Source organism: Pristiophorus japonicus, chromosome 4 (genome assembly GCF_044704955.1).
Source record: "Pristiophorus japonicus isolate sPriJap1 chromosome 4, sPriJap1.hap1, whole genome shotgun sequence".
Lineage (NCBI taxonomy): Eukaryota > Metazoa > Chordata > Chondrichthyes > Pristiophoridae > Pristiophorus > Pristiophorus japonicus.
In genome coordinates, this window is record NC_091980.1 from 273711543 (window position 1) to 273953390 (window position 241848).

The window sequence follows — 241848 nt, forward strand, 5'->3', positions numbered from 1 at the left end:
GTTGAGTGTATACAGTAATACTGTGGTGTTACATTGTGATTACATACATGACATGGTCTATAATAATTTTACTCATAGGAAAAAAATGATACAGAATAATAGGATGGTTACAGTACAGAAAGAGGCTATTCGGCCCGTCGAGCCTATACCGGTTCTCTGCAAGAGCACTTCAGCGAGTCTCACTCCCCCACCCTTTCCCTGTAGCCCTGCAATTTTTTTCTTTCAGGTACTCATCTAATTCCCTTTTGAAAGCCACGATTGAATCTGCCTCCAGCACCCTTTCATCCAGTCTGTTCAAAATCCCAACCACTCGCTACGTATAAAGGTTTTTCCTCATGTCGCCTTTGGTTCTTCTGCTAATCACCTTAAATCTGTGTCCTCTGGTTCTCGCTCCTTCCACCAATGGGAACAGTTTCTCTCTATCTACTCTGTCTGGCCCCCTCATCTACACTGTCTCGCCTCCTCAATATTTCTGCATTTTAAATTTGCAGTCACTGTTGAAAATCAATTAGTGGTATGTCGCAAACCAGGCTCTTTTAATCTTAACTTCGCACACAGTGAATAAAAAAATAAAATAAATCAGTGTCCATTCATTTAACGATTTAAAAAAAGGTACAGAGAGTGAGACAAGGCTGTACTGTGATCTGATTTTTTGGAGAGAAAAAACTTTGAACGCATTACTTTATTTCAGTCCTAGCTGCTAAGATTTAAAAAGCAAGACAGGAAAGACGCGGAGGTCGAGTTGAAAATGTACCCTGAGGAGATCCTCTTGCACAACATTTAAGGAATTCGGCTCCTGCTGCCCCTGGAAACAGATGTTGCTTCAAGCTGTTTATATAAAGGATACCAGATTCCATCACACAAGATGCCATTAGACCTGAAGTTTTTTTAAAAGCTCTGATTGCTACCATTCTTCACAGTTCTTTCTGCCCAGTATGTTTTGCAGCTAATTATTTTATCTTGTTATGTGTTTTGAAAACCTTTCAGTCTAATCACCCAAACTGTGCCTGGGTTTGTCCGTGTGAAATCTGCTGATGCAGCTCGATTTGTTCATTTGCTGAATCAAATGAAACAGTTCTACAACTTTGCAGACTTCCACTTATTAAAAAGCCTAATTTTGATTGGTACATGCTCGCATTTGGGAGTCCGTCTGGTCTTATTTAGAAAAATGACTGTGTGTGTGTGTGTGGAGGTGGGGAGGGGGAGGGGAAGGTAGGAGGGCTTACTCACCCTTAAAGACTCTCTCAGAATGGCTAATTGCACCAGAATAATCTCAGTAATGTGGCCACATCTGCAAAAAGTGCACACATTTGTTTAATTTTGACTTGGAGAGCTTTTGCCAGATTTAAGTGGTTTTGGCTCCAAAGGTCGTCAGAGGAAATCACTCCTCCCACTTTTTGTGAAAAATTCTGAGCTTGAGTTAGTAGTACTGAAAGCTTGACCATTTGGAGCTGCCTCTTCCTGAGATCTCCCATTTGTTCACGGAACACAGGAAGTCAAAGAAAGAAAACCCACAGCACACGCCTTCCTGTACTTCTGTGTCTGTTACTGTTTAAAGTCTGCATATATCCAACGCCATCTTTCTGGCTGAGAGGCACAGTGCGTTATTCTTTGCACGAAATGTGGAGCCCTTGTGCAGTTTGGAAAGTAGAGTGTTTAAGTCAGAGTGCTTCTTAAATGGGTCTTCACAGCAGAGCTGATCGAGGGAAGCGATGATGAAGAGAACATCTGGACAAGAAGTGGAAACTGGAGACATGCCAGGGTATGTAGTTTAACAGACTGATTATTGCTAGATTTTTAAAACAAAAATGAAGAGCCTTACTATCCCAGCAGCGTTCCCCTAATGCATGTCACTTATTCTTGCATTAAACCTCAGTTACAATTTTGCAAAAGTTTGACTTCACTCGTGCTATTATGTCAAATTATCTGATTGTCAACACTGTTAGTGTGCTGATGTGGCCGATAGCAAAGCCACGTAAACCCTGTCCTCTACTGGAAACAGCAAACTTACGTCTGTGTCCATTCAGCCCACTGCTAGGTACGAATGAGGAATGTGGACAGCCTCACGCAGCCACAGACCCTTCGCAGCCGTTACCATTTCCAGGTATCAGCATCCTGGACAAACTCCTCAGGACTTGCCCAGTGTGGCTTCAGCTCAACATCAGAAAGGAAAAAGTCACAGAAATACTCCTCAGGGAGCCACTAGGGGTAAGTCTGTGCGAAGCAGTTGTTTTAAGTCGAGCCTGTCTACTAGCGAATGTGCAGTGCCCCGGGGGGAGCCCTGCTACTGGTAAAAAAAGCATTTATTTGCCATTGATCGCCACAGAAAGATACAAAAAAAAACTTTGGATTTCAGCAGCTAATGTTTTTTTTGTCAGAAGTTACGCGAGCTCCTTACAGCGTCATAACTCAGCTGAAAATGGCAGGTTTGAAATCAAACCCCTGTAAATTGGGATTGGAATTTTATCCGTGGATCAGACCATTGGGCCAGACTCTGACATCTAAAAGATTTTAAAATGACCATTCTTTGACAAACTAATTTTACTTGTTCGACATTTTGTTGCAAACACTTAGTCCCAATTTATAATTTTAGATCATTCTTTGAACAGGCTAAATGACACCTGCCAGTGGCAGTAACGGTCACCACCCAGAGCTCTAATACCACAGGTTTAACCCAGGCACCCACAGCGGGTGATCTCCGGAGTCAGCTACATGTTGAACCTCCCTTATCCGGCGCCACCCCTCGTCCGGCATGATTCCGGCGATCAGGGGGCGCATGCACAGAACGCTGCCCACCTCCACTCCAACTTTGGGCCCGCTCCGACACTCAGCCCATTGGGGCCGCTCCGACACTCGGCCCGTTGTGGCCTTCCAACACTCAGCCGCTGGGGCTGCTCCAACACTCGGCCCACTGGGGCCGCTCCGACACTCAGCCCTCTGGGGTCACTCCGACACTCAGCCCGCTGTGGCCCTCCAACACTCGGCCCGCTGTGGCCCTCCAACACTCGGCCCACTGGGGCCGCTCCGACACTCAGCCCGCTGTGGCCCTCCAACACTCGGCCCACTGGGGCCCTCCAACACTCGGCCCGCTGTGGCCCTCCAACACTTAGCCCACTGGGGCCGCTCTGACACTCGGCCCGCTATGGCCCTCCAACACTCAGCCCGCTGGGGCTGCTCCAACACTCGGCCCACTGGGGCCGCTCTGACACTCGGCCCGCTATGGCCCTCCAATACTCAGCCCGCTGGGGCTGCTCCAACACTCGGCTCGCTGTGGCCCGCCGACACTCAGTCCATTGGGACCCGCCGACACTCGGCCCACTGGGGCCGCTCCGACACTCAGCCCGCTGGGGTCACTCCGACACTCAGCCCTCTGGGGTCACTCTGACACTCAGCCCGCTGGGGCCGCCGACACTCAGCCCGCTGGGGCCCACCGACACTCAGCCCTCTGGGGTCACTCCGACACTCAGCCCGCTGGGGTCACTCTGACACTCGGCCCACTGGGGCCGCCGACACTCAGCCCGCTGGGGCCCACCGACACTCAGCCCGCTGGGGTCACTCCGACACTCAGCCCGCTGGGGTCACTCTGACACTCGGCCCACTGGGGTCACTCTGACACTCAGCCCACTGGGGCCGCTCCGACACTCAGCCCGCTGGGGTCACTCCGACACTCAGCCCTCTGGGGTCACTCTGACACTCAGCCCGCTGGGGCCCGCCGACACTCAGCCCGCTGGGGCCCACCGACACTCAGCCCGCTGGGGTCACTCCAACACTCAGCCCGCTGGGGTCACTCTGACACTCAGCCCACTGGGGTCACTCTGACACTCAGCCCACTGGGGCCGCTCCGACACTCAGCCCTCTGGGGTCACTCCGACACTCAGCCCGCTGGGGTCACTCTGACACTCGGCCCACTGGGGCCCACCAACACTCGGCCCACTGGGGCCGCTCCGACACTCAGCCCGCTGGGGCCCACCGACACTCGGCCCACTGGGGCCGCTCCGACACTCAGCCCGCTGGGGTCCGCCGACACTCAGCCCTCTGGGATCTGCCGACACTCAGCCCGCTTGGGGCCGCTCCGACACTCAGCCCACGAGGCCCGCCGACACTTCGGGCCCACTGGGGCCCGCCGACACTCAGCCCGCTGGGGCCAGCCGACACTCGGCCCGCTGGGGTCACTCCGACACTCAGCTCATTGAGGCCCGCTGACACTTCGGGCCCGCCCAGGGCGCCGACCTCCTCCCTCCCTCCCCGACCTCGGGCCGCCTCCCCCCCCACCCCACCCCCGTCGGGGCACTAACCTCTCCTCATCCGGCAAAATCCCTTATCCGGCACAGGCCAGGTCCTGAGGGTGACGGATAAGGGACGTTCAACCTGTATTTGGCATTTGGACAAGTTCCATTTTCTTTTCATAAAAACTGAAATGCAGGAAATACTCAGCAGGTCAGACAGTATTTGTGGAGAAAGAAACAGAGATAAGGTCTCAGGTCGATGACCTTGCGAAAAAAATCATAGAATCATAGAAATTTACAGAACAGAAGGAGGCCATTTGGCCCATCGTGTCTGAGCCAGCAGAAGAAGAGCTATCCAGCCTAATCCCATCTTCCAGCTCTTGGTCCGTAGCCCTGTAAGTTACGGCATTTCAAGTGCATATCCAAGTACTTTTTAAATGCGACGAGGGTTTCTGCCTCTACCATCCTTTCAGGCAGTGAGTTCCAGACCCCCACCACCCTCTGGGTGAAAAAGTACTCCCCAATTCCCTTCTAATCCTTCTACCAATTACTTTAAATCTATGCCCCCTGGTTATTGACCCCTCTGCTAAGGGAAATAGGTCCTTCCTATTCACTCTATCTAAGCCCCTCATAATTTTTATACCTCAATCAAGTTTCCCCTCAGCCTCCTCTGTTCCAAAGAAAATAGACCCAGCATCTCCAGTCTTTCCTCCTAGCTAAAATTCTCCAGTCCTGGCAACATCCTCGTTAATCTCCTCTGTCCCCTCTCTAGTGCAATTACATCTTTTCGGTAATGTGGTGATCCAGAACTGTATGCAATACTCTAGCTGTGGCCTAACTAGTGTTTTATACATCTCTAGCATAACCTCCCTGTTCTTATATGCTGTGTCTTGGCTAATAAAAGGAAATATCCCATATATCTTCTTAACCACCTTATCTACCTGTCCTGCTACCTTCCTTCTAGATTATCATCTACTTCTTCTAAAAGTGTGTATCTGTGCTGGTGATTGGTTCAAGCATGTCTTTAGTTGGAGGTTGAGCATGTTCTCCTTTTTCTGTGATGGTACACTATGAGTAACTAAACACATTTCCCCATATAGCACTGTACTCCCATTATGAACTTAATGTGCTTGAGCACAATCACCATGTATGTAGACACATTCGTGTAATATATTGTACAAATCATAGAATATCCGAAGATTACAATACATACAAATTCAGCACAGTCCTCCAGTTTCCACCTGCCTTCCAAACTCTCCCTCTTAAACACATTGGCACCAGTATGCTCATGTTGCATCAGTAGTTCATAGTGGGAGAACCCACCCAACTGTGCCCCTTGACGATGTGTGAGTTTTGCCTTTAAATATAAGAACAGTGCCAATTGAGACATGGTGACCTGGCCCAGGGGAATTATTTTCTTTACTTCATTTATTATTCTTGGATGCAATGTTATAATATAATTTACATATTCGTGTTGTACTCACTGGAGTGCGACAGTTGTGTTAATGTTTTCAATGCCTGTCCAGCCCTTTTTACATCGATTTCATTTTACTATCACTTTCCATCAATTGCATATCTATTCAGAGCTGTGGCTTCAGTTTACGAGCACCAATGTGCTCTTCTTTAAATTGTTTGACTTCTTTCTCACTTCCGTCTTAGAGTGGTTGGCCCAGTGTTTACCATCTCTTTCATGTACTCCCATGCTTGCCCCCTCCTTTGCAGAGTCGGGGGGGGAGGGGTGCGGGCGGCATCCTCCTTGGTCCCCCAAAAAATGCCCTTTGTAACACCCCTTTGCAGAAATGATCAGAATTTACAGAGCCTGGTCAGTAAATTGTGGGCTTGTGTCCTCCTGTTGAGCCATTTTCCACTTTAAAATGCTTGATCCACAGCTGGATTTATAATATATCATAGGCTGCTCGAGAGGCATCACAGCATTATTATTACAGCGGCATCATGATTGGCTGCTATTTTTACATCACCTCCTTTCATGCAACGCACTTGTCGGCTGGGGTCAGCAGCAGACTTCTCGCCTCTGAATCAGAAGATCATGGGTTCAAGTCCCACGCCAGAGACTTGAGCCCATAACTGAGGTAGGCACTACAGTGAAGCACTGAGGCAGAGGTACCATCTTTCAGACGAGACGTTAAAACTCTTTTAAAGCCGTTCAGGTAACGTATAAGCTCCCACGGCAATTTTTTTTGAAGAACAGAGGGGAGTTCTCTCAAAGTCCTGGGCAACATTCATCCCCAAAACCCCCAAAACAGATGAAACTGCCCATTTATCTCATTGCTGTTCGGGGGGCCTTGATGTGCATCAGTTAGCTGCTACATTTGTCTGTAAAAACAACAAAGACACCTCAAAAAGTAATTCCTGGTTTGCGTAGCAATGCGATACGTCCTGAGGGTGTGAGAGAGATTATAGTAGTGCCAGACATTCTATCAGACATGAAATCACAATCTCAAGAATTGCACATTTTTAAAAAGAACATTCCTCCCATTTTGATAGTGGTTCAGTGTTGATGAGAAAACAGACATTTCACCTATTTATTTTTTAAAGGAATGACAGACCATTTCTTTCTGGCGTTTATTGTGCAATGTGCCAATTTAAAAGTTCAATATTACCCAGCAGTAGAAATATGTAGAGTACAGCAAATTATATTGCAAACCAATTTAGACTGTTACACCAAAAAGCACAATTGGGTAAATAGATTGTAAGAAATGTTGGATACAATCCAAAGGCATATATATTTAATACTTTATTACATGTGGAGCCTCATGGAGGAAGAATGTTATTATGAATAAGCAAGCCACTGCTTTCTCGTTACAAGTCTTGTAAAAAAAGTATTGTGCTTATTAACACATTCACTGGCACAATGCTCGCATGGCCTGTCACTGCACAAAGAACATAGCCAAACCCGCAGCATTCTCAGCAGAACAGGCAGTGTCAGTTTGTGATGAATTATGATATGAAACAGATCGCTTGCTCTAGACAACGTAATGCTCCTAAACCGGGTTCAACTGTTAATTAGCAAGCCTTCCTCACTATTGTTAAATGTATAATAAAACGATTTGTATAATCATTCGCAGAGCAGAATAGCCTCACTGAATGAGTTGGGAGATTGTGCCAAATGCTTATTTAAAATGAACACAAAAATGAGACTAGGTGACTGCAAGTCGAAATATAGATAACAGCGGTGAGGACAGAAGCCAATTTCAGCCCCAATGATGATTGCCATTCAAATTTCTGCCTCTCGAATCTGTCTGTTGTGGTTTGAGATGAGGTTAGTCATTTCTTAATTGGACATTTTGTTGGTTGGAGTGTCTCAAGTAGGCAGAACTGAGTGGAAGATTTTGTGGTGTTGGTTAAGAGATGAATATAGGCCAGTACAACAAGAAATTGCTTGCTCTTCTTCGAATAGTGCCATAGGAGCCTTTATATTTACCTGAACAGGCAGACAGGGTCTCAATTTAACATCTCATGCAAATTCTGTACAGTAAATGTACATTTTTTGGTGTATTTTATCTGCACATACTTTAACCCTGCTGATTATTAAAGTGTCCTAATGACTGAAGAAAGAAGGCAATAAACTATGTGAGGGAAAGGAATACGTTTGAAAACATGCTTGTCTGTTTGCCCTATTTGCCCAACCCCTGTTTTTATGGCTTGAAGCTACAAATTTAATCAGACCATCTCCAACCCCACAAATAAGAGAGGATATATGAAGCAACCGTGAAAGAGGCAGCAATCTAATGACTCAATAAAAACATGAGCCGAGAGATTGCAGAAGTCCTGCTCTGGCCCCAGATATGTGGTGGGGCGGAACTTCTACCTGCCCATCTGCCTTCGCCCTTAATCAGTCCTAAATCCCAGTATTGAGGCAGAGGCCCACACCATTCACGATGCTACTGGTGTGCATGTCTACACCACAGCAGCACTGGATTTCTGGAGCAGATCCTTGTATGGCAAGTACACCTGCTTCATGTACGTGTACATGTTTTTGGCTATAGGTTGTGCTGAGCTGGCAGGATCTGGGGCTACTGGTGCATAGCTCACTGCGCCCATCAGTGCAGCTGTGTTGTAACAATGACAAACAAGATCTTCTGGCGTGTAGCCAGAGGGAAAGCACCTAAGACCAGAATTGACACTGAGCTTGTGCAGAGCACAAGGTTGGCCCCACATGAGTGCTGTGTATACTTCTGCTCATTGCTCAACAGTGTGGACCATTTGGTACCGAGAAGGGTAACTAAAAAGCTATTACCAGAGATTAATGCCGAGAGATTCGTTACATCCCGTTAGCGCCCCCGGGGGTGCTAATGGGGCACAAATAAGTTTACAACCGGGCGCGGCGCTGTTAACGACTCCTGCCATATTGGATAGGAGTTTAGCGGGTGGTGCTATGATGTCATTGCCGTTCGCATTGCCGTTAGCCCCCCGGCCCTGAACGGGACGATACTGAATTTCTCCCCCATAGCCTCTGAGTTGCAATAAGGTGCTAATGAAACTGCGAATGCTTGGGCAGGAAACAAGAAGCTCAGGGTTATATCATCACAGTTTTCAAGACTCTGGGGAGTAGAGATAAACTGAATCACAATAAATTGCAAAGTTGGGAACATGGGACCTGCGAATTTACCCTATAGTGTTTTTCTTATTTTGGGACTTAAAAGATCTTTTCATGTCTGGTGTAGTTCTATGTTCATAGAGGACTGCAGGTAATAATGAAAGAATAAATAACATCTTACAGAGTATTCCTCGAATAAACAAATGTCTCAAGGAACATCTTGCAGGAACCTTAAAGAATAGTGTAAAGATCTCTTCTCACTACAATGCAGAAGGTTAAAGGGATATTTAGTAGAAGGATTCAAAAGTTTGAAATGATTTGAGAAATTAAACTGGTTGGTGAATTAATAATGAGGGAGTATAAATTTAGGGTTAGTTGTAGAAACATTAATTGGTGATTAGAAGAACATTTTCATTTAAAACATTGTTAGACTATGAATCCATTATAACAAATAAATAAGTCAGGTTGGGGATCTAGCTTTGACACAGATGGGTTGAACGGCCATCATTTGTGTGGAAATTTCTACACTTTTATGAGTAGATGTGATATCAAAAAACTGTAAATTGTCTGTAGCTTGTCTGGAGATAAATTCAGTGGGATAATTGGATGATGTCGCAATTCAATGTCATACATATTTTACCGTATGCTGTGTTGACATTGTGGCTATAGCTTCTCCCTCTCAATGGGTATCTATATACAGATGTGGGTAGAAGGATGAATGTGTATGTGAAGATGCGTACCGTGATAAGGAATATGGGTAGGTATCAAAACATAGATGTAAATATGCGGTAATTCTGCAATCATACTTTTCCAGCAAGGAGCTGAGATCCCAGGGAGAATCAGGGCTACTACCTTGTAGTCCTGTCTCCAACTCACACTTTCTCCGAGTTCAGCTTCCTGCTGGGAGTATGGGATTAACTCTATGTCCATTGCATTAGAAGAGTCAGTGTGGGTAAGTCAGACCACTGTGAGATCTTGTAGTGTGCAGAGCATCATAGAATGTGAATCTTGAGCCTGGAGTGTCTCATTCTCCTGCTGTCTGCCAGTTGCAGAGTAGTGGCAGGGCTGAGTGCATTGGGGACCTATCCGGATATATTTTGTCACTAAAAACAAAAGGATGGACTCCAGTGAGAAATGCAGAAGGATATTTCTTCTGAAATCGAAACTAGGGAATCAAAAATGACATACTTAAGTTTGATGACTTTTGGAACTGCGGAATAATAAGGAAGTGGGGAGGATGCACATGTTAGAATTTCTGACAGAGGAGCATAAGATGCCTTTGGGTCTAAATTTAACATTTTTGCATCCATTTTATGAGCCTAAAATGGACACATTGATAACCAACTTCCAGTGCAGAAGCTCATGCCTGAGCAGCATGGGTGTATGAGCCACTGCTAAATTGGTCAGAGCTTTTATTTAGATGGCACTGGTGGATGCCTAAAATGAGCACAGGCCTCTTTTCAATATTGAAATGAGGCTCCTGAACTCATCTCAGACTCCTAAACTTGTTTGCCCTAGTTTGTGATGTACAAGCATTTTTCCGGTCTGAGCAGCGTAACGAGTGGTCCTTTAGGGGCCCAAAAGTTTGGAACTGTTTTAGTATTTTGTGCAAATCAGAAGGAGCAAGATTGTTTCCCATGGCTCCACAAAACAATGGTGGGTCTACCCTAATCCTCCTCCTGATCGGCGACACCCCCCCCCCCCCCCACATCCCCCCCTCCCCCCAGACTTACCTCTGGGCCTCGGTGCAGGCCGAAATTGCTAAGGTCCCAACAGGCAAGCTTCATCAGAGTTGGTGCCGCAACTCGCCTGATTTATTCTGATGAGGCCTGAGATGAATTTACTTTGGTCTGCGGGCCTCTCCGTTCCACCACGCCTGGATTTGTGCCAGGGTTGGTGGGCTAAGGAAATTAAGCCTCTATGACTGTTTTATATATATATTATATATATGTGTGTGTGTGGAGAGCAAGTGCTTCTTTGACCAAATTTCTTTTATTTTCATTCACTACGACTTGATGGTTTCCATCTGAGGGTCCTGAGGGAAGTGAGGAAGAAATAATGGTGGCTCTATCATTTTCCAACATTTGTTTTAAGTAAAAATTGTGCCAGAGAATTGGAGTGTGGAAAATCTAATGCCCCTCCAAAATAAAAGACATAGTGATAAGTCAAGAAATTCAATTAGCTAAACTAATATGTGGTGAAATTACAAAGCATTTGGAGGAACAGAAGTTAATCAGGGCCAGGATTTCTAAAAGGCAGGTCATACTTGACCAACCTTATACAATTCTTCGAAGAAATAACATAAAGGATAGATTGAGGAAATATGCAGGAAAATTTTATTTCTGGCCAGAAGTGGCCATGCGGGGATGGGGGGTAGGGTGGGGGGCTTCAGGGAACGATCTCTGAATGGGTAGGCTCAAGGTACACTAATTATTGGCCCTCGGGCCTCATTATCATCAAATCAGCCAATTGCGGACATCTAACCAGCGCCCCCAGGCCGCTTGGCGGAGAAGGGGCCTCGAAGATCGTGTTGTTGAGTTTTTGTAGGCTCCAGGGACACAGTGCAGAATTTTCAGAATTGATAGCTAAATTAAGATAGCTGGCTAGATATCCTATTGAACAACCATTTTTCTCATTTGAATGTGCAATACATGTAGAATTATGCGTCGAATATGTCCTGGTGTTCAGCCTCTGTATGTGCGCAGATGCAGGCGTCGTCCGCATACTGTAGCTCGATGACAGAGGGTGGGGTGGTCTTGGACCTGGCCTGGATATGGCGAAGGTTGAACAGGTTCCCACTGGTTCTGTAGTTTAATTCCACTCCAGCGGGGAGCTTGTCAACTGTGAGGTGGAACATGGCAGCGAGGAAGATTGAGAAGAGTGTTGGGGCAATGACACAGGCCTGTTTGACCCCGGTCCGGACGTGGATTGGGTCTATAATGGATCTGATGGTAAGGATCACGGCCTGCATGTTGTCGTGGAGCAGGCGGAGGATGGTGACGAACTTTTGGGGGCATCCGAAACGGAGGAGGACGTTCCATAGACCTTCACGGTTGACAGTGTCAAAGACCTTTGTAAGGTTGAAGAAGGCCATGTATAAGGGTTGGCGCTGTTCCCTGCATTTTTCCTGTAGCTGTCGCGCAGCAAAAATCATGTCCGTTGTGTCCCTTAGGGGACGAAATCCACACTGTGACTCTTGGAGGAGCTCCTCTACCACAGGGAGAAGACGGTTGAGGAGGACTCTCGCGACGACTTTCCCCGTGGCTGATTGCAGGGAGATTCCTCTGTAGTTGCTGCAGTCAGACTTGTCCCCTTTTTTAAAGATGGTCACGATCACTGCATCTCTGAGATCACCCGGCATGCTCTCCTCCCTCCAGATAAGAGAGGTGAGATCATGTATTCGCGACAGTAGTGCCTCTCCACCATACTTCAGTGCCTCAGCAGGTACTCCATCCGCTCCCAAAGCCTTGTTGTCCTAAAGCTGTCTTATGGCTTTTTCTACCTCGTGCAGTGTTGGGGTTTTACTGGTGGCGAGTAGCATGCTGCGGGATGGAGTCGAGTCAAAGGCAGAGTCTCGGTTGAGGAGATCTTTGAAGTGCTCCTTCTAGTGGGCCCTGACTGCCTTGGTGTCTTTGATGAGTGTTTCCTCATTCCTGGCCAGCAGTGGAGTGGGGCCTTGGGTGTTTGGACCGTAGGTGGCCGTGACTGCGATGAGGAATCCTCGCACATCATGGCTGTTGGCCAGCTGCTGTATCTTCTGTGTTTTCTCCATCCACCACCTGTTCTTTAGGTCCCGAGTTTTTTGTTGGACCTCAGCCTTGAGGCATCTGTAATGCTGCTTTGCTGCTCCAGAATTGGGTTCTTGCTTAAGGTTCAGAAGTTGACGTATTGACTGAACTGTATGAAAGCATGGGCCATACGCTAAACATCAGCAAGACAAAGATCCGCTGCCAGCCTGTCCTGACTGCACAGTACTGTCCCCCAGTCATCAAGATCCACGCTCAGCCCTGGACAACATGGACCACTTCCCATATCTCGGGAGTCACCTATCAACAAGAGCAGGCATTGACGACGAGATCCAACACCGCCTCCAGTGCGCCAGTGCAGCCTTCGGCCACCTGTGGAAAAGAGTGTTTGAAGACCAGGCCCTCAAGACTGCCACCAAGCTCATGGTCTACAGGGCTGTAGTAATACCCACCCTCCTGTATGGCTCAGAAACATGGACCATGTACAGTAGACACCTCAAGTCGCAGGAGAAATACCACCAACGATGTCTCCGCAAGATCCTACAAATCCCCTGGGAGGATAGACGCACCAACATTAGCGTCCTCGACCAGGCCAACATCCCCAGTATTGAAGCACTGACCACACTTGATCAGCTCCGCTGGGGAGGCCACATAGTTCGCATGCCAGACACGAGACTCCCAAAGCAAGCGCTCTACTCGGAACTCCTTCACAGCAAATGAGCCAAAGGTGGGCACCAGAAACATTACAAGGACACCCTCAAAGCCTCCCTAACAAAGTGCAACATCCCCACTGACACCTGGGAGACCCAGGCCAAAGATCGCCCTAAGTGGAGGAAGCACATCCGGGAGGGCGCTGAGCACCTTGAGTCTCGTCGCCGAGAGCATGCAGAAATTAAGGGCAGTCAGCAGAAACAGCCACCCACCCCTTCCCTCAACGACTATCTGACCCACCTGTGACAGAGACTGTGGGTTCTCATATTGGATTGTACAGCCACCTTAGAACTCGTGATAAGAGTGGAAGCAAGTCTTCCTCAATTCCGACGGACTGCCTATGATGATGACATGTAGAATTAGCAGCTGCAAAGATTCCTTGCAGAAAAATAAGATTTTGTCAGTCAAATTGAGAGTGACACCAGATCAGGCCAGAGTATTGGCTAATACTTTGGTGTACCTACTGCAATAGTGTACAGTAGACTCGAAGGTTATGGGTGAAAGGATAGCAAATAAAGAGGAATTGGTGGGCAATGCACTGTGTCACTGTATGCAAAGCAGGACAAGGAGACGAAGACATTAGGTGCACGTACACACTATCGCTATTAAAAATATATTTTTAAGCAAAGGTGCATTTTATTTAATACTTTTTTCAATATTGTTTCTAATTTATATAGGTGAATTAAGCAGATGTGGCCTAGCAACTCTGGAGCCTCAGATTAACCTGCAGCTGTCTTTCAGACTGAATCAGTCAACATCAATATGACAGCACCAGCAGATTCCAACTTGATTTACATGTATATGTTTTTTAAATTTTAACATTTAATTATCAATATGATAAAGCTAAAAAAAAACAAAGTGTTAACTATACTGAATTTGCACTATTAACCTAATGCACTGAACATTAGCCAGGGATAAAGGCATATTATGCTCCTCTGTCAGGAATTCTAACATATAATCCTCCCCTTTTCCTCATTCACGAGTTCCAAAAGTTACCAAACTTAAATACATAATTCTTTATTCAATAGTTTTGATTTCAGAAGAAATATCCTTCTGCATTTCTCACCAGGGTCCATTTTTTTGATTTTAGTGCACAAATATAAATGAAAACAGCACTTTTATTCTCCAACTGACAATGTTTTCACTATTCACATATAGGGGCTGACTTTCTAAATGTGCTGTTTTCAAAACTCTACAGAAAATTGTTTATTACAACTCTCACGTATTGCAACAGACCGCTAGGAGAAAGACTGGGGCCATATTCCTTCTTAGGAGTTCCACCAGACTGCAGTACACTGGTGGTTTCCACTTCCCCAGCTCAGATGGGACCTGGCATATCCCTGGACGGTGGTATCCTGAGAGCGATGAGGCCACCAGAAGTGGGTCACACCAGACCAAGGAAGCAGCCTAGCCCCGTGAAGAAAGGGAAATTATTTATTCTTTAGAATTCTGTGTCGGCCCCCAGGGAACTAAGAGGGAGCTGCCTGGGTTCAAGAGGGGCAGAGGGGGAGCTATGTGGGGGAGGTGGGCACAGGCACCTGCTGGTCTCATGCAACTGAGATTCCATAGATAGTTCTTCATAGAGCTGTTCCATTGGCAGCTCTCTGCATAACAGTTGCATGGGGAGTTTTCACTAGAGTGGCTCCATGGGAAGCTCACTGTATAGCGTAAGAACATAAGAAATAGAAGCAGGAGTAGATTATTTGGCCCTTCGAGCCTGGTCCGCCATTCAATAAGATCATGGCTGATCTGATCTTGGCCTCAACTCCAAGTTTCCCACCCGCTCCTCATAACCCTTGACTCCCTTATCATTCAAAGATCTGTCTATCTCCACCTTAAATATATTTAATGATCCAGCTGCCACAGTTTTCTGGGTAGAGAATTCCACAGATTCACAACCTTCTGAGAGAAGAAATTCCTCCTTATTTCTGTTTTAAATGGGCGAACCCTTATTCTGAAACTATGCCCCCCTAGTTCTAGATTCCCCCACAAGGGGAAACATCCTCTCTGCATCTACCCTGTCAAGCCCCCTCAGAATCTTATACGTTTCAATAAGATTACCTCTCATTCTTCTAAACTCCAATCAGCCCAACCTGCTCAACCTTTCTTCATAAGACAACCCCTTCATCTCAGGAATCAACCTAGTGAACCTTCTCTGAACTTCCTCTAATGCAAGTATATCCCTCCCTAAATAAGGAGACCAAAACTGTAAGCAGTACTCCAGGTGCGGTCTCACCAATGCCCTGTACAGTTGTAGTAGGACTTCCCTACTTGTATACTCTATCCACCTTGCAATAAAGTCCAACATTCCATTTGCCTTCTTAATTACTTGCTGTACCTGCATGCTAACTTTTTGTGTTTCATGTACAAGGACCCCAGATCCCTCTGTACCGCAGCATTCTGTGGTCACTCTCCATTTAAATAATAATTTGCTTTCTTATTTTTCCTACCAAAGTGGATAACCTCACATTTTCCCACATTATAGTCCATCTGCCAAATTTTTGCCCACTCATTAGCCTATCTATATCACTTTTCAGATTATTTGCGTCCACTTCACAACTTGCTTTGCTACCTATCTTTGCATCATAAGAAAATGTGGTTACATTACACTTGGTCCCTTCATCCAAGTCATGAATATAGATTGTAAATAGTTGAGGCCCCAGCACTCCACTAGTTACAGTTTGCCAACCTGAAAATGAACCATTTATCCCGAATCTCTGTTTTCTGTTTGTTAGCCAATCCTCTATCCATGCTAATATATTACCCCTACCCCGTGAGCTCTTATCTTGTGCAGTAACCTTTTGTGTTGCACCTTATCGAATGCTTTCTGAAAATCTAAATACACGACATCTACTGGTTCCCCTTTATCCACCTTACTCGTTACATCCTCAAAGAATTCCAGCAAATTTGTCAAACATGATTTCCATTTCATAAAACCATGATAACTCTACTTGACTATTATGATTTTCTAAATGCTACTACTTCCTTAATAATGGACACCAGCATTTTCCCAATGACAGATGTTAAGCTAACTGGTCTATAGTTTCCTCATTCCTTTCTTAAATAGGGGCGTTACATTTGCGGTTTTCCAATCTGCTGGGACCTCTCTTGAATCCAGGGAATTTTGGTAGATTGCAACCAATGCATCCATTATCTCTGCAGCCACTTCTTTTAAAACCCTAGGATGTAAGCCATCAGGTCCAGGGGACTTGTCCACCTTTAGTCCCATTAGTTTGCCTAGTACTTTTTCTCTAGTGATAGTAATTGTTTTAAGTTCCCCCTCCCAAAGCCCCTTGATTATCAATATTTGAGATGCTTTTAGTGTCTTCTACTGTGAAGACTGATACAAAGTCTCTGCCATTTCTCTGTTTCCCATTATTAATTTCCGAGTCTCATCCTCTAAGGGACCAATGTTTACTTTAGCTACTCTCTTCCTTTTTTATATACTTGTAGAAGCTTTCACTGTCTGTTTTTATATTCCTTGCTAATTTACTCTCGCAAACTATTTTTTTTCTTTATTACTTTTTTGGTTGTCCTTTGTTGGTTTCTAAAAATTTCCCAATCCTCTGACCTTCCATTATTTTTCGCAACTTTGTTTTCAATTTGAGACCATCCTTTAGCTGTTCTATGGATAGTTCTTTCTTAGGCAGCTCTCTGTATAGCAATTCAATGGGCCGCTCCCTCTATGATGGTTCAATGAGCCACTCTCTGTATAGTAGTTCAATGGGTCGCTCTCTATATGATGGTTCAATGGGCTGCTCTCTGTATGGTAGTTCAATGGACTGCTCCCTGTATGGTGGTTCATAGGCAGCACTCTATATGGTAGTTTAGCTGCATTGATGTCATTTTTATTTAATTTTTCGCACACGCTCATGTCAGATACTACATTTGTGTCTTCTTCTTCTTTGGCGGTCCCTCAAATCAAGGATGACTTGCTTCCATGCCAAAAAGGAATGAGTTCAATGAAGGACATAATATTCCAGGTCCTAAACTGATGATGTGGACAATTACAATAATCTATATTTTGATTTCAGTGTATTCAGAATTTGATAGAGATAGTGGGTGTTACTAGTGGTGAGGAAGTGTGATTGCTATTTTGACCATTAATAAATATTAAACGAAGGAGCACTTACTCTTGCAACAGTTAAAGTAGGTTTGCCCATTTTTCAGATCGAGTCTGACTTGGTTTGATAATATTAACAGGATAGTAGATACAGTATATGTGCCCCTCTAGATAAGGTTTTCTTCAAAAAGAAAGCCACCATAATAAGAGAGGGAATGCAGCAAAGTTTTAATAAGTCATTTTCTCCATGTAGAAATTAATCTGCGATAACTCTGAGTAACTGTAATATGCGATACAGGAAGGAAATATAAAGATTAGCTAGCAATTTGTGTAAATAGAAAATAATGGAAATTGAAAGTTTAATCAAAGAATTGAAATAAATTGTTATCTCTGAGAGGAAAATCCAGTAATCCAGGTTTAATCCCCATTCTCTGCTGAATTAGCTGATTTTGGTCAGAATGAGTACCTCATTTGGCATCAGAGCTAACTGCTTAGGCCATGTTTCCCACTCCTGATTGCAATCCACTGACCTGTGTGTGTTGACATGAGGACTTGGCTATGATGTTTCCTGCTGTTGCAAAGCCTGTTGCGACTTATCGCCAAGGCTCACACATGAATAATGGCCACTTGGGAGAGAACACACTAGTGCAAAATATACATTTGTTTAGTATCAAGTTGTTAATTTGTGTGATGCACAATGGTTATGTGATTTAATGAGGAGGAATGGCCACATAGCCAATCAATTACTAAAATACCCTGTACCTCCTGAGTGACCGAGGTGTAATATGGGGCAAGAGTTTCATCGTTTTTTGCAAGCTTAACGGCCACTTAACGTCCATTTTAACTGCTGAAATGACGTATAACGCCCGTATATTGCCCTTTTAGCCACAAAATGGAAACTGACGGGCATTTTTTGGAAACTTATCGCCGAGCGTTACTTTCCCCATGCGCGTAACGGCGGGAAAAAATAATACCGCCCGCCCACCTTTTTTTTGTCGTAACGATCACATTTGCTGAAACTAGCGTCCATGAGGTCGCCCAGTGTCACTTTCACCACTTCGCACACATATTGCCCACAATATCGCTCGCCCAAAATAACGTCCTGAAAAAGTGGAACTAACCGTAACAATCACAGCGTTATGGACGCCATGTTCTACATCACATGTCGCATCCTTTAAAAGGCTGCTGTGCTTCAACCTCGGGGGAGTTTGGATGTACTCTGGTGGTCGTTGGAATTGATGTGAACATCTGTACAAACATCTTGACCATTCTGTGACCGATTGGAATTTAATAGGTGTATTTGTCGGGACATTCATTGTTTGTGACCAATTGGTGGAAAACAGAGAGCTACTGCAATGGGGCCTGCCCTTTCTCACCCTCTCTTCATGACCAATTACATGCAGCAGGCTCAAGATGGCCGAAGGTATGCTCCACAGAATTATGTGCCCAGTGTAAGACGTGCCAGACTGATGAGGAGGACCAGATGTTACACCCCACTCCCGCAAGTACAGGGAGAAGCAATATTACCTCGATTTGCACGACACCATCTGCCTTCAGAGACTGCGCTTCCACAAAGAGGTTATCACTAAGGTATGCCAGCTGATAAGGGGAGATCTGCAGCCTGCCAGCACCATCAGTACCTCACTGTCCGTTGAGGTCAAAGTCACTGCGGCACTGTCGTTCTATGCTTCGGGTTCTTTTCAGGCCACAGCTGGAGACATTTGCGGACTTTCTCAGCATGCCAGACATTGCTGCATTAGACAGGTCACTGAAGCCCTGTACACATGCAAGAGGGACTTGATCAGCTTTCCCTATGACCAGGGAGGCAGAGAGTGAGACGGCTCAAGGATTCTTTAGAATTGCAAACTTTCCCAAGGTGCAGGGAGCAATAGACTGTACACGCAACGCGAGGCGGGCACCTTTTCAGGATGCAGAGATTTTCAGGAAATGCAAGAGATTCCACTCCCTGAATATTTAACGCGTTGTCGACCACCAGCAAATTATAATGGCAGTGAATGCTAAATTTTCATAGCAGCATCCTGCGTGAGAGCACTGTATCTGACTTGTTTAACAATCAGCCACAAGGTCAATGTTGGATGCTTGGTGACAAAGGATATGGCCTCGCCACCTAGCTGATGACCTCGCTGCGTGACACCCACACCGAAGCCGAGAGGCGATACACCAAGAGCCACAGAGCCACTCACAATATCATGGAGAAAACCATTGGAGTGCTTAAGCAGCGCTTTCGATGCCTGGACCACTAAGGAGGTGAGCTCCAATACCATCCTGAGCAGGTAGCTCAATTCGTGGTGGTGTGCTCCATGCTGCACAACTTGGCTATCAGGAGGGGACAAGAATTGTCTGATGAGTTTGACAGACCACCTCACCAGAGAGAGGAAACATTGAAATATAGAAAATAGGTGTAGGAGTAGGCCATTCGGCCCTTCGAGCCTGCACCACCATTCAATATGATCATGGCTCATCATGCAACTACAGTACCCCATTCCTGCTTTCTCTCCATATCCTTTGATCCCTTTAGCTATAAGGGCCATATCTAACACCCTTTTGAATATATCCAATGAACTGGCGTCAACAATTCTCTGTGGTAGAGAATGCCACAGGTTCAAAATTCTCTGAGTGAAGAAGTTTCTCCTCATCTCGGTCCTAAATGGTTTACCCCTTATCCTTTGACTGTAAACCTTGGTTCTGGACTTCCTCAACAACAGGAACATTCTTCCTACATCTAACCTGTCCAATCCCATCAGAATTTTATATATTTCTATGAGATCCCCTCTCATTCTTCTAAATTCCAGTGAATATAAGTATAGTCAATCCAGTCTTTCTTCATATGTCAGTCCTGCCATCCCGGGAATCAGTCTGGTGAACCTTCGCTGCACTCCCTCAGAATGTCCTTCCTCAGATTAGGAGACCAAAACTGTACACAATATTCAAGGTGTGGCCTCACCAAGGCCCTGCATAACTGCAGTAAGACCTCCCTGCTCCTATACTCAAATCCTCTCGCAATGAAGGCCAACATGCCATTTGCCTTCTTCACCGCCTGCTGCACCTGCATGCCAACTTTCAATGACTGATGTACCATGACACTCAGGTCTCGTTGCACCTCCCCTTTTCCTAATCTATCACCATTCAGATAATATTCTGCCTTTCTGTTTTTGCCACCAAAGTGGATAACCTCACATTTATCTACATTAAACTGCATCTACCATGCATTTGCCCACTCACATAACCTGTCCAAGTCACCCTGCAGCCTTTTTGCATCCTCCTCACAGCTCACACTGCTACCCAGCTTAGTTCATCTGAAAACTTGGAGATATTACATTCAATTCGTTTGTCCAAATCATTAATGTATATTGTAAATAGCGGTACCCCACTAGTCACTGCCTGCCATTCTGAAAAGGTCCCATTTATCCTACTCTTTGTTTCCTGTCTGCCAAAGAGTTCTCTATCCATGTCAATACATTATCCCCAATACCATGTGCTTTAATTTTGCACACTAATCTCTTGTGTGGGACCTTGTCAAAAGCCTTTTGAAAGTCCAAATGCACCACATCCACTGTTTCTCCCTTGCACACTCTACTCGTTACATCCTCAAAAAATTCTAGCAGATTTGTCAAGCATGATTTCCCTTTCATAAATCCATGCTGAATTGGACCGATCCTGTCACTGCTTTCCAAATACGCTGCTTTAATAATTGATTCCTACATTTTCCCCACTACCGATGTCAGGCTCACCGGTCTATAATTCCCTGTTTTCTCTCTCACTCCTTTTTTAAAAAATGGGGTTACATTAGCTACCATCCAATCCATAGGAACTGTTCCAGAGTCTATAGAATGTTGGAAAATGACCAACCATTATTTCTAGGGCCACTTCCTTAAGTACTCTGGGATGCAGACTATCAGACCCGGGGGATTTATTGGCCTTCAATCCCATCAATTTCCCTAACACAATTTCCTGACATGAAAACTGACTGCCAAAGCTTCTAAAGATATGTGAAGAGAAAAAGATTAGTGAAGACAAACGTAGGTCCCTTGCAGTCAGAATCAGGTGAATTTATAATGGGGAACAAAGAAATGGCAGACCAATTGAACAAATACTTTGGTTCTGTCTTCATGAAGGAATCCACAAATAACCTTCCGGAAAAACTAGGGGACCGAGGGTCTAGTGAGAAGGAAGAACTGAAGGAAATCCTTATTAGTCAGGAAATTGTGTTAGGGAAATTGATAGAATTAAAGGCCGATAAATCCCCAGGGCCTGATAGGCTGCATTCCAGAGTACTTAAGGAAGTGTGCCTAGAAATAGTGGATGCATTGGTGATCACTTTCCAGCAGTCTATCAACTCGGGATCAGTTTTTATAGACTGGAGGGTAGCTAATGTAACATGACTTTTTAAGAAAGGAGGGAGAGAGAAAATGGGTAATTATAGATCGGTTAGCCTGACATCAGTAGTGGGGAAAATGTTGGAATCAATTATTAAAGATGAAATAACAGTGTATTTGGAAAGCAGTAACAGATTAGTCCAAGTCAGCATGGATTTATGAAAGGGAAATCATGCTTGACAAATCTTCTAGAATTCTTTGAGGATGTAACTCGTAGAGTGGACAAGGGAGAACCAGTGGATGTGGTGTATTTGGACTTTCAAAAGGCTTTTGACAAGGTCCCACCCAAGAGATTGGTGTGCAAAATTAAAGCACATGGTATTGGGGGTAATGTACTGGCGTGGATAGAGAACTGGTTGACAGACAGGAAACAGAGAGTTGGGATAAACAGGTCCTTTTCAGAATGGCAGGCAGTGACTAGTGGGGTGCCGCAGGGCTCAGTGCTGGGACCCCAGCTATTGACAATATACATCAATGATTTAGATGAAGGAATTGAGTGTAATATCTCCAAGTTTGCAGATGACACTAAGCTGGGTGGCGGTGTGAGTTATGAGGAGAATGCTAAGAGGCTGCAGGGTGACTTGGACAGGTTAAGTGAGTGGGCAAATGCATGGCAGATGCAGTATAATGTGGATAAATGTGAGGTTATCCACTTTGGTGGCAAAAACACGAAGGCAGAATATTATCTGAATGGTGATAGATTAGGAAAAGGGGAGGTGCAACGAGACCTGGGTGTCATGGTACATCAGTCATTGAAAGTTGGCATGCAGGTACAGCAGGCGGTGAAGAAGGCAAATGGCATGTTGCCCTTCATAGCTAGGGGATTTGAGTATAGGAGCAGGGAGGTCTTACTGCAGTTGTACAGGACCTTGTGAGGCCTCATCTGGAATATTGGGCCCAAGTTTCCACACGATAAAAAACGGGCGCCCCTCCGAGCTGGGCGCCCGTTTTTCGTACCTAAAATGGCGCCTAAAAAAAACCGCGCTATTCTGGAGCGCCTTGCAGCTCCATGTCTGCCTGGCGCGGCGTGCAGGGGGCGGAGCCTACTACTCGCGCCGATTTTGTAAGTGAGAGGGGCGGGTACCATTTAAATTAGTTTTTTTCCTGCCGGCAACCCTGCGTGTGCGCGTTGGAGCGTTCGCGCACGCGCAGTATGAAGGAAACATTGGCACTCAGCCATTTTTGTAGTTCTTTGTAGCTGTTTAATTTTTGAACATTTTTTAATAAAAGCACATTGCCATCAGCACATCAGCACTGAGGCTTCCTGCAGCCTTCTCACTGTCTCCTTCCCGCCCGCCGTCTGGAATGGCTTCCTCCCCCCCCCCCTCCCCCCCCCGCTGCGTTCGGTCGATCGGGCCCACACTCCCACCCGCCCGCCGTCTGGAACAGCTTCCTCCCCCCCCCGCTGCGTTCGGTCGATCGGTCCCGCACTCCCACACTCCCGCCCGCCCGCTGTCGGGAACGGCTTCCTCCTCCCCCCCTGCCGTCGGGAACGAACGAACGAACTTGTGAGGCTGGCTGAAGCACTTTCACACAGGTGGGAACATGGTTTATTTAATCTTTTCTTTGCTTATAAATGTTTATTCAGGTTGGATTTATTTGTATAATATTTGTAGAAGTATAAATAAGGATTTATTGTAGAATTTAATGACTTCCCTTCCCCCCCCCCCACCTCGTTCCGGACGCCTAATTTGTAACCTGCGCCTGATTTTTTAATGTGTAGAACAGGTTTTTTCAGTTCTACAAAAATCTTCACTTGCTCCATTCTAAGTTAGTTTGGAGTACGTTTTCACTGTGGAAACTTTGAAATCAGGCGTCAGTGGCCGGACACGCCCCCTTTTGAAGAATAAATTCTGTTCCAAAGTAGAACTGTTCTACCTGACTAGAACTGCAGAAAAAAAAATGTGGAGAATTGCGATTTCTAAGATAGTCCGTTCTCCACCAGTTGCTCCTAAAAATCAGGCACAAATCACGTGGAAACTTGGGCCCATTGTATTTAGTTTTGGTCTCCTAATCTGAGGAAGGACGTTCTTGCTATTGAGGGAGTGCAGCGAAGGTTCACCAGACTGATTCCTGGGATAGCAGGACTGACATATGAGGAGAGACTCGATCAACTGGGCCTGTATTCACTGGAGTTTAGAAGGATGAGAGGGGATCTCATAGAAACATATAAAATTCTGACGGGACTGGACAGGTTAGCTGCAGGAAGAATGTTCCCGATGTTGGGGAAGTCCAGAACCAGGAGACACAGTCTAAGGATAAGGGGTAAGCCATTTAGGACCGAGATGAGGAGAAACTTCTTCACTCAGAGAGTTGGTAACCTGTGGAATTCTCTGCCGCAGAGAGTTGTTGATGCCAGTTCATTGGATATATTCAAGAGGGAGTTAGATATGGCCCTTACGGTTAAAGGGATCAAGGGGTATGGAGAGAAAGCAGGAAAGGGGTACTGAGGTGATGATCAGCCATGATCTTATTGATTGTTGGTGCAGGCTCAAAGGGCCAAATGGCCTACTCCTGCACCTATTTTCTATGTTTCTATGTTTCTAATAAGGATTTCCTTCAGTTCCTCCTTCTCGCTAGACCCTCTGTCCCCTAGTATTTCCGGTAGTTATTTGTGTCTTCCTCAGTGAGGACAGAACCAAAGTATTTGTCCAATTGGTCTGCCATTTCTTTGTTCCCCATTATAAATTCACCTGAATCTGACTGCAAGGGACCTACATTTGTCTTCACTAATTGTTGTCTCTTCGTGTACATATAGAAGCTTCTGCAGTCAGTTTTTATGTTCCCTGCAAACTTACTCTCGTATGCTATTTTCCCCCTCCTAATTAAATCCTTTGTCCTTCTCTGCTGAATTCTAAATTTCTCAAAGTCCTCAGGTTTGTTGCTTTTTCTGGCCAACTTATATGCCTCTTCCTTGGATTTAACACTATTCCTAATTTCCCTTGTTAGCCACGGTTGAGCCACCTTCCCCTTTTAGTTTTATGCCAGACAGGGATATAGAATTGTTGAACTTCATCCATGTGATCTTTAAATGTCTGCCATTGCCTATCCACCATCATCCCTTTTAATATCATTTGCCAGTCTATCCTAGCCAATTCATGTCTCATACCATCGAAGTTACCTTTCTTTAAGTTCAAGTACCCTCGTCTCTGAATTAACTGTGTCACTCTCCATCTTAATGAAGAATTCTACCATATTATGGTCACTCTTCCCCAAGGGGCCTGCAATACAAAATTGCCAATTAATCCTCTCTCATTGCACAAGACCCAATCTAGGATGGCCTGCTCTCTAGTTGGTTCCTCGACATATTGGTCTAGAAAACCATCTCTTATACACTCCAGGAAATCCTCCTCCACAGTATTGCTACCAGTTTGGTTAGCTCAATCTATATGTAGATTAAAGTCACCCTTAATAACTGCTGTACCTTTATTGCACGCATCCCTAATTTCCTGTTTGATGCCATCCCCAACCTCCCTACTACTGTTTGGTGGTCTGTACACAACCGCCACTAGCATTTTCTGTCCTTTGGTGTTCCACAGCTCCACCCATACAGATTCGACATCATCCAAGCTAATGTACTTCCTTACTATTACATTAATCTCCTCTTTAATCAGTAACACTACCCCACCTCCTTTTTTTTTTGTGTATCCTTCCTGAATATTGAAAACCCCTGGATGTTGGTCACTCTGGAGCCATGTCTCCGTAATCCTAATTACATCACATCCGTTAACAGCGTAGTTAATTCATCCACCTTATTATGAATGCTCCTCGCGTTGAGACTCAGAGCCTTCAGGCTTGTTTTTTTAACACTCTTTGTCCTTTTAGAATTATGATGTAATATGGCCCTTTTTGATTTTTGCCTTTGATTTCTCTGCTCTCCACCTTTCCTTATCTCCTTTCTACCTTTTACTTCTGCCCCCATATTACTTCCATCTGTCTCCCTGCATAGATTCCCATCCCTCTGCCGTATTAATTTAAACCCTCCCCAACAGCACTAGCAAACACTCCCCCCAGGACATTGGTTCTTTTCCTGTCTAGGTGCAGACCGTCCAGTTTGTACTGGTCCCACCTCCCCCAGAACCGGTTCCAATGTCCCAGGAATTTGAATCCCTCCCTCTTGCACCATTCCTCAAGCCATGAATTCATCTTAACTATCCTGCTATTTCTACTCTGACTAGCAATTGCACTAGTAGCAATCCTGAGATTTCTACCTTTGACATCTTGCTCCTCGCTCCCTAAATTCAGCTTGTAGGACCTCATCCCGTTTTTTACCTATATCATTGGTACCTATATGCACCACGACAACTGGCTGTTCACCCTCCCCCTCCAGAATGCGCTGCAGCTGCTCCAAGACATCTTTGACCCTTGCACCAGGGAGGCAACATCCCATCCTGGAGTCTCGATTGCGGCCGCAAAAACGCCTATCTATTCCCCTTACAATAGAATCCCCTACCACTATAGCTCTCCCACTCTTTTTTCTGCCCTCCTGTGCAGCAGAGCCACCCATGGTGCCATGAACTTGGCTGCTGCTGCCTTCCCCTGTTGGGCCATCTCCCCCAACAGTACCCAAAACGGTATATCTGTTTTGATGGGGGATGACCGCAGGGGACCCCTGCACTACCTTCCTTCCACTGCTCTGTCTGATGGTCATCCATTTCCTATCTACCAGAGTAACCTTTACCTGCAATGTGACCAACTCACTAAACATGCTATTCATGACATCCTCAGCATCGCGGATGCTCCAGAGTGAATCCATGCGCTGCTCCAGAGTGAATCCATGCGCTGCTCCAGTGCCGCAATGCAGTCTGTCAGGAGCTGCAGCTAGATGCCCTCCCTGACTTCCCACATAGCACAGGAGGAGCATGGCATGGGTCTGGGTTCTCCTGCCATGATTTAACTCTGAAATTAACTTAATTGGATAACAATGTCAAAGGTTACCTACTGATAAGGAAATAAATAGAAAAGGAAAAAGATTAAATACTCCCCAATCCATCAGCCAATCACTTACCCGCTTGGCTGTGATGTCACCCTTCGATTTCTTTCTACTTCTTTGTTTTACCTTCGGCCTCTGCATATGCTAGCCCCCAACGATCTGCTGCCGCTCCGACTCACTGTCACGTTTATCCTCCTGTGCCGCCAGCTCTCACAATGCTGGCCCCCAATGAAGAGGAGGATGAGGAGGCCCACACAATCAGGTTGACGCTGAAGCCATGCCCCCAACCCCTGTAGACCGCACGTGAGGGCCCGTGGTGGCATGATAACTGCAAGAGCCTTACGTCAGGATCTCATCAATGAGTGCTTTGCCTGAAAGAACGTTAGTATTATTTACAAGGCTGACATACTGCTGGGTGTGCAGGTCATACATCAATGGTGGGCATCACCTTGATGACAGTTAAAGTTTAAGTTGATTGAAGTTAGATGATGGTGATTCCTTTGATGTTAAGGAATCACCATCATGTAACGGCGCAGCTATCTGAGCCAATGCGCAACAAGGTTTTGTTAAATAAAAAACATTTAAACCGAACAGTTGTCTGAAATCATCAGTATTTCTGTAAAAAACAATTCTTCCCCCCGCCTCCCCGCTTCTCCTCCCCACCTCTACCCCTTCCCCTTCCCCTCCTGGCTCCAAGCCGCCTGGCTGAGGAGCTCCTCAGGTGATGCTTCATTGCAGGGGGCGGGTGGATGACGGCTGAACCACTGCTTGGATGGATACGGGAGAGGACGGTCTCGAGGTGGAAACGTGCTCCGAGCCAGGCACAAGATGTTGCTGCTGGCTCTCATATCTGGTTGGCAATGGGAGCTGTGGCACCTTGGGATGCAGTGCGGTGCTCCGGGACTACTGGGAGCCCTCTGCCACCAGTGTTCCTGGCTTCGAGCTCCAGGACCTCCTCCATCTCTTTTTGCTGCTGGTGAATCTCCCTTGCGCCTCCCACAATAGCCAAACAAGCACACACCACAGCCACACATGCCTTCAGTCCCTCTCAGCTCCCTCTCTCTCTGTCTCCTCTTCTGTGCTTGTCATGATGCTTGACCTCCTGAATCGCGGAAATCAAGCCATGCCATTGCTAAGGACGGCGACACTTTACGGCAGAAGGTCAGCGAGATTTAACGCTACCGCCCATTTCATATCGTTCGCGGTAACGCCCAATTTCAAAAATAGAGACTAGGTGCTTTGAGAATGGGCGAGAAGCCGGCAATCTGAAAACCCATTTTTACTGCCCACTCTGGAAATAATGCCCATTTTTGGCCGATATGCACAAAAGTGTAAAATCTAGCCCATGGTCTTTAATCATGGTTTGAACATCTTTCAGAACCTCCGCCCAGTCGGAGGTAAGGGACTAAAGATTAAGGGGCTGAAATTCTGGGGGCCAAGGGGGACGGAAGAACAATGCATTCAGTTCAGAGGGGCCGCAATTTGGGAAGGAACCTTGATCCGCTGGGACTCCATCTTCCATAATTTACCTCAGGCTTCCCGATTAGCAGGAAGGAGGCTGAGTTTTCTGCTCACCCCCTCTTTCCCAACATCTACAGAAAGCACTGGGATATGCCTGAGCTATTGGGCTACTCTGGACATTCTGCTCATTATCCGCTCCTAAGGCCCAGTGGACTGACGCCAGCTGAGGGCTGCTGTGAGTTCTATACAAGATCTTCCAAAGGCCCCCCAAAATACTTCTCAGCAAAAGAAATTGATCCCATATGGGATGCTCGCCCCAATTATATACATAGCTTTGTCTCCGGAACTCGGGACACAGACATAGGAACAGAAATAGCCCATTCAGCCCCTCAAGCCCGTTCCGCCATTAAGTTAGATCATGGCTGATCTGTATCTTAACTCCATCTACCCAGCTTGTTTCCGTAACCCTTAATACTTTTGCCTAACAAAAATTGATCAATCCCAGTTTTGAAATTTTCAATTGACCTAGCCTCAACAGTACTTTTTGGGGGAGAGAGTTCCAAATTTCCACAACCTTTTGAGTGAAGAAGTGTTTCCTGACATCACCCTTGAATGGCCTAGCTTTAATTTTAGGTTATGCCCGCTTATTCTGGACTCCCACCCCACCCCCCCACCAGTGGAAATAATCTATCTCCATCTACCCTATCAACTCCTTTAGTCATTTAAACACCTTAGTTAAATCACCTCTTAATATTCTATATTCAAGGCGATACAAGCCTAGATAGACTATGCACCCATGTCCTCATAATTTAGCCCAGGTTTCATTCTGAGTGTTTGCCTCCTCTCCTGCAGCTGACTGAGAGCCCTGCTCTGCCACACTTCCGGCAGTGCAAAAGGACCCCAGAAATGTTCCTCAGCTCAACATTGAAATGGTATGATTCCATCATAATTACCTCACATCCAATGTTGGCATTATTAATGTAAATACAATCAAATAATGCTAAAATTCTATCCTTAGCAACAGCACTGAAACTCTGCACCATTGCTAATGAAATGGGATGCTCTAGTTATACACCTCTAAATAGAACACATGGCACTCATTGCGATACTGATGCTATTTAATGACAGTCGAGTCATTCTAACATTAAATTCCGTGTATATGTGATTATGAGATCGGTATGGTAGATTTATTTAGAAGCTTTTGCTTCTTTGTCTCATACCTTTCAGATGAGATGTCTACTCTCTCAAGTGGACATAAAAGATCCCATGGCACTATTTCGAAGGAGAGCAGGGAGTTATCCCTGATGACCTGGCCAATATTTATCTCTCAATCAACATAACAAAAAAACAGATTATCTGGTCATTATCACATTGCTGTTTGTGGGAGCTTGCTGCGCGCAAATTGGCTGCCGCATTTCCTACATTACAACAGTGACTACACTCCAAAAATACTTCATTGGCTGTAAAGCACTTTGAGATGTCCGGTGGTCGTGAAAGGCGTTATATAAATCCAAGTATTTATTTTTACCTTGACAGGGAGTATTTCTATAATGTACTTTGTATCAAAGATAAGTAAGATCACTTTGTGCAGGAGGTGTCTCCAGCTTCAACTACTCGAGCTCCGCGTTTCGGAGCTTGAGCGGCGGCTGGAGTCAATATGGTGCATCGCGAGGCTGAGAGCTCTGTGGATAGCACGATACAGGAGGTGGTCATCCCACAGCTTAAAAGCGTGCAGGCAGATGGGAAGTGGGTAACCACTAGACGAAGTAAGAATGTTAGGCGGATAGTGCAGGAATCCCACCGTGAGTCCGTCTCGCTTTCAAACCGATATTCACTTCTGAGCATTGGTGAGGGCTATGGTGCCTCTGGGGAGTGCAGCCAGAGCCAATTCCAAGGCACCATGGGTGGCTCAGCTGCACAGGGGGAGGGACCAAGAATAAAAGAGCTCTAGTGATAGGGGATTCTATAGTTAGCGGAACAGAGAGGCGTTTCTGCGGCCGCAAACATGACTCCAGAATGGTATGGTGTCTTCCTGGTGCCAGGGTCAAGGATGTCACAGAGCGGAAGCAGGGCATTCTGGGTGGAGAGGGTGAACAGCTAGAGGTCATGGTCCATATTGGGACTAACGACATAGGTAGAAAGAGGGTTGAGGTTCTGCAGGCAGAATTTAAGGAGTTTGGAATTAAAGGGTAGGACCTCAAAGGTAGTAATCTCCGGGTTACTATCGGTGCCACGTGCTAATGAGTACAAAAGTAGAAGGATAGAGAGGATGAACATGTGGCTAGAGAGTTGGTGTAGGAGGGAGGGCTTTACATTCTTGAGGCATTGGGACCGCTTCTGAGGGAGAAGTGACCTGTATAAACCAGACGGGTTGCACCTCAACAGCGGTGGGATCAATATCCTCGCAGGGAATTTTGCTAGTGCTGTTGGGGAGAGTTTAAACTAGCTTGGCAGGGGGATGGGAACCTGAGAACAAATTCAATAAGGAAGGAAGTAAAACAGAAATTGGATAGCAAGAATTTAGAAAGTGAATCTGTAAGACAGAGGAAACAAGGGTTAGTAAGTAGTAATCAAGGAGGTCTTCCTGTGTTAAATGGTATATACTTCAATGCAAGGAGTATAGCGAATAAGGCGGATGAGCTAAGAGCACAGGTAGACGCTTAGGAGTATGACATTATAGCCATTACAGAGACATGGCCGAAAGAGGGGTAGGTTTGGCAGATCAATATTCCTGTTACAGGATATTTAGACAAAACAGAGAGGGGGGTTAAAAGGGGAGGGAGGGTCGCGGTATTGATTAAAGAAACTATTACAGTGGTGAGAAGGGACGATGTATTAGAGAGATCAAATGAGGCCACATGGGTTGAACTGAAAAATAAAAAAGGGGCGATCATACTGCAGGGCGTGTATTATAGACCCCCAAACAGTGGGAGGGAGATAGAGGAGCAAATATGTAGGCAAATTGCTGTGAAGTCCAAAAACCATAGGGTAGTAATAGTGGTGGATTTTAACTATCCAAATATTGATTGGGACAAATATAACGTGAAGGGTATAGAGGGTGCGGAATTCTTAAAATGCATTCAAGAGAATTTTTTAGTCAGTATGTAACAAGTCCAACATGAGAGGGAGCGGTTTTGGATTTCGTTTTGGGGAATGAAACTGGGCAGGTTAGTGGAAGAGCACTTGGGTGCCAATGACCATAATTCAGTCAGATTCAAGTTAATTATGGATAAGGACAAGGATAGATCTGGAATAAAAGTCCCAAATTGGGGAAAAGCTAACTTTGCTAAATTGAAGAGTGATTTGGCCACAGTGGACTGGAAACATCTACTTTTGGGTAAATCAGTATTGGAACAGTGGAAGGCATTCAAGGAGGAGATCTGGAAGGCTCAGGCCAAACATGTGCCCTTAAAGAAAAAGGGTAGGAGTAACAATTCTAGAGCCCCTGGATGTCTAGGCACTTACAAGGGAGGATAAAGAAAAAAAGGGAAGCTTATGTCGTATACTGACGGCTAAATACTACAGAATATTTGCAGGAATATAGAAAGTTAAGAGGTAAAATTAAAAAGGATATTAGGATTGCTAAGAGAAAGCATGAAAAATTGTTGGCAAGTAAAATTAAGGAAAACCCAAAGATGTTCTATCAATATATTAAGACCAAGAGGATAACTAAAGAAAGGATAGGGTCTATTAGAGACCATGAGGGTAATCTTTGTGTGGAGGCAGAAGATGTTGGTCTGGTTCTTAATGAATACTCTGCGTCTGTTTTCACTAAGGAAAGGGGCAATGCAGATACTGCTATCGAGGAGGAATGTGAAATTCTGGTTGAATAAAACATAGTGAGAGAGAAGGTATTAAGGGGTTTAGCAGCTATGAAAGTAGATAAGTCCCCAGGTTCAGATGAAATGCTGTTGAGCGAAGTAAAAGAGGAAATAGCAGAGGCCTTGACCATCATTTTCCAGTCCTCTTTGGATTTGGGCATGGTGCCGGAGGACCGGAGGACTGCTAATGTGGTACCCTTGTTTAAGAAGGGAGAAAGGGATAGGCCGAGTAATCACAGGCCTGTCAGCCTAACCTCAGCGGTGGCAAAATTATTGGAAACAATCCTGAAAGGCAGGATAAATCTACATTTGGAAAGGCAAAGATTAATTAGGGATAGTCAGCACGGATTTGTTAAGGGAAGATCGTGTTTGACTAACCTAATGTAATTTTTCGAGGAAGTAATCAGGAGGGTCGATGAGGGTAGTGCGTACAATGTAGTGTATATGGACTTTAGCAAGGCTTTTGCTAAGGTCCCACATGGTAGACTGGTCATGAAGGTTAAAGCCCATGGGATCCAGGGCAAAGTGACTGGTTGGATCCAAAATTGGCTTAGAGATAGGAAGCAAAGGGTAATGGTTGATGGATGTTTTTGTGACTGGAAGGATGCTTCCAGTGGGGTTCCGCAGAGCTCAGTACTGGGGGCTAGATTTTCCACTTTGGTGCTTCTCGTCCAAATGGGTGTTAATTCTGGCTTGGGCGCTAAAAAAGGGTTTTCAGATCAGCGGCTTCTCGCCCATTCTCAAAGCACGTAGTCTCCATTTTTGAAAATGGGCGTTACCGCGAGTGATCTGAAATGGCCGTTAGCATAACATTTTTTTGACCTTCTGCCGTAAAGTGTCGCCATCCTTAGCAACGGCATGGCAATGCTCGAGTCCCACGATTCAGGAGGTCAAGGGTCACCATGACAAGCGCAGAAGAGGAGACAGAGAGAGAGGGAGCTGAGAGAGACTGAAGGTGTGTATGGCTATGGTGTGTGCTTGTTTGGCTATTGTGGGAGGCACGAGGGAGATTCACCAGCAGCAAAAAGCCTACTAAGCACCACGAACATAGATGGCACCGAGTTTTTGTCCAACAAATAATATATAACATGGAAGGGATGGTGGAGGCCCTGGAGTTGGTAGCCAGGAACACTGGTGGCAGAGGGCTCCCAGTGGTCCCGGAGCACTACACTGCACCTCAAGGTGCCGCGCCCCCATTGCCAACCAGACATGAGAGCCAGGAGCCAACTTCTTGCTTCTGGCTCGAAGCACGTACCCATCTTGGGACCGTCCGTCCTCTCCCGTATCCATCCAAGCAGCGTTTTGGCCGTCATGGTCCCCTGCCCCCCATGAAGCATCGCCTGAGGAGCTCCTCGGCCTGGCGGCTTGGAGTCAGATGGGGAAGGGGAAGGGGTAGAGGTGGGAAGGAGAAATGGAGGGGGGCGGGGGGAAGGGTTGGTTGTTACAGAAATACTGATGATTTCAAACAAATGTTCAGTTTAAATGTTATGTTGGCTGTCATTTCAAGAGGATTTGAGTACAGGAGCAAGGATGTCTTACTCCAGTTATACAGGGCCTTGGTGAGACCATACTGGAGTATTGTGTACAGTTTTGGTCTCCTTACTAAGAAAGGATATACTTGCCATAGAGGGAGTGCAACAAAGGTTCACCAGACTGATTCCTGGGCTGGCAGGACTGACGGATGAGGAGAGATTGGATCGACTGGGCCTGTATTCAGTAGAGTTTAGAAAAATGAGAGGGGATCTCATTGAAACGTATAAAATTCTGACGGGGCTGGATAGACTCGATGCGGGGAGGATGTTTCCCCTGGCTGGGAAGTCTAGAGCAAGGTGTCACAGTCTCAGGATATGGGGTAGGAAATTTAGCACTGAGATGAGGAGAAATTTCTTCACTCAGAGGGTGATGTACCTGTGGAATTCTCTATCACATAAGGCTGTGGAGGCCAAATCACTGAATATATTTAAGAAGGAGATAGATAGATTTCTAGATACAAAAGGCATCAATAGGTATGAGGAGAAAGCAGGAATATGGTGTTCAGCTAGAGGATCAGACATGATCATATTGAATGGCGGTGCAGGCTCGAAGGGCCGAATGGCCTACTACTGCTCCTATTTTCTATGAATAAAAGAAAAACCTGACGAAATTATTTTCTGCGATTTTCCAAAGGCAACGGTTATAAAGTAGGATTGCAGGAATATAGCAAACCCATGAACATTTCTTAACCAAACTGGATGTTTCTCTTCCAGCCGGGACAGTAATTCCGTCCGCAGTGACCCGACTCCATTTTCCACGGTTACGCATGCAGGGTGAGCTCCCAGCGGGATCTCTGCTCTGCAGAGGAAGCCCACCCCTGCGAGGAAAGAAAATATTGTGGGTGCTGCACCAGAAATGGAGGGAGCACTACTAAACGGGGTCGGCACCCATCTAACATACTGCAAAGTTCATGGTTTCATGGCTCTGAATGACCCTTATTGTTTCAAAGGCAATGCTCGGAGAGAAGGAGGAAGCCAAGTCTGTCTCCTCCCTTCCATGGGCTTCTCCTGTCTCCCACCTCAACTGTCTCTCAGCCACTGCCTTTTAGCCCATCTTGCTGTGGGTTGGCAATATTAAAGGCAGGGAAACTGGCCAATGTTCCAAGCCCCAGCCCCCTCGCCGTCATTTAAACATGGCAGGCGGCCAGCACCCCTTTGCAAGTTGGGCCGGGGGTTGGGGGGGTGCAGGAGGGCGGTAGATTTAGGGGCAGTGATACAGTGCCCCACTGCTCTGTGACTGCCTGAAAGCAGGCAGATTTTCAGAGGAAAATTCCAGGTCGCAGGAAGACAGCAAAACATTTGGTGAAGAAATCATTCTGCCGCCCCTAAACGGTTCCAAATGTGAAGCTAAAGGAATCCTCCTCACACTGTATGGCAGACGTTTAGTTGCAGGTGCAGAGCTGCCAGGCTGAAGGGGAAAGGTCTTTGCTGTTAAATGTCTTTCCCTTTGTTTGTTCAGATGGCCCAATTGAGCCAAAGACTTGAACTAACAGGCTTTGCACAAAAAAGACACACCGATAGACTGATGAGCTTCTGTTTGAGGTAGTAGGTGATTGATGGTTATTAGTTTTTGAGACCAGCCAGATGGACTGCAGAGTCTTTTCCAGTTTCTCTTACTACCTATGTGAGTGCTGTCAATTCCATTTATATAAATGACTCAATCTTCACATAGCTGACAGCAGCATAGAAACCATCTTTGCTTTTTGGGTGTGCAGTCGACTGGTGGAAGAATAACATCCTCTTTCTTCACACTAAGCCCACTGAGGCGCTAAACGTGCAGAAGAAATTACCTCTGTGTTCCTGCGTGCTTCCAATGGGCCACTGGGGGACTGGCAGCAGATTGAAATGTAAGAAGTGGTGGGAGTGATACCGGGAGCCTCTTTTAGCATATCGCTCTCCCTGGACTCATCAAGTTGTTAAGTAAAATGTCCCTTATTAGTGTCACTAGCTTGTTTAACTCACCCTGCAGGTAATTGTCAGGAGATAGAACAGTGCATAATACATGACATGCTATAATAATTACTGTCGGCTGTGGCTCAGTTGGTAGCTCCCTCTGAGTCAGAAGGTTGTGGGTTCAAGTCCCACTCCAGGGACTTCAACACTTAAATCTAAGCTGACGCTCCAGTGCAGTGCTGAGGGAGCCCTGCACTGTTGGAGGTTCCGTCTTTCAGATGAGATGTTAAACTGAGACCCTGTCTGCTCTCTCAGATGGACGTAAAAGATCCAATGACAATATTTTGAAGAAGTGCAAGGGAGTTATCCCTGGAGTCCTGGCCAATATTTATCTCTCAATCAACATCACTAAAATCAGATTATCTGGTCATTATTACATTGCAGGTTGTGGGATCTTGCTGTGTGCAAAATTGGCTGCCGCGTTTCCTACATTACAACAGTGACTGCACTTCGAAAGTACTTCATTGGCCTGAGTTTGTGAAAGGCGCTATATAAATGCAAGGCTGTCTTTTTATAGCCTTTGAAACCCTAAAAATAATACAGCATCAGCAATAAGAAAGACTGGGGTGTAAGTGAAAATCTCTCACTGGAATTTGGGACAAATATTCTGCCTCAGTAGAATCATTTTTGGAAAGATCTTTTGGACAAAGATTTAGAATCAAAAATGTTGTTATATAATTGATACAAAAGGAATAGAATAATAATCATGACATAATAAATGATAAGACATATTCAGGCATCTGTCACCCTTGTACTATAATAATTCAGAGTTAACATTTTTAACAGGGAAAACAGGACATAATATTCCCAAAAATTATTTGATTAAATTAGTGTCTTTTACATTATAAATAGAGGTGCATAGTTTCTTGACTAAAGGGGTCAAGCATGGCCTTATTCAAAGCAATTCTATTATATTGAGCAGGCTGTTTCTTCAGCCTTATACTCGAACTCACACACTGCTCTTCACTACTTCCTGCCTTCACCTAACTCACTAGTGCTGTCACAAAACTCAGAATATTATATAGTAGAGTTAATGGAATGGGTGGCCCCGGTTACAAACATAACCACAACCAGCCCTTTTATTTTATGATGCTTGAGAATGCTAAATTGCAGTATTATCTAAACATTTTACATGACTGCCTCTTATCAAAATAATGTTCTTTCATAGACTGCTCTAATTTCAATTTTACCTGACTGGAGAACCTCCTCTTATCAAACAACTGCCATAAAACTATGAACCCACACCAAATCTACCGGCCTCATTACTGGGGAATCACTAACAACACCCATTATGCCAGAGCATTATCAGTCCAGAATTGCCTATGGTTAGTTTGCCTCTTCTGTTCACTGTCGAATACTGTACATGATACACTTAAGGAATTATTTTGTATCCACTCAAAACACACAGACACACCATCCTGTGACATTTTTCACAAGTATATGTGAAGACATATTGATGCAGATAGACAATATTTAGTCTGGCATACTGGAATAGACATACTCAGCACAGGATCAAAGAGACACACGCTAGCAAGATAAACAGAGCCACAAAACACACACACACAGTAAAACACACACGACACAGAGAAATAGACACACAGCACAGTAAAACACATACACACACACACACACACACAGTAACACATGCACACACACAAACACACACACACACACAGTAACACACACAGAAACACAAACACACACACACAGTAAAACACGCACACACAAACACACACACACACACAGTAAAACACACACACACACACATACAGAAACACACACACACAGTAAAACACACACTCACAGTAAAACACATATACACACACAGTAACACACATGCACACACAGTAACAAGCACACACACACACACAGTAACAAACACACACCCACAAATACACACACACACAGTAACACACGCACACTCACACTCACACACAGTAACACACATACACAGTAACACACATACACACACAGTAACAAACACACACACAGTAAAATACACACACATAAACACACACACACAGCATGCACATACACATAGAAACACACACATGGTAAAACACACACACAGTAACACACACATACACACACAGTAAAACACACACACACACAGTAACACACAGTAACACACACACACAGAGAAACATACACACACACAGTAACACACACAGAAGCACACACACTCAATAAAACACACACACACACACACACACACACAGTAACACACACACACAGTAACACACACAGTAACACAAACACATACACACACTGTAACACACACATAAACACACACACTCAATAAAACACACTCACACACACACAGACACATACACACATACAGTAACACACACAGAAACACACACAATCAATAAAACACACACACACACAGAGACACATATACACACAGTACAACAACACACACACACACACAGTAACACATGCACACACACACAGAAACACACACACACAGAAACACACACACAGTAAAACACACACACAGAAAAACTCACACATACACCCCCTTAGCTCACAGACATAAAGTAAAGCAGATAGAACACAAAACCAGGATCAGACATACACAAACAGACAAAGGGACCCACAGCCAAAATGTTACAGATTTTAATCTTCCAGTGCACAATTGATGCTTTGTAAAATGCTATAATAAACAACATTTTATTCACATTAACATGCTACTACAATTTTATCTAGACTGCTCTAAGAATGGTTTTTAAATAGTAGCAAGGATCACACAGTGATTGTCTCAGACTTCTCTCTGTTTGAGTCTAACACTGCATGCAGCTGCCACAGCTTTCCATAATTTCTGAAATACAAAAATAATAATCAGCAGGGATTTATTTTATATTTATCGGGGTAAGAATAGTTATGGAAAAGGACAAGGAGCATTCAAGCATAAAACTACATAACCCTATTTTATACTTTTCCATATTTTAAGGAGAAGTATGGGATACTTTACTTTATTAGCCGAGGCATAGAATACAAGAGCAGGGAGGTTATGCTGGAACTGTATAAAACACTAGTTAGGCCACAGCTAGAGTACTGCGTACAGTTCTGGTCACCACATGACAGAAAAGATGTGACTGCACTAGAGAGGGTACAGAGGAGATTTACGAGGATGTTGCCAGGACTGGAGCATTTTAGCTATGAGGAAAGATTGGATAGGCTGGGGTTGTTTTCTTTGGAGCAGAAGAGGCTGAGGGGAGATTTAATTGAGGTGTATAAAATCATAAGGGGCCTAGATAGAGTGGATAGGATGGACCTATTTCTCCCAGCAGAGAGGTCAATAATCAGGAGGCATAAATTTAAAGTAATTGGTAGAAGGATTAGAGCGGATTTGAGGAGAACTTTTTTTTACCCAGAAGGCGGTGGGGGTCTGGAACCCAATGGCTGAAAGGATGGTAGAGGCAGAAACCCTCATAGCAGTTAAAAAGTACTTGGATATGCACTTGAAGTGCTCTAACCTGCAGGGCTACAGACCAAGAGCTGGAAAGTGGGATTAGGCTGGGTAGCTCTTTTTCGGCTAGCACAGACACGATGGGCCGTATGGCCTCCTTCTGTGCCGTAAATTTCTATGATTCTATGAACTGGAGGAGGACTAATTTCAATGTTGAAAAGGTATCTGGCCCAGGTAGATTGCAATCAAATTCACTTTGTTCTATTTTTAAATGCCATTTATGTGTAATTTTTTCCAGTTCTGATGCGTGCCTACATCTGAATTGTAAACAGCAGTGATGCTCTCACCTCTGAGTCAGGAGGTTGTGGGTTCAAGCCCTACTCCAGAATTCTCTGGTTTTATATCAAAGCAATTATTGATCAGATTCTATGCTTTCATATTTCAATAGCTTAAGATTTTTTTTAAAAGAAGTACTACAGAACGTTACTTATTTACATGGACCTGATCGCCCTTCCCCTTTCATCACACCCACAATGTTTCCTTAGAACACTTAAATTGCAAGGTCTGTATTCAGTTTACAATAAATAAGGTGCTATCTGTGAAAGTCATGCACGCTCCATGCTCAGTGCAATGATGCCGAGCCCTCTCAGATTGTACCCACTCATGCACAGCCAACTCACCACCTACCAGATGGAAATTATTTATTCATAATTATGCTATACATCTGACCTGTTAAAGTTAGAGTTAATGACACTACAAATCAAACAGTTAGACTCGCATATTAACTGGACGATGACTTGGGAAGGTACACAAATAGTTTATTTAACCAGTACTGTTTGATGTATAAATATAGGTTGGACCCCTGTGGTCTGGCACCCTCGGGACCTGACCGGTGCCGAACTAGAGAACTTTCCAAACCAGTGGAGGTCAGTCTATGACTGTACCGATATACCCTACATAAGCATATGCCTAGCCTAGGCTTACCGGTATCTGTAGAGTGCTGCTCACTGCTCTCCTGGGCTAACTTTAACACTCTTTCATTTGTACCTGTCCGCTTGTGTTTTGCTCTTTGGGCACTTTTCTTTATAAAAGTGACTGCTGGTAATAGCAGGGAACTGTCTGTTAATGAGGCCCACTGTCTCCAGACATAAAATGGTAAGATCATTGAAACACCTCGGGATGGAGTTTGCCCATCTACAGGCATGGGAGAAAGATGGCTGAAAGCGGCAGTTCCGCAAACTAATGCTGAACCATGGGTGTTTCCAGACCAGAGAGTCCCAGACCAGAGAGGTTCAACCTGTATCTCTTTGCTTGCTTGGGTGTTAAGTGTGCATTGTTTCTGAATCCTCTAATTGCCTGTAACCTAGCTTGATTAATACAATTTACCATAATTCATTCTTATTCACAGACATTCATGGTGAGGAAAGATTGCACCCTTACAAATATGGTACTTTCGGTGAATTTCCCTGGACTCAATGGAAACCCTCACATCCACGACTACTCAATAAAGGAGGATAATTCGAGTGAGTTATTTTTTTCTATCTACTCAGGTTGCTTGCTGTGATCATTACAGATAACTTGATCTTTCCTTTATCTCGGTAAAAGATCTAGTCAGTAAAGCAACTAACTAACCACAAACACTTCAGACTTCAGCACAGTGAATGCACTAATTATAGTACTGTACGCATTATCGTCATGAGTTGTATCAACTTTAACTTTTTAATAACAATCTTAATCTAGTCAGAACAAAAAAAACTTATCTTAATCTTCCAAATCAAAATGTTAAATAAAATTGGCATATTTGATACATACTAGCGGATGTCCTGTTGCATTGCTCATGGAAAGTCAAATGTTGCGCTGTTTTATATGACCAAATTACACCATGCGATGCAAGATGTATTATTCTGATACTAAGGTAAAGCTGTGTCCCTTTCACACCACAATGTCTAATTGCTGTTAAGTAAACACAAGGTTAGGCGAGAGGTGAATTGCTCTTCAGGCTGTGAGTCACAACCTTGGCTCTCTTTCTCTTTCTTTAAAAAAAAACGATAGGTACGGACTCTCAGGCTGCAGGCATTCTGGGCTCTTCTGTCAAAAACGGCCTTTGATTCTTTCGACTTACTTTGCAAGCATCATCATCATCATAGGCAGTCCCTCGAATCGAGGATGACTTGTTTCCACATCAAAAAGTTCACAGGTGTTTCAATGAAGAACCTAAAATTCCAGATCCCAAACTAAATCTTGAAGGGTGGAAGATGCCTGTGCATGGATTTTTTTAACATGTTGTGACCGTTGCACACCAGCCACCACACAGGCTTGACAGAGCTAGGTCTTGGTCCAGTGGCAAGGATTAACCAAGACGACTGGAGACCAGCTCTGCTGCACAGACCTAGTGCGCACACATATCGCAGTGTGGGCTCGCCTGTGCTGCCCCTGGGCCCTCTCCTCTTCTCGGCCCCAAACTCACACCTCTCCTGGGCTCAATCACATCGCTCCACAATCTTTCGTCGCTCCTTCGCCCTGACCTTGCTGCTCCTGCTGTGCCTGCCCACACTCCAGTTACCAAGCATGACGCCCATAAATACTTTTTTGTTGAATAATTAAATGAATTAAATAATGCTGATGACATCTGTCTACTTATCCCCTATAAGAGCACCAAGACCCTCGAGTTACAAACTCCCTCCTTGGTAATGACACCTGAGCTATTCCTGGGGAAAACAAGTGGAGAAATGGTTGGAAAATACAAAAGAAAACTCTCGAGAAAAGTCAGTGCTACAGGTCGCTACTGGCGCTATACAAAGCCTATAGAGTGCAAGCCTTTTTTAACACACTGCTTTGACATGGCTGTTCTGTCCATTACAACCAATTTTGTGATGTATCAAGTTTTTTTCAGGGATGCCCCAAAATCATCTGATATCGTAACTGTCATGTATTCAACTGTCATTGTAATCCATGTATAAACTGACCTAAGTTGTACACCGTGAGAACACCGACCACTAGGTGGTGAACTTGTGGGAGACACTTCTAACCTGGACTTTCAGGTATAAAAGGGGAAGCTCCACCCATCTTCTCCACTTCAGTGCTGGCTAATAAAGGTTACTGGTCACAGAGTGACCTTCTTTCTAGTATGGGCCTCATGTGCATTTGTGCTGTATAATAAGGACATATTATTGGCGACGAGAAACTGGGATTTAAACCACGCGAGCATGGCCACTAGCAGCACAGACGAGAGGTACTGTGTTGGTGATGATTGGGACGATTTTATTGAGAGACTACAGCAAAGTTTCGTCACTAAGGAATGGCTGGGACAGGATTCGGCCGACAAACACAGGGCTCATCTCCTGACGGTTTGTGAATCCAGGATGTATTCCCTGATGAAGGACCTTCTAGCGCCAGAGAAGCTGGCGGACAAGACTTTTGAAGAGCTCAGTAAGTTGATCGGGGAACACTTTAAACTGGCGAGCAGCATGCACATGGCGAGACACCGGTTTTACACGCACCGGTGGCGAGAAGGGCAAAGCGTTCCTGACTTCGTGGCAGACCTCCGGCGACTGGCGAGCCTTTGTAAGTTCCCAGATGCATGCAGAGCGGAGATGCTGCGAGACCTTTTTATTGAGGGCATCGGGCACGCTGGGGTTTTCAGGAAACTGATTGAGACCAAAGACTTGACCCTGGAAACGGCGGCTTTGATGGCCCAGACATTTATCTCAGGGGAGGAAGAGACCAGAATGATGTTTGACAAAAATCTTGGTTTAAATGCAGCAAATGGACAGGGAGTCAACATTGTTAATGCAGCACACAGTTCTCCAGGCAGACAGGGGCAATCGGACATGCCCGAGCATGTAGTCGAACCCAAAGGGGGAGTTCAACAGAGACAATGGCTAGCTGAACGGTGATTCATGCCATCGCAAGGGACAATGCGGCCAGTAATGGGGCCATCAACACTGTCAATGGTGCATTTAAGGACAGTTACAAAGACAGTCAGAGACAATAGACTGGTAATGGACCTTTTGTTTCCAACAACGGCTCATGTTGGAGGTGTGGAGGTAAACACACAGCCAGAGCTTGCAGGTATCAGCAATATACCTGCAGAAATTGCAATGTCAGCTGTCACTTGGCGTGTATGTGCAGGAAGCCTGCAGCCAGGTTGATGTATGAGGAGGACTGGCCTGATGTAAGAGAAAACAGGGAATTATAGACTGGTCAGCCTGACCTCAGTAGTGGGTAAAATGATGGAATCAATTATTAAGGATGTCATAGCAGCGCATTTGGAAAATGGTGACATGATAGGTCCAAGTCAGCATGGATTTATGAAAGGGAAATCATGCTTGACAAATCTTCTGGAATTTTTTGAGGATGTTTCCAGTAAAGTGGACAAAGGAGAACCAGTTGATGTGGTATATTTGGACTTTCAGAAGGCTTTCGACAAGGTCCCACACAAGAGATTAATGTGCAAAGTTAAAGCACATGGGATTGGGGGTAGTGTGCTGACGTGGATTGAGAAATGGTTGTCAGACAGGAAGCAAAGAGTAGGAGTAAATGGGTACTTTTCAGAATGGCAGGCAGTGACTAGTGGGGTACCGCAAGGTTCTGTGCTGGGGCCCCAGCTGTTTACATTGTACATTAATGATTTAGACGAGGGGATTAAATGTAGTATCTCCAAATTTGCGGATGACACTAAGTTGAGTGGCAGTGTGAGCTGCGAGGAGGATGCTATGAGGCTGCAGAGTGACTTGGATAGGTTAGGTGAGTGGGCAAATGCATGGCAGATGAAGTATAATGTGGATAAATGTGAGGTTATCCACTTTGGTGGTAAAAACAGAGAGACAGACTATTATCTGAATGGTGACAGATTAGGAAAAGGGGAGGTGCAACGAGACCTGGGTGTCATGATACATCAGTCATTGAAGGTTGGCATGCAGGTACAGCAGGCGGTTAAGAAAGCAAATGGCATGTTGCCCTTCATAGCGAGGGGATTTGAGTACAGGGGCAGGGAGGTGTTGCTACAGTTGTACAGGGCCTTGGTGAGGCCACACCTGGAGTATTGTGTACAGTTTTGGTCTCCTAACTTGAGGAAGGACATTCTTGCTATTGAGGGAGTGCAGCGAAGATTCACCAGACTGATTCCCGGGATGGTGGGACTGACCTATCAAGAAAGACTGGATCAACTGGGCTTGTATTCACTGGAGTTCAGAAGAATGAGAGGGGACCTCATAGAAACGTTTAAAATTCTGACGGGTTTAGACAGGTTAGATGCAGGAAGAATGTTCCCAATGTTGGGGAAGTCCAGAACCAGGGGTCACAGTCTAGGGATAAGGGGTAAGCCATTTAGGACCGAGATGAGGAAAAACTTCTTCATCCAGAGAGTGGTGAACCTGTGGAATTCTCTACCACAGAAAGTAGTTGGGGCCAATTCACTAAATATATTCAAAAGGGAGTTAGATGAAGTCCTTACTACTCGGGGGATCAAGGGGTATGGCGAGAAAGCAGGAAGGGGGTACTGAAGTTGCATGTTCAGCCATGAACTCATTGAATGGCTGTGCAGGCTAGAAGGGCTGAATGGCCTACTCCTGCACCTATTTTCTATGTTTCTATGTTCCTATGTAAGCCCTGCGAGGCCAAATGGACACTGGGGGAAATCGCTGGAAGCTGAAGTTCAGCGAGTTCATGTGGAGCACATATGCAGTTCATACACCAGGACGCCACCGATAATGATGAAAGTGCTCCTCAATGGCATCCCAGTATCAATGGAGCTAGACACAGGGGCCAGCCAGTCCCTGATGAGTATCAAACAGTTCGACAAGTTGTGGGAGTCCAAGGCCAGGAAGCCAAAATTATTGCCGATTGACGCACAGCTACGGACATATACAAAGGAGATCATTCCGGTGCTAGGCAACACCACGGTAGTCGTGACCCACAAAGATTCAGAGGACAGGTTGCCACTCTGGATTGTCCTGGGGGATGGTCTTGCACTACTGGGGAGGAGTTGGCTTGCTGTCATGAACTGGAAATGGAGCAATGTCAATGCAATTTCTTCTGTGGAGCGAGTATCATGCTCACAGGTCCTGAACAAATTTGACTCACGATTTCAACCCGGCATTGGCACTTTCATGGAGACCAAGGTAGTGATTCACATAAACCCAGACTCCAGGTCAGTACACCACAAGTTCAGAGCGGTGCCGTACATGATGCGGAAAAAGATAGAATGCGAATTGGACCGCCTGCTGAGGGAAGGCATCATCTCGCCAGTCGAATTCAGTGACTGGGCGAGCCCGATCGTGCCGGTGCTCAAGGCGGATGGGTCGGTCAGGATATGTCGCGATTACAAGGCCACCATCAATCGGGTGTACTCCAAGACCAGTACCCGCTACCGAGAGCGGAGGACCTCTTTGCGATGCTATCCGGTGGCAAACTTTTTTCAAAATTGGACCTGACCTCAGCTTACATGACCCAGGAGCTGGCGAGTGATTCAAAGAAGCTGACCACCATCACGACACACAAGGGGTTGTTTGAGTACAACAGATGTCTGTTCGGGATTCGCTCGGCTGCCGCCATCTTTCAATGAAACATGGAAAGTCTCCTCAAGTCGATTGCAATGACGGTGGTTTTTCAAGATGACATCTTCATCACAGATTGTGATACTGAAGAACACCTCCACAACCTGGAGGAGGTGCTGCGCAGACTGGACCGGGTAGGTCGTGACTGAAAAAGGTAAAGTGCGTCTTCCTAGCTCCAGAGGTAGAATTCCTGGGGATGAGGGTAGCAGCAGACGGGATCAGACGTACTGCGTCCAAAACAGAAGCGATCCAGAGAGCACCCATAACACGACGGAGCTGCGTTCGTTCCTTGGGCTCCTGAACTATTTTGGTAACTTTCTTCCCAAATTGAGCACGCTGTTAGAGCCGCTACACATGCTCCTACGCAAAGGTCGCGAATGGGTCTGGGGGGGACAACCAGGAAAGGGTTTTCAATAGAGCTCGAAATTTGTCATGCTCCAACAATCTGTTAACGCTATATGACCCATGTAAGAAACTTGTTTTAATGTGCGATGCGTCGTCCTATGGGGTCAGGTGTGTGTTGCAGCATGTTAATGCCAATGGTCAGTTACAGCCGGTAGCTTATGCCTCCAGAAGTCTGTCCCAGGCAGAAAGGGGCTATGGGATGGTAGAAAAGGAAGCGCTTGCATGTGTATATGCAGGAAAAAAAATGCATCAGTACTTGTTTGGCAGGAAATTTGAGCTGCAGACAGATCACAAACCCCTAACGTCCCTTTTGGCCGACAACAAGGCCGTAAATGCAAATGCGTCGGCCCGCATACAGAGGTGGGCACTCACGTTAGCCGCCTATGACGACACAATTCGGCACAGACCGGGCACTGAAAACTGCACCGATGCACTCAGCAGGCTCCCACTAGCCACCACTGAGGGGGCAACCGAGCATGCTGCTGAGATGGTCATGGCTGTTGAAGCTTTCGAAAGCGAAGGCTCACTCGCTTTTATCTTGGCAGCATAGTCGGTGCAGGAGGATGGAAGAGTTATGGACAGGAAATCTAGACGTATGCGTTTCCCGCACATCATGGAATGAAAATTTGGTTGCGCCTCTGTTGTGGCATTAACCCAGGCAAAGCGGTAAATTTTGCACCAGGAAATGGTTTGGGCATCCAGCCGCAAAATTCACCAGCTGAGCCCTGAGTGTGGAGCGGAGCGCTAGGGGAGGCATTCCACACCTCTTTTAGGGCGCTAGGCCAGCTGAGCAAATAAAAATCCTGAGGTAAACAGCCAGCCTCGGAGCGCCCTAAAAGAGGCTTCTATGAAAAAATAAATCTGAAAGAAAAACACAAAAAGCATTCCCAATACTTTCCTCACATCCATGTGAATCGTAAAAATTAAAAAGTTAAAACAATCACACTTCCCTGAGGTCGCCATTCCTTCCCTCACTGCGGCCACTTTCACAGGCGGTCCCACTCGGGGCGCTGTGGGGCGTTACGGATTGGGTGAGTTTCAAATTTTCAGCTGGTTTCGCAACCGAGGGTATTGCACACCAGCTCACTTCTCCCGGGCGGTACTGCTCCGCGCACCCTCAACAAATGTTCAAGCGGGTCGCTGGAAGCTGGCTGCTCACCCGTAAATACTATCTCCCGCCATTACCGCCCCTCTGGGGCAAAAACGGAGGCAGCAAGGAACAAAAATCCAGCCCCATGTCTTTTTAATTTTTTCCCTCGGTTTCCTGCCTGACAGCCGGCCTGTTCGATAGACTGGCTGCCTGGCGGGTGAGAAAGCCTGCTGCAGAAGGACACAGCAGAGCAGCAGGTAGGGAGAGATCGCTGTTGGGGATCTAGCAGGGGAGTGGGAGAGATTGCGGGGTGGGGGTAGGGGGGTGGGAGGCAGGGGCTGGGCGGTGATGGCATTCGGTGGGGGGGATAGCAAATGGTGGTTTTGAGGGGAGTAGATGGTGGTTGGGAGGGGGGGTGGCGGGGGTCTGACCATTGGGCAGGGAAGATGGTGGTCAGGGGGAGTGAGACGGTGACGGGGGGGCTGGAGATGGTGTCGAGGCGGTCCGATCATGGGGGCGGGGAAGGGAGGGAACAGACAGAAAGCGGGAGGTATCGGATTTACAGGTAAGCTTGTTGGGCTGGGAGCAACACTCCTGCTCCTCCTGTCCCACATGCAGTGCTGTAAAGCCACTTATCTTATGGATCCAGCCCTTCTCGTCTCCTTTTACCGGCTCCTGCGAAACCCAACCGTCTGCTGTTAAAAATAAAAACACCGTTAAAATGAAAGCACACAGCCTCATTTAAAGGTTTCAACGAGTGACCCGCCTCCTGTGAACGGATTGTTCACCCGCCCCTCGTCCCGCCTCCGTTAAAACCGGAAGTGGACTGATTCGGTTCCTGTTTCAGATTTCAACTTTTTATCCCCTCACCTGACCGAAACCCACCTATCTTGGGGGATTAAAATGATTCCCGTACCTTAGTGGAGCTGCTGCAGAGTATCATGAAGAAAGCACGATGAGGATGTTGAAGAAAGAGCAACAGAAAGCCTTTGGGATACAGAATATGAGTAATTTGAGACATGACATTTAGTGAGTGTAGCATGCCAGGAAAGTACAAGTGATTTTGGCCCTATGGTTCCCAAAGTTCTCCACCAGTGGGGGGGTTTTTCTCATCTCATACCTGGTTCTGTGGTGGACGAATTGATAGAGATCGATTGCCATTATTGTTGTATCATGCGACTGCCAAGATGATAAAAGGCAAACTACATGGACCATGGTCATTTTTCATCCAGCAATCCCGATGCTCCTATGAAAGAAGCAGAAGGCATAATGAAAATGTAATAATGGTCACTACAGTCAGCTTCACTTTGAATTTTGTCTGTCAAACCAATAGCAACCTCCTTTTAAATATAGATTTTAAAATTGGGATCCCCTGATTCCAGAGGCTTTGTGAGGTAATCAGATTTATGTCCATCTGCCATTAGATTTCTGTATTATTGACTTGCTATGATGTTATTTCAGTTGCAGTTGGGTTTCAATACACAGGGGAGGAACAGTAAGCAGTGCTGGCAGGGGAGGAGCAGGAACCTGGATGGCCACACATTGTGTGGGGAGGGGGATCACATTGGGGGCTACTGCAGGTGATCCCAACTAGCCTGTAAGTAGGCTGAGGTGGAGGCAGTAAAGTGGTGAACTTTAAGGGCACTCCTACATTGCAGGTCTCAGGAGATGGCACAACTCTACAATTGGCTGCTTGCTATAAATGCCTTCTTTCTTTTGCCTTTGCATAGGCAACTGTTCTTGGTCATCGCAAGGTAGATGTACGGATGGTACAATGGGAATCTCAGCACAGGGGCTTGTTGTTCTCCCTGACAGGACCTCTTCTATTTTGTATCTCTTCAATCATAAAATGCTATATTCAGGATGCTTAAAAACCCATTGCTAGTTTTGACATGAATTGATGACTGTTATAGGACGGCACAGGGTGTCATTTTAACTTTTGTCCAAAGTGTAAAATGGAAGCCTGTTAATGCCTGATTTTCCCTTCCATTGACTTCAATGGCCGGCTAATTGGATGCCACCCATTTTACTCCAATGGCCAAATTTAAAATGACCCCCTACATTTTGCCGTTAGATGCCTTATTGTCCCTCCCAAAGCTCCCACGATCGTTTCTATTGTAAGTTTCTACAATTGTGTTGTAATTTTGTACGTTCTTCAATTACACTTATTTGAAATGGTTAGGGGTAAAAATTCAACTCCGCCCGAAACGAGGCGCGCCTTCTGTTTTTTGTAGGTTTTCTCCGCCGGGTTGTGGCGGAGGTGCCGTCGATATTCGGCACTTGGACGTTTTTTTTGCTCGGGGTGGATGTAGTTGCGGCTGAGGGTCAGAAGTGCCCTTGCAGCGGCTCGGCCCCCCGATCACCCATCAGCTCCGTGCTAATGGTGTCAGCGCTGATGTGTCACAACATCTCTCCCCTTCAGTTAAAGGGGAGGGCCGCTGCGAGCTCTGCATATTTTTAAGTTAGGTTCACTGGGCCACCAGGAAGGGTTTTGGCCCGGCCAGCGGCCTGGAACCCAAGAGGGGGTGCCAGGCTGCCTGTTGACGGCCCGGCCGAACCCGGGGGACATAATTGTCGGACTGACCTGGCAGTCGGCCTACAATAAAAAATAAAATGTCGTCGCCAGCAGTGCCACCTCCCCTTTAAAGGTGGCCACGCTGCCAACCAACAAGAACCAACAGGGAGTGCACCGACACAAAAAGCTGTCGGGGGAACCGGCCGACATGGCAATTCCGCAAAAGGGATATTTCCTGCGGGACAATTCCAGGAAGCAGTCGCCAACGGTCGCTAAGGGGTTGGCTCGTGCACGGCGCGGCGGGAGAACAGGCGGAGCGGTCCCCTACAATGCTCCACCCCGCTGAAGGACAATTTGCAAAATGGCGGCCTCTCCATGAAGAGTTGCCGGCCATTCCGTGCCGGCCCATGGCCACTGCTTTCAGGTGGCCAGAGGCCTTATCGGGGCGGTGGGAGGGGGTGGGGGACATTTGGCCCCCTAGTGCCTTCAGTAAATGTGTTCATTCTAGTACACAATGTGATTTCAACTGTTTCAATGATGAAGTGAGATTATAGAGTACAAAAGTGTGGAAATTATGATGAACCTTTATAAAACACTGGTTCGGCCTCAACTAGAGTATTGTGCAATAGGAAGGATGTGAAGGCTTTAGAGAGGGTGCAGAAAAGATTTACAAGAATGATTCCAGGGATGAGGGACTTCAGTTACATGAATAGACTGGAGAAGCTGGGGTTGTTCTCCTTGGAGCAGAGAAGGTTGAGAGGTGTTTAAAATCATGAGGTGTCTGGACAGAGTAGATAAAGAGAAACTGTTCCCATTGGCAGAAGGGTCGAGAAGCAGAGGACACAGATTTAAGGTGATTGGCAAAAGAACCAAAGATGACATAAGAAACAACTTTTTTGCGCAGCGAGTGGTTTGGATCTGGAATGCACGGCCTGAAAGGGTGGTGGAGGCAGATCAATCACAGCTTTCAAAAGGGAGTTGGATAAGTAGCTGAAAGTAAAATGTTTGCAGGACTATAGGGAAAGTGTGGGGGAGTAGGATTAGTTGAAGTGCTCTAGCAGAGAGCCGGCACAAGCTCGATGGGCCAAATGGCCTCCTTTTGTGTTGTAATGATTCTATGATTCTATGAAATAAGTGACAAAAGTAATAGCATAAAAATGGCAAAACTTCTGATGTGAAGGGCCTCTAGTAAGGGCAGGGACTAGAGAATTTAGGGCATATTCATACACCCTTCTGACGTGAAACAGAGCCATGATACAACCCGTACTATCAAGCTTCATACCACTTCTGTATATGGCTGGATGCTGACATTGGAGTTGTGGTTATAATCAACGATCTGTTGAATTTATGCCAGTGTCTTGCTCCCTGTCATAGTTAAAGGAATAGAAACAAATCAAGTCTGCCTTATTTAGCTCGTATTTTTTATTTATTATTTGGTTCCAATTTTCCATAAAAATGCATTACTGTTACTGAATTTGATCTCTTCCACTGTAAACATTCAAGTACAGTCACTAAAGATTGTTCCTACTCCATCAATGTTCAACTGATGTGTGATCACCAGAGAAGGATAATGCAAGTCTGCACCAGTTATGTTAGCAGCTGCCACAACACTTTCATTCTGCGACATTCACCTGTCCCTCCATTAGCAAAGAGGTGGCGAGTGCTTGTGTAATGGGAATGAGAAGTGGTCTAGTGTGCCCTTGTGCTGGGTGATGAAGAAGTGATGAAAGAAAGGGAATTGTTGAAAATGAAGGAAGTGGGGAGGTGAGTAAAGGACTATTGCCACATGTTATTGATAGATGTAGAGAAATGAAGAACTGCATTTATTCTTGCTGCTCTTGAGAGTTCATTGACGTGCTTCCTGCACTGCATCCTGGTCCTGGGGTTGATGCTCCTGAAACTGATAAGCTTAGCAATGTCACTCCATGCCTGGTGCACTTGCTGTTTTGGGATCCTACACCCACCAGTTGGAAGAAGAACTTCCCTCCTTGCCCTGACTTCTTGCAGAAAGATCTCCAGAGAGGCTTTAGAGAATCTGGGGGCTTACCTGCAACTCATTTTGAAGCTGTTTCTTCCTGCAGCCAATTTGTGCACAGTAAGGTCCAACCAACAGCAATGTGCTAATGACTAGATCATTATTTTTTTTCGTGGTGTTTGGTTGAGGGATAAATTTTGGCCAAGATACCAGAGAGAACTCTCCATCTCTTCTTCAAATAGTGCCATGGGATCTTTTATCATCCATTTGAGAGGGCAGACGGGACTTGGGTTTAACGTCTCATCGGAAAGACAGCACCTCCAACAGTGCAGCACTCCCTCAGTACTGCACTGGAGTGTCAGCTTCGATTATGTGCTCAAATCCTGGAGTGGAACTTGAACCCACAACCTACTGACTCAGAGATGAGAATGGTATAATTGAGTCAAGGTGACACCTTGCTTTGCAGATTAAATCTGAGGTCACTGATAATGAGTAGCACCAGGGGGCAGAGAGCTCAGTCTCATTGGCTTATGTTGTCTTTATTTCCACTGCAGGCTTGCTCTATACCAACCATTTCTGCAAAGCATTCTTAGCCGATGTCCTGTGCCTTTCCGTGACACAAAATAAATTACAGGGTCACTCCAACGTTGATAGATCACTAGTTTTATGTCATTCTGCCCTAGTGCACCAGAAAGGGGCATCATCATCATAAGCAGTCCCTTGGAATCGAGGAAGACTTGCTTCCACTCTTAAAATGAATCCTTTAGTGGCTGTATAGTCCAATATGAGAACCACAGTCCCTGTCACAGGTGGGACAGATAGTCGTTGAGGGTAAGGGAGGATGGGACAGGTTTGCCGCACGCTCTTTCCACTGCCTGCGCTTGATTTCTGCATGCTCTCGGCGACGAGACTCGAGGAGCTCAGCGTCCTCCAGAAAGGGGCAGCTAAATTGCAACAACAGATTAATTGCCTCTGCCATGTTAACTGCATGTGTTTAGCAATCAAATGAAGCAGCTGAAGTATTTCCAGTTTATTAATAAATAGCAATCCGAGCCTAATTCAACTTTTGTGAACAGGAATTGTTTGCTAATTGCAAAAGGAATAACAAGAAACTACGGCACAAAACTTTCGAGTCACTTAAGCAATCAGAACAAGAATAAAAAGTAAAACCTCAGCTCCTTCCTTAAAAATAAAACTTAAACTGAGTTTGTCTCTCAGTGACCACTGCTGAGTTACCATGACAACAAATACGGATGTTCTACCAGTATGAAAACCACAGTACAACCCAGTAATGAGGATTCAGGTTATATGGAAGAAAATTGCTTGCAAAGTTGTGTTTTACAGAAAGAAGATTAAGCGCATTAAAAGTTCCCTTTTGTTTGTGTTCCGCAGATGCTGCCAATAGTTTTATTTCTCCTTTCTATTTACTCTTCGTTACATCCACGGGAAATGGCCTTGCATGAGATGTGTCACTTTCCAGCCTGTGTCAGAGTATATCCTGCAATGTAGTAGCCAAACTATGACGTCCAGAAACCACATGCCAACACATATTGCTGACAACCAGTTTCACAGAGAGTGAGCTTTATTAGCAGTTCAGCAAAAGCTGATGCTAGACTGGACTCCCCGCTACACTTCAGGGTCAAATGATTCACCTAATGTTGAGACTATTATTAGGAGGACACAAAAATAGACAGACCTCACCATCATTTATAATGTCACAATGTCAGCTGTGGCTCCCGTAAGTCACGAAGGTTGTGGGTTCAAGTCCCACTCCAGGGACTTGAGCACAAAAATCTTGGCTGACACTTCAGTGCTGAGGGAGCGCTGCACTATCGGAGATGCCATCTTTCGGATGAGACATTAAACCGAGGCCCCATCTGCTCTCTCAGGCGGATGGAAAAGATCCCATTGCACTATATCCCAGTGTCCTGGCCAATATTTATCCCTCAAACAACATCACTAAAAAAATCGATTATCTGGTCATTATTACATTGCTGTTTGTGAGAGCTTCTGTGTGCTAATTGGCTGCCACGTTTCCTACATTACAACAGTGATTAGAATTCAAAAAGTACTTCATTAGCTGTAAAGCACTTTGGGACATCCTGTGGTCATGAAAGGCACTATATAAATGCAAGTCTTTTTATTTTATTTTAACTCAGCGCCTGACCTGATTCTGTAGCAGTGATGAGAGACTTACTGGAGGGCAGACAGTTTCACACCACTTCGGTTTAACAAGTGTAAGTCCAGTGCATCCTCAAATCTGGTTTACACATTATTCAGATATATTGCATATTGGAGCTTTTGGGCATTTTTTAAACCTGGAGATGACCGCTTGGTCCATGTTAGACAGAATGGTCCTCATGCTCTGCATGAAGCCTAGACACAAGTTGGAGCGGGACTCCTCCATGCTCTGCCAAGCTCGCAGAGTGTGTATGGTGAGATAGAAGTAAGATTAGGGAGGAAGGATAAGGGAGGAAGAAACATCTCCTCCAACGATGCCACTCACCATGTCCGTGACTCTGCCCCTGCCTGTGATTGCGACCATGTTTTTTTCAAGGGGGAGAGGCTGTGCAAATGGGCTCAGTCTCCTCCAGCGACAGTCATTTGTCTGAAGTTTCACACAATGTTCTTCAGCAAAAAAGAGAGGAGTGTGTTAGTGGCACTCTAATGAGGTGTTTAGAGAATGTGCCTATCAAGGTAGAATAGCTGGTATGCAGTGTGTCAGATGTGAGTTGTAGGGAAGTGAGTGTTGTAATAGTGGTGAGTGTGTGAGTGTGCAAAGAAAGAGTTTAAGTGAAGTGTGATACAGTAGGAGAGTAAAGGGAAGCCAGTGAGGGGCAGACTGTGAGTAGTGAGGCTGGCGGTGGTAGAGTGTGAACAGAGAGTAAAAGAGTTACCTTGATAACTCTCCTGAGGTCAATGAACTTTTACCAGAATTGCAGCCCTATCCTCGGAGCTAAGCTCCTGGAATTCACTTGCTCTGCCACCTCTTCCCAGTGGCGTTGGAGTTGATACTTAGAGGGTTATCTGCCCATTGGGGATAGATGATATCTCTCCTCCTGTGCAATGCCCAGACCAACATCGGTGAACCTGGGGGTGGAATCTGCAGGTCTCGCAGCCACTTCTCTGCTTCCAAGTGTATCCTTCCTTCTGCAACCGTAGTGCACCTCCCCCCTTTAAAAGGTGCCGGCTGCCTTTATGTAGCATCAGAGAGGCCAGATATCCAACCCCCTGAACAGGCGTGCAGCCAATGAATAATGCGGGTAGCCTGATTCATGATAATCAGCAGTCAAAGTTATAGCCAGGCAGGAGCCAAGCAGGGTTCAGCCTGGCTGCAATTCAAAGTGCAGCAATCAATCTTAAGCCAGTATTACTCCGTAAAACTGTTGCCAAGACCAACTATACCAATAAATAGCTCAGTATGTTAAATCCATGTCTATTAATGTTCAGTTTTTTTTTACTTTGCAGCTACTATGTTTAACTATTTCACAAACATAACATGTCTTCTTATAGTAATGTCATGAAAAATATTAATCGGGATGCATTTCAAAACTGACAACCCCGCTGCTTTTTACCACAGGCAAATGAAAGGCTTTAGAAGTCCCAAAGTACTTCCCGATCTTCGGGTGTAAGTTAAAGTTAAGCAGAAGGCAGCTCCAGTAGGCCACAGGCTTGTTGAATTTAGGATTTTTCAGTTGAGTGTGACAATTTTTCAAACAAGATTTTTGTTGGATTTTAATTTGCTTGTTGGGAGCTTTTTTATAATGGATTTTGCTTAACTTTTTTTTATTTAAGTTTTTCTGTTGAATTTTAATTAGTTTGCTGCTGCACTCTGGGCAAGTTACACTGAAGGGGAGTTGCTGCCAGGATCACCTGATCAAGGCAGGAGGGAGGAGCTTGTGAATTTAACCAGAGTCTGGAGAGTTTAAGCACTGGTTGCTACAGTTCAGAAGGGCTTTTTTGAAGCTGTTTACTTGAATTTATCATTACAAAGACCTGCACTTGCTTCTGACTGCCTCTCACAGGGGATTTTCACCCCTCCCTGCTACACACAGACAGGGCATCTCAGGAGCCAGAAAGGAATTTCTAATAGGCATACAACTCTATGCCATTATCATGGAGGAGGAGGAGCAACATAGGATTTTTTAAAATTTTTGATTCATTCATGGGATGTGGGCTTTGCTGGCAAGGCCAGCATTTATTGCCCATTCCTAATTGGTCTTGAGAAGGTGGTGGTGAGCTGCCTTCTTGAACCGCTGCAGTCCATGAGGTGAAGGTACACCCAGACTGCTGCAGCTATGGTGAGTCAGGCAGCCCGCCAGATACTAACCTCCCACCCCCACTTGCATCCCCAATAGATTATACAGGCAGCAAAGGTGACATCAAGACCTCTCTGAGGAGCTCGGCATAAAAAGAGTGCACTTAACCAAAGAGAGAATCGCACATCTATGTGATCTATTGCAGAAAGATCAGCAGCCACACTATCTGCCTGCATTGTGCTCTCAGAGACTATGGAATTGACCACCAAGCATAGCCTTTATGGCACAGGGTCATTTCAGGCAAGCACAGGGAGATCTTTGCAACAGCAGCCAGGGAGCAGCTGGGCATGCATTTTTCATGCTCTTTACACAAGACCAGCCCAATTCATAAGCTTTGGAATTACAGCAAGGCAGCAAGAGAGATAGAGCCATGGAGAGCAATGGGATTGCTGGATTTCCTGAAGTCCAGGGTGCAATCGATGGCACCCATGTTACACTGAGTGTACTCACAGAACACCCTATGTGTAGGCTATGTAAACAGGAAGCACGTGATAGCAATCAGGACTAAGCCAGAAGTTGCATGATGCCTTCATGCTTTGTCATTGGATCCTCCCTGACCTCTGAGTGAAGAGAAGCAAGTCAACAGATAGCATACATAAGATTACATAGGATTACACAGGAGATACGGCAGAGAAATAGGCTATTCGGCCCAACCAGTCCATGCCGACGTTTACGCTCCACTCGAGCCTCCTCGCGTCATTCCTCATCTAAATCTATCAGCATAACCCTCCATTCCCTTCTCCCTCACATGCTTGTCTAGGCTCCCTTTAAATGCATCTATACTATTCACTTCAACCACTCCCTGTGGCAGCGAGTTCCACATTCTCACCACTCTCTGGGTAAAGAAGTTCCTTCTGAATTCCCTATTGGATTTCTTGGTGACTATCTTATATTGATGGCCTCTAGTTATGCTCGTCCTCAAAAGTGGAAACATTCTCTCTCTATCCACTCGATCAAAACCTTTCCTAATTTTAAAGACCCCTATTAGATAACCCCTCAGCCATTTTTTTCAAGAGAAAAGGGACCCAGTCTGTTCATCCTTTCTGATATGTATACCCTCACATTTCTGGTATCATCCTTGTAAATCTTCTCTGCACCCTCTCCAGGGCCTCTATATCCTTCTTGTAATATGGCGACCAGAACTGTATGCAGTACTCTAAGGGCTGGATTTTTGGGTCTTCTGCTGTCTGGTTTTCGCCCCAGAGCGGCGGCAATGGCAGCAATGAGGTGCTTTGGCCAGGCAGTCAGCCTTCAGCGCCCCGCAGTGATCCTCGGGTCCGGTTTAGCACCACCCGGAAAAACTGCGCCCGGTGTGCAACGCCCCTGGTTGCGACACCGACGTAAGTTTAAACTTCAGCCCGACTCGTACGTCTCGCACTGATCGCCTGAGAAATCAAGCAGTCCAACGAGCCTGACAGCAAAGAGGTAGGTAATGGATTCCTAGGGTGCTGAAATTGCCCTTCCCGATAAGGCCTCTGGCCATCTGAAAGCGGTTGTCACAGGGCGGCGCGGACACCACAGTCACACTGCAGAAGGCCATCTCTGTGAGCCAGGCATTCACGACCTCGACCTGCTGTTCTAGGCAGATGATTCACCCTCAGGACTCAAACCCGGCAGGTACTGTGCATCGAGTGGCGTCTTTTAGAGGCTGGACTGTAGAACGCGAACCCTCTCAGAGGAGAGAGAACACGCCCCCGAGTCCCTTAACTCAGAGTCCGCCAAGGGGGGCTAACCAAGTAGCTCCATGCTGGCATTGTGGAGGGAATCACAGGGCTCACCAGTGCCGCTTTAACGACTACGTATGCAAAGGCTGCAGCACAAAGGGCCACCTCCAGCGAATGTGTAAGAGAAATATGACTCACTGTGTCGATGAAGAGTCTGCAGATGGCCTTGAATCCAGCGCGGAAATACGAACCGATAGGCAGACAGGCAGCTCAGCCCCACGATGAGGTAGATAGCATGTTTACCTGCACCACCAAGTGTTCCCCATTGAGGATGGAAGTCGAGATAGATGGCGTTCCAGTCTTCATGGAAGTGGACACAGGGGCGAACCAGTCAGTAATGAATCAAGAAGCCTTTGAGAGGCTATGGGACAATCAAGTTGAATGACCCAAGTTGGTCCTGGTTCAGGCAAAGCTGCGTACCTACACCAATGAACTTATCCCAGTCGTTGGTAGTGCGAATATAAAGGTACTCCATGATGGCGCGGTACACAAGTTACCTCTGTGGATTTTTGCAGGTGATGGACCAACACTGCTCGGCAGAAGGTGGATGGAGAAGATCCATTGGAAGTGGGAAGACTTCACCTCTCCAGCGATCGACGTCCCCCATGCTCAGAGGCAAAGCAAGCCCTCACCTAAGGTTGGATCCGGCACTAGAGAGCAGACCAGCACAGAATCCGAGGCACAGACCATCCAGCACGACTGCGTGGAGATGATCCAGCTGAGACGACCCGAACGCACCTTCCAGGCTCCAGTGGCAGGACTCTGGAGGAAGAAAATCGGATCGAAAGTCGACTTCCCAGTTTCAGTAGCAGAACCCGGGGAGAAGAGGATCACCGCAGTCGACATCGTGGATGAAGGAAAGATGGCGCCCAAACCACGAGGTGATGCACTGAAGAAAAAGATGGCGGCGGCCAGACCACGAGGTGCAGCGCTGATGGAGCAACACGTGGCACCAAACAGAGAAGAGGATTGGGGTAAAGAAAGCAAGGCTCTCTTAAAGGAGGCTTGCAACCCACTACAATTAAAGGGACAGTTCCATACACTCAAACAATGTGATAGCAACTGTAAGTTAGAGATAAAATGTGTAACTGATGATCAGAGTTGTGTACATGCAATAAGCAAGGAAAAGTCACGCGATCATGTAAAATGTGTAATTGATGATCAAAATTATGTATATGCAACCAGCGAGGAAAAGTCGCGCGATTGCGATCGGAGCTACAGAATATCCATCATAAGTAATGAAAAGTTGTGCGATGTAGGATTTCAACTGCACACAGCCCATGCAGCGGGCAGACACCCATCGGGAGCACACAGGTCCAGTGAGCTACCCAATGCTGTAGCCTGCGTCACTGGGACCAGAGTTATGCACCATGGAGTGTGGCCACAAGCAGCCAATACACACGAGCTGCAGAGCAAGCGATCTCAGGAGGGCAACGGCACCGGTATCGATACCTTGCCCCTGATTAGCTCCAACTCTCAGGCACCCAATGGTACCAACCACCACGAGCTTGAAAGAGCAAACTGTGCCAAGGCACAGCCCCCAGACCCCATCACCACCGAGGCCATACCCGGAAACGAAGGGTCACCCGCTATAGTCCCCCCAAAGGGGACCGGGACCAGCCAGGATCCCAGACCAAACAACGCACAGGTCAGTGAGTCAGCAGTTCCCTGTGCACTGCTAAACGACAGCTCCTCAGGGAGCAGCAGCAACCCAGGGCGCAAAGAAAGGACAGGGAGGTCACAGGCATCTGTGAAACCGCCCGACGCCAGGAACCATGGCAACAGCCCCAAAAGCAGGCAACTTGAGCCAACTGGGTTCCCACTGCCAGCACTGGGCACCGCGCCGCCACCAGACTGCTGGGACACCATCCAGCAGTTCTGGAACTAGTTTGCCCTTATGCACCGGTCACCGCATCGATAATGCACCTCACCAGTCTATCGTACTTGTCTCACAACGGAACCACAAATGCAATGCAAACTGGTTTCCCTGAACTTGAATGTATATGAATGCAATGAGCCTCCGGCATAATCTATATGTGGGGGTGGGGGGGAGAATGGAGTGGTCAGGGACACACACAAACAGCAACCACCAGCACTCGACTGCACCAACCACTCACCCAAGATTGAAACGACCTGCCAAGAGTCAACCAGATAGAGCCCATATTGAGCTAAGCCCAGAGCACAGTCAATGCAGAGACGATTTGCACTAAAGGCTTAGGGGAGAGTGATGTCATGTATCCTACATGGCTACTGTTGGTACTATCACAAGATGTGCCACCAGAGGGCACAGCAGTGGGAGACTCGTAGGTTACCTGTACAGATGTGCCTGGCCTAGTGTAAAAGGCAGGCCACCAGGTGTGATCCTCACTCTGGAGTTAACTAATAAAGGACTAAGGTCACTACAGTTCAAGTACAACACATTGCCTCGCAGAGTCATAATTAGAGCATCGAAGAACATAACAGTTAGAATCTCTCTTAGAAACATAGAAACATAGAAAATAGGTGCAGGAACAGGCCATTCAGCCCTTCTAGCCTGCACCGCCATTCAATGAGTTCATGGCTGAACTGAAACTTCAGTACCCCCTTCCTGCTTTCTCGCCATACCCCTTGATCCCCCGAGTAGTAAGGACTTCATCTAACTCCATTTTGAATATATTTAGTGAATTGGCCCCAACTACTTTCTGTGGTAGAGAATTCCACAGGTTCACCACTCTCTGGATGAAGAAGTTTCTCCTCATCTCGGTCCTAAATGGCTTACCCCTTATCCTTAGACTGTGACCCCTGGTTCTGGACTTCCCCAACATTGGGAACATTCTTCCTGCATCTAACCTGTCCAAACCCGTCAGAATTTTAAACGTTTCTATGAGGTCCCCTCTCATTCTTCTGAACTCCAGTGAATACAAGCCCAGTTGATCCAGTCTTTCTTGATAGGTCAGTCCCACCATCCCGGGAATCAGTCTGGTGAATCTTCGCTGCACTCCCTCAATAGCAAGAATGTCCTTCCTCAAGTTAGGAGACCAAAATTGTACACAATACTCCAGGTGTGGCCTCACCAAGGCCCTGTACAACTGTAGCAACACCTCCCTGCCCCTGTACTCAAATCCCCTCGCTATGAAGGCCAACATGCCATTTGCTTTCTTAACCGCCTGCTGTACCTGCATGCCAACCTTCAATGACTGATGTACCATGACACCCAGGTCTCGTTGCACCTTCCCTTTTCCTAATCTGTCACCATTCAGATAATAGTCTGTCTCTCTGTTTTTACCACCAAAGTGGATAACCTCACATTTATCCACATTATACTTCATCTGCCATGCATTTGCCCACTCACCTAACCTATCCAAGTCACTCTGCAGCCTCATAGCATCCTCCTCGCAGCTCACACTGCCACCCAACTTAGTGTCATCCGCAAATTTGGAGATACTACATTTAATCCCCTCATCTAAATCATTAATGTACAATGTAAACAGTTGGGGCCCCAGCACAGAACCTTGCGGTACCCCACTTGTCACTGCCTGCCATTCTGAAAAGTACCCATTTACTCCTACTCTTTGCTTCCTGTCTGACAACCAGTTCTCAATCCACGTCAGCACACTACCCCCAATCCCATGTGCTTTAACTTTGCACATTAATCTCTTGTGTGGGACCTTGTCGAAAGCCTTCTGAAAGTCCAAATATACCACATCAACTGGTTCTCCCTTGTCCACTTTACTGGAAACATCCTCAAAAAATTCCAGAAGATTTGTCAAGCATGATTTCCCTTTCATAAATCCATGCTGACTTGGACCTATCATGTCACCATTTTCCAAATGCGCTGCTATGACATCCTTAATAATTGATTCCATCATTTTACTCACTACTGAGGTCAGGCTGACTGGTCTATAATTCCCTGTTTTCTCTCTCCCTCCTTTTTTAAAAAGTGGTGTTACATTGGCTACCCTCCACTCGATAGGAACTGATCCAGAGTCAATGGAATGTTGGAAAATGACTGTCAATGCATCCGCTATTTCCAAGGCCACCTCCTTAAGTACTCTGGGATGCAGTCCATCAGGCCCTGGGGATTTATCGGCCTTCAATCCCATCAATTTCCCCAACACAATTTCCCGACTAATAAAGAATTCCCTCAGTTCCTCCTCCTTACTAGACCGTCTGACCCCTTTTATATCCGGAAGGTTGTTTGTGTCCTCCTTAGTGAATACCGAACCAAAGTGCTTGTTCAATTGGTCTGCCATTTCTTTGTTCCCCGTTATGACTTCCCCTGATTCTGACTGCAGGGGACCTACGTTTGTCTTTACTAACCTTTTTCTCTTTACATACCTATAGAAACTTTTGCAATCCGCCTTAATGTTCCCTGCAAGCTTCTTCTCGTACTCCATTTTCCCTGCCCTAATCAAACCCTTTGTCCTCCTCTGCTGAGTTCTAAATTTGTTGGAGATAGTCATTGCCTGACACTTGTGTGGTGCAAATGTTACTTGCCACTTATCAGCCCAAACCTGAATGTTGTCCAGGTCTTGCTGCATGCAGACATGGACTGCTTCATTATCTGAGGAGTTGTGAATGGAACTGAACACTGTGCAGTCATCAGCGATCATCCCCACTTCTGACCTTATGATGGAGGGAACGTCATTGATGAAGCAGCTGAAGATGATTGGGCCCAGGACACTGCCCTGAGGAACTCCTGCATCAATGTCCTGGGGCTGAGGTGATTGGCCTCCAACAACCACAATCATCTTCCTTTGTGCTAATTATGACTCCAGCCAGTGGAGAGTTTTTCCCTTGATTCCCATTGACTTCAGTTTTACTATGGCTCTTTGATGCCACACATGGTCAAATGTTGACTTGATGTCAAGGGCAGTCACTCTCACCTCACCTCTAGAATTCAGCTCTTTTGTCCATGTTTGGACCTCGGCTACAATGAGGTCTGGAGCCGAGTGGTCCTGGCAGAACCCAAACTGAGCATTGGTGAGCAGGTTATTGATAAATAAGTGCCGCTTGATAGCACTGTCGAAGACACCTTCCATCACTTTGCAGATGGTTGCGAGTAGACTGATGGGGCAGTAATTGACCGGATTGTATTTATCCTGCTTTTTGTGGACAGGACATACCTGGGCAGTTTTCCACATTGTCGGGTAGATGTCAGTGGTGTAGCTGTACTGGAACAGCTTGGCTAGAGGCATGGCTAGTTCTGGAGCACGTCTTCAGCACGACAGCTGGGATGTTGTCGGGGCCCAAGTGAGTGGACAAAGATTTGGCAGATGTAGTATAATGTTGGAAAGTGTGAGGTCATGCACATTGGCAGAAAAAATCTAAGAGCAAGTTATTATTTAAATGGAGAAAGATTGCAAACTGCCGCAGTACTTGTGCATGAAACGCAAAAGGATAGTATGCAGCTGCAGCAAGTGATCAGGAAGGCCAATGGTATCTTGGCCTTTATTGCAAAGCGGATGGAGTATAAAAGCAGGGAAGTCTTGCTATATAAGGTATTGGTAAGGCCACACCTGGAATAGAATCATAGAATCATAGAAAATAGGTGCAGGAGCAGGCCATTCGGCCCTTCGAGCCTGCACTGCCATTCAATATGATCATGACTGATCATGCAACTTCAGTACCCAATCCCGCCTTCTCTCCATAGCTCCCTGATCCTCTTAGCCGTAAGGGCCACATCTAAATCCCTCTTGAATATATCCAATAAACCGGACTCAACAAATTTCTGTGGTAGAGAATTCCATACGTTCACTACTCTCTGGGTGAAAAAGTTTCTCCTCATCTCGGTCCTATATGGCTTACCCCTTATCCTTAGATTGCGACCCCTGGTTCTGGACTTCCCCACATCGGGAACATTCTTCCTGCATCTAATCTGTCTAATCCCGTCATAATTTTATATGTTTCCATGAGATCCTCTCTCATTCTTCTAAATTCCAGTGAATATAAGCCTAGCTGATCCAATCTTTCTTCATATGTCACTCCTGCCATCCCGGGAATTAGTCTGGTGAACCTTCGCTGCACTCCCTCAATAGCAAGCATGTCCTTCCTCAGATTAGGAGACCAAAACTGCACACAATATTCAAGGTGTGGTCTCACCAAGGCCCTGCACAATTGCAGTAAGGCCTAGCTGCTCCTATACACAAATCCTCTCGCTATGAAGGCCAGCATGCCATTTGTTTTCTTTACTGTGGCTGTACCTGCATGCCTACCTTCAATAACTGATGTACCATGACACCCAGGTCTCATTGCACCTCCCCTTTTCCTAATCTGTCACCATTCAGATAATAATCTGCGTTCCTGTTTTTACCATCAAAGTGGACAACCTCACATTTATCTGCATTATACTGCATCTGCCATGCATTTGCCCACTCAGCTAACCTGTCCAAGTCACTCTGAAGCCTCTTAGCATTGTCCTCACAGCTCACACTGCCACCCAGCTTAGTGTCATCTGCAAACTTGAAGATATTACTCCCAATTCCTTTGTCCAAATCATTGATGTATATTGTAAATAGCTGGGATCCCAGCACTGAACCTTGCTGCACCCCATTAGTCACTGCCTGCCATTCTGAAAAGGACCCATTTATTCCCACTCTTTGCTTCCTGTCTGCCAACCAGTTCTCTATCCACGTCAGTACATTACCCCCAATACTATGTGTCTTAATTTTACACACTAATCTCTTGTGTGAGACCTTGTCAAAAGCCTTTTGTAAGTCCAAATACACCACATCCACTGGCTCTCCCTTATCCACTCTACTAGTTACATCCTCAAAAAACTCTAGAAGATTTGTCAAGCATGATTTCCCTTTCATAAATCCATGCTGACTTGGACCGATCTTGCCACTGCTTTCCAAATACGCTGCTATTACATCTTTAATAAGTGATTCCAGCATTTTTCCCACCACCGATGTCAGGCTAACCAGTCTATAGTTCCCTGTTTTCTCTCTCCCTCCTTTTTTTAAAAGTGGGGTTACTATAGCAATCCTCCAATCCATAGGGACTGATCCATAATCCATGGAGTTTTGGAAAATGACCATCTACTATTTCTAAGGCCACTTCCTTAAGTACTCTGGGATGCAGACTATCAGGCCCTGGGGATTTATCGGCCTTCAGTCTCATCAGTTTCCCTAACACCATTTCCTGACTAATGAGGATTTCCCTCAGTTCCAACTTCTCGCTGGACCGTCGGTCCCCTAGTATTTTTGGGAAGTTATTCGTGTCTTCCTTAGTGAAGACAGAACCAAAGTATTTGTTCAATTGGTCTGCTATTTCCTTCTTCCCCATTATGAATTCACCTGATTCTGACTGCAAGGGACCTACATTAGTCTTCAGTAATCTTTTTCTCTTCACATATCTATAGAAGCTTTTGCAGTCAGTTTTTATGTTCCCTGCAAGCTTACTCTCATACTCTATTTTCCCCCTCCTAATTAAACCCTTAGTCCTCCTCTGCTGAATTCTAAATTTCTCCCAGTCCTCAGGTTTGCTGCTTTTTCTGGCCAATTTATGTGCCTCTTCCTTGGATTTAACACTATCCCTAATTTCCCTTGTTAGCCATGATTGAGCCACCTTTCCTGTTTTATTTTTACTCCAGACAGGGATGTACAATAGTTGTAATTCATCCATGTGATCTTTAAATGTCTGCCATTGCTTATCCACCGTCAACCCTTTAACTATCATTCACCAATCTATCCTAGCCAAATCACGCCTCATACTATCGAAGTTTCCTTTCTTTAAGTTCAGGACCCTAGTCTCTGAATTAACTGTATCGCTCTCCATTTTAATGAAGAATTCTACCATATTATGGTCATTCTTCCCCAAGGGGCCATGCACGACCAGATTGCTAATTAATCCTCTCTCGTTACACAAGCCCCAGTCTAGGATGGCCTGTTCTCTAGTTGGTTTCTCGACATATTGGTCTAGAAAACCATCCCTTATACACTCCAGGAAATCCTCCTCCACTGTATTGCTACCAGTTTGGTTAGCCCAATCAATATGTAGATTAAAGTCACCCACGATAATTGCTGTACCCTTATTGCACGCGTCCCTAATTTCCTGTTTGATGCCATCCCCAACCTCCCTACTACTGTTTGGTGGTCTGTATACAACTCCCACTCACGTTTTCTGCCCTTTAATGTTTCACAGTTCTACCCATATAGATTCCACATCACTCAAGCTAATGTCCTTCCTTACTATTGCGTTAACCTCCTCTTTAACCATTAATGATACTCCACCTCCTTTTCCTTCCTGTCTATCTTTCCTGAATATTGAATACCCCTTGAGTTCCCAGCCTTGGTTACCCTTAATCCATGTCTCCGTAATCCCAATTACATCATACCCGTTAACAGCTATCTGCACCTTATTAGGAATGCTCCTCGCATTGAGACTCAGAGCCTTCAGGCACAACACGATGGAGGGTGTCCTCAGTGTGAATACAGGGCTTCGTCCCCACATGGACTGTGCAGTGGTCACTACTACCAATGCTGTCTTGGACAGATGCATCTGCGACAGGTAGATTGGTGAATGAGGTCAAATAGATTTTTCCCTCATGTTGATTCTCTCACCAGCTGCCTTAGACCCAGTCTGGCAGCTATGTTCTTCAGATATAAGAGACTATGAAGAAAGTATATTTCCATGGACTAGGAAGATCTCACAGAGGGGAATCTGTAAAGCGACTGCTTCAGTATTAACCATCACTCTATGTGAGAAGGCACCAGGGCTTCTGAATGGAACCCTCAGGCACCGTTCTGTTTGGCAAGTCAATGTAAATTCATTCTGGGCATTGCTTTGAGAGCGCAGTAATGGCAGTATTTCACGCTTTAGTATGACACCATTTGTTAGCATCACCAGAAAGAAACTCTCTGGACAAAGTATTTTTAAAACAACCAAAACTAACAGTGCTTTGTGCAGGTGTGCTTGGGGATTTTGACTCTGGTGCTCCCCCCTAGCAATGGTGTACACTTTGTGTATTCCAAATCCCGATCTTGTGCTGCTTCTAGGTGAATCCTCAGTGGCAGGAGCAATATAATGCATCCTGCAGGGTGGTGTAAGTGGGGCCCACTTGGGATTGAGGTCTCTCTGTACCTCCTGTTCCTGTCACTGCCCAATACTGTGGTGGTGCCTGGTCTTGTCAAGTGTTTGCCACCCGTGCCTATTCCAGCCATGCTGCTGCAGCCGTGAGCTCCATGTTGGACTACAGTTCTGTTGTGGTCATGCATGACTGGACACTTGTGGGTGGTGGACTCCTCCACACTTGCTGACAGGGTATTTTGCACACTTTCGAAGTGTTCATTTGGCGATACCAGCTTCCTTTAAACTATGACCTGTGAATCCCTGGGATCGGCAGCTGAGGAACATCACGAGTTAGTCCTTCAGACAGTGGAGTCCTTCTCTCTACTGCCACCATCTTGTGCTCTATGGCTCACCCGCTGCACCCTCCTCAAACAGACCTCTAAATCCTCGAGGGTAGATATACTTCTGTTTACACTGAGCAGAATGAGTGATGAGGGGTGCTATGAGGTGCTGGCTTCTTTAAGGCTCTGGGACCTGAGGCTGGCTCTTCCCATAATAGTCAGCAACAGATCCCAGCGCCGCCAAGAAGCCAGTACCTCATAGCACCCTGCGACACGCACTCCACCCATAGAAAAAGAGGAACATGTATTACAATCCTAACTGCATGATACCCCTTCAGATACTACGTCGGTGGCAATCAATATATTGTGTGACATGGTGTAATGCTCAAGTGTATGCCCAGCAGCAATGAGTGAGTGAAAAAGTAGGGAGAGATGAAAGAAAATCAGAAAGATGTACCAATCCTAAGCTTGTGGGAAAGCAGCAACATCAGCCTCCCTCACACTCTGTGTGCACTCGGTGGCAATGATTCCCGATGTGGCCTCTTCAAATTCACTCAATGCCCATCCCTCTCGCGCCCTCCTCCATACATAGCTGCTCCCTTATATTATGCATTGCTTTCTCCTGCAAACAGAAAGGCAATTTTGATAATTTAGAGGAGTGCATAAGGGGAGATCTCAGTACTCATCTGACAGCCCATCATGTGTGTGCATCATACAGCTAGATGTTGTTGGAAAGATTTTGGGGGGAGAAACTCTTTTAAGATGTCAGTATGCCAAGTGCTTCAGGTAAAGTTACAGCTTCACTCTGTGCCGTGCTGCACATTGGATAGACATGGTTCGCATTCGAAGGCTGTGATGTAGTCTCAATGGTTAAAAAAAAATTTTTTATGGAATACATGCTTTGGCAACCTTCTGGTATAAGGTAATGGTGGGTAGCCTTACCTTGGCTGAAATTGTCAAGTCTCTAAACTTTTTGTTTACATTTGGAGCCAGGGCAATTGATGACAGATCAATTGTTAATTTTAAATCGGAGATTGATAACATTTTGTTAACCACAGGGATTAAGGGATATGGGCTAAATGCAGGTATACGGCACTAGATCACAGATCAGCCATGATCTCATTGAATGGGGGAACAGGCTTGAGGGGCTGAATGGCCTACTCCTGTCCCGATGTTCTTATGTTCCTCGGTCCTCTGTGCTGTGGACACAGCATTGACACGGAGTGCTGCTTCCTTCCAGACTTCTCTCCTGTGGGAAGTGTGCGTTGAAGTACCTTCTGTGCCTCACTTCTTTCAGCAGCATCTTCCATGCTGCATCAGGAAGCCTTGGTGTTCTGATATACTGCTACTCCATTCTTACACCGTGCAGCTCTGAACAAATGTTGTACAATAATTTGGGACTTTAAGTGCCAGATGACTTGCCTAAGAACAAAAGCCACTGGTGGATTACATGTCAGAGACTCGCTCTGAATGTCTAATGAGTTCTGGGCCCAGAAGGTTCATCAGGGTTGACTGTGTGTTACTAAGGCAACCATAACACCTACACCCTAATGTTCTCACTGCCTCCTTGTTTAGATAGGAAAATCTACCTTGTATGTCAAACGTATGTCGCTTCATTATGCCATGTCCTTATCTCGTATTATCTCCCTCTGCTGGTAACTCTTGAAGAAAATTACCTGAGATTATCTGCAGGCTTGCACTTTATATGCCACATCCAATAAATTGTTTCAATAAATGAACATTTGCATTTTATAAGTGTACTGAAGCTAAGTGCAAAAGAAGAGGAATTAAAGTGTCCCCACTAAAACCTAGTGGGAGCTGGAGTTTGATACCGAGACTTGGACATGCAGGCCTTCAGTTCCAGTCTAGAGGGTTCTGGTCCAGGGCAGTGGTCATGATGCTGACAGATGGCGACAGATTGTAAAAAAGATTGGTGAGTGGAAACTTGCAGTCAGCCCTGCAGAGATAAGCAGAACTGGACCCAATAAGAGGAAGCAGCTCTGTGGGATGATGAATCGGAAATTTTCCAAACATTGGTAACAAACCAATAAACCCAAAATCAAGGGAAGAAGCATATATTCCCCCCTTCCCATCATTATGTTCCTTTTTTCCATTTTTCACAAAGGAATTGCCTCATGCTGATTCACTCTTCCACACTCTCACATGGGGGACACTTTCCCCTTAGTACCTTCCCTTCGTGACCATTCTTCATGTGTATGAAGGGCATCATATCTGAACCTGATCCTGTACTCAACGAACACAAGCACTTCCAGGGGGTCACTGTATGGTCAGAAGTGGGAACCCCAACTGATTCCTGCCCAAGCTTAGCAGCACAGAGCATGGATCAAATCAGAGACCTTTGTGACCTATAAGGTTCAGGACCACAGCATACATGGTCATTGCCATGGTCAGAGGTGCCCACCCTGATCCACCCTTGTAAGGTGGCGATGCCCATAGCCGATGCATCAGAGGTGCCCCAAGCCCTTTCACTGACAGAAAATGACATTCGAAAAAACAATCTTCAGCTCCGAAGGAAGCCTGTAGCACCAGGATTGATTATCTTTGTCTGCAGAGCTGTTGGAACCTTGCCAAAGATCTCAATCGCACTCGCGCAGCTCTCAGCTAGCAGCAATTGTATTGAGGTCTTAAGAAGAGGTAATGGGTAGAATCCCCGTGGTAGCACAGGAACAGAAGCTCCCCCAGGTACATACTCTGGGCAGTAGGGGTGAGTAAAGTTTTGCATCCCCCACCGCACATCAAAAATCCCAGCTTTCGCCACATTTTCCAATTCTTCAAGTGCAGTTCCACCTTGTTTTCAACATGGCCCTTAGCAGAATTACAGAGCTTTACTGTCCACATATTAACAGAGAAGATTATAGTACTTTAAAAGGATATCCCTGTGTAATATCTTCAGGTACTCACAGAAACACACACAGCCTTAAGGAGGCAGAACCTTCCAGAAGTCACCAGTCAGGTGACCTGGTCTCTTTATTATAAACAGCACTGGCTGCAGTGCCACAGGAATCCACAGTGTGGAGCTACAGACATTACACTTCTCCCTCCTTAATGAGGAAGTAATTATAACAAACAATCATCATACATAACTTGCATGGTTATACATAACAAAAGATATGGACTTATTTTGCCATATTTACAAATCAAGCTTTGTTTTGAAGAGGATACCTTCACTCTCGAACAGAACCTTCCAAACACGGTGTCGAATTTATATTCATTCGAGGCTGATCCTCCAAGGGGTGCCCTTGATTTCCAATTGAACTCTCTCTAACTTCAGACTGTTTGTTTGCCTGACTCGGACTCAGAATTAAATTCTGAATTTCTCTTGGATTTGTTTTCAGTACATTTGATGTAGGATATGCTACTGGTGTATCAAAACTATCTGATGAGTTAGAAATAATTGAATCATTCCGACCTTCAACTACTTCCACATCTGTAGGTAAAATATAATCAATGTGAACAAACCTAACCTGCCCATGATCAAACATCTTGACCAAATATGTGCGAGGACCACATATCTTCACCACTCTTCCTAGTAACCACTTTAACCATTTATGATGATGGTTCTTCACTGTCACCTTCTGACTTAATTTCACACTTCTCTCTTTTACTCTACCTCTATCATGATTCTCTTTCTATCTTAATTGTGTCTCTTCTATGGACTGTGCCAAGTTTGGTTTTAACAACGAGAATCTGGTTCGTGGCTGTCGTTTGAGAAACAACTCTGCTGGTGTTCTACCAGTAGTTTTGTGAAGAGTATTACGATACATAATTAGGAAATTAGCCAATTTGTGGTCCAATGACAACTGTCGTTTCTTTGGATTTGGATCCAACATCTGTTTGATGAGGGCACGTTTTACAATTTGTACAGTGTGCTCTGCTGCACCATTTGAAGCAGGGTGATATGGTGGAACCTTGGTAAGTTTCACACCATTTTGGCTCGTGAATTGTGCAAATTCTTCTGAATGAAAATGTGGTCCATTATCCGAAACAATTTCTTCTGGGAAACCAAATGAAGAAAATAATCTTCGTAAAATGTCTAATGTTGTACTTGTTGTTATTTTCCCCATTGGAAACACCTCGACCCACTTCGAATGGCTATCAATCACAATGAACAATTGTTGTCCTTCTAGCTCAGCAAAATCAATATGTAGCCTTTGCCACAATCTGGGAGACCATTTCCATGGTTGTAATGGTACTGATGGTGGTTGCTTGCTTACTGATTGACATGGCGTATACTGACTGACGATGTACTCTATATCTTTATCAAGGCATGGCCACCATAAGTAACTGCGTGCAAAACGCTTGGTCAAGCACATTCCCAGGTGCTGGTCATGGAGATCTCCTAATAATTTGGACCTGAATTTATTTGGCATAACCACTCTTGCACCCCACATGTTACAATCTTTATCGACTGATAATTCATTCCTATGAATGAAGAATGGATGAATATCTTTGTCTATTACCTGGTTTGGCCATCCATTTGCAATATAATCATACACCTTTGACATCACTGCGTCATGTTTGGTTGCTCTACCAATCTCCAGCTGTGACTGGCAGTTCATCCATTTATGAAAAATAGAACACTTCTTCCCTATTGTTTGTAACTTGTGATGGGGAAGGCAATCTAGACATAGCATCAGCATTAATGTGATCGGCTGATCATCTGTATTCAATATCATATGTATATGCTGACAAAATCAAAGCCCATCTCTGCATTCGGGCTGCAGCTAACGTTGGAACTGGGGACTTTGGATGGAGTATTGCTGTCAGGGGCTTATGGTTCGTAACGATGGTAAACATACGACCATACAAGTATTTGTGGAACTTCTTGATCCCAAAAATTAATGCCAAAGTTTCCCTTTCGATTTGCGCATAATTTCGCTCACTGGCACTGAGTGCGTGAAGCAAAAGCAAGTGGTCTCTCCTCCCCACTACGTAATACATGAGAGATCACTGCCCCAACACCATACGGAGAGGCATCACATTCTAGCTTGATCTTATATACGTCATAGTGAACTAACATGGTGCTCTCTACCAATTTGCTTTTACACTCCTTGAAAGCTGTATCGCATTCTTCTGACCACTTCCAATGGACCTGTTTTTTCAATAGTTCATTCAGTGGATGTAATACTGTAGCCAAATTTGGTAGGAACTTCCCAAAATAGTTTAAAGGACCCAAAAATGATCTAAGTTCAGTGACATTCTTGGGAGTGGTTGCATTTCTGATTGCATCCAGCTTTCCCTTGGTTGGATGTAAACCATCTTTTTCTACTCTGTACCCTAAAGTACTCCACTGAGTTTTTAAATAACTCACACTTGCGAGCAGACATTCGTACTCTGTGCTTCTCTAGCCATTTGAGGACTTCATTCAATATGTTATTATAAATGTGCCTATCTGGTGCTGAAATTAGTAATTCATCTAAATAACATACTACCCCTTCAATACCTTGTAAAATCTGGTTCATCACCCCTTGGAATATGGCAGGGGTGGAAGACACTCCAAATGATAGCCTATTAAATTGATTTAGGCCAAGATGAGTATTTATAGTCAAACATGACTTGGAGCCCTCATCGAGTTCAAGCTGTAAGTAGGCATTCGTAAGATCCAACTTTGAGAAGATCTGACCAACTGTCAGTGTTGTGAACAAATCTTCTATTTTTGGCAATGTATTGGGGACATTACCCTCTAGAACCTGGTTTATGGTTACTTTATAATCACCACACAATCTTACCTTACCATCGGACTTAGGTACAACAACAATGGGTGTAACCCAATTACATCGATCTATCTTTAGAAATAATGTTCTCAGTCTCTAGTCTTTTGAGTTCTTGCTCAACGTTTTCCTTGAGTGCATATGGTATGGAACGTGGCTTGCAGTAAACCGATCTAGCATCCTTCTGTACCCTGACACTCGCCTTGAAGCCTTGGATTGGACTGTCTATTTCGCAGAGCACCTTCGGATAATTCTTGATGACATCATCCTTTGATGCCAATCTCGTTTCAACACAAAAAATCTCACTCCAATCCAGTTTCAGTGATCACAACCAATTTCTTCCTAGTAAGGCAGGCTTGTCTCCTGCCACTACTATTAGAGGCAAGCTCTGAAATTGATCCTTGTATTTCACTGGTATGGTGATACGACCTACCACAGGAATATTCTCTCCCGAGTAGCCTCGCAGCTCTTTCTTGGATTTCTCCAATGGGAAATCCCGCAATTTGTTGAGGTATAGCGACCCCGGTACTACACTCACAGACCCACCAGTGTCGATTTCCTTGGTATCTTGATTCCTGCAACATCTATGTGGATTATGATACTTTTCGAATTGCTGTTAGTTAACCTCGTGCTCTTGATGATGTTTAGCTCTGACATCTCCTTGTCCTGTTGTTTTTCTTGCATGCTATGTAGTCTCTGGGAATTTCTACTCATAGCTTTGAAAGCCGGTTTACCCTTCAGTCGGCATGCCTTCGCAAGATGCCCAGTTTTCCTGCAGAAGAAATACTCTGCCTTCACATATGGAAAACTTTGAGCAATGTGTTGTTCCAGGCACCGATAGCAGGACTTCAATACTCTGTGACTGTTGCCAGTTTCTGAGACTTTGGGACCCAACTGCCTTTTACTTTTAACCTGCAGGCGATTCATCTCAGTTGTCTGACGACTAGAAATAATATGAAATTCTCGGGAATATTGGTCGACCATGTTCATTGACATAGCAATCTGACAAGCTAAATCAAAAGTCAAGTCAGGCGTTGTCAATAACTTTCTTCTGATCGCATCATTTTTCATCCCACAAACAAAGCGGTCACGCAATGCTCGGTCCTGAAAGTTTCCGAAGTTGCAGTGAATAGATAGCTTTTTTAATGCTACAATGTACTCACTGATATTTTCTTTGGTTAACTGATCTCGTATTCTGAAACGATAACTTTTAGCAATTTCCAAGGGCACGGGGCTGTACTGCTGTACTGCTTAAGAGTTGTGTCCTTTGGCTTGTCAGGCACAAGCATATTTTTCAAGGTTTCTTACACCTCGGGCCCTGCTTCAGTTAAGAAAATAGCCCCTTGTCATTCCAACACCACCCGTTTATGGTTTTTGTCATCGGGGTCTTTGAGGGTATTATTTGTGGTGAAAAGCATTTCTAGCCGCTCCACATACGCTCTGAAACTTTCACGGTCGCGTTGAAATTCCCCCAAATGCCCTATTACCCCCATAGGCACGGCCATCCGGACTCTGGCAGTTCAAACAAGTGTGCTTGTAATTTACCTCGGATTTGTAGCTGTTAATCAAAACAGAGAAGTTCTCAAAATCTCTCTGTCGGCTAGCTGAATCCTCCGCTTAATCCCATCTTCGCCGCCATTGTGATATTTTCAGGGAGCTCACAGCACACACAGCCTTAAGGTGGCAGAATCTTCCACAAGTCACTCGTCAGGTGACCTTGTCCCTTTATTATAAACAGCACTGGCTGCAGTGCCACAGGAGTAAATAGAAATACACAAAGGAAAGCAAGAAGGTCAGAAAATCCTTGCAGAGAAATTAGGAACAGAAGGCCAGTATATTTCTGCACAACAAATGCTCTCATCATTTCTCTAAATCAGGAACAGTAAAACAAAGTAGAGAGAGAGAATGTCAGCTGAGGTACATAATTAACAGACAGAGAACCTACAGAAACTGCAGTAAGCATCGACCAACAGAAAAAAACATGCAGTCAAACTAATAAAATCAGGAAGATAATGGAAGCCTGAACTTAGAAAGCCCATGAAGATCAAGAGAGCAAAGGAGACAAAGGTAATTGAGTATGAAAACTACAAGTATATGAGCAAGAGAAGCCACTGAGAGAAAACATAGAAAACAGAGCACAACTAAGTTTAAAAATGCACACCTCAACCATACATTATATAAAAAGCACCGTATTACATTGATTTATATCTGCAAATACATTATTGGATTGAGAGCTGATATAAAAATATATAACATTTTTATAATATGATTACTTCTTCATTTATTTCACTTCCTTTACTCTTTTCAAGCTCTCTTGATATAAATGAATTGAAAATAACAGAAGGTTAGGAATGTGCTCAAGGCAGTGATACAGTCAGGAGGGTTGAATGATGTCGTGAACAGTGACACTGAAGTGCTTTATAGATCCAACCTCTTTGTTCATTTTAACATAAGAACATAAGAACATAAGAAATAGGAGCAGGAGTAGGCCATACGACCCCTCAAACCTACGCCGCCATTTAATACGATCATAGCTGATCCGATCATGGACTCAGGTCCACTTCCCCGCCCGCTCCCCATAACCCCTTATTCCCTTATCAGTTAAGAAACTGTCTATCTCTGTCTTAAATTTATTCAATGGCCCAGCTTCCACAGCTCTCTGAGGCAGCGAATTCCACAGATTTACAACACTCTAAGAGAAGAAATTCCACCTCAGCTCAGTTTTAAATGGGCGGACCCTTATTGTAAGATTATGCCCCCTAGTTCTAGTCTCCCCCATCCATGGAAACTCTCTGCATCCACCTTGTCAAGTCCCCTCATAATCTTATACATTTCGATAAGATCACCTCTCATTATTCTGAATTCCAATGAGAAGAGGTCCAACCTACTCAACCTTTCCTCATAAGTCAACCCTCTCATCTCCGGAATCAACAGCTTGGAAGAAATTCTCAACCTATGTTACCTTTTTATACAATTATGTAGAGTTTCTTTTTCTGACCCTTTCCAAGCATGCCCATTTGAATTTTACTTTAGAAAATGCCTCTTATGGCAGACATGTTTATTGGTACGGTTTCATGCCACGTCACAGGAAAGGAGGTGCCTTACAAGATTAACACTTATGAACATACGAACATACGAACAATGACGGACAGGTAAAGACCATCTGGTCCATCGAGCCTGCCCCACACAATTGCGATACCTTGTGTATCACAACATATGTCTACGGAGCAGGAGTGATTCCCGTCCTCCTTTATGCCTCAGGGACATGGGCAATGTACAGTAGACACCTCAAATCACTGGAGGAGTACCACCAACGTTGCTGTGACAAAATTCTGCAAATCCATTGGCAGGATAGGTGCACCAACATCAGCGTTCTCTCTCAGGCCAACATCCCCAGCATTGAAGCATCGATCACGCTTAATCAGCTCCGATGTGCGGGCCACGTAGTCCGCATACAAGACTCCCGAAACAGGCACTCTACTCTGAGCTCCGTCACGGCAATCGAGCCCCAGGAGGGCAGAGAAAATGCTTCAAGGACATCCTCAAAGCCTCCCTGAAAAAATGTAACATCCCTACCGACTCTTGAGAATCCCTGACCTATGACCGCTCAAAGTGGAGAAGAAGTATTCAGGAAGGCGTCGCACACTGAGTCTCTTTGTCGGTGTGATATTATGTATTGCTGTGTGTATCGTCCTGGTACCTTAAATGTAATGTAAGCACAATGCTACACCACAGAGGGCGCTGTGGTGGGAAACCTGGAAGTGCCTGCAACAGGCGCTATAAAAAGGCTGACCACCACACCTGAGAGGCACTCTGGAGCTGAACAATAAAGGACGAAGGTCACAGCAGTTAGATTTACGCCAGACCGTGTGGAGTCAGTGATTTGTGTGCTGCATACACCACTGTCGGGAGCACGCGGTAATCAAGTAAAAACAGCGGAAGGAGAATATGACAAACCACGCACCCCACCCACCCATTCCTGTAACCACCATCTGCCCCATCTGTGACAGAGTTTGTAGATCCCGCATTGAACTCATCAGCCAGCTTCGAACTCATGTTAGTGTGGAAGCAAGTCATCCTTGACTCCAAGGGACTGCCTAAGAAGGAGACTTCATCCCCACCCAAAACCATGTGATCTCCTGGAAGAGGCCAAAAAAACAGATTAAAAAATCCAGACCAATTTGGGAAAAGAAATCTGGGATATTTCTCTCCAACCCGTCTAGGCAATCAAGATTAGTCCAGGAGATCACTCTGGCCCTGAATTCCCTACAATACCCACCTTCTGGAAGAAGTGATCTCTGCCCCGGCCTGAATCAGGTCCAGCTCTCATTTGAAGGAATTCAGTGAATCAGCATCTACCACACGAGACGGCAGCCTGTTGCAGAGGTCCACTATTCTCTGGGGAAAGAACCACTTCCTGACATCTAATCTAGATCTAGCCTTATACAACTTAAATTTGTGAACCCTGGTCCTGCCTAACCTATTTAATTGAAATAAACTGTCAGCTGGAACACAATCTATTCCCTTCATTATCTTATAAACCTCAATCAGATCAATATGTCTACGCTTCTCTAACGTATAGAGTCCCAACTCTTTTGAACTATCTTGATAACTAAGATGCTTTAGACTGGGAATTAGTCTTGTGGCCCTCCTCTGTACCCTCTGCAAAGCCTCAAAATCACCGACCATGTGAAGAAACCAAAACTGGATAAAGTATTCCAAATGCGGCCTGACTAAGGTCTTGTACAAAGACAAAACAGTATGCCTTGTCTTGTACTCAATTATCCTATGGATACACCCCAACACCCTATTTGATTTAGCTATCGCTTCACAGCATTGCTCATCTTCCTTTAAAGATGTATGCACTAGAATGCCCAAATCTCTTTCTATCTCCACCATCTTTAATGCCTTTCCCTGAAGAGCTTATGAATGTTGAGCATTTGCCCTGCCCACATATGTAAAACTACACTTACCTAAGTTATACATCATTTTCCAGTCTTGAGCTGAATCTCCCAACACATTAAGATCTGCCTGAAGCAGACGAGCATCATCTACAGTTCTAACACTCACACAGATCTTAGTATTATCTGCACCACCAGTGACTTCTTCCTCTTATTATTTCTTATCTCCACCCAAACTGATTCAACATATTGATTTTCTGAGCTAATATAATTTCTCACCACTGCACTGATCTCATCCTTTATTAACAGAGCTACCCCACCTCCTTTTCCTTTCTGCCTGTCCTTCCGAATTGTCAAATACCCCTGAATATTCAGTTCCCAGCCTTGGTCACCTTGCAACCATGTCTCTGTAATGGCCATCAGATCATACCCATTTATATCTATTTGTGCCGCCAACTCATCTATTTTGTTAAGAATGCTGCGTGCATTCAGATAAAGAGCTTATAATTTTGTTTTTTTTACCATTTTTTCCCTGCTTTGACCCCACTTTCTAATACACTTTTATGTTTATACATTCTGTCGCTTCCTGGCACGCTCTGGTTATCATTTCCCCCAGCGCTACCCTGCTCTATTGTCTTCTCCTTGCTCTTTGACCTTTTTAAATTTCCGCTCACCTGAACCCTCACCTCAATATTTAGTTTAAAGCCCTCTCTATAGCCCTAGTTATTCACCAGGACCCTAGTCCCAGCACGGTCTAAGTGGAGCCTGCCCAAACGGAACAGTTTACCCCAGTACTGGTCCCAGTGTCCCACGAACCAAAACCCATTTCTCCCACACCAGTCTTTGAGCTACGTGTTTAACTCTCTGATCTAATTTACCCTATGCAAATTTGCTCGTGGCTCAGGTAGTAATCCAGAGATTATTGCCTTTGTGGTTCTGCTTTTTAATTTAGCCCCTAACTGCTCATACTCCCTCAGCAGAACCACTTCCTTTGTTCTACTTATGTCATTGGTACCTACATGGACCACGACAACTGGATCATTCCCCTGCCACACCAAGTTCCTCTCCAGTCCTAAGGAGATGTCCTTAACCCTGGCACCGGGCAGGCAACACAGCCATCGGGACTAATGCTCTCAGCTGTAGAGAACAATATCTATCCGCTTAATGATATTGTTCCCTACCACTACAATGTTTCTTTTTACTCCCCCCACTTGAATGGCCCCCTGTTCCATGGTGCTGTGGTCAGTTTGCTCATCCTCCCTGCAGTCCCTCCTCTCGTCCACACATGACCTGCTGGACAAGAGCAAGGGCTGAAGCTCCTTCATCACTCCATCCTGAGTACCCATACCTGCCTCGCTTGTTGTGACACCCTCCTGTCCCTGACCACGGATCGAATTTGAATTAATTAACCTAATTGGTGTGACTAGCTCCTGGATCGCGACGTCCAGGTAACTCTCCCCCTCCCTGATGCATCACAGTGTCCGAAGCCTGGACTCCAGCTCATCATCACCGAGCCGAAGATCCTCGAGCTGCAGACACTTGCAGCAGATGTGGTCGTGGTGGACCTCAATGGTGTCCAGCAGCTCCTACATGTTGCAGCAGTAACACATTGCCTGTCCTGCCATCTATAATGTATTTAATTAATTCAGTTTTGAAGTTTTTAACGTTTAGTTTTTAATCCGGCTCTTAATTTAAAGCAATGCCCAAGAAAAGAGAGAAAAGCTCACCAACCAATCACTTCCCTGCTTTCCTGTGACCTCACACATTGATTCTTTTACTTCTTATCTTCGCAGATCAGTTGATGCTGGTTGGGTCGCTGCTCGGCTCTCTCGCGCCCTTTGTAGGGTTGCTGCTGGTCCCGCTCTCGTGCCCTCTCGGAACTCCCACTGCTCCCGCTCTCGTGCCCTCTCGGAACTCCCACTGCTCCCGCTCTCACGCCCTCCCTGAACTCCCACTGCTCCTGCTCTCGTGCCCTCTCGGAACTCCCACTGCTCCCGCTCTCACGCCCTCCCTGAACTCCCACTGCTCCCGCTCTCACGCCCTCCCTGAACTCCCACTGGTCCCGCTCTCACGCCCTCCCTGAACTCCCACTGCTCCCACTCTCGCACCCTCTCGGAACTCCCACTGCTCCCACTCTCGCACCCTCTCGGAACTCCCACTGCTCCCGCTCTCGCGCCCTCTCGGAACTCCCACTGCTCCCGCTCTCGCGCCCTCTCGGAACTCCCACTGCTCCCGCTCTCACGCCCTCCCTGAACTCCCACTGCTCCCGCTCTCACGCCCTCCCTGAACTCCCACTGCTCCCACTCTCGCACCCTCTCGGAACTCCCACTGCTCCCACTCTCACGCCCTCCCTGAACTCCCACTGCTCCCGCTCTCGCGCCCTCTCGGAACTCCCACTGCTCCCGCTCTCACGCCCTCCCTGAACTCCCACTGCTCCCGCTCTCACGCCCTCCCTGAACTCCCACTGCTCCCGCTCTCACGCCCTCCCTGAACTCCCACTGCTCCCGCTCTCGTGCCCTCTCTGAACTCCCACTGCTCCCGCTCTCACGCCCTCCCTGAACTCCCACTGCTCCCGCTCTCACGCCCTCCCTGAACTCCCACTGCTCCCACTCTCGCGCCCTCTCGGAACTCCCACTGCTCCCGCTCTTGCGCCCTCTCTGAACTCCCACTGCTCCCGCTCTCACGCCCTCCCTGAACTCCCACTGCTCCCGCTCTCGTGCCCTCTCAGAACTCCCACTGCTCCCGCTCTCGTGCCCTCCCTGAACTCCCACTGCTCCCGCTCTCACGCCCTCCCTGAACTCCCACTGCTCCCACTCTCGCGCCCTCTCGGAACTCCCACTGCTCCCGCTCTCACGCCCTCCCTGAACTCCCACTGCTCCCGCTCTCGCGCCCTCTCGGAACTCCCACTGCTCCCGCTCTCGCACCCTCTCGGAACTCCCACTGCTCCCGCTCTCGCGCCCTCTCGGAACTCCCACTGGTCCCGCTCTCGCGCCCTCTCGGAACTCCCACTGCTCCCACTCTCGCGCCCTCTCGGAACTCCCACTGCTCCCGCTCTCGTGCCCTCTCTGAACTCCCACTGCTCCCGCTCTCGTGCCTTCTCTGAACTCCCACTGCTCCCGCTCTCGTGCCCTCTCTGAACTCCCACTGCTCCCGCTCTCGTGCCCTCTCTGAACTCCCACTGCTCCCGCTCTCGCGCCCTCTCGGAACTCCCACTGCTCCCACTCTCGCGCCCTCTCGGAACTCCCACTGCTCCCGCTCTCGTGCCCTCTCTGAACTCCCACTGCTCCCGCTCTCGTGCCCTCTCCGAACTCTTTTCACTTTGGGTACATATTTGTTTTCCACATTTATTACCTTGTTCTTAAAAACTTTCCATTTATATTCTATCTACATCTGTCTCATCGCCACCCAGGAGGGTTAGCCAATTTACCCATTCCACATTATCTGACATCTTGGTGAAGTTTGCTCTTCTGAAATCTTGTACGAGCTGCAGGTGCTCAGTACCTTTAGCTTTACTAGCCAATTGAAACCGTATAATGTTGTGGTCACTGTTGGCCAGATGTTCCCCCACATGAAGGCCCGATACGAGGTCAGGCTGACTATTAAACATTAGATCTAAGATATGATTATCCCTAGTTACTTTATTGAAACCGAACTTCAATAGGGTCAGTGAATGGAAGACTACATTTATATATGTTTTTAAATTAAAGGTAGTTAGGTACTCCTGGGGGATTTTCTTTAAACCTCAAGATAGAATTAGAGCAATTTTAACCCTTGAACTCACCCATCGAAGCCCCACAGTGACCCCACAGGCCACGGTTCTGAGCCTCACGCTGCTGTGGTCAGGACTGTTGGCTACCATTCTCGGCCCCGCCCGCCCGATTCCCACCCCAAGTTAAAATTGGGACTATACTGTACAATTAATTCAAAAATCCATCGGTGTGTCATTTAATTTGTGTGATATTTTCATATTTTATTATTTATTATACTAGGGTATTGAAGTTCTCAATTCTCTCATCTTTCCTTTCAGTTATGTATTTGGATGGCTCCTTATTGGTGTTTGAAGATATCTTCAAAATGGTGGCATTCTACTGTGTGAGCAGGTAAGACACTGTTTGACAGATCCACTCAGCCCATGTAACACAGCGCGTAATACAGGTTTTTAACAACAACTTACATATATATAGTGCCTTTAATGCAATTTGTTTTCTGAATGTAAAAAAAAATCTCTTTCTTGCCATTTATATCTAAGCTGCCTTTTTTCAGCTGGATCGATCAGATTTGTCCATTATTATTCTTTGTAAACAGTTTCAACCCGATTCCAAGTGGGTGAGAGTCCACAGCACAAACTTTAGTCAAAGAGGCCATAGGGATTGTGTGGGAAATATAAGAATTTACACTACTCAGGTATGAGTACTGTTTAAGGTTGGCTGCACAACATTTCTCCGAGAAGTATAGAAGGAGCCACGCATCCATGGCAATGGTTCTAGTAGCGAGATTATCTGGCCTATATATTAGCACTGAATAACTTGTGTTGCAGCAGGATATATCAATATGGCTGTACCTTTATCACTGAGTTCATCTTTCTGTATGCATCATAACCCAAAGAGGACATAATACTCTACGTATGCTGTCACCAGAGTTTCAGGGAGGAATTTTTACCTTTGGGAGCGGGCAGGTAGTTAAAAGGGATGAAACAGGTGGCCGGCTCGAACCGGCTGATTTCCGTTTTTAACTGCAGCGCTTGCAGCTGTGTGCAAGAAACCCCAATGGGAGAGGCAGGTTGACAATTGAAAGATATTAAGAGACAATTAGGAGCTGTTTTAACTGCAGATTTGAGCTTTAACTGCAGGCTTCCTGGGACTTGCCAGTGAAAGCAAGGCGAGATAACAGTGCGAATTGATGGGGCTGACCAAAATGACAGGCAAACAATCCTATAAGTGCTCAGAACTCACAGCTGCTTCCTTGCCTGAGTGAAAGGCTTCTGGAGAGTGTGCTTTCACTACGTTGCAGCTGATTTCCACTATTTCGGAGGTCATTTGTGCTACCGTGGATTTTTGTAAGCCTGATCTACGCTTTCCATCTGTCAAGCATAAGTTCAGCGTGGGTGCCACTTACACAGTTGATGCACTGCATCAACTTACCATGGCTTCTTTGGCATCACCTCCCAAACTCACGATCTCTACCACCAAAAGGACAAGGAGAGCAGGCACATGGAAACATCACCACCTCCAAGTTCCCCCTCCAAGTTACACATCATCCTGACTTGGAAATATATCGCTGTTCCTTCATCGTCACTGGGTCAAAATCCTGGAACTCACTCCCTAACAGCACTGTGGGAATACCTTCACCACACAGACAGCAGGGGTTCAAGAAGGTGTCTTACCACCACATTCTCAAGGGCAATTAGGGATGGACAATAAATACTGGACTTGCCAACGATGTCCATATCCCAGAAACAATTTTTTTTTAAAGCTTGCAGGAGACAATACCACCAACAGGGGGTATATAGGGAAGGATCAGCTTCCTGGGCATGTTGGAACACGAGTGCCTCAGGGTATAAGAATATAAGAACAGAAGAATTAGGAGCAGGACTGGTCATACAGCCCCATTTAATAGGATCATGGCTGATCTTCGACTTCAACTCTACTTTCTTGCCCTATCGCCATACCCCATGATTCCTCTGGAGTCCAAAAATCTATCTATCTGAGCCTTGAATATACTCAACGAGCCTCTTATCCTAAGTCTCCAGCCAGGGGAAACAATCTCTCAGCATTTATCTGTAATGAGATCACCTCGTATTCTTCTAAACTTCAGAGAGTACAGGCCCAATCTATTCGATCTCTCCTCATAGGACAACCCTCTCATCCCAGGGATCAATCTAGTGAACCTATCGTGTCAGGTGGTCACAGATATTTGCAGAGTCCAGGAAGAAGATCTCCTGCCCAGAGAACCCAGTGGGCACGTTTTGCCAGTAGCCGGCAAAGTCACCATTGCCTTTGGTTACCACTATGGATCTGCACGAGATATCGGCAGAATGTCCCAATCTGCTGACCACAAATGTATCACCCAGGTGACCGATGCCATGTTTGCCAGGGCCGGCAATTATGTGCACTTTTCAACAGATGAGGCTAGTAAGAATGAGCAGGCATTCGGCTTTGCGTCTCTGGATGGCGTCCCACAGGTCCAGGGAGTCACCGACTGCAGACATGTGGCAATCAAGGGCTTCCACTCCATCAATGTTCAACTCGTGTACATTAAAAAAGATAATCATGTAGGCGCATGCAAGATACCCAGGCATGATCGTATTGAATGGCAGAGCAGGCTCGAGGGGCCGTATGGCCTACTCCTGCTCCTATTTCTTATGTTGTTCTTATGATTCTTTCATCCAGCGCCAATCCACCCTTCCAGAGCTCTTCGGACCTCAAAGCAGAGTTTGTGGCTGATTTCTGGAAGACAAGAGCAGCCCCCGATGACTCCAATTCGGAGCCCAAATAATGAGGCCCAAGAGAGGTAGGGGCCAAAATTGCCCCTCCATATAAGGCCTCGGGCTGCCTCAAAGCGACTCTCCACGGAGGGGCCGCCATTTTGTAAATTGTCCTTCATGACTTTTGGAGTGGTGCCCGGGACCACTCTGTGTTGTTTTTCCACCATGGCATGCTTGCGCCGACCCCCTTACCAACTGGTAGGGTCCCCCCTGGTGAAATTGCCCCTCGGGAAATGGCCCTTTTCTCGGTATTACCCCGCAGGATCGGCTCCGCCGCCAGTCAGTGCCCCCGACAGCTTTGTGTGTCGGTGCACTCTCTGTAACATGGCGGCTCGACCACCTTTAAAGGGGAGGGCGCACTGCCGCGGCCGCCATGTTGTTTTTTTTTTGTCAGCTGACTGCCAGGTCGGCCCGACAGTTATGCCCCTGGGTTCGGCCAGGCCTCCAACAGGCAGCCTGGCACCCTCTCTTGGGTGCCAGGTCACTGCCCGGCCAAAGCCCGCCCTGGTGGCCAAGCAGACCTAACTTAAAAGTATGCAGAGCTTGCAGCGGCACTCCCCTTTAACTGAAGGGGAGAGACATTGTGCCATGTCAGCACTGACGTCACCAGGGTGGCGTTGATGACTGGTCAGGGCGGTAGACCCACTGCAAGGGCACTTCCGCCCCTCAGTCGCCACGACTTCCACCCCGAGCCAAAAAAAATTCAAAGTGTCGAACATCGACGGCACCTCTGCCACATGGGTTGCAGCAGAGAAAAACTTTTACAAAATGGTGGGTACGCCCCGTTTCGGGGGGAGGGCAATTTCTACCCCATACAATCAAAGCCACGTGACCACCAGAAATGCCATCGAGCAAGCAATCGGAATGCTGAAGATGCGCTTTAAGTGCCTGGACAGATAGGAACAGGTGCACCTGCAAGTTAAGTAAGTATGAAGAATGATGGGCTGGAATCTGCGCAGGAAGAGAATCTCCCTGCAGGCCCTTACAGAACACAGCATCAACTCTAGGAAGGCATCATTTAAACGAGATGCAGCATTGCCATGTTGTTTCATTTGTTCCCCCACCATGACAATAAAAACATAGAAACATAGAAACTAGGTGCAGGAGTAGGCCATTCGGCCCTTCTAGCCTGCACCACCATTCATGGCTGAACATGCAACTTCAGTACCCCATTCCTGCTTTCTCGCCATATCCTTTGATCACCCGAGTAGTAACGACTATATCTAACTCCCTTTTGAATATATTTAGTGAATTGGCCTCAACAACTTTCTGTGGTAGAGAATTCCACAGGTTCACCACTCTCTGGGTGAAGAAGTTTCTCCTCATCTCGGTCCTAAATGGCTTACCCCTTATCCTTAGACTGTGACCCCTGGTTCTGGACTTCACTAACATTGGGAACATTCTTCCTGCATCCAACCTGTCTAAACCCGTCAGAATATTAAACGTTTCTATGAGATCCCCTCTCATTCTTCCCAACTCCAGTGAATACAAGCCCAGTTGATCCAGTCTTTCTTGATAGGTCAGTCCCGCCATCCCGGGAATCAGTCTGGTGAACCTTTGCTGCACTCCCCTCAATAGCAAGAATGTCCTTCCTCAAGTTAGGAGACCAAAACTGTACACAATACTCCAGGTGTGGCCTCACCAAGGCCCTGCCCAACTGTAGTAACACCTCCCTGCCCCTGTACTCAAATTCCCTTGCTATGAAGGCCAACATGCCATTTGCTTTCTTAACCGCCTGCTGTACCTGCATGCCAACCTTCAATGACTGATGTACCATGACACCCGGGTCTCTTTGCACCTCCCCTTTTCCTAATCTGTCACCATTCGGATAATAGTCTGAATCTCTGTTTTTACCACCAAAGTGGATAACCTCACATTTATCCACATTATACTTCATCTGCCATGCATTTGCCCACTCACCTAACCTATCCAAGTCACTCTGCAGCCTCATAGCATCCTCCTCGCAGCTCACACTGCCACCCAACTTAGTGTCATCCGCAAATTTGGAGATACTACATTTAATCCCCTCGTCTAAATCATTAATGTACAATGTAAACAGCTGGGGCCCCAGCACAGAACCTTGCGGTACCCCACTAGTCACTGCCTGCCATTCTGAAAAGTACCCATTCCTTCAACATTCATCTTCACAGAGTCCCTTCAGTTAGTTCAGCTGAACTAGACCCATGTGTGTTGTCATCACACAGGCTCGCGTTAATTGGTCGGGGAACGCCGAATTTAGATGCTCATGAAGTGACATAGAAACATAGAAACATAGAAAATAGGTGCAGGAGTAAGCCATTCGGCCCTTCGAGCCTGCACCACCATTCAATATGATCATGGCTGATCATTCACCTCAGTCCCCCTTTCCCGTTTTCTCTCCATACCCCTTGATCCCTTTAGCCATAAGGGCCACATCTAACTCCCTCTTGAATATATCCAATGAACTGGCATCAACGACTCTCTGCGGCAGGGAATTCCACAGGTTAACAACTCACTGAGTGAAGAAGTTTCTCCTCATCTCAGTCCTAAATGGCCTACCCCTTATCCTAAGACTGTGTCCCCTGGTTCTGGACTTCCCCAACATCGGGAACATTCTTCCCGCATCTAACCTGTCCCGTCCCGTCAGAATCTTATACATTTCTATGAGATCCCCTCTCATCCTTCTAAACTCCAGTGTATAAAGGCCCAGTTGATCAAGTCTCTCCTCATAGGTCAGTCCAGCCATCCCGGGAATCAGTCTGGTGAACCTTCGCTGCACTTCCTTAATAGCAAGAACGTCCTTCCTCAGATTAGGAGACCAAAAGTGAACACAATATTCCAGGTGAGGCCTCACCAAGGCTCTGTACAATTACAGTAAGACCTCCCTGCTCCTATACTCAAATCCCCTAGCTATGAAGGCCAACATGCCATTTGCCTTCTTCACCGCCTGCTGTACCTGCATGCCAAGTTTCAATGACCGATGAACCATGACACCCAGGTCTCGTTGCACCTCCCCTTTTCCTAATCTGCCGCCATTCAGAGAATATTCTGCCTTCGTGTTTTTGCCACCAAAGTGGATAACCTCACATTTATCCACATTATACTGCATCTGCCATGCATTTGCCCACTAACCCTGCAGCCTCTTAGCATCCTCCTCGCAGCTCACACTGCCACCCAGCTTAGTGTCATCTGCAAACTTGGAGATATTACCCTCAATTTCTTCATCCAAATCATTAATGTATATTGTAAAGAGCTGGGGTCCCAGCACTGAGCCCTGCGGTACTCCACTAGTTACAGCCTCCCATTCCGAAAAGAACCCGTTCATCCCGACTCTCTGCTTCCTGCCTGCCAACCAATTCTCTATCCACGCCAGTATATTACCCCCAATACCATGTGCCTTGATCTTGTACACCAATCTCTTATGTGGTACCTTGTCAAAGGCCTTTTGAAAGTCCAAATACACCACATCCACTGGTTTTCCCTTGTCCACTCTACTAGTTACATCCTCAAAAAATTCCAGAAGATTGGACAAGCATGTTTTCCCTTTCATAAATCCATGCTGACTTGGACTGATCCTGTCACCGCTTTCCAAATGCACTGCTATTTCATCCTTAATAATAGATTCCAACATTTTCCCCACTATTGCTGTCAGGCTAACCGGTCTATAATCACCCTTTTTCTCTCTCCCTCCTTTTTTAAAAAGTGATGTTACATTAGTTACCCTCCAGTCCATAGGAACTGATCCAGAGTCGATAGACTGTTGGAAAATGATTAACAATGCATCCAATATTTCTAGGGCCACCTCCTTAAGTACTCTGGGATGCAGACAATCAGGCCCCGGGGATTTATCGGCCTTCAATCCCATCAATTTCCCCAACACAATTTCCCGCCTAATAAGGATATCCTTCAGTTCCTCCTTCTCACTAGATCCTCGGTCCCCTCGTACATCCGGAAGGTCATTTGTGTCTTCCTTCGTGAAGACAGAACCAAAGTATTTGTCCAATTGATCTGCCACTTCTTTGTTCCCTATTATTAATTCACCTGAGTCCAACTGCAAGGGACCTACGTTTGTTTTCACCAGTCTTTTTATCTTCACATATCTGTAGAAGCTTTTGCATTCAGTTTTTATGTTCCCAGCAAGCTTCCTCTCATACTCTATTTTCCCCTTCCTAATTAAACCCTTTGTCCTCCTCTGCTGAATTCTAAATTTCTCCCAGTCCTCAGGTTTGCTACTTTTTCTGACCAATTTATATGCCTCTTCCTTTGATCTAACACTATCCTTAATTTCTCTTGTTGGCCACGGTTGAGCCACCTTCCCTGTTTTATTTTTACTCCAGACAGGGATGTACAACTGTTGAAGTTCATCCATGTGATCTATAAATGTTTGCCATTGCCTATCCACCGTCAACCCTTTAAGTATCATTTGCCAGTCTATTCTAGCCAATTCACGCCTTATGCCATCGAAGTTAGCTTTCCTTAAGTTTAGGACCCTAGTTTCTGAATTAACTGTGTCACTCTCAATCTTAATAAAGAATTCTACCATATCGTGGTCACACTTCCCCAAGGGGTCTCGCACAACAAGATTGCTAATTAGTCCCTTCTCATTACACATCACCCAGTCTCGGATGGCCAGCTCTCTAGTCGGTTCCTCCACATATTGGTCAAGAAAACCATCTCTAATACACTCCAGGAAATCCTCCTCCACCGCATTGCTACCAGTTTGGTTAGCCCAATCAATATGTAAATTAAAGCCGTGCATGATAACTGCTGTACCTTTATTGCACACATCCCTTATTTCTTGTTTTATGCTTTCCCCAACCTCACCACCACTGTTAGGTGGCCTGTACACAACTCCCACTAGTGTTTTCTGCCCTTTGGTATTCCGCAGCTCCACCCATACCGATTCCACATCATCCAAGCGAATGTCTTTCCTTACTATTGCATTAATTTCTTCTTTGACCAGCAACGCCACCCCACCTCCTTTTCCTCTCTGTCTATCCTTCCTAAATGTTGAATACCCCTGGATGTTGAGTTCCCAGCCTTGGTCACCCTGGAGCCATGTTTCTGTGATGCCAATTACATCGTATCCATTAACTGCTATCTGCGCAGTTAATTCGTCCACCTTATTCCGAATACTCCTCGCATTGAGGCACAGAGACTTCAGGCTTGTCTTTTTAACACACCTTGCCCCTTTAGAATTTTGCTGTAATGTGGCCCTTTTTGTTTTTTGCCTTGGGATTCTCTGCCTTCCACTTTTACTATTCTCATTTCTATCTTTTGCCTCTGTCTCCCTTTTATTTCCCTCTGCTTCCCTGCATAGGTTCCCATCCCCCTGCTATATTAGTTTAACTACTCCCCAACAGCACTCACAAACACTCCCCCTAGGACATTGGTTCTGGTCCTGCCCAGGTGTAGACCATCCAGTTTGTACTGGTCCCACCTCCCCCAGAACCGGTTCCAATGCCCCAGGAATTTGAATTCCTCCCTGCTGCACCACTCCTCAAGCCACGTATTCATCTGAGCTATCCTGCGATTCCTACTCTGACTATCACATGGCATTGGTAGCAATCCTGAGATTACTACTTTTGAGGTTCTACTTTTTAATTTAGCTCCTAGCTCCCTAAATTCGTCTCGTAGGACCTCATCCCATTTTTTACCTATATCGTTGGTACCAATGTGTACCACGACAACTGGCTGTTCACCCTCCCTTTTCAGAATGTCCTGCACTCGCTCCAAGACATCCATGACCCTTGCACCAGGGAGGCAACATGCCATCCTGGAGTCTCGGTTGCGGCCGCAGAAATGCCTATCTATTCCCCTTACAATCGAATCCCCTATCACTATAGCTCTCCCACTCTTTTCCCTGCCCTCCTGTGCAGCAGAGCCACCCACGGTGCCATGAACTTGGCTGCTGCTGCCCTCCCCTGATGAATCATCCCCCTCAACAGTACCCAAAACGGTGTATCTGTTTTGCAGGGGTATGACCGCAGGGGACCCCTGCACTACCTTCCTTACACTGCTCTTCCTGCTGGTCACCCATTTACTACCTGGCTGAGTACCCTTTACCTGCGGTGTGACCAACTCGCTAAAAGTGCTATTCACGTCATTCTCAGCATCGTGGATGCTCCAGAGTGAATCAACCCGCAGCTCCAGTGCCGCAATGCGGTCCGTCAGGAGCTGCAGGCGGATGCACTTCCCGCATATGTAGTCGTCGGGGACACTGGAAGGTCCCTGACTTCCCACATAGTACAGGAGGAGCATAACACGTGTCCGAGCTCTCCTGTCATGACTTAACCCTTAGATACACTTAAGTTGGCAACAACAATGCTAAATGTTACTTACTGATAAAGAAAGAACAGGAAAAGCTACTCACCAATCACCAGCCAATCACTTACCGCCTTGGCTGTGACGTCACCTTTCGATTTCTTTCTACTTCTTTATTGCCTTCTCCCTGTAGCTGCAAAAGCTCCGCCTCTCCACGCACCTCGCGAGCCTCTCGCCGACACACCATGACTCCCGATGACTCTCAGACGCTGGGCCTTTTTATAGGCCTCTCCACACACCTCCAGAGCCTCTCACCGACGCATCACGACTCCCGACGACTCTCAGACACTGGGCCTTTTTATAGGCCTCTCCATGCACCTCGCGAGCCTCTCGCCGACACACCACGACTCCCGACGACTCTCAGACACTGGGCCTTTTTATAGGCCTCTCCACGCACCTCCAGAGCCTCTCGCCGACGCATCACGACTTCATTAAAAAGCCACTGACAAACGTGCTGCTGAAACATCCAGGTTCCTCGCCCACTCTAGGGCTCCCCCACTGCCAGTGCGTCAGATAGTGAAATATCTGGCCTCAGTGTCAGTATTAATTTACTTACACTGTACATCTTAACCTAAGGATGTGACGTTACACAAGATGAGTTACTGTCAATGCCTTGGATTTATTGTTGCCTGTAGTTAACTAGGATCTCTTAAATAAAGAAAATGTTATAGCATGGATAGTGAGGGATGGTGGAAGAAGTAATTCCTTCATGATGTCAATCTAGCCACCAATAGTGGGAGCAGTGCTTTGAGGGGGACAGGCTGTGAGTGATGCCTTGAAAAAGGAGGAACGACTGCACCACCTGAAAGTGATGGGGCATAAGGAAGAAGAGTTCCAGTATTAGCTGAGAGGGAGTGGGGAGGGAGAGTTCCAGTATTAGCTGAAAGGGAGTGGGGAGGGAGAGTTCCAGTATTAGCTGAGAGAGAGTGGGGAGGGAGAGTTCCAGTATTAGCTGAGAGAGAGTGAGGAGGGAGAGTTCCAGTTTTAGCCGAGAGGGAGTGGGGAGGGAGAGTTCCAGTTTTAGCTGAGAGGGAGTGGGGAGGGAGAGTTCCAGTTTTAGCTGAGAGGGAGTGGGGAGGAAGAGTTCCAGTATTAGCTGAGAGGGAGTGGGGAGGGAGAGTTCCAGTTTTAGCTGAGAGAGAGTGAGGAGGGAGAGTTCCAGTTTTAGCTGAAAGGGAGTGGGGAGGGAGAGTTCCAGTATTAGCTGAGAGAGAGCGAGGAGAGAGAGTTCCAGTATTAGCTAAGAGGGAGTGGGGAGGGAGAGTTCCAGTATTAGCTGAGAGAGAGTGGGGAGGGAGAGTTCCAGTATTAGCTAAGAGGGAGTGGGGAGGGAGAGTTCCAGTATTAGCTGAGAGGGAGTGGGGAGGGAGAGTCCCAGTATTAGCTGAGAGAGAGCGAGGAGAGAGAGTTCCAGTATTAGCTGATAGGGAGTGGGGAGGGAGAGTTCCAGTATTAGCTGATAGGGAGTGGGGAGGGAGAGTTCCAGTATTAGCTGAGAGAGAGCGAGGAGAGAGAGTTTCAGTATTGGCTGAGAGAGAGCGAGGAGAGAGAGTTCCAGTATTAGCTGATAGGGAGTGGGGAGGGAGAGTCCCAGTATTAGCTGAGAGGGAGTGGGGAGGGAGAGTTCCAGTATTAGCTGAGAGGGAGTGGGGAGCGGGAGTTCCAGTATTAGCTGAGAGGGAGTGGGGAGGGAGAGTTCCAGTATTAGCTGAGAGGGAGTGGGGAGGGAGAGTCCCAGTATGAGCTGAGAGGGAGTGGGGAGCGGGAGTTCCAGTATTAGCTGAGAGGGAGTGGGGAGGGAGAGTTCCAGTATTAGCTGCGAGGGAGTGGGGAGGGAGAGTCCCAGTATGAGCTGAGAGGGAGTGGGGAGCGGGAGTTCCAGTATTAGCTGAGAGGGAGTGGGGAGGGAGAGTCCCAGTATGAGCTGAGAGGGAGTGGGGAGCGGGAGTTCCAGTATTAGCTGAGAGGGAGTGGGGAGGGAGAGTCCCAGTATTAGCTGAGAGGGAGTGGGAAGCGGGAGTTCCAGTATGAGCTGAGAGGGAGTGGGAAGCGGGAGTTCCAGTATTAGCTGAGAGGGAGTGGGGAGGGAGAGTCCCAGTATTAGCTGAGAGGGAGTGGGGAGCGGGAGTTCCAGTATTAGCTGAGAGGGAGTGGGGAGGGAGAGTTCCAGTATTAGCTGAGAGGGAGTGGGGAGCGGGAGTTCCAGTATTAGCTGAGAGGGAGTGGGGAGGGAGAGTTCCAGTATTAGCTGAGAGGGAGTGGGGAGCGGGAGTTCCAGTATTAGCTGAGAGGGAGTGGGGAGGGAGAGTCCCAGTATGAGCTGAGAGGGAGTGGGGAGCGGGAGTTCCAATATTAGCTAAGGGCCTGTGTGGAGGAAGCACGAATTGCGCAGTGGAGAGGGAGAGTTCCAGGTTGAATTAAACAGGTGGTGGGGAGGGTGGAAGAAGGATGGAAAGTTGAATGGGGAGGAGGGGTGGAAGAACAGTGCTAGCATGAAAGCGGGTATGGGCTCAGTGGAAGAGGCTGAATGAAGGAGGTGCAAAAAAAGGACATGCTAAATTGAGAGAGGAGAAGAGTGCCATTTTGAAGTAAGGGGGAATAGGTGAAAAATGCTCGTATGAAGTGGGAGCATTGGATGAGGATGCAGTAGCTTGGATTTTCTTCCCAGATCCCAATACCATCGCAATTTCAGTGGGGTGGAAATTCCGCCCACCCCATGTCTGAACCACTAACCTTGGCCCATTTTCCAGGACCAGACTTATTTGACTGAGCACCTTGTAGGGTTCTGGCCAGCATCTGGGAGCCTGTCTTGGAAGAAGAGAGAAAATCACTGCTGCAGGCTTTGGACCGCTACCAGGGAGAAGCTTGGCCATCTGATCCTGGGGAAGCTGAAGAAAATGTTTAGTTTAAAAAAAAAATTTAATTCCAGGCAGGAGTATAATTAGTATAAGTCCAGGGGAAAATTGGCTGTAATTTTCTATCTATCAAGAAGAATAACTAAGTGAAACTTCGTTGACACAATTCCATTGACATCTTTGAAGAAGAAAGGTTAATGAAATCATCTTCACTTCAAACCCCTGGAGATATCTGTGAATTCAGATCCCAGCAGCTTTCCTTCGGCACAATGACCTTTCAGGTTAATCGAGCTATTACAAGAATCAAGTTGCTCTTTGGGTTTGGATAATGAATATGTGATTCTTAAAGCCAAATTACATCCTAAATATGCCAAGCTTATTAACATTTTCAGTCAAGTGTCTACCCTCCAAAGCACAAAGTAAATTGACAACATTCTCAAATGCAGCTTCGCTCCTACTGTAGTAATAAGACAATCAATGCTGTATCTGATTTAAGCACTGGAACTTAACAAACTCCTTTCAATTTGCTCTCATGATTCAGGCTTTGCGATTCTTATACAGACTGGGAAGCAATTTTGACTTGTGCGAGAGTGTAAAACGGGTGATAGTGAGTTGTGCGAGAGTGTAAAACGGGTGATAGTGAGTTGTGCGAGAGTGTAAAACGGGTGATAGTGAGTTGTGCGAGAGTGTAAAACGGGTGATAGTGAGTTGTGCGAGAGTGTAAAACGGGTGATAGTGACTTGTGCGAGAGTGTAAAACGGGTGATAGTGAGTTGTGCGAGAGTGTAAAACGGGTGATAGTGAGTTGTGCGAGAGTGTAAAACGGGTGATAGTGAGTTGTGCGAGAGTGTAAAACGGGTGATAGTGACTTGTGCGAGAGTGTAAAACGGGTGATAGTGACTTGTGCGAGAGTGTAAAACGGGTGATAGTGAGTTGTGCGAGAGTGTAAAACGGGTGATAGTGAGTTGTGCGAGAGTGTAAAACGGGTGATAGTGAGTTGGCAGCCGTTTAACAACTCTCCCAATTTTTATTCCCATTGCCTCCCCCATGACTCACTTTGTTGGCAGCGGTTCCAGCTCGATTTGAAAGCCTCAGTCTGGCAAGCTGAGTCACAATGCCTGTCTGGCACCTCACAGCTCACCTGGTGAATTTAAGCCTCATAATCACTGGGGCCTCTTCACCGCTGGACTGGGCGGCCAACCAATGTACTCTGCCGATCGGGCCCAAAAGTGAAAATCGACCCCACTGTCTCTGTAACGTATTTGACCTGTTTTTGACAATTTTAGCAGCATATAAACAATCCATGTAAACTACCTTGAAATGGTAACTAGCTGTTAAAATTGTTTTAAAGGCATTCTGATGCAAAACTCTCAAAGGATTGTTATCAGTCCAATCGAGGTATGCCAGTTACTAATGGACATCCCAATTACTCACTGGCAATCTTGTTCTTCCCACAGTGTGGCTTCTGACTTCAACTGGGTTTGTAAAATAGCAGATTCATTAATTATGAACATACAAAAATGACGGGCAAGAAAAAGGCAGCAGGTCCATGAAGCATGTCCCTTACTCTCATGGTACAACTTAATGCCATGACCCCCATCATCCTCCCAAACACCAGCTGCCATGTTGCCTCCTAGGAAAGGTGAAAATAAAACAAGGCTACTTCAGGGGAATAAAGTCTGGGAAATTCCTCTCCAACCCTCAAAGGCAATGAAACAAAGTCCAGGAGATCGCAGTGACTGGGAGACACATTCCCAATACCACAAATACCTTTTGTATGGTGTGATGTCAGTCACAATTAGGAACATAGGAACAGAAGTAGGCCATTCAGCCCCTTGAGCCTGTTCTATGAGATTCAATGAAATCATGGTTGATCTGTGTCCTAACTTCATCCACCTGCCTTGGCTCCATATCCCTTGGCTAGCAAAAATCTATCGATCTTAGAATTAAAATTATTAATTGAGCTAGACTTACTGCATTTTGTGGGATAGAGTTCTGTACGTCTACCATCTTTGCATGTAGATGTGTTTCCTAACTTCTTTTCTAAATGCCTAGCTCTGATTTTAAGGTTATGTCCCCTTGTCCTAGACTCCTCCACCAGCGGAAAAAGTTTCACTCTATCTACCCTATCAATTCCTTTCAAAATCCGAAACACCTCAATCAAATCACCCCGTAACCTTCTATATTCCAGGGAATACAAGATTAGTTTATGTAATCTCTCATAATCTAATCCTTAGAATCCTGGTAACATTCTAGTGAATTTGCACAGCACTCCTTCCAAGGCCAATATAGTCTTTCTAGGATGTGGTCCCCGGAACTGTGCATAGCACTTCAGATGTGGTCTAACCAGGGCTTTGTATAGCTGTACCAAAACTTCCTCCCCTTTATATTCTAGCTCTCATTATAAAGGTTAACATTCCATTAGCCATTTTGATAATGTTTTGTACATGACTACTACATTTTAGTGATCTGTGAACATGGACCCCTAAATCTCATTGGCCCTCCACTGTTCCTAGCTTTTCATCTATTAAAAATACTCAGATCTATCATTTTTTTTGTCCAAAATGGATAACCACACACTTACCTGCGTTGAAATCCACTTGCCACAGTTTTAGCCACTCACTTAATCTATCAATGCCTCTTTTAATTTTATGCCTCATCTACACTACTTACTATGCCTCCAATCTTTGTGTCATCAGCAAACTTGGATATATAGCTCTCTATTGTGTTATCTAAGTCATTAATAAATATAGTGAATATTTGAGGCCCTAGCACAGATCCTTGTGGGACTCCACTAGTCACTTCCTTCCAATTCGAGTACGTACCCATTAGCCCTACTCTTTGTCTCCCACCACCTAACAAATTTCCTAACCAGGTCAATAATTTGGCTTAATTTCATGAGCTTTAATTTTAGCTAACAGGCTCTTATGTGGAGCCTTATCTAATGCCTTCTGGAAGTCCATATAAACTATATCTGTAGACATTCCCCTGTCTACTACTTTATTTACTTCCTCAAAAAATTCAATTAGGTTCATTGGACATGACCTACTCTTTACAAATCCATTTGGCTCTCTCCAACCTGCTCAAATTTCTCAAACTGCTCAGTCAATCTGTCCTTAATTATAGCTTCCAGTAACTTCCACAACAGATGTTAGACTAACAGGTCTATAGTTTCCTGGTTTCCCTCTCACACCTTTCTTAAATAAAGGAGTTACATTTGCAATTTTCCAATCTGAAGGGACAATTGCTGAATCGCAAGAGCTTTGGAAGATTATGGCTAAAGCATTTACAATTTCCTCACCTAATTCCTTTAAAACCCTGGGGTAGAAACCATCAGGTCCTGGAGATATGTTGGTCTTTGGTGACATTGGCCCTGAAATTCCGATTTGGCCTTCCCTAGGGCATTTTAGAGAAAAAATCCGCACTTACCTTAAGCTGCTGCCCACGTCCGCGCTTCTGAGCCTGTGGCCTCCTTCGACTGCCAATCGCAGCGTGTGCTCGTGGGGATGTGCGCAGTGCTGGAGCTGGCATCACATGGCTCTGGGCAGCCAATCAGATAAGGTATCATAGTAATACGAGTTCCGCACGGTCCTAAACTCCTATTACTATGATTGTGATAGACCCAAAACACCCAAAACACTGCCCCAAACACCCAAAACAGTAATAAAAAATAGAAAATAATTACACTACATTCAGTTAAATTAAAGTTATTAATGTCTTAAAAAAAATAATTTCCCAATTTTTAAAAGAGTTTTTAAAAATAAACTTACCGTTGTGGAGAGGGTTTTTAATGATAATTTTTGTTTTAATAACTTTATTTTCAGATGTTTTTTTATTTTTTTTAAACACTTGCGCCTGTCAAAGTAGGCTATGCGCCTGCTTTTTCAGGCACAAGATTTTTGAGGACATTTGTAAGTGTAAATATCAGAAATTTACACTTGTAAGTGTCCTAGCTCTCGATCTGGCTACCATCTGTCAAGCCAGAAATTGACAGATCGGAAATGCTGGTTTCTAGCGCATGCGCATTGCGTGGACCCGGGAAGGCTGGAATTTCAGGGCCATTATTTTTTCGAATACTCTTTTCTTGCTTACATTAACTTTAGTCAGTTCCAATCTTTGGTTCATCATTAGTTTCCCTGGAATGTCAGGTATATTATCCTCTTCCTCGACTGTGAAGACTTAATTATTCAGCAAGTCTGCCATTTCCTTTTATTCATTTGCAATATTACCACATCTGTTTTTAAAAGAGACCACATTACCCTTGCCTATTCTTTATCTTCTAATATAATTGTAGAGAAGTCATCCATCTCCCTTTGGATGCTTACAGGGAATCTATGCTGACTGCACAAGCCGCCATCTTGTTCCAAATGTCATGCACCATATATGAAAAGAAAAAACACCTGACAACTAATACAGAAGCAAAACACTGCGGATGCTGTAATCTGAAATAAAAACAGAAAATGCTGGAAATCTCAGAAGGTCAGGCAACATCTGTGAAGAGAGAAACAGAGTTAATGTTTCAGGTCAATGATCCCAAGGGTCATTGACCTGAAACGTTAACTCTGTTTCTCTCTCCACAGATGCTACCTGACCTGCTGAGATTTCCAGCATTTTCTGTTTTTTGTCCTGTCATCTAATGCTAGTTCTATGCTTGTGAATTAAGTGGGAACTGTAAGATTTCTAAATCTCTGGCATTAAATTGACAGCAAGATCGATTCTTTTAAAACAATTTGGAATAATTTTATTAAACACACACACATGCAGCCTATCAGACAAACAGCAGTCGAAAATCTACTTCGTTACAACAGATACAATCATGTTACAATAATGATTTATAAAAAGATATACTTTACTTCCCTCTGGCAAAGCACACGATCGGCTTCTTGGTCTGGTCTTGTGTAGAGGAAGGTTTCCTGCTTTGCTGTGTGCTTAAGAAGAAACAAGAGAGAGCAATCTTTGTGCTTGGGTTATTATACCCCTTAAGTCTATTGTTTCTCAGAAAGCCCCAGGATTGGGTCTCGGTTCCAGGGCAGTTCCTATTGGCTTTTCCTCATACATGTGTCTGTCTGGAGGACCGTTGCCATTCCTTGATTAAGTTAATGGCTTTCCAATTAACACCTTTTCTAGTTTGGTGAGTTTCAAAGCCATGCTTACTTTGTTCGTTGGGCTCTGCCCAGCCAGAGAACACATGGGATATCCATTTTGTCTTTTCAAACTTGTCTTTTTGTATAATCTCATTTATATATACATAGAATCAATTTTATCACTACTAAACACTTTTATTCTTACAGACTACTTTACGCGGGGCCATTCAGAAAGCTTGACAATGCAGACTATCATGACATATATCTTTAATATTTGTGTGCGTTTTATAGGAATATTTTTTCCACATAGAGTTAGTTCCAAAATAATGATAAAGCAAGCCAATATAAAAATACTGAATATTAGTATTTTATAATTTCATAAATTGTAGTAAACCTGTTCTAAATATACCAATTCTTGGCAGAATTGTGATAGAATCATTAAGGTATCTGACATCCCCCTTCTGTTCAAAAATAGGAGAATGTATTTGTTTTCCTCCCTAATTAACAATCTGTTGTTCATTTTTTTATTTGTTCACGGGATATGGGCAGGGTTCCATTTTTTGCCCATCGCTAGATTTCCCGAGAAGGCGTGGCACTCTTTGTGGTGTTTCTGCTTCCACAATGGTGTTATTTCAGAGTTACAGCATCCGCTGTATTTTACTTTTGTATTAATAAATGATTGTTTCTTTACCCAAAATGTTCAGCATCAGAGGGCCATTAAGGTCTGTATAGGAACATTGTAGATTCCTCCTGGTCGATCCGACTCCCAGGACAAGGCAGAGGTTTTATTTGCCTATTTTATTACAGAGAGGCCTGGGGGGGAAAACTGGGGGAAAAAACCCACCACAAACATTCCCAATAAATGACTCAGGCCACCACAACATAAATCACAATAAATAAATAAATAAACAATCGCACTTACCTGAGGTCAACATCACTTACCTCAGTGCAGCTGCTATAGCTCGGACCGCCCGCTTTCACAGGTGGTCTTAATTGGGTACAAATAGCTCAGTTTAGATCATTTTGGCTCACATTCATTCTCTATTTACTTTACACACCACTGCAAAAACCACCACAATCTTTTCTTTGATTTATAATTGTTATCTGCTACTGCTCTCTCTAGTCCCATTGGAGACAAATATAAAAAAACTTTCCAAAGTACGCAGACATGTTTCTTGCTTGAAATAATGGTGGCCGGCAATTGTAAATTGTCCGGGGAAGTGGGTGGGAGAGGGCCACCTTGGTCACCCTATTGATGCCCAAGGCCTACCTGATGCTATTTTGAGGTGATCCTGTAAATGGTCAAGTAGCACGTCCACCTGTTTCACATGGGGAGCTGCTTAAATATGCCAATGGGGATCCTAAGCCAGATTTTCAGGTACAGATGGGCAGAGCATGCGTCGACTGCGCTCCACGCATTTGTACGTATCATTACATGATCGAACCAATAGACCTGAAAGAGATTGTCAGAGATCGTTCAAAAAAACAGTCAAAGAAATTTTCATTTTTGCGGGGTGAGGAGGAGCAGGATTGGACCTCCTGAGCCCACAAAAACCTCAAGTCTGCTGCCAGCCTATGTAAGCCACCTCCCGGCTATAGCCCCTTCACTCTAGGCCTGACTTGGCCATTTCAGCATGAGAATCATCCAATTTCACGTCCTTCCACAACTGGCGAGCTGCAGCAGGTCGCTCAGTTGGTGGCCATGGCATTTAAATGAAGCCCGAACCCAAAGATGGTTCGAGCCTTCTTCCCTGGCTTTGGGCAGGCAGTGTGGCCACTCCATCATGCCCGTTTCCGACAAATGTTGAAGATCCAGGAGCCCAGGAGTGAAACTAGTCTAATGGCACCTGGCCAGACCCGTGAAGAGGTGGGTCTCCAATGCAGTCAGAACTCCAGAGGTCACATCACCAAGGCAGGAATACCTTGTGTCCAGAGTTTACAGTCAATGGAAGTCCCCTAAGCAAGACAATTCAGGGGGGAAGAAACAGGGATAAAGAAACAGCTTCCTATAAATAACAATTGTGACAACTCCCATATATCCTCTGGTGAGTCCCGTGCAGAATAATTCTTATCACTTAGTTTGGAATCAGTAAGCACAGATTGCAATCCAAACAAGATATCTCATTGTTTAATGTGGATAAATCACCACACATGAAAACTAATATAAAGGGATAGTCTATTAAGGCACTTCTACAGTGCTCAGTGCTCAGGCTCCAAGGAGAATGGTACTGAAGCCAAGCACTGTTCTCCCTATTAATGCATGTGTGTCTCTATTTGAGGGGCAATACAAAGAAGCATTTATTCTCCCCATAATTGATTTCTGCTGTCAAAAGGTTTGGTTCCAGGCACCAACGTTGGTACGGAGCAATGAGGGCCAATTCTAAGTGCCTTCGCCAGTGTAAACGGGTCAGTCGCAGCCTAAAAATGGCATTGGGATACTTAAGACCTCATTGGGTAGTGACCTGAAAAGATGTACATAGGACCCTGAGTGCAATTCTAAGGTACAAATGGCTGCAATGTGCATTGTGCAGGCTCTGCTCATTTTGCACTAACACTCAGCAACCTAAGCTGCATTCATAAAGGGGCCACTGGAGTCTGCTTAAAATACGGCTCAAAGAAATGTATATTTTTGTGGGACCAGGATGAGCAGGAGTGCTCCACAAAAGTACTCAGGCCTGCTGTCGGCCCATGCAAGGTGCTCCTTGGATTGCTACCTCCCCCACCCTGCCCCTCCCCACCCCACTCCAATGCTCCAGTGGTTGGTAGGCTCTGCGTAGGAGCTGGATAATTTCCCACTCTCATCAAGTGGTGAACTACCTCGGCTGCACGTAGATGAAGCCCTGGCCTCAAAATTGCACCACCCATGCTGTGCCCCTAAACTGACAATTGGCCCGATGAAACTGTTACAGTCCTGGATCAGGCCATTCGGCCCATCGAATGTGTGGCGGTGCTTTCATCTACATTATCCACCTAGTCTATCCTTGCTCTCCTGCTCGCTCCCCACACTCTTTAGTATTCTTCCTGTTCATACAACTATCACATTTTTTAAAAATATTTATGGACTCTGCAGACTGGGGCATATCGGTGAGATAATATACAGAAACGTTTAGTTTGCATTGTTATTTATTGCACTGCATTTATAATACAATGAGAACCTCTGTTCATTTGTTTATATTATAGCATGCCATCGGCAGGAATTCAACTTCTAATTAGCAAACTTAACACTCGCATTTGATATTAATAAATTGTTTCACTCATCCGTTAAAACAAACATGTCTGTAACAAAAATCTAATTGACACCAGACTGTTAAGCAGGTCTAATTGTGAAAGTCCCCATGAATCAGCAGTAACTATGCAAAACCACAGATGTGTCTTGGGAAACAAGAAGCAAGATAGAGCACAAGTGAAGTAATAGCCTCAACATTTACCTCATCTTGGAAGAGATATTATTAACAATCATAACATAGGATTATTCAAACACATCGAAACTCTTCTGCGAGAACAAATGCGGAATATATGTGATGTATTTAGGTGTCATCAGTGATGGCACTCTTGCCTTGCAAGAGGCTTTTGTTTTATGCATTCATGGGATGTGGATGTCACTGACAAGGCCAGCATTTATTGCCCATCCCTAGTTGCCCTTGAGAAGGTGGTTCTGAGCTGCCTTCTTGAACCACAGAGGGGCAGTAAAGAGTCAACTACATTACTCTGGGTCTGAAGTCACATATAGGCCAGACCGTGTAAGGATGGCAGATTTCCTTCCCTAAAGGATGTTAGTGAACTAAATGGGCTTTTATGACAATCCAGTAGTTTCATGAGCACCATTACTGATACTAGTTTTTTATTCCAGATTTATTTAATTAACTGAATTTAAATTCCCCAGTTGCCATGGTGGGTTTTGAACTCCCCTCTCTGGATAATTAGGCCAGACCTCCTGAATTACTAGTCCAGTATCATAACCACTATGCTACTGTGCCCCAAACGTGAACATATAAAATAGGCTGACACTCCAGTGCAATACTGAGGGAGTGCTGCACTGTCAGAGATGCTGTCTTTAGGATGAGACATTAAACCAAGGCCCTCTCGGGTGATCTGAAGATCCCATGGCACTATTCGAAGAAAGCGAGGGGAGTTCTCCGGTGTACTAACTAATATTTATCCCTCAACCACCATCATTAAAAAAAAAATCAAATTGTCTGATCATTTATTTCATTGTTGTTTATGGGACCTTGCTGTGTACAAATTGGCGGCCATGTTTCCCTATATTGCAACAGTGACTACACTTTATAAGTACTTCATTGGCTGTGAAGTGCTTTGGATTGTCCTAAAAATGTAAAAAGCGTATATAAATCAGCGAGGACAAACCCTAATGGTAGAAAGCTTCGGGAACCATAGCTCCTGTCATGTATTTCACCATCTTGCAATGACAATAGTTATGTAACTGTAACTCATGCATACTGTACCTGTACCCTTGAAATGCACACCCTGACTACAGGGGGTGAGCTTGTAGGAGACACTCCTCACCTGGGTTTCCAGGTATAAAAAGGGAAGTCCCACCCAGGGTCAGCACTCCTTGGTCCTGGGAATAAAGTGAAGGTCACAGAGTGATTGTGTCTGATACATACATGCCTCGTGTGAATTTGTAACAAGGTGCAGAGACACCATATTTGGCGACGATAAACGGGAATCACCGAACCAAGAGGATGGCCACCGGTGGCACAGAAGAACGTTACTGTGTGGGTGAGGACTGGGACGACTTTGTGGAAAGACTCCAGCAGAGCATTGTCACAAAGGACTGGCTGGAAGAGACAGCGGCTGACAAGCGGAGGGCGCATCTACTGACCAGCTGTGGTCCACAGACATATGTGCTGATGAAAGACCTGCTCGCACCCCAAAGTCCTTCGAAGAGCTCAGCCAGCTGATCAGTGAGCATCTCAAGCCGGCAAGTAGCGTACACATGGCCCGGCATCGGTTCTACTCTCACCGGCGTCGGGAGGGTCAAAACGTCTCGGACTTCATGGCGGAACTGTGGCGTTTGGCCAGTCTCTAAGTTCTCCAATGCCTGTAGGGGGGAGATACTAAGGGACTTTTTCATCGAGGGCATTAATCATGCCGGCATTTTCAGGAAGCTCATAAAGACTAAGGACTTGACTTTAGAAGGGGCGGCGTTGATAGCTCAGACCTTTATGGCAGGGGAAGAGGAGACCAAGCTAATTTACGCATGCAGCCCTGGTTTTAACGTTGCAATGAACGAGGGAGTTAATGTTGTAAAAGTGATACAGAACCCAGAACACAGAACCACAGGCAAGCAACGGCAATTCGACACCACCCAGGCAGGCAGGCAAGGGCAATTCGACACCACCCAGGCAGCAACAAGCTCCAGGGTGGGCCCGCAACAGGGACAATGGAAAGGGGATCGGCAATTCACGCCCTCACGAGGAACAATGCATCCCGTGATGGGACCATTAACACCCTCCATCAGAGTGCTTAGAAACAGCCAAACGGGCCATCAGAGAGGAATGCCTGGGAACAATCCTTTTGTTAACAGCAATCTCAGCTCATGCTGGAGGTGTGGGGGTAGACACATTGCCAAAAGCTGCAGGTTCCAGCTTTATACCTGTAGGATTTGTAATGTCAGTGGACACTTGGCCAGGATGTGCAAAAAGGCAGTAGCGAGACTAGTCTGCGAGACAGAGGAACCAGACGAGGGATCTGCAATGCAGGATGAGGCCTGGGGAACAACCATGGATGCTGGAGTTCAGAGAGTTCATGTGGCTGACGTCCGCAGCTCATACACTAAAACGCCACCCACGATGATGAAAGTCTTACTGAATGGCATCCCGGTGCACATGGAGTTGGATACAGGAGCTAGCCAGTCACTCATGAGCGCCAACAATTTGAGAGACTATGGCCACACAGAGCTAGCAGTCCCAAACTGGAACACATTGAGGCGCGGCTACGGACGTACACCAAAGAGATAATCCCAGTGCTGGGCAGTGCAAACTTGGTGGTAACGCATAATGGATTACAGAACCGGCTGCCACTCTGGATTGTTCCGGGAAATGATCCCGCACTTTTGGGAAGGAGTTGGCTAGCTAAGATGAATTGGAAATGGGGGGATGTGCATGCCATTTCATCCGTGGAGCGAAGTTCATGCTCGCAGGTATTGCAAAAATTCGAGTCACTCTTTCAACCCGGTGTCGGAACACTCAAGGGCACTAAAGTAGTGGTACACATCACTCCAGACGCCAGACCAGTGCACCACAAAGCCAGAGTGGTGCTGTACGTGATGCGTGAGAAAATTGAAAGTGAACTGGACAGGCTGCTCAGAGAGGGCATAATTCAGCGACTGGGCAAGTCCCATCGTTCCTGTCCTCAAAGCAGATGGATCAGTTAGGATTTGTGGCGACTGGCAGGTGGAAAGCTGTTCACGAAGCTGGACCTCACTTCGGCCTACAGGACTCAGGAACTGGCTGAAGGTTCCAAGCTTCTGACCACCATCACGACGCACAAAGGATTATTTGTCTACAACAGGTGCCCGTTTGGCATTCGTTCGGCAGCGGCTATCTTTCAGCGAAACATGGAAAGCTTGCTCAAGTCCATCCTTGGAATGGTCGTATTCCAAGACAACATCCTCATAACGGGTCGAGACACCGAGGAACACTTCCGCAACCTGGAGGAGGTGCTACGCCAATTGGATCGGGTAGGCTTGCGGCTGAAAAAGGCCAAATGCGTGTTTTTGGCCCCAGAGGTCGAGTTCCTGGGCAGGAGGGTTGCCGCAGACGGGAACCGGCCCACTGAATCAAAAACGGAGGCGATTCGCCGGGCGCCCAGGCCCAGCAACACGTCAGAGTTGCGATCATTCCTGGGACTTTTGAACTATTTTGGGAACTTTCTGCCGAACTTAAGCACATTATTGGAGCCATTACACATGCTCCTCCATAAAGGTTGTGAATGGTTTTGGGGGGATTGTCAAGAACGGGCTTTCAATAAGGCGAGGAACCTGCTGTGTTCCAATAAACTGTTGATTTTGTATGACCCCTGTAAAAAAACTGGTTTTAACATGCGATGCATCATCCTACGGGGTTGGATGTGTGTTGCAGCAGGGTAACAATGACAGCCGACTCCAACCGGTGGCTTACGCCTCCAGGTCACTCTCCCAGGCAGAGCGTGGATACGGCATGGTCGAGAAGGAAACACTCGCGTGTGTGTACGGTGTGAAAAAGATGCCCCAGTATGTTTTCGGTAGACAGTTCGAGCTAGAGACGGGCCACAAGCCGCTAACATCCCTGTTGTCCAACAGCAAGGCTGTCAACACTAACGCGTCAGCTCGCATACAGCGATGGGCCCTCACGCTGGCTGCGTATGACTACACCATACGGCACCGACCGGGCACTGAAAATTGCGCTGACGCACTCAGCAGGCTCCCACTGGCCATCACTGAGGGGGCTTCCGAGCAGAACGGCGAGATGGTCATGGCCGTTGAGGCTTTTGACACTGCGGGCTCCCCCATCACAGCCCGACAGATCAAACTCTGGACCAACAGGGACCCCCTCCTATCCATGATAAAGAAATGTGTCCTGACTGGGTACTGGGCGCCTGCACACAGGGCGTGCCCCGAGGAAATCAGACCGTTTCAGAGACGGGTGGATGAACTCTCCATCCAAGCCGACTGCCTGTTATGGGGCAGCCGGGAAGTCATGCCCCAGAAAGGAAGGGAAGCGTTCATCAGGGAACTCCACAGCGATCACCCTGTCATCGTGTTAATGAAGGCCATTGCCCGGTCACATGTATGGTGGCCGGGGATTGACTCAGACCTGGAACACTGGGTTCGCAGGTGCACGACGTGTGCCCAGCTGGGCAATGCCGCCAGGGAGGCTCCACTCAGCCTGTGCTCCTGGCCCACCAGGCCATGTGAACGCATTCACGTAGACTATGCGGGCCCGTTCATGGGGAAAATGTTCCTGATCGTTGTCGATGCATACTCGAAGTGGATCAAGTGCATCATATTGAACTCGTGCACGACATCCATCACCGTGGAGAGTCTGCGTACGGTTTTCGCGACCCACGGCTTGCCGGACATCCTGGTCAGCGATAATGGCCCGTGTTTTACCAGCCATGAATTCCAGGAGTTTATGTCGGGCAATGGGATCAAGCACGTCCGGACAGCGCCATTCAAGCTGGCTTCCAATGGCCAGACGGAACGGGCGGTCCAAGTCATAAAGCAGGGCATGCTACGCATCCAAGGACCCTCCCTTCAGTACCGCCTATTGCGCCTCCTGCTGGCCTACAGGTCCCGGCCGCACTCGCTCACGGGAGTCCTGCCAGCGGAACTCCTCATGAAATGCACACTCAAGACACGGCTGTCCCTCATTCACCCAGACCTGGCAGACATTGTTGAGGGCAAGAGCCAGTCCCAAACCGAGCTCCATGATCGAGGTTCAAGGGGGAGGTGTAGAGAAATAGATGACCCGGTATTTGTTCTTAACTATGCTTTGGGACCCAAATAGCTTGAGGGCACTGTAATCGGCAAAGAAGGAAACAGGGTCTTGGTGGTCAGACTAAACAATGGGCAGATATGCCGCAAACACTTGGACCAAGTAAAGACAAGGTTCAGCATAGACACGGAGCAACCGGAAGAAGAGCATGGTGAGATAGCACCCACACCACAGCCAGCGTACGAGCAACAAAGACAGCCCTCAGCATGCACAGTCCCTGCGGCCAGTTCGGACAGGCCGGAATCACCTCAAGTGACAGAGACGCTTGCTGAGGCTCAGCCACCAGAGCCACAACTGCGGCGCTCCACGAGAGAGCGCCAACCACCCGATAGACTCAACCTCTGAAACTAAAAGACTTAAGGGGGGAGGTGATGTCATGTATTTCACCATCTTGCAATGACAATAGTTATGTAACTGTTACTCATGCACACTGTACCTGTATCCCTGAAATGCACACCCTGACCACGGGGTGAGCTTGCGGGAGACACTCCTCACCTGGGTTTCCAGGTATAAAAGGGGAGGTCCCACCCAGGGTCAGCACTCCTTGGTCCTGGGAATAAAGTGAAGTTCACAGAGTGACCGTGTCTGATACATATATGCCTCGTGTGAGTTTGTAACAAGGTGCAGAGACACCACAGCTCCAAAGTCACCTGTTCCTTTCAAGCATTCTGCATGATTTTGTCGTGTTCTTCGCCCACAATCGGACTCCTCCGCACCATCCCTGCCCCCCCGTTAATATCGAGGCCAATGTTCCGTAGATTTGTTGTGAATTTATCACTCTTCAAGAGCAAGCCATTGCCTGTGGCTCTACTGTTCTGGACAAAACGAGATAGCTTGTCGTAGTCTATATTATCTAGTCCCTTTAGAATCCTAAAAATGGCAATATAATCACCTCTCCATCTTCTCTTTACCAATGAGACCACGCCCTCGTAACATCAGTACTGGTACCTGTTTTCTTTAAGTGAAACACGCATAGTCAGTGAAATGCTTTTTTCACTTCAAATCTTGCATATCTACAGTGCAATTGATTTCAATGGTTAACGAATGTTAGGATAAAATCTTTCAACAACTCATAGGCGTACCACACAGCTCTACTATATCCATGAGTAAGATCTTATTGTGTATTTTCTTTATGCTTGTAGAGATATACTGCCATCTACACTGGTCCTTCCCCAAGCAATAGCGGAAGCAACAAACTCGGAAGAACTGGAAGTTGTTTCCCATCTGGGAATAGGTATGTGCTGAAGGAAAGTCTGATGCGTCATAGATTACATGTTTGATGTCTTGAATAAAAATAATCACTGACAATATTACTACAAAAGATATGCATCAACTTCTACAAACTAGAGGTACTGTATTACCCTGTACACTGGCTCCTTCATATTTCTGAGTCCAACAACTCATCCAAGCCACTGGCATCACTGTGACATCACTGGCTCACTGTTTAAACCAAAATACTTTTTCTTTTAAACTCAAAGCTAAGAGAAGAAAACAAAATAATACTCAGTTTAATTTCTAATTCTTTGTAATTATCTGATGTTGAAGCTAAGACTACTTCGGCAGAGTGGGTGGGTTCCGTAAATATTGCTGTCAAGTAATGCCAAGGCGTATAAGGGGTGAATTTGGGCAAGGGTTTTCCTGCTCATTCACCGTACTTCAGTGGAAGGGCTGTAGGAACCCCAGGAACATGGCATCAATGGGGCAGTTTTCTGAATTTTTCAGAATTTCGGTGGCTCTTCCACCAAAGTTAAGGCAGGCGAGTGGGGGGAGTGCAGATATTCACCCCAATATACGTTTAAAAACAGTAACTACATTTGTGCAATCAAAATAAGGATTTTGTAGTTCATTGCAATATGTATGAATACAAGTCTTTGAATTCTAAGTTCTAAATTTGAAAGACTCCATGCCCAGATGGGAGAATTGAGTTCAGAGGTCAGCACGCCCAATTCACGGTGCACATGATTTTCTTGCCATTGATGGGATGGAAAATCTTAACGCCACAAATTGATCACAGTGACTTTTGTGTCCAGCTCTTTGATCTGCAGTCCTGCCCAGTGAGATTCAACAGAGTTCCACAATTTGGGTGCTATGAGATATGTTACAGTTCTCAGAGATGTAAGCAGTGAAAAATATAATTAAAAGAATTACATATATTCATATTAATATCTAATCATACATTTTATCAGTGCATGTTTATTTGTGCATTATTACAGCAATTTATGTTGTACTCTTTTGAATGAAAAGTCTTACTGCTTATTGTGTTCTCTGCGTTAGATTTCTGGAATTCATATGTAAACAGAAGATACCAAGAAGAAAGTTTCTCAGTTTCAAAAGACTTGAACGTCATTAATAGTCAGACTCACAACCTTCAAACGCCTCCTCATTTGTCCACCGATAAAAGGCACTGTTCATGTGAGATTGAACTGTCAGCAGGAAATGACAAGCTGTGGTTTGTTAATCCTGTATTTATAAAAGAATACTGCAGCACTGCCCCTTCTTCCTCGCCACCACCAGAGCAAAGCTCAAACTCCACAAATATCATGGATCTGAAAGTAAGGAGACCTCCACCACTCCCTCCCCGGCCAAAGGCATCAGAACTGAATGCTGCAACATCTGATAGCTGCAGAGGTAGAAACCAGTTGCTGCACGGTGGAGAGTTCACGAAAAACGGGGAAGAAATTAAACTCAAAAGGGATCATGAAAGTTTAATGCAGCAGATTAAGAAGCTGGAACAGGGGAGGAAAGAAACTGAAATCAACGCGGAAAATATCAGTATTCAAAATCGTGACAGATTCCCGCCTGTTCCACCAAGGCGTCGGCCATCGGAAAAGCAGCCGACAGACATTAACAGTAGCACGAGTGAGGAGACAAGGAAAGAACCTGAGGGAGTGGCACAAAGCAACGACAACACAGGAAATGATAAGCCGCCAGTTGAAGCCTGCATTAAGTCAACAGTGAATGAGTTGCAGAGTGAAAAACCGACGAATGCTGATGATGGTCTGAATAACAGCACCTCAGACAGGTCCAACACTGAGCAAAGAAAGCCTTCATGTCAGTCTGCACCTGTTGCACCTCCAAGAAGAAAAAAGATGTCCAAGCAAATTGCCAGGGAGGAAAACAAAGAGTCAAAGAGAGATAAGTTAGATACAATGAAGGATCAGTCAGAAGATGCTTCTGACTCCTCAGTCCAGAGTTCAATAAACACTGACAGTGAATGTGTGCAACCATGTAACTTCACTGATTTGAAAATACCTGATGGATCGTTGTACTCTCCTGAAGGGAATGTAATGAGTCCTATTTCAGAAGTAGACTCTTTCTCCACCAGCAGCACAGAGGAAGAGCTGGATTCAGTGAGCACTCCTTCACGAACCAGGAAACAACGGCCTTCAATGATGTTGGACAAAGCGAAAAACAGACTGTCAATAGTGACATTAAGCAATGTTCTAAATGCTTTCCGTTCAACAGACAGAAAGATTCAAAAGAAAATAACGGAACTCGCTCAAGAGAAGGAGTCTTACTTTGGTCACCTGGTCCAGGATTATAAGGCCTACACTTTGGAAATGATGGGAAATCATACCTCAAGCACGGAAATGTTGCAGGAGATCCGGCAGATGATGACACAGCTCAAGAGCTATTTATTGCAAAGTACAGAGCTAACGTTGATGGTAGATTCATCTTATCAATCTGAAGAAAAACTGGGTAAAGATTGACTTCTATTATTTATGGGGCACAAATTTAAGATGGCCACTGAAAGAATTAAAGGGGAGGTTAGAAAATAGATTTTTTACGCAGGGGTGGTTAGAATATGGAATTCTGTGCCTCAAACTTGTTGAAGCAAAGTCCACAAGGTCCACAAGGGGGAGGAACTTAACACAATCACAATCACTCAGTAAGATAACAGGACTAAAGGCAGATAAATCCCCTGGACCTGATGGCTTGCATCCTAGGTCTTAAGAGAAGTAGCGGCAGGGATAGTGAATGCACTGGTTGTAATTTACCAACATTCCCTGGATTCTGGGTAGGTCTCAGCAGATTGGAAAACTGCAAATGTAACACCCCTATTTAAAAAAGCGGCAAACTATAGACCAGTTAGCTTAACATCTGTGGTTGGGAAAATGTTGGAGTCCATTATTAAAGAAGTAGTGACAGGACATTTGGAAAAACATAATTCGGTCAGGCAGAGTCAGCATGGATTTATGAAGGGGAAGTCATGTTTGATAAATTTACTGGAATTCTTTGAGGATGTAACGAACAGGGTGGATAAAGGGGAACCAGTGGATGTGGTGTATTTGGACTTCCAGAAGGCATTTGACAAGGTGCCAAATTTCACGGGGTTGGGGGTAATATATTAGTATGGATAGAGGATTGGATAATGAACAGAAAACAGAGAGTCGGGATAAATGGTTCATTCTCGAGTTGGCAATCAGTAACTAGTGGGGTGCCACAGGGATCAGTGCTGGGACCCCAACTATTTACAATCTATATTAACGACTTAGATGAAGGGACCGAGTGTAAGTCAAGTTTGCTGATGATACAAAGATGGGAAGAAAAGCAATGTGTGAGGAGGACACAAAAAATCTGCAAAAGGACATAGACAGGCTAAGTGAGTGGGCAAAAATTTGGCAGATGGAGTATAATGTTGGAAAGTGTGAGGCCATGCACTTTGGCAGAAAAAAAATCAAAGAGCAAGTTATTATTTAAATGGAAAAAGATTGCAAAGTGCTGCAGTACAGCAGGAACTGGGGGCACTTGCGCATGAAACACAAAAGGTACAGCAAGTGATCAGAAAGGCCAATGGAATCTTGGCCTTAATTGCAAAGGGTATAAAAGCAGGGAAGTCTTGCTACAGTTGCTACAGTTGTACAGGGTGTTGGTGAGGCCACACCTGGAATAATGCCTGCAGTTTTGTTTTCCATATTTACGAAAGGATATATTTGCTTTGGAGGCAGTTCAGAGAAGGTTCACTAGGTTGATTCCAGAGATGAGGGGGTTGACCTATGAGGAAAAGTTGAGTAGGTTGGGCCTCTACTCATTGGAATTCAGAAGATTGAGAGGTGATCTTATCGAAACCAAAGGGCAGAAAACGCTAGTGGGAGTTGTGTACAGACCACCAAGCAGTAGTAGTGAGGTTGGGGACACCATCAAACAAGAAATTAGGGATGCGTACAATAAAGGTACAGCAGTTATCATGGGCAACTTTAATCTACATATAGATTGGGCTAACCAAACTGGTAGCAATACGGTGGAGGAGGATTTCCTGGAATGTATTAGGGATGGTTTTCTTGACCAATATGTTGAGTAACCAACTAGAGGGCTTGCCATCCTAGACTAGGTGATGTGTAATGAGAAAGGACTAATTAGCAATCTTGTTGTGCGAGGCCCCTTGGGGAAGAGTGACCATAAGGTGGTAGAATTCTTTATTAATGGAGAGTGACACAGTTAATTCAGAGACAAGGGTCCTGAACTTAAGGAAAGGTAACTTCGATGGTATGAGACGTGAATTGGCTAGAATAGACTGACAAATGATACTTAAAGGGTTGACAGTGGATAGGCAATGGCAAACATTTAAAGATCACATGGAGGAACTTCAACAATTGTTCATCCCTGTCTGGAGTAAAAATAAAACGGGGAAGGTGGCTCAACCGTGGCTAACAAGGGAAATTAAGGATAGTGTTAAATCCAAGGAAGAGGCATATAAATTGGCCAGAAAAAGCAGCAAACCTGAGGATTGGGAGAAATTTAGAATTTAGCAGAGGAGGACAAAGGGTTTAACTCGGAGGGGGAAAATAGAGTATGAGAGTAAGCTTGCAGGGAACATAAAAACTGACTGCAAAAGCTTTTTTGGATATGTGAAGAGAAAAAGATTAGTGAAGACAAACGTAGGTCCCTTGCAGTCAGATTCAGGTAATTTTATAATGGGGAACAAAGAAATGGCAGACTAGTTGAACAAATACTTTGGTTCTCTCTTCATGAAGGAAGACACAAATAACCTTCCGGAAATACTAGGGGACGGAGGGTCTAGTGAGAAGGAGGAAATGAAGGAAATCCTTATTAGGTGGGAAATTGTGTTAGAGAAATTGATGGGATTGAAGGCCGATAAATCCCTGGAGCGTGATAGTCTGCATCCCAGAATACTTAAGGAAGTGGCCCTAGAAATAGTGGATGCATTGGTGATAATTTTCCAACAGTCTATCGACTCTGGATCAGTTCCTATGGACTAGCGGGTAGCTAATATAACACCACTTTTTCAAAAAGGAGGGAGAGAGAAAACAGGTAATTATAGACATCAGTAGCGGGGAAATTGTTGGAATCAATTATTAAAGATGAAATAGCAGCGCATTTGGAAAGCAGTGACAGGATCGATCCAAGTCAGCATGGATTTATGAAAGGGAAATCATGCTTGACAAATCTTCTGGAATTTTTTGAGGATGTAACTGGTAGAGTGGACAAGGGAGAACCAGTGGATGTGGTGTAGTTGGACTCTGAAAAGGCTTTTGACAAGGTCCCACACAAGAGATTAGTGTGCAAAATTAAAGCACATGGTATTGGGGGTAACGTACTGACGTGGATAGAGAACTGGTTGGCAGACAGGAAGCAGAGAGTCGGGATAAACGGGTTATTTTCAGAATGGCAGGCAGTGACTAGTCGGGTGCCGCAGGGCTCAGTGCTGGGACCCCAGCTATTTACAATATACATTAATGATTTAGATGAAGGAATTGAGCATAATATCTCCAAGTTTGCAGATGACACTAAGCTGGGTGGCAGTGTGAGCTGTGAGGAGGATGCTAAGAGGCTGCAGGGTGACATGGACAGGTTAGGTAAGTGGGCAAAAGCATGGCAGCTGCAGTATAATGTGGATAAATGCGAGGTTATCCACTTTGGGGGCAAAAACACGAAGGCAGAATATTATGTGAATGGCGGCAGATTAAGAAAATGGAAGGTGCAACGAGACCTGGGTGTCATGGTACATTAGTCATTGAAAGTTGGCGTGCAGGTGCAGCAAGCGGTGAAGAAGGCAAATGGTATGTTGGCCTTCATAGCTAGGGGATTTGAGTATTGGAGCAGGGAGGTCTTACTGCAGTTGTACAGGGCCTTGGTGAGGCCTCACCTGGAATATTGTGTTCAGTTTTGGTCTCCTAATCTGAGGAAGGATGTTCTTGCTATTGAGGGAGTGCAGCGAAGGTTCACCAGACTAATTCCCGGGATGGCAGGACTGTCGTATGAGGAGAGACTGGATCGACTGGGCCTGTATTCAGTCGATCCAGTGTAAGGATATGGGGTAAGCCATTTAGGACTGAGATGAGGAGAAACTTCTTCACTCAGAGAGTTGTTAACCTGTGGAATTCCCTATTGCCGAGAGTTGTTGATGCCAGTTCATTTGATATATTCAAGAGGGAGTTAGATATGGCCCTTACAGCTAAAGGGATCAAGGGGTATGAAGAAAAAGCAGGAAAGGGGTACTGAGGTGAATGATCAGCCATGATCTTATTGAATGGTGGTGCAGGCTCAAAGGTCCAAATGGCCTACTCCTGCACCTATTTTCTATGTTTCTATGTTTCTATGTTAAATGGGCAGCCCCTTATTCTAAGATCATGCCCTCTACTTCTAGTCTCCCCCATCAGTGGAAACAACCTCTCTGCAACCACTTGTCAAGTCCCCTCATAATCTTAAGCGTTTCGATAAGATCACCTCTCATTCTTCTGAGTTCCAATGAGTAGAGGCACAACCTGCTCAACCTTTCCTCAGAAGTCAACCCCCTCATCCCCGGAATCAACCTAGTGAACCTTCTCTGAACTGCCTCCAAAGCAACTATATCCTTTCTTAAATATGGAAACCAAAACAGCATGCAGTATTCCAGGTGTGGCCTCCCCAGTACCTTATATAGCTGTAGCAAGACTTCCCTTCTTTTTTACTCCATCCCCTTTGCAATAAAGGCCAAAATACCATTAGCCTTCCTGATCACTTGCTGTACCTGCATACTCTCCTTTTGCATTATTTATTAGAAGAAATTCTTGCTAAATTAAAACTCCTAGTTAAAGAACTTGCTTCTAAAGAATTGATTTAGGGTGAACAAATGATCAAATTGGTGTATTGGGAAATACCCAAATTAAAAAGCGATTTATTTTCACTTCTCCTTTGGTTTTTGGGTGTGAAGTCCATCCGCTAATCCTCTACAGACAAGACTTTTCAGTCCTGGCTGACCCCCTCACAGTACCGGGCTTAGTGGAACAAGAAGCCTTTCCATAGTAAAGACTAAATCTGCCCATTGCCCTCTGAGTGCCTGGTTCTGGCATCTGTAATATCGGATCTCCGGGTCCTTTGTGCTTGACGTGCATCTCCTGGGAGAACCCCTGGCGTGCATGGGTGGATTCTGCCTGAAACAACAGGAGCATTTCATTTGTATGTTAATGACATCCAAAAAGAAGACCACTAGGAAAAGACGGGCATTAGAGGTGTCAGCCAACCCCTTCAGATTGGAGGGTCTGAGAAGGGACAGCCAGCAAGCACTTCACATCATAAGCATGCAACGTTTCATCTTCATTTAGGCCAGCAGAGAGGAATAGCAGAGATGGAAGCTATTTAGCTGAAGTTTCTGATAGCAGCCAAATGTCCCAGAAGCCAATGGAAACTATACAGTTCTGCTGCCTTGTGTGTACAGTCCCCAGCCACCCAGAGCCATATAATCTCCTGGGAGAGGCAAGGTGAGAAAAGCAGCTCAAATACCAGGTCAATTAGGGAATAAAAATCTGGAACTTCCTCTTCGATCCCCTTCGGCGATCTAAATTAGTCCAGAAGACCACTCTGGACCTGATTAACGTTACTTGCCTCTTGTTTGAGGTGATCTCGCCCTCAGCCAGAAACAGGTCCAGTTCTCAACTGAAAGAATTCAGCAAATCAGCGCTCACTGCACCATGCGGCTACCTGTTCCATAGGTCCACTGTTATCTGGGGAAAGAGGAACCTCCTAACATCTAACCTAGTTCTGCCCTTGAATAACTTGTAAGTGTGATCCCTAACCTATTAAGTTGAAAAGTTTGTTTACTCAAACACAATCTAGTCCCTTCATCATCTTATAAACCTCAATCAAATCACCCCTAAGTCTGCGCTTCTCTAAAGCATTGGGACCCAGCTCTTTGAGCCTATCTGGGTAACTAAGATGCTCTATAAGTGGAACTAAGGGGGAGGAATTCACATGGTTTGCGACTTCCGTTCCCCTCTAATGGGGGCAAATGATTTCTCGCCCGGGGAAAAATTGCGCGGGAGCTAGCGGAGGTGCAAATCCGGTAGCGCCCCACTTCTGGCAGTGGCGCCTGGGACGTTGTGCTCCTGGCGATGACGTCATCGCCGAGTGCAATGTCCCGTTTTCATCCCGCAGCGGAAATTGGGCAACGTCCTGTGAGGCCACCACAGGCAATGTCAGTGCCAGCCTCGCGGCTCGTGAACCGGGCCGCACTCCGCTCACGGGCCGAAATTTAAAGGGGAGGTGCGCGGTGTCCTGTCGGTCTTCCGTTATTTTTTTCACAGGGTCCCTGCTGCGATGGTGCAGCACGGCACTCCGCTTCTGTGCTGGGCTACGGCCACGGCACCCCGCCTCCCCGGTGGCTTAGTGGAGGGCCCTCACCCCACTGAAGAGCTCGCAGCTTGCATTCCCCCGTGCTCACGTCAGCGTTACACAGAGTGCCCGCGTAACACTCCAACATTCGCACGCTTACTGTCTCAGTACTGCAACTGACATTGCACTCCGCTTCCTCTTGGGGCGGTCGCCCCAATTTCGCTGCTGGAGCAGGACTTCTGCGCCAGGTTCAGGAAGTCCCGCCTCACCAAGGTTACCACCCCCAAATGGGACGATACACAAATTCACCACCTTAATCTTCTGACCTTTCTTTGCATCCTTTCCAAAGCCTCAATATCACCCACCATGTGATGACACCAAATTGAACGCAGTATTGTAACCAAGGACTAATCAAGGTCTTGTACAAAGACAAAATAGAGTGCGTAATTTTACAGTGAAATGTCCTATAAATGCACTAGTGTAAATCACTGGTTTGTGAAGATGAATCTACAGGCAGAATTTATCTTATGGAGGGTGAAATGTCGTTTTAAAAGAAAGGACAAGTAAACAGCAGACAGGAAATCTCTTTACAGGAACAGAAAAGGAAACAAAAATTAGTGCCTAGGATTTCGAAATTCATAACAATCATTCCCAATTTGGAGCCTTAAACCCAAACTGTTTAATCCAAATCCTCACTGTTGAGGCTATCAATAGGTCGGCTATAAACTGCAGGGGAGAATAGCTGCTGATGAAAATATAGCTTTGTGTAAAAGAAATATAGTTCATATAATTCATTGATCACACCTATGACGTCTAATTAGTTCTAAACCTTTTACCAATGACCTTATTTTGCAATGTGTATTGCTTAACTAACACACAAGTGCTCTTGTGTATTTCAGAAGCGGTTGTGGAAGCTGCATTATGCAAATGTGTTCTCAAATCCTTAAAAGACCACATCAATACCCAGCTAAAGGAAATTCATTCCAAAAATGGCAATTTGAAGCTTTTGAAAGAAAACCAGCAGATTGTGCAAAACACAACCACCACAGATTTGGGCGTATCCACCAGCGTACCTGAAGTAAGCCTTTTGGAGAAAATACAGCAGAAACTCAGCACTATGCACCAGGCCTATTCACCAGACAAAAAGGTCACCTGTCTGCTCAAGGCCTGCAAGCTGATTTATGATTCGATGTCGGTTGGAAATACTGGTAATTATTTTTGTAATTCCTTATTTATGTTATGATTTGTTTTCGTACCTATTGACTAACTGTTTAACACATGTGGATAGAAACTCTGGGGGTAGTTTTCAACCTCATCGCCTAATGTGGCAGAGCAGATCGCCTATCTCTGACAGAACTCATTCCATTGTCATCAATCGGATGAAAATCTGCCGAGTTCTATAATGGGGTGGGGAGGGGGGGAGGTGGGGTGAGTGGTTCTGCTCTGTCACATTATCGCTGAGGTTGATAATGACTCCCTTTGTTTCTGACTGATCAGCCTACATCTCCATCACATTTGGCAGCCCAGTTCAAATCACAAGATCATAAAAGCCCACTGAATCCATGTATACCCCTTGATTTATATCCCAAAACCCACTTTCCCAGCAGGTCTTGCCATATGGATTTTTTGTTACCTAGGATAACAAAAATGCATCACTGTGCTTCTAATATTTGTAATTTAGTAGGCCAATAAATATTAGTCTATTGTAATAATAACTTTGAAATATTAAAACTAATTGTTATTTAATTCCAAATAACCATCTCGGCCTTAAATTATGCATGGAAAGAGGAAATTGGCAGAACACTAAGCTAGTTCACTGCATTCAGCTCTGGGATATGGGCTGGAATCCAGTCAGAACAGATGGGATGCAAGTATTCTCTTTCTCTGTCAGCTGTGACAGCCCTACATAAAAAAAATTTGACTGACCTAAACCAAATCTCTTGTAGGCAAAGCATCCCATTGGCCATAATTTGGCACAACCTGGCATTACATTGGCAGTATCATGTAGGCAGTAGGTGATACTGATGCACTAGGGATGCACTACTGAGGTGTGGGTTTAAGTGAAATGTTGGGACAGATTACAGAGTGCTTGATAATCCTATTTATATTATGCAGCTGCTTCCAATGTGGCCCCGATTTTAACTCCAAGTGGATTTCCCGCTCAGGCCTGAGTTAAAATTATAGTCGGGTCTCAATGATGTCATTGGGCCGCAACATGCATATGTAAAGAAGGATCCTGTTGGCTCCGGGTGCGTGGCCTTGTTGTCTGCTCAGGAGAGCAGGTTAAAATTGCAGATGTTGCAATCATGGCGGCTTTCAGACAGGTAAGAGCCAGGGTGATCTTAATTGCCAAGCCACCAGGTTTCTGCTGAACGAGTCGGGTTAAAATCGCCGATTCTGTAGTACAGCACACTTCCCTTATTGGTGCATCCTCCCCTTTATGCAGCGGGTAATCGCAGCAGCAACAGATAACTGCATATCTGTGAGATCCATACATGCAGTGTTAAAGTCCCGGTGTGGTCCTTCCCTGATATTGCAGAGGATCCTAACAATGCTAGCCTGTATGAGTGGGCTAAGGAGTCAGCTGACCCATGGCTAGACCCAGAATGGTAAGCACAATAATCATGTTGCTACAGACAAGTGTTTATATATTTGGCCAATGGTTGGAGGTGTCAAGCAAAAACTACTTCCCAGTAATAATATAAGTCATAGTAATTTTCCCTCTACCCTTCTATGCTTCAGCACACACAGTTGGCTTGCCATTGACTTAATGACGTTTCACTGCAATTATGCAGGTTAAAAACATAACACACAATTCTGCATAGCTAGTGATTGGGCCACAGACATGATTGTTTTGTTTTTGACGTTTTCTGATTTTAAGCAAACAATTCTGAAGTAAAATTGTTCTTAAATAAGAAATGGTGTTTGGCAATCAACTCCGTATGCAAGAGTTTTGAATGATCATTCAACACAAAGAACCATTCCTAAATAACAAAAATTTCAAAAAGTCAAATATTTCGGGTCTAATGTTACCACAGTTCAATTGAAGTCTCAAGAACAGGGCACACACTTAACTGAGTGATTGGTTTGTACTTGAGATAACTGTTCTTCACTTCCTCCCAGAGGATTATCCCCTGGGAGGATAGACGCACCAACACCTGATCAGTGTTCTCAATCAGACCAACATCCCCAGCATCGAAGCACTGACAACACCCGACCAGCTCCATTGGGTGGGCCATATTGTCTGCATGCCCAACACAAGACTCCCAAAGACCACCCTAAGTGGAGGAAGAACATCCGGGAGGGCGCTGAGCACCTCGTGTCTCGTCGCCAAGAGCATGTAGAAAACAAGCGCAGGCAGCGGAAGGAGCGTGCGGCAAACCAGACACCCCACAGACCCTTTCCTTCAACCACTGTCTGTCCCACCTGTGACAGAGACTGTAATTCCCGTATTGGACTGTTGAGAATTCATTTTTAGAGTGGAAACAAGTCTTTCTCGATTTCGAGGGACTACCTCTGATGATGATGATGATTATGCTCTTCAACATCTTGACAAACAAACATGTCTTTTTTTGAAATGGTCTGTAAAGTGCAACAGAAAAAAAGATTACACGTGTTCCCCTTTTTCTTTAAGAGGCACAATTAGTAGAAGGACTTTAAACAAGCATTTCACTTTTCAGCCCTGTAGTCCATTTGATCACACTTTTGATCTGTACTGAATAGCACCATGTGTGGTAGAGCTAATATTATACCACACGTGTAGAAAACCCTCCTTATTCAACGTCTATGAGACAATTTACTGAACATATCACTACCCCCAATGTTGCACCAAATACAGCAGCAGCCCCCTAAAGCACCAGCCACAGTCCCCTGCTTTGCAAAATCACTTCATTAGCATAAAATTCAGCCACTCTGCCCTCTGCAACAAGTCCTTCTCAGCTCAGCACCATTAAAAGAAAGTGTCAGTGAAAGGGGAGCAGTATTTTTATAAAGTTTACTGGATGCCACACAACAACCAGTCATGTTGTCCAGAGAAACACCGCATAAGGAAGATTAAATATATTTTTTCATTCGGCTTCTGAAGTTGGTCTATATAACACAGCACTCAGGGAAAGTAAAACTCTCCCTGTTGTGGGAGCATTTGTTTATCAGGCTGTTGTGCTGATGACTGGCAGTGAGGGCCAAGGCAGAAACTTAATTAAGTGTTTCTGGCATTGTAAATCAGGAAAACATTGAGTGGTGGAAAACATTGTGTGCATTATGAATAGCAATGGTATTCTGGTTTTGTAATGTTGTCCAGGATTCACTGCTGGCTGTTTATTATTCTTTGTAACATATAATGCAGTTTATATGCTTTTTCTCTCCAGTTGTCTTCCCTTTATCCCTCCTTTTACAAGGTTGCTGAATCTTCCCAGAGTACAGTTCAAGGGGTCCTATTACAACACCAACTTCCAAGTATATAGCACCGATAACAGAAGAAATGCCTCAAGGCATTTCACCGAATAAGCCAATGGAAAACGACCGCTGAGCCTAGGCAAGGAAAAGTTCTGAGGGATGACCAAAAGCTTGATGGAGGAAATGGGTTTTAGGGAAGTTTATAAAGGAAGAGTGAAAGGTGGAGAGGCGGAAAGGCACACGGAGGGAAATCCAGAGAGAAAGGCCGGAATTTTCCCCAGGTAAACAGGTTGGGGGCAGGTTGGGAGAGGATCGGGCCCAGACACCAGAGGATTGTGGCAGGCCTCAGCTTCATTGGTGGGGTGGGATGGGGTGAGGCCACATGGTGGAGATTAGAGACCTGGGCACGTGATGGGAGGCCTTGTGAGGGGGTCTCCGATCACAAGGGGTGGGTTAGGCAGTGAATCTGGATCCAGGATGTAGGTATAAAGCCACTTACCTCCTAAATGCAGCAGTCCCCGTTTTAATGGCAGGGCCTGATTTGTATGTGAGGCCTCGGTTTCCTGCCTGGGCAGTCAGTCAGCCTCTCAATCGGGGAGGCCTGCAGGTGGGGAGAGGGAGTGAGGGGTTGGTCTGATGGAGGGATCACCAAGGGAATGGTCTGGAGTCGTCAATGGAGCATCGGGGATTGCGGGGGGAGGCGGGGGTCGACGGCGGGGGTTGGCTGGAGCATCGGCAGGGGGGTTCGGCAAGGGATCGGCGGGGTGGGGGGGCGCGGGGGAGTTGGAGGATCGGCAGGGGGGTGAGAAAGGATCGGGCCAGATCAGAGACCTAGGCAGGTGATGGGAGGCCTTGTGAGGGGGTCTCTGATCACAAGGGGTGGGTTAGGCAGTGAATCTAGATCCAGGATGTAAGTATAAAGCCACTTACCTCCTAGATACCGCAGTCTCCGCCTTGCTTTAACCACCGGATTTCACAAATTGTGTGAAACCTGCCCACATGCAGTTAAACACAAAATGGAGATGAAAAAAAGAGGCTTCCAGCCTCATTCTAATATTTAAATTGACGTTTTTCCCCCTGGGAGTGGGTTGTTGCCCCTCACCTCCCCTAGTCCCGCCCCCATCCTACACCTGTTAAAACTGGAAGTGGGCGAGCTGGAGGCAGGATCAGGTTGGGAATCCCATTTTTAACAATTTAACTGGCCCCACTCTCCAAACACACCTGTTTTTTAGGGAAAAATTCCGGTCCTTTAAAGACCTCCAATGGCATTCTTGATGTCTTAGCCAGAAATGTGACATCAAGTAGACTTTCTGACTATTGGCACATCACAGATGAGCTCAACCTTGTCCTCAGCTGAAAGGAGAATTGCTCTGATTACTTTGTGTAGTAATATCATAAATACATTCAAAACGACCATGGGCTGTAATATGCAACCCCTCGGGTGTGCACATGTGCCCGTAGGAGCTGCACAAATTCTGCGCTTAGCCACGCGCTAAAACCCGGAACTTGCAATCTGTCAAGAAGTATCTTGACAGATCCAATGCATTCCTGGGAAAAGGGCCTCCGCAGGTGGAGAGTTGCGCGATTTGCCAAAATTCTGCCCAGCGAAAGCCCGTGAAATGATTATGCCTGGTAAAAGCAGGAGTAAGGCCTGCTTTTACCAGTAAAAGAGTTTAAAAAACATAAAAACAAAAGTTTATCAATCATTATTACATTAAAAACTGTGTGCGATAAGGTAAGTTCATTTTTAGCCCCATTAAAACATGTAAACTTACTTTTCAAAAAAATAAATTTTTGTTTTAAATATTTAACTAAATGCCATTTTAATTAATTTTAAATATGTAATTTTTTTTAATTTAATTGATGTGTAGAGGTATTTTTTTATGTGATCCCCATTCATGGTTATGGGCTTTCTGTACATACAGAATCCCCATACGCATGAATGGGATTCCCGTCTTTCATTGGTTGGGCCCACCCACGTGATCCCAGGGGCACTTGCAAGCCACATGCGTCCCTGGGGTAAGTGGGTCTTTACGCAGGCCTATGCATAGAGGCCCAGGAGTGCAAGTCTCCTTGGATCCCAAGGCAGAAGGTAAGTGCATAGATTTTTTGCTGGTCAGAGGCATCCACCCGCAGGAAGCCTCCGGCCACAAATTCAGATCCCATGCCTATAATTTCACTGTACATTGCCCCTAATAAATTACTTGAGGTGATCCCTCATTTCTTCAAAGTTAGAACTTTTAAAGCTATAGTCCAATAAAACATATCTTTATAAAATACAAAAAAGTAGTTGCGGGGTCTAGAAGAGGAACAATAAATACAAGGTTAACTGTAAGAGATTTAGAACTGAGGGCAGGTGAAACATCTTCACACAAAGAGTTGTGAGGTTATGGAATTCACTTCCAGGTTAGTGGTTGCGGCAGAAACAAAGTCAGTATTCGAGATTAGTTGGAATAGGTGGAAAAGGGAATGAAGGAATATGAGAACAGGGTGGGTAAATGTGATTCACTGTACATGCTCTCATGGACGGTAAACACTACTACGGACTAATTGAATGACCTATTTCCGTATTGTAATTTCTATGTAAATGACACTCCCAGCAGAACAGTTTTTTTTACTGTGCATCATGTGCAATGCATCAAATCTTTTTTGGGGATGTGGTGGCAGTGGTTGAATATTTCCATTTATAAATAATCCGAGCTCGCACAATCCGATACTGCAGGCTGACCATTGCCACTCAGATTAGATTTTGCTCAAAGCTGATCAAATAACTGTCCTTGCTGGAGGTCCATTAGAAAAGCATTCCCGTTAATCAGTAATGGTAGCCAGCATTAAAAACATACTTGCAATAGTGCCATGGTCTATTGGATCAATGATTCTTAAACGGCAGCACAATTCTCAATGCATTAGATTGTCCTGCAAAGGGGTTGGGGCCTTTGACAGTTTTAGTTTGGTAATCATGGGGAACAGCCAGTTACCATAGTGACAAGCAGTAGCTCAGTAAAATCAACCATGTTGATGGATCTGTAGACAGAACTCTTGAAGATTTTTGTGAAATTTTAATCTATAGTCTTATGGCAAAATTACTGACATCCTGTTATAATGTTGATAGAATTGTTTTACCATGTTACTCCCCTGCTTCCATTTTATCACCATATTTTTCAGGGTATATTTTATTCCTTTATTTAGATTTGTCTATAAGCTAAGAAAGCAGAAAAGTGATTGGCTCCCAAGCTTCAGGCAGTGACACTTTCAAGATGGCCACAAGGCAATGATGGGCTCCAATTCTGGGGTTACTCTGCACCCAAGCTTTTGGAAGTGTCACTCTTCAACCTCTCACTAGATGGTAGTGGAGAACAGCCTTTGACGATTCTCCACCCAAGCCTTTCAGTATAATAACCATTGAACTGGTCAGAAAAGCCTTTGATTACTTGCTTCCTGCATGTGGTGTGCTCGACGCTTTGCCCCAACAGTGTGCCTGAATTTGGGAGCTTGCCATATATGAAATCACAAACACAAACCCACATTACAGCCCTGCATCATAGTGCACTAGGCACCAACATGCTGCAGAAAATGAAGATCTTTTGTGCTGGAAGAAATAGCTGTTGCACCTAAAAGGAAATGTACCCTAGACTCTATGGCCCCAAGGTTCCTGGGTCTGGAGAGGGCATAAATCCCATTTCCACTCATGGGCGAGGACCCAGACTATGGGCTGGCCCCATTTAAACTGGACCATTAAATTCCAGTCAGCGGCTGTAGATGGATCTTCTGCCTGCTCCCCTTCACTTCAAAGCAACAAGTCAGGGGGAGTTCACAGGCTGTCCATGGAGATTCCTCTATTTAAGGCCTTGACACGCCTCAGCAGAACTCATGCCAATCGAGACTTGGCGTGAGTTTTGTTGAGGCCTACTTGAAGGCCCCAAACCTATACTAGAATAAGATAATCGATATGGGAAAAGCCAAAGCTCAGATGTTACTTATGCAGTCTCCATTGCTTATAGCGGGTGCGTTGGTATTAATGCGATTTACTCGCTATAAGCAGTGGACTGTAAAGCCCATCTCCACTTCTGTATCCCTGCGAGCTCTACTGGTCTCCAACAGACTGGTGTCAGCTGCAGTTTCCAGTCAGTTCCAGGACTGACCTGGAGAAGTGCCAACAGGAAATACGAGTCTGCCAGCAAGGAAAGAATCATGGGAGAGGCAGAGGGCAGGCAGCACTGACGTTTCTAGGAGTCCTCATCAGGGATTAAAACTGAACATTGCACATCGGTAAATACTGTACAGGGGATGAACGAGGGGTGACGAACTGTCCAAAATTGCTGGGGTGCTTCATGTTATAAACGGCACCTTTGTAATTGAGTCTTATGGCACCGGCAAATGGTTAGCACTGTTTGCCCGACATAGCTGGCTGCCAGAGATAAGTATGTGTGGTGGGGACTGTATTTGCGATAAAATAATGCCTTAACACATGGCCCCATATAGAGCTCATGCAATGAGTTAAGTTAGTCACACATAATGCAGATGGTATCCAAATGCGCAATAAGAGTACGATGATCTTCATTTTGTTACAAAAAAATTTACCCCACTGCTCTTAAAAACAAATGGGTTGAAAGAACCAGCAAACAGAAGATTAGCAGCAGCAGCATGTTTAGTTCCAGCTGAATGGAGGAAGCAATCTGCTCATTTAACACACCGGTCCAACCATCTCATCCCACAAATCCTGCACACATCATCTTCAGCTGGTTTCCTTCTTCCTCGTGCCCCATCATTTCACATAAAATAATTTCAAAAACGTATCATTTAACTCACAAAATTTCATAAGAACATAAGAAATAGGAGCGGGAGTAGGCCTCTCGAGCCTGCTCTGCCATTCAATAACATGGCTGATCTGCGAGAAGGTAGTGGTGAGCCACTTTCTTGAACCGCTGCAGTACGTCTGGTGAAGGTACTTCCACAGTGATGTTATATACCTTTGTTGCGGTTTGATACAACCGACTAGCTTGCTAGGTCACTTCAGAGGGCAGTTAAGTCAACCACATTGTTGTGGGTCTGGAGTCATATATAGGCCAGACCCAGTAAGGATGGCAGATTTCCTTCCCTGAAGGACATTAGTGAACCAAATGGGTTTTTAAACAATAAGTTTTATGGTACCTTTACCAACACTAGCATTTTACTCCCAATTTATTTAATTAACTGAATTTAAATTCCCCAGCTACCGTGGTGGGATTTGAGCTCCCGGATCCAGATCATTGTTCCAGGCCTCTGTGATTACTAGTCCAGTAACATAACCTCTATGCTGCCGTACCTGACTATCTACGTACCTGTCCCTTTCAATCTGAGCTTGTTAATAAATGTGTTGAACCTTGGCATTCAGATGGGCTCAAGTTTGGTTGGGCTTAGGATCTAATTGGGTGGGTCATGGCCTACCCGTTACTACACCCCCGCTTTGGCAATTTTGTTTTATAGTCAGTGTACAAGATAGTCTGAAAAAAATAACTTTACAAAATATATCTCTGTCAAGTTTTTCCATTTCTATTTATTCCGCTGAAGGATCTTAGTATGATTTATATAAAATACTATTTTTAAGTTAAATGCAGCTCATAAGAGATTCCTTTTGCAGCCAGAGGCTGAGGGGAAAAATGTGTATTTGAGTCAGTCGGGCCCATTTGAAAAATGTTGTTTCTTGCATACCACAATAAAGTTAATTTAGTCTTTCCAATGAGCCATCCACTTTTGTCCCTTGGAAAATCAGTGAATGGCAGATGTTTGCAAGTGCAACATTACAGCTCGCTTCTCTCTTAGGCAGTCCCTTGTATCGAGGATGACTTGCTTCCACGCCAAAAAGGGATGAGTTCACAGGTGTTTCAATGAAGGACCCAATATTCCAGGTCCTGAACTACATATTGACGGGTGGAAGATGCCTGTGCATGGATTTTTTTAAACGTGTGTTGGTCGTTGCACACCAGCCACCACACGGGTTTGACAGAGCTAGGTCTTGGTCCAGTGGCAAGGATTAACCAAGACGACTGGAGACCAGCTCTGCTGCACGGACCTAGCGCGCACCCATATCGCAGTGCGGGCTGGCCCGTGCTGCCCCTGGGCCCTCGCCTCTTCTGGGCCCTGAGCTCATGTCTCTCCTGGGCTCTCCAAACACGTCGCTCTGCAATCTCTCGCCGCTCCTGCTATACCTGCCCACGCTCCAATCATCCAATCCAGGACGCTGATTGGAGCACGGGCAGGTACAGCAGGAACATTACAGCATCCAGTTCATAGAACACAAGCGGTTAAAATGCTTCGGGGATTCACTCCGGCAGGAACCAGTGAATGTCTCCTGAGCATAAGGAACATGGGGCCCACTTACAGGAGAGACTGTTGATGCTGAACACAAGAACGCAGTTATTTCTGACTTATGCAAGAGAGAGTGAAGCACATCATTCAGCACTTTTTTTCAAATTTATCCAGCTTTTGAGAGAAACTGGGTCAGTAGACTAAATATCAATTGACCTTTTGTTAGGATTAATGTGCAATATTCTACTGGATTTTGTCATATGTTATGTCTTTTGCGATTTAGCCACATAGTGCTGAATAAAGGGGAACATAAATTGATTTAGTAAGCACCACATTGCACACCAGATACATTTCTGAGGGAGTCATCAGAAAAAAGAACTTACCCAATGCTAGTTTCCTGTTTTAAAACAAAATTAGCGTTAGTAGGTTTCTTACTTGTATTTTTTTAATATTTAGAATTATAAAGTTATCTCCTCAGTAATATTAGAACAGATAAGAGAATCATTGCAATGCTAAATGCCAGCACAAGAGGCTCTCATTGTGGCCAATAATGGATCGCTTCAACACTATGAGGTTCTCCAGGTAGTTTCCAGCTGGGCCAGCCCACTGGAATTTCCATAAATATTATTAATAAAAATGTATGCCCAGGCGATAAAGACCTAAATCTACCCATTATGCCTAGTGTGCTTAAAACAACAACAACTTGTATTTATATAACACCTTTAACAAAGAAAAACGTCCCAAGGCGCTTCACGGGAATGTTATAAAAGAAAATTTGACACCGAGCAACATAAGGAGAAATTAGGACAGATGACCAAAAGCTTAGTCAAAGAGGTATGTTTTACGGAGCATTTTAAAGGAGGAAAGCGAGGTAGAGAGGTGGAGAGGTTTAAGGAAGGAATTCCAGAGCTTGGGGCCCAGGCAGCTGAAGGCTCGGCCATCAATGGTTGAGCAATTAAAATCAGGGATGGTCAAGAGGCCAGAATTAGAGGAGTGCAAATATCTCGGGGCGGTTGTGGGGCTGGAGGAGATTACAGAGATAGAGAAGGGTGAGGCCATGGAGGGATTTGAAAACAAGAATGAGAATTTTAAAATTGAGGCGTTGCTTTACCGGGAGCCAGTGTTGTTCAACGAGCACAGGGGTTAGGATACTGGCAGCTGAGTTTTGGATGACCTCAAGTTTCTGTAGGGTAGAATGTGGGAGGCCAGCCAGGAGTGTGTCACACTTCAGATATCATTCTTGAAATTGTCACCAGTATGAAAAAAAAGGGTAGTTATTTATGCTTGTTTCTCCTAAACTGGAGCCAGAATATTTACAGGCACTTGTCAATCTACAAATTTCCCTCAACAACAGCAATTAGATTTGGTTGTCTTAAGGGGACAGGCCTGCTTAAGCACAATTCCCTCTGATAAACAGAAGAATTTATTGTGTGTTACATAGTACGGTGCTTCTGTCATGTTCGAACAGTGTACCACCAAGTCACTATGAGCAGCCCCAAATGAGATCTGTTAACGTACATTAGATTGTTGTAGTCAGAAAAAAGTTTTTTAATCAGGAACAATTTGCAAGTTAGCTTATCTTAGTCAGGACAGTGGTGGGACACTTTAGATGGACACGGTGTCTTTGGGCAAGTGATGGGAAAAATCAACCGGAGCGCCAATATCCGACCATTAGCGACCCCTTCTTGTAAAGTGCACATGGAAGGGTATTGGGTAAGGGCAGGATCAAGTTTGACTGTGATGTCCCCCCACAGTCAATACACCTGCTGATGCTGACTACCTTGATCTATAGCTGAAGAACTGCCACTTGGGAATGGTAATGAAAGATTGCCTGCGCTATAGAACCAAATCCCATCGTGAGTCAGTGCCTGAAAGACAGGATGTAAGGAAAGGCCATAACATTTAGTGAGCATTGCCATGGCATTTACAAGTCATGAGATATTGTAATATCAGGAACTGCCTAGTATAGAGTGATCACAGAATAGTTTCAAGAACTTTCCTCAATGTTGAAGGCCTGAATTAGGATCCAGCATTTCTGAATAAAACTATTGATGCGGCAATAATATTTAATACAAATTGCGTCTTTTGCTGATTCTTTTCAATATTTGTTTTTTAGTAAAAATATCCAAATCTGTAAGAAAAAAATTATTACATTTAATGGAAAGGTTTTAGTACTTCCAATAGAAAATACAGCATTAGTAATCACGGGTGCACATTTGAAAAATTGCCAGTAATATGGAAATCTACTTCAAGCAAGTTTTATAATCAAAGACAGCATGTTCAAGATGTGTGTCTGGGATGATTCCCAAGGCTCTGTTATCCATGTGCAAAAAATGTGCACATGAGATAAATCCAAAGGCAGTGGAATGTTTCAGAAATAGATCCGATTTTTTAACAATGGTCTTTCACTGTAGGAATCGGGTGATGGCTCCACAGCAGTAATGGCAGATACTAATTCTCTTTCCAATTCTGCTTCCACTTTAGCAAAGTCATACGGTGCTGATGACTTCCTCCCTGTGTTAATGTATGTGCTGGCAAGGAGTAACCTGACGTCACTGCTTCTGGATGTGGAATATATGATGGAGCTACTAGATCCTTCGCTACACTTAGGAGAAGGTATGGCTGCTCCTGCTTATAGTACTGTATGCCTGATGGAGATTAGTCTCAGCACGCGTCAGATAAATAGATTTTTTTTTCTTTACTTTAAATTCGGCTCCATAACCGCATTTACTTTCAGTGCATTTTCTTACTTTTCGGGGGGTATATAAAAGAAAGCACACATTGAACGTAATTGTACATTAATCAGATTTCCAGAATTATTTGCTTTTATATAACAATTTGTCTGGTTTTCTTTGTTTAATTTCTTGCCAACAACGAAGAGTAGGAGCCAGTTTAAGCTGCTTGTTCCACATCTGTATTGGAAGGGAGAGCTGTATAAGTGGAAAGCTCAAGGCTTACCATTTGCAGCCTCGTATCCTGCATTGTGTCAAAGGTCAAAAGTTACAACATTCAACTGGTAATAGCAGTTAATATAATTCTTGGCCAAATTGCATGAAAAACCGACAATGCTTTAATTATCGAATTGAAAAATCTTTCCACTCTGCTTTATCTAATTTTTTAAAATTAATTCACGGGATGTGGATGTCACTGGCAAGGCCAGCATTTATTGTCCATCCCTAATTGCCCTTCAGAAGGTGCTGGTAAGCCGCCTTGGTGGTGGCTTGCTAGGCCGTTTCAGAGGACAGTTAAGAGTCAACCACACTGCTGTGGGTCTGGAGTCACATATAGGCCAGACCGGATAAGGACGGCAGATTTCCTTCTAAAGGACATTAGTGAACGAGATGTGTTTTTACGACAATCCCATAGTTTCATGGTCACCTTTCTGATATTAGCTTTTTAGTCCAGATTTATATAATCATTTTAATTTAAATTCCCCAGCTGCCGTGGTGGGATTATGAACTCATGTCTCCGGATCATTAGTCCAGACCTCTGGATTATTGTTCTAGAAACATAACCACTCCGCTACCTTACCCAGTAAATACTGGTGTGAAAACAGAAAATGCTGGAAATCTCAGCAGATCAAGCAGCATCTGTGGCGATAAACAGAGTTAACATTTCAGGTCTGTGACCCTTCTGGTGGGTGAACTTCCCCACCTGATCAGGAGTTTGGAAAATTTCTCCTCAGGTTTGAATTGACAAATGTTTATGGAGTTAGCAATCCTTTGGGTTGAAGGAGGTTCTACACCACTGCGAAATCTACGTTCCTAGTGCAGGATAGTTACAGAGTAGCAAAGGATAGGAGGGAAGAGCAGATAAAACAAGGAGGTGGAAAGGATGATTGAGAGAACTAAAAAATTCCATAGTTTTAAGATCTTGGAAAAGGAGGTAGAGTGGGAGACAATCCAATAATCTTACAGGGAGGTAGATAAGCTTGTCAGGTGGTGCATGTGGAGCTTGGGAGGGACAAGAGAGGAAAGTTCAACAACAATTAGTGTTTTTATAGTGCCTTTAATAAGATACTTTACACATGGGAGCGTGAATGCAGGTAGGAGTAGAAAACTTAGGAGAAAGAATCATACAGCACAGAAGGCCAATCGGCCCATCGTGCCAGTGCCAGCTCTTTGAAAGAGCTATCCAATAAATCCCACGTCCTGCTCTTTCCCCATAGACCTGCATTTTTTTCCCTTTTCAAGTGTTTATCCAATTATCTTTTGAGAGTTACTATTGAAGCTGCCTCCACCACTCTTTCAGGCAGTGCGTTCCAGACCATTTTGTGTAAAACATATTGCTCCTCATCGCGCCTCTGGTTCTTTTGCCAGTTGATCGAAAAGGTGTTGGGGAGACTTTTAAAGATGGGGAGAAAGTAGAAAGGCAACAATGCTTAGGGAGTGAATTCCAGAAAGTAGGGTTGAGGTGGTTTGAGTGGGAAGAGTGGGGTGCATAGGAGGCCAGAATCAGAATACTGAAGGGCACAGGCAAGGCAGTACAGCTGGAAGAGGTTGTGCAGATGTAGGGTGGAAAAAGGCCATAAAGCGGCTTATAGACAAGGATAAGGATTTTGATTGTGCATTGGCAAGACAAGGATAATAGGAGATCAAGATTTAATGCAGGATGAGTAGGAGTTTGTGTAGGTTGAAGGCCAGTGAAGCCTGCACTGGAGAAGTCAAATCTTGAAGTAATAAAATCATGGGTAGGGGTTTCAGCTGCAGTCAGGGTAATGGAAGTGTGGAGGCAGACAGTGTTGCAGAGGTGGAAGTAAGTGGTCTTGGCGATGGATAGGCTGTGGGGTTTGAAGTTTAACGTAAGGTTGAACAGGATGCTGAAGTCGTGCACTTCTGGTTCAGCCTAAGCGAGTAGCAGAAGAGGATGGAATCGGGAGCATGGATACAGAGCTTTGGCTGGGAGCCAAATAAGATAGAATCACAGCAAGTTTAAGGAACAATATTGACCCTAGAAATATATGTGGGGTAGTTACTGTGGGTAATTACTGTGGGTAGTTACTGTGGTTAGTTACTCTGGGTAATTACTCTGGGTAATTACTCTGGGTAATTACTCTGGGTAATTACTCTGGGTAGTTACTGTGGGTAATTACTGTGGGTAGTTACTGTCAGTAATTACTCTGGGTAGTTACTGTGGGTAGTTACTGTGGGTAGTTACTGTAGGCAATTACTGTGGCTGTTTACTGTGGGTCATTACTCTTGGTAGTTACTGTGGGTAATTACTCTTGGTAATTACTGTGGGTAGTTACTGTGGGTAGTTATTATGGGTAGTTACTGTGGGTAGTTACTGTGGGTAATTACTGGGGGTAGATACTGGGGGTAGATACTGGGGGTAATTACTCTGGGTAATTACTCTGGGTAATTACTGGGGGTAGTTACTGTGGGTAGTTACTGTGGGTAGTTACTGTGGGTAGTTATTGTGGGTAGTTACTGTGGGTAATTACTCTCGGTAGTTACTGTGGGTAATTACTCTCGGTAGTTACTGTGGGTAGTTAATGTGGTTAGTTACTGTGGGTAATTACTCTCGGTAGTTACTGTGGGTAATTACTGTGGGTAGTTACTGTGGGTAATTACTCTCGGTAGTTACTGTGGGTAATTACAGTCCGTAGTTACTGTGGGTAATTACTCTGGGTAGTTACTGTGGGTAATTACTGTGGGTAGTTACTGTGGGTAATTACTCTGGCTAGTTACTGTGGGTAATTACTCTGGCTAGTTACTGTGGGTCATTGCTGTGAGTAGTTACTGTGGATAATTACTCTGGGTAGTTACTGTGGGTAATTAATGTGGGTAGTTACTGTGGGTAATTACTGTGGGTGATTTCTGTGGGTGATTACTGTGGGTAATTACTGTGGGTAATTACTGTGGGTAATTACTGTGGGTGATTTCTGTGGGTGATTGCTGTGGGTGATTGCTGTGGGTAGTTACTGTGGGTAATTACTGTGGGTAATTACTCCGGGTAGTTACTGTGGGTAATTACTCCGGGTAGTTACTGTGGGTAATTACTGTGGGTAGTTACTGTGGGTAATTACTGTGGGTAGTTACTGTGGGTAATTACTCTGGGTAGTTACTGTGGGTAATTACTCTGGGTAGTTACTGTGGGTAATTGCTCTGGGTAGTTACTGTAGGCAATTACTGTGGCTAGTCACTGTGGGTAATTACTCCGGGTAGTTACTGGGGGTAATTACTGTGGGTAATTACTGTGGGTAGTTACTGGGGGTAATTACTCCGGTAGTTACTGTGGGTAATTACTGTGGGTAGTTACTGTGGGTAATTACTGTGGGTAGTTACTGTGGGTAATTACTCTGGGTAGTTACTCTGGGTAATTACTCTGGGTAATTACTCTGGGTAATTACTGTGGGTAGTTACTGTGGGTAATTACTCTGGGTAGTTACTGTCAGTAATTACTCTGGGTAGTTACTGTGGATAGTTACTGTGGGTAGTTACTGTAGGCAATTACTGTGGCTGTTTACTGTGGGTCATTACTCTTGGTAGTTACTGTGGGTAATTACTCTTGGTAATTACTGTGGGTAGTTACTATGGGTAGTTAATGTGGGTAGTTACTGTGGGTAATTACTGGGGGTAGATACTGGGGGTAGATACTGTGGGTAATTACTCTCGGTAGTTACTGTGGGTAGTTACTGTGGTTAGTTACTGTGGATAATTACTCTGGGTAGTTACTGTGGATAATTAATGTGGGTAGTTACTGTGGGTAATTACTGTGGGTGATTTCTGTGGGTGATTGCTGTGCGTGATTGCTGTGGGTAGTTACTGTGGGTAATTACTCAGGGTAGTTACTGTGGGTAGTTACTGTGGGTAATTACTGTGGGTAGTTACTGTGGGTAATTACTCTGGGTAGTTACTGTGGTTAATTACTCTGGGTTGTTACTGTGGGTAATTGCTCTGGGTAGTTACTGTAGGCAATTACTGTGGCTAGTCACTGTGGGTAATTACTCCGGGTAGTTACTGTGGGTAGTTACTGGGGGTAATTACTCCGGTAGTTACTGTGGGTAATTACTGTGGGTAGTTACTGTGGGTAATTACTCTGGGTAGTTACTGTGGAGTAATTACTGTGGGTAGTTACTGTGGGTAATTACTGTGGCTAGTCACTGTGGGTAATTACTCCGGGTAGTTACTGTGGGTTATTACTGTGGGTAGTTACTGTGGGTAGTTACTGTGGGTAATTACTGTGGGTAATTTCTCCGGGTAGTTACTGTGGGTATTTACTCCGGGTAGTTACTGTGGGTAATTACTGTGGGTTGTTACTGTGGGTAGTTACTGTGGGTAATTACTGTGGGTAATTACTGTGGGTAATTACTCTGGGTAGTTACTGTGGGTAATTGCTCTGGGTAGTTACTGTGGGTAATTGCTGTGGGTAATTACTGTGGGTAGTTACTCCGGGTAGTTACTGTGGGTTATTACTGTGGGTAGTTACTGTGGGTAATTACTGTGGGTAGTTACTGTGGGTAATTACTGTGGGTAATTACTGTGGGTAGTTACTGTGGGTAATTACTGTGGGTAGTTACTGTGGGTAATTACTCTGGGTAGTTACTGTGGGTAATTACTTTGGCTAGCCACTGTGGGTAATTACTCCGGGTAGTTACTGTGGGTTATTACTGTGGGTAGTTACTGTGGGTTATTACTGTGGGTAGTTACTGTGGGTAGTTACTGTGGGTAGTTACTCTGCTAGTTACAGTGGGTAATTACTGTGGCTAGTCACTGTGGGTAATTACTGTGGGTAATTACTCTGGGTAGTTACTCTGGGTAGTTACTCTGGGTAATTACTGTGGGTAGTTACTGTGGGTAGTTACTCTGGGTAGTCACTGTGGGTAGTCACTGTGGGTAATTACTGTGGGTAGTTACTGTGGGTAATTACTGGGGGTAGATACTGGGGGTAGATACTGTGGGTAATTACTCTCGGTAGTTACTGTGGGTAGTTACTGTGGTTAGTTACTGTGGATAATTACTCTGGGTAGTTACTGTGGGTAATTAATGTGGGTAGTTACTGTGGGTAATTACTGTGGGTGATTTCTGTGGGTGATTGCTGTGGGTAGTTACTGTGGGTAGTTACTGTGGGTAATTACTCAGGGTAGTTACTGTGGGTAGTTACTGTGGGTAATTACTGTGGGTAGTTACTGTGGGTAATTACTCTGGGTAGTTACTGTGGTTAATTACTCTGGGTTGTTACTGTGGGTAATTGCTCTGGGTAGTTACTGTAGGCAATTACTGTGGCTAGTCACTGTGGGTAATTACTCTGGGTAGTTACTGTGGAGTAATTACTGTGGGTAGTTACTGTGGGTAATTACTGTGGCTAGTCACTGTGGGTAATTACTGTGGCTAGTTACTGTGGGTTATTACTGTGGGTAGTTACTGTGTGTAATTACTGTGGGTAGTTCCTGTGGGTAATTACTGTGGGTAGTTACTGTGGGTAATTACTCTGGGTAGTTACTGTGGGTAATTACTCTGGGTAGTTACTGTGGGTCATTGCTGTTGGTAGTTACTGTGGGTAGTTACTGTGGGTAATTACTCTGGGTGATTTCTGTGGGTAATTGCTGTGGGTAGTTACTGTGGGTAATTACTGTGGGTAATTTCTCCGGGTAGTTACTGTGGGTATTTAATCCGGGTAGTTACTGTGGGTAATTACTGTGGGTTGTTACTGTGGGTAGTTACTGTGGGTAATTACTGTGGGTAATTACTGTGGGTAATTACTCTGGGTAGTTACTGTGGGTAGTTACTCCGGGTAGTTACTGTGGGTTATTACTGTGGGTAGTTACTGTGGGTAATTACTGTGGGTAGTTACTGTGGGTAATTACTGTGGGTAATTACTGTGGGTAGTTACTGTGGGTAATTACTGTGGGTAGTTACTGTGGGTAATTACTCTGGGTAGTTACTGTGGGTAATTACTTTGGCTAGCCACTGTGGGTAATTACTCCGGGTAGTTACTGTGGGTTATTACTGTGGGTAGTTACTGTGGGTTATTACTGTGGGTAGTTACTGTGGGTAGTTACTGTGGGTAGTTACTCTGCTAGTTACAGTGGGTAATTACTGTGGCTAGTCACTGTGGGTCATTACTCTGGGTAGTTACTGTGGGTAATTACTGTGCTAGTTACTGTGGGTAATTACTGTGGGTAATTACTCTGGGTAGTTACTCTGGGTAATTACTGTGGGTAGTTACTGTGGGTAGTTACTCTGGGTAGTCACTGTGGGTAGTCACTGTGGGTAATTACTGTGGGTAGTTACTGTGGGTAATTACTCTGTGTAGTTACTGCGGGTAATTACTCTGGGTAGTTCCTGTGGGTAATTACTCTGGGTAGTTACTGTGGGTAATTACTCTGGGTAGTTACTGTGGGTCATTGCTGTGGGTAGTTACTGCGGGTAGTTACTGTGGGTAAATACTCTGGGTGATTTCTGTGGGTAATTGCTGTGGGTAGTTACTGTGGGTAATTACTGTGGGTAATTACTCCGGGTAGTTACTGTGGGTAATTACTCTGGGTAGTTACTGTGGGTAATTACTGTGGGTTGTTACTGTGGGTAGTTACTGTGGGTAGTTACTGTGGGTAGTTACTGTGGGTAATTACTGTGGGTAGTTACTGTGGGTAATTACTCTGGGTAGTTACTGTGGGTAATTACTGTGGCTAGCCACTATGTGTAATTACTCCGGGTCGTTACTGTGGGTTATTACTGTGGGTAGTTACTGTGGGTAGTTACTCTGCTAGTTACAGTGGGTAATTACTGTGGCTAGTCACTGTGGGTCATTACTCTGGGTAGTTACTGTGGGTAATTACTGTGCTAGTTACTGTGGGTAATTACTGTGGGTAATTACTCTGGGTAGTTACTCTGGGTAATTACTGTGGGTCGTTACTGTGGGTAGTTACTCTGGGTAGTCACTGTGGGTAGTCACTGTGGGTAATTACTGTGGGTAATTACTCTGTGTAGTTACTGTGGGTAATTACTGTGGGTAATTACTGTGGGTAATTACTGTGGGTAATTACTGTGGGTGATTTCTGTGGGTGATTGCTGTGGGTGATTGCTGTGGGTAGTTACTGTGGGTAATTACTGTGGGTAATTACTCCGGGTAGTTACTGTGGGTAATTACTCCGGGTAGTTACTGTGGGTAATTACTGTGGGTAATTACTGTGGGTAGTTACTGGGGGTAATTACTCCGGTAGTTACTGTGGGTAATTACTGTGGGTAGTTACTGTGGGTAATTACTGTGGGTAGTTACTGTGGGTAATTACTGTGGGTAGTTTCTGTGGGTAATTGCTCTGGGTAGTTACTGAAGGCAATTACTGTGGCTAGTCACTGTGGGTAATTACTCCGGGTAGTTACTGGGGGTAATTACTGTGGGTAATTACTGTGGGTAGTTACTGGGGGTAATTACTCCGGTAGTTACTGTGGGTAATTACTGTGGGTAGTTACTGTGGGTAATTACTGTGGGTAGTTACTGTGGGTAATTACTCTGGGTAGTTACTCTGGGTAATTACTCTGGGTAATTACTCTGGGTAGTTACTGTGGGTAGTTACTGTGGGTAATTACTCTGGGTAGTTACTGTCAGTAATTACTCTGGGTAATTACTGTGGATAGTTACTGTGGGTAGTTACTGTAGGCAATTACTGTAGCTGTTTACTGTGGGTCATTACTCTTGGTAGTTACTGTGGGTAATTACTCTTGGTAATTACTGTGGGTAGTTACTATGGGTAGTTAATGTGGGTAGTTACTGTGGGTAATTACTGGGGGTAGATACTGGGGGTAGATACTGGGGGTAATTACTCTGGGTAATTACTCTGGGTAATTACTGGGGGTAGTTACTGTGGGTAGTTACTGTGGGTAGTTACTGTGGGTAGTTATTGTGGGTAGTTACTGTGGGTAATTACTCTCAGTAGTTACTGTGGGTAATTACTCTCGGTAGTTACTGTGGGTAGTTACTGTGGTTAGTTACTGTGGATAATTACTCTGGGTAGTTACTGTGGGTAATTACTGTGGGTAATTACTGTGGGTAATTACTGTGGGTAATTACTGTGGGTGATTGCTGTGCGTGATTGCTGTGGGTAGTTACTGTGGGTAATTACTCAGGGTAGTTACTGTGGGTAGTTACTGTGGGTAATTACTGTGGGTAGTTACTGTGGTTAATTACTCTGGGTAGTTACTGTGGGTAGTTACTGTGGTTAATTACTCTGGGTAGTTACTGTGGGTAATTGCTCTGGGTAGTTACTGTAGGCAATTACTGTGGCTAGTCACTGTGGGTAATTACTCCGGGTAGTTACTGTGGGTAGTTACTGGGGGTAATTACTCCGGTAGTTACTGTGGGTAATTACTGTGGGTAGTTACTGTGGGTAATTACTCTGGGTAGTTACTGTGGAGTAATTACTGTGGGTAGTTACTGTGGGTAATTACTGTGGCTAGTCACTGTGGGTAATTACTCCGGGTAGTTACTGTGGGTTATTACTGTGGGTAGTTACTGTGGGTAATTACTGTGGGTAGTTCCTGTGGGTAATTACTCTGGGTAGTTACTGTGGGTAATTACTCTGGGTAGTTACTGTGGGTAATTACTCTGGGTAGTTACTCTGGGTAATTACTATGGGTAATTACTCTGGGTAGTTACTGTGGGTAGTTACTGTGGGTAATTACTCTGGGTAGTTACTGTCAGTAATTACTCTGGGTAATTACTGTGGATAGTTACTGTGGGTAGTTACTGTAGGCAATTACTGTGGCTGTTTACTGTGGGTCATTACTCTTGGTAGTTACTGTGGGTAATTACTCTTGGTAATTACTGTGGGTAGTTACTATGGGTAGTTAATGTGGGTAGTTACTGTGGGTAATTACTGGGGGTAGATACTGGGGGTAGATACTGGGGGTAATTACTCTGGGTAATTACTCTGGGTAATTACTGGGGGTAGTTACTGTGGGTAGTTACTGTGGGTAGTTACTGTGGGTAGTTATTGTGGGTAGTTACTGTGGGTAATTACTCTCGGTAGTTACTGTGGGTAATTACTCTCGGTAGTTACTGTGGGTAGTTACTGTGGTTAGTTACTGTGGATAATTACTCTGGGTAGTTACTGTGGGTAATTAATGTGGGTAGTTACTGTGGGTAATTACTGTGGGTAATTAATGTGGGTGATTTCTGTGGGTGATTGCTGTGCGTGATTGCTGTGGGTAGTTACTGTGGGTAATTACTCAGGGTAGTTACTGTGGGTAGTTACTGTGGTTAATTACTCTGGGTAGTTACTGTGGTTAATTACTCTGGGTAGTTACTGTGGTTAATTATTCTGGGTAGTTACTGTGGGTAATTGCTCTGGGTAGTTACTGTAGGCAACTACTGTGGCTAGTCACTGTAGGTAATTACTCCGGGTAGTTACTGTGGGTAGTTACTGGGGGTAATTACTCCGGTAGTTACTGTGGGTAATTACTGTGGGTAGTTACTGTGGGTAATTACTCTGGGTAGTTACTGTGGAGTAATTACTGTGGGTAGTTACTGTGGGTAATTACTGTGGCTAGTCACTGTGGGTAATTACTCCGGGTAGTTACTGTGGGTTATTACTGTGGGTAGTTACTGTGGGTAATTACTGTGGGTAGTTCCTGTGGGTAATTACTCTGGGTAGTTACTGTGGGTAATTACTCTGGGTAGTTACTGTGGGTCATTGCTGTGGGTAGTTACTGTGGGTAGTTACTGTGGGTAATTACTCTGGGTGATTTCTGTGGGTAATTGCTGTGGGTAGTTACTGTGGGTAATTACTGTGGGTAATTTCTCTGGGTAGTTACTGTGGGTAATTACTCCGGGTAGTTACTGTGGGTAATTACTGTGGGTTGTTACTGTGGGTAGTTACTGTGGGTAATTACTGTGGGTAATTACTGTGGGTAATTACTCTGGGTAGTTACTGTGGGTAATTGCTCTGGGTAGTTACTGTGGGTAATTGCTGTGGGTAATTACTGTGGGTAGTTACTCCGGGTAGTTACTCCGGGTAGTTACTGTGGGTTATTACTGTGGGTAGTTACTGTGGGTAATTACTGTGGGTAGTTACTGTGGGTAATTACTGTGGGTAGTTACTGTGGGTAATTACTGTGGGTAGTTACTGTGGGTAATTACTCTGGGTAGTTACTGTGGGTAATTACTGTGGCTAGCCACTGTGGGTAATTACTCCGGGTAGTTACTGTGGGTTATTACTGTGGGTAGTTACTGTGGGTTATTACTGTGGGTAGTTACTGTGGGTAGTTACTGTGGGTAGTTACTCTGCTAGTTACAGTGGGTAATTACTGTGGCTAGTCACTGTGGGTCATTACTCTGGGTAGTTACTGTGGGTAATTACTGTGCTAGTTACTGTGGGTAATTACTGTGGGTAATTACTCTGGGTGGTTACTCTGGGTAATTACTGTGGGTAGTTACTGTGGGTAGTTACTCTGGGTAGTCACTGTGGGTAGTCACTGTGGGTAATTACTGTGGGTAGTTACTGTGGGTAATTACTCTGTGTAGTTACTGCGGGTAATTACTCTGGGTAGTTCCTGTGGGTAATTACTCTGGGTAGTTACTGTGGGTAATTACTCTGGGTAGTTACTGTGGGTCATTGCTGTGGGTAGTTACTGTGGGTAGTTACTGTGGGTAAATACTCTGGGTGATTTCTGTGGGTAATTACTGTGGTTAATTACTGTGGGTAATTACTCCGGGTAGTTACTGTGGGTAATTATTCTGGGTAGTTACTGTGGGTAATTACTGTGGGTTGTTACTGTGGGTAGTTACTGTGGGTAATTACTGTGGGTAGTTACTGTGGGTAATTACTCTGGGTAGTTACTGTGGGTAATTACTGTGGCTAGCCACTGTGGGTAATTACTCCGGGTAGTTACTGTGGGTTATTACTGTGGGTAGTTACTGTGGGTAGTTACTCTGCTAGTTACAGTGGGTAATTACTGTGGCTAGTCACTGTGGGTCATTACTCTGGGTAGTTACTGTGGGTAATTACTGTGCTAGTTACTGTGGGTAATTACTGTGGGTAATTACTCTGGGTAGTTACTCTGGGTAATTACTGTGGGTAGTTACTGTGGGTAGTTACTGTGGGTAGTCACTGTGGGTAATTACTCCGGGTAGTTACTATGGGTAATTACTCCGGGTAGTTACTGTGGGTAATTACTGTGGGTAATTACTGTGGGTAATTACTGTGGGTAATTACTGTGGGTAGTTACTGTGGGTAATTACTCTGTGTAGTTACTGTGGGTAATTACTGTGGGTAATTACTGTGGGTAATTACTGTGGGTAATTACTGTGGGTAATTACTGTGGGTGATTTCTGTGGGTGATTGCTGTGGGTGATTGCTGTGGGTAGTTACTGTGGGTAATTACTGTGGGTAATTACTGTGGGTAGTTACTGTGGGTAATTACTCTGTGTAGTTACTGTGGGTAATTACTGTGGGTAATTACTGTGGGTAATTACTGTGGGTAATTACTGTGGGTAATTACTGTGGGTGATTTCTGTGGGTGATTGCTGTGGGTGATTGCTGTGGGTAGTTACTGTGGGTAATTACTGTGGGTAATTACTCCGGGTAGTTACTATGGGTAATTACTCCGGGTAGTTACTGTGGGTAATTACTGTGGGTAATTACTGTGGGTAGTTACTGTGGGTAATTACTGTTGGTAGTTACTGTGGGTAATTACTGTGGGTAATTACTCCGGGTAGTTACTGTGGGTAATTACTGTGGGTAGTTACTGTGGGTAATTGCTCTGGGTAGTTACTGTAGGCAATTACTGTGGCTAGTCACTGTGGGTAATTACTCCGGGTAGTTATTGGGGGTAATTACTGTGGGTAATTACTGTGGATAGTTACTGGGGGTAATTACTCCGGTAGTTACTGTGGGTAATTACTGTGGGTAGTTACTGTGGGTAATTACTCTGGGTAGTTACTGTGGGTAATTACTCTGGGTAGTTACTGTGGGTAATTACTGTGGGTAGTTACTGTGGAGTAATTACTGTGGGTAGTCACTGTGGGTAATTACTCCAGGTAGTTACTGTGGGTTATTACTGTGGGTAGTTACTGTGGGTAATTACTGTGGGTAGTTACTGTGGGTAATTACTGTGGGTAATTACTGTGGGTAATTACTCTGGCTAGTTACTGTGGGTAATTACTGTGGGTAGTTACTGTGGGTAATTACTGTGGGTAGTTACTGTGGGTCATTGCTGTGGGTAGTTACTGTGGATAATTACTCTGGGTAGTTCCTGTGGGTAATTACTCTGGGTAGTTACTGTGGGTAATTACTGTGGGTAGTTACTGTGGGTAGTTACTGTGGGTAATTACTGTGGGTAATTACTCCGGGTAGTTACTGTGGGTAATTACTCCGGGTAGTTACTGTGGGTAATTACTGTGGGTTGTTACTGTGGGTAGTTACTATGGGTAGTTACGGTGGGTAATTACTTTGGGTAATTACTGTGGGTAATTACTGTGGGTAATTGCTCTGGGTAGTTACTGTGGGTAATTGCTGTGGGTAGTTACTGTAGGCAATTATTGTGGGTAGTTACTGTGGGTAGTTACAGTGGGTAATTACTGTGGCTAGTCACTGTGGGTCATTACTCTGGGTAGTTACTGTGGGTAATTACTGTGCTAGTTACTGTAGGTAATTACTGTGGGTAATCACTCTGGGTAGTTACTCTGGGTAATTACTGTGGGTAGTTACTGTGAGTAGTTAGTCTGGGTAGTTACTGTTGGTAATTACTGTGGGTAGTTACTGTGGGTAATTACTCTGTGTAGTTACTGTGGGTAGTTACTGGGGGTAATTACTCCGGTAGTTACTGTGGGTAATTACTGTGGGTAGTTACTGTGGGTAATTACTCTGGGTAGTTACTGTGGAGTAATTAATGTGGGTAGCTACTGTGGGTAATTACTGTGGCTAGTCACTGTGGGTAATTACTCCGGGTAGTTACTGTGGGTTATTACTGTGGGTAGTTACTGTGGGTAATTACTGTGGGTAGTTCCTGTGGGTAATTACTGTGGGTAGTTACTGTGGGTAATTACTCTGGGTAGTTACTGTGGGTCATTGCTGTGGGTAGTTACTGTGGGTAGTTACTGTGGGTAATTACTCTGGGTGATTTCTGTGGGTAATTGCTGTGGGTAGTTACTGTGGGTAATTACTGTGGGTAATTTGTCCGGGTAGTTACTGTGGGTATTTACTCCGGGTAGTTACTGTGGGTAATTACTGTGGGTAATTACTGTGGGTTGTTACTGTGGGTAATTACTGTGGGTAATTACTGTGGGTAATTACTCTGGGTAGTTACTGTGGGTAATTGCTCTGGGTAGTTAATGTGGGTAATTGCTGTGGGTAATTACTGTGGGTAGTTACTCCGGGTAGTTACTGTGGGTAATTACTGTGGGTAGTTACTGTGGGTAATTACTGTGGGTAGTTACTGTGGGTAATTACTGTGGGTAATTACTGTGGGTAGTTACTGTGGGTAATTACTGTGGGTAGTTACTGTGGGTAATTACTCTGGGTAGTTACTGTGGGTAATTACTTTGGCTAGCCACTGTGGGTAATTACTCCGGGTAGTTACTGTGGGTTATTACTGTGGGTAGTTACTGTGGGTTATTACTGTGGGTAGTTACTGTGGGTAGTTACTGTGGGTAGTTACTCTGCTAGTTACAGTGGGTAATTACTGTGGCTAGTCACTGTGGGTCATTACTCTGGGTAGTTACTGTGGGTAATTACTGTGCTAGTTACTGTGGGTAATTACTGTGGGTAATTACTCTGGGTAGTTACTCTGGGTAATTACTGTGGGTAGTTACTGTGGGTAGTTACTCTGGGTAGTCACTGTGGGTAGTCACTGTGGGTAATTACTGTGGGTAATTACTGTGGGTAATTACTGGGGGTAGATACTGGGGGTAGATACTGTGGGTAATTACTCTCGGTAGTTACTGTGGGTAGTTACTGTGGTTAGTTACTGTGGATAATTACTCTGGGTAGTTACTGTGGGTAATTAATGTGGGTAGTTATGTGGGTAATTACTGTGGGTGATTTCGGTGGGTGATTGCTGTGCGTGATTGCTGTGGGTAGTTACTGTGGGTAATTACTCAGGGTAGTTACTGTGGGTAGTTACTGTGGGTAATTACTGTGGGTAGTTACTGTGGGTAATTACTCTGGGTAGTTACTGTGGTTAATTACTCTGGGTTGTTACTGTGGGTAATTGCTCTGGGTAGTTACTGTAGGCAATTACTGTGGCTAGTCACTGTGGGTAATTACTCCGGGTAGTTACTGTGGGTAGTTACTGGGGGTAATTACTCCGGTAGTTACTGTGGGTAATTACTGTGGGTAGTTACTGTGGGTAATTACTCTGGGTAGTTACTGTGGAGTAATTACTGTGGGTAGTTACTGTGGGTAATTACTGTGGCTAGTCACTGTGGGTAATTACTGTGGCTAGTTACTGTGGGTTATTACTGTGGGTAGTTACTGTGGGTAATTACTGTGGGTAGTTCCTGTGGGTTATTACTGTGGGTAGTTACTGTGGGTAATTACTCTGGGTAGTTACTGTGGGTAATTACTCTGGGTAGTTACTGTGGGTCATTGCTGTTGGTAGTTACTGTGGATAGTTACTGTGGGTAATTACTCTGGGTGATTTCTGTGGGTAATTGCTGTGGGTAGTTACTGTGGGTAATTACTGTGGGTAATTTCTCCGGGTAGTTACTGTGGGTATTTACTCCGGGTAGTTACTGTGGGTAATTACTGTGGGTTGTTACTGTGGGTAGTTACTGTGGGTTGTTACTGTGGGTAATTACTGTGGGTAATTACTCTGGGTAGTTACTGTGGGTAATTGCTCTGGGTAGTTACTGTGGGTAATTGCTGTGGGTAATTACTGTGGGTAGTTACTCCGGGTAGTTACTGTGGGTTATTACTGTGGGTAGTTACTGTGGGTAATTACTGTGGGTAGTTACTGTGGGTAATTACTGTGGGTAATTACTGTGGGTAGTTACTGTGGGTAATTACTGTGGGTAGTTACTGTGGGTAATTACTCTGGGTAGTTACTGTGGGTAATTACTTTGGCTAGCCACTGTGGGTAATTACTCCGGGTAGTTACTGTGGGTTATTACTGTGGGTAGTTACTGTGGGTTATTACTGTGGGTAGTTACTGTGGGTAGTTACTGTGGGTAGTTACTCTGCTAGTTACAGTGGGTAATTACTGTGGCTAGTCACTGTGGGTCATTACTCTGGGTAGTTACTGTGGGTAATTACTGTGCTAGTTACTGTGGGTAATTACTGTGGGTAATTACTCTGGGTAGTTACTCTGGGTAATTACTGTGGGTAGTTACTGTGGGTAGTTACTCTGGGTAGTCACTGTGGGTAGTCACTGTGGGTAATTACTGTGGGTAGTTACTGTGGGTAATTACTCTGTGTAGTTACTGCGGGTAATTACTCTGGGTAGTTCCTGTGGGTAATTACTCTGGGTAGTTACTGTGGGTAATTACTCTGGGTAGTTACTGTGGGTCATTGCTGTGGGTAGTTACTGCGGGTAGTTACTGTGGGTAAATACTCTGGGTGATTTCTGTGGGTAATTGCTGTGGGTAGTTACTGTGGGTAATTACTGTGGGTAATTACTCCGGGTAGTTACTGTGGGTAATTACTCTGGGTAGTTACTGTGGGTAATTACTGTGGGTTGTTACTGTGGGTAGTTACTGTGGGTAGTTACTGTGGGTAGTTACTGTGGGTAATTACTGTGGGTAGTTACTGTGGGTAATTACTCTGGGTAGTTACTGTGGGTAATTACTGTGGCTAGCCACTATGTGTAATTACTCCGGGTAGTTACTGTGGGTTATTACTGTGGGTAGTTACTGTGGGTAGTTAGTCTGCTAGTTACAGTGGGTAATTACTGTGGCTAGTCACTGTGGGTCATTACTCTGGGTAGTTACTGTGGGTAATTACTGTGCTAGTTACTGTGGGTAATTACTGTGGGTAATTACTCTGGGTAGTTACTCTGGGTAATTACTGTGGGTCGTTACTGTGGGTAGTTACTCTGGGTAGTCACTGTGGGTAGTCACTGTGGGTAATTACTGTGGGTAATTACTCTGTGTAGTTACTGTGGGTAATTACTGTGGGTAATTACTGTGGGTAATTACTGTGGGTAATTACTGTGGGTGATTTCTGTGGGTGATTGCTGTGGGTGATTGCTGTGGGTAGTTACTGTGGGTAATTACTGTGGGTAATTACTCCGGGTATTAGTTACTGTGGGTAATTACTCCGGGTAGTTACTGTGGGTAATTACTGTGGGTAATTACTGTGGGTAGTTACTGTGGGTAGTTACTGTGGGTAATTACTGTGGGTAGTTACTGTGGGTAATTACTGTGGGTAGTTTCTGTGGGTAATTGCTCTGGGTAGTTACTGTAGGCAATTACTGTGGCTAGTCACTGTGGGTAATTACTCCGGGTAGTTACTGGGGGTAATTACTGTGGGTAATTACTGTGGGTAGTTACTGGGGGTAATTACTCCGGTAGTTACTGTGGGTAATTACTGTGGGTAGTTACTGCATGTAATTACTGTGGGTAGTTACTGTGGGTAATTACTCTGGGTAGTTACTCTGGGTAATTACTCTGGGTAATTACTCTGGGTAGTTACTGTGGGTAGTTACTGTGGGTAATTACTCTGGGTAGTTACTGTCAGTAATTACTCTGGGTAATTACTGTGGATAGTTACTGTGGGTAGTTACTGTCGGCAATTACTGTGGCTGTTTACTGTGGGTCATTACTCTTGGTAGTTACTGTGGGTAATTACTCTTGGTAATTACTGTGGGTAGTTACTATGGGTAGTTAATGTGGGTAGTTACTGTGGGTAATTACTGGGGGTAGATACTGGGGGTAGATACTGGGTGTAATTACTCTGGGTAATTACTCTGGGTAATTACTGGGGGTAGTTACTGTGGGTAGTTACTGTGGGTAGTTACTGTGGGTAGTTATTGTGGGTAGTTACTGTGGGTAATTACTCTCAGTAGTTACTGTGGGTAATTACTCTCGGTAGTTACTGTGGGTAGTTACTGTGGTTAGTTACTGTGGATAATTACTCTGGGTAGTTACTGTGGGTAATTACTGTGGGTAATTACTGTGGGTAATTACTGTGGGTAATTACTGTGGGTGATTTCTGTGGGTGATTGCTGTGCGTGATTGCTGTGGGTAGTTACTGTGGGTAATTACTCAGGGTAGTTACTGTGGGTAGTTACTGTGGGTAATTACTGTGGGTAGTTACTGTGGTTAATTACTCTGGGTAGTTACTGTGGGTAATTGCTCTGGGTAGTTACTGTAGGCAATTACAGTGGCTAGTCACTGTGGGTAATTACTCCGGGTAGTTACTGTGGGTAGTTACTGGGGGTAATTACTCCGGTAGTTACTGTGGGTAATTACTGTGGGTAGTTACTGTGGGTAATTACTCTGGGTAGTTACTGTGGAGTAATTACTGTGGGTAGTTACTGTGGGTAATTACTGTGGCTAGTCACTGTGGGTAATTACTCCGGGTAGTTACTGTGGGTTATTACTGTGGGTAGTTACTGTGGGTAATTACTGTGGGTAGTTCCTGTGGGTAATTACTCTGGGTAGTTACTGTGGGTAATTACTCTGGGTAGTTACTGTGGGTAATTACTCTGGGTAGTTACTCTGGGTAATTACTCTGGGTAATTACTCTGGGTAGTTACTGTGGGTAGTTACTGTGGGTAATTACTCTGGGTAGTTACTGTCAGTAATTACTCTGGGTAATTACTGTGGATAGTTACTGTGGGTAGTTACTGTAGGCAATTACTGTGGCTGTTTACTGTGGGTCATTACTCTTGGTAGTTACTGTGGGTAATTACTCTTGGTAATTACTGTGGGTAGTTACTATGGGTAGTTAATGTGGGTAGTTACTGTGGGTAATTACTGGGGGTAGATACTGGGGGTAGATACTGGGGGTAATTACTCTGGGTAATTACTCTGGGTAATTACTGGGGGTAGTTACTGTGGGTAGTTACTGTGGGTAGTTACTGTGGGTAGTTATTGTGGGTAGTTACTGTGGGTAATTACTCTCGGTAGTTACTGTGGGTAATTACTCTCGGTAGTTACTGTGGGTAGTTACTGTGGTTAGTTACTGTGGATAATTACTCTGGGTAGTTACTGTGGGTAATTAATGTGGGTAGTTACTGTGGGTAATTACTGTGGGTAATTACTGTGGGTGATTTCTGTGGGTGATTGCTGTGCGTGATTGCTGTGGGTAGTTACTCTGGGTAATTACTCCGGGTAGTTACTGTGGGTAGTTACTGGGGGTAATTACTCCGGTAGTTACTGTGGGTAATTACTGTGGGTAGTTACTGTGGGTAATTACTGTGGGTAGTTACTGTGGAGTAATTACTGTGGGTAGTTACTGTGGGTAATTACTGTGGCTAGTCACTGTGGGTAATTACTCCGGGTAGTTACTGTGGGTTATTACTGTGGGTAGTTACTGTGGGTAATTACTGTGGGTAGTTCCTGTGGGTAATTACTCTGGGTAGTTACTGTGGGTAATTACTCTGGGTAGTTACTGTGGGTCATTGCTCTGGGTAGTTACTGTGGGTAATTACTCTGGGTGATTTCTGTGGGTAATTGCTGTGGGTAGTTACTGTGGGTAATTACTGTGGGTAATTTCTCTGGGTAGTTACTGTGGGTAATTACTCCGGGTAGTTACTGTGGGTAATTACTGTGGGTTGTTACTGTGGGTAGTTACTGTGGGTAATTACTGTGGGTAATTACTGTGGGTAATTACTCTGGGTAGTTACTGTGGGTAATTGCTCTGGGTAGTTACTGTGGGTAATTGCTGTGGGTAATTACTGTGGGTAGTTACTCCGGGTAGTTACTCCGGGTAGTTACTGTGGGTTATTACTGTGGGTAGTTACTGTGGGTAATTACTCTGGGTAGTTACTGTGGGTAATTACTGTGGGTAGTTACTGTGGGTAATTACTGTGGGTAGTTACTGTGGGTAATTACTCTGGGTAGTTACTGTGGGTAATTACTGTGGCTAGCCACTGTGGGTAATTACTCCGGGTAGTTACTGTGGGTTATTACTGTGGGTAGTTACTGTGGGTTATTACTGTGGGTAGTTACTGTGGGTAGTTACTGTGGGTAGTTACTCTGCTAGTTACAGTGGGTAATTACTGTGGCTAGTCACTGTGGGTCATTACTCTGGGTAGTTACTGTGGGTAATTACTGTGCTAGTTACTGTGGGTAATTACTGTGGGTAATTACTCTGGGTAGTCACTGTGGGTAATTACTGTGGGTAGTTACTGTGGGTAATTACTCTGTGTATTTACTGCGGGTAATTACTCTGGGTAGTTCCTGTGGGTAATTACTCTGGGTAGTTACTGTGGGTAATTACTCTGGGTAGTTACTGTGGGTCATTGCTGTGGGTAGTTACTGTGGGTAGTTACTGTGGGTAGTTACTGTGGGTAAATACTCTGGGTGATTTCTGTGGGTAATTGCTGTGGGTAGTTACTGTGGTTAATTACTGTGGGTAATTACTCCGGGTAGTTACTGTGGGTAATTATTCTGGGTAGTTACTGTGGGTAATTACTGTGGGTTGTTACTGTGGGTAGTTACTGTGGGTAGTTACTGTGGGTAGTTACTGTGGGTAATTACTGTGGGTAGTTACTGTGGGTAATTACTCTGGGTAGTTACTGTGGGTAATTACTGTGGCTAGCCACTGTGGGTAATTACTCCGGGTAGTTACTGTGGGTTATTACTGTGGGTAGTTACTGTGGGTAGTTACTCTGCTAGTTACAGTGGGTAATTACTGTGGCTAGTCACTGTGGGTCATTACTCTGGGTAGTTACTGTGGGTAATTACTGTGCTAGTTACTGTGGGTAATTACTGTGGGTAATTACTCTGGGTAGTTACTCTGGGTAATTACTGTGGGTAGTTACTGTGGGTAGTTACTGTGGGTAGTCACTGTGGGTAGTCACTGTGGGTAGTCACTGTGGGTAATTACTGTGGGTAGTTACTGTGGGTAATTACTCTGTGTAGTTACTGTGGGTAATTACTGTGGGTAATTACTGTGGGTAATTACTGTGGGTAATTACTGTGGGTAATTACTGTGGGTGATTGCTGTGGGTGATTGCTGTGGGTAGTTACTGTGGGTAATTACTGTGGGTAATTACTGTGGGTAATTACTGTGGGTAGTTACTGTGGGTAATTACTGTTGGTAGTTACTGTGGGTAATTACTGTGGGTAATTACTCCGGGTAGTTACTGTGGGTAATTACTGTGGGTAGTTACTGTGGGTAATTGCTCTGGGTAGTTACTGTAGGCAATTACTGTGGCTAGTCACTGTGGGTAATTACTCCGGGTAGTTATTGGGGGTAATTACTGTGGGTAATTACTGTGGATAGTTACTGGGGGTAATTACTCCGGTAGTTACTGTGGGTAATTACTGTCGGTAGTTACTGTGGGTAATTACTCTGGGTAGTTACTGTGGGTAATTGCTCTGGGTAGTTACTGTGGGTAATTGCTGTGGGTAATTACTGTGGGTAGTTACTCCGGGTAGTTACTCCGGGTAGTTACTGTGGGTTATTACTGTGGGTAGTTACTGTGGGTAATTACTCTGGGTAGTTACTGTGGGTAATTACTGTGGGTAGTTACTGTGGGTAATTACTGTGGGTAGTTACTGTGGGTAATTACTGTGGCTAGCCACTGTGGGTAATTACTCCGGGTAGTTACTGTGGGTTATTACTGTGGGTAGTTACTGTGGGTTATTACTGTGGGTAGTTACTGTGGGTAGTTACTGTGGGTAGTTACTCTGCTAGTTACAGTGGGTAATTACTGTGGCTAGTCACTGTGGGTCATTACTCTGGGTAGTTACTGTGGGTAATTACTGTGCTAGTTACTGTGGGTAATTACTGTGGGTAATTACTCTGGGTAGTCACTGTGGGTAATTACTGTGGGTAGTTACTGTGGGTAATTACTCTGTGTAGTTACTGCGGGTAATTACTCTGGGTAGTTCCTGTGGGTAATTACTCTGGGTAGTTACTGTGGGTAATTACTCTCGGTAGTTACTGTGGGTCATTGCTGTGGGTAGTTACTGTGGGTAGTTACTGTGGGTAAATACTCTGGGTGATTTCTGTGGGTAATTGCTGTGGGTAGTTACTGTGGTTAATTACTGTGGGTAATTACTCCGGGTAGTTACTGTGGGTAATTATTCTGGGTAGTTACTGTGGGTAATTACTGTGGGTTGTTACTGTGGGTAGTTACTGTGGGTAGTTACTGTGGGTAGTTACTGTGGGTAATTACTGTGGGTAGTTACTGTGGGTAATTACTCTGGGTAGTTACTGTGGGTAATTACTGTGGCTAGCCACTGTGGGTAATTACTCCGGGTAGTTACTGTGGGTTATTACTGTGGGTAGTTACTGTGGGTAGTTACTCTGCTAGTTACAGTGGGTAATTACTGTGGCTAGTCACTGTGGGTCATTACTCTGGGTAGTTACTGTGGGTAATTACTGTGCTAGTTACTGTGGGTAATTACTGTGGGTAATTACTCTGGGTAGTTACTGTGGGTAGTCACTGTGGGTAGTCACTGTGGGTAATTACTGTGGGTAGTTACTGTGGGTAATTACTCTGTGTAGTTACTGTGGGTAATTACTGTGGGTAATTACTGTGGGTAATTACTGTGGGTAATTACTGTGGGTAATTACTGTGGGTAATTACTGTGGGTGATTGCTGTGGGTGATTGCTGTGGGTAGTTACTGTGGGTAATTACTGTGGGTAATTACTGTGGGTAATTACTGTGGGTAGTTACTGTGGGTAATTACTGTTGGTAGTTACTGTGGGTAATTACTGTGGGTAATTACTCCGGGTAGTTACTGTGGGTAATTACTGTGGGTAGTTACTGTGGGTAATTGCTCTGGGTAGTTACTGTAGGCAATTACTGTGGCTAGTCACTGTAGGTAATTACTCCGGGTAGTTATTGGGGGTAATTACTGTGGGTAATTACTGTGGATAGTTACTGGGGGTAATTACTCCGGTAGTTACTGTGGGTAATTACTGTGGGTAGTTACTGTGGGTAATTACTCTGGGTAGTTACTGTGGGTAATTACTCTGGGTAGTTACTGTGGGTAATTACTGTGGGTAGTTACTGTGGAGTAATTACTGTGGGTAGTCACTGTGGGTAATTACTCCAGGTAGTTACTGTGGGTTATTACTGTGGGTAGTTACTGTGGGTAATTACTGTGGGTAGTTACTGTGGGTAATTACTCTGGCTAGTTACTGTGGGTAATTACTGTGGGTAGTTACTGTGGGTAATTACTGTGGGTAGTTACTGTGGGTCATTGCTGTGGGTAGTTACTGTGGATAATTACTCTGGGTAGTTCCTGTGGGTAATTACTCTGGGTAGTTACTGTGGGTAATTACTGTGGGTAGTTACTGTGGGTAGTTACTGTGGGTAGTTACTGTGGGTAATTACTGTGGGTAATTACTCCGGGTAGTTACTGTGGGTAATTACTCCGGGTAGTTACTGTGGTTAATTACTGTGGGTTGTTACTGTGGGTAGTTACTATGGGTAGTTACGGTGGGTAATTACTTTGGGTAATTACTGTGGGTAATTACTGTGGGTAATTGCTCTGGGTAGTTACTGTGGGTAATTGCTGTGGGTAGTTACTGTAGGCAATTATTGTGGGTAGTTACTGTGGGTAGTTACAGTGGGTAATTACTGTGGCTAGTCACTGTGGGTCATTACTCTGGGTAGTTACTGTGGGTAATTACTGTGCTAGTTACTGTAGGTAATTACTGTGGGTAATTACTCTGGGTAGTTACTCTGGGTAATTACTGTGGGTAGTTACTGTGAGTAGTTAGTCTGGGTAGTTACTGTTGGTAATTACTGTGGGTAGTTACTGTGGGTAATTACTCTGTGTAGTTACTGTGGGTAATTACTGTGGGTAGTTCATGTGGGTAATTACTCTGGGTAGTTACTGTGGGTAATTACTCTGGGTAGTTACTGTGGGTAATTGCTCTGGGTAGTTACTGTGAGTCATTGCTATGGGTAGTTACTATGGATAATTTCTCTGGGTAGTTACTGTGCAAAATACAGAATCTCAATACGATGAAAAGAATAACAGCTTAGAACTTTAAGTTAAGACATACAACTGTCTATATAAATATATATATATACATATATAAAGAGAAAATTAGAGTAAAAGTGTTCATTCAATAAAATAGAAGAAACTAAATGAATGCATCAGTAGTATTGATTGTTTTGATCGATAGATGATTATCACAGTTCTATGTTTTAACTACAAATAACATGGCAGATAAATAACACAATTATTCTATGCTGCATCACATCCTTCATTAATATAAACAGTAAACAGTGTGAGTTAATGGACTTTGCTCTGTTTCAGGATATTACTATTTAACAACTACCTATGGCGCATTAGAACATATCAAACACTATGATAAACAAACTGTCACTCGCCAACTCAGTCACGAGATCCAGGACTCAATCCACCAATGGCAACGGAGGAGAACACTGAACATGAAACGAGTGTCCAGGTCATCAATGCAGGTCAGTGTCACAACAGAGGCACTTTAACATCATGAATAAAAGGAATCGCAAATAGAATGCATCTGAGATCATGGTATAATAAGTCGAGAGTACATTATTGCCCTGTAACCACCGGTGGCAGAGCCTTCAACAACCTCAGTCCTCATCTGTCTAACATAAATAAGAATATTTGCCACAGAACGAGGGGAGGAGAAGTTGGAGGTCAATTCAACTCACCAATGTTCACATCCATATCTCAGATGGCAGTTCGAAAGCAGCATTGAGAGGGACCTGGAAATAATTTTGAGTTGCCCACTGCCTGATTTGATTACCTCAGACACAAGGAAATATATGGGACTGAGTCCAATAAATTTAGTTAATACTATGTTGATTAACAACTTATTAAATTAATATTTGGAATGTTGTGGATCCAGTCCTATTGAAACTGTGGAATTGTCATCTCTTGAATTCCATCCATGGCTTCAATAAATTTGGGTTAACATCTCAATGTAGTTTACTTGACTATTTTGGGGATCATAAAGAAAAGAATAAAGAAAGACTTGCATTTATATAGCGCCTTTCATGACCACCAGACATCTCAAAGTGCTTTACAGCCAATGAAGTACTTTTTTTTTGAAGTGTTGTAATGTGGGAAATGCAGCAGCCAATTTGCGCACAGCAAGGTCCCACAAATAGCAATGTGATAATGGCCAGATAATCTTTTTTATGTTGGTTGAGGGATAAATATTGGCCAGGACATCGGGGATAACTTCCCTGCTCTTCTTCGGAATAGTGCCATGGGATATTTTACGTCCACCTGAGAGAGCAGACGGGGCCTCAGTTTAACAGCTCATTCGAAAGACAGCACCTCCAACAGTGCAGCTCTCCTCAGTACTGCACTGGACTGTCAGCCTAGATTTTTGTGCACAAGTCTCTGAAGTGGGACTATGAACCCACAACCTTCAAACTCAGAAACAAGAGACACCCACTGAGCCACAGCTGACATCATGAACACATTTCTGAAAAACCTACATAATTGAATTTCTGAAGTGTGTTCAGGAAAACTTGATTGACCAGTATGTTTCTGGCCCAATAAGGAAGGAGGCATTGCTGGATCTGGTTCTGGAGAATGAGATGGGTCAAGTGCAGCAAATGTCAGTAGGGGATCATTTAGGAAACAGTGATCATAGTATCATAAGGTTTAATTAGCTACGGAAAAACACAGGGAGCAATCTAGAGTTTACTCCCCTTCCTCTGGAACTTCAGTAAAGTGTGGAAGGACCACAACTAATTGTAGATGGTCAGTTGAAACAAGTAGGCTTGCTAACCTAAATGGCCTTTTCTTATTTTGGATTCTTAAGTTTCTATATAATTTTAAACAAGGGATGACTCAGGGCATGGAGGGACCAAAGAGGAACAGAAAATGTTTTGACTAAATGAGCAAAGGATTTCTTTAAGCTTTCTTTCTTCTTCCTCAAATTCTTTCCCACAAAGGCATATTTTTGTTGTCACCTATATGTTGTCAAAGGTTAAACAAAAGGGGATTTTAGCTGCATTTATACTGTGGAGTAATAATAATAACTTTTATTTATATAGCACCTTTAACATAGAAACATAGAAAATAGGTGCAGGAGTAGGCCATTTGGCCCTTCGAGCCTGCACCACCATTCAATAAGATCATGGCTGATCATTCACCTCAGTACCCCTTTCCTGCTTTCTCTCCATACCCCTTGATCCCTTTAGCTAGAAGGGCCATATCAAACTTCCTCTTGAATATATCTAACAAACTGGCATCAACAACTCTCTGTGGAAGAGAATTCAACTCTCTGGGTGAAGTTTCTCCTCATCTCGGTCCTAATTGGCTTACTCCTTATCCTTAGACTGTGACCCCTGGTTCTGGACTCCCCCAACATCGGGAACATTCTTCCTGCATCAAGTCTGTCCAGTCCCATCAGAATTTTATATGTTTCTATGAGATCCCCTCTCATTCTTCTAAACTCCAGTGAATACAGGCCCAGTCTATCCAGTCTCTCCTCATATGTCAGTCCTGCCATCCCGGGAATCAGTCTGGTGAACCTTTGCTGCACTCCCTCAATAACAAGAACGTACTTCCTCAGATTAGGAGTCCAAAACAGAACACAATATTCCAGGTGAGGCCTTACCAAGGCCCTCTCCAGCTGCAGCAAGACCTCCCTGCTCCTATACTCAAATCCCCTCGCTATGAAGGCCAACATGCCATTTGCCTTTTTCACCGCTTGCTGCACCTGCATGCCAACCTTCAATGACTGATGTACCATGATGCCCAGGTCTCGTTGCACCTCCCATTTTCCTAATCTGCCGCCATTTAGATAATATTCTGCCTTCATGTTTTTGTCACCAAAGTGGATAACCTCACATTCATCCACATTATACTGCATCTGCCATGCATTTGTCCACTCATCTAACCTGTCCAAGTCACCCTGCAGCCTCTTAACATCCTCCTCACAGCTCACACCGCCACCCAGCTTAATGTCATCTGCAAACTTGGAGATATTACACTCAATTCCTTCATCTAAATCATTGATGTTTTTTGTAAATAGCTGGGGTCCCAGCACTGAGCCCTGCAGCACCCCACTAATCACTGCCTGCCATTCTGAAAAGGGCCTGTTTATCCCGACTCTCTGCTTCCTGTCTGCCAACCAGTTCTCTATCCACATCAGTACGTTACCCCCAATACCATGTGCTTTAATTTTGCACACCAATCTCTTGTGCGGGACCTTGTCAAAAGCCTTTTGAAAGTCCAAATACATCACATCCACTGGTTCTCCCTTGTCCACTCTACTAGTTACATCCTCAAAAAACTCTAGAAGATTTGTCAAGCAAGATTTAAGCATAACATAGTAAAACGTCCCAAGGCACTTCACAACAGTGTTGTAAACAGATAAATTTGATACTGAGCCACAGAAGAAATTAAGGCAGATGATCAAAAGCTTGTTTAAAGAGGTAGGTTTTAACAAGCGTCTTAAAGAAGGAAAGAGAGGTAGAGAGGCGTAGAGGTTTAGGGAGGGAGTTCCAGAGCTTAGGGCCCACAAACTGAAGGCAGGTCCACCGATGGTTAAGCTGTTATAGTGAGGGATGTTCAAGAGGCCAGAATTTGAGGAGCGCAGACATCTTGTGGGATTGTGAGGCTGAAAAAGAATACTGGTGATGGGGACAGCAATTATCCTAATATAGACTGGGACAGTAATAGTGGAAAGGGCAGAGATGGGGAAAACTTGCTTGATCAGTATGTTTCTGGCCCAACAAGGAAGGAGGTATTGCAGGATCTGGTTCTGGGAAATGGGTTAAGTGGAGCAAGTGTCAGTAGGGGAACATTTAGGAAACAGTGATCATAGTATCATAATGTTTAATTAGCTACGGAAAAGCACAGGGAGCAATCTAGAGTAAAAATACTTAATTGGCGTGATGGCAATTTTCAGTGGGTTCAAAACGGATCTGGATAGGGTAAATTGGAATCAAAGATTGGCAGACAAAACTGTAATCAAACAATGGGCTGCCTTTAAAGAGGAGATGGTTCAGGTACAGTCGAGGTATATTCCCACAAGGGGCAACGGTAGGGCAACTAAAGCCAGAGCTCCCACGATAACGAAAGATATAGAGAGTAAGATGAAGCTGAAAAAGAGCACGTATGACAGATGTCAAGTTGAGAATACAAGTGAGAGCCAGGCTGAATATAGAAAGTTAAGAGAGGAAGTGAAAAAGAAAATAAGAGGGGCAAAGAGAGAGTAACATAATAGGGAATCCAAAAGTCTTCTATAGACATATAAATGGGTAGTAAGAGGAGGGATAGGGACGATTAGGGACCAAAAAGGAGACCTACGCATGGAGGCAGAGGGCATGGCTGAGGTACTAAATGAGTACTTTGCATCTGTCTTCACCAAGGAAGAAGAAGGAGTTAGATGAAGTCCTTACTACTAGGGGGATCAAGGGGTATGGCGAGAACGCAGGAATGGGGTACTGAAGTTGCATGTTCAGCCATGAACTCATTGAATGGCGGTGCAGGCTAGAAGGGCCAAATGGCCTACTCCTGCACCTATTTTCTATGTTTCTATGTTTCTATGCTGCCATAGTCATAGTGAAAAAGGAGGTAGTGGAGATACTGGATGAGATAACAATTGATAGACAAGAGGTGCGGTCTGTACATAAAGTTGATAAGTTATGGGAGTAGAAACAAGAGCATATCTGCTGGAGAACAGCAGCCAATAGGCTCTGAGGCCAGAAGATTGTCCTAGGGAGGAAGATTTTTAAAAAGTACCTGCTGCATTCTCCTTTCTTGTGGCTCCCCTGAAGGGCTTCAGAACCTTCGGTTCACAGAGGATCTCAATGCAAGCCCCCACTGCCAAGTTTCTTTTACCATCTCTCCACTTAGGTCAGGAAAGTGATGCAGGAAGCCATGCACGCCCCTCCCCCCTCACTGTAATGATTATAATCGCTCAACCATTGGCGGCAGTGCCTTCTATTGCCTGGGCCTTAAGCTCTGGAATTCCATGCCTAAACTTCTATTCCTCTCGACCTCTCTTTCCTCCTTCGAGATGGTTCTTAAAACCTACCTTTTTGACCAAGCTTTTGGTCACTTGCGCTAATTTCTACTTATGTGGCTAGGTGTCAAATATTTTATCTCATAATACTCCTGTAAAGTGCCTAGGGATGTTTCACTACGTTAAAGGCACTATATAAATACAAGTTGTTGTTGCTGTATGCTAGGCCTGCAGGTAGGAGCAGCTCTCCCTTCACCCATTTGGGGAATCCCCAGACATCCCAGGGCAGTGCTGTAGATACAGAGACCTGACACAATGGGCCTCCTCCCCCGTTCCTTCTTTGCTGCACTGGGGAACTGAGCATTTCCCAAAGGGGGAAATGTCCCCATCAGCTCCAGCCCTCATATAGTTAAATAAAACAAAGTCTGAACATATTGGCTGCCTTGTGCACATCTGTAAGCTATAAAGCATACACAGTAATGAAACACTGCTGATAATCTGACCAGGAATTAGTTTAATTGCAAGACAAAGCTGAGTATGCCAATCAAATTGTGAGCTTAGATTAAATACACCCGAAGGGTTGAACTTACTTTTGAAACAGAAAATAAAACAAGCTGATTATATCAAGAGATTCCCTGTGGGAGATGAAATCATGGCCACGTGAATGCCGTGCCCTGCCAAGCTGAGGATAACCAATTTGCAACATAATATGTAGCATGTAGGTTTCAGAATGTGCAATGTCCAACCTCATTATCAAGTTAGCATGTGCATGAAATAAAGCTTCCAATTTAACGCAGGTTTAATGTATGTTGGTGCTTTTCAACACTTTTGCATACAGGTGTAAATGAATATAAGCATAGTTCAAAATCCACAGGAAGGAGGAAGAAAGAACTGTTTCAAATTGGACAGAGCAGATAGTTCTGATGCAAAACCACAGTCTCCTGGGGAAAATACATTACTTTGTCTAAGTAATCCTTCACATTTAATAGATGTTGTAATGGAATGGTAGCTGTTAGGTATGAAATCCTGGGACTCCAAGACTGGGACAGTGCAGTCTGTTGTTCTTCCAGTTTCTTCCCATTAACCTCATAATGAACTAGCCCGTATTATCTAATAGGCCATCCTGTCTGGGCACAACCGTGACAGTCTTTGTTGAGAACTGAAGGCAATGGCTTGACCGAATGGGAGAACTCTAAATTGCTCGTAATTAGTAGAGACAAATATGAGAAATCAGTGGTGTTGTGGTCGGACCTACTGATCTTTAGATCCACACAGGAAATCCCCAGCTTGGGTGATCTTGATGATAGCCTTCAGAATCAGCACTGACTTTGGCAGGAAGCTTGTCCTTTGTTTTCAGTTCAGCCCATTTCAGGAGTTAGACGTTTTGTTCGCAGTTAAGTTATTGTCGCATTTCTCCCTCACTTCGGCATCTTTTGATGAACCAGAGTAATGGAAAAATCTGCACTGAGAGAAATTCAGTTGGCACGTGTTCAACTTGATAAACAGCTAAAATAAACTGACAGGCACAGGAGCTGAAACCAAACTGCTTTGTGGGTATGTCGAGCAACCGTTACACTTAGGTGCTGGGGTATAAGAGCATAAGAAATAGGAGCAGGAGTAGGCCATTTGGCCCCTCGAGCCTGCTCCACCATTCAATAAGATCATGGCTGATCTGATCTTGATCTCAACTCCACTCTCCATAACCCTTCACCCCCTTATTGCTCAAATATCTGTCTATCTCTACCTTAAATATATTCAATGACCCAGTCTCCACAGTTCTCTGGAGTAGAGAATTCCAAAGATTCATGACACACAGAGAAGAAATTCTTCCTCATCTCCATTTTAAATGTGCGACCCCTCATTCTGAATCTATGCCCTCTAGTTCTAGATTCCCCCACGAGGGGAAACATCCTCTCTGCATCTACCCTGTCCAGCCCCCCAGAATTTTATACGTTTCAATAAGATCACCTCTCATTCTTCTAAACTCCATTGAGTATAGGCACAACCTGCTCAACCTTGCTTCATAAGACAATCCCGTCATCTCAGGAATCAGCCTAGTGAACCTCCTCTGAATAGCCTCGAATGCAAATATATCCCTCCATTCATAAGGAGACAAAAACTGTATGCAGTACTCCAGGTGTGGCCTCATCAATACCCTGTACAGATGTAGCAAGACTTCCGAAATTGCCTCTCTCCTTAAGGCCTGTTGCCACCTGCAAATCAGTGGCCACACTGTGGAGTGGAGTGGCCGCTGACTTTTCGTGGAATGGCTGCTGATAGCCCAACTGCCCTTCTGAGGTTTTCCGGCGGTGCCCCGATCCCCCTCCTAATGCTCCGGTGCTGCCGATCCGGGTTAAGTGTATCATCACCCTGCGCACCGCCGATGTACCCTCCGATGGCGACATTCCCCTCTGAAAATCTTTGGCCCGCCAGGCGATACCAAAACCTGTTTTTTCCCGGTGGTCCAGTGAGGCTGTGGCATTCTGCAATGGCAGTGCGGCTTCCCTTAAAAGGTAGGATGCACTGCCGCTGCTGCCATGTTGTTTTTTTTGTCGGCCCGACAATTATGCCCCGGGTTCGGCAGGGCCACCATCAGGCAGCCTGGCACCCTCTCTTGGGTGCCAGGCTGCTGTTCCAGCCAAAACCCTCCCTGGTGATCCAGTGGACCAAAGTTTTTAAATCACGAAGGCACTGGCCTTTAAGTGAAGGGGAGATCCGTGATGACGTGGCGCCGTGATGACGTCATCGGGGGGGTCACTCTGCACCACCCTCAACTTGTCACCGGCGTGTATCCTCCCCTCTCGTGTAGTCACCGCCCCCATTAAGAGAGACTTCTGGATCCAAGTAAAAAAATAACAACAAAGAGCGGAATTTCGCTCAAGCACAGCTGCGGTAAAAACCAGTGGAATGGGTTGCGTGCGTCCGTTTCGGGCGAGGGGCAATTTCTACCCTCCCTACTTTTATACTCCATCCCCCTTGTAATAAAGGCCAACATTCCATTTGTCTTTCTAATTACTTGCTGTACCTGCATGCTAACTTTGTGTTTCATGCACAAGGACCCCCAGATTCCTCTGTACTGCAGCATTTTGTAGTCTCTCTCCATTTAAATAATAATTAGCTTTTTTATTCTTCATTCCGAAGTGGATAACTTCACATTTTCCCACAATATTCTCCATCTGCCAATTTTTTGCCCACTCACTTAACCTATCTGTATCCCTTTGCAGATTATTTGTGTCCTCTTCACAATTTGCTTTCCCACCTATCTTTGTACCATCAGCAAACTTGGCTACATTACACTCGATCCCTTCTTCCAAGTCATTAATATAGGTTGTAAATAGTTGAGGCCCCAGCACTGATCCCTGTGGCACCCCCCTCCCCCCTAGTTACAGTTTGCCAACCTGAAAATGACCCATTTATTCTGACTCTGTTTTCTGTTAGTTAGCCAAACCTCTATCCATGCTAATATATTACCTCCAACCCCATGAGCTCTTATCTTGTACAGTAACCTTTTATGTTAAATTATCTCCAGATGACTTTTAAACCTGGAAAGATTTCCAGGGCACAATTCGGATGTGAGCTATTCCTGATGAGGAGGCAACAAAGACTAACTGTGTTGCACAAGGGATTATGGCTAGGCCTGTCTCATGAATATATAACAAGTTGACTCCTGCACTTCATTTATTTGAATTAAGGAACATGTACATGTCATTTCCTGCTTAGTATAAATAATGAGTATTGCATTTATTTAAGAAACCTCTGAGGTCTCACTGTAGAATATTTGAGTATTTTGAGCTGGGCTCAATCAACCACAACTGGAGAACTTTACAATTTGTGGTTAAATATTGGTCCCAGATAATTTATTATTTTAGAATTACAAAGGAAAATAGTCGTTATGGTGGAAGCCTGGAAGAAATGTGGCAGCAGTTTGAGAATGGAAACTCAGAAACTGAAGCAGTAACAGTACGGAGCATTTGAGATAGGCCAAAAATAGATATGCTGTCATGAAGAGGGAAATGGCAGTGAGGAACATTAACAGGCATTCAATCTAGAGGACTAATAGTTATTAAGCGGAGATCCAGAGAATATGTATTTTTTATATACCCAATCTTCAAATTTTTTTGTAATTATTTATGTACAAAGGGTGTTGGCTTTTTGGACTGAGTCTTCAAAAGGCTCAATTCCCCAAAACAATGCAAAAAAGATTTTGCCGAAACTCTATCTGTGCATTAGCCTAGGATTACATTTCACATCGCACACGTCTAAGATAACAAACATATGTTCCTCATATGCGTTTCTTGATATTTCCATTTATAGAATTTGGCTGTATGGAATCTGGATAGACTCACTGGTGTAGTACGTGGCACCACAGATCACAAGGTCGCAGCTTCAGTTCCTCGGTCTGTGCTCATTTAGTTGATCTCTGCCAGGGCAATGGTTGGGGCAGGAAAACTGGCATCAGAGCTCCTGGGAATGGGAAGAGAAAAAACACTCTCAGAATTTGTGTGTCCATCGGTGGCTCAGTTGGTAACACCCTTGTCTCCGAGTTAGAAGGTTGTAGGTTCAAGTCCCACTCCAGAGACTTCAGCAAGATAAATCTTGGCTGACAATCCAGTGCAGTACTGAGAGAGTGCTGCATTGTTGGAGGTGCTGTCTTTCGGATGAGATGTTAAACTGAGGCCCTGCCTGCTCTTTCTCTCTCAGGTGGATATAAAAGATCCCATGGCACTATTTCAAAGAAGAGCAGGGGAGTTATGTCTGGTGTCCTGGGTGATATTTATCCCTCAATCAACATGACAAAAACAGATTAATCTGGTCATTATCACATTGCTATTTGTGGGAGCTTTTTAAAAATTGATTAGTTCCTGGGATGTGGGTGTTGCTGGAAAGGCCACTATTTATTGCCCTCGAGAAGGTGGGGGTGAGCCACCTTCTTGAACCGCTGCAGTGAAGGTACTCCCACAGTGCTGACTTTGTTGTGGTGGTTTGGTACAACTGAGTGGCTTGCTAGACCATTTCTGAGGGCAGTTAAGAGTCAACCACATTGCTGTGGGTCTGGAGTCACATATAGTCCAGACCAGGTAAGGACGGCAGATTTCCTTCCCAAAAGGACATTAGTGAAGCAGTTGGGTTTTTATGATAATCCATTTGTTTCAAGATCATCATTACGGATAGTAGCTTTTTATTTTCAGTTTTATTAAACTGAATTTAAATTCCTCTAACTACCGTAGTGGGATTATGAACTCATGTCCCTCTGATTATTAGTCCAGGCCTCTGGATGACTAGTCCAGTGACATAACCCCTATGCTACCATACCCCTTGTGGGAGCTTGCTGCGTTTCCTACATTGCAGCAGTGACTACACTTCAAAATCACTTTATTGGCTATAAAGTGCTTTGGGATGTCTGGTAGTCGTGAAAGGCGCTAACATAGGGGAAACTAAAACTAGGGGACATAGTCTTCGAATAAAACTGAGATGAGGAGAAATTTCTTCTTTCAGAGGGTTGTAAATCTATGGAATTCTCTGCCCCAGAGAGCTGTGGAGGCTGGACCATTGAATATATTTAAGGCAGAGATAAACAGATTTTTGAGTGATAAGGGAGTAAAGGGTTATGGAGAGCGGGCAGGGAAGTGGAGCTGAGTCCATGATCAGATCAGCCATGTTCTTATTGAATGGCGGAGCAGGCTCGAGGGGCCAAATGGCCTACTCCTGCTCCTAGTTCTTATGTTCTTATGTATATAAATGCAAGTTTTTCTTTCTTTCTTTCCCATTCCTCACTGCTACCTAGAGTTTATCACTGGTACCGGTCAAATAATATCCCACTAAATAGCGCCACCTTTGGGAGAAGGGGGCAGAATTTTATTTTAAATAAGACAGACTGAACACTCTTGATGTCGGAAAGGCAACGCAGGCAGACTTTTATGTAATATTATTCTAGTTACAGTGAATGGTGCCCTCTACTGGCTGGGACTGGCGCAGTTTGTGACAGTCACATCTTCATTTGTTTTCAATTATTTTTTTTAATCCCTGTTGCCTTTTGTAGGATTTCCTGAGTGTGTCCTTTTTAGAGCTTGGATCCAACATCAAAACATTTGCTGTGAGCCCAGAGACAACCGCAGAGAAGCTATCCAGTCAGTGCGCGGAAAAGTTTGGTGTCGCAGAGTCCGAGCACTACTACGTGCATCTCATTGTGGAGGAGAAGAGCCTGCAGCTGGCTGCTGACGCAGTGCCTCACCGTCTCAAGTCCATCCTCCACAAGAGCCAGCCGCAAAAAGACTATAGCTTTATATACAAGCAGATAAACCAGGCAGAGCAGAGTACAAACCCACCCATAAAGGACCTCCCAGTTTTCTAATTTTATTTCTGTCTTAGCAAAGTGATAGGCTGCAGGGTTTTTTTCTGAGAATCCAAAAAAAAAGACAAAATGCTGGAAATCTGAAAAGAAATGCTGGAACTTCAGAGCAATTCAGTGAGCATCTGAAAGGGAAATATAGGTTCATGTTTCAGATATGACCCTTTATCAGAGCTTCAATATATTTTTCTTGTTGCTAGTTTAGGATTTATTCAATATTTCTGTTTTTCAATATTCTGGATTATTTTTAAACCGTTACTATTTATACATTTTTTAAAGAATGTAAATACAGTTACATTTGTCTTTGGGGCTGTACTTCTGTTCCCATGACCATTATTGCAAATGGAAACTCACCAAAGGGATCATTTGAGGGTCTGTTAAAGACAGATTTGACTGTATTAAAACACATTAAAGGGACGGTGTGAAAAACACATGTTTTAGACTTTGTTTTATGATTGCATAAAGTGTTTTAGTTCAGTCACAGATGACGACAACTGTAGTAAAGTTGCTTTCTGTGACCTTTGTGGACCTGTTGGTCCAATCCTTGGTAGTATAACAGAGAATGGGAATAAGGCCTTCAGGTGCTGAGTGTTCATCTGATCTCTGGAAAAAGATAAGTGTTTTTGGGTGGTAGTGACGTGTCTGTCTGACACTGATGGTGCAGACCAGAAACTGGTTTATGATCTTGTGGTAATGATGTGGCTGTTCAGTATTCATAGTTCAGTGATAGACAGTTTGATGGACAGCAGTGTACAACAACAACAACTTGCATTTACATGGCACCTTTAACATAGGAAAAATAAGAAGGGGCTATTAAGACAGGTTGGTCAAAGAGATCGGTTATTAGGAGCGCCTTAAAGGAGGAGAGAGGGGGAAAGGCGGAGTGCTTTAAGGAGGGAATTCCAGAGCTTAGGGCTGAAACGGGTAAAGGAATGGCCATCAGTGGAAGGGTGAAGGTGCAGGGGATGCAAAGAGGCCAGAACTGGAGGAACATTGAGTGCTTAAATGATTGTAAGGCTGGAGGAGGTTACGGAGATAAGGAGAGGTGAGGCCTTGTAGGAATTTGAACATGGGGATAAGAATTTAGAAATTGAGGCAATTTTAGGTGGAGCGGCTGAGCACAAGGGTGATGAGTGAACGAGTTAGGATACGAGAGCATCGTTTTGGATGAGCTAAGATTTATGAAGCGTGGAAGATGGGAGGCCAGTCAGGAGAGCACTGGATTAGTCGAGTCTGGATGAGGGTTTCAGTAGCAGATATGCTGAGACAGAGGCAGAGGCGGCCGATGTTAGAGGTGGAAGTAGGCGGTCTTCATGATGTGAGCAGCCTCCTTATCATAAGTAGTCCTTTTCTATTACAGTATACCAGAATGTTTATGAACAAGCAATGATCGAACCGACACTTCTAATCCCCAACATAAGTTGCTCATGCACACTTACCAAAATTATTAATTTCACTTGGTAGCATTAGATTGTAAGTATCAGGATGAATCTTTATCAGAAAGTAAAATATTATCAAGCAACTGTCTGACGTATGTAATACTCTCTGCTTAATTCAAACAAATACCTGGAATGAATCTGGTAGACTTTAATTTGTGGGCAGCTGACCGGTGGATCATGCCAGCTGGCACCTGTTCCAGGAACAAAGAGGCCGGGGCCATTCTGAGGCCCTGGCCTCATTGAAATGGAACTGGTGAGCTGCGACCAAACAGGCATCTGATACAGCTTGCTGGTTTGGGGCCTTAGGAAGGGGGGAGGTAAAGCAGAGGGGAGCAAGCCCGGGCCATCAGCAGCCAACTGTATAGATGTGGAGCTGGGAGGGGCACTTTAAGGACCACTGCTTCAATGCCAGGACATACAGCTCTCAGAATTTTAATCGAGATCCTATCTACGTCAAATTACCCCAATTTGCATAGTAAAGAGGCCTACCAATTGAAACAGGTAGCCGCCCATGGGAAAGCCCCTTTAAGAATGGTGGATGACGGAGCATTAGTGTTAACAGGAAGGTAAGTCTATGGATCCCATTTTGAGGCTGTTGGTGCCCCGTTAACACCAATTTCAGCCAGTTAAAATCAGCCCCAGTGATTATTACAATGTGAAAGAAAGAAATATAAAAGCTTCAACATTTGTCTCAATCCTCAGGTGGTGGATTTCACATACTGCAAGGCTAGATAATACATTGCACATGCTGCAGGGATGGTGCAGTGACGGATAGGCTGCAGGGATGTTCATGGTGTGGGGATGGGGATGCTGCGGGGATGTTCATGGTGTGGGGATGGGGATGCTGCGGGGATGGACATGGTGTGGGGATGGACATAAGAACATAAGAAATAGGAGCAGGAGTAGGCCATACGGCTCCTCGAGTCTGCTCAGGCATTCAATAAGATCATGGCTGATCTGATCATGGACTCAGCTCCACTTCCCTGCCCACTCCCCATAACCCCTTATTCCCTTATCGTTTAAGAAACTATCTATTTCTGTCTTAAATTTATTCAATGTCCCAGCTTCCACAGCTCTCTGAGGCAGCAAATTCCACAGATCCACACCCCCCTGAGAGAAGAAATTTCTCCTCATCTCTGTTTTAAATGGGCGGCCCCTTATTCTAAGATCATGCCCTCTAGTTCTCGTCTCCCCCATCAGTAGAAACATCATCTCTGCATCCACCTTGTCAAGCCCCCTCATAATCTTATATGTTTCGATAAGATCACCTCTCATTTTTCTGAATTCTGACAGAGTGTGGGGATGGACATGGTGAGGGGATGGTGCTGGGATGGGGATGCTGCAGGGATGAGGTGTGCAATAGGTGACTGCTGAAGACTGTGACTTTGTTTGAAAGTGTGTTGAGTTACTCACTCAGCTGCTCAGTGAAATTAGTGCTTACGCAGCTCTGCAATTCCTCAGTTGTTTTTTTTAGCAACAGATCGTGTAACAGGAAGGAAACATTCCTGAATATGGCAGGAAAGCCAGGACAGTGATGTTCTTTGCTTTTATGCTTCTGTTCAGATGATTGATGTACTGTAATGGGTCATTTTTATAAAGGTGACCAACATAAGTTGTGCATCAAAGTTATGCAACAAATAGCAGGGACAGTAACTGCTGGACGAATAGCCACTCAACAAAGATTTTGGTCTCCTGAGCCAAACTAATCCGTCACAAGTTGAATGATTTTTTGTTTTATATTTTTCCAGGTACTGCCATAATCATTTCCTACAGGGCTAAAGGGTCAATCAGTTATTTTAATGAAGAATCCTTATGCTCTGCATTATCGGTGCTAGCCAGCTAAGCTGGATTAAACTTGTTTATTGAGACATAATTCTAATGTTTATTAACCCATAGTAACAGGCCAGTATGTCAGATACCGTGCGTCTTTCAAAGGTTTTTACCAACAACGAAGGCTGACATTTTCTGTAAATACATTTCATGGCAAATAAAGTTTCAAGAATGTGGACTTACATTTAGCTAGATTTTTGTCTTAAATAATTGGCAGCACTAAATGGAACACAAGGCAACCAAAGAGTCTGTGGCTGGATGATGCTCTGTGAGGTTAGTGAAAGAGAGATGTGGCAAGTTAGCTTTGTCAATACAGCTGATCTCCTTTGTTATATTCTGCATCAAATTATCACTTCAAGTCTACTGTCTATAGGCATTAGATCCCAAACCCAATGCTGTGGAGGGGTTCTATACTGACTCCTTGATCTGTCATTTTGCTTTATCACGAATCAACTCCTAATGCTCGCAGAGACATCCACTGCACCTCTTTGTTTGATTTTGGGTTCAAGTGGTTAATCCAAAAGCACAGTGACATACAGTAATGCAATGGAAATGTCTCCTGTATATATTGTACATTTATAGAAATGTGTTGTAAATGACTATTACATGTTTACATAAATGCAACTAATAAAACTATTCCTCAATCAGTTGTAGTATAAATGTGTAAACTCAAGCTACTCACAATTTTGTATCTGTACAGTATTGGACTGTTCAGTCACCTAAGAACTCACTTTTAGAGTGGAAGCAAGTCCTCCTTTGAGGAGGATTTTGAGGGATGCCTATGATGATGATGATGATGATGATGTACATTGTCAGATACAGAGACATAAGGGTCCATTTTAACCTAAACTGAATCAGTTGTCCATTTTACACCCCATCCGATTTATTCTTGTTTATATACAGTTATAAAATTAAAACTCCTACTCTAAATTAATTATTTTCTGCCCCCAGAAACAGTCGGACTCTTTGGCTAGAAATTCGCCCGCCTGTCGATATTTGTTTTTTAACGTAATTTTTGTTAAAAAAAATAAGAATAAAAATTACGCCATTTAAAAAAATTTGGCCAAAAAATACGCCTGTTGATAAAAATCGGCATTGCTGGAGGATTTGTGTTGGAAACCGCCGTCTTCACTAACTTTACCGCGAGGCCGATATCGCCAAAAATACAGGGGAGAAAACACCAAAACAAATTTCCAAAAGTTAAAAAATTAAAAATCAGAAAACATTAACAATACCCTTAGGTAATCAATTGCTGAAAAATAATTAACAAAAAACTTCAACTTGGCTTTTTTGTAGGTCTTCCTACTTACCAACGTTTCTGAGGTTTTTCTCAAGCATTGGTTTTTCACCCGAGGAGTGGTTCGCCGAATGGCCAAATTTAAGCAGACCTATTTTTTACATATGGCGATCCACTTTTTGGCGATATTTCGAAACTGCCATTCTTAACCTTTGGGGGAATTTTGTTAGGTTTCTTTTAACAACAAAAAGACACTTTTAACGCGAAAAAAATCACATTAAAACGTGCGTTAGGCTCGCTAATTTCTAGCCCCTTTATCTCTCTCCCTCTTTCATTCCTCCTATTATTTACAATTTTTGTTTGCCAACTCTTTTCTCACCCTGAAAATGATTCCTGTTGAGCGATAGTTCAATGAGTGTGGTCTGCTGTCTCACCCAGGTGGTCATTCTGCATGTGTAAGTCTAGAAAGAATGCCACCAGGCCACTCAACAGGAAAGGGCATCTTGGCTGAACGCGACCTTGCTCTCACCTGATGTCCACATATGCGTATTCTCCAGAGGGGGGAATCACTGGTTAATAATCACAAGTGGGAAGGCCAATTAATTTTCCCTTGCCTAGCCCTGGTGTGCTGAGGCTATTGTATGGGCTCAGCAAACTTAACAATCCTACTCGTAGCCTTGTCAGTCACATGCTCTCTTTGTGAGAGGAACATCTGCAGGCATTTGAAACTTACGCTTGCTGTCGTCTAACCATTGCTTCACAATTTATCTTGCCTTCTCCCCATGACACTTCAACCTTATGAGGTTTATGGCCCTTCATCTAAGTTGCTCAAAAAAGCTAGGTTAGAGTAATGAAAAAAAACGGTGTTATGTTCAGAATAACTCCACAAGACTGCATACTGTAAGCTTAAACTGTTGTGACCTTGGTCTCTTTAACGTAACTCCAGAGTGAGAAAGCAGCATGGTAGACTGCCTTTGATACCTGCTTGCCCAGGGTGTGCAGGTGACCCTAGGTTCTCCAACAGGTGCGCCCCCTGGTGGCAAGTCTTACACACTAGTAAGGTTTACATACATAACATCACTCTCTTCCCCCCCTACCCCGCCCCCAAAGTTGAAGTCCTGGCATGGGTGAGTTGGTCGGATCATTGCTGCACTGCAGCACGGTTGGTCTGATCGGACTGTCCTCATTGTTGACAGTGAGATTGGTTGCTGGTTGGGTGTGTGTTGGTGGATCAATGAAGGTAAAGTCCTCTTCAAACTGTTCTTGGTTGTCAGTAAATCGCAGTTTGACCTGATCCAAATGCTTTCTGCACGTTTGTCCATTCAACAGTTTGATAACACATGCTCTATTCCCCTCCTTGGCTAAAACAGTGCCAGCAACCCATTTGGGACCATGATCATAATTAAGAATAAACACAGGGTCATTAACCTCAATGTCACGCGATACAGCCGCGCGATCGTGGTACACGTTATGCCGGTGACGCCGGGTTTCTACATGATCATTGAGATCCGGGTGGACTAAGGAGAGCCTAGTTTTGAGAGCTCTCTTCATTCACAATTCTGCAGGGGGAACACCAGTAAGTGAGTGGAGTCGCGTCAGGTAGCTGAGCAGAACCCGAGATAACCGGGTCTGCAGGGAACCGTTCATTACGCATTTCAAGCTCTGCTTGATAGTTTGGACAGCCCGTTCCGCTTAACCGTTGGATGTGGGCTTAAACGGGGCAGACCTGACATAGTTGATGCCATTGTGGGTCATGAACTCGTTGAATTCCAAGCTGGTGAAACATGGTCCATTGTCACTAACAAGTGTAAGGGGTTCTCAGGGAGTGTTGTTGTGCCTTGGGTGTCTCTCTCTGGGCTTCTGCCCACACAGCTTATGCCTGGGCTTTGAGGTACCCTGAGTGCTGCAAGAGCACCCCTGGAGAGACTGTGTCCACAGCTTATGAAGGGGGATTTTGAGACTCGTGCGTCCCCACAGCTTATGCCTAGTCAAACACTCCTAACCCCTTCTTCCCTAGCCTGTGACACACAGTTGAGCGTTTTCGAGGCGCTCCTAGCTTCCCTTACACTGTTCTGACATAAGACTCACGATCAGGAGATGTAATACAATAGAATTGAGACAAGGTGATTCCAAGAGGAACTTAGGCTTCCAATTTATTTAACAAGGTGTATCTCAACAAACAGCAATACACCAACAAAACAATTCCCCTAAATCCCACTAAACGGACACAATGAAAATCTTTACACAAGTTTAGCAGTACAATGCCCAACCTCCCACCTTTCCTGGCTTAACTGAGTTGGGAGTTCCGGGGACCAGAGGTTATACTCACTACTGTGCCTTTTGCAGTCTGGTGGTTTGTTTCTTCTCTCTTCGGTGTCTTCGGACACTGGTTTTCCTTCAGTGTCGAGAGGCTTGCTGGTTGTTGGATCACGAGAGCAGGGAAGCAGACACACTACGTCAGAAACCCCTTTTTATAGCCAGATTATCCAGTCCGCCTCTCCTGCTGAAATTGATTCTTCCCATTGGTGGGCTTTGTGATTTTGAAAAATGCAGCAGTTTTAGATTATTGCGGGTTTTTTCCACTGATGTTAACCTACTCAAGGTTTGAGTGGGTGTTGATTGCGTTGGCCTCCTGTAGCCATTTTGTAGGCCCTTGGGTTGTTTTGGGTTCCATGATTTCTGAAGGTCTGCATAATTTTCCTCCAAATCAGTTTTTCTAACCTACTCAAGGTTTGAGTAGGTGTTGATTGGGTTGGCCTCCTGTAGCCATTGTGTAGGCCTTTGGTTTGTTTTGGGTTCTCTAGTTTTCTGAAGGTCTGCATAATTTCCTTCCATAGTGTAATTATGGGGAAGACAATAGCCCGATAATGGCTGTGAGTCAGTCCCACAGTTTTCGAGCAAGTGCTCTCCCATTGGCTTGAGAGCCCCATGCTTCGGGCTGACTCTGTCCCACCATTGGCCCTCCGGTGTCCTCCCCCGTCCAATCACTGCTCTGCCACGGTCAAACTGTATCGGTTTCAATTCACAGCACAGACTGATCCCACAGCCCTTTTCCTTCTGGATAAAATGAGGGGGTTTTCGTCCTCCCTTACATAATCCCCCATCTGACACAGTCAGACACCACTCGAGTGTGTCAAAGTTCAGGGTGCTGAGAAAACCCTAGGTCTCCCAAATTGCCCAACTTTCCCCAGTTTAACTCTAAACTGATCCCGTCGATATATATCGTAATTCCTTTTAACGCGGTACAAAACACCGAATCCAACAGGTTACAATATACGACAGCAATATACATATATGTACTTAAGGTTAAAGCAGCAATTGTACATTGAGTCTCATTTCAGTCTTAACCGTAAAACAAAGAAATCTGCCCTGCAAACTCCCCAGGGGCCATGTATGAAAACGCAGTCATCCCTGGGAATAACAAAACCGCCTAAGTGTCGCGGTCAAGCTTTGTTTACACGCCTTGAGTGTTTAGCAACGGCTCTCCTGTCTGTGTAGTAGTCTGAGGAACTGCTTTCTTTTTCTTTTTCTCCTGAGCTTACAGCTTGTAACTAGCAGATAAGCTACAATCAGGAGTTAGCCGATTACTAAGGCATGCGATCCCACCCGGATCCACGCAGGTATGTCTGCCCGTATCCCCAAATCCCACCATGCTGGGGGTTTAATCTGGGCAATCTCCCCTGCTAGAATTTCAGTTTTCTGCTCCATGGTGTAAAAATGTTTTTGAGACAAATCCACTGCCTGGAGGAGGGCTGTAAGTTTTTCAGGTAGTGGGGCAATGGGATAGCCAAAATGGGTGACATATTGTTGTAGGTGGCTAAGGTTGTTTTGTACCGTGAGGTGAATCGTGGAAGGTTCAGGGATGGGTGTGATTCTGGTGTGTGCCACTTGAACCTCTGCCCTGGGTTTAAAGCAAAAGCTGCTGTACGGTATTGGACACCACTTCCCGGTCCGTGTTCATACCGTTGGGCACTTGTGGTGACACAATCTGTTCCACCGCCTACATATGCAAACTGTGGAGGCATGTGGTTAGGGGCCATTACCTCCATTGTGCAATTGATAGGCTCTGCCCCAGCAGTGCTGAACCCGCATTGTGGCCTTGCAAAAGTGTTCAAGTGCTGGGGGCACAGGATTACCTGTGCTCCCCTGCTCCGACAACCCGAGAGGTCTGTACCTGTCACAGTGTGCTCCCACATTGTGACATAAGGTGGGACCTCTTGGAATCGAACATGCACCCGGCCACGAATGACTCCCACATTCTCCACTCGGTTCACAGGTGCTAGTCGTGGGGACGCCCCCATCACGGGCATCCTGACCACCACACCCATGATGGTATGATTTGACTTTCCACAGTCCACCGGTACCGGGTAGGCTTCCGACGCTACACGAAGTTGGCAAGGACTCAAAACATTATCATAAGGGTGCAGTGCTGCTAAGTGCTGGTTGCTGATCCAGGAGGGAACCTGTCCTGTCTCAGATTCTCGAGGTTACTCCGTCCCTCTCCCAGCAACCAGGCCCCATAGAGCATGCACACCTCATTTTGGGCGGCTTGATCAGAGGCATTTCTATCCTCCCGAATCAAGGCATTTACAGCCCTGGCCTGTGCCTCCAATTGAGATATAATCTCCTTTAAGTGAACTGTCATTGCCACCTCTTCGTGGAGCGCGGATCCCACTACGGTATTCTCGTCCCCCAGGATTTTGCGCAGCTGATTCTTTAACCCATTTATCTGGAGGGCCAGCTGCATGTTATCCAAACTTTTTATGGCGGACGCCCCGGTGTTAAACCCCGTGAAAATGTCATTTAAAGTGCCACGCCTCTGCCTGCCCGGTTCGGCCCTATCCCACTGTTTATACAAGTCTGTCACTTTGACATCCCCGAAGTCCAGTTCATAGAACTTCCGGAACATCTCCCGCAACAGAGCCTGGTATAACAGCTCGGTTTCCCGGGGGCACCACGTAGGTAGGCGGACTTCTGTCAGATTTAGCACCATTGATGCCACCGCGTAGTGTACCCCTGATAAAGTAGTTTCTCGGTGGGGACCAACACTAAACCATTCCCCGGCCCCCTAGTTGTTGTCGGGCACCCGTGTGGGACAGTGGGCTTGGCTGTGGGTGGGGGCTTCCTTTCCTGAACTACTAGTTCAGTGGCATTTACTGGTACCCGGGGATTGGGGGTCACACACGCCTCCCCGCTGCGATCCCATACCACCCCATCCCCGACATCCTGCCACCACCTATAGAAAGCAATGGAGACCCCCGCTGAACACACGTGAGTGGATCCCCACATACACAAATAAATTCCTTGGTCGTACGCCCACTATTTCTCCCAGCACACCGTGACCCCGTCAGATGACCCCATGATGGTTCGGTAGGTATCATTATCCAGACGTTCCCAGTCCGAGTGTCGGTCTCCCACGTCCCTCTTGAGCTTTCTGAGCCACCACCACCATCCCAGAGGTATGTCCCCTTGGCAAGTTAGGCATACCTTCCTGCCTTCTGTCACTCTCACTCTGGATGTGGCCACAGTGATCTCCGGGCAGGGGATGGATGCCTCTCTGTAGGTAAAGTCCTTATGGTTGGAGTACTTGGTGGAATTCGATCCCAACCACCCAGGCCATCTCCCCTCGTAGGAGTAGGTGATCCGGCCATCCGCCACCGGAGTCCCTTCTCCTGTGGTCACTATTGGCGCTCTGCCCCCGGAACATCCAAAAACCAGGGAGTCCTCAGTGTCCCCTCGGTGCCCGGTGCAGATCCTTAGCGATACCAGCATCACTAACACCCAGTAGGGAGGTGTTGACATCTGAAAGGCAAGAAGAACATGGTCTTGCCTTGAGAGACCTCTCGAGGCTCGGCCCGGGTAACATGTTCCAAACAAAAAAAAATGCTGTACCCAACAGTCACTGCCTTACCTAAACACATATGCACACAACACAAAGTAACAAAACAGGAAGGGAAAATATATACACCGCCATCCGTCCCCGGGTGGTCAGGTTACATCCTGTCACTGTACAGGCGTCGTCGACCACTCGGCTGACCGTACCCTGGGGACCAGGATACCCTCCGCTGAGGGGCTCATATAGTCCCCCTTAATGAGTCTTGTGCTGCACTCCAAGGCCCTCCTGAACCCCGGATAATCGGTGGGAGACCCTTGCTAGCGCAACAGAGCACCCTCCCTCTTGTCTTTCGCCTTCTCGGTCTGGGGCAGGGAGCTAAGTAAACAGGGGACCACGGCGCCCTGAGCTGTGGCACTCTAGCACTCCTTCTTACTGTCGGTGCAGAGTCCCACGTTATGGGCTGCAATGCTATCTCCTCCACCTTTTGGGCTAGCCCCAGCTGATCCACCATGGGAGGTTCAGCTTCCCCTTGGACCTTGCTAATGGTAGAGCCTTTCTCCTTACTTCTGTTAGTGGGCTGGGAACCTCTACCTAGTGGTAGGATAGCCTTACTGGAGCAGTGAACCAGCCCCGGCTGTAGAGCTTCGGGGCCCGCTGCCTCCTCTGGAGCCTCCAAATCCACCGGGGCCTGTTCTTCCCCCAGTGCCTGATTCCCTTCCCTTGCATGTCCACTCTGTTTTTTATCTCTTTTGGGGTCAAACAATTTACGCTGGTTAATGTGATACCACTTCACCCGGCGAGGCAATTGAACCGCTTAGACCATAGAGCTAGCCTTGTCGACTATGCTGTATGGTCCCATATACAGTGGTTCAGATACCCCGACCCGGGCGAAGCTTCTCACCATCACCTGGTCGCCCACCTCCCAATCATGGTGACTGCGGGGTTCCAGCAGCAGCCGATTGGCACGGTGCTGTTTACCCATGTTGTTGGCCGCCTGCCAGTGAATCTGTTGAAGCTGTTCAAACAGATTCCTGACGAAGCGATCCCGGTTCACCTCTCGAAGCTGCCCTTCGGTGAGAACCGGCGCCAACACATGCACTGGGGTTCTCATGATCCGGCCCGTCATCAGCTCATGGGGTGAGTACCCTGTGCTCTTTGACTGACTGGCCCGGATTCCCATGAGGACCAACGGTAAGACCTCCACCCACTTGTTCGGTGAGTCTCCCGTCTCCTTGCGCAGCCTTTCCTTTAGGGTCTGGTTCAGGCGTTCTATTGGGCCTGAGGACTGAGGGTTGTAGGCGACATGCCATTTGGCTCTTATCCCCAGCACCTTTAGGGTGGCCTGCATCACCTGGCCGGTGAAGTGGCTTCCCCGGTCGGACTCCACGATTTGAGGTACACCCCACCGAGAGAACACCTCCCTCACCAGGATTTTTGCAGTCCCCACTGCGGTAGCTGTTCGGCAAGGGAAGGCTTCCACCCACTTGGAAAACACATCCACCAGGACGAGGCAGTATTTATAACCTCCCTGGGCGGCCGGTAGGGGTCCAATGTAGTCGATCTGGATCGACTGCCACGGTCCCTCTACCCGCCTGACGTGTCCCATAGACACCTTCCTTTTCTGAGGGTCTGGGTTGTTTGCAGCGCAAACCAGACAGCCCGCACAGAAGTTGCAGACGTCTTCCCGGAGGCCTGGCCACCACCCTGCCTTTTCTACCCGTTGCCAGGTGGATTCCGGCCCAGGGTGTCCCGCACCTGGACCCTCATGGGCCAGCTGAAGGAATTCCCTCCGGTGTTGTGGCGGCACTACCCATTTGTCCCCTTTAAACAACATGCCTTCCCGCACAGCAATATCTGCAGCACTGTATGGGCCCTCCGCCTTTTCCCCCTTTCTGATAGCAGCCAAGGCAGCCTTCAGGACCGGATCCTGCATCTGGACTACTTTAAGGTCTGGGGCCGCAGCCGCCCCTACGCTCCCTTGTGTCCCTGGCTTGCTTCTTGCTGCTGCTATCCTGCCTGCCTCGTATGGGTCCCATGGGCGACCGGTACGAGCACCTTCCCTTTCCAGCAGGTCTGCCTGCTGGTTACCTTCCCCCCCGTGGCTACGTTTTGGAGTGGGCCTTTACCTTATGGATATATACATCCCCGGTTTCTCCCACTGCAGCCACGATCTTTTCTAGCAGGGGTTTGGTCACAAGGGGCTTCCCATCCGCAGAGGTGTACCCCCAGCGTGACCAAATCGGCAGATACTCTGTACACGAATTGCAAGTGAACATGCTGTCCGAGCAAATCGTGTATGGGGTAGGGAATTCCTCGGGGTGTGTGACCACATACATCACCGCCGAGAGTTCCGCCTGCTGGGCACTCAGGGTGCATGGGAGTTTAAGAGCCAAGGCAATCCCTGCCTTGGGATCCCAAACTCCGCAGCCCGTGAGTCTTGTACCCGCGGACACTGAACTGGAGCCATCAACGTAGATCTCGCGGCCTGTGGGGTGTATCCCTGCCCGAAATCCAAAGTTGATGTCCCATACCCCCTCCACAGAGCATCTATGTGGCTGCCCTGGATAGATTAAATTTGCTGCGAGCCTGGTCTCGCAGAGGCCCTTGACCTTTAAAGTCATTTGGGAGAGGAGGACGGATCTAGCACTGTGAGTGATTCTAGCACTGCTCACTGTCCCGTCCTTAATCCTCCCGTCCAACAGCATCTGCGTCGGGGTATGATGGGTGAGGAGTGTAATGGGGGATATTCCGGTAAAGATCTGAGTTCTCTTTACTGCCCAGTGGGTGGCAAGCAAGTGCCTCTCACAATTGGAGTATCCCTTTTCTACCTCCGTAAGGACCCTGGAGGAGTACACCACTGGTCTCAGCTGACCGTTTCGCCCCTGGAGCAACACTGCACTTAAGCTGTCGCCACTGGCTGCCACCTCCAGGAGGAATTCCTCTCCCCCATCAATTGCCCCTAGGGCTGGCGCTACCTGAAGGTCTCTCTTAAGGTCTCTCTGAAGGCCTCACAGCCCTCGTCCCATTCCCACTCGACCCCCTTATGTAGGAGTCTGAGCAGAGGGGCGGCAGTGGCTGCATAGTCCTCGATGAAGTCCCAACAGTAGCCAGTGATTCCCAGGAAAGACCTTACCCCCGACACATCCCTAGGGACAGGGAGTTCCTGCACTGCCTTTCTTCTAGCCTCATCAATGGCCCTTTCTCCTGCCCTTATCGTCAGGCCCAGGAATTTTACTTTTCCTAGACCTATCTGGGCTTTCTTGGGGTTAACTTTAAAACCCCCTTCCTTCAGTAAGACCAGCAGTTCGGCCAGCAGTGGACAGTGTTCCTCACTGCTGTCTGTGAACAACAACAGGTCGTCCACATACTGGACCAGTTGGTGTGGTTGGCTGAAGCCTTTTAAGCAGTTCGCCATGCATTGGTGAAAGATGCTGGGACTATTATTTCACTAAATATATTCAAAAAGGAGTTAGATGAAGTCCTTACTACTAGGGGGATCAAGGGGTATGGCGAGAAAGCAGGAATGGGGTACCGAAGTTGCATGTTCAGCCATGAACTCATTGAATGGCAGTGCAGGCTCGAAGGGCCGAATGGCCTACTCCTGCACCTATTTTCTATGTTTCTATGTTTCTAAAGCCCTGTGGGAGGCAGTTCCATGTATACTGATGTTCTCGGAAGGTGAAGGCAAACTTGTACTGGTCTTTCCTCCGTACAGGGATAGACCAGAACCCGTTGGATATGTCCAACACTGTGAACGTGGTTGCGGATGCAGGGATTTCCCCTATCAGATCCGCAACCGCCGCTACTGTGGGGGCACAAGCTGGGATGTTTTTATTGAGCACCCTATAATCCACCGTAGCCCTCCAAGAATTGTCCGGTTTCCTAACCGGCCAAAGCGGGGAGTTGACATGGATGGCTATGGGTCTCAAAACACCCTGCTCGACAAGCGAGCTTAAAGCTGTCTCCAAGTCTGCTTCTGCCTCTCAGGGAAAGCCATACTGCTTTTGCGGGCAGGACATAGGATCCCCATCTATTCTAACTTCCACTCCTGTGACTCTCCCACAATCGTGTCTATGGGTGGCAAATGCTGCAAGATTTGCTTGCACATAGGCCCGGTACTCGGCCGGGGTGTTACCGACCAGAACCTCCAGGTCGTAACCCCCTTTTGGCTTCATTGTACACAGAGTCCCTTTTCCCTGTTTCTTATCAATAACCATGACTTCTCCCTCTGCTCCCGTGTCCACTGTGCCCCATAGACAGTGATTCCTCAAGTCTACTAGGATCTGGCGAGCGATGATGAAATCAGCCCCCAAGATCCCTTTTCCAACCTGCTCCCAGTTCATCAGGAGGCACTTCCATTGTGTTTGGAATGCTCCTAAACGAACTGCGAGCGGGACTGAGAAAAACCCAGCCTTCTCATTTCCTGTGAACCCAACTAGTTGATACGGCACCCCGTTTGATAGAGGTGAGGTTGCGGGGTCCTCCGAATGGACTATCGTGCTGGAAGCACCAGTGTCCAAAAGGTAAGTACCCAATACACCCTCAACCTCCATCTTGACCCACGGTCGTCCCCAAGGGTCGTATTCTAGTGGGCACAGGTATGCAGGCTGTGTCTGGGCTAGTCACGGCCTCTGTACTGGCAGGGTTGCTGGTGCTTCCCTGCCTGTTGCCGTGGCTACCTTCCCAGTCCCCTCCAGCGCTGCCCTCACTGCAGCTACTATCTCGTCAAGGGATGATGAGGAGCTCGCTCCACTTCCCCCACTCTGGCCGGCTCCTAAAGAACTTCTCCCCCCATATCTCTTTACTGGGCTCTTGCAATCCCTTTTAAAATGCCCAGCTTTCCCGCACCCGTAGCACACTCCCTCCTTATCAGACGAGCGGCCACCCTCCTGGTGCCATTCCCTTTTGGGAATCGAGTTGGGTTTCACTTCATTTACCCGACCTTTGGAGGTTTTCTCCTCCTCCCCTCCCCCATTCCGTTGGACCAGTGCCAGTTGCCTGACCACTGCTTCCTCGGTGAGGTTGGGGTCCCGGGAATTAAACCACAGTTCTGCCCTGGCCTTGAGCCGGGGCAAGCAGTTTGCCACCAGCATCCTCAGCCAGCGGCCAGTCTGTACCGCGGAAAGATTCGCCCAGTCGAGGAGCTCCCCACAGGCTGCGTGGTATACCACCCACAGCCTGTCCGCAAACGCCTGCGGGGTTTCCACTGCAAGCTGCCTTGTCCTTTCGACCCGTTCGAAAGGACTGCCGTCATCGAAGCCCATAGCCTCGAGGACGGCCCTCTGGACCTCAGTAACTGTGCGCTGCCCCCTCCGGCATTCTGCCGGGAGGGCCTGGTACAATTTGCTGTCCAGAGAGAAGAGCAGCAGCTTGGCTGTCTCTTCCTCGTCGCACCCATTAATTTCCCCTGCCTGCATCACTTCCATGAAGTGGATAGACGGGTCCCCGCTGCGAGTGAGTTTGGCCAAATGGGCCACCATGGCCCTGAGTGATTGAACTCCATGGGGAATAATAAAGTCGCTCTCCAGCGCTCCCCGACCTTGGCCACCTGTCTGTGGAGGACCATACTTGCGCTGCCTGACCGGGCACGTCCGCCCTGGTTCAGGATCTTTCTGCGCTGGTCCCTCTACCTCTGGCTGTCCCACCATACCCGGTGCAGCAGACAGTGCCTGGTCACCTGATCCAGCCTTTAACTGACCCTCGGCTGGAGCCTCACATCCCTGCTGCCGAGCGGGACACATTGGTCCTGCCCCCAGCCCTGGGTATGCTACTACCTGCGCACCCCGCTCCTCCTGGTACCCCACCGGACAAACCACCGGTGCCTCAGGAGGTGGTCGGGCGTCTCTTGCCTTTGGATTCTCCTTTACCCCCCAATACTTTCCTTTGTCCCCTGTAGACCCTCCAGGTCCTATCAGGGCGACCATCCCCTTTGCCTGGGATAGAGCGTGGGTGAGTTTTAATCCTTTCCTGGCAGAGAGGCCGTGATCTGCAAACTCACTGCTACTGGCCACTTTATAGGCTGCCTGTACGTCTTTTAATTTATTCTCTAGTTCTCAAATTTTCTGGGTGTACTGAGAGTTCTGTTCCCGGAGGGACCTCTCACTATCCTTGGCCTCAGTGACCTGGCACTGAAGATAGTCCCGGCTATTTCGGAAGGTCTCCTCCAACTGCCTCTTCCTTTGCTGCTCCTCAGCTAATTCGGCCAGCAGGTTGTCCCCAACTGCAGCCCGGATAGCAGAGAGCTCCTCTGATTTCTGAAGGCTCTGTTCCAAGTCCTTCACTCGCTGGTCGAGCTTTCGGACTTGGCGGGTGAGGCAGATAAGCCAGATGGCCTTTTCCACACTGTGGTTGTGGTCCTTCCCTGCTGTCCACTGAGCAGCAGCATCCACTAAGCGCTCTGCCCATGTGAGGGCTTGCACCCAAGGTTTAGTGAGGTTCACCTTGCCAAAAATGTATGAGGAAATTCTCTCCTCCATTTTGGTTTCCTCTCTTATCACCTCATCTGTTATATTAACATCTCCTGTTTGCTTATGTCCTGCCACGGTCACCATGTTCTGTAAGGCGTTTCTCAGGGAGTGTTGTTGTGCCTTGGGTGTCTCTCTCTGGGCCTCTGCCCTCACAGCTTATGCCTGGCCTGTGAGGTACCCTAAGTGCTGCAAGAGCACCCCTGGAGAGACTGTGTCCACAGCTTATGAAGGGATTTTTTGAGACTTGTACGTCCCCACAGCTTATGCCTAGCCTGTGAGGCACCTGTGAGTGTCAAACACTCCTAACCCCTTCTTCCCTAGCCTGTGACACACAGTTGAGCGATTTCGAGGCGCTCCTAGCTTCCCTTACACTGTTCTGACATAAGACTCACGATCAGGAGATGTAATACAATAGAACTGAGACAAGGTGATTCCAAGAGGAACTTAGGCTTCCAATTTATTTGACAAGGTGTATCTCAACAAACAGCAATACACCAACAAAACAATCCTCCTAAATCCCACTAAACGGACACAATGAAAATCTTTACACAAGTTTAGCAGTACAATGCCCAACCTCCCACCTTTCCTGGCCTAACTGAGTTGGGAGTTCCGGGGACCAGAGGTTATACTCACTACTGTGCCTTCTGCAGTCTGGTGGTTTGTTTCTTCTATCTTCGGTGTCTTCGGACACTGGTTTTCCTTCAGTGTCGAGAGGCTTGCTGGCTGTTAGATCACGAGAGCAGGGAAGCACACACACTATGTCAGAAACCCCTTTTTATAGCCAGATTATCCAGTCCGCCTCTCCTGCTGAAATCGATTCTTCCCATTGGTGGGCTTTGTGATTTTGAAAAATGCAGCAGTTTTAGATTATTGCGGGTTTTTTCCACTGATGTTAACCTACTCAAGGTTTGAGTGGGTGTTGATTGCATTGGCCTCCTGTAGCCATTGTGTAGGCCCTTGGTTTGTTTTGGGTTCTCTAGTTTTCGGAAGGTCTGCATAATTTCCTTCTATAGTGTAAACATGGGGAAGACAATAGCCCGATAATGGCTATGGATCAGTCCCACAGTTTTCGAGCAAGTGCTCTCCCATTGGCTTGAGAGCCCCATGCTTCGGGCTGACTCTGTCCCACCATTGGCCCCCCGGTGTCCTTCCCCGTCCAATCACTGCTCTGCCAAGGTCAAACCGTCTTGGTTTTAATTCACAGCATAGACCGATCCCACAGCCCTTTTCCTTCTGGGTAAAATGAGGGGGTTTTCATCCTTCCCTACACAAGGACGTCGGGCAAATCATGCATGGTGAACATAGCGCAGAGGCTTTCAATGGTGCAGTGGATGTACATGATGACATTGTTATACATTCAATCCATTTAGAGTAAGCGACCACTGCTACTAGGAACATCTTTCCTCGAAAGGGGCCAGCGAAATCTACGTGGACCTTGGACCACGGTTTGGAGGGCCATGACCACAGACTTAGTGGGGCCTCCTTTGGTGCATTGCTCAACTGTGAGCAAGTGTTACATTGGTGTACGCATGACTCCAATTCTGAGTCAATGCCGGGCCACCAAATGTGCGACCTGGCGATAGCCTTCATCATGACTATGCCTGGGTGGGGACTGTGTAGGTCGCGTATAAACATTTCCCTGCCCTTTTTTGGCAAAACCACGCGATTCCCCCATAGGAGACAATCCGAATGGATGGACATTTCATCCTTGCGTCGGTAAAACAGCTTAATTTCATCTTGCATTTCCCCGGGAACAGCCGACCAGCTCCCATTAAGGACACAGCTTTTTACTAGTAATAGCACGGGGTCCTGGCTAGTCCAGGTCCTGATCTGGTGAGCCGTGAAGGGTGACCCCTAGCTCTCAAAAACATCCGTTACAAGAAGCAAGTCTGTGGGTTGCATCATTTCCACCCCGGTGGTGGGCAATGGTAGCCAACTGAGGGCATCAGCACAGTTCTCGGTGCCTGGTCTGTGGCGGATTACATAGTCATACGCAGATAATGTTAGTGCCCATCTTTGGATGCGCGACAAAGCATTGGTGTTAATACTTTGCTTTCTGGGAACAGCGAAATGAGCGGTTTGTGTTCGGTTTCGAGCTCGAACCGGTGTCCTTAGACGCTCGAGTAAAGACTCCACGAGGCAATGTGTTGTACTTGAACTGTAGTGACCTTAGTCCTTTATTAGTTAACTCCAGAGTGGGGATCACACCTGGTGGCCTGCCTTTTATACTAGGCCAGGCACACCTGTACAGGTAACCTACAAGTCTCCCACTGCTGTGCCCTCTGGTGGCACACCTTGAGATAGTACCAACAGTAGCCATGTAGGATACATGACATCACTCTCCCCTGAGCCTTTAGTGCAATCTCCTCTGCATTGACAGTGCTCTGGGCTTAGCTCTATGTGGGCTCAATCTGATTGACCTTGTCAGGTCGTTTCAATCTTGGGTGAGTGGTTGGTGCAGTAGAGTGCTGGTGATTGCTGTTTGTGTGTGTCCCTGACCACTCCATTCTCCCCCCGCCCCTCCACCCCCACATATAGATTATGTCAGAGGCTCCGAGCATTCATATACATTCAAGTTCAGGGAAAATGTTGCATTTGTGGTTCCGTTGTGAGACAAGTGCGTTAGACTGGTGATATGCCTGATTGATGCAGTGACCGGTGCGTGAGGACAAACTAGTTCCAGGGCTACTGGATTGAGTCTCTGCAGTCTGGTGGTGGCTCAGTGCCCAGTGCTGGCAGTGGGAGCCCGGTTGGCTTGAGTTGCCTGCACATGGGGCTGTTGCCGTGGTCCCTAGCGTCGGGCCGGTTCACAGATGCCTCTGACCTCCCTGTCCTTTCTTTGCACCCTGGGTCGCTGCTGCTTCCTGAGGAAACATAGAAACATAGAAAAATAGGTGCAGGAGTAGGCCATTCGGCCCTTCGAGCCTGCACCACCATTCAATAAGATCATGGCTGATCATTCACCTCAGTACCCCTTTCCTGCTTTCTTTCCATACCCCTTGATCCCTTTGGCCGTAAGGGCCATATCCAACTCCCTCTTGAATATATCTAAAGAACTGGCATCAACAACTCTCTGCGGAAGAGAATTCCACAGGTTAACAACTCACTGAGTGAAGAAGTTTCTCCTCATCTCAGTCCTAAATGCCCTACCCCTTATCCTTAGACTGTGACCCCTGGTTCGAGACTCCCCCAGCATCGGGAACATTCTTCCTGCATCTAAGCTGTCCAGTCCCGTCAGAATTTTATATGTTACTATGAGATCCCCTCTCATTCTTCTAAACTCCAGTGTATACAGGCCCAGTCGATCCAGGCCCTCCTCATATGTCAGTCCTGCCATCTCGGGAATCAGTCTGGTAAACCTTCGCTGCACTCCCTCAATAGCAAGAACATCCTTCCTCAGATTAGGAGATCAAAACTGAACACAATATTCCAGGTGAGGCCTCACCAAGGCCCTGTGCAGCTGCAGTAAGACTTCCCTGCTCCTATACTCAAATCCCCTAGCTATGAAGGCCAACATGCCATTTGCCGCCTTCACCGCCTGCTGTATCTGCATACCAACTTTCAATGACTGATGTACCATGACACCCAGGTCTCGTTGCACCTCCCCTTTTCCTAATCTGCCGCCACTCAGATAATATTCTGCCTTCGTGTTTTTACCACCAAAGTGGATAACCTCACAATTATCCACATTATACTGCATCTGCCATGCATTTGCCCACTTACCTAACCTGTCCAAGTCACCCTGCAGCCTCTTAGCATCCTCCTCACAGCTCACACCACCACCCAGCTTAGTGTCATCTGCAACCTTGGAGATATTACTCTCAATTCCTTCATCTAAATCATTAATGTATATTGTAAATAGCTGTGGTCCCAGCATTGAGCCCTGTGGCACCTCACTAGTCACTGCCTGCCATTTTGAAAAGGACCGTTTATCCCGACTCTCAGCTTCCTATCTGCCAACCAGTTCTCTATCCACGTCAATATATTACCCCCAATACCATGTGCTTTAATTTTGCACACCAATCTCTTGTGTGGAACCTTGTCAAAAGCCATTTGAAAGTCCAAATACACCACATCCACTGGTTCTCCCTTGTCCACACTACGAGTTACATCCTCAAAAAATTCTAGAAGATTTGTCAAGCTGTCGCCTAGTAGTGCATAGGGGACTGCTGACTCACTGGCCTGGGCGTTGTTTGGTTTGGGATCCTGGCTGGTCCCAGTCCTCTTTGGGGGAACTGTGGCAAGTGACCCTTTACTTACGGGTATGGCCCTGGCAGCGATGGGGTCTGGGGGCTGCGCCTTAGCACAGTCTGCTCCTTCAGGCTTGTGGCAGTCGGTGCCATCGGGTGCCTGAGAGGTGGAGCCGATCAGGGGCAGGGTATCAATACCGGTGCCGTTACCCTGCTGAGGTCGCTTGCTCTGCAGCTCGTGTGTGTTGGCTGCTTGTGGCCACACACCATGGTGCATGACTCTGGTCCCCGGGACGCAGGTTACAGCATTGGGTAGCTCGCTGGACCTGTGTGCTCCCGATGGATGTCTGCCCGCTGCATTCGCTGTGTGCAGTTGAAATCTTTCATCGCACAACTTTTCCTTACTTATGATGGACACTCTGTGGATCCGATCATGATCGCACGACTTTTTCTCGCTGGTAGCATGTGCATAATTCAGATCATCAATTACACATTTTCCATTATCGCATGAGAAAAAGGTTAGTAAAGACAAACGTAGGTCCCCTGCAGTCAGAATCAGAGGAATTCATAACTGGGAACAAAGAAATGGCAGACCAATTGAACAAGTACTTTGGTTCGGTATTCACTAAGGAGGACACTGATAGGTCCTTACTATACAGTATAAATGCACACGAGGCCCATGCTTGAGAGAAGGTCAGTCTGTGACCTGTCCTTTATTCCTTAGCACTCAAGTGCAGGAAGTGGGTGGAGCTTCCCCTTTTATATCTGAAGGTCCAGGTTAGGAGTGTCTCCCACAAGTTCACCACCTAGTGGTCATTGTTCTCACAGTGTACAACTTAGGTCAGATTATACATGGGTTACAATGCTGGTTGAATACATGACATCACCTCCCCACCCCCCCAAAGTCTTATTGGGATCACAGGTTGAGTCTCTCTGGTGGTTTACGCTCTCTTGTAGAGTGCCTGAGTTGGGGCTCCAGTTGTTGGGCGGTGGCCTGAGTATCTGCTGTTTGCAGTGCCTCAGGCCTGTCCGGACTACCCACAGTGACTGGGTTCTCCACCCTTCAGTTCCTGTGTTCGGTCACCTGTGGTGGAGTGAACTCTATATCGTGTTCTTCCTCTGCTTCTTCTATGGGGTTGCTGAACCTCCTTTTTGTTTGATCCACATGTTTGCGGCAGATTTGTCCATTGGTAAGCTTAACTACCAGAATCCTATTTCCCTCTTTGGCAATCACAGTGCCTGCGAGCCATTTGGGCCCTGCAGAGTAGTTGAGGACAAAAACAGGGTCATTAACATCAATACATCACCCTCTCGCATTCCTGTCATGGTAGTCATATTGTGACTGGTGCCTGCTCTCGACAATTTCTTTCATGGTGGGGTGTATAAGGGATAACCGGGTTTTGAGCGTCCTTTTCATTAGCAGCTCTGCGGGTGGAACCCCTGTGAGCGAGTGTGGTCGGGATCTGTAGGCCAACAGGAGGCATGATAAGCGGCTTTGTAGGGAACCCCCTTGGATTCTGAGCATCCTCTGTTTGATTATCTGCACTGCTCGTTCTGCCTGGTCGTTTGAGGCCGGCTTGAACGGTGCCATTCTGACATAGTTAATTCCATTGCCTGCTTTGAAGTCCTGGAATTCGGTGCTTGTGAAGCACGGGCCATTGTCGCTGACCAAGATGTCCAGTAGACCTTGGGCGGCGAACTTTGCCCGTAGACTTTCTACCGTGGCAGAGGCTGTGCTTGAATTTAAAATGTCACACTCGATCCATTTGGAGTAGGCGTCTACGACAACCAAAACACATTTTTCCCATGAAAGGACCTGCGTAGTCCACATGGATGTGTGACCAAGGCTTGGCGGGCCATGGCCAGGGGCTAAGGGAGCTTCCCTGGGCGCATTGCCCAGCTGGGCACACGTGTTGCACCTGCGAACACAAAATTCCAGATCTGCGTCTATCCCTGGCCACCAAACTTGTGACCTGGCAATTGCATTCATCATGACAATGCCCGGGTGCTGATTGTGGAGTTCTCTGATGAACACCTCTCTGCCCATCTGGGGCATGACTACGCGGTTTCCCCACAGTAGGTAATCGGCCTGAATCGAGAGTTCATCCCTGCGCCTGTGAAATGGTTTAAATTCCGCATGCCCTGTATGTGGCTGCCCAGTCCACATTTCTTTACGAGAGACAATAGCGGATCTCTATTTGTCCAGACTTTAATCTGCCGGGCTGTCACAGGTGAGCCTTCGCTTCTGAAAGCTTCAACAGCCATGACCATCTCAGCCGCATGCTCGGTAGCCCCCTCAGTGGTGGCTAGTGGGAGCCTGCTGAGTCCATCAGCGCAGTTTTCGGTGCCCGGTCTGTGCCGAATTGTGTAGTCATAGGCGGCTAACGTGAGTGCCCACCTCTGTATGCGGGCCGATGCGTTTGCATTTATGGCCTTGTTGTCGGCCAAAAGGGACGTTAGGGATTTGTGATCTGTCTCCAGCTCAAATTTCCTTCCAAACAGATACTGGTGCATTTTCTTTACCGCATATACACATGCGAGCGCCTCCTTTTCCACCATCCCGTAGCCCCTTTCTGCCTGGGACAGACTTCTGGAGGCATAAGCTACCGGCTGTAACTGACCCTTGGCATTGACATGCTGCAACACACACCCGACACCATGCACCCAAGTTTCGAGACACGCCTAGAACGGCACAGTCCCGACCTGGACGCCCGTTTTTCGCGCCACAAAGTGCGCCTAAAAAAAACTTCCAGATTCTCCAGCTCCCTGAGGTCGTTTTCAGCTCAGCACAGTGCAGCACGAGCTGTAGGGGGCGGAGCCAGGTCCCTACGCTGAAAACAGTGCCGGGACCTCTGCACATGCGTGCTACAGTGGGCGCGCATGTGCAGTAGCTCCAGGCGTCCAAAACTGTGTGGGAGGGGCCGAAGCACGCAGCCCCTAGCCCTGGCCGAATGGCCTCACTGGGGCTGCGTGAATAAGGCACCTCCCATGGCCAGCTCCTGCTTCCTCCCGACCCGACTCGACTCGACTCCTGCTTCCAGCCTCCGGACCGGAACCGACACCGACCCGACTCCCGCTCCCCCCACCCCCGCCACCCCTGAACCGGACCCGACTCAACCCCCCGGACTGGACCCGACCCGACTCCCGCTTCCCCTCCCCACCCCGCCCCCCGCCTCCGGACCGGACCCGACACCGACCCGACTCCCGCTTCCGCCCCCCCCCCGCCGACTGGAGCCGACCTGACCTCCCTCCCCCCGACCTGACCGCCCTCTCCCTCCCTCCCCCCGACCCGAACCGAACCGACCTCCCTCCCACCACCCCCCCGACCCCGAACCGCGCTCCCGACCCCGACCCGCACTCCCCCCAACCCGACCCGTGATCCTGACCCGACCCAACGGGACCTACCTGTAAATCTGGTGCTGGGAACGGGCCCTGCCCGAAGTCTCGGGCCCGGGTGGGCCCGGTCCGTTCAGCCTCCCTCCCTCTTCTCGTTTCCCCCCCCGCCCATCTCCTTTCCCCCCCTCTCCTTTCCCCCTTCTCCTTTCCCCCCCTTTTCTTTCCCCCCCTTCCCCCTTCTCCTCCTCCCCCCCTTCTCCTCCTCCCCCTTCTCCTCCTCCCCCTTCCCCCTTCTCCTCCTCCCCCCTTCCCCCTTCTCCTCCTTCCCCTTCCCTCTTCTCCTCCTCCCCCCTTCCACCTTCTCCTCCTCCCCCCTCCCCCACTTCCCCTTTCTCCTCCTCCCACCTACCCTCTTCTCCTCCTCCCCTTCCCCTGCTCCTCCTCACCCTTCTCCCTTCTCCTTCTCCCCCCTTCCCCTTCTCCTCCTCCCCCCTTCCCACTTCTCCTCCTCCCCTCCCCCCCTTTCCCTTCTCCTCCTCCCCCCTTCCCCCTTCTCCTCCTCCCCCTTCCCCCTTCTCCTCCTCGCCCTTCCCCTTCTCCTCCCCCTCCCCTTCCCCTTCTCCTCCTCCCCCCTACCCCCTTCTCCTCCTCCCCCTCCCCCTTCTCCCCCCCCCCTCCCCCACTCCCTTCTCCCCCCTCCCCCTTCTCCCCCTCCTCCTCCCCCTTCTCTGCCCTTCTCCTCCTCCCCTTCCCCCTTCTCCTCCTCCCCCCTCCCCCCCACCCCTTCTCCTCCTCCCCCCTCCCGTTCTCCTCCTCCCCCCTCCCCCTTCTCCTCCTCCCCCCTCCCCTTCTCCTCCTCCCCCCCTCCCCCTTCTCCTCCTCCCCCTTCTCCCCCCATCCCCCTCCCCCTTCAGCCCCCCTCCCCCTTTCCCCCATCACCCCCCCTTCCCTCCCTCTGCTCCCCCCTCTCTCCCTCCACCCCCCTCCTCCCCCTCCCCTCGCTGTCAGAAACACAGACACTGACAGACAGAGAATGAGAGACACACACAGACAGACAGACAGAGAGATCAAGACACTGACAGAGACACACTGAGGGGGGCGGGTGCCGGGGTGGGGGGGGGGCATCCCAGCACGCTGTTGGAGGGCTCCCGGTGCTGCAGTCGGTAAGTAGAAAAAGTTTTATTTCTTGATTTTTTTTTAATCACTTCTTATTAATTTTTTTTGAATGATTTATTGATTGATTTATTGATGTTTTTATCATTTATTATTGATGGTGGCTCTTTATTTGTAAAACTGAAGGGTTTAATGTTTGTAAACTTCCCTTTAAACCCCCCCCACCCCCGCATTCCCTACGCCTGATTTGTAACTTGCGCCTGATTTTCTAAAGTGTAGACAAGGTTTATTCGAGCGTACAAAAATCTTCACTTACTCCATTCTAAGTTAGTTTGGAGTAAGTTTTCACTGACGAAACTTTGAAAACAGGCATAAGTGGAAAAAAAATTCTATTCCAAAGTGAAACTGTTCTAACTGACTAGAACTGGAGCAAACTAAATGGCGAGAATTCCGATTTCTAAGATACTCCGTTCTACACCAGTTGCTTCTAAAAATCAGGAGCAAATCATGGCGAAACTTGGGATTCATAGGACGACGCATCGCACGTTAACACAAGTTTCTTACATGGGTCATGCAACGTTAACAGATTGTTGGAACATAACAAATTGCGTGCTCTATTAAAAGCCCTTTCCTGGCTGTCCCCCCAGACCCATTCGCGCCCTTTGCGTAGGAGCACGTGTAGCGGCTCTAGCAGCGTGCTCAATTTGGGAAGAAAGTTACCAAAATAGTTCAGGAGTCCCAGGAACGAACGCAGCTCCATCGTGTTACGGGGTCTGGGTGCTCTCTGGATCGCTTCCATCTTGGACGCAGTAGGGCTGATCCTGTCTGCTGCTACCCTCATCCCCAGGAATTCTACCTCTGGAGCTAGGAAGACACACTTCGCCTTTTTCAGTCGCAGCCCTACCTGGTCCAGTCTGCGTAGCACCTCCTCCAGGTTGTGGAGGTGTTCTTCAGTATCGTAACCCATGATGAGGATGTCGTCCTGCAAAACCACCGTCCCTGGAATAGACTTGAGGAGGCTTTCCATGTTTCGTTGGGAGATCACGGCGGCCGAGCGAATCCCGAACGGACATCTGTTGTACTCAAACAACCCCTTGTGTGTCGTGATGGTGGTCAGCTTCTTCGACTCACTCGCCAGCTCCTGGGTCATGTAAGCTGAGGTCAGGTCCAATTTTGAAAAAAGTTTGCCACCGGATAGCGTCGCAAAGAGGTCCTCCGCTCTCGGTAGCGGGTACTGGTCTTGGAGTATCACCCGATTGATGGTGGCCTTGTAATCACCACATATCCTGACCGACCCATCCGCCTTGAGCACCGGCACAATCGGGCTCGCCCAGTCACTATATTCGACTGGCGAGATGATGCCTTCCCTCAGCAGGCGGTCCAATTCACCTTTTATCTTTTCCTGCATCACGTACGGCACCGCTCTGGCCTTGTGGTGTACTGGCCTGGCGTCCGGGTTTATGTGAATCACTACCTTGGCCCCCCATGAAAGTGCCAATGCCGGTTGAAATAATGAATCAAATTTGTCCAGGATCTGTGAGCATGATACTCGCTCCACAGAGGAAATTGCATTGACATCGCTCCATTTCCAGTTCATGACAGCAAGCCAACTCCTCCCCAGTAGTGCGGGACCATCCCCCAGGACAACCCAGAATGGCAACCTGCTCTCCGAATCTTTGTGGGTCACGACTACCGTGGCGTTGCCTAGCACCTGAATGATCTCCTTTGTGTATGTCCGTGAGTGCGCCATTAACAGGTGTGGATGGCCCCATTACTGGCCGCATTGTCCCTTGCAATGGCGTGAATCGCCATTCAGCTTGCCATTGACTCTGTCGAACTCCCCCTCTGGGTTCGACTACATGTTGGGGCATGCCCGATTGCCCTTGTCTGCCTGGAGAACTGTGTGCTGCTTTAACAATGTTGAATCTCTGTCCCAACCATTCCTTAACACAGTAGCTCTCGTCTGTTCTGCTAGTGACCATGCTCGCGTGGTTTAAATCCCAGTTTCTCGTCGCCATTGATGCATCCTTACTATACAGTATAAATGCTCACGAGGCCCATGCTTGAGAGAAGGTCAGTCTGTGACCTGTCCTTTATTCCTTAGCACTCAATTGCAAGAAGTGGGTGGAGCTTCCCCTTTTATATCTGAAGGTCCAGGTTAGGAGTGTCTCCCACAAGTTCACCACCTAGTGGTCATTGTTCTCACAGTGTACAACTTAGGTCAGATTATACATGGGTTACAATGCTGGTTGAATACATGACAGACACAAACAAGCTTCCGGATATAAAAGGGGTCAGAGGGTCTAGTAAGAAGGAGGAACTGAGGGAAGTCCTTATTAGTCGGGAAATTGTGTTGAGGAAATTGATGGGATTGAAGGCCGATAAATCCCCAGGGCCTGATGGTCTGCATCCCAGAGTACTTAAGGAGGTGGCCTTGGAAATAGCGGATGCATTGACAGTCATTTTTCAACATTCCATAGACTCTGGATCAGTTCCTATGGAGTGGAGGGTAGCCAATGTAACCCCACTTTTTAAAAAAGGAGGGAGAGAGAAAACAGGGAATTATAGATGGGTCAGCCTGACATCGGTAGTGGGTAAAATGATGGAATCAATTATTAAGGATGACATAGCAGCGCATTTGGAAAGAGGTGACATGATAGGTCCAAGTCAGCATGGATTTGTGAAAGGGAAATCATGCTTGACAAATCTTCTGGAATTTTTTGAGGATGTTTCCAGTAGAGTGGACAAGAGGGAACCAGTTGATGTGACGTATTTTGACTTTCAGAAGGCTTTCAACAAGGTCCCACACAAGAGATTAATGTGCAAAGTTAAAGCACATGGGATTGGGGGTAGTGTGCTATCATGGATTGTGAACTGGTTGGCAGACAGAAAGCAAAGAGTAGGAGTAAATGGGTACTTTTCAGAATGGCAGGCAGTGACTAGTGGGGTACCGCAAGATTCTATGCTGGGGCCCCAGCTGTTTACACTGTACATTAATGATTTAGACGAGGGGATTAAATGTAGTATCTCCAAAGTTGCGGATGACACTATGTTGGATGGCAGTGTGAGCTCCAAGGAGGATGCTATGAGGCTGCAGAGTGACTTGGATAGGTTAGGCGAGTGGGCAAATGCATGGCAGATGAAGTATAATGTGAGGTTATCCACTTTGGTTGTAAAAACAGAGAGACAGACTATTATCTGAATGGTGACAGATTAGGAAAAGGGGAGGTGCAAAGAGACCTGGGTGTCATGGTACATCAGTCATTGAAGGTTGGCATGCAGGTGCAGCAGGCGGTTAAGAAAGCAAATGACATGTTGGCCTTCATAGCAAGGGGATTTGAGTACAGGGGCAGGGAGGTATTACTACAGTTGTACAGAGTCTTGGTGAGGCAACACCTGGAGTATTGTTTACAGTTTTGGTCTCCTAACTTGAGGAAGGACATTCTTGCTATTGAGGGAGTGCAGCGAAGGTTCACCAGACTGATTCCCGGGATGGCGGGACTGACATATCAAGAAAGACTGGATCAACTGGGCTTGTATTCACTGGAGTTCAGAAGAATGAGAGGGGATCTCATAGAAACGTTTAAAATTCTGACGGGTTTAGACAGGTTAGATGCGGGAAGAATGTTCCCAAGGTTGGGGAAGTCCAGAACCAGGGGTCACAGTCTAAGAATAAGTGGTAAGCCATTTAGGACCAAGATGAGGAGAAACTTCTTCACCCAGAGAGTGGTGAACCTGTGGAATTCTCTACCACAGAAAGTTGTTGAGGCCAATTCACTAAATATATTCAAAGGAGTTAGATGTAGTCGTTACTACTAGGGGGATCAAGGGGTATGGCGAGAAAGCAGGAATGGGGTACTGAAGTTGCATGTTCAGCCATGAACTCATTGAATGGCGGTGCAGGCTCGAAGGGCCGAATGGCCTACTCCTGCACCTATTTTCTATGTTTCTATGTTTCTATGACTTTTCCCCGCTGGTTGCATGTACACAATTCAGATTATCAGTTACCCATTTTACATGATCAGTTACCCATTTTGTCTCTGACACAGTTATTATTACATTGCTTGAGTGTGTGGAACTGTCCCTTTAATTGTAGTGGGTTGCAGACTTCCTTTAAGAGAGCCTTGCTTTCTTTACCCCAACCCGTTTCTCTATTTGGTGCCACGTGTTGCTCCATCAGCGCTGCACCTCGTGGTCTGGCCGCGGCCATCTTTGTCTTCAGCGCCTCACCTCATGGTTTGGGCGCCATCTTTCCTCCATCCATGATGTCGACTGCGGTGATCCTCTTCTGCCTGGGTTCTGCCTCCGAAGATGGAAAGTCGCCTCTGGATCCGATTTTCTTCCTCTGGAGTCCTGCCACTGGAGCCTGGAAGATGCGTTCGGGTCATCTCAGCTGGATCATCTCCACGCAGTCGTGCTGAGCGGTCTGTGTCTCGGGTGCCGCGCTGGTCTGCTCTCCGGTGCCGGGTCCACCCTCAGGTGAGGGCTTGCTTTGTCTCTGAGCTCAGAGGATCGATCACTGGAGTGGTGCCCACTTCCATTGGATCTTCTCCATCCACCTTCTGCCGAGCAGCGTTGGTCCATCACCTGCAACAATCCACAGAGGTAACTTGTGCACCGCGCCATCACGGAGTACCTTTACATTCGCACTACCAACGACTGGGATGATTTCATCAGTGTCGATGTGCAGCTTTGCCTGAACCAGGACCAACTTGGGTCGTTCAGCTTGATTGTCCCATAGCCTCTTAAAGGCTTCTTGATTCATCACTGACTGGCTCACCCCGTGACCACTTCCATGAAGACTGGAACGCCAGCTAACTCGACTTCCATCTTCAGCTTGGAACACTCGGTGGTGCACGTAAACATGCTATGTACCTCCTAGCGGGTCTGGGCTGCCTCTCTGCCTATCGATTCATAGTCCCCTCTGGATTCCTGGCCATCTATAGCTCTTCTATAGTCTGTATAGTCTATAGTCTGTGACAGTAGACACAGTGAATCATATTTCTCAAACACATTCGCTGGAGGTGGCCCTTTGTGCTGCAGCTTTGCAAATGTAGTCTTTAAAACTATACTGGTGAGCCCTATGATTCCCTCCGCAACGCCAGCATGGTGCTACTCGATTAGCCCCCCTCGGCAGACTCTGAGTTAAGAGACTCGTGGACCTGTTCGCGCTCTACAGTCCAGCCTCTAAACGGCGCCACTCTGTACACAGTACCTGCCGGGTTTGAGTCCTGAGGGTGAGTCATCTGCCTAGAGCCGCAGGTCGAGGTCATGAATGCCAGAGATGGCCTTCTGCAGTGTGACTGTGGTACCTGCCGACAGTAGCTTGTGAAGAAGGCCCTCATGGCTAATTCCAATGACAAAAATGTCCCGCAGCGCTTCGTTGAGGTGGTTGCCGAACTCGCACGGTGCCACCAGCCTCCTGAGGTCTGCAGCACATTTTGCGATTTCCTGACCTTCGGGCCATCGGTGGGTATAGAACCGGTGTCTGGCTGTGAGGATACTTTCCTTGGGCTTGAGTTGCTCATGGATCCAGGTTACGAGCTCCTTGTACGTCTTGGTCGTTGTCTTCGCTGGTGCCAGCAAGTTCCTGATGAGGCCATATACGGTGGGCCCACAACTGGTTAGCAAGATAGCTCTGTGCTTATCAGCCAGTGTGGCCAGGTCGTCTCCTGTCAGGTCGTTTGCTGTGAAGAAATGGTCGAGCCTCTCCACAAAGGCGTCCCAATCATCACCATCGGCGAACTGCTGCAACATACCAAGGGTAGCCATTTTCATGTGAAAGTTCGTAATCTCGTCACCAATTTATTGTGTCCTTAGATGCTCGAGTAATGACTCCACGAGGCAATGTGTTGTACTTGAACTATAGTGACCTTAGTCCTTTATTAGTTAACTCCAGAGTGGGGATCACACCTGGTGGCCTGTCTTTTATACTAGGCCAGGCACACCGGTACAAGTAAGCTACAAGTCTCCCACTGCTGTGCCCTCTGGTGGCACACATTGAGATAGTACCAACAATAGCCATGTAGGATACATGTCAAAATAGGTATTGGTGCATTTTCTTAACCCCGTATATGCATGCTAATGCTTCTTTCTCAACCATAATCTAGGCTCTTTCAGCCTTGGATAAACGTCTGGATGCATATGCAACCGGTTGCAGTTTGCCTGACACATTGGCTTGCTGTAACACACAACCGACCCCATACGAAGATACGTCACAAGCTAGTACTAAATGTTTACATGGGTCATACAATACAAGTAACTTGTTAGAACATAGCAGGTTTCTGGCCTTGTTAAAGGCTATCACTTTAGATTTACCCAAACCCGGTCATCACCCTTGCGTAGCAATAAATGCAAAGGTTCCAGCAAAGTGCTCAACCCCGGTAGAAAGTTACCAAAATAGTTGAGGAGTCCCAGGAACGAACGCGGCTCCATCATATTTTATGGTCTGGGTGCAATCTTAATGGCCTCTGTCTTGGAGTCTGTGGGTCTGATGCCATCGCCGCAATCTTTGTCCCCAAAAATTCGACCTCTGGCACCAGGAAAACACACTTGGAGCGTTTCAGCCTGACTCCCACTCTGTCCAGTTGCTTTAGAACCTCTTCCAGGTTGTGCAAGTGTTTGGTGGTGTTGCGACCAGTGATCAGGATGTCGTCCTGAAACACCAATGGCAGCCATAATTTCAGCAGACTCTCCATGTTCCTCTGGAAGATGGCCGCAGCCGAGTGAATCTCAAAAGGGCATCTGTGGTATATGAACAGTCCTTTGTGTGTATTGATGCACGTCAATGTTTTTGAAGGTTCAGCCAGCTCCTGTGTCATGTAAGCAGAGGTTAAATCCAGCTTGGTGAACGACTTCCCCCCTGCTAGCATTGCGAACAGGTCATCCGCTTTGGGCAGTGGGTACTATTTCTGTAACGAGACTTGACTGATCGTTACCTTGTAGTCCCCGCAGATTCTGACTGTCCCATCGCTTTTTAACACCGGAACAATTGGACTGGCCCACTCGTTGAACTCGACTGGCGATATGATTCCCTCTCGTTGAAGTCTGTCCAGCTCGATCTCGACTTTCTCTCACATCATGTATGAAACTGCTCGGGCCTTGTGATGAACGGGCCATGCATCAGGGACTAGATGCATCTGCTTTGTCACCTGTGAAGTTGCCGATGCCTGGCTCAAATAATGACGGGAATTTCTTTAGCACTTGGGCGCACGAAGCGTCATCCACCGAAGACAGTGCTTTGATGTCGTCCCAGTTCCATCGGGTTTTTCCTAGCCAGCTTCTGCCAAACAGCGTTGGGCCATCGCCTGGTACAATCCATAGTGATAAATCATGCACAGTTCCATCATACGATACCTTCACTGCCGCACTGCCAATGACTGGTATGAGCTCTTTGGTGTAAGTGCGCAGCTTTGTGTGAATCGGGCTTAGTTTTGGCCTTTGTGCCTTGTTGCCCAACAGTTTCTCAAAAGCCTTCTGTCTCATAATTGACTGACTCGCCCCCATGTCCAATTCCATGGAAACTAGAATTCCGTTTAATTTGACTTTCAACATTATCGGAGCCTCGGGCTGAGTTGCCTTTCTTACTCGTTCAGCGTGATCCGCGCCAGATCGGTCATCTTCTGCCGACTCTGCCACGTGGTGAGTCGCAGTACGTTTACACATTTGCTGGAGGTGCCCCGTTGTTCCACAGCCCTTGCACACGTAGTGCTTGAATCAACATTGATGGGCCCTATGATTGCCCCTGCAGCGCCAACATGGTGTTAATGGATTCGCATTCACACCCCACAGCGGACTCTGAGTCATCCTAGGTCTGGCCTCTGTAGGCATGTAGGCCCTGCCATGTACAGTTCTGCCTGCTGAAAGTGTTATTTTATGCACAGTACTTGCCAGTGAGTTTCAATGCTGCAAAGATATCTGTTAAGTGTTATCATTTGTGGACATGAAAGCCTGGGCTATTGTGATGGCCTTGCTCAGATCTAGGGATTTGGTAGACAACAGTTTCCGAAGAATGACCTCGTGGCCAATTCCAAGCATGAAAATGTCCCGCAACATTTCCCCCAAAAATCCAGCAAATTCGCATGGTTCCGCAAGACATCTTAGGTTGGTGAGTGGCCCTCAGAGCGATGGTGTGTGTAAAACCGATACCTGGCTATTAAGATGCTCTCCTTCGGCTTGAGGTGTTCCCAAATCAGCGTGTACAACTCTGCATATGTCTTGTCCATTGGTTTTGTGGGTGCTAGCAGATTTTTGACGAGGCCATATATCGTGGACCCACAAACGGTGAGGAGAATCGCCCTGCGCTTGACCGCTGTATCATCCGTATCCAGCTCGTTGGTCAAGACGCTCAACAAAAGCTTTCCAATCATCACCCTCAACAAATCTCTCAAGAATACCAACGGCAGCCATAACCGCGTGAAAGTCCATGATCTGTTATTCGTCGCCAGTTGTTATGTTCAGAATAACTCCACAAGACTGCATACTGTAAGCTCAAACTGTTGTAACCTTGGTCTCTTTAATGTAACTCCAGAGTGAGGAAGCAGCATGGTAGACTGCCTTTTATACCTGATAGAGAATTCAAGCTCTGCAGCCCGGCTGCAGTTTTGAAAAAAACACAGACCACATTGCATTAAGTCATCAATCAACTTGACATTTTAGGACCTTCTGTAGCGAGCCAATTAAAGGTTAACAGACTATTAAATGAGCCAATAAGGTCAAAGAAGGCGAGTTCTTTTCTGTAAATTGAACCAGGTATATGTACAGCCATTTTGGCCATGTGGTCTCAGAAGGACAAAGGCCTGGCTTAAAGCCAAGAGCTTGTTGCTGCTGCCAGAATAAAGTTACATTAAAACTACAATCGGAGTTCGGATTTCATTGGAAATTAAGAGATCTAACAATTTTGGCGTCACGAACAGGATCGCTGAGGGAAGAAACTGAATTTTGGACATCGGACCTACATACTGAGGTAAGGACTCCTCTTTATAAAAGTCCTCAGTCAAAAGTCTAAATTCGCCTTTCCTTCTACGCGATTCCGAAAGCCTCTGGTTTGCGAACCCTCCAGTTGGTAGTCAGCTCGAGCTCCCATAGACGTCTAACTTCGGCGGTGTGTTAGTTAATTAATCACCGACCCACTGATCGGCTGGAAAGCCTACGACTCGAGACCCCAGTAAAGAAATCAGTATTATGGCAGCAGGAGATAAGAGCAAAGAATTGCCTACAACTGTTAAAGGTGGGCAAGCACCAACTGAGGTTTCGATAGATGAAATCCTCCAACAGTTGAAAGATTACATAGAGCAACAATTCAACTTATCTAAAACCTGTATTAAGATCGAACAAAAGTACGGAACCTCCAAAGGACAATGGTCCTTGGACGAGATTAAAAGGGTCTGGGGAAAAACGACCAGTATGAAAAATAAAGAGCGAACTAGATGGTCCCTAGCCGTTATGGGACAGATCCGAAAGCGGAATGAAATTATAATGCGTTCCCAACATGATCGAGAACTAACCAGTACAAAGGACCAATTGCAACCTGTTTGTGCACAGCTGCGACAGAAAAAACTTGAACTTGAAAAATCCTAAGCGGAAGTTAAAGATCTTAAAAGTGAAATTAAAGAATGGAAAAAATCATTAGGTCAAGAGACTTAATAGGAAAAGGAAAATGTATCGGTCAATTCCCAGGATACCCATGTTTGGATAAATTAAAAGCGCAAACCCGAAGACACGACCAAGGAATAGATACGAATTCTGAATCCTCCAACGATACAGGGTCGGAGGATGAAGAATTAGGGGTGCGCTTTGCCCCATTTAAAATAGACGAGTTGTAGTCAAATCAGAAGAGACTGCGGATGAGGGCAGAACCAAAAAAACGAGGAAAAGGGTGTATGCAGAATACTTAGTTCATGATCCGGCAGACCCAGAGAAAATTGATAAATGGTCCAAGGAATTGCCCAATCCAAAGAAAGGGGGAGCAAAAACGTGGGACCAATTGGACCGCTTAAGAAATATATATCAACTTCATCCCTGGGACGGAGTGCAAATTTTGACCATAATGGTGCCAAAAACAGAGGGAAAAAAATTGCACGACAAGGTAGAAGAAGCTTTGGGGCAGGATGAGCAAGAATTAGACGCAGGATGGGAAGTGATTAAACACTGGCTGCAAGCCTTCAGTCCAGCTAAGACAGACTGGGGAAAAATTGCAGCCTGCCAACAGAAAGGAACAGAGGAGGTCCTGGAGTATGATGAGCGGTTTAGATGCACGTGGCTAGAACATTCGGGTATGAATAATATGGATGAGGAAATGGATGAACAAGTGTTTGGACCCCTGAAAGCAGCTTTCGTGGCAGGTCTAAAGCCAGAACTGTCCAAAATGCTTAAGGTAGTGTTACCAGACTGGGAAGGTAGAGGAATTACCTTTGCAGCATTGGTGGATCGATGTAACCAATTAGATCGGGATATGGGAGCTAAAGTCCGAGCTGTACAGGCTATGGGATGGAAATCCCAGGATTCCGATAAACAGTTATTAGGAAAATTAGCCAGAAAATGTCATTATAGAAACATAGAAACATAGAAACATAGAAAATAGGTGCAGGAGTAGGCCATTCGGCCCTTCTAGCCTGCACCGCCATTCAATGAGTTCATGGCTGAACATTCAACTTCAGTATCCCATTCCTGCTTTCTCGCCATACCCCTTGATCCCCCTAGTAGTAAGGACCTCATCTAACTCCTTTTTGAATATATTTAGTGAATTGGCCTCAACAACTTTCTGTGGTAGAGAATTCCACAGGTTCACCACTCTCTGGGTGAAGAAGTTCCTCCGCATCTCGGTCCTAAATGGCTTACCCCTTATCCTTAGACTGTGACCTCTGGTTCTGGACTTCCCCAATATTGGGAACATTCTTCCTGCATCTAACCTGTCTAACCCCATCAGAATTTTAAATGTTTCTATGAGGTCTCCTCTCATTCTTCTGAACTCCAGAGAATACAAGCCCAGTTGATCCAGTCTTTCTTGATAGGTCAGTCCCGCCATCCCGGGAATCAGTCTGGTGATCCTTCGCTGCACTCCCTCAATAGCAAGAATGTCCTTCCTCAGGTTAGGAGACCAAAACTGTACACAATACTCCAGGTGTGGCCTCACCAATGCCCTGTACAACTGTAGCAACACCTCCCTGCCCCTGTGCTCAAATCCCCTTGCTATGAAGGCCAACATGCCATTTGCTTTCTTAACCGCCTGCTGCACCTGCATGCCAACCTTCAATGACTGATGTACCATGACACCCAGGTCTCTTTGCACCTCCCCTTTTCCTAATCTGTCACCATTCAGATAATAGTCTGTCTCTCTGTTTTTACCACCAAAGTGGATAACCTCACATTTATCCACATTATACTTCATCTGCCATGCATTTGTCCACTCACCTAACCTATCCAAGTCGATCTGCAGCCTCACAGCATCCTCCTCGCAGCTCACACTGCCACCCAACTTAGTGTCATCCGCAAATTTGGAGATACTACATTTAATCCCCTCATCTAAATCATTAATGTACAGTGTAAACAGCTGGGGCCCCAGCACAGAACCTTGCGGTACCCCACTAGTCACTGCCTGCCATTCTGAAAAGTACCCATTTACTCCTACTCTTTGCTTCCTGTCTGACAACCAGTTCTCAATCCATGTCAGTACACTACCCCCAATCCCATGTGCTCTAACTTTGCACATCAATTTCTTGTGTGGGACCTTGTCGAACGCCTTCTGAAAGTCCAAATATACCACATCAACTGGTTCTCCCTTGTCCACTCTACTGGAAACATCCTCAAAAAATTCCAGAAGATTTGTCAAGCATGATTTCCCTTTCACAAATCCATGCTGACTTGCACCTATCATGTCACCTCTTTCCAAATGCGCTGCTATGACATCCTTAATAATTGATTCCATCATTTTACCCACTACCGATGTCAGGCTGACCGGTCTATAATTCCCTGTTTTCTCTCTCCCTCCTTTTTTAAAAAGTGGGGTTACATTGGCTACCCTCCACTCCATAGGAACTGATCCAGAGTCAATGGAATGTTGGAAAATGACTGTCAACGCATCCACTATTTCCAAGGCCACCTCCTTAAGTACTCTGGGATGCAGTCCATCAGGCCCTGGGGATTTATCGGCCTTCAATCCCATCAATTTCCCCAACACAATTTCCCGGCTAATAAGGATTTCCCTCAGTTCCTCCTCCTTACTAGACCCCCCGACCCCTTTTATAACCGGAAGGTTGTTCGTGTCCTCCTTCGTGAATACCGAACCAAAGTACTTGTTCAATTGGTCCGCCATTTCTTTGTTCCCCGTTATGACTTCCCCTGATTCTGACTGCAGGGGACCTACGTTTGTCTTTACTAACCTTTTTTTCTTTGCATATCTATAGAAACTTTTGCAATCCGTCTTAATGTTCCCTGCAAGCTTCTTCTCATACTCCATTTTCCCTGCCCTAATCAAACCCTTTGTCCTCCTCTGCTGAGTTCTAAATTTCTCCCAGTCCCCAGGTTCGCTGCTATTTCTGGCCAATTTGTATGCCACTTCCTTGGCTTTAATACTATCCCTGATTTCCCTTGATAGCCACGGTTGAGCCACCTTCCCTTTTTTATTTTTATGCCAGACAGGAATGTACAATTGTTGTAGTTCATCCATGCGGTCTCTAAATGTCTGCCATTGCCCATCCACAGTGAACCCCTTAAGTATCATTCGCCAATCCATCCCAGCCAATTCACGCCTCATACCTTCAAAGTTAGCCTTCTTTAAGTTCTGGACCATGGTCTCTGAATTAACTGTTTCATTCTCCATCCCAATGCAGAATTCCACCATATTATGGTCACTCTTCCCCAAGGGGCCTCGCACAACGAGATTGCTAATTAATCCTCTCTCATTACATAACACCCAGTCTAAGATGGCCTCCCCCCTAGTTGGTTCCTCGACATATTGGTCTAAAAAACCATCCCTTATGCACTCCAGAAAATCCTCCTCCACCGTATTGCTTCCAGTTTGGTTAGCCCAATCTATGTGCATATTAAAGTCACCCATTATAACTGCTGCACCTTTATTGCACGCACCCCTAATTTCCTGTTTGATGCCCTCCCCAACATCACTACTACTGTTTGGAGGTCTGTACACAACTCCCACTAACGTTTTTTGCCCTTTGGTGTTCTGCAGCGCTACCCATATAGATTCCACATCATCCAAGCTAATGTCCTTCCTAACTATTGCCTTAATCTCCTCCTTAACCAGCAATGCTACCCCACCTCCTTTTCCTTTTATTCTATCCTTCCTGAATGTTGAATACCCCTGGATGTTGAGTTCCCAGCCCTGATCATCCTGGAGCCACGTCTCCGTAATCCCAATCACATCATATTTGTTAACATCTATTTGCACAGTTAATTCATCCACCTTATTGCGGATACTCCTTGCATTAAGACACAAAGCCTTTAGGCTTGTTTTTTTAACACCCTCTGTCCTTTTAGAATTTTGCTGTACAGTGGCCCTTTTTGTTCTTTGCCTTGGGTTTCTCTGCCCTCCACTTTTCCTCATCTCCTTTCTGTCTTTTGTTTTTGCCTCCTTTTTGTTTCCCTCTATCTCCCTGCATTGGTTCCCATCCCCCTGCCATATTAGTTTAACTCCTCCCCAACAGCACTAGCAAACACTCCCCCGAGGACATTGGTTCCGATTCTGCCCAGGTGCAGACCGTCCGGATTGTACTGGTCCCACCTCCCCCAGAACCGGTTCCAATGCCCCAGGAATTTGAATCCCTCCCTGCTGCACCATTGCTCAAGCCACGTATTCATCTGAGCTATCCTGCGATTCCTACTCTGACTAGCACGTGGCACTGGTAGCAATCCCGAGATTACTACTTTTGAGGTCCTACTTTTTAATTTAGCTCCTAGCTCCTTAAATTCATTTCGTAGGAACGCATCCCTTTTTTTACCTATGTCATTGGTACCAACGTGCACCACGACAACTGGCTGTTCTCCCTCCCTTTTTAGAATGTCCTGCACCCGCTCCGAGACATCCTTGACCCTTGCACCAGAGAGGCAACATACCATCCTGGAGTCTCGGTTGCGGCCGCAGAAACGCCTATCTATTCCCCTTACAATTGAATCCCCTATCACTATCGCTCGCCCACTCTTTTTCCTGCCCTCCTGTGCAACAGAGCCAGCCACGGTGCCATGAACTTGGCTGCTGCTGCCCGCTCCTGATGAGTCATCCCCCTCAACAGCACTCAAAGCAGTGTATCTGTTTTGCAGTGGGATGACCACAGGGGACCCCTGCACTACCTTCCTTGCACTACTCTTCCTGCTGGTCTTCCATTCCCTCGCTGGCTGTGGACCCTTCTCCTGCGGTAAGACCAACTCGCTACACGTGATACTCACGTCATTCTCAGCATCGTGGATGCTCCAGAGTGAATCCACCTTCAGCTCCAACTCCGCAACGCGGACCGTCAGTAGCCGGAGGTGGACACACTTCCCGCACATGTAGTCGTCAGGGATACTGGTGTTGTCCCCGTGTTCCCACATGGTACAGGAGGAGCATATCACATGACTGAGCTGTCCTGCCATGACTTAACCCTTAGATACACTTAAATTGCCGACAACAATGTTAAAAGTTACTGACTAATAAAGAAAAAGAAAAACTACTCACCAATCAGCAGCCAATCACTTACCACATTGGCTGTGACGTCACCTTTTGATTTCTTTCTACTTCTTTTTTGACTTCTCTCAGCTGGAGCTGCACAAGTACGCCTCTCTCGACGCTCCCCGGACTGCTGAGCCTTTTATAGGCCGCTGCCTCTCTCGACTCCCGCCTCTCTCGACGCTCCCCGGACTGCTGAGCCTTTTATAGGCCGCTGCCTCTCTCGACGCTCCCCGGACTGCTGAGCCTTTTATAGGCCGCTGCCTCTCTCGACTCCCGCCTCTCTCGACGCTCCCCGGACTGCTGAGCCTTTTATAGGCCGCTGCCTCTCTCGACTCCCGCCTCTCTCGACGCTCCCCGGACTGCTGAGCCTTTTATAGGCCGCTGCCTCTCTCGACTCCCGTGTCTCTTATTGTGGGAAAGAAGGTCACTGGACCAAGACGTGCAGGGCAAAACAGCAAGGTCGCGGCCGGGGAAGAGGACGCAGCCAGGGATACAATTCAGCCAACAAACCAGGCTTGTCACAAGATACCGACCTCATTTAAGCGACTGACAATACAATAACAGAAGGAGTTACTTGGGACAGCAAAAAACTATTAGAGCCCACCCTGGTCCACCTCCTCGCACTAATACAACAAAGGGGAGATGGGCTATATATAACTGTGAGGGTGGGCGATAAGGATGTGGACTGTCTTTTAGACACAGGGGGAATTAACATGCTTACCCCTACAATATGGAGACTTTTTGCCGTTGGATGGCAGGGCACGTACAGCCTATGGAGTTGGGGGCCATAAAATGGAAATTAAAAGGACAACACCGGTACTTATAGGGCTGGGTCCACATGAACTAACCACGCCGGTCTGGATAGGCCCAGTGGATCAACCCCTTTTGGGAATGGACGTTCTAATCCAAGTAGATTCATCGTTGCATTTCGAGGATAGTCGGGTGACATGGTCAATTAGAACTTTGAAGAAAGAAGAATTGAAGGAACACCCGATATGGGCTAAAGATAAGAACGATTGTGGCCTACTCCAGATGGAGCCTGTGTCATTTACCGGGACCAAGCCTCCATGCACTAAACAGTATCCCATCAGTCCAACTGCCATCGCGGGAATCTTACCGGTTATTCAGCAATTGGAGAAACAAGGGGTGTTTATTAAAACGCATAGCTCCTCCAATAGCCCCGTGTGGCCGGTACAGAAATCTAATGAGACTTGGCGTTTGACTGTCGATTATGAGAAAGCTAACCAGTGTATTAATCAAAAAGTTCCTTTGGTCGCAGACCCCTCCATCATTTTTAATGCCCTCAAACAGGAACATAAATATTTCTTGGTTATAGATATGCCCAACGGATTTTGGTCAGTGCCTCTGGCACTGGAGGTTCGACAGTGGTTTGCTTTCACGGTCCAAGGACAACAGTAAACTTGGACCCGGTTACCGCAGGGTTTCCACAACAGCCCTACGGCATTCCACATGGCTTTACAAAGCCATTTGCGAGAATTACCTCCCTTGTCATCCACAGTCATCCAATATGTAGACGATATCCTGCTAGCTTCAAACACGGAAGAACAGCATGAACAAGATTTAGGAGCTTTGCTGGACCACCTTCGGCTAAAAGGACATTAAGCCAGCATCGACAAAGCACAAATATCCCAAGAAGAGGTTGTATACCTGGGACAAAAGATTTCACAAGGAAAGAGAGAACTTACCCAGGATAGAACTGCAGCCATTCGGGCTGCTAAAAAACCCACCACTATTCAGGAACTAAGGTCTTTTTTGGGATTGTGTAACTTTAACAGAAATTGGATTGACTCCTTCACACAGCTTGCTCAGCCATTGAATGATATCTTAAAGAGGAAATGTGCCTCTAAAGAAGCCATCACCCTCACTAAGGAATAGCAAGAGGCCTTCCTGAGTTTGAAAAAGGCTTTGTGTTCGGCACCGGCTCTGGGAATCCCCGACAGTGGTAAGCCATTTACCCTGTTTGTCCATGAGAAAGAAGGATATATGACAGCTATACTGACACAAGAACATGGGGATCGGCAAAGACCTATTGGCTATTATTCGGCAAAACTGGATGCGGTAGCCCTCGGATGGGGAAGTTGCCTAAGGGCCATGGAAGCTACATGTCGAGCGGTAATGATCACTGCGGGTCTTGTCCTCGACCAAAAGCTGATTGTCAAGTGTCCCCACACCATACATGCTTTGCTGTCTATGAATAGAATGAATCAGGTGACGGCAGCTAGATGGACCCGCTGGACAGCAGTTTTGGAAGCTCCTAATCTCCATATCGTCCGGGCCAGCCCTGTTAATCCCACAACTATGCTCCCGATATCAGAATCGAGGGAGCAAGAGCGGGGAGAATGTGAAGAGCATGACTGCGTGGAGATTTTAAAAGAAACAGAAGAAGCAGCCTTAGCAGCAGAGGAGCCTCTGCACAACCCAGACCTCATCCTGTTTACAGATGGTTCCTCCTTTGTTGACAATGGTACCAGAAAAGCAGGATGGGCAGTTACAACCTTATATGAGGTAGTGGCAAAAGGATGTTTACCCTCAGGAACGTCAGCACAACAGGCCAAGTTACGGGCCCTATCAGAAGCATGTCGAATAGCAGAAGGACAGACAGCTAATGTCTACACAGATTTGCGTTATGCTTTTGGAGTCGCTCACGACTTTGGTCTGTTATGGCGGAAAAGAGGATTCCTCACTGCTGCTGGTACACCTATCCGAAATGGAAAAGAAGTCCGAGACTTACTAGAGGCATATAATTACCTCAGGAAGTGTCCATCTTGAAGTGTAAGGCCCATACCAAGGAAAATACCATGGAAGCACAGGGAAATGCCCTAGCCGACCAGGCAGCTAAAGATGCCACCTCACAGGGCGTTCCTCCAGAAGAACCAACACAGATGTGCAGATTGAAAACACTCAGGACTCTGACACGGGACCTTCAAACAATGCAAGGCGAGTGCTCCGGAGAGGAAAAATGGACATGGATTGAGGCAGGAATTAAGCTATGTGAAGATGGTGTCTGGAGACAAAGAGTTACCGACAAGCCAGTCACGCCACAAGCGCTTATGCCTTTTTTAGCCCAACAGATTCACTCATGGGGACACTTGGCCTCACAACAGATGACGGCACGGTTCCAGAAAAGCTGGTGGGGTCGGGGATTTAAAACACATGCCCAGCTGGTAACAGACCGCTGTGTGGTCTGCCAGAAAAATAATTCTGGACCCATCACGGTAATGCCCCAACTGAGGCCCCCTGCCCCTGTCGGACCATTGCAGCATTCCAGGTTGATTATATATCTCTTCCTTCATGCCAAGGATACACTAACATTCTTGTCATGGTTGACAGATTCTCTAGATGGATAGAAGCTGTCCCAACTAAAAGAGCCACAGCCAATCACACTGCAAAGGTCTTGTGTAAGGATTACATTCCCCGATGGGGAGTCCCGAGTAGCATTGACTCAGATCAGGGAACACACTTCACAGGTGCTGTCTGCCAAGAAGTCTGTAGGTTACTGAACATTACGTGGGATTTACACTGTCCTTATCATTTACAATTATCAGGACAAGTAGAGCGAATGAATCGAACTCTGAAACAACAGCTTGCCAAATATCACCAAGAAGGAACACCATGGCCCCAGGCACTACCAATAATGCTATGTAGCATTAGGGCAACCCCGAACAGAACTACAGGTCTAAGCCCATTTGAAATTATAACAGTTAGACCCATGTCACTGCCAGGAACTATCGATTTAAGGAAAGCTGATGTTCACTTAATGAGTGACACTTTGTTATCATACTGTCAGAACCTAACAAATGCTATTAGTTCTGTTTCCCGACAGGTATCGGCAGCTTGGGGTATTCCACCCGAAGGAGGACACGACATCATCCCGGGAGTCTGGGTGTATGTGAAAAAGTTGCAGAAAGAACCTTTGGGTCCCAAGTGGGAGGGACCTTATCAAGTGTTATTGACCACCCAGACAGCTGTTAAAGTCCAAGGAAAGAAAGCCTGGATCCACGCTTCACACGTTAAACGAGCACCCGGAACTGAAGCTGAAATCTAATAAGGACAATTACTTTTTGCCAAAATGTCTAAATTTACTGTAATACTGATTGTAGGTATTCTAGGCATTTGCCTACTTCTTGCTAGCCGACCCTCTGCACCAAAGGGAAATAGTAGGATAGCAAGGGAATTACATGTAAATACCTTTTTATATATGTCATACATTTATGCCAAACAAGGTAACATTTCTAGTTGTTGGGTGTGTGCGCATATTCCTATTCACTCAAAGGGAGGGATTCCCTTGAGGCCAGTTCCCTTGAATATCTCGGAAATGGCTGAGTGGATAATTAATCAAAACAAAACAGGCAAGGCATTTCAGGATACGGAAAACTGGGCACGTAAATGGAAGTCAGCAGGTTACAATCTGACTACCTTTGAAGGGAGATACCAACCGTGCTACAATAATTCCAAACGGCCCCCATTTTTTGTTATCACTAATACAACGGGAATAGGAAGACCGGGGGAATCGGTCTGTCTGATTAGAAACATCAAACGAGGCCAAAATATGGGGTATAGTAACTGCTCCCGAAATTATAATATAATCAAGCCACGGAACCGTCCAAACTGGGCCGATGTGGGAAATCTTAACGTAACGGGGATTCTGAATAAAACAGATGGAAAAGCCTGGACAGGCCCCGGAGTGTTGCTGACAAAGAAACAGCTAACCTTCATTGCCTATAATGGCACCTATTGGGTGTGTGGCCACAAGGCCTACCCTTGGCTGCCCCAGAATTGGACGGGATCCTGCTATTTAGCCTACATTGTGCCTTATATGTATCATGTAAAGTCACTGTCGGAACATTTACATCGTCCTAAGAGAGCTATCACAGAAACAGAGAGGTTCTTTGCCATTCTGATCCCCAGGTATGGGACCGCCAAACTGGCAAGGGAATTCATTAACATGGCATCCGTTGTGGAATGGGTAGCCAATGATACCTCACAGGCCCTAGTTAAAATCAATGCAGAAATGGTAGCAATCCGCACAATAGCCCTACAGAATAGACTGGCCCTTGATTACATCCTGGCTGAAAAGGGAGGTACTTGCGCCCTACTCGGAACTGAGTGTTGCACATATATCCCAGATAGCTCCGAAGAAATTACCCACTTAGCGGAGCATATCCAAAAGGAGGTAGAAAAACTTAAGCAACCCCCATCATTCACTTTGTGGAGCGGAGCCACTGAATGGCTAGGTTCAATAGGAACTTCATTGGTGGAAGGTTTAATTCTAGTCGTTGTAATTGTTTTACTTTTATATTGTTTGTTTATGTTGATTAAATGTTGTTGCGACCAGGTGGCTGTAGCTGCTGTCCCACAGGTGAGACACCTTGCAGGTCCCAGCAGACCGTCTGTACATGGCACAGGGGTATGTTATGCTTAAGGGAAGGTTGTTTACTGGTTGAATTAAGGTATTGATTTGGGTTAAATTGGAATAAGGTTAATTAACCTACTAAAACCAGACTTCCATTGTGGCCACGATGGAACTCGGGTTGGTGTAACTTTGTGTGGAAGCTACTAGTCCGGACATGTGGCGAAACACATCAACAAATTTTAGAAGGAAACTCTATTAACATGTATGAAATTATTTTGTAGAATGTTTAACCAGTGATAGCTGATGTTTTATGATTCAGTTTGTGAAAGAATCAAAGGGGGGATTGATAGAGAATTCAAGCTCTGCAGCCCGGCTGCAGTTTTGAAAAAAACACAGACCACATTGCATTAAGTCATCAATCAACTTGACATTTTAGGACCTTGGGTAGCGAGCCAATTAAAGGTTAACAGATTATTAAATGAGCCAATAAGGTCAAAGAAGGCGAGTTCTTTTCTGTAAATTGAACCAGATATAAGTACAGCCATTTTGGCCATGTGGTCTCAGAAGGACAATGGCCTGGCTTAAAGCCAAGAGCTTGTTGCTGCTGCCAGAATAAAATTACATTAAAACTACAATCGGAGTTCGTATTTCATTGGAAATTAAGAGATCTAACAATACGTGTTTGCCCAGGGTGTGCAGGTGACCCTACGGTCTCCAACAGTTGCGTCCCCCGGTGGCAAGTCTTACACGCTAGTAAAGTTTACATACTTAACAAACTGTTAAATATTCCCACAGCAAAATGACTCTGGTTATTACAAACTGCAGATAGATCTAGCACTTATCAATGCCAGTTTACCATTATTATGTTCAATTTAGGGTCAACTTTCTGGGTCTTCACACGAAGCCCAGCACACTCGCAATGTTCTGATCCGTGTTTAGAGAAGGCTAGGTACCTCACCATCGGCGAGATTCTGGGAAATTTACCCTCTTGCTCCAACATGCATTGGATAAGACAGCGATAACACTTGGTTTAATCGCATGCTGAGACCATACTATCAGTTGCGCAGCAAATGATGAGTTGGAAAATGGTGGACAGCTTTACATCTGGGTATCAATCTCACCGAATCATTGCCGGCACTAAGCTGGTGGCTGGCATGAGCGGAGTGACTCTGTGACAACTTCCCCACTGAAATGTCAGATCTCCACAAGACTGTGAGAAGGAATTACAAGTATGAGTCCTCCTACCAGAGGGGAGAGTCATATCTAAACAAAGTGAACTCTTAACATTGAAAATACACATACTCATATAAAACAAGAGTGATGCATTTCTTTAACTCTTAAATAAAAGAACCTGAATAAAAATGCTTTGAGTCTCTCCATAGTTTAATACCATTACAGCTTTAAACTTCTCCAACAGTGAGAAAGATTGAGGAATGTATCAGGATTTGACCAGCAGTAACACTCTGACTGAGGTAGTATTGTGCAGGACACCATCAGACAGCATTTTTTGAAATGTTTATCAACACAAATACAGATAAACAATTGGCCTCTGATCACCAACAGGCTTCAAACAAGGTCACCATTCTATATTGTGATTTAGGAAGTATGTGGGGGTCACAAGTGGGCTTGTGTCCGATGCCCTCCTTCCCACAGTCAAAACAGCCTGCTCACAGTCTCGGACACACGTGAACAATAACCATTTGGTTACAATACTGGAGGGTTGCTAGCACCCATGAAACTATCCCTGCACAAATCATTACAATTAGGTTCGAGGAAAGAAAACAAATATTGTTTTTTAGAGTGGGGTAAATACATGTTGCATTCATTCTGTGCCTGAACATTCCCTTTGCAAGAAATCAGCGAGGGCAATTGGAGAGGGGAATATGTCAAAGAATTACTGTAAAATCCAGCAACAATTGCAGAGTAAAGATTCAGTCACGATCTGCAATTGGATTTATCAGTTCTCAACAAAACCACTAGATGGCATGAGACACCCTAGTGAAAATCCAAGTTTAAATACACTGAAGACTAACAAACCCCCTAGGGCAGATGGTTGCGCCCATTTCCTATGGTATGAGGGAAACTATAGGAGATCTGTGGGGAAGTTATAGAAGATCTGTGGGCCTCTAGCTATATTGATGAAAGATTCACTGGCCTCCAATTAATATTATTTTATGTAAATATACATGGCAAATGAAATTTAACAGTAACAATTGCAAAGCATTACATATTGGATGAAAAAATGAACAGCATCAGTATATAATGAACAGTGTGGACTATGAAAGGGGCCCGGGATTAAGAATAGAATCATCATTTTTAATATTGCAATTTAAAAAAGCAAACAGAATGCTGGAATACTTGGCTAGAACAATGGATTAAAACTCCATGGGGTGGAAATTGGGTTGTCTAGTGCCTCAGTTAGCGGCCAGAAGGGGCGTTACTGTGAGCGTTAGAGCTAACCGATTAGGCGCACAGCTTCCAGCGCCTGCCGGAAAATGTAGTTGACGTTTACCGGGGACATTAACATGCTAGCGCTTGGCTGCTGACAATCACTCCGATCATGACATCAGTCCTGGTGAAACGACACTTCTGCATTGCTCACTAAATTAGGTGTGGCCGCCTCATTTAGCATCTGCCACATATCACGTCTGAAAAAACCGTCGGTACAACCTTCCACAGTCGTTAACAGGTGGCTACTTAAAGGGAAGAGGAAGCGCTTCCCTCAGAGGTCACAGTCAGAGCAACATTTACACAGAGCACGGCGGTGAGCCTCTGAGTTTGCAGCGGCAGACAGGCATAACCGTTCAGGTTGATAATAAGTGAATTTGAAAACTTTAATTGGTGCACAATTAATAATGACCGCGCATTGTGCCACGATAATGCCACATCTCTATCACGTCCACAGTCATACACCAAGAGGCTGAAGAAGAAGGTCAAAGTAACATTTTATTTATTTACATCCCTCAAACAACCCCAAAAATCCCACACCCGCAAATAATAAAAAACGGGAGCTACCAACCCTTCAAAGACCAGAAAGCATAATGATCATCAACAACATATGTACAAACGTCATTAGCGCCGGCAGGCATTTCCCACTCCTCTGCCTCACCACCTCCCCCCCACGCCTACTGCTCCTCCTCAATGGGGCTTCAGTGCCTGCAGCAAGGCCGCTAGAAGGCTGCTGTATGTCTGATGGTGACAGGGCAAACAGCCTACGAGAACGCCCTCGATCAGCTGTGGGCCTGGAAGGCCCGATTGCTAACTGCACCGCCTCAGGATGGACAGCAGCAGTGTGGGATGGCTGGGGTGCAGACCGTGGCGGGTGCAGAGGCGGACTGGCAGTGGCGGGAGTTGGAATGCTGTCATCATGAGGCTGGACAGTATCTTCCATTTCCAGCGGCCCACTGCCATTCCTCCGGGGCGGAGCCAGATCATCAGGAGCAATATGTGCAACACAGATTGCTGCCCTGCTGAGGCGCCGTCTGTTCCCTGTCGGACCGAGGGGATGACAGAGAGGATGGCAGCAGTCACTGCTTACATGGCATCACTCTGAGACTGCATAAGCGCAGACTACACTTGAAACGCTGCAGTGTGAGAGTGCATGCTAGGAACCAGTATCTGCATGACATCACAAAGACCTTGCGTGTCTTCAGCCTGTGATATCATGGCTGCTGCCACGCCAACCACGGCACACGCTATCACCTCTGTGATGCCACTGTCACTCGCTGAGTCTGTTTCCCGGTTTAGCCGGTCAAGCATGGTCTCAGTGGACTGCTGAGAGCCTTGGGCAATGCTTGAGGTGGCCTCTACCTCACTCACAGCAAGTGCATCCACGCTCTGCGGCACCATCCCCAATGCACGGTGCATCTGCATGGACTGCCTGGACATCCAGCTTCTCATCTGCCCGTCTCTGAGCAGGACTCCTGGGCTGACTTATCCTCCAGAGAGCTGGCCCCCTGAGCTTCCCCTCGCTCTGCACGTTGCTGCAGGCCACTGGGGCCAGGAGCTTCCGGATCTGGGAACCCCAGGAACGTGGGCTCCTCCACAGAACTGGTCTCCTCACTCACTGGCACTGAGGACAGGTCCCGCTCTGTGGCCACACACGTCTCCCCGTCCTCCTCATCTTCCACTTCGTGTGGTGACGGCAGCTGGCAGTCAGACTGCAGCTCATCTGGCTCATCATCTGTAAGCACAAAGCAACAGGAGTGTGCGTAGCAGTTGGGGAGGGGGTAAGAAGGAAGAGGCGTCGTTATTTTGGAGCTACATGTTGTAAGGCATGTGGGTCAAGGTTCAGGGCTCTCACAGAAAACAGACATCTCATTCACAAACCGTCACTGTCGAGCGTGGGCTCTGCCTCACCGTCCGCTATCGCCCCGACTGGTGGGCCCATGAGGGCGGACACTCGCTCCTCGATTGCGCTCAGGTCCTCGAGGTCTGGCTCCCCGTCTGCTCCTGCTCTCGCCTATTGTGGGCGTTTGGTCTGCAATGACCAAAAACAAGAAGTCGTCAGAAGGCTCTGTAGCTACTCATGTGCCACATGTGTGTGCAGTAAGTGACTCCATACTAATGTCGCGAGGTGTGAATCTCTGCATCTCAGCCTGCGTGGCAGTCCACGGTGGATGTGTAAATGGTGGGATTTGGCGACAAAGAGCTACGAGTAAGTATGCAGCTGAAGGCCTGTGATCGCATCTGGAGAATTAAAAGGTGTTGGTGGGTGTCCTCCGGCTGAGTCGGGAGCTAGAAGGGGAGAGATGCTTGGATAGACGGGGCATGTCTGGTGAGGACATAGAGAGCTTTTAGGGTGTCTCCAGCAACGAGGAGCATGGCCTGGTACACATAGAGAAGAGGTGGGCAGCGTAAAGCCTTTACATTGTACAAGACAGTGAGGCTTGCATTGCAAGATTAATGGAAAGGCAACTCACCCTGACAACTCTAGTGAGGTCAGTGCTGGGACCCCAGCTATTTACAATATAGCTGGGTGGCGTCAGATTAGGAAAAGTGGAGTTGCAACGAGACCTGGGTATCATGGTACATCAGTCATTGAAAGTTGGCTTTCTCTCCATACTGAACACAATATTCCAGGTGAGGCCTCACCAAGGCCCTGCACAACTGCAGCAAGACCTCCCTGCTACTATACTCAAATCCCCTCGCTATGAAGGCCAACATGCCATTTGCCTTCTTCACCGCCTGCTGTACCTGCATGCCAACATTCAATGACTGATGTACCATGACACCCAGGTCTCGTTGCACCTTCCCTTTTCCTAATCTGCCGCCATTCAGATAATTTTCTGCCTTCAAGTTTTTGCTACCAAAGTGGATAACCTCACATTGATCCACATTATACTGCATCTGCCATGCATTTGTCCACTCACCTAACCTGTCCAAGTCACCCTGCAGCCTCTTAGCATTCTCCTCACAGCTCACACCGCCACCCAGCTTAGTGTCATCTGCAAACTTGGAGATATTACACTCAAGTCCTTCATCTAAATCATTCATGTATATTGTAAAGAGCTGGGGTCCCAGCACTGAGCCCTGCGGCACCCCACTAATCACTGCCTGCCATTCTGAAAAAGACCAGTTTATCCTGACTCTCTGCTTCCTGTCTGCCAACCAGTTCTCTATCCACATCAATACATTACCCCCAATACCATGTGCTTTAATTTTGCACACTAATCTCTTGTGTGGGACCTTGTCAAAAGCTTTTGAAAGTCCAAAATACACCAAAAGTTGTTCTCCCTTGTCCACTCTACTAGTTACATCCTCAAAAAATTCTACAAGATTTGTTATTAATGATTTCCCGTTCATAAAACCATGCTGACTTGGACCGATCCTGTCACTGCTTTCCAAATGAACTGCTATTTTATCTTTAATAATTGATTCCAACATTTTCCCCACTACTGATGTCAGGCTAACTGGTCTATAATTACCCGTTTTCTCTCTCCCTCTTTTTTTAAAAAGTGGTGTTACATTAGCTACCCTCCAGTCCATAGGAACTGATCCAGAGTCGATAGACTTTTGGAAAATGATCACCAATGCATCCACTAGTTCTAGGGCCACTTCCTTAAGTACTCTGGGATGCAGACTATCAGGCCCTGGGGATTTATCGGCCTTCAATCTCATCAATTTCCCTAACACAATTTCCTGCCTAATAAGGATTTCCTTCAGTTCCTCCTTCTTGCTAGACCCTCGGCCCCCTAATATTTCCGGAAGGTTATTTGTGTCTTCCTTCGTGAAGACATAACCAAACTATTTGTTCAATTGGTCTGCCATTTCTTTGTTCCCCATTATAAATTCACCTGATTCTGACTGCAAGGGACCTACGTTTGTCTTCACTAATCTTTTTCTCTTCACATATCTATAGAAGCTTTGGCAGTCAGTTTTTATGTTCCCGGCAAGCTTCTTCTCACACTCTATTTACCCCCTCCTAACTAAACCCTTTGTCCTCCTCTGCTGAATTCTAAATTTCTCCCAGTCCTCAGGTTTTCTGCTTTTTCTGGCCAAGTTATATTCCTCTTCCTTGGATTTAACACTATCCCTAATTTCCCTTGTTAGCCACAATTGAGCCACCTTCCCCGGTTTATTTTTACTCCAGACAAGGATGTACAATTGTTGAAGTTTATCCATGTGATCTTTAAATGTTTGCCACTGCCTATCCACCGTCAACCCTTCAAGTATCATTCACCAGTCTATTCTAACCAATTCACGTCTCATACGATCAAAGTTACCTTTCCTTAAGTTCAGAACCTAGTCTCTGAATTAACTGTGTCACTCTCCATCTTAATAAAGAATTCTACCATATTATGGTCACTCTTCCCCAAGGGGCCTCGCACAACAAGATTGCAAATTAGTCCTTTCTCATTACACATCACCCAGTCTAGGATGGCCAGCCCTCTAGTTGGTTCCTCGACATATTGGTCTAGAAAACCATCCCTAATACATTCCAGGAAATCCTCCTCCACCGTATTGCTACCAGTTTGGTTAGCCCAATCTATATGTAGATTAAAGTCGCTCATGATAACTGCTGTACCTTTATTGCACGCATCCCTAATATCTTGTTTGATGCTGTCCCCAACCACACTACTACTGTTTGTACACAACTCCCACTAGCGTTTTCTGTCCTTTGGTATTCTGCAGCTCTGCCCATACAGATTTCACATCATCCAAGTTAATGTCTTTCCTTACTATTGCGTTACTTTCCTCTTTAACCAGCAACGCTATCCCACCTCCTTTTCCTTTCTATCTATCCTTTCTGAATGTTGAATACCCCTGGATGTTGAGTTCCTAGCCTTGATTACCCTGGAGCCATGTCTTCGTAATCCCAATTATATCATATTCGTTAATAGCTGCCTGTCCCACGAAGAATATGGAGATGAAATCTGAGTTTGGAGAGCCCATCAATTTGATTAATTTGATACCACATCCTGTACATAAACCACAAAATGGCCTCACCACCAACACAAATTTTCACACTTCTGTGTGCAACTCATAAGCTCAAAAGCCAAGAATCCACTGACTCTATATTAAAAAGGTCAAACATTTAAATACAAAGCCTAAAGATAAGCTTTGCTGACCATTATTGCCACCGGCAACTATCCTTGCAACAGGTGGTGGAACTTTGTAAATTCCTCATTGCAGATGTGTCAGCCTGTGGAACCAGTTCAGGTGTCCTGTCACATTTCAATTCATGCCTCCATATTGGGTTTCCTTTCACTTCATATTTACCTGGCACTTCTTTACCGTCTCCCCTTTCAGCCTCCCAAAGGCTGCCAGCAGGTTGAGATGTCCATTGATCCTTTCCAAAGGCTATTACCTTAAAGTGGCCACATCCCTTTAAATTTCATCTGCAGTCTAAGGGGTCGAAATTCGGTTGATAACGCCTGCTGATAATGCCGGTGTTAGGTGTTAACTGGGAGTTAGGCGACTGGGAGTGGCACTCGGCGCTGTTCACGCCTGACGCAAACTTCATTTGAAATTTTTTAGGGCCGTAAAAATGTAATGTCCCTCCGACTAACAGCATGGAAATCATGACATCAGTACAAGTGCAATGCCTCCTTGGCGCCCTTCTCACCACAATCACTTTTGCCGCCTCACTTAATGGTTGCCATCCGTGATGCATGAAAAAGTTGGACTGTACAAGGCAGAGAAAAAAATCGGGGCCATTATTTAAAGGGAGTTGCAACCAGAGCTCAGAGGTCTCAGTCAGTACTGCGTTTGATGCTCACACAGACAGTAGGGCATTAGCGTCGTACTGCTGCTGACTCGTCAGATTGACTACTAGTATATGGGACACATTGGCTGTCATCTCGGCTAATTTTGACATTTTTATCTCACTGTGACCTGTGCCAAGTGATAGGGGCAGTGATGGCACACCACGTTGTCCTGCGGCGTCGACGTGAAAGGCGCCGGCTGCAGAGACAGCTGGGGGCAATTGTGGGTCCTTCCCAGAGGAGACATCCCAGATGGCAAGGCAGGAGGGTTTACCACACGCATTACTCTTACCTTGAGATGTCCGAGGAGCAGTGCTTCAGAAGGCTGAGGTTCCACAAGGAGGTGGTCATGGAGCTTTGCCACCTGCGGACATACCTGGCAGCTGACACTGGCACTAGGATCTCGCTGTCAGTGAAAGTGACAGTAGTGTTGTGTATGTATAATATAATATACTTCCTGTATACTCAATGTACAGTTACATAAGACTACTGAATGTATCTTCACACTGTATACACTATGCTTGTAGCACCAGAGGGTGCAATTGGTGGAGACCTAGGGGTCACCTGTACACAACAGGTAACCAGGTCTAAAAGGGAACTCACCATGCTGTACCCTCACTCAGGAGCTGTAATAAATGGACTAAGGTCACCACAGTTCAAGTACAATACCTTGCCTCGTGGAGTCATTATTAGAGTGCTTACAGACAGAATAACTGGCGACGAGATTACGAATTTCCACGTGAAAAATGGCTAACCTTGGCACGTTTCAACTATTCACCAATGGGGAAGATTGGGAGGCCTTTGTGGAAAGGTTCAAACACTTTTTCATTGCGAACGACCTGGCGGGAGATACACCGACCTCGCTGGCTGATAAGTGCAGAGCTATCCTGCTCAGCAGTTGTGGGCCCACATTCGATGGCCTCGTCGGGGACTTGCTAGCCTCAGAGAAGACAACAACCAAAATATATGTGGAGCTCGTAATGATAATACAGGAACAGCCCAAACCTAAAGAGAGCATCCTCACAGCCAGACACCGGTTCTGCACCCAATGGCGGCCCAAAGGCCAAGAAATCGCAAAATATGCTGCAGACCTCAGACGATTGGCTACACCGTGTGATTTTGGTGACCACCTCACTGAAGCGCTGCGGAACATCTTCGTTATTTGAATTGGCCACGAGGGCCTTCTCCACAAGCTGCTCTCTGCGGACACCACGATCATCCTGCAGAGGGCAATTAATGTGAGCCAGGCATTCATGGTCTCGGCCTGTGATTCCAAGCAGATGACTCACGCCCAGGAATCTAACCCGGCAAATACTGTGAACCGACTGGCACCTTTTATAGGCAAGGCTGCTGAATGCAGTCTCTCTCAGGATAGAGAGAGCAGAATCCTGAGACCCGCAACCCTGAGTCCGCCACATGGGGCCAACTAGCCAGCCCCATGCTGGCGCTGTGGAGGAAATCACAAAGACTATACTTGCAAATGCTGTAACACGAAGGGCCACCTCCAGCGAATGTGCAGGAGAAATTGTTCTCACCGAGTCGATGAACAGTTGGACGATCATCTGGACTCCAGCGACGACAAAAAGAGAGTCCACGAGGTAGCTCAGCCCCACGATGAGGTGTACTGAGTGTTTACCTGCACCACCGAGAGCTCTCCGCTGAAAATGGAAGTCAAAATCAACAGTGTTCCAGTCACTATGGAAGTGGACACAGGGGCGAGCCAGTCATTGATGAATCAGGCGGCCTTTGAGAAACTCTGGGACAATCCAATCGAATGGCCTAAAATGATCCCGATCCAAGTGAAGCTGCTCATCTACACAAACGACACCATCCCAGTCATTGGCAGCGTGAATGTCCAGGTGTCCCATGGCGGCGCGATGCACAAGTTACCTTTGTGGATCGTTGCTGGTGATGGTCCACGCTGCTAGGAAGAAGATGGATGAAACAAATCCATTGGAGCTGGGAAAACCTCCAGCCTCCAGCGATCGACGTCCTATGCGGCCCCAAATTTGGATCCAGCACAACACCTGAGAAACCAGCCGTTCAACTCTACTGCGTAGAGACAACACAGACCGCTCAACCCAACGGCAAAATGATCCAGCCGAAATGACCCGACCTCACCTTCTGGAATATTGTGTACAGCTTTGGTCACCTAATCTGAGGAAGGACGTTCTTGCTATTGAGGGAGTGCAGCAAAGGTTCACCAGACTGATTCCAGGGATGGCTGGACTGTCATACGAGGAGAGACTGGATCAACAGGGCCTTTATTCACTTGAGTGTAGAAGAATGAGAGGGGACCTCAGAGAAACGTACAAGATTCTGACGGGACTGGACAGATTAGATGCGGGAAGAATGTTCCCGATGTTGGGGAAGTCCAGAACCAGGGGCCATAGTCTTAGGATAAGGGGTAGGCCATTTAGGACTGAGATGAGGAGAAACTTCTTCACTCAGAGAGTTGTTAAACTGTGGAATCCCCTACCGCAGAGAGTTGTTGATGCCAGTTCATTGGATATATTCAAGAGGGAGTTAGATATAGCCCTTACGGCTAAAGGGATCAAGGGGTATGGAGAGAAAGCAGGAAAGGGGTACTGAGGGAATGATCAGCCATGATCTTATTGAATGGCTGTGCAGGCTCGAAGGGCCGAATGGCCTACTCCTGCACCTATTTTCTATGTTTCTATGTTTTCTATGTTTTTCATGCTCCAGTGGCAGGACTCCGGAGGAAGAAAATCGGCGTAGAAGGTAACTTCCCTGCTTCCGTGGCAGAACCTGGGGATTCACCACAAAGGATCACCGCAGCCTACCTCGTGGAGAGAAAGAAGATGGCACCTGCACCACGAGGTGAAGCACCTGAAGTAATGATGGCGGCGGCCAGACAACGGGGGGCAGCATTGATGGAGCAACACGTGATGCCGAGCAGCGAACCGGATTGGGGTAAAGATTGTAAGGCCCTCTTAAAGGAGACCGGCAATCCATCACAATTAAAGGGACAGCTGCACTCTTTGTACAGTGATGCCGGTGATACACATGTAAGCGATGTAATTGACAAATGCAAATATGTAAATGTAACTAACCATGTTGAGTTGGGCGATTGCGGTTGGAGCCAATGTATGATGACAGTAAATGAAGTAATGATGTGCAATGCCGGGTTCTACATGTACGCCGACAAAACCAAGGGCAACTCCCGTCGGAAGCACCCAGGTCCAGCGGGCTACCCAATCATGTAGCCTGTGCCTCCGGGACCAATGTGATGCCCCAGGGAGCGTGGTCATACACAGAGGGAGCATACCAGCTGAAGGGCCAGAGATCAGCAGACGGCAAAGGCACTATTACCAGTACCATGTCCCTGATCGGCTCTACCTCTCTGGCCACCAGGGCCAGTACCGGAAGCAAGAGGCTAGCACACTCCAGCTCTCCCAATGGAACCTGGGATGACCAGGCTCCCACCATCGCTGAAGGGCAGCAGGGAGACACCTCAGCCCTCAAAGGAGGACAGGGAGGCCACACACTCCTGTGGCTCTGCCCACCACTAGGCAACGGCAAAGGCCCTGAGACTCAGCCAGGTGAGCGATCCGAGCCCACCCAGCTGGCAGGGGGCGCACCGTCGCCATCAGACAACCTGGACACAGTCCGCTCACTCTGGAACTAGAGTCCTCACTCACCTGCACCTACACAACCCAGGGGCAAGACTGTGATACCACGTATGTCCCTTACCTGTAAAATATACTTGTTCCACTACTGCAGAACCCCAACAGTGATGTAATTAATCCTATGTTTTTTTTGTTTTTTCCTTCTATACATGTATACACATGCAGGTGTTGAGCCACACATATGGTCTATGTATGGGGGGGGGGGAATGGATGTATGTAGCCATGGACACACATGGATCACCCCAGAACCCACTCAACCCCCACTGCAACCTCTAACTGTCCACAGCTGACCACTTCCCAATGTTGTGGCAAGAAGGACTTGGGGGTCAACAGGGAGAGAGCCAGGCCAAAGCATAGACAAGGTGCAAGGGCTTTGGGCACTCAAGTCTAGGGCCAGAGCACACAGTGCAAAGGCCAGTGGCACAAGACTTAGGGGAGAGTGATATTGTGTATGTATAATATAAATATACTTCCTGTACACTCATTATACAGATAGATAAGACTACTGAATATATCTTCACACTGTATACACTATGCTTGTACCACCAGAGGGTGCAACTGGTGGAGACCTAGGGGTCATCTGTACACGACAGGTAACCAGGTATAAAAGGGAGCTCACCATGCTGTACTCTCACTCAGGAGCTGTAATAAATGGACTAAGGTCACAACAGTTCAAGTACAATACCTTGCCTTGTGGAGTCATTACTAGAGTGATTACAGACACAATAAGAAGCACTGAGCTTCTATGCTACCGGCTCCTTTCAATCTCCTGTAGGCGATATATGCAACATCTCGTAGTTTGCAGTACTTTGCTGCATTCGCCAGGTGACCGACGCTCCCTACAGCAAACAAATGGACGACATCAAGTTCAGCATGTCAAGGGAAGACCAGGATGAATGCACCCGTGGTTTTGCCAGGCTAGTGGGCTTCCCCAGGGTTCAAGGAGCCATTGATTGTACGCATGTGGTGGTATTGAGGGCCCCACCCCACAATGGCAAGATCTTTCGGAATCGTAAGGAATTCCACTCCCTCAACGCATGGATTTCGAAACATTACATTGAGCAGAGCGTGCAGGTTGAGGTGGGAGCAGAGCATGTTGAAGTTTGAAATTAAAGACACTCACCCTCACAGCCTGTGTCAGGTCGTTCCACTTTTTGCGACATTGCATCGCTGTCCTTGGCACTGTGTCACTCTCAGACACTCGCTCTGCTATCTCCCTCCATAGCCTCCGGTATGTTAGGGGTTGTGGTCTCCTCCCGGCCTCTGTCGTCAGCACCTGCCAACACTTTTCCAGGGCATCAAGGAGCGCATCCACTGAGGCGTCTGTGAACCAGTGAGCATGCTGACGAGCTTCTGCTAGGTCTGCCATCCTCACAGTCTGAGTGAGTGCGTAGGGCGCGAATAAACTCACAAGGTGTTGCGGCGTCCAATCAACATCTAAATGCAATTCAGGTGGTGCCATTATATCCGTGGCGCAGCTCCAAATGCTGCCTAAGTTCCAGATGTTGAGCCCATGCGTAACGGTCCACTTAACGCAGCGTAGCGCCTCCAGGCAAGTGTGCAACGCCATGATATATAACACCGCTATCAATTCTTTAGGCGTCAACACCGAATTTCACGTTTGGCGAGCGCGCCTGAAGCGAGGCGTTAAAAATTTCTCTCATGTGGTGACAACGTCTCAAAAATAGCGGTACCAAATTTCAACCCCGAAGTTCTGCCCCACTCTCATTCAGCTATCTCCCTGGACAAGACCAAAGCTGCATATGAAGATATGAATAGTTATCAATGAATGAGCTGATTGCATGCAATCAGTTCTCTGCTCTACTAAATAGCTTTGCACGAGCCTCTAGCAATTCTGGACTGAACTTCACCAGAACCAGAAAATCGACCCGCCGTTTCAGAATTTGAAAGATGTGACCCCCAAAAGATAGTCGTTTCTGGGAAATGGCTGCTGGTTCAACCTCAGCAGGACATAAGACAATCTGCAGAAGATTCCTCACTGCTATCCCCAAAGCGAGTCTTCCACAAACTAAAATGTCAGTTACTCAGATTGCCAGATGGTATAGTTTGCAAATGAACCAATAGGCCACAAAGTGGTCGGATGTGGCATGCACCTATTATTCCACAGTTAGGGTGTTCAGAGGAGGCGAGGAAGGAAAATCCAAGGCTAAGTGAAACTGGCCTCACTCAACACTTAAACAACGCAAAGTACTGCAGATGCTGGAAATCTGAAATAAAAACAGGAATTGCTGGAAACAGTGAGCAGGTCCTGAGTTCGAATGAAAGGTCATCGACCTGAAATGTTAACTCTATTTCATGCTACACACAGGCTGCTGGCTGTTTCCAGCATTTTCTGGTTTTATTTCTCTCTCAACACTTCTGAGGTATCCATTTTGAGATCATATTGCACGCATATCAGTTACATTGCACGCATTGTTCAGTGACACCAACTATGTTTTGTGCTATGTTTCAGATTTCCATCCTTAATTTGATGTAGCCTGTTTCTGATACAAAAGCAAATTTATGCCGATGGTGGAATCTGGAATAAAAACAGAAAATGCTGGAAATCTCAGCATGTCAGGCATCATCTGTGGAGAGGAAGCAGAGTTAATGTTTCGGGTCGATGATCCCTGATTCATTTCACCACAGATTATATCATTGCAGCACATATTTGTAAAAGCAAATGTAAAACATTGCAAAAGAGTTTTGTGACTTTTTTTTGAAAGTTTCTTTTAAATAAAATCCCTCCCATTGAAAGTTCAGGAGGTTAGAAACGTTAAGTGGTTGTTTTTAAAGCTGCGATAGTTAACAAAGCTGAGAAAGCAGAATGGACTTGATCACCTGATTGATGTCATGTGAGTAAGTGACTGGGCTTGGTTTTGTTCACATCATAGCTTTTATGTGAGCAGTTGTTGTGAAAGAAATATAACCCATGCTCCAACATTAAAAAACAATTGTGAAATACTGGAATTTTTTTCGGGGAATGCAGTTCAAGTGATTTTGAAGCTGTAATTATGAGGCGTTTAAGAAATCAGCTCGGATCTGTTTAATTAGTCAGGGTCAGTTTAAGTGTTACAAAGTCCAAAGTAGGCATGGAATAAATGTGTTTAAGAATCTGAATGACTCAGGATTGTAAATAATTTAATGTTGAAAATTCCAGTATTCAACACTAATAGGAGTCCTTGCTGGTACTTAGTAATGCCCTGGAGTCACTGAATATAATATTAATCCAACTTCCCCTCCACATACAGTAAATGTTGACTCATTTCCCTGTAGTTGCCTGCCCTATGCTAAAAGTTTTTTTAAATCTCAACTCATGACTCCAGTCAAGTGATCTGAATGATTACTTCCTCCAAGTATTCACAAGAAAAACTGATTATAAATGAGATGGAAGTCTTAGACAGACTAAAACAGGACTTGCATTTACATATGTACAGGCAGTCCCTCCTGACAAGGATCACGTTCTTTGCACCAAAAAAAAGATGGGCTCACAGGTGTTACAATGAGCTACATCTTAAAGGGTGGAAGATGCCTGTGCGTGGATTTTTTTTAATGTGTGGTGACCATTGCACACCAGCCACCACATGGGCTTGACAGAGTTAGGCTTTGGTCCAGTGGCAAGGATTGACTAAGACGACTGGAGACCAGCTCTGTTGCGCCTGGCCTGGGCCCCAACCCCACTGCTGGTAAATGCTGCACTGCTCCTGAGCCACGACCCCTTTGATGTCACATGCTGCACCACTCCTGGGCCATGACCCCTCTGATGTCACCTGCTGCACCACTCCTGGGCCATGACCCCTCTGATGTCACCTGCTGCCCCACTCCTGGGCCACGACCCTGCCGATATTAAATGCTGCGCCGCCCCTCGCTGGGCTCGACCTCCCCACCCCCCCGCGCGGCTCGAGCACCGCTGCTGGCTGGGCTCAAACACCGCCCCTGGCTGGGCTCAAACACCGCCCCTGGCTGGGCTCGAGCACCGCCCCTGGCTGGGCTCAAACACCGCCCCTCGCTGGGCTCAAACACCGCCCCTCTCTGGGCTCAAACACCGCCCCTCTCTGGGCTCAAACACCGCCCCTCGCTGGGCTCAAACACCGCCCCTCTCTGGGCTCAAACACCGCCCCTGGCTGGGCTCGAGCACCGCCCCTGGCTGGGCTCAAACACCGCCCCTCTCTGGGCTCAAACACCACCCCTGGCTGGGCTCAAACACCGCCCCTCGCTGGGCTCAAACACCGCCCCTCGCTGGGCTCAAACACCGCCCCTGGCTGGGCTCAAACACCGCCCCTCGCTGGGCTCAAACACCGCCCCTCGCTGGGCTCAATCACCGCCCCTGGCTGGGCTCAAACACCGCCGCGCGCTGGGCTCAAACACCGCCCCTGGCTGGGCTCAAACACCGCCCCTCGCTGGGCTCAAACACCACCCTCTCTGGGCTCGAACACCGCCCCTCGCTGGGCTCAAACACCGCCCCTCTCTGGGCTCAAACACCGCCCCTGGCTGGGCTCAAACACCGCCCCTCTCTGGGCTCAAACACCGCCCCTCTCTGGGCTCAAACACCGCCCCTGGCTGGGCTCAAACACCGCCCCTCTCTGGGCTCAAACACCGCCCCTCTCTGGGCTCAAACACCGCCCCTCTCTGGGCTCAACCTCCGCCCCTGGCTGGGCTCAAACACCGCACCTCGCTTGGCTCGATCTCCGCCCCTCACTGGGCTCAACCTCCGCCCCTCTCTGGGCTCAAACACCGCCCCTCGCTTGGCTCAATCTCCGCCCCTCACTGGGCTCAAACACCGCCCCTCTCTGGGCTCAAACACCGCCCCTCGCTTGGCTCAAACACCGCCCCTGGCTGGGCTCAAACACCGCCCCTCTCTGGGCTCAAACACTGCCCCTGGCTGGGCTCAAACACCGCCCCTCGCTTGGCTCAAACACCGCCCCTCGCTTGGCTCAAACACCGCCCCTGGCTGGGCTCAAACACCGCCCCTCTCTGGGCTCAAACACCGCCCCTCTCTGGGCTCAAACACTGCCCCTCTCTGGGCTCAAACACCGCCCCTCTCTGGGCTCAAACACCGCCCCTCTCTGGGCTCAAACACCGCCCCTCTCTGGGCTCAAACACTGCCCCTCGCTTGGCTCAAACACCGCACCTCGCTTGGCTCAAACACCGCCCCTCTCTAGGCTCAAACACCGCCCCTCTCTGGGCTCAAACCCCGTCCCTCGCTTGGCTCAAACACCGCCCCTCGCTTGGCTCGATCTCCACCCCTCACTGGGCTCAAACACCGCCCCTCGCTGGGCTCGAACGTCTCTCCTCGTTAGGCTTGACCTCCCGCCCCCCCCCCCCTCTGCTGGGCTCGAGCTCCCCCCCTCACTGGGCTCAAACATCACCCCTTGCTGGGCTCGAACACTGCCTCTCACTAGGCTCGAACACCGCCCCCCACTGGGCTCGACCTCCGATCCCCGCTGGGCTTGACCTCTGCCCCTCATTGGGACCGAGCACCGCCCCACGTTGGGCACGACCTCCACACCTGCTGGGCCCAAATTTCAGCCCCCCACATTTATATAGCGCCTGTCAGAACCACCGGCCATCCCAAAGCGCGTTACAGTTAAAGAAGTAGTTTTTGAAATGCAGTCACTGTTGTAAAGTAGGAAACCCGGCAGTCAATTTGCAGACAGCAAGCTCCCACAAACAGCAATGTGATAATGATCAGATAGTCTGTTGCTGATACTGATATGGACCTCGGTCTCTGGCTGATCACCCTTCCCACTCAGAATGTTATGCAGCCGCTCAGTAACATCCTTGACCCTGGCACCAGTGAGGTAACATACCATTCTGGAATCATGGCTGCGGCCGCAGAAATGCCTGTCTGTTCCCATACTATTGAATCCCCTATAACATTGCTTTCCCGATCTTCTTCCTCCCCCTGTACAGCTGAGCTACTTGTGGTGCCATGGACATAGCTCTGACTGTACTCACAGCTGTTACAATGAGCTACATCTTAAAGGGTGGAATGGTGACCGTTGCACACCAGCCACCACACAGGCTTGACAGAGTTAGGTCTTGGTCCAGTGGCAAGGATTGACCAAGATGACTGGAGACCAAGCTCTGTTGCGCCTGCCTTGGGCCCCGACCCCGCTGCTGGTAAATACTGCACTGCTCCTGAGCCACGACCCCTCTGATGTCACATGCTGCACCGCTCCTGGGCCACGACCCGGCCGATATTATATGCTGCGCCGCCCCTCACTGGGCTCGACCGCCCCCTCCACTGGGCTCAACCTCCGCCCCCGCTGGGCTCGACCTCCCCCTCCACTGGGCTCAACCTCCGCCCCCGCTGGGCTCGACCTCCCCCTCCACTGGGCTCAACCTCCGCCCCCGCTGGGCTCGACCTCCCCCTCCACTGGGCTCAACCTCCGCCCCTCGCTGGGCTCGACCTCCCCCTCCACTGGGCTCAACCTCCGCCCCTCGCTGGGCTCGACCGCCCCCTCCACTGGGCTCAACCTCCGCCCCCGCTGGGCTCGACCTCCCCCTCTGCTGGGGTCGACCTCCGCCCCCGCTGGGCTCGACCTCCCCCTCCACTGGGCTCAACCTCTGCCCCTCGCTGGGCTCGACCGCCCCCTCCACTGGGCTCAACCTCCGCCCCCGCTGGGCTCGATCTCCCCCTCTGCTGGGGTCGACCTCCGCCCCCGCTGGGCTCGACCTCCCCCTCGATGTGCTCGATCTCCCACCCCCCCCACCCCCGCTGGGCTCAAACACCGCCCCTCGCTGTGCTCGACCTCCCCCTCCGCTGGGCTCAACCTCCCCCCACCCCACCCACCCCTCCCCCACTGGGCTCAAACACCACCCCCCGCTGAGCTCGAACTCCGCCCCTCGCTGGACTCGAACTCTGCCCTCGCTGGGCTCAAACACAGCCCCTCCTGCTGAGCTCGAATGCCATCCTTCGCTGGGCTCGACCTCCGCCCCTCACTGGGCTCGAACTCCGCCCCTCACTGGACTCGAACTCTGCCCCTCACTGGGCTCGACTTCCGCCCCTCACTGGGCTCGACCTCCGCCCCTCACTGGGCTCGAACTCCGCTCCTCGCTGGGCTCGAACACTGCCTCTCACTGGGCTCGACCTCCGCCTCTCGCTGGGCTTGAACTCCGCCCCTCGCTGGGCTCAAACACCACCCCCCGCTGAGCTCGAACTCCGCCCCTCGCTGGGCTCGACCTCCGCCTCTCACTGGGCTCGAACTCCGCCCCTCATTGGGCTCGAACTCCGCCCTCACTGAGCTCGAACTCCGCCCCTCACTGGGCTCGAACTCCGCCCCTGGCTGGGCTTGAACTCCGCCCCTCACTGGGCTCGAACTCCGCCCCTCGCTGGGCTCGACCTCTGCCCCTCACTGGGCTCGAACTCCGCCCCTCACTGGGCCCAAATTTCAGCCCCCCACATTTATATAGCGCCTGTCACAACCACCGGCCGTCCCAAAGCGCGTTACAGTTAAAGAAGTAGTTTTTGAAATGCAGTCACTGTTGTAAAGTAGGAAACCCGGCAGCCAATTTGCAGATAGCAAGCTCCCACAAATAGCAATGTGATAATGATCAGATAGTTTGTTGCTGATACTGATATGGACCTCGGTCTCTGGCTGATCACCCTTCCCACTCAGAATGTTATGCAGCCGCTCAGTAACATCCTTGACCCTGGCACCAGTGAGGTAACATACCATTCTGGAATCACGGCTGCGGCCGCAGAAATGCCTGTCTGTTCCCATACTATTGAATCCCCTATAACTATTGCTTTCCCGATCTTCCTCCTCCCCCTGTACAGCTGAGCTACTCGTGGTGCCATGGACATAGCTCTGACTGTACTCCCCAGAGGAACGATCACCCTCACCAGTATTCAGTCCTGAAACATACCATTCTGGAATCATGTCTGCAGCCGCAGAAGCGCTCATCTGTTCCCCTGACTATTGAATTCCCTATCACTATTGCTTTCCTGATCTTCCTCCTCCCCCTGTACAGCTGAGCCACTGGTTAGAGAGTGAGATGCACTCAGCGAACTCTTGCCTGTTCCTCCTTGTCTATCTGGCGGTCAACTATTCCCTCTCTGCCTGTACACTCATGAGCTGCGAGGTGACCACCTCCTGAACCATGCTATCCACACAGCTCTCAGCCTCACAGATGCACCGCAGTGACACCAGCTGCTGCTCTAATTCCGTAATCCGTAGCTCGAGCTGATGGCTCTTCCTGTACATGCGGTTGTCCACGAGAAGTGTCCCAGAGTTCCAACATGGCACAAGATGTGCATTCCATGAGACTGAGGTGTCCTCCTATGCCTCTATTTAATCGACTATTAACTAACTTAACAGAAAAAAAACTCAAAACCTATAAAAAATAAATTACCAGCTATGTGCCGCTGGTCAACTCCTTCCCTTGTACTAGTGTCACTTTAGTTTATCTTACCTCACTCCCTGATGCGCACGCTTCCTCCGGGCTCATCTTAATCTCTGGCCATTCCCACGCAAGTCCACTCTTGGGCGTATTAACTTAGAGTCCTTGGGTTCTATGGCCCTACTCCTCCTTTTCAGTTAGACATCTCAACTGCCTTCTTCCTCTGCACTGAATCCTGATATCACTAAATTCTTCCACTCTGATTGCACTCACCCAGCTCTGTACGCAAGTCTCTGGAGTGGGACATAAGAACATAAGAAATAGGAACAGGAGTAGGCCATTTGGCCCCTTGAGCCTGCTCCGCCATTCAATAAGATCATGGCTGATCTGATCTTGGCCTCAACTCCATTTCCCCACTCCCCATTAACCCTTGACTCCTTTATCGTTCAAAATTCTGTCTATCTCCACCTTAAATATATTCAATGACCCAGCCGCCACAGCTCTATGGGATATAGAATTTCACAGATTCACAACCCTCTGAGAGAAGAAATTCCTCCTCATCTCCATTCTAAATGGGCGATCCCTTATCCTGAAACTATACCCCCCATTCTAAATTGCCCCACAAGGGGAAACATCCTCTCTGCATCTACCCTGTCAAGGACTTGAACCCACAACCTTCCGACTCAAAAGGCACAGGTGCTACCCACTGAGCCACAACTTTTTTTTTTTCAAAATATACTTTATTCATATAAAAATTTGTACAGTACATTCAAAAGCAGTTCAGTACATTTAGCTGCGGTCAGCAATCCCATACACTACATTTGGGTGCTGACGGCAGTTCCGTTCGATACATTTCCTTGCTTTTCGGTTCAAGTACAATTCGGTACAATACGGGATACATTGTAGTACGTTCAACACTGAGCCACAACTGACCCAGACTAAGAGAATTCAGAGCAAATAAATCTCCTGGGATGGATGGCACTGAGAGAAACTGCTGTTCTGGTCAAACCACATCTTTAATACTGTGTCCAATTTTGGTCACTGAGGCATAAGGGAGACATTCAAGTGTTAGAGGCAATTCAGAGTAGAACCAAGAGTTTGATCTCTAGTCTTAGAGATGTGAATTATGAGGAAAGGCTGGAGAAAGTTAGGCTCATCAGCCCTGACGACAGAGTGGCTGTTGGACAGCAGTTGCACCTGCTCCTCCAACTGTGCCCCAACCCAGTCCAACCAGTTTCTCTGATTCTGGGCTCCTTGGTTACTCATGGCGGGCTCTCGATAGGATTCCAGCTGCCAAGGGAGCCGCCCAGTGCCCAACCACAAACGGCAAGACTGCAGTTGTAGCACCAAAAGAGGCAGCCAGGCATTTGAAGGGACAGAAGAGCCCCAAAGATCAACGAAGCCTCATCCTTGTAGGCCTCGGCAGAGAACGAGACTCACAAAGGTAAGTGAATGGGGGGGAACCTATTAGGTGGGTGAAGAGGCTGCTTCTCGGGCCTATCCCTCATTATGTCACATTTCAGGGCCACTCTTGCCGCTAGTACAGGCCCACTCTCCATTTGGCAATCCTGGGAAGCCTTGGTAATTGAGGTGGATCGGAGAGAAATAGGTCCTGCTACCAGCACCAGCATTTACTTGCTGCAGGCAGGAAAAGGCTGGCCAGTGGTGGTCCACGTGAGGGCAGTGGGAGTGAAATCCGCATGGGCCGATGAGATCGCAGTAGGCGCCGGCCATATTTGTCTCATTCACCGGCACTATCCAACACCATTTCGAGCAGGAACACAGCAGAGAATCCAACCCATGATCTAATAGAGATATGCAAAATGATAAACGGAGCAATCAATTCGTGGAATGGGTTCCTGAATCGAGCGATGGCGGACTAAACATTTAAGAAACAATTGAATGCCATTACGAGTGTTCTTCTGGATAAAACTAAGATGGGCCAATTAGCCTTCCACATTCATAAACATCTTATGACCTTGTGACAAATTGCGTACTATCACCATACTTTGTTTTTACCTAGTTCCAGTGTTGAGAAATCAACTGTCACATGCAAAGTAAAATGTAGATGTTCTTAAGTCTGTAGTTTCATTATTAGATTCAGCACTGAGACACTGTGAGCCCGAGACTGTCGGTACCAGCTGAGCACAGCACAGATAAAGTTGGAACATTGTAAACAGGATGAGAGCTGGCTGATTAGCTCTACTTCCCTGGGGACAACATTAAGCAGCGCTATTTTGATGTTGCAGTAGAAACCATTCTCCTCTTCTGAGAATCAGACAGCTTTAGTTTCCCTGAGCCATTGGGATTATTCAATGACCGCGGGCCCTCTACCATCCCTACTTTTCAGCCTCTCCACAAGGAAATTGTAGAAATATGCAGACTATGGCAACAGAAGTTGGGAAGACCCGAGAGTAAGGTTAAGGTGCCTTGAACATAGAAATGAATTACCAATTGAAACTGAAGTTTAGTCAATTCTTCTTTAGCATAGCCAGTAACAATTATAAACTAATCATGGAAAATAAAGTTTAAAATAAACTAATCATCTGGGCAGGCGAACGGGTAATCAAAGGAGATGGGACAGATTATAGACTAGTATTAACCAGGAGTGGAAACCCTACCTAGGCAGCGAGAACCTAGGAACCACTCTTGAGAGAAGCTGGACCTTAAGCTGGGAGCTTAAAGCAGAGCACGAGAGAACATAAGAACATAAGAATGTAAGAACATAAGAAATAGGAACAGGCCATATGGTCCCTCGAGCCTGCTCCGCATTCAATAAGATCATGGCTGATCTGATCATGGACTCAGCTCCACTTCCCCATCCGTTCCCCATAACCCCTTATCCCCTTATCGTTTAAGAAACTGTCTATTTCTGTCTTAAATTAATTCAATGTCCCGTCTTCCACAGCTGTGGCAGCGAATTCCACAGATTTACAACCCTCTGAGAGAAGAAATTTCTCCTCATCTCAGTTTTAAATGGGCGGCCCCTTATTCTAAGATCATGCCCTCTAGTTCTAGTCTCCCCCATCAGTGGACCTTAAGAAAAGGAGCTTAAAGAAGGACATCAGTGGCGGAGATTGATCACCTCTGTTAACGGGTAATACAAACACAAGTAGTGAGGCTTATGTGCTATTTTGTACATTGTTTGTATTTTAATTCTACTTTGGGAAATAAAGTTTATTTGGCTTAAACACAACGTTTGTCCACAACTTTCAATACTTGAAGTCCCACCAAATTGTTGCGACTGCAGTGACTAAATACCCACCGAATAAACTGTTTACAAACCTACAGTGAGTCTTGGGCAACAGAAATGGATCTGTTTCTGTTCACTTTCCTCGATAAAGCATCACCTTTAACACACAAGGAGTATGAGAACAATCAATTAAGCGCATTGGTATGGCATATGCATTTGTGAAAATCCAGGTGGGAGGGGGAGGGCGAATAGCACAGCCTGATTAGGCTCTTCACATGTCATGGTGTGCTTAGGATTGACTGATTAATTTCATATATCTACACATTGGAGTTCAGAAGAATGAGAGGTGATCTTATGGAAACATATAAGATAATCAGGGGGCTCTTCAAGGTGGATGCAGAGAGGATACTATTCATGCAGAGAGGATATACTCATAGGGGAAACTAAAACTAGGGGACACGGACTCGGGCACATGTTGGAGGAGAGCTTTATTCTACATCTAACCATACTATTAACTGATCTGGAAGTGCTGGATACTGACACCGTGGGCTGGATTTTCACCTTTACCACCAAAATAATCTTGATTCAGGAATTGTCCCCTTGGATTAGAAAATTGCCAACGTCACCCCACTATTTAAGTGTAAGAGAGATAAACTAGGAAATTATAGGCCTATTTTCTAACATTAGCTGTAGGGAAGTTACTAGAATCTGTTATTGGAGACAGCGAGACTGAGCACTTGGACAAATATGAGCTGATCAGAGAGAGCCAGCATGGATTTGTAAAGGGTAAGTCATGTCTAACAAATCGATTTTGATTATTTTGAGGAGGTAACTAATGTGGTAGATAAGGAAGTGTCTATGGATGTTAATTATATGGACTTCCAGAAAGCATTCGACAAGGTTCCATATAAGACACTATTAACTAAAGGGAGAGTGCATGGAATGGGAGGCAACCTGTTGGCTTGGATCGGCAACTGGTTAGGAGGTAGGAAACAGAGAGTCGGGATAATGGGTATGTACTCAAAATGGCAGAATGTGACTTGTGGTGTCTCCCAGGGATCTGTACTGGGGGAGCAGCTTTTCACTATATTTATCAATGATTTGGACGGAGGTATAGAGAGCCGTATATCTAAGTTTTCTGATGACACTAAGTTAGGTTGCACAGTAAATAGTGTAGATGCAAAGGAACAGTGATAGGTTCAGTGAATGGCCAAAACTGTGGCGATAGTTTTCAGTGTGGTAAGTGTGAGGTCATCCACTTTGGACCTAAGAAAGATAGATCAGTGTATTTTCTAAATGGTGAGAAGCTAGGAACTGTGGATTAGCAGAAAGATTTAGGGGTCTAAGTACAGAAATCACTAAAAGCTAGTGGAAAGGTACACAAAATAATTAAAAAGACTAATGGTATGTTGGTCTTTATTTGGAGCACTGGAACACAAAGGGCTGGAAGTTATGTTACAGCTGTACAGAGCTCTGCTTAGACCCCATGTGGAGTACATTCAGTTCTGGGCAGCATACCTCAGAAAGGCTACATTGGCCCTGGGAGGGAGGTGCAGCACAGATTCACCAGAATAATATCGGGGCTGAAAGGGTTAACTTGTGAGGACAGGTTGCATAGACGAGGCTTGTATTCACTTGAATATAGAAGCTTAAGGAGTGATACAATTGAGATGATTATAGGATTTGATTGGGTGGATAGAGAGATATCATATGCTCTAGTGAGAGAGTCCAGAACAAGAGAGTATAACCTTAAAATTAGAGCTAGGCCTTTCAGGGATGATGCCAGAAAGCACTTCTTCACGAACTAAGGATAATGGAAATCTGGAACTCTGAATAGCTATTGAAGGTGAGTCAAAGGGAGAAAGGGATAGACCGAGTAATTACAGACCAGTCAGCCTAATCTCGGTGGTGGGAAAATTATTGGAAACATTTCTGAGGGACAGGATAAATCTTCATTTAGCAAGACTCAGATTAATTAAAGACAGTCAGCATCAATTTGTTAAGGGAAGGTAGTGTCTGACTAACTTAATTGAATTATTTGATGGGATAACAAGGAGGATCGATGAGGGTAGTGCATTTGATGTAGCGTATATGGATTTTAGCAAGGCTTTTGATAAGGTCCCACATGCCAGACTGGTCATGAAAGTAAAAGCCCATGGGAGCCAGGGCAAAGTGGCAAGTTAGATCCAAAGTTGGCTCAGAGGCAGGAAGCAAAGGGTAATGGGTGATGGGTGGTTTTGTGACTGGAAGGCTGTTTCCAGTGGGGTTCCGCAGGGCTCAATACTAGGTTCCTTGCTTTTTGTAGTATATATCAATGATTTAGACTTGAATGTAGGGGGTATGATTAAGAAGTTTGCAGATGATACTAAAATCGGCTGTGTGGTTGATAATGAAGAAGAAAGCTATAGACTGCAGGAAGATACCAATGAACTGGTCAGGTGGATAGAACAGTGGCAAATGGAATTCAATCCAGAGAAGTGTGAGGTAATGCATTTGGGGAGGGCTAAAAAGGCAAGAGAATATACATTAAATGGTAGGACACTGAGAAGTGTAGAGGAACAAAGGGACCCTGGAGTGCATGTCCACAGATACCGGAAGGTAGCAGGACAGGTAGATTAGGTGGTTAAGAAGACATACGGAATGCTTGCCTTTATTAGCCGAGGCATAGAATACAAGAACCGGGAGGTTATGCTGTATAAAACACAAGTTAGGCCACAGCTGGAGTACTGCATGCAGTTCTGGTCACCACATTACAGGAAAGATGTAATTGCACTAGAGAGGGTACGAGGAGATTTACGAGGATGTTGCCTGGACTGGAGAATTTTAGCTAGGTCGAAAGATTGGGTAGACTGGGTTTGTTTTCTTTGGAACAGAGGAGGCTGAGGGGAGACCTTATTGAGGTGTATAAGATTACGAGGGGCCTAGATAGAGTGGCTAGGAAGGACCTATTTCCCTTCGCAGAGGGGTCAAGATCCAGGGGGCATAGATTTAAAGTAATTGGTAGGAGGTTCAGAGGGGATTTAAGGGGAAATTTTTTTACCCAGAGGGTGGTGGGGGTCTGAAACGCACTGTCTGACAGGGTGGTAGAGGCACAAACAGGCTCGAGGAGCTGAATGGCTGTTCCTATGAGCACTAACATCATCTGGGCGGAGTGCCAGGTGGGGAGGATTGCCGGCCTGATTTCCCTTCCATTAATCTAACTGGGAAAAAAGCCAGGTGGGTTCTGTTTCTGTCTTGAGATCTTCCCCACCAGATGTTCTTCTCTGGACTTGGAACAAACGATGCTTGATGCCCAGATGGTAAAGCTGGACATTTACTGGTGGTCCTTAATCTTCCTGATCATAATAAGTCACACAGTCCAAAGATTCTGAGGTAAATAATTTAAAACGGAGCTCCATGGAGGTACACCTGTACAGGTGAGTCTGTGGTTTAGTGGCAAGTGTCCACGTCATCCAGCATTGTTCAGTTAAGTGAAAGTATCCTTTTGCAGCCTAATGGTGATTAAGCAGTAGTTTCTTATGAGATTATTTATACAGTAATATGATATATATGCTCTGTCAGAAAAAAAAACATTGTTTTTAAAGAAGTGAGCTTCTGTTAATAATGCATACAGCTCAGTAGTAATTTAAAAAGGAAGCAACTTACACTTTTCAGAAATTGTGTCATGTGCAATGTTCTCCTACTAAGTAACTCATTGTGGTCAGGGCATGAATCGCTAGTGTCAGCTGTGGCTCAGTGGGTAGCACTCATGTCTCTGAGTCAGAAGGTCATCGGTTAAAATTCCCACTCCAGGGACTTGAGCACACAAATCTAGGCTGACACTCCAGTGCAGTGCTGAGGGAGTGCTGCACTGTCCGAGGTGCTGTCTTTCAGATGAGACGTTAAACCATTGCCCCGTCTGTTCTCTCAGGTGGATGGACAAATCCCATGGCACTATTTTGAAGAAGAGGAGGGAGGGGGGCAGTTATCCAATACTTGTCCCTCAATCAACATAATTAAAAACAGATTATAAGGTAATTATCACATTGCTGTGTGCAAATTGGCTCTTGTTTCCTACATTACAACACTGACTACACTTCAAAAATACTTCATTGGCTGTAAACTGGTTTGGAATGTGCTGAGGTCGTGAAAGGTGCTATATAAATGCAAGTCTTTCCTTTTAACCTTGACAAAATTAATCTCCATTGTTCCTTTTTTTCAGACAATACAGTGAAGCAGTCAATTGCTTCAGGCTAATCTTTATTTGGAAAATTTGGCGCATTTTATTAAACCTGCATGGTACTCATCAGTTTTTGCTGGTGCCTGTTCAATTGTACCTGGAGCAGGACAGTACCTTTTACAGAGTAACGTCTTAGAGCACAGGATACAGTGGCAGGGAGTAGAATCACATTTGTGCTCAATGCAACAGATGGGGATACACACAGCGAAATTTAAAAAAATTAAAAGTTATTAATATTGGGAATCTGAAATAAAACCTGGAAATGCACAAGGGGCTCAGTCAGCGTCATGCAAAGAGAAAAGGTAGGTGGGTTGTGGAGCCCCGCTCTGCTGTAACAATGGCCCTGAAATTCTGATCGGAGGCTTCCTTCAGACGAACGCCTCCGACCCGAAATTTTTCTGGTGGTCCCGGAGGTGCCTTGGATTCTGGTCGGGGGCCTTGTTTCCAAGCGCTTCGCAGCACGTCCACGTCTTCTAGATACGGACGGAGAAGCTGGAGTCACTTGGGCCTGGACCACCAATCACACTGCAGTATTCTCATTGACAGTTGCTGGGTTGTAACAGATTTGTAATTCAGTTTCTACCTGTGGATAATTTAATCTCTTTCACTATTACTCTGTGAGTTTCGTTTCCCTGTCCAAATATCGCTAAATTTATTCTTCCCTGTTTTCATGTGACCTTATGGTTTGGCAGCTATCCTTTTCCAACTGGTGACACTTGGTGTTCCTGGAACTTAGCCAGAAAACATTGTGTCTGTAAAAGAATCCAGGAATAGTGGCTGAGGCATTCACACGGCTCAGCGAGCTGATCCACTGACTAAGTGAGATCAGCTCATAACCACAAGTTTAAAAAGAACCAACATAATAACGTGTTTAAAAAAAAGTCATGATCCCAGCAGAATGAATGAATTATCTTTCATTTTAACCTGAAATTTGATTTTTCTGTTTTCTATCTTGTGTATGTCCTTCATAGCAACAATTTCCAATGTCACTTTATGGCCATAAGTGTTGTGCATGCAATAACTGTTAGACGGAGTACTGTTTAACTCCCAGAGGTATGACCTTGGCTCTGCTTTATTAAGGCCCAAAGTGACTAATATACAAAGTGGCTGGTCTTTTATACTTGGGCTGCACACACGTGCGTTCAGCCCAATGGCCTCCAACAGTGACGCCATCTAGTGGCTAGTGATCCCAAAAGTACATATATGACAATACCCCCCCACCCCCACCTCTGAGATATTAACACAGTCTTTTACAAATTGAGATGGTCCGGTGTTTTACGCTCCCAGGTTGACCGTCTCCGTTCAACTTCAGCCTTGAGTCTGTTGTGATTGGTGGCTGGGTGACTGGCCTGGTGGGAGTGGCAATGGCCATGTCAGGGATTGAAAGTCTATTTTCATTGAACATGTCAGTGATTGAAAGTCCCGATTCACTGATGACCACTGAGTCCTCTGATGACTGGGGGTAGGTTGGTTGGTCGTCGATTGTCTCTTCCTCCGACTGTTCCGGTTCATCTTGTGCCGCAGCTTTGTCTGATCCATATGTTTCCTGCATGTTTGCCCATTTTTGAGTTTGACAATAAATACTCTGTTGCCTACCTTGGCCATGACAGTACCAGCGATCCACTTGGGACCCTGACCATAATTCAGAACATATACAGGATCATTGACAGAAATATCGCGTGACACAGCTGCACGATCGTGATACCCTTGCTGACTTTGTCTTCTATATTCAACATGATTATTCAAGTTAGGGTGTACAAGAGAAAGCTTGGTCTTAAGAGATCTCTTCATCATTAGTTCAGCAAGTGAGACCCCGGTAAGCTTGTGTGATCTTGTCCTGTAAGTAAGCAGTATTCATAACAGACGGGTCTGCAGTGACCCTTGGGTTACTCGCTTCATACTCTGCTTTATGATTTGGATAGCACATTCTGCTTGGCCATTGGATGCAGGTTTGAACGGTGCTGACCTTACATGTTTGATATCATTGAGTTTCATGAACTCTTGACACTCCTGACTGGTGAAGCACGATCCGTTGTTGCTAACAATGATGTCAGGCAGACCATATGTCGTGAACATGACACTGAGATTCTCAATGGTAGTTGTGGATGTGCTGGATGACATGATTATACACTCTATCCACTTCGAATATGCATTCACCACAACTAAAAACATTTTCCCCAGGAAGGGACCTGCAAAGTCTATGTGGATCCTGGACCATGGTTTCGACGGCCACGATCACAGACTCAGCAGCGATTCCGCTGGTGCTTTGCTGAGCTGCATGCAAGTGTTGCACTGATGCACACATGATTCCAGCTCAGAGTCAATTCCTGGCCACCATACATGAAACCTGGCAATGGCTTTTGTTATGTATGAAGGAAGAGTCAGACTGAATACTATGAGCTCAAAGTAAAGTGTGACCGTAGTCTTTTATTGCAGGTCTCCAGAGTGCCTCTCCAACCTATGAGGCCTCCTTATATACCTGTACTCCCAAGGGATTATGGGCTCCCTTGGGACTCCAGGGGATGAGCCCTCTGGTGGTTGTACAGAGTATATACAAGTTTACATATATAACAATACTTCTCCCCGAAGTCAACAGTGTAATTATTTACAAGGTGAGTCGATCTGGGGCCCTTCTTGCCCTAGTTGATCGTCTCGGGACAAATGCTGGTATTGATGAATTGTCTGTTGGGCCCTCGCAGGGCTGCTGTGCTGCTGGGCTGCCTGGTGTGGTAAGTCCTGCAGGGCTGCTGTGGATGATAGATTCTGCTTCGTGGTCAACCTCTGTGTCGGTTGCCACTGGTGTGTGTGTTGGGGTGTCAAAGAAGGTAGGGTCCAAAGTGGGTTGCTCAGGACAGTCCATGAATCTGAGTTTGATTTGGTCCAAGTGTTTCCGGTGAATGAGTCCATTTGAAAGTTTGACCTGAAACACCCTGCTCCCCTCTTTGGCCATGACAGTGCCGGGAAGCCACTTGGGACCTTGTCCATAATTCAATACAAATACAGGATCGTTGATTTCAATCTCACGTGACACATTTGCGCTATCATGATATTGACTTTGTTGGAGTCGCCTGCTCTCTACCTTTTCATGTAGATCAGGGTGAACTAACAAGAGTCTTGTCTTAAGTGCTCTTTTTCATCAGCAGTTCAGCAGGTGGGATCCCAGTGAGCAAATGGAGTCTCGTGCGGTAGCTAAGCAGGACTCGGGATAGGCGAGTCTGCAGTGAGCCTTCCATTACCCTCTTCAAGCCTTGCTTGATGGTTTGCACTGCTCTCTCTGCCTGACCATTGGATGCTGGTTTAAATGGGGCAGATGTAACATGTTTGATCCCGTTATAGGTCATGAATTCTTTGAATTCAGCACTGGTAAAACATGGCCCGTTGTCGCCCACCAGGACATCATGCAGGCTGTGCGTGGCAAACATGGCCCGCAGGCTTTCAGTGGTGGCAGCGGACGTGCTTGCCAACATTATCTCACATTCAATCCATTTGGAGTACGCATCTACAACCACCAGGATCATTTTACCCAAGAACGGGCCTGCATAGTCGACATGGATTCTAGATCACGGTTTGGAGGGCCAAAACCATAAACTTAGTGGCGCCTCCCTGGGTGCATTGCTTAGCTGCGAGCATGTGTTACATCTGTGCATGCAGGACTCTAAGTCCGCATCGATACCGGGCCACCGCACGTGGGATCTGGCTACCGCTTTCATCATTACGATGCCTGGTTGGGTACTGTGGAGGTCACTGATGAAGGTGTCGCTGCCCTTCTTGGAAACCACTACCTAATTACCCCACAGAAGGCAGTCTGCCTGTATTGACTTTTCATCTTTGCGCCGCTGGAACGGCTTTATCTCTTCCTGTATTTCCACTGGGACACTGGATCAGCTCCCGTGAAGCACATAGTTTTTGACTAGGGACAATAAGGGGTCCTGACTCATCCAGGTTTTAATCTGCCGGGCTGTGATGGGTGATTGCTCACTCTCAAATGCTTCCATAACCATGACTAAATCTGCAGGCTGCGCCATTTCCACCCCCGTGGTGGGCAATAGCAGCCTACTGAGAGCATCGGCACAGTTTTCTGTGCCTGCATGTGGCGGATGGTGTAGTTGTATGTGGACAACGTGAGCACCCATCTCTGGATGCGGGCCGATGCATTAGTATTTATCCTCCTACTCTCGGAAAACAGGGATATAAGTGGCTTATGGTCAGTTTCCAATTCAGAATTTAGCCCAAATAAATATTGATGCATTTTCTTTATCCCATGGACACACGCTAACGCTTTTTCAATCATGCTGTAGGCTCTCTTAGCCTTAGACTGACTCCTGGATGCATAAGCAACCGATTGCAATTTCCCAAAATCATTAGCTTGTTGCAATACACACCCGACGCCATATAAAGACGCACAACATGCTAGTACCAAATGCTGACATGGATCATACAACACAAGCAATTTGTTTGAGCATAACAATTTTCTAGCTTTTACAAAGGCATTTTCTTGGTTTTTGCCCCTTACCCATTCATCCCCTTTTCGTAGTAAGACATGCAGTGGTTCTAACAGTATGCTGAGACCCGGTAAGAAGTTACCAA

General features: G+C 46.3%; 1 protein-coding gene across 1 annotated transcript; it reads left to right on the forward strand.

Moving 5' to 3' along the window:
- Window positions 1–1582: 1582 nt before the first annotated feature.
- Window positions 1583–168075, forward strand: rin3 (Ras and Rab interactor 3). The gene is made up of 10 exons (XM_070879479.1): window positions 1583–1762; window positions 2028–2208; window positions 40222–40336; window positions 81391–81463; window positions 107729–107820; window positions 108861–110285; window positions 117038–117346; window positions 129306–129437; window positions 153154–153317; window positions 163854–168075. The coding sequence occupies exons 1-10, from the start codon at window positions 1713–1715 to the stop codon at window positions 164163–164165; spliced, it is 2853 nt and encodes a 950-aa protein (XP_070735580.1). The 5' UTR covers window positions 1583–1712; the 3' UTR covers window positions 164166–168075.
- Window positions 168076–241848: the final 73773 nt, after the last annotated feature.

Excerpts from the sequence above, each read along its gene's own strand:
- rin3 (XM_070879479.1), top strand. The coding sequence starts at position 1,713 with ATGATGAAGAGAACATCTGGACAAGAAGTGGAAACTGGAGACATGCCA. Across the intron at positions 1,763-2,027 it reads GAAACTGGAGACATGCCAGG|CCCACTGCTAGGTACGAATG; the intron begins GTATGTAGTTTA and ends GTGTCCATTCAG. Across the intron at positions 107,821-108,860 it reads TGTTTCCCATCTGGGAATAG|ATTTCTGGAATTCATATGTA; the intron begins GTATGTGCTGAA and ends TCTCTGCGTTAG.